At 38.1% G+C, this 250670-nt stretch overlaps 4 protein-coding genes across 12 annotated transcripts; 1 reads left to right on the top strand and 3 right to left on the bottom strand.

The window, feature by feature from the left end:
- Nucleotides 1–19345: 19345 nt before the first annotated feature.
- LOC130923207 (inactive pancreatic lipase-related protein 1-like) lies at nucleotides 19346–37390 on the bottom strand. The gene is made up of 12 exons (XM_057848731.1): nucleotides 37336–37390; nucleotides 36870–37021; nucleotides 36643–36762; nucleotides 36117–36254; nucleotides 35509–35617; nucleotides 35254–35373; nucleotides 32032–32148; nucleotides 29538–29656; nucleotides 24273–24399; nucleotides 21693–21807; nucleotides 20960–21127; nucleotides 19346–19450 (listed from the first exon to the last, which is right to left on the bottom strand). The coding sequence occupies exons 1-12, from the start codon at nucleotides 37388–37390 to the stop codon at nucleotides 19387–19389; spliced, it is 1404 nt and encodes a 467-aa protein (XP_057704714.1). The 3' UTR covers nucleotides 19346–19386.
- Nucleotides 37391–63322: 25932 nt separating this feature from the next.
- Nucleotides 63323–90423, bottom strand: pitx3 (paired-like homeodomain 3). Its single transcript, XM_057847392.1, has 4 exons — nucleotides 90243–90423; nucleotides 83343–83460; nucleotides 72561–72766; nucleotides 63323–66148 (listed from the first exon to the last, which is right to left on the bottom strand). Exons 2-4 carry the CDS (start codon nucleotides 83449–83451, stop codon nucleotides 65588–65590), a joined length of 876 nt encoding a protein of 291 aa, XP_057703375.1. The 5' UTR covers nucleotides 83452–83460; nucleotides 90243–90423; the 3' UTR covers nucleotides 63323–65587.
- Nucleotides 90424–111922: 21499 nt separating this feature from the next.
- gbf1 (golgi brefeldin A resistant guanine nucleotide exchange factor 1) lies at nucleotides 111923–216841 on the top strand. Of its 9 annotated transcripts, XM_057847536.1 has the most exons (41): nucleotides 111930–112206; nucleotides 120547–120650; nucleotides 129733–129799; nucleotides 161177–161308; nucleotides 161541–161659; nucleotides 163916–164024; nucleotides 164112–164172; nucleotides 170196–170250; nucleotides 175553–175588; nucleotides 178181–178328; nucleotides 179698–179918; nucleotides 180006–180165; nucleotides 181250–181461; nucleotides 182147–182245; nucleotides 182350–182544; nucleotides 182633–182822; nucleotides 183980–184117; nucleotides 184186–184274; nucleotides 184363–184565; nucleotides 184717–184840; nucleotides 188955–189080; nucleotides 192182–192264; nucleotides 193611–193847; nucleotides 195049–195142; nucleotides 195472–195648; nucleotides 195923–195987; nucleotides 196078–196201; nucleotides 196352–196423; nucleotides 197369–197463; nucleotides 197542–197695; nucleotides 198138–198363; nucleotides 202093–202250; nucleotides 202335–202584; nucleotides 202717–202937; nucleotides 203795–203945; nucleotides 205197–205327; nucleotides 205410–205511; nucleotides 210077–210190; nucleotides 210272–210449; nucleotides 210663–210860; nucleotides 213874–216839. In XM_057847536.1, exons 2-41 carry the CDS (start codon nucleotides 120555–120557, stop codon nucleotides 214107–214109), a joined length of 5646 nt encoding a protein of 1881 aa, XP_057703519.1. In that variant the 5' UTR covers nucleotides 111930–112206; nucleotides 120547–120554; the 3' UTR covers nucleotides 214110–216839. The 9 variants fall into 9 exon arrangements, with proteins under 9 accessions (XP_057703516.1, XP_057703519.1, XP_057703517.1 ...); XM_057847533.1 differs by having other exon boundaries at nucleotides 111923–111974; nucleotides 179698–180165; nucleotides 213874–216840; XM_057847534.1 differs by having other exon boundaries at nucleotides 179698–180165; nucleotides 202717–202925; nucleotides 213874–216840.
- On the bottom strand, nucleotides 216288–231439 carry LOC130922640 (core histone macro-H2A.2). Its single transcript, XM_057847541.1, has 9 exons — nucleotides 231182–231439; nucleotides 227407–227584; nucleotides 227166–227272; nucleotides 226841–227038; nucleotides 225235–225339; nucleotides 223597–223696; nucleotides 223434–223523; nucleotides 223158–223332; nucleotides 216288–219453 (listed from the first exon to the last, which is right to left on the bottom strand). The coding sequence occupies exons 2-9, from the start codon at nucleotides 227576–227578 to the stop codon at nucleotides 219288–219290; spliced, it is 1113 nt and encodes a 370-aa protein (XP_057703524.1). The 5' UTR covers nucleotides 227579–227584; nucleotides 231182–231439; the 3' UTR covers nucleotides 216288–219287.
- Nucleotides 231440–250670: the final 19231 nt, after the last annotated feature.

Genomic DNA, 250670 nt, shown 5'->3' with positions numbered 1-250670 from the left:
TGTAAGAATATATCTATTACTGCTATTAATATTGCATTACTGCACTGAAAAAATAACGGGTGAATATACTTGATAAATCACTTTTATTTAGTAAATTTTACTGCTTGCATTATGTGTTCAGTTTACAAGGAGTAAAATTTACTTAATAGAAGTACTGTAAGTGCAAATTGTTAGTGATTTTATCAAGTAAGTCCACCAGTTATTTTTTCACTGTGTAGCCTGCCATGTCACAATACAGACACATACTACGAGCGTGCCTATGTAAAGACTTCTTAATCATTTGCTTCTCAATATATCATTACCTCTGAAGGAGATAGTACCGTTTCTCGTCGGCATTGTCTAACTGTTTGCATTACTCTAACACACTTAATATAATTAATCAGGGAATAGTATCGTTTCTCGTATTTACTGTTTGTATTACTCTAACACACCCAATATAAAATAAATAGCAATTATACCATAGTTTAAGGAAAACCAGCAAAATATAGGGCATAAAAGATACACGACACCTGCATCATGAGCAAGATTGACACACCAACTCTCGCAATCAGTTCTCCCGGACACTGCAGAACAAATGGCGGGATGCTCTGTACCAACACAAGGACCACCCGAGAACGCCCGATATCCAACTGATAACACGACTGACAAGACTCCAAGAGCCCCTTTGACGCTGAGGTGGTTAAGACATTATACCAATTCAAAAAACAATTTTATTGTCACATTTGCTAGGACAAATATATCAGCGTAACCATTTTATTCCGGAAGTAGAGTAAAAGGTAAATTTGCTATACATTAAATGATGGATATGTAAAACTCAAGTGATAGAGCTGAACGAACCGATTTCTGATGTGGAGTTCCAAAAGGGTACATTCTCGGACCACTTCTATTCAACATCTATATGCTTTCCTTCGTTCAGATTATGGAACAGTACATCTATTACACCTGTGCAGATGACACACAACTCTTCATTTCAGGGTCCCCACATGATTATAGTAGCCTCTTAATCTCACTAAGTAAATGTGTCATCAGATCAATGAATGGATGTGTGAAGAAACGCCAAGCAGTTAAATATAGTTCCCAACATAGATGAGGAAGTTTGTCTACAATTTAATACAAAGAGAAGCAAGGGAACGTGCCAGAAAATGTGAGAAAAATACAAACAAAATGAGGCACGAACCGAGTCTGTGAGAGAACCAAAGGAAAGGTGTCGATGGTCAGAAAAGGCAAAAAAATAACTAAAAACTGCAATTTCGGGAGAAATTACACCTGGGTCTTTCCTCTGTGGAGATACAGATCTTAGCCCCACTCAGGTCTATCAATAGAATGGACCATAATGCCAGTCATTGGCACTAAACAAAGTAAAAGCCATTAGAAATGATTGTGAGAATTGGACGTCCATGGACGTCAATGGCGGCACCCTTCATAATAACAAAGTCCAAACAAAAATGCTAGCACAAAAACAAAGTGTACCATGAATACAAATGCAAGTAGGCAGGAGACTCGAGATGACACACACAGCGGTAAGTAAGCAATAGTCAGAGACTCACAGATGGTGACAGGAGTCTTTAAATATCGAGTTCTCCTAATGGCCTCAGGTGTGTTGCGCGGCCCCGCCCATGCAACTGAATCAGGTGCTGGAATGAAAATAAAAACAGCTGAGAAGGCACACAGACAATACAGGATGTGGTAGAATTTTCTCCAGAATAATGTGGGAAAGACAGAGGTAATCATCTTTTTTCTCCCAAAATATTTTACTGAATTTTCACACATTAATGGACTGGGGCCAAAAAAGGAAAGGTCAAAGATAGCACTCGCCTGTACACTATGTCACTTACAGCCACAAACCAAGCCAGAAATATTGGCGTAGTTATTGACTCAGCCCTAAACTTAGACCGCTATCTAAAGTTAAATCTGCCTATTACCAACAAGACATGGAAAAACTTATCCAGCATTCGTTTTTATTAAATTAGGGTGACCATATTTTGATTTAACAAAAAACAATTAGGACACTTGGCCCAGCCTCGACATAATTTTCCTCAAAGTTCACTCAAAGATGCCTTATCACTTTAATATATTTAAAGTGTGCCTCCTCCGTCTGGTTAAAAAAATTTCAGTTTTATAAAATAAAGAATAATAGCTATATAACCATAGACACAAATTTAAATTCTTACTCGAAAGGCTTTATTATTCCTAAAATAATAGTACAGTAATAGCTGAAGGGCTGGAAGTAAATAATGATTTTAAAAAATGCCTCTTCTGTATTGGTGAATTATCCTTGAACAAAATAATAGCTGTTTTTTCAATTCTTACTGTACAAATAAAAAATCTGAAATGTTCAAAATAGCACCTCTTCTGTAGAAAATCCAGCTTTAACAAAAAGCTCATTTCTCTTTCCAGTGTAATAATGTAAATCAAACCGTAGCCTCACAACAATACTAATTTAACAACAACAAAAACGGCACTTTAGTCTTTTTATGTTTGTTTGTTTGTTTGTTTAGCACTTTGGCGGACGATAGAACACAGCTCCGACGTCTGTTTCTCTGTTATCGGAACACAACCAACCACTGGTGTTCAAATATTTAGGTTTGCCCTCCGAACGGGCGACGGGCAGCTCACAAATGGTTACCACTCGTGCTTACATTTGGTGTATTTTTTATTTTCCCACAAATGGACAGATTATAAACCTAGGGAAAAAATAATGCCAGGGTCCTGATGAGGGTGCGTAAACACGAGCACATCATCCCCATCCTTCACACCCATCACTGTCTACATGGTGTAGCCCCCACCTATCTCGCCGAACTTCTCACACCAAATACTTCAGCCAGAACCCAGTCAGGCAAATTGCACCGTCTACTCCCACCCACGACTCGGCTCAAGACTATGGGCAACAGGGCCTTTGCAGCTGCTGCTCCCCGTCCGTGCACGCCCTCCCAGACCACCTCAGAGCCCCGCAGACAGTGAATGCCTTTAAAAAAGTACTAAAAACTTACCTTTTTCAAAAAGCTTACCCTGGCTAATTTTATCTTATTTTATCTGATTTTTATCTGATTTTATCTGTGTTTCTATTTTTGCTTTTAGTCTTTTATTCTTAGTCTTTTTATTTTTTTTTACATGGTAATGTGCACTCTGACATTTGTTTTTCAAATGTATCATGCAATTTTAAAATAAATGTATTATTATTATTAGTAATAATAAAATCACCATAATATATATTTATAGTCAGCAACGTCATGATTACACATAAGTTGTTCAAAAACTAATAGCTAAGTATTTCCGATGCAGACCCATGGAAATGTAGTCCAGTCAATACACACAAACACATTTGGCTATGAGCCAACCAAACATTTTTATAAATTACTACCAATATAAATGTCATTGATAAATTAGAAAAATAATTATGTGGAAATAAGATTTCCACATAATTATTTTTCTCATTCAATATTCCAGATTGCACGCAAACAATAACCGAAATGAACTGACATAAAAATTCAGCCAGCATGTTTCCAAACGCAGAAGTTTAAAACTACATTTCCTATATTGCCTAGCACGGCTTAGCTCACTGACAGCTACCCTATTAAGGAGAACCGGTAGCCAAGGCTAAATCAAACATTGCTATAAAAGTTTACAGTCATCGGCAGCGCAACGATGCGACACCAAACGGGATTTTACAGATCACACCAGTACAACGCTGCGATAGAGGTCAACTGTTACCGAAAGGTAAATTTAGCGAGTGTAAATACCAATAGCCTGTGAGCTCCTGTCTTGACGAAGGTTTGTTTGCGAATGAGCATTTACAGTTGACGCCATGATAAAGTCAGTCTATGACTGCCCAAGCATGCGCAAATTTGTTCACTGGGAACATGTCACAGGCAGCACAGTACTGTGGTATTTTGTGCAAAGAGTGAGTCAATTTCAACACACGCTAATTGTTCCCATGAAAGATAATGAAAACCGGACATTTGCATGAATTTATAAAACCCCACCGGACGCCTCAGACAGGATGTAAAAAGTGGACATGTCTGGGAAAAAGAGGATGTTTGGTCACCCTATAGACCCTACTCACCTACGTCACAAAATGACGTGTCGCTGTATCCGGCCGCCATATTGTCCGTATTTTTTAGACCTATTCTCATTGTTTTCAGTTATAAGCCCCGGTGTTATCTGACGCTGTAAACTCATTGGATGCGTTGCATAAAAGGCGTTATGTGGAAAAGCTTCAGTTTATCCATTCGCCAGATCCATATTTGATGCCTAAATTGATGTTTTTCGACCCGCTGTCTTCGCCGTCTTTGCCTGACATCTGCTACCCTGATATTTACAACTATCTTGTCCACACAAAATCAGCCTATTCTCACGGAAGTTTGAAAAACTTTAAGAGCTTGGAGGCTTATAAATACTTCGTTGCTGGTTGGGTGAAACAGGTCCTCGTCCACGAAAATTCGGCAGGAATCTATCTTGTGCTCGAGAAGGTGAGTTACGAAATTTTCAATTCAAAATCTTTTGTTCTTGCTAACATCCACTGTCAAGTCTAATGTATTTCATGTCATTTGTCAATGGAGCTAGGGCTTTTAATGTATATATGGTTTAGCGATAGCACTCTCACTACATACATATATAATATGTAATAAATATGAAGTGCGATAGCACTACTCCAGATTGTCCCTAGTTTAATTTATTTTTTGGCTTTTGACCTCAATAGTGAAATTGTAAATTAATTGTATGACAACTGTCTTATTATCCCCTTATAATTATATATTTTCAGGTAGTTCATTCACCACGTCTGAATGTATGTTGTCGGCGATTAGCCTAGCAATGATCTTAATTGTGGTTGTCAGCCCAAAACCCTCTAAATATATATTAAATGCATCTTACCAGATATAAAATGACTACTACCTAATCTGTGGTAGTCGTTCGGAGCCCAGTTTTCTCGTCGAATTGCAGGAGTCCATCTAGCTCTCCTCTCCGGGTCTCTCGGAATACGGTAAAACTTCAAGTCTCTCCGTCTATCTTCTCTGTTTTTGCAACCGACCGCCACACACGACTTCACCATTTTGATTATTAATGTTAACGAGCAGAAAAACACGCCATAATAGGAGGAATTTACGAAGCGCTAATGCATTAACATGACGAGTAGATGGACAATATGGCGCAGGGGCGTGGCTGTGACGTCACGTGAGTAGGGTCTATAGTAGACTGGACTGTTGTGATGATTTATTCACAGGTCTTTTAACAAAAAAGTCAATCAGAAGGCTGCAGCTAATACAGAATCCTGCTGCCCGGTCCTTAACTCATTCACTCCCAGCCATTTTCACCGAAGCAAGGCCCTTCGCTCTCGGCCGTTTTACTGGATTTTGACTGATTTTGCAAGGCCCACAGAAAATTCTGTTGGAACCCACCAAAAGAAAGATTAGACTCTCTTCTTTCAGCAGAAAAAGAGTAAGTTCTTTTTTTTCCATCCTTTAGAAATCAGCATTAGAAAATAGCTTAGTTTGAGCAATTTTCCAATTTCTGTTGGAAAAAAAAGGAGAAATTGAACTTTTGTGAAAGCAAACATTTCAAACATAACAGCTATTTTTTGCTTTAGTTACATCCGAAACATCTGAATAATGTTTTCCTTTTACAAAATAACACAAACAACAAGACAAATAGAGCTTTTGATAGCAAAGTAACAATTTATTTACATATAACTAACTGAAAGATGACGCTATTGTGGCCGCGACGGCCGGTTAAACTTTTCCCTCATCTTGTCTGTCTCAAAAAGATGATTTTTTTTTAGTCTCTGCTGACTCTGCTTACGAGCAGAACCAGCTCAACGACATCTAGTGGTCCCAGTCGTTCTGCTCGGTCATCCAGCGGCTGGCATCCATTCGGTCGTCTTCCACCAGCGCCCCGGCTTTGCAGCTTGGCCTCTCGTTGCTGTTGAAAAGGGTTGCGGGCCTTACCAAATGCGCTACTGCCCTCCAGTGGCCAGTTTTATTGCTTTAAAATGGATTTTCAGCTTTGTGTTTTGGACCTCAATTGAATCAGAAGCTACAGATGTCTTTTTTGAACAAAAAAAATATGTATATAAAAGACGTATAAATACGTCTTTGGGACATTGAAACAATTAAAAATAGAACGTATTCATATGTTTTTGGGAGCAAATGAGTTACAAATACAAGGAAATTGGAACATATTACAACAGTTATGAAATGGTTACACTGACTTCCTGTGAGTCAAAGGATAGACTATAAAATACGACGAAACACTTAATGGCCTTGGACCAAAATACATTGATTTGTTTCTAGACCCCTTAGGTTGTCTGGAACCGGTCTGCTCCATGCAGGGTGAGGCCGTATTCAGTTACTGTGCTTCTCACCTCTGAAACAAGTGACCTGAAGCTCTAAAGTGTAAACCGCAAACCGTTAGCTCCTTTAAATCAGGGCTAAAAACGCTCCTAGTGACAACCGCTAACTGCCCATATCCATCAGATTTTAAGTTAGATGACTTTTGCTTCTCATTCATTTATTTATTTATTTTTAAATTTGTATTTCCTGTGTTTGTTATCTGTTATTCCTGTGCTAATTGTCTTTCTTTTACCTTTATGATTTAAAGTGATTTTTATGTTTCATTTTATTTGTGTTTTGGGATTTTTATGTCATTTAAAACTTTTTTGATTACCTTGTGTTGAATTGTGCTATACAAATAACATACGTGGCGATTAAGTGCCACTCGGTGGCTTAAAATGGCATTTTAAAATCAAGACTTTGCCGGTAAAATATCTATAAAGGTTGTAAAGCAATAAAACAAAACAAAAAAAGAATGAAATGAAGAAAAAATGTATTTATATAATGGGTCAAAATTATTTTTCAAACAGACCATGTGAATAAAACCTTAGAGACGGTCATTTGGTTTGCTTAGCTCTCCCCCAAAAAACACATGAGGACAGAAGAGGCAAGATGGATATATGTAATTTTTTCAAACCTAAGCTTTCAAAAGCGAAAACTACTGAGCGAGAACCAATGATTGAAGATGTGGACCATAAAATGCCGGAAAAAAACGCCAAAATGATGAGCGGAGTTTCAGTTTGTCCCACTTAAGACGTTAACCCTAAAAAATGATAGGAAAAAAAAACAAAAACGCTTATTTTTAACATATTATTATAAATGTTCCTGGCTGCAATATTCAGTCAAAAGGGATGCGGCGTCTACTTCTCCGCCAAGTAATAGTAGTAGAAAAACTCGGGAGCTCACGCACGCACACACACAACCACACACACACACCCCCACAGCTGGGATGCATGTTTGTACGAGCATGGGCTAAGTCTAAAAATCATTACATTCTATTGAATTTTTGTTGAGTGAAATATCTCCCTTTAATTGTATGAGAATGACAGTTTTTGGTCTGAATTTGACATATAAAAAATCTGTGTCTTCATATTTTATATCCCATACTTTATTTTTATTGCAATACGACTCAAGTTAACTTCCAACAGTGATTCACCGGTTGAACAAGACATGAAACACAGGAATGCACTGAGTGACCGTATTACATTTGTACATCAAGTGTATTATTTTTACAGAAGTGGCGCTAAAGAGCCACTTAACCTGTCACAGGGCAAGGTTCGTTTTAGTTTGGATGTGTATGAGTGTGTCCTTGTGGAAGCAGACTATGGACAGGGTGAAGAGGTTGCATTGGCATAGCCCGTTTTCCTAGAATAGCCATAAAGAGAGTGCAGTTGCTAAGGTAATCGGGCGGCACCCGAACTCTCTAAAATGGTCCTCCACTCCGCTGCCCTCCCACATCCATTCTCTCTTTCGGTTGCTGCACAGTTCATGCCAGTGGCTAACCAATGAAAATCGTGGGACAATAACAGTGAGACTGACTCATTTTGTCTTTTTTCACATTAATGTCTGAAAAACAGACAAAGTTAAGGTCAGGAAATTATGATGGTCTGTATTAAATGTTGTATTTGTTTGACCTCGCTAAGTGTTGAAGTGTGCTGACATATTTAAAACTGTTTCCCAAGTTTGCTTTGCTACTTTGACAAGAAATAGTGATTTTGAAAAAATACACACACACACACACACAAAGAAAAAATAGCAAAAAATCTTTACGTTACACTTTTATTGAAAGCAATTTTTCTATGTAAGGGTGCGACACTGAGATATCAAAGTCGTATCTGCAGCACAGGAGAACATTGGCTCTAGCTGCTCCCATGAGACCCGATGAAATCCAAATCACACGACCTCCAAGTTCCGATACCGTTTCTTCTTTATGAATGTTATGCGATTTTTAGAATTATTTTGTTCTTAAATGATTTTTTAAAAATTACAGTCCATATAACGCATTTTAGTATCAGGCCATTTTTAGAATTATTTGTTGAATTGTACCTCCAAATCAGAAATGACATGCGTGCCATGTAGGGATCCTTTCCTGCCCCGGGCCTAAAAGAGCCATGTGAGTTCGGGGTGTGCTGCATCCGTTGGGAGATTGCAGCGGTGGTTTGTGGTCTGGGTGGGAGGTCGGTGGCGCGTCCACTCATTCCTTCCCTGAGGGCCATCAAATGGGGGCGCTGATGGTTCGGGGTAATGACAGTGGCCCATTTGCCGGAGCTGCGGGAGGAGGGGTGACCTGCGCTCACTCCCACCCATGATTGACTGGGATGGTGCGGGGGCTCTGGGCTAGCCCCCGCGCAGCATTTCCACTTGTCTGCAGCACTATCACACCCGTGGGCGGGGTCACACATGACTGAGTGCAATTACACATAGATAGAGAAAGATTGTTGGTGCCAGGATTGGCGATCAGGTAGCATAGAATATTGATAATGATCTGATTTTTTTTTCATTCATTTTTGTGTTTTTCCATTGCAAGCAAAATAAATGAAGATATTACTACCAAAGCATTTGTAATTGCATTCATTTTCTGGGAAATGTTGAGCATTTTCTAAAAGAATTTCAGGGGTGCCACTACTTTTGGCCAGCAGTGTAGGGTGTCAGCATATCCGCATTTACAGGTGGTTTACATAATTCTGGGTTTTCTCACATTTCTGAATTGTGTACACTTCACCCCACCTAATCACTTCTCCTTTTGACTCATCATCCCTCCTCTTTCTCTTGATTATCAGGCTCCCCACATGGTGTCCACAGGTAAATATTAGGGCTGTCAAACGATTAAAATTTTTAATCGAGTTAATCACAGTTTAAAAATTAATAATCATAATTAATCCCCATTCAAACCTTTTATAAAATATGCCATATATTTCTGTTAATTATTGTTGGAATGGAAAGATAAGGCACAAGACTGATATATACATTCAACATACTGTACATAAGTACTGTATTTGTTTATTATAACAATAAATCAACAAGATGGCATTAACATTAACATTCTGTTAAAGCGATCCATGCATAGAAAGACTTGTAGTTCTTAAAAGATAAATTTTAGTAAAAGTTATACAAATTTTATACTAAAACCCCTCTTAATGTTTTCGTTTTAATAACATTTGTAAAAATTTCAATCAAAAAAATAAACTACTAGCCCGCCATTGTTGATGTCAATAATTACACAATGCTCATGGGTTCTGAAACCCATAAAATCAGTCACACCCAAGTGCCAGCAGAGGGCGACAAAACACAAGTAACAAGTGGACATGACATTGTGCTGTCTGTCATTTTAATCTGTTTGAGCGGGGCATGTGCGTTAATTGCATCAAATATTTTAACGTGATTAATTTAACAAATTAATTACCGCCCGTTAACGCGATAATTTTGACAGCCCTAGTAAATATGAATTAGCTAACGATAGCACCACTATGTTCATCGGTAGCATAGGCATGTAATAATGTATTTGTTGTTGTTGTTTGCTCTTCTCCTCTTCTGTCTGCCTCCTTCCTTTCTGTCCCTCATAACCCTTTCCTGTTTGCTGCTTTAAGTAAAACATAATGAACAAACACAATGGGAGTATATCAACACCCATGTGATACATTGAAAATGTTCAAACCATAAAGACACTCAGATTCCTATTCTTTGTGTCTAAGAGCTGAACAAGACAGGAAAAAAAATTAAATAAAAAATGGCATTTAGTTAACAGCTCCACGCGCTGTGAGGCGCTAGAATGCCAGATATACAGTGCTGCTCGAAAGTTTGTGAACCCCACAGCGATGGTCAGATTTTTTGTAAAAAAAACTAAAATAACCTTATTAAATGTTAAGTTATACCCAAATCCACAATACTGACATTCCAAATAATGGACTGAAACAAAAGAAATAGTTATATTGTCATTCTTTATTTAACAAAAGTGGTTGATTTAAGAAAAACTCAGATATCATGTGTGCAAAAGTATGTGAACCCCTTCAGTTAATAGGATATTGCGCCTCCTTTTGCAGAGATTACCTCAACCAAACGGTTTCTGTAGTGACTAATCAGCCTCTCACATCTACTTTGGGGGATTTTTGCCCATTCTTCCTTGCAGAACGCAGTCAGTTGAGAGAGGTTTGATGGGCGTCTGGCATGAACTGCTCGCTTCAGGTCCCGCCACAGCATTTCAATGGGATTTAGGTCAGGACTTTGACTGGGCCAGTCCAGAACACGAATCTTCTTCTTTTTCAGCCATTCCTTGGTTGTATTGCTGGAATGCTTTGGATCATTATCATGTTGCATGATCCACCTTCTGCCAAGCTTTAACTTCAAAACAGATGGCGTCAGGTTATGTTCTAGGATTTGACAATATTCCTCAGAATTCATGATTCCCTGGACTATGTGGAGTTGTCCAGGTCCTGAGGATGAAAAGCAAGCCCAGATCTTGACATTCCCACCTCCATGCTTCACTGTTGGGAGAAGGTTCTTTTGGTGGTATGCAGTGTTGACTTTTCGCCAGACATGGCGGTTTTGGTTGTGACCAAACAGTTCAATTTTGCACCTACATCAGTTGATGAAAACTATTTTTAATTTAGTCTCGACAACACAACTGTTAAAAAAACAAAAAAAAAACTACTGAATTGATTGATTAGGAAATCAGGTTGAAATAATAGAAAATTCCAAAATGTTGAGGGGGTTCACAAACTTTTGAGCAGCACTGTACGTTAATTAGAGCAAAGATGATGCTGCTGTAAGAAAGCAATGCAGCTGAACTTTAATGTGTTAGATATCCAAGTTTCACTGTTAAATCTGATCAAAACAGTTCCTTTCAAACCGCCATTTTTTTTTTCAAAAGGAGCCCAAATTTTATCAACCCTCACAGAGCATTCTTCGCCCGCTCCTAGTTCTTGAAAACAGCCCAAATGGGCAGGAACCCGCTCAATCTGGTAATACTGTGTAAGCCAAAAATTAGACGTCAGATGTTCATGAAGGTGAATTACAAATTTTTAAATTGAATTATTTATATTCAGTTTTCAATGTAATAATTCAAATCAAACAGTACAGTTTTTAATTAAGCTATTCCAATAGGTTTATATTTCAACTATTTAAATTAAGTATTTCTAATTTAGCATTTCAGATTCTGTTTTGAAATTAAGATACAGTTTCTGATGGCACAACCCCTGGCAAAAATTATGGAATCACCAGTCTCGGTGGATGTTTATGCAGTTCTGGCAAAAACAATCAAAGAAAGTTGGCGCCAGATTGATGACAAGTACTGTTTGTCACTCATTAAGTCCATGCCTCTGAGACGGTGAGCTGTTATAAAAGCCAAAGGTGGTGCTACAAAGTACTAGTGGCGTGTAAATTGTCCTTTTGTCGTTGTTGTTTTTCATCATTCCATAATTTTTTTGCTCAGAATTGAGTGATTCCATAATTTTTTCCTTCGGCTTGGTCTAAAAAACTGTTACCGACTACCATTTTTTTTTTTTTTCTTAATTTCCTTCAGTGTATCTTAGAGCCAGAGAGTTGCCATTTAAAATAGTTTTGTGTCATGTCTGTGATCTGCTTTTTCTCTACAAAATTCAGAAAAGCAGACAAAGAGTTTTTTACGTTTAAAATTCTTGTGAATAAATGCTTAAATCCCTGAGTTCTTTTTAGATATGGACATAAAACAGTCTCGATTATTGGTTAAAAAAAAAAAAAAAAAATAGTGCAGATAGAACTTATTTTAAGTAAATGTCAAATGTGCTGCTTGACTACAAGTCACACTGTGGCGCCGCCTGACCACAACAAAGAGCTTTTTACATTACATTTCTCCTGAATAAATGCTTAAATCCCTGAATTCTTTATAGATATGGATGTAAAACAGTCACAATTCTCAGTTAAAAGCAAAAAAAAAAAAAAACGTGCAGGTAGAATTTTATTTTAAGTAAATATGTCGAATGTGCTGCTCGTCTTCCGTGGCCCCGCCTTACCACAACAAAGAGTTTTATACGTTTAAATTCTTGTGAATAAATGCTTAAATCCCTGAATTTTTTTATATATGTGGACGTAAAAAGGTCTCAATTCATGGTTAAAAGCAAAAAAAAAAAAACATGCTGGTCGAATTTATTTTAAGTAAATATGTTGAATGTGCTGCTCGTCTTCTGTGGCGCCACCTTACCACAACAAAGAGTTTTTTACTTTCAAATTATTGTGAATAAATGCTTAAATCCCAGATTTTTTTTTTTATAGATATGGACGTAAAACGGTCTCAATTCTTGGTTAAAAGCAGAAAAAACACATGCAGGTAGAATTTATTTTCAGTAAATATGTCAAATGTGCTGCTCGTCTTCTGTGGTGCCGCCTTACCACAACAAAGAGGTTTTTACGTTTAAACTCTTGGGGATAAATGCTTAAACCCCTGAATTCTTTATAGATATGGACGTAAAACTATCTCAATTCTTGGTTAAGAGCAAAAACAAACGTGCAGGTAGAATTTATTTTAAGTAAATATGTCGAATGTGGTGCTCGTCTTCTGTGGCGTCACCTTACCACAACAAAGAGCTTTTTACGTTCAAACTTGTGAATAAATGTTTAAATCCCCAAATTTTTTTTTTATAGATATGGACGTAAAACAGTCTCGATTATTGGTTAAAAGCAAAAAAACCTTGCAGGTAGCATTTATTTTCCGTAAATATGTCGAAGGGCGATGCTAGTCCGTAGCAGTTAATTTTTCCCATTGATTTTTTTCACAATGTTTCAAAATGCATGCATGGTACGAAAAATATAATCATTACCTTGAATGCTCGAATAAATCACTCCTGAGACAGTCCTTCCTGTTGGTATGCGGTACAGCTTTCTTACTTTTTCAACTAAACCCGGCATTACATATGCTGCGTACGTGTTTGTAAATAGCTCCTCTTGATGTGGGCGTCCCCCTGCTTGAAGGGGAGGCGCAGTATGTGTCCGAAGTGACCTGTCAATACCATTATGAAGTCTATGGTTAAAAGCAAAAAAACGTGCAGTTATCATTCCTTTTACGTAAATATTTCAAGCTAAAATTACACTATTGTGTAATCCAACGTGGCGGCCGTAACAAAGCAAAGAGCTTTTTAAATTGAAAGTGCATGCATGGCGCTATTTAATACAATAATTATCTTAAATCCTCGACCATATCACTCTTGAGACACTCCTGCCTGCTTGTAGGCAGTAAAACCTTCGTCCTGTTTCCACCTAAGTCCAGCGTTAGAACGCAGCGTGTGTTTGAGTTTATCACAGTGAAAGCCAACTCAACGGGGCTGGGTCGGACCCCTACGGGAAGTCGTGGCGCAATGTCTGTTGGAGCTGTCTTGTCACTGATGGTGAAGTCTATGGTTTAGGTTACTGCTTCCTCCTCGGACATCTCCACCTAGTCTTGTATATCACTTACGTACATTCTTTCCCTCCTTTCAAATGAAGTTGCTCTTAAAAAAAGACACTTGCAGCTCAATAGCCAGGGGTTACATTTGTTGTGTAAGCATTCCCTAGCGGCGCCCACCTTCATCTATACCTCAACGACTTCACGACTTGTCGATAAATGCTTTGTTAGTAATAATGCCACCCCCAAAGATACTGGCTTAAAGAGCAAAGGAAAGGAAGTGCTGTCATTTGGAAATTTTCCCTGACAAACACACATAATTACAGGAATTAGTCTGCTATTTTGTCATTAGCCTTCACTTTCAATGAACCAATAATGAAAAGAGAAACAAGACTGTGAGACAAAGACGGATGTCTTTAGAGGATTTCAAGACACCCCCCACGCCACCTCTTAGCCCACACATTCACTTTGCCGTTTTATTAATATTATTAATGTAGTCAGGCTTGAAGCATGGAAGCGAAGAGTTTCTCCCTCTGATTGGTATTGTGTGAGCGCTGATGGCTCCGCTCAGAGTGATTTCAAATAGACTTTGTTAGCACCGTGATGAAAATGGCAGCTCGCCTTTTTAAAGCTGTGTATTTGCGAGCATGATTACAGGGTGTGCGTTTAAATAAATGAAGCCAAAACAATGACACACAATCAGGACTTCATAAGCCAGCAAAAGGCCACGGACAGATTAATGAGCGCGTTGCAGACACATTCACAAATGTACATGTACAAGACTTTGGAATTACACATATATGTGACACATTCTGCATTCAAATAAGCAGGTGAAAGCAGTGATCTTACCATGTAATTTACTGTTGGTTTTGTGTTTGTGTAAATGGCACATGTCTCTGCATTAATAAGGGTAATATTTACCCGGTCCTTGTCCTGACAGCTCTTGACAGTGACAAGTATGCCAGCAGCTTGATGTGTAGAATAAAACCCTGGAATGCGACTGTATTAATGTTTTAAGCAAAGGCAGTTATTATAAAGTTTCCTTAATGAGGTTGTTTATTTCAAACTAATGGTTAAAAAAAAGATTCTCAGTTACTACATACAGTGCCAGAGGTCGTTAGTAATGCATTAGATTTACTCAGTTACATTTACTGGAGTAATTTTTCGCGAAATTTTTTTACTTCTGAGAGAGGTTTTACCACACCACCAATGGTATTCCTAGCCTATATGGTGCCTAAGGCAACAAGATGCATTGAAAAAAAAAAAAAAAAAAAATCCCCCTAAATCAACAACAGTTGACCCATAAAATACAGCACATGAAATGTACAACCCAACAACCAAAACACAATATTTGTTAAAAGGAACCACGGACAGAAAGACATATAATTCTTAAAATATAAATGTTAGTACGAGTTATGATAATTTGATATTTAAAACCCCTCTTAATGTTTTTGTTTTAATAATTAAAAAAAATAAATTAAACCAAAAAAATCAAATAGTAGCTCGCCATTGTTGTTGTTGACGTCGCTGAGCGGTGACGTCACATGGGTACGCTGCCGGACTTCCACAGTGTCACTCTTTAACTGTGTAAGGTAGTGATTTAAATATGCCACAAGGTGTCAATGGCAAGTTTTAAACTAATTAGAGATCAAGCCAATTAATGCGTTTTTTCCCTTGACTGACGCCAGACTTTCCCTTTTTTTTCCTCAGTACAGATCTATTGTGCCTTATGTTCTATTGTATGTTGAGAAGTTAAGATACCTGATATTGGCTCCCGGCATCATAGTTTGTATATTGTGACGAAATATTGCTATCCATGTGTTAGTTGAGCTAAACGAGTTGCTAAAATGTTTGAATAGAGTTTGACCAAAGTCTGAGTAAGTTGCATGTGTATTTTGCATATCTATTTAGATTGTGAATTTGTGAATGCCAGTTCTCTCTGATTTGTTATTTAACTGTGTGAGAATAGGGCCTCATTAATACAGACAGAAGCGCTTTTCTTTTTGTGAACATTATTTCTGAGAGATATGAATATTATTTTTGTTGTACTTTCACTATATGATACTTATGTTCAATTGTAATTGTGAAGGAGCAGTTGCTGAAGCATATGCCAATAAATGGCACGGTCCAAGCTACGAATCTGAACGCCTGTGTCCACTCGCCTTTCTCTTCCTCTTAGATCTCTATATGCAAAATAAGGCGTCATTATAATCTGTTGGGCAGAAAATGGTACGAATAGCCAGCAATCATACTAAGTTTAATACATTTATTCGTTTTCCAGGTCGCTTATCCACCAGGAAGCAAGCTTTGGGAGCAACATCTGATTAGTCTGATAAATCTGACAACACCGACAGAATGATTAACAATCTGGATATCTGCTTTTATGTGACATAAAAAAGGTAAGGCAGCATTCTGTCCGTCACGGAGCCCCTTAGACGTCTCCGTAAAGGCAAACTGCATCAACGTTTTTCGTGTGCTGTGATGCACGGGCTATCAGCAAAAATAATCAAACTGATCAAACCAGTTGAAAGTGCTCAACAATAAATATGTGCAAGAGAATATTAATTTAACATCACAAACATTAATAGAATATTATAGAAATACTAAAAGAATTATAGAATATTCTACTTGTGACTAATTGGCCTATTATTGACTACTACAGGGGCTCCAATTAAAGAGCACAGACGATGAACACAAATACAGTGGTACCACGACATACGATCGACCTCCGTTCGCCAGTCTTTATAAGTTAAGGTGACAATTTTTATTGTGGTAACATCGCCAAAGAAATTGTCAGCGTCATCAGGTTTTTAATCATTTATTTTAGAACTTGTGCAACAGAACACACATACTGTCCGCCGCAGTTGACGGCAACAGTAAAGTATAAAATATATATATATATCAAACGATTACAATTTTTAATCGAGTTCTTAAAAGATAAATGCTAGTACAAGTTATAGGAATTTTATAGTAAAACCCCTCTTAATGTTTTCGTTTTAATAAAAAAATAAAAATAAAAAAAATTTCAATCAAAAAATAAACTAGTAGCCCGCCATTGTTGATGTCAATAATTACTTACACAATGCTCATGGGTGCTGAAGCCTATAAAATTAGTCGCACCCAAGCGCCAGCAGAGGGCGGCAAAACACCATAGAACACAATTAACATGTTGGCATTTCACTGAAAGGCAAGGCAAGGCAAATTTATTTATAAAGCACAATTCAACACAAGGCAATTCAAAGTGCTTTTACATCACATGAAGATCATAAAAATCACATTTAAATCAATACAACGTAAAAACCAAGACAAAAGATCACATTTAATCACAAATTGAATAAAAAAAAATAAATAAAAATAAAACAAAAATATAACAAAAACTATTACTAATAATAATAATTGAAATCAGCAATGGAGATAAGCACAAGAGAAATAGAAAGCAGGTAGATTGAAATATATAGCCAGTTATGGATATGCAGTGCTAAACAAAAGTGTCTTTAGCCCTGATTTAAAAGAGCTAACAGTTTGAGCATACTTCAGACGTTCAGGTAACTTGTTCCAGAGGTGAGGAGCATAATAACTAAATGCTGCCTCACCCTGCTTGGTTCTTGTTCTTGGAATATGCAGAAGACCCGTTCCAGACGACCTTAGGGGTCTAGATGTCTCATAGGAATCTAACAAGTCAAGCATGTATTTTGATCCAAGGCCATTAAGTGTTTTGTAGACGAGCAGTAGTATTTTATAGTCTATCCTTTGACTCACTGGAAGCCAGTGTAGCGATTTCAAAACCGGTGTAATGTGGTCCAGCTTCCTTGTATTTGTGAGGACTCTGGCTGCAACATTCTGTACTAGCTGCAGCTTCCTGACTGATTTTTTATCAAGACCCGTAAATATACCGTTGCAATAGTCCAGTCTGCTGAAAATTAATGCATGCATAAGTTTTTCCATGTCTTGTTGAGTCAGAAGCCCCTTAATTCTGGTTATATTTTTTAGGTGGTAATAAGCGGATTTAGTGACGGACTTTAGATGGCTATCAAATTTTAGGTCTGAGACAATAATTATGCCAAGGTTTCTGACTTGATTTGTAGCTGTAAATGACATTGTGCTAAGTTGCCTGCTTATCTTTGACCTTTCCTTTTTTGGCCCAAAAATGATCACCTCTGTCTTCTCCACATTTAACTGGAGAAAATTCTGGCACATCCATTCATTGATTTGATGAATGCATTTACTCAGGGAGACTAAGGGACTATAATCATGTGGGGACACAGAAATGTACAGTTGTGTGTCATCTGCATAGGTGTGATAGGAGATGTCATACTGTTCCATTATCTGAGCTAACGGAAGCATATAGATGTTAAATAAGAGTGGTCCAAGAATTGACCCTTGAGGGACTCCACACGTGAATTTGGTTCGTTCTGACTGATAGTTTCCGATTGACACAAAGAAATCCCTATCATGTAAATAGGATGTGAACCACTGAAGAATAGTGTCAGTAAGCCCTACCCACTGTTCCAATCCGCTGAGTAGTATGTTGTGATCAACCGTGTCGAATGTGGCGCTGAGATCCAATAGTAACAGAACAGATGATTTGCCTGCATCGGTATTCCGACGAATATCATTTAGGACTTTGATAAGCACGGTCTCGGTGCTGTATCGTGGCCGAAATCCAGACTGAAATGAGTTAAAAAGATTGTTTTGCATCATAAAAGTCTGGATCTGTTCGAACACAGCCCTTTCGATAATTTTCCCCAGGAATGTCAGATTTGATATTGGCCTGTGACTGTACTGTCATTTAAATCTGTCTGAACGGGGCATGTGCGTTAATTGTGTCAAATATTTTAACGTGATTAATTTAAAAAATTAATTACCGCCCGTTAACGCGATAATTTTGACAGCCCTAATATATATATATATATATATATACAGTGGGGCAAATAAGTATTTAGTCAACCACTAATTGTGCAAGTTCTCCCACTTGAAAATATTAGAGAGGCCTGTAATTGTCAACATGGGTAAATCTCAACCATGAGAGACAGAATGTGGGAAAAAAAAAAAAAAAAACAGAAAATCATATTGTTTAATTTTTAAAGAATTTATTTGCAAATCATGGCGAAAAATAAGTATTTGGTTAATACCAAAAGTTCATCTCAATACTTTGTTATGTATGTACCCTTTGTTGGCAATAACGGAGGCCTTTTATACCGATCATGAGTTAAAACAGGTGCCTTTAATACAGGTAACGAGTGGAGCCTCGTTAGCCCTCGTTAGAAGAAGTTAGACCTCTTTGACAGCCAGAGATCTTGCTTGTTTGTAGGTGACCAATTACTTATTTTCCACTCTAATTTGGAAATAAATTGTTTAAAAATGAAACAATGTGATTTTCTGTTGTTTTTTCCCACATTCTGTCTCTCATGCTTGAGGTGTACCCATGTTGACAATTACAGGCCTCTCTAATATTTTCAAGTAGGAGAACTTGCACAATTGGTGGTTGACTAAATATTTATTTGCCCCACTATGTATATACTGTATTTATTAGCAATATGGCTTTATGAGTGATAAGGAATGTTATTTTTCAATATATAATGGCGAAGGAGAGTAGTAGGCTACCTAAAAGCCTCAGTGTGTATTTGATGAAATGACTGGAGAAAATTGAAATAGATTCCATTTCAATGCTTTATTGAAAGACCATTTGCATTTTGTGGTTGATTGGACTTAGCATGGCAGAATGGACTGAATCTCATTCTCTTCGACATTACCAGTTCCACAGAAAAGAGTGCTGTGAAAGAGGGAAAGCAGACATTAATATACAATGATAAAGACAAAATTGACATTGTTGTTTTAAGTTCACCCAACTTTTTTTATTCGCCAAATATACTCAAACACGTTTGATTCATTGATGAACAAATTTAGGGTTTTTGTTTGTACTTTATGTTTCCTCTACTCAAGTGCAATCCATTTTCAATTGTCAACTTCAATGCTGCACTTGCTCAATCATGACAGTCCAATGCCGCTCTCTAGTGGCCGAGTAGAGTAGTTAAACATATTAACTTGCAGAGATGACGCATTTCAACAGAAGAAATGTTTCTATTTATACGGATTTGTTTAGTATGTTTAGAGCAAGGGCGTAGGTTTGGTCTCAACATTGGTAGGGTGATATGGCATAACCTGCATGTACACTTTGCTGGGGACGGGACATTCTTAACTATCAACGCAAAATAAATCTGTATTTACTTATACAAACTCTTATGTGTATTGGTTTAGCCTACACCGTTTAATTCAAACTTTTATTTTCAAAAATTACTTTTATTAAATTATCAAATTAAAAGAAGCATTTTGAAAACTTCCTGAAAAACATTCCAGATTTTATGAGCCAATTTAAATTGCATTATTTATACATAAATTATATCAACATACACAATAAATACAATCTTGCTAATCATCTCTTAACTATCCAGGAATGCAAAAACATTTGTCTTAAGACCACTCAACAGTGTCTAAATAAAAAAATTAAATATAACTGAAAAAAAAACTTCTTTGTCAGGGAATAACAGAAAAATTGGAGCTGTTCTTCAGGTAAAACACTACTGCTTTTGTGCACAAGCACAGACAAACTCAACAAAAAAAAAAAAAAGAAAGCTCCTGTGGGCCGCTTTAAGACCACATAAATAAAATTAAAAGTAAAATTGGGGAGAAGGGGGCAAAACTCAGTTAACTACATTTCTCTCAGTATAAATAATGTTAACAGTAGAAAAGACATAAAGGAGGACACCTCTCTACGCAGCTACCTACTAGGTTTTTCAGGTTGCCAAGTTCACACAGTTTAATCTTATGCTAACTCTGATGCAGGTCAGACTTTCAGTAGCAAAATTATTGGTGTGTTCCTCACTTCCACAACATTGACGTCTTTTTACATTTTGTACAGTGGCTGCTGCTGGCTGAAAATGTCAAGTCATCAGCCGATCAAATTTGCGTTTAGGAGGAAAAAAATGGACCGGCACATTCAGCAAGTGAAAAGAGGTGCATGTAAGTTTAAACATAATGAAAACAATTCACTTAACAATGGTGGGGTAGGTAAATTACAACAATTAAAACATATGGGAACACAATCTAAATGACCTATATGACTGACGTCATTATACAACGCAAATAGGGTTGCTTAAAAGTTGGTGGGGATCATTTGAGCATCCTGAAAAGTTGGTAGTGTTTTGTCCCAACCGTCCCTGTGGAAACCTATGCTCTTGGTTTAGAGAGAAACTTTTCTAGCATCCACAGGATGTTTACTTACATCTTCTTGTCTTTTCCCCTTAACAGCTCCACTTTGGATGCACCGTACTTTGGATTCATGGGGTTGAAGATGTGGTTGTTCCACCGAAACCTGACTTCCGTTACGGTACTTGCATCAACCTCGGCATCAATGTGCATTTCATAAGTCTTTCCTGGCTTCATTGTACCCCTGAAAAAGAGATGGGACGGCTCACTTAAGTCAACACAGTTCATGATGTGAGTCCACATGACATGTGGGACTGACAATGAAATTGAGATCTTCCAATGATATATGTTTTGGTACGTGTCCATGACATTTATTGGTTGGGTCAATCAGGTGTATGTGTGCCTACATTTAGCTGGTCAAAGTTTTACAGGCTGTTATTTCGGGACTTACTGTAAAGTATTTGACATCATTTTGTTTGGCACAGAAGTGCATTGGAATAAATTGTATAGAATCAGTTGTATTTCATTTTTTTGTTTGCGCTTAGTACTTTAGCTTCATCAACTAATGATCAGGCATGCTAATGAAGTATATTATTTGGTTGATTCTTCTAAGGTTTTGAAGTTATCCACCAGATTGTAGACTGGCCAATGGCAGTATGTAATCTCAACAGTTAGAGAACCTTAAGGAAGGTTCTTATGAAATGCTGAATCACTTTAAAATCTAACTTTTTCAAATCCCCAAATAGAGGAAATCCTGTCCGTCACCTGAAAATACTGTAAACCCCTGAGATTGTTATCTAAAACCTTACACATGAAGTTGGTATTCCTTTGTGCTGTCACTTTCTCCAGCGAGAGCCACATACATGAAGCCTGGGTTAGGCCAGCTGGGACCATCCAAGGTTACCTTTACATTATAGCTGTAGCCTAGTCACACACAAAAAAAAAAAAGAACGAAAAGCAGAGTATTCACATTATTTCAGGATTGCTGACAACATGAAAATTCATAACAGTCAACACAATTAATAGTTTTTAGTGACACCCACTCACTGCCAGTCCATGTAGTGTTTACATACAGTATAGTGTAAAAAAAAACACACCCGGCATAAGACGTCATTCTGACTAGTAGAGACTGTCAGCCCGTCTCTTTAATCAAAATGGATTGGACGTCTTTTGCCGTCAATGGCAGCAAGTCTGAATTTTGTCTTGAAACCCTCAGCTACTGTGTTTTCCATTTAGAGCTTTTGAAGATGACATTTAAAAGTTATTATGAGACATTCTTGTTGGTTGACATAGTGCATTTTGCTTCTACACACACTTTAGTGGTTTTATGTCTGAGATGCTAAACAGAAAGTCCATAACGTAACGGCAAGCCTCTCACAATTGAATGTAACTAAAATGTTACAAATAAAATAGCTCTGTAAACATGGTGACACAAAATGAATCCTAAATGGCTCATCAGGAGCCAGAACAAAGATTTTATTTTAAGTTATTAAGTTATTTTCAATTTAGCACTGTAATCTAAAGGATAGTGTTTTTGACTGAGCGTGTGTATTTTTTTTGTTTGTTTGTTTATTAATTAATTTATTTATTTGTACAAGACAAGAACTGTTTAAGCACTGGCAGGAGCGGATCCACCAGGGTGGCAGGGGAGGAACTACCACCCTAAAAGACAGGTTTGCCACCCAAGCTGGCACCAATGGGAAAAAAAAAGCTTTTGTCAAATTGACTTTTACTTCCATCGTATAAGTAGTGGTGTCAGTGACGAGTATTATAATATATATAAAGAAACTGCAATTTCTGGAGAAATTACAATGGGGCTTTGCTGTGGTAGACACAGATCTATCAGATCATTTCTTGTTGATTTGGGGACATTTGGGCGACACGTTCTCATGATATCAGGTCACTTCCTGTTGATTTGGGGAAATTTCGGGGCCACATCCTGTTGATATCAGGTCACAAAATGTCAATGAGCTGTAATGGTAAATGGTCAAAAAGGACCTGTGTTTTCCGTCCGTTAAAAATGAATGGGAAATTTGGACTTGCATGGCTGTCTATTGCATCCCATTAGAAATGAATGGGACAGTTTTTCGCAAATTTGGGGGAAATTTTTTGCAAAATTCTGTGTCTGTGTTCAACTTTTGCCTCTTACCATTCTGGAATTTTTTAAGAGTAAGGTATGCGATTTGGTCAAAAATTGTGGCACAAGTAACCTTTTATAAAATGTCCACAATTACGCAAAATTTTGGTCATTTGATAAATGTCCCGCTTCGTGCGAAAATTCCGGTCATTTTGATATTCGAACGGTGACTGTCGGTCAAATAGTTTGGGCTGTTTTCGCACTATAAGGCGCACTTGACTATAAGCCGCCACCCACGAAATTTGACACAAAAACGACATCTGTTAATAGATAAGCCGCACTGGACTATAAGCTGCAGCTGTCCTCACTGTATTTTGGGTTATTAAAATCAAAAGATATTAACACCTCATTTGACAGCGGCATCAAACAACTGTCATAAGACCAAATGAACCACCATGAATTCATTGCTATAAGAAGCTTCATTTGGTCATCTCTGCTCCCTCGGGGGAGCCAGTCAACATCTGCTGCCACTTGCTGTCAACACTGTTGTTGTCTAACATGCCTCCTAGCATGCATTGCAGCGCTACAGATGTAAATAAGAATCAAAATTCATGTTCCGTGCTGATTATTTCTTCATTTACTGTTCCAGTTGTTTCATTAATAGCTAGTTATGGTATTTGGTAATACTTGCTCAGGACAGTGTCATAATTATGATTGTCTTATAACAGTCTTACTGTCAAAGTGTAAAGTGTTACCAAATATGACCAATACTACCAATGAAGCTTTTCAGCCTATTGGTTCAAAGCTTCATGGTGGTTCATTAGGTGCTATGACGGTTTTATGTTGCCACTTTCAAATCAATTGTTACCGGTCAATATCTTTTGGTGTAAATATCCCATAATACAGGGAGGACACCTCGGGTTTATTGTCCAGTGTGGCTTATCTATGAACAAATGATGTTTTCGTGTCAAATTTGGTGGGTGGCGGCTTACAGTCCTTATAGTCCGAAAATTACGGTACTTATTTTTACGTAACGTGAACGGAAGTTGTTTTGTTTTGCAGACTTTGACTTGGTGACGTCAGGTCTGTATGAACACCATACTGCTTTTGGCAAGTGAGCCTAGCAGAGCAGGGTATTTGGTCTGAATACAGAATTGGAGGCAGCACTCGGCCTGTAGTAGCACACTTGTGCTTGTATAACTTAAAACTTAGCTTTAGAGATAAACTGACATAAGTTCGGGATTTGGCAACCAAAAATAAGTTAATAACAATTTTCAGATCCAGTGTATTCTAACATAAACAGGGTACCCACGTCCAAAAGGTTCAGAACTGCCTGTGGTGAGGAAGTACTTTGTCTCAGAAGCGTTAGTTGAAGAAAACCTGTCTGCATAGAGGCCCATCAGGGGACATTTGTCGTCAGCGCACGGGAAACATTTTCCCTGTAAAGATAAAGACACGGTGAGGAAAGATAGGAGGGAGCATTAGCTTCTTCAAGACAAAAGAGTGCATTTTTGGAGCTGAAAAGGGCATTTCCAACAAAATGAAAAGCAAAGGACAGTTGAAAATGTCTCGCTATGCCGCAGGGAACCTGTCTATCCGAACCATTACCGATAAATTGATCAATTTATTTTGTCCATAAAGAATACCTAGAGTTGTGGGAACCAACAGGATTTATGCCCATTCATATCTGGGTGTACCGCAATACACAATGCTGGCTTTGATCAAAACGTGTCCAAAGCTGGGATAAACTGCCATTATCACCAACAGCTGCAGATTCATGTTGTCCCAATGGAAGTCAGGATGGAAGTCTGTTTATATCTTCCCTCTGCCGCAACAAAAATTCAATCTCACCGAATCCACTTCTAAAAGCAAATAAATTGTTCACAGCCGTATCGGTGTCACATTGCAGCAACAGGTGGTGGCTCCATAAACACGCTGCGATGAATATACCACCCTTCCAGTCTTCTCCAATTCTTTCTCCTAGCCCCGAGACAGTTTTTACACTCACAGCCCGAATTACATACATTAAAAGTACTGTATAAAGTGACATGGAAGTCATTCAGTAACGTCTAGCGCCCCCAATCCCTTCAAAACTATCTAGAAATGTCGTAGAATAATTTTTTGGGCTCGAGCGTTATTACAGTTGTTATTAGGGGTGGGAACTTCTGAGTACCTCACGATATGATCATAAGCGGAATTTGATTTTTGGGGCAGGGGTGGCACAACATGTTGATGATCCCGAAACACAGTGTCAGCAAAAAAATTAAACTTACAAGAATATTTATGGTAATAAGTTGAAAATTTGCGCCCCTCCCCCCATCATTCTTGAAGGGAATTCTAAATCAGGCTGCTTAGGACAGCTATACTTTTCGCCGAGATCGTCATCCATTGAATATAGTACGCCCGCCGGTGCCGTGCCAATGTAGTTACCCTCTTCAAAAATTATACTCACTGGGCGGAGCCACTGCGCTGCACAGATTTTCTTGATTTCCATGGTTCGGTGATGTAGTTATCTACGAGGTTTTAAAACATGGTCCATCCATCAAAAAGAAAAAACTTTTTGTTTCTCTTCTGTCGTATAGCGTAACATACGTACTGAACGAAAAAAAGGCAATGTTATAATGTTTTACTCGTAGGATGAGCTTTTTTTCTTCATTTCATTCATTTTGTTTGTTTTATTACTTTACAACTTTTATATACAAAATTTTACTGAAAAACTAATTTTTAAATCATATAGGAAAGTCAATTAAATGCAATGACACTTTTCTGACACCAGGGCCTGTCCCCTCCGCCCCCCCCCATAAACTCCGCTTATGGATACGATACGATTTGCGATACAACGCTTACGATTATCTCACAATGCGGCGATATAACAATTATCGATACATCAAGAAATAAATCCACAATATTTTACTGTAGAAGTAAAAAACAGAAAAATAAGCTCTTTTAATCCTTCTGCTGTGAATTGAATTGAGTTTATCACTCGTAGACGTCAAATTCGTTTGAACCGGGAAGGTGGCTGCCATCCCTCCTACTCTAAACAGATTGGACGTCTATGGCAGTCAATGGAAACCAATTAGTTTAATTTGGGGGCGTTTCAGGTCATTTGCTGTTGATTTTCAGTTACTTTCTGTTGATTTTGGGGCATTTCTGTGTCACTTCCTGTTGATTTTGGGTTGTTGAACAGGAAGTGACCCAGGAATCTCCTCAAATGAATAGGCAGTGACTCAAACTCAACAGGAAGTGATCCGTAAATGCTGTAAAATCAACAGAAAGTGACCTGTAAATGCACTGAAAGAATGACTGGCTGCGAATGCTCTGGTTCCAAATAATATAAATCAGTGTTTTTCAACCACTGTGCCACAGCACATTACTGTGCTGTGGAAAATCATCCATTTTCACCTAATTGATGTAAAAATGTGCTTTATTTAAATTGTAAATGCACGTTGCTGAGTGTCTGGGTTGTCCAATGGCCTGTAATCATGCAACACCCTTCAATATGAGTAGGTGTCAAGAGGTAGCTAATTACTTTATTTTAGGGCTGTCAAACGATTAAAAATTTTAATTGAGTTAATTACAGCTTAAAAATTAATTAATCATAATTAATCGCAATTAATCGCAATTCAAACCATCTATAAAATATTCCATATTTTTCTGTAAATTATATATATATTCTGTAAAATAAATTGTTGGAATGGAAAGATAAGACACAAGATGGATATATACATTCAACATACGGTACATAAGGACTGTAGTGGGCATTAAAAATTAATTAATCATAATTAATCGCAATTAATCGCAATTCAAACCATCTATAAAATATTCCATATTTTTCTGTAAATTATATATAAATTCTGTAAAATAGATTGTTGGAATGGAAAGATAAGACACAAGATGGATATATACATTCAACATACGGTACATAAGGACTGTAGTGGGCATTTCACTCTACTGTCATTTAAATCTGTCTATGCTGTCCTCACTCCGAAGCGTCTACTTTTTCCAAAGCTAGACAGCTAGTGAACAACGCCTTAATAATCAGACTTCTTCCTTTTTCATCTGATTTATTAATAAAATGGCCTCAAACCATTGTCCTCTTTAGACCGTCGTAAAACTACAAAAAAAGTACACAAGCATTGCATTAGCAACAAGGTTAGCTTAGCACGCTAAACAGGTTCACTAAACATAAACAAAAGGCGTCTCATACAAAAAATATAACATTTCGCTTACTAACATGATAGGTACATTCTTTACAACAACCATACTTACGGACAAATCTTGTCCAAGGATCATATAAGCACAACATTACAACGTATGCATCAGCCCGAGACGTCGTGCAGCCATATTGAACTGGCAAGAAAACAAAAAACCATGTCGCAAAGCGACCACAAGAGTTCGCTGTTAGACAGCACAAAAAGCCTTGCTGTAAAACTTACCAAAAGGCAGAATACTGTCTGAGCGGGACATGTGCGTTAATTGCGTCAAATATTTTAACGTGATTAATTTTAAAAATTAATTACCGCGCGTTAACGCGATAATTTTGACAGCCCTACTTTATTTATAAGGCTAATGCTTATGAGGTTAGAGTAGCATTGGGGCTAGCAGCTAGCTAACCAAACTATAACGGTGACAGCAATAGAAAAAGTTTATTTATTTATTTATTTGAAGAAACATTCTGATTACCATCTTACCTTTCATTGGGATTTACACTGGATGATAAAGAAGAACTGAACATAGCGGGATTTCATCGGGGATGCCGTGATACCTACTACAATACAAAAAGCCATACTGAGTGAATAAAAATATGATTACAGAATGTGGTTTTCTTTGTGTTTGTTTGATTCCTATTCAGTAAGCAACTTTATAATGTTAATAAAGGCTACAAGAACTCATTTAAAAAAAATTTTGCTAGTGGTGTGCCTTGGGATTTTTCAATAAAAAAGATGTACCATGGCCATAGATTCCCCATCAGTTGACAAGACTGCTCCCACAAACTCAAACACACGCTGCATTCAAATGCCGGATTTAGGTGGAAAAAAGGACAAAAGTTGTACTGCATACAAGCAGGCATGAGTGTCTCAATGGTGATTTGGTCAAGGATTCAAGGTTATTAATATATAAAATGGCCCCACGCATGCATTTTGAAACGTGAAAAAAAATGTGTGGGAAAAAAATTAGCGTAACTTAAATTTAGCTAGAAATATTTAGCTTAAATGAATGATAACTGACTGTTTTTTTTGCTTTTAACCAAGAATCTAGACTGTTCTATGTTCATAACTATAGTAATTCCGAGATTTATGCATTTATTTGCAAGAATTTTCAACTTAAAAAGCTCTTTGTTTTGCGATGGCCGCCACTTGGGAATTACACAATAGCGTACTTTTAGCTTGACGTATTTACTATTTACAATTATATAATTACTAGGGATGCAGCGATACAGTTAAGTCACAGTTCGATACGATTTTCGATACGAGGGACACCATTTTCAATTCGATTCAATACATTCAATGCTCTGAAACAAAAAAATATATATATGTATTTTTTTTTTAATTGTGCTAACAACAAAAAATAACAATGCCATCATATGAACATGCATTATGGTGCATACTATTTATCTGCTTACTTCATATTGATCTGAAGAAATTTTGTATAAAAGTGCTGAGAACAATCTTTACTGTTTGTAAAGAGAGGTGGGGCGCTCTGTTGATTGCTATTACTCTCTTAGCAGGTATGTTTAGCACATTAGAAAAACATCTTATTTGTGGTCCGAGTCCATCTGTGTTACGTACTGAATTAACAATATTTGCAGCATTATCTATAGTCACTGATATAGATTGATTTGGTCTGCTTAACTTCCATTCAGTCATGGCGTTTTTTTTAATTCATCGATGTAGTATATGGACTACGAGTCCCATTTTCACTCTGGGCTCACGCACCCAGTGGCATGGGGCTTGGGGGGGGGTCTAACGTAGCACATCTAGGTTGCTATTTGATGATATCTAGTGTGTGCGCTAGAGCAGGGGTTCCCAACCTATTCCACTAAGGCACACTGTGGGTGCAGGATTTCATTCTTACCAAACAAGATGACAACACTTTTTCCCCAATCTGGTGTTTTACAAGTGCAATCAGTTGATTGCAGTCAGGTGTGGCTTGTTTTAGCAGAAGCCTCATTGGTTCAACTGTCTCTGCTGGATCGGCTGGAACAAAAACCAGGACCCACAGTGTGCCTTGAGGACTGGGTTGAAAACCCCTGCGCTAGAGTGTTGTCGGGCATTAAAAAAAGCGCATTACTGCACAACACCAGCATTTGACAAACGACTTTCATAAACAGGACGGCAGAGTTTGTTTTTTCAAAGCAAAGCTGCGCCGCACATTTAAGCGAGAGAGACGACAAAAATAAATTCAGAAAATACATTTTGGGAGCTTTTCATTTGGAACGAAATGTTTTTGCGTATTAAATCGAAGAGGGCGTATCGATCGGTTCAATATAAAACCGAGTATTGTTGTATCCTTAATCGTCACACCCCTAGTTATTACTGTACACATCCATTATCAGTTTAAGCAGAAATATACTTACCGCTGCAAAACTGCTTGCATCAGAGCAAGGGAATCCTACGAAACCTTGTGGTTTAACCATACTCTCCTGGTAGTACTGGTAGGCTCGGATGTGATTGCAGGCATCAAAATCTTTTGTACCTGACAGAGAAGAGGATATATTTGAGGACCACAGGGGTCAAAGAGTAAGTAGGGAGTCAGGTGATGCTTTGCTAAACATCTAGGCTAGCTGAGATGTATGTACTCCATGTCATCACTCAGGGTAATGTCACTTTTTAAATGGCATCATGACAGTTTGGTCAGTTTATCTCAGAAGGTGTCACACAAGAGTTACGGTGGAGATTACATACTTTAGCCATTACTTCCAACTCATAAAGCTGCAGTAACAAACCTAATTTTAACATTATGTCAAATAAAATCATGGTAGGGGGCCTTATGGGTCCTAAATAGCAACTTTACAACATAAAGCAAAGCAACCTACAAGCTCTATTCCAACTAAGGGAATCAAACTACGACCTAAGAGGAATCAGATTGTTTTCCTATCGGGCAACTAGGACAACATTAAAATCTTTCTCGATTACGAACATTGGGGCTCGCCTATGAAATACATGTGATGCAGCGCTTACAAGTATAAAATCATTGAGTTACTTCAAAAAGATGTACAAAGAAACTATACTAAATCGCTACATGGAGTCATAGCTGCACTGCACACACACATCCGCTACAAATTGTTCCCACAACAAAAAGGCAAACAAAGGATGATTAAATGTCAGGGACAGAGACTAAGACATAACATTGCTTGCTCTGAAGATATGCCCTCCCGTAAAATTAGATTACTGATCTGCCATTGCAATGTGCGCGCCGTGTTTAACCTGCTGTGAGATGGAGCTCCTTGACTGGACACTTAGCTCATGAGACAAAACATTTTCTACAATGAAACCTACACCAAACCAACGGCCATGTCCGGCTAACACCTTTGCGAAATGCCATGGCAATCAATGACTTTTTGAAAGATATATGAGTAAAAAGTTGGACCATGCAACACTAACATGCAAGACTGTGCGTCCCGGGCTGTTGGGGGACGGGTATCGATAAGCATTTGCTTTTTTCCCCATCTTCCTTTGTCTGTCATCGTCTTTTTTTCAGGCAAATTATTACATATTCTGTGTCAATGTTTCTCCTTTCTTGCCATACTATCCCACACTCTGTAACTGTCAATGATACTGATGACAATGACAATAAATTCATTCATTCATTCAATAAAGCAAAGAATCTAAAGTGTGGAGTTTTTAACTCTCTAAATTAGTTCTCAAACATTTTACAGAAATTATCACCTCAAAGAATACTTCGCTCTCAGATTAGCTCCATTATGACCAACAGGCAAATACTGTAAGCTAGTGTAGAAAGGCAAAAGGTTTTATTTACTTAAAAAAAAAAAAAAAAAAAAAAAAAGATAATATACTGAGGATTTATTTAAATGGTACTGCATATAAAAGTTGTTCCTAAATATTTGAATATTCTTGTAGATTAAGTTCAATACAACTGAACTGTACTTGATAAATAGACTGTAGTGGTTTAAAATAAAAATTGTTATTTAAACATTAATTCAGTCAATCTTTCGCCTACAATTTGGGGGAGACCTTGTACCACTGGTGGGACTTGTTCTACACTTTGATGACCACTGCTGTAATGCTGTCTTCACATGCTCTGACAAAGATGATCCTTACCACTTGCTAGCTGGGAATGACAAGCTCATCCTGTTCATGTGCTTTTGTTGTCGTTCCCAAAAAATAATTATCATAATAAAATAGTAGACACGGGCTTCGTTTCAGTTTGTTGCGTGTAAACAAGTATATCTATGTGAGTGTAGTACTCAGATGGCAAACCAAGAGCTAACCTGTGTCTCTTTCAAAATGTAAAACTAAAAATGTTCACAAACAATTTGTTAAAAAATAAGTTTTATAAATGTGTGCACTACGTTATTTTGCTGGCGTAAAAAAAACAGCAACAACATGCAAAGTGACGATAAATCTTGTTTAAAAACTTAGTTGCTCAACATTCAAGACTTCTTGTTCACGTGCCGCCATTTTGAAAAGTCAAGTATTGTTCCATCTAGGAAACTGACAGTTCTCCAGTCGAAAATACGACTTGAGGGGGGGTTCAGACATAAATTTCGACACAATTACAACACAAAATGAAGGCAGTATTAATACTTCACCTATTATATTTGTGTTCGTCATCCTGATAATAATGTTTTTTGTATTAATTTGTTCGCTAAGATCTTGATTCCTATTAACACCCCAGCAAGCCAGACAAGAAATTCTTTTTTTTAAATTTTTTTTTACATGTAATAGTACAGCTGTTTCACTCTAATTTCTCTTGACTTGATGACTTGTTCATTTTCACATAGTTTTCACCGTGTTTGATAATAAACCGTGTTAGGCATTTCACAAGAAGGGAAAACTTTTTTTCTCCACACAAAATTATACTGTGTTTTGTACGTCAGTTTATCTTACCCTCCCAGATAGCATCCAGGTCTGTTGGCCTGCCTTTGTTTACTTTACAACCAGGCATCTGATCTCCTCCATTAGGGTAGAAGTCAATGTGGCCGATGGGGTGAGACATCCCAAGACCTAGATGTTTGAAAACGAGCAAAACATCAAGAAGAACTAGATTAATTGTCTGTTACAGTCCATACAGTCCATATAACTTTACTAGATACCCCATTACAACAAATCACTCATTAAAAAAAAAAGCATTTTCTGATGCTATTCTGAAACTGTTCTGGATGGCTTTGAATTTCAAAGTCTCAAATCTAGATACATGTTTATTTAAGAGGGGAAAAAAATCACAACAAATCTTTTAAAGACTCTCCTGGTGGTTCAGATTATGCAACTTGATGCTTAATGGCTGACTATGAGGAGAGATCCTATTTCTCCAAATCTAGCATCACTGAACTGGGATCCCTGTAAAATCTAAAATAGAATTTATATGCACTCTCCCTTCCTGGTAACTCGAAATGCACCATCTTCGGGAAAAAAAAAAACTTTTAATAAACCATCGTACATGTCAGATGATCATCTGTCTGTGGTATTGCGTCTCCAAAAACATAGGGAGACTAGCAGATAGCAGGCTCCTTCTCCATAATACGTGTTACAGTCTTTCTATTACATGTACAGTATATCCTTTCCATTAATCCTGGTAATGTCACTGCTATGTTTGTATTATTAATGCTAAACTGTCATGACACACTTTATCGCTACTGTCTCTTTTGCAACCCAATTGTTTGGAAAATGCAAAAAATGTGTAGTAGGGCCTACAGTACACTGTAAAAAATATTTTTTTAAAAAACATATTACAATACAAATTACTGGCAGCTGTGGTTGCCAGAATTACCGTAAAGTGCACGTTAAAATGTTATATTTCTTCAGTAACTGTAAATTTTACAGTATTAAAAAAAAAAAAAAAAAAAAAAAAACTAAATCCATGATCGAAAAATTTTAACGTTGCTACATTTTATACTGTAATTGTATATGTAACCAGTAGAGTAGGGAATCTTGGGGCACCTAACAATTAGATTACGATTCAGAGGCTACAATTAGATTATCGATTATCGATGCACCCAACTTCGGTTTTAATGTTTCGTTCGTTAGTTCCAAAATTGTTGAGAAATCCTCTCAGGCTAAACCAAACTACTATTTCAGTATCAATTTAACAGTTCAAAACAGTAAATAAAATACTCAAATCCCCATTCTGTATCAGCAGCTTTAAACTACATTCAATTAATTTAATTTTGTGAATCACCCGTTAAAGTTGTTAAAATTGCTCGTTATTCCATAATTTCCCTTCTGTCTACTTTCGACACGTGAAAGTTTTAAACCTTTTTCATCATTTAAAGATAGATTTAAGTCAAGATTTTACTGATTTAGGACTATTTTAGATAAAAGGTTAATTTGGTTCGCTACAAGAGATACTGCTTTAATATTGCGGATGTTTACTAACACTGGCAGGTCTGCCATTTCGCATCTAGTTCTCTATACAAAATCTAACGCCGCCGTCGTCTGTCATTTCGCGTTTAGTTATATATGCGATATCTACCGTAGCAATATGTGGCCGTATGTTTGTAGCAACTAGCAACTGGGCATTGTTTGTAGCGTCAGGTATTATTGTTTTTTATTTAGCGGCATGAGTTGAACATGATATTTACTCTCGGTTCGTTCCTCATTGTGTCCCGAAGACCGCGCTGACTGTTTTAGGCTACGTTCATACTACAGGTCTTAATGCACGAATCCGATTTTTTTCGTGTTTTTCCGACTCGAGTGAGGCATTAACTTGACGGTCTGAACGTGACAAGTCGCATAGAACTGGACCATTTCAAATCCGATCTGGGTCACTTTCGTATGTGGTTCAAATCTGATCTGGGCCACATTTTTCCAGACTGTCGCGGCGGTCTGTACTGTCCAGTCTCTCAAATCGGAATTCATGCAGCAATTACGTCATCAAAAAGCGAGAGAGATGTTACGGTAGCGGTGCAGCTGTGCGTCATTAGCGCCTAGCTTGCCTTGAACACGGCTTTTTAGGAAGGTTCGGACTTGACAATAGTCATAAAAAAAATAAAAATGGGTTGAGGATAAACCTGAGAATGATCGGTTTTCTGTCTGCTCCATAGAAGCAATATTTCAACATTGCCGAGAGTCGGGGCAAACTACCCGTATGTGCGTGTGACATGCACGGACAGTGCGTGCATGCTATCGATCCATATACTTTGAATCTAAGCCTAAACTGGGATTATTGATGTGTGTTATTTGTGTCCTCTTTTTAAAAAGAAAAATATGATATCTCTGGAATGACAGCCAACATGTGTGGTCATTTGTATCGATGCTTCTGCGCATGCGGGTCGTCTTGCTAAGCGCGTATCGGACTGCGAATTACTGCGCATGCATAATACTTGAATGGTCTCAATGGACAAAGGCAGTCTGAACGGGCACGCCAAAAAAACAGATGTGACAAAAAATCGGATTTGTGCATTAAGACCTGTAGTATGAACGTAGCCTTAGTTCCGCTTTACCTGGTATAATTAAATAATCAGAATTTGGATGTTTGTGAATCGTTCTCGAATCTTCCACGGCCGGATCGCAAATAATCTAAGAATCAGAAATTTCTAATGCCTCTAGTAACATCATGGGCTCTGCCTATTTCTGCCCACTGCAGTCTGGATTCAAACCCACATCGTCATCTTGGCAGTCAAACGTGCTAACTACTGAGGTACTGCAGACCATTGGAGGAAAATTTGTGCATGTGAAATGTAGGAAAACCTGACTCTTCGAGAGCTTATTTTAGAATGTACAGGCACCTAAAGCTAGTCTTTGCTATCGGGTCAATAGTCAGCACACCTGAGTGCCACAGTGCAGAAATGGGTTCAAAGTCTAGTTAGAGAAGAGGAACAAGAAAGGGAGCATTTTGACGTCACAATTATCAGACCAGTTATACATATACATAGTTGCTTGATGTAAAACAACAGTTATACCGTCTATAAAATGTTGTTCTTTATATGATAGCTTGCTGTTAATTTGACAATAAACGTTTTACGGTTAATTTTGGCAACCACCGTTACTGGTCTTGTCCCGTAAATTCAATGAGTTTTTTTTCCCCAATGCATGATATACATTTTTTTTCCTGTATAATGTATATTTTTCATACACTTCCCTTCAAAATTTCTCACAAAGAAAACCTGCTACCGAGTTTTGTGTTGAAAGGATTTCCATCAGTGTGGATGACATCAACAAAAGTGGCATCAGTTGTATCCAAGCGCACTGCTGCATTTGTGTCATGGAAATAAGGCTCCACTGGGTCAAGTCCTGCAAATTGACAGACAAGAAGGATTGTTATTGTTCTAGTTATAACATTAAAATAATCATAACTACATAATAAAAATAGACCAAACATTTGTAAAGGTATAGTATGTGCGAATTTAGAACAAAATGGAGTTTTACCAGTGATGCGTGCAATGCCGCCGATCCTACTACCAATTTCGCCAGCGACATGAGCACCGAGGCTATGACCAATAATATGAAATTTACCCGCCGTCTGCTTGTAGTTACCCTGGAGCGGGAAACATGTTAATTTAAATTAATGGTGTTGAACAACCGACAATTACCATTTTAATAGCAGGAAATAGAGTTGTCCAATATTATCGGGTAGCTGATAATATCAGCCGATAAAAGCATTTCCAAATGATATCAGAAAATATCGACTTTGGTTTTTATTATTGGTTTTGGGCCAATCTGCATGTTGCCTTGAAAGTGAATGTAGAAGTCTTCTGCCTTTGTACAAGGGCTGGTCACATCTTAGCCTGGTGGTTATGTTTGTTGACCATTAGATGTCTCCAAACTAACATGCTTGGGAATTGTTATGTGAGTGAACCATTTGCATTCATGGTGCAAAAATTAAATGAACAATAAATGATTGAAAATATCCATAGCCATAATATGTTAAGTCTAGGACAGTATATATCGGTAGCGGATTTTTGGAGTTGGACAATATCGAGATATCGGTTCAAAAGTCATTACTGGACAACTCTAGCGTGAAGGGTTATACGTACCATGAGAAAAGTCATCATGGATGCTACCTGTGCAGCCAGGACTCTGCCATTATTGGCCGCCTGGGCATACTGATGAGTCTTCACACCATTCTTCCACTCCACAGCGATGCAGTTCACATTCTCCCACATTAGCATAACCTGAAAACAGTAATGCAAATGTTAATTTGGCCAAACAGTAATCCTGGATGATGTCTGAAAAATAAATAAATAAATAAGAGATTTGAAGAGCAAACACTTGGCAGAGAATGGTGAGTTTTCGGATGACAAGTACCCATGTGAGCGTGACAAAAGGCCTTGCATTATGGAACCCCAAAAGGGTCAAAATAAATTAAATAAAAAAAACATTTTGAAATGAATACCATTTTGATAAATAACAGACAATTGTGTAATTTGGCCCTTAAAGCGTAAAATATGGTAAGATTATTATGGAAAAGATTTTACAAGATATAAAGTTGAACTGAATTTAAACCAAGTGGCATGCAATCAAAATTGCAAGCCAATTGGGTTACTCAAACACTTTTCAGACCTTGCACATCTCTTGTGGCCAGTCTTCATCTCCTTTCTGCAGATAACCAGGAATGACAACTCGAGTCTTTCTCATGCCACCATAGTTTGATGCATGAATGGTCGAGTCGGGCTTAATCTCCTGGCAGGTTCAAAAGCAAGCAAGAATAGTGTTTTATTGTAATAGATTCGTAAACTAATCACATTTTTCAATTGTCATAAGTTTAAAAACCCAAAATGAATGCTTGCCTGGTAATAACGGTTCCTCTGGGTGAAAAGCAGAAAGCGGGTGCCTAACTTTTCAGCAGACCACGGTAGGACGGCAACAGGTCTCTGGGTTGTTCCCCCCCATGGAGGGAGGTCGTTAAAGCAACCAAGCTCACCCAGACAGACCTCAGCAGCTACAAACAATGAGGACATGCCGTTACATAAGGTTCTCTTAGTCAAGATATTAGATTGGAGTCTAGGCTAAAGTGCTTGAGGTGGGGTATTTAGATCAATCTTGAACAGGAATTCAGGCTACACAAGCCACATGAAATTCAGCAATGTGCACCATTAATGTGCACCACTAACACCAAACCCACTACAACAACCGCACCAAGTTTACAAAAAAAAGTTTACATTTGTTAAGACCGTCATGAAAATTTAACCTATTGAGATTTGCGTACAAAACAAACCCATCATCAAGATATCATCATATCTAGAAATAACTTACCATGAGATGCACCAGCAAGTAAGCAGAGCAGACTTAAACACCAAATTAGCGCCATCTGTTAAGAATAAATGAACATCAGATTAATTTTGGTATTTAAAAAAAAAACAACAACAAAAAACTGAATAATGATAGACTGTATTTACCATAAGGTCTGGCAAGAAGATTGCTAAACGACAGTCTTGTGTCTGCGCTGCTTTAAATAGTGCAGCCAGATGCAGTAGTTTTGGTGGGAAACAGACAGATGGCAGGAGAAAAAAAACTGTGGTAAACCCATATCACATGTAATGTGTCATGGTGTTCATACATGTTTTGGCCTTCACCCTTGGGTCACACTAATCACTCATTGCTCAATCATGTACTGTACTGGAGACACATGTGCTCAGCCCAAAAGAATAATAACTAGGGCTGCAACTAACAATTATATTTATAATAAATTAATCGGATGTTTAATTAAACGATGAATAGATTAATCAGATGAATGTCACTTTTTTCAATTACCTTCACAATTTCACTTGAAGTTGTTTTCGTGATGTAACAATAAAGACAAAATGGATGACTTTCCTTCAAAAGTAATATTTTATTTGACTTAACTGTAGTCTAAAACTGCACTGTTTTAAGTACATAAAACTTGTGAAAGTTTTTAATAAAGGTTCTGAGTATTAACATAAAAATAATTTCTCAGTGCACAAATCAGACAAAAGTCATTGTTCATTCCAATAAAAAAAAAAAGTGCTCCTGTTTGACCCTTTTTTTTTTAAATTTGTGGGCATAGACAAGTTTCCGAGGTACTTCCGCTTTACTTCCGCACTGTTGCTTGCGAGTTTTTACATTTTCTCTAACCAAAACAACAGTGGAGCTGGAGTGGCATTATTCATCAAAATCCCTCAAAAAAGACAATTTGGAAATGTCACATGCATCTGCCATCACCACCACATGGCAGGACAACATGACGAAATAGCTAAGAGTCGCCACAACCAAAATAGTTTTGTATTGTACTGATTTGAAGTGCCTATGACATCAAAAAGCATGTTTTTTTCATATTTCACGCGGTATTTTATGCTCCTGAATGAAATGGACAGCATGAATGTATGTGAAAGCGATGGCTTTATTTTTTTGTATGACGGAAAATTTTTGCGGTTTTGAAACCTTGATATTTTTATATCTTGAAACCGGTAATCAGCACATGTCTAACAGTGAGTTTATAACCTGTCCTCTATGAATTGTGGATTAAAGCAGCAAGTTTCACCAACTTGTGTTTTACCAGTGGAATAAAGAATTTTAGACTTGGTTGTGCCTTTAATTGAAAAGGAACTGTTACCGTGGCTAACTGGAGCATTAAAGACATTTCTCACCATTACATAAGATTAGTGTGTTCGCGATTGGCTCTGGGAACCTCTGCACCTTGTGTCACAATCAGGTCATCCAGTTGTGTTTTCCGTCACCAGACCATATTAGCCATATGTGTATCATGATTTCATGGCAAGAATTTTATTCACCAATTATTTATATCGGTATATCTTAAGAAAGATCATTGGTGGCCTAACATTTGGTAACACTTTACAATGAGGGTCCCTTAATTAACATTAGTTAATGCATTTTTAGACAATAACTCATGTTTAAGTAACATGACAATAATTCATTGAATCTATTATCTAACATTTATTAGTATATTAATTAACATGAGTTAATGCATTAAGTTAATGCATTAGTTAATGCATTTTAAGACAATAACTAATGTTTAAGTAGCATTACAATAATTCATATAATCCCTTATTTAACATTTAATAATATATTAATTAACATTAGTTAATGCATTAGCATGAGTAATGCATAACCGGACAGTAACTAATTATTTGGTAAAATCAAAAATATGTATAGGCCTATACAGTATAGGGTTAGGGTTTAGGGTTTAGGGTTAGGGTTTGTTAACTTAGGCATTTATAATTTCTTCGTTAAGGGACACATGAGGTACACTTTACAATTAGGGCCCAAAAAACATTCAATAATGGTTAATAAAGGTGAAGGGGGTGGGGGGGGGGTGTTAAGCATTTATAATTTCTTAGTTAAGGGACACATGTGCTACACTTTACAATAAGGGTCAAAAAACATTCATTCATTCATTCATTCATTTTCCATGCCGCTTTCAGTCATGGTTAATTAAGGTTAAGTAATGTATTATATATATTATATATTATAACCCAACCTTAATTATGGTATTATTTCACGTAATATAACCTAACCTTAAGTATGGTATTATCTCAAGTGAACGTACCTCATAAGTATTACTTAACATTAATTCACATATACATTAGTGCATTAATAAATAGTTATTAATGTATACTGGTACTAGTAAGTGATTGTTATTTTTAAATGAGAAACATTGCTCTCTGAGTCCTTGGGTGCTGCTAACCTAACCTTAAGTATGGTATTATTTCACATGAACATACATCATAAGTATTACTTAACCTTAATTAACCATTACTGAATGTTTTTGAACACTTATTGTAAAGTGTACTTTACAATAGGTACTTTACAGCAGGGTCATGGTTTCATCTGATTTAGAATGCAACCCATTGAAGGGGAATTATTCAGAATGAGGAAAATGTGACGAAGAAAGCCGCAAAATGTCATTGTTTCAGTATCTCTCCTCCAATATTTTTACAGGACATTCTTTTTTATCAAAGTATTTTTCCCCAATTCCTAAATAAATGATATCGTCATGACAAATAACAAGTCTTGTGCTAAATGGAATATTAAATAATAAAAATGCATTTATTCAGTACGACATGCAAAATTACTCCGTAATGGTCAAAACCGTCGACTTCACCTTTACTGTCGCACCTCCCGAACGATATTTTATGCCACCGTAGTTAGTCAGGCTTTTGTCATTTCCCTGCCCCGGCTTCGGAGAATGTAAACAAACCAAGAGGCGTGAGGGCTAGCCGACATGCTAACCCGAGCCGAGTGACGTCTCAAAGTCTTATTTTCGCTTTTCGAAGCGAAAAATCACACAAAACTAGCCCGGATCATGTCACACGGCGGCAGGGTTGTCGATTGTCTTCGCCAATCGGCAACCCGCCTGGCGGCGGGCAAGTTACAGCTTGTTCCCCTGCCAGCGAAGCAGCTGGAGAGTACCACTGGACAAACCGGCCGACATCGTAGGACGCGTAGCTGCCACATGGTCAACATGAATATGGCGTAAAATAATGCTTTACTGCACGGCGAAGAAGTAAATAGAGAGCCACGTGCAGTTGTTGTGCAGCTAACATGGCAGGATGTGTCTGAGGAGAACTTTTCTACATGTCCGTCCATGATCAGACGTAATTAAATAGTTCTTTATCAAAAGAAGGTTTGTAGTGTTTACTTTGTAATCGCTGTATTCGCGGCCATTTTTAAACGCAAAGTCGCAATTTCTGATGGGGTTGAAAATTAGTCAGAACACCGGGCATACGAAGAGGGCAATAAGCCGAGTACAGAGGGGGGTATGCAAACAAGCGGATAGTTGTCAGCTGAGTGGCATTCTCGGTGGACAATCAGCCATAAAATGCAAGCCACCTCCATATTAAAACGTGATGCATGTTCCCAGTATTTGACATAATACAAAATACGATTTTTACTCACTTCCTCGTAAGTCCAATGGTCCCACTGTTCTAGGGCTTGTTTTGATCACTATCCGTGGTGAACGGGAACCTTTCGAAACCCAAAAAGGCTCACACGCCTCTCCCTGGTGCGGCAACAATTTTCTGCAGCCGTTTGGCTGGCGTGATGCGAAAAATAAACGAATTAATCCGCAAAATCCGCTGAATCCGCAGTCCATCTGCATGCTATAATGCAATGCTGTATTGTGAGATGCTGACCCGGGTGACGTCACATTCGCATTCGTCCTAAACCAGAGACTGAAGCCGGAAATCACTCATTTTCATGGCGCAGGATTCAAAAATTGAATATATAAAACGATTGCTTCCACACACATCCAAGTGGTCCATTTCATTCAGGAGCATAAAGCACCGCGTGAAATATGAAATAAACATGCTTTTTGGTGTCATATGCACTTTTAAGGAGGGGCGCAAAGTAAAGTGCATAGTGCTCATTATGTTTTATCTTATCCCTTTAAAACTACAGGAATGATTCCATCAACCTTTCACGCATAACAGAACAATTCCAGAAAAAAATGCACAGAAACTTAAATAAAACTGTAGACTGACACCACAGTAGAGTACGTTGGAATTTCAGACATTTGTACATTACATATATGTCCAATAGATGGCATTCCAATTCCATTGAATGTACGATTTTCACCTTATTGCATGAGAAAAGTACATGATCATTTGCAAAATGTTACCAAGATTTTCCAATTAAAGTTCTATGCTCACACGAAAGAGCATCTGTACTGATTAATCTAGAATTATGCTAATAATGAAGTATGTATATTTCACAAGTAGCCCACTATTGACTTGATGAGACATCCTATTGTACTAATATTCTGCCTTTGCAAGGATGATCAATTTCAATTTTGGTTCAGGCCTTTTATTAGAAGTAAGAACGACTAAAAATAATAATTGGTGCAGACATCAGCAACAACCTCCAGAGGGCAGGATTGAAGGTGAAAAACTTCATGGGAAATTAAGGAGGCTATTAAACAACTGAATCAGCTGAAAATTTTATTCTATACTGACATACTGTATGACGACCGTATTGCAGATACCGATCTCAAGGCAAACGCCTAACAGAGGAGATAAACTCAGAACATATATCACTGATAAACTCACGTCATTTATGCCAATTGCCAGGAAGCCCATTTTGAACGAAGAAGAGTTATAGTTAGTTATGATTGTAAATGTATTACTATCATTTGTTTCATGTGCAGTGCCTTCTACATACGTTGCTGTTTTGAAAATGCTATTTGAATAAAGCTATGTTGAGTTCACATAATATTCACATAACCAAGATTAGTTACACATAGGGCAGTCAAACGATTAAAATTTTTAATCGAGTTAATCACAGTTTAAAAATGAATTAATCTGGATTAATCGCAATTCAAACCATCTATAAAATATGCCATATTTTTCTGTAAATTATTGTTGGAATGGAAGGATAAGACACAAGACGGATATATACATTCAACATACTTTACATAAGTACTGTATTTGTTTATTATAATAATAAATCAACAAGATGGCATTAATATTAACTTTCTGTTAGAGCGATCCATGGATAGAAAGACTTGTAGTTCTTAAAAGATAAATTTTAGTACAAGTTATAGAAATTTTATATCCTTATCCTTAATGTTTTCGTTTTAATAAAATTTGTAAAATTTTCAATCTAAAAATAAACTACTAGCTCGCCATTGTTGATGTCAATAATTACACAATTCTCATGGTGCTGAAACCCATAAAATCAGTCGCACCCAAGTGCCAGCAGAGGGCGACAAAACACAAAAAAACACAAGTAACAAGTGAACATCACACAGTGCTGTCATTTTAATCTGTTTGAGCGGGGCATGTGCGTTAATTGCGTCAAATATTTTAACGTAATTAATTTAAAAAATTAATTACCGCCCGTTAACGTGATCATTTTGACAGCCCTAGTTACACATATTTCAATTGTAAAAAAGAACTTCCAGGGATTTGCTTGTTCAATTGTGCATAATACCAAAATTAGGTTTTCTATGTAGTCAATTGTCTATCTTTGACTACTGCATATATAACAGTTGTGAAACAACATATTACAAGTAAATATTTGATGCAACTGGTAATTAATAGTCATTCGTCTAATGGGTTTTTAGCCATTTTGAAGGGTGGGGGGAGGGGTGACACTACCATAGGTGGGTGAAGTAGCCAAAACTTACTTACTCAAGTAAAATATTATTAGAAAAATAAAGGTACTCATCCAGAAAAACTTAATAAAGTATATGTAAAAAAAAAAATATTCAGTGAAAACAATACTCAAGTAATGAGTAACTACTTACAATGTCAGATTATTATTTTTAATCAATGGTGTATTTTTTTTTTCCCTCAGCAAAACGCCATCTATATCAAGTGTTGCTATTAATATACTGTACTATAACCTATTACATGACCATATTAGGCCCAAAAATGCAACAAAAATCATTTATTTCCAACTGGAAAAAGCTACAGAAATGAAACATCCTACATCCAAAGAGCATGGGTGCCCTCTAGTGGAGAAAAACGATTATATCTTAGATCAGAGAAAAATGTTTAACTCATTCACTCCCAGCCATTTTCACCAGTGCAACCCCCTTCGCTCCCGGCCGCTTTACTGGATTTTGACTGATTTTGCAAGGCCCACAGAAAATTCTGTTCTATTGCCATATAAACATGGAACCAAAAGAAAGATTAGACTCTCTTCTTTCAGCAGGAAAAAAAGTAAGTTCATATCTTTTTCCATTCTTTAGAAATCAGCATTAGAAATTGCTTAGTTTGAGCAATTTTCCAATTTCTGATGAAAAAACAGAGAAATTGAGCTTTTTGTGAAAGCATACATTTCAAACATAACTTTGACTCTAACACAGCTATTTTTTTGCTTTTGTTACATCTCAAACATCTGAATAATGTTTTCCTTTTACAAAATAACATAAACAAACGAGACAAATAGAGGTTTTGAGAGCAAAGTAACAATTTACTTACACAAAACTAAATGAGATGACGCTGTTGTGGCCGCGACAACCAGGTTAACTTTTCCCTCTTCGCCGCCTGTCTCATAAAGATGAATTTTTTTTAGCCTCTGCGGGGTCTGCTCGGCGAGCAGCACGGACTCAACGAAATCGTCCGCTGTACTGGTGGTCCTGGTCGTTTTGCTCGGTCGTCCAGCGCCTGGCATCCCGGGCGTCCTCTCGGTTGTTCAGCTCGGTCGTCCGCTGCCTGGCATCCTTCTGCCAGCGCCCCGCCGTGTGGCCCGGCCGTTCGTTGCCATTGAATCGGGTTGCGGGTCTTACCAAATGCGCTACTGCCATCCAGTGGCCAGTTTTAGTGCTTTAAAATGGATTTTCAGTTTTGTGCTTTGGAGCTCAGTTGAATCAGAACCCGGAGATGTCTCTTATGAAAAAAAAAAACGTAAAAGACTTATAAATAAGTCTTTGGGACACTTAAACAATTAAAAATAGAACATATTTATGCGTTTTTGGGAGCAAATGAGTTAAGAGAAGAAGTCGCTTTTGAGTAATGTTGAACCTAGTAATGCTATATGTGATTTTTTTTTTGACACTGCTTTAAAGACGCCATGTGATTAAACATGCCGGCGTGATCGCAGGACTTCCAACTACGACCTTGTGTGTGGTAATGTACAGTGGGGAGAACAAGTATTTGATACACTGCCGATTTTGCTGGTTTTCCCACTTGCAAAGCATGTAGAGGTCTGTAATTTGTATCATAAGTTCTCTTCAACTATGAGGGACGGAATCTAATACAAAAAAACAGAAAATCACGTTGTATGATTTTTAAATAATACATTTGCATTTAATTGCATGAAATAAGTATTTGATACATCACAAAAATCGAACTTAATATTTGTTACAGAAACCTTTGTTTGCTATTACAGATACCAAACGTTTCCTGTAGTCCTTGACAAGGTTCGCACACACTGCAGCAGGGATTTTGGCCCACTCCTCCATGCAGATCTTCTCCAGAGCCTTCAGGTTTCGGGGCTGCTGCCGGGCAACACGGACTTTCAGCTCCCTCCATAGATTTTCTATCGGGTTCAGATCTGGTGACTGGCTAGGCCACTCCAGGACCTTAAGATACTTCTTACGGAGCCACTCTTTAGTTGCCTTGGCTGTGTGCTTTGGGTCGTTGTCATGCTGGAAAACCCAGCCACGACCCATCTTCAGGGCTCTCACTGAAGGAAGGAGGTTGTCAGCCGAGATCTGGCGATACATAGCCCCATCCATCCTCCCCTCAATACGGTGCAGTCGTCCTGTACCCTTGGCAGAGAAGCAGCCCCCAAAAATGATGTTTCCTCCTCCATGTTTCACAGTTGGGATGGTGTTCTTGGGGTTGTACTCCTCCTTCTTTTTCCTCCAAACACGACGAGCCGAGTTTAGACCAAAAAGTTCAATTTTGGTCTCATCCGACCACATGATCTTCTCCCATTGCTCCTCTGGATCATCCAGATGGTCAGTGGCAAACTTCAGACGTGTCTGGACATGCACTGGCTTCAGCAACGGGACCTTGCGTTCGCTGTAGGATTTTAATCCATGACAGCGTAATGTGTTTCCGATGGTTTTCTTCGAGACTGTGGTTCCAGCTCTCTTCAGGTCATTGACCAGGTCCTACCGTGTAGTTCTGGGCTGATCCCTCACCTTCCTCATGATCAGTGATGCCCCACGAGGTGAGATCTTGCATGGAGCCCCAGAACGAGGCAGCTTGACCGTCAACTTGAACTTCTTCCATTTTCTAATAATCGCTCCAACAGTTGTTACCTTCTCACCAAGCTGCTTGCTGATTTTCCTGTAGCCCATCCCAGCCTTGTGCAGGTCTATTATTTTATCCCTGATGTCCTTACACAGCTCTTTGGTCTTGGCCATTGTGGAGAGGTTGGAGTTTGTTTGTTTGAGCACGTGAACAGGTGTCTTTTATACAGGTAACAAGTTCAAACAGGTGCAGTTACTTCCGGTAATGAGTGGAGAACAGGAGGGGTTCTTAAAAAAGAACTAAGAGCAGAAATATTTACTAGTTGGTAATGTATCAAATACTTATTTCATGCAGTTAAATACAAATTTTGTTATTTAAAAATTATACAATGTGATTTTCTGGATTTTTGTATTAGATTCCGTCCCTCACAGTTGAAGAGAACTTATGATACAAATTACAGACCTCTACATGGCTTGCAAGTGGGAAAACCAGCAAAATCGGCAGTGTATCAAATACTTGTTCTCCCCACTGTATCTGTAATGTTACGTCTAATTTGTTTAAACATCTCAAACTGGTAGAGGCTTTGTGAGCATTTCTGGAACAATAAAGTAAAACCTAATATGTAGAATAAAGAGGAAACATGTAATGACTAGTGTAGCCCAAAGTAGAGGAATACGAGTAATATTTCTTCTTCACAAATCTGCTTAAGTAAAAGTAAAAAAGTATGGTGTGGTAAAACAACACTTAGATGTACATTTTTCACAAAAAGTTACTCACACAAATATCATGGACTATAAGGAACGCGTTATTATCCACGTCTGGTCAGTCCTAATTGTTGTTTGCATAGCGAGAGCCAAACAAGAAGAGTTTCAACAAAATACTCACACTTGAATCAATACCAGTTTCTCAAATATTTCATAATCAATGCTCAGTGACACATCATATACTAAGGATAAAAATCTGAAGAGCTGTTTTTTCCCCATCTGTTTCAAACAATGAATGCGCCGTCTGCAGAACGGTCAGCAGCTTCTAGGTAAACAGGGCAGCAGGGGCCAATCTTTGCCAAATGATTCCATCTGAGTGTTGTAGTGTCCTCAGCAAAGTGAGCAAAGATTTGGACCATGGTTAATCCCATGTGAAAACAGCCCAGCGTCTCTGGGCTCCTGGATAAATATCTGCCAATTAGAAGTGTCAGGGTTCAGTTGTACGGGTGTGTGTTTGTGTGTGCGTGTATGAAAAAGGGAATGAGATAGATTCACTCTGTGTAAACGCTTGTAATAAACTCACAGTTTATTATTTTACTTCATACTGCAAAGCATCCAAGAAAATGCAGTAGGTGGTGATATTTTACCCTATTTTAAGTTAGAATGTTTAATTGATATGAGTAGGTAATGAAGCAAACTCTTTACTTTTAATTTTTATTTTGTAGAACACACAAAATAGTCAAATTGGAAATACTGTATGTACAACGAGGTGCAAAAATACTGACAGTGGGACAATGCACATGGGACACCTAAAACAATAACCCTTATTAAAGAACGACGTTTAGCAAGTCAGCTAATCAATGTTCCCAAGATTTCCACACAAAAAAAATGCTTGCAGTTAGGAACAGGAAATTGCATGCACAACAACGCATACTGAAGCGTCCGAAGAGAGTGAGTCTATGCTGCTAAGGCTTACTGTCGGAATTTTAATCCTCCAAATGTATTACAGTTGTAGGATGAGCCGGCTGCACCGGGCCTAGATGAAGCTGGGAATAAGGGTGTAGGAAAGAAATGGAAAAAAAAAAACTGAAATGGTACGAGTAGAGCTGGAAATAAGGGTACGAGTAGAAATCTGTTTACATACGCTTCCCTGAACTTGAAAATGCATTGCACAAATCCCCCTAAATTAACTCTTGACTATGTTTGTTGTGTTTGGTTGAATAATAGACATTTGAAAACGGGAATTCAATCATAATAATGATGAATAACTACAACAATGCACTTGTCAGGCAGAGGTGGGTGTTGTAACGCGTTGCATTTACTCCGTTACATTTAAAAACAGCTTTTCAGATTTTTATCCTTAGTATATGATGTGTCAATGAGCATTGATTATGAAATATTTGAGAAACTGCTACTGATTCAAGTGCATAGGCGGAGTTCGACTTTTGGGGCTGGGGAGGCGTACAACATGTTGATGACCCCGAAACGCAGTGTCAGCAATAAAATTAACTTATAAGAATATTTATAATAATAAGTTGACCATGAGTGTTTTTTGTTTACCATCATTCTTGGGGGGAATTTTAAATCAGACTGCTTAGGCAATACTTTTCGCCAAGATCGTCATCCATTGAATGCCCCCGCCGGTGTCGTGCCAATGTAGTTACCCCAGTCAAAAATTGTATCCCTTGGGCGGGGCATTATGGAAGTAGATTTGTGTCTTTATTATTCAACACCCCCCAAAAAAGTCGCTTCAATTAAAAAAAAAAAGTGTTTGGATGCAAAAATAAATTTGAAACTCCAAAAAAATGCATGCGAAAGCTATTTTTCTTTGATTTTTTTTTTTTTTTTTTTTTTGATTGAACCAACTTTTTTGATTGAAGAAATGTTGATTTGTGTTTGGGCCACATTTTGGCTAGGACATTTTTGTCATTATTCAATCCAAAAAATAAGTTGCTTCAAAAAAGTATATATTTTCAAAAAGAAAAATCACTTCAGTCAAAAAAAGACAAATTTCAATGATGGTAAAAGTATTTGAATGCGAAAAAATATTTGAGATTGAAAAATTGAACACTCAATTTTTCATCGAAAAAGTTTTCGCATTTTCGATTAAAAGCAATCCTTTTTGTGTTTGGGCCGTATTATGGGTAGGAGATTTGTGTCTAAATCATTTAATCCCCCAAAAAGTTGCTTCAATCAAAAAAAAAAAATTTTTTTCAATCAAAGAAAAAAAATCATTAAAAAAAATATATATATATATATATATATAATTTTTTGGGGTTGAAATTTACTGTATATGCAAAGCAAATGCTAAGTTGCTAGTCACATGATCTGTTCGAAAAATAATTTTGACCCTTAATAAAAGTTTTTTTTTTTTTTTTCATTTTATTTTTGTTGCAGTTTTATTGCCCCCCGCCCCTTAAAATCCGCTTATGTTCAAGTGTGAGTATTTTGTCGAAACTCTTTATGTTTGGCTCTCGCTATGCAAACAAAAATTAGTACTGACCAGACGTGGGTAGTGATGTGTTCCTTTAGTCCATTACATTTGTGTGAGTAACTTTTTTACAAATGTACTTCTAAGAGTCGTTTTACCACGCCATACATTTCATTTTTACTGAGAAGAAACATTACCCTTACTGCGCGTGTTAATTATAGCTACTCTAGAGTCCTTACATTTTCCTCTTTATTCTACATATTAGATTAGACTTTATTTTTGCCAGAGATGCCTAAGGTGTCTCTAACAGTTTGACCATTGATGCGTCGCAACAATAATCACATGACTCAATTATATAAATCAGCTTGCAGTCAGAAGTCCTATGATCACACCAGACTGTTCAATTATGTAGCACCGTAAAAAAAAAAAAAAAAAAGATTTAACATATAGTGCTGGAGTCAACATTACTCAAAAGCACAGATTTCAACCTTCCTCCCAGTTTTAAAATGGCAGCGATAGACCATGTAAAACCATAGATTTTATTGTTTTAATTTCATAGTAGAATATGTTTTCTCCACTAGAGGGCACTCATGCTCCCTATATGGGAGGTGTTTCATTTCTGTAAGATTTTCTCGCTGAAATTTGATGATTTTTGCGTAGTTTTTGGGGTCTAACATGGTCACGTAATAGCTTATTCTACAGTATAATAATAACAGTTCATATAGATAATGTTGTGCTGAGAAAAAAAATACAATTGTTAAAAAAAAAAAAAATTAGACACTGTAAGCAGCAGTTACTCATTACTTGAGAATTGTTTTTTACATGTACTTGAGCATTTTTTGGGATGACTGCTTTTATTTTTACATAAGTAATATTGTTTTGAAGTAACGCTAGTCTTACTTGAGTAGCATTTTTTGCTAATCTACTCACCTCTGATGCCAATGATTTGTTCCTCATTGGAAAACACAAAAAGTGACAAAATCAACTTTATGCCAAGCTTATCCATTGTCGTTTCCAGTCATATTAATTAGAAATATTGCATGGAACACCCAAAATATTCCCACTGCCAATAAGTGTGTTAAATGTAATAAATGATAGGACTTTGTGACTGTTAGCCTTGTCTCAAGCAATTAAACTGAAATATGAATAAGCCTTTTAATCCCCCTATCTCCACATCTTTGCATTTTTCCCCATAAAGTAGCTCCTGAAAGTTATTAAGGCTAAATGGGTTGAACAAACATCTCATAAAAAGAATCACCAAAAGTCATTTGTTTAGTTAATAACTTTGGAAGCTCATATCAGCCCGTTCTTTTTTTTTTTTTTTTTTTTTTAAGAATCCCTTAGCAAGAACAAACAGTAAGAAGAGAATCACTTCGTCATGCTTTTTTTTTCAACGGTAATTACAGCAAAGGTGTTTTCAGTTTGAATCCTAATTATATTGCAACAGCAGCTCCTAAGAAACAATAATCTGGCATATCAGTGAACCATGATGAAATGGAAAAAGATTGTACTTCCCCAAATGATAATAAACCACTTTACAGGTGAAGAACAAAAAAAAGACGAAAAATAGATCCACAACAGTGGTGGATGATGGTCTTTTATAGAGAGAAAGTTCAAAATGTGTCTACCCGTGAGTGCTTTGTGACGGTGGGGGCCTCAGCGGCACCCACTGCTAAGTAGGGAAAGGCACTAGAGTGCCAGAAGTCAAGTCTCCAAACACAAGCAGCTGCAATAATATAACACCAGAGGTGGAGGCTCCATTTTTTACTAGTCATTTTTAATAAAGTGTCACTAGGATGATTATGAGTCTCCGGTTCAACTCAGAACAACGGAATGAAAATTGGAAGAGGCCTCCCGTGGATGTTAATACGACAACATTACTGATTGGCTAATTTTGCTGTGAATCAAAAAGCCTCAGACAGATCATCCAGTCATCATGCAGAGTGTCCAGGCTAGCTGAGTCCCACCCGCTGCTTATAGACCCCCGGAGAAGCCCAGCGTCCAATAGGTGGGATAAGCTGAGCCTTTGGCCCAGGGCCGGCCCAGGCCATTTGGGGGCCCTAAGCAAAATAATGCAAAGGGGCCCATATTTTTGGCCCACCATTTCATCACAGTGTACTGTGAAACCCATACATGCAATCCAACCCATACGTCCATATTTTGTATATTAATCAGATTTTGTTGCGCTGCATACTTCAAACTTCTCACCCCAAATGATTGTCAGTACTTACAGTAGATAGCGCCAAACCTTTTTCTAAAAGAGGAAAGAAAGAAGTTAAGGAAGAACTTTTATTTTTTTAAGCTTGTAATTGAGTATCAAAACTCGCAAAAGTCAATAAAGCAAACTGTAGTAAACAAAATAGAACATAAATGAAACATTTGCCAGACTGGGGGCCCCCTAGTGGTCAGGGGCCCTACGCAGCTGCATAGTCTGCGTATAGGCTGGGCCGGCCCTGCTTTGGCCAATGACTCATATCGTTTTGCTGTAGTGCAGTGCGTCTCAATTATTTTCTGTTACACCTCTGCATAAGATTGTGTGCTTTTTTATGTTAAAGAAAAAAAGTAATGCAACATTTGTTTTGTGTGTAACAGAAAAGACTTAGAGCCTCAATTTGCCTGAATTAAAAAAAAAAAAAAAAAAAAACTCAATAAAAAAAAAAAAACTCAATAAATAATAATAAATTCAAATTGATTAGCAACATTCACTCATGAGGACAATATGACAAACAATTTGACCGAAATTACAAAATTAGTATAACAAAAACGACAGTGTCATTGGGCAAAGGGACAGTTTTTAATTTTGCTGCAGGCAGTATCGGCTCCTTTGCTATGGGATGAGGTTATTTTGCACTGAGCAGCTTGGTATGCCACCTTATATGATACTAACAGTGCTTTCTGGTTTCCTTATGTAACACTGATAGAGCGGAACGATTGATAGCAATATTCGGCATGTTCTCTCTATTTGAGAAGTACTGCTGTAGTGCAGTACTTCTCAAATAGTGGGGCGCGCCCCCCCAGGGGGCGCAGAGCGATGCCTGGGGTGGCGTGTGTGACCTCGGGGAACATGTTTTTTTTTTTTTGCCGTACTAGAATAAAGTGTACTTGCACATCCACTCAGTTGGTAGCAGTGGCGCTCTCATTTTCAAAGTGCGCACAGTATTTTTGAAGTAAGCAGGAGCACACGGAAGAGACTCATGAAGAGCTGGAGAGCTGTGCGCCGTTTTCAAAAGCAGTTTTTCGGCCGGACTCACGCAGCAACCCACTGTCTTCTCCGGTTCTCACGTGACCGCCCGAGAAGTGCCATTTTCGGCTTGGGATCATCACGACGACTGCCCTCACCTACGGTTCTCCCTCGGCCGCCGAGAATGCGCTTTTTTCGGGCTGTTTGCCTTTTGGCTTTGACATTTAATACAGTGGTAGACGAGGAAAGACCACTGTTTACTGTGTCTAAAAATGATTATAGTGGACAGCCGGAAGCCAAATCAAGTAAGACGCCACTTAAAGACATTAGACCCCAATCTCATTGATAAGCCACTTGGTTGTTTTTCAGCGAAAACGTGCCGAATATTGCCAACAATCGTCCCGCTTTGTCAGTGTTATATCAGTAAACCAGTGAGCACTGTTAGCATGCTCGGTGCAATGTAACCCCACATCATTGCAAACTGGAGGTGACACTGGGAGCAGCGAAAATAAAAACTGTTCTTCTGTCCAAGGACACTTTTTTTTCCTTTTTCTTCTTCTATTCAGTTTGTTTTTTCGGTCAAATTTTTTGGCATATTGTCCTCATGAGTTAATGTTTCTAATCAATTTGAATTTGTTATTATTTACTGATTTTATTTTTCAGTATCAAATGGTCAAAAATGTACCTTGAGTGTATTTTTACAGTTTGGATGTGACTTTTTTTTTTTTTTTTTTTTAATTCAGGCAAATTGATGCGCGTTGTCTTTTCTGTTACAAACAAAACAATGTTAATAAAGTTATACTTTATAAGTTGATCTGTTATTTTCCCTAATAGAAAAAAAAGGATACAATGTGAGGCAGAGGCGTACTTATAATAGTAATATTATAGACAAATGATACTATTTACAGTGATGGCAGAGTTTGGGGGGGGCGCGAAACATTTACGTATTCCTGGGGGGGGGGGGGGGGGGGGGGGACAGAAAATAATTGAGAAGCACTGCTGTAGTAGAACAGTGCACTCTGAACTCTGAAAATGCAGAGCGTCTACACTGTTTAAAGGGCTGTGAAGCTACACAAATGGATGAAAAGCAAGCCACAATCTTAACAAGTGATAAGAAGCTAATTCTGAACAAAAGTTCAGCAAGTATTGTAGCATATATTTAGTTAATGACATGTACACACAACAGTATACGTTTGATAACATACTGTATTTTTTGACATTTTGGGCCTTGAAGTCTTAGATCAATCACCACTGATCCACAAAAACATTTCAGGGAAAATGTTTATCAATGAAAATCCAATGAAGAGTGTCAAATATTTATTAGAACTAGTTAGAATTTCATACGTCAAAGCAATTATCCTATTAAAGACTTTGTCATCCGATTGTGTATGATTATAAAGCAGTATGATGACTGCAACTTCATAAGTATGACAGAAAACGGTGTATATTACCCAGCGTTTTTTATAAATGCCACTGTACGTATATTCCAACCATTTGAAAGTCAGCTGTGCCGGACTGTACTGTAGACTGGTTGCACAAGCAAATGTTATAGCAGCCTGGTGTGACTTGTGTAAAATGATCTTGTCCTTGATATGCCCCAAGAGGCTTACATCAGATCTAATTGCACTATAACATCTCAGTTAGAAGTCATCACCTTGGTGCTGACAAGATGTTGTCAGGCTCACATTCAAAGTAGTGTTAATGTAATACTGTATGTCATGTACACTTATAGGGTCAACATTTTTTGTGTAGAAAACAATTCAAAATACCACAAAACTTACCAATGTTACCATTTTCAACAGAAAATGCTGCATGTCTGAACAACATATTCTTTTTAAAATCATGTTTGTTGAAATTGGAAAACATGATCAAATTTTAAAGTTCTTGTTAAGGCAAGACTCAATTTATTTCCTAGCAAAATCCAAAAATTGTTTTTCAATAGACACACGGCATACGAGGGGAAAACGAGCTTTCAAAAACTGAGATGTCAGACTACTATGATAGGAAATTTGTATTACAAGGAAACAGAAGCAGAACTTAGGGGGGTGCAACTGTACCCGGGCCTCTAAGGAGCTCTGTTTGCGGCCGTAAATTGGGCATGATTGGGCGAAGGGAGGGTCAAACAGAGAGGTAAGATGATGCGCAAAGCTGCAATATAATGTTTTAAGTGTTCAAAAAAAAAAAAAAAAAAATCTTATTCGCTGCCATCCCTCCTGCTTCAAACAGATTGGACGTCTGTGGCGGTCAATGGCAACCATTTAGTTTCAGATTATTTGCTGTGTATTTTCAGTCCCTCCCTGTTGATTTTGGGACATTTGTGTGTCACTTTCTCTTGACTTTTGGTTACTAAACAGTAGGTGACCCAGGAATATCCTCAAATGAATAGGCAGTAACACTGTAAATGCCTGAAAATTGGAAATACCGGCATGTCTGTTCATAATAATATGTGAAAATGCCTGTTTACAGTCATGTTCAATGATGCAAAACATGTTCAAATAAAATGAAATGAAAAAATGAAAATATACTGTAGGTAAGTGGATGTTTGTGACTGAGAATTGGACACCACCAAAAAAAAAAAATAATAATAATAATTTTTTTAACCAAAGTGTATTTACAGTTCATAATGAACATTTTCAATCTACAATTGTTGTTGTTGTTGTTTTTTAGTGTGTACATTTCTTCTTTTTTATACTCAATACACAATTGCAGTAGTGTTATACAGTATATCTCAAAGAAAATGAATTTCAAACCCAGACTCTACAGATTCCGCTTTCCTCTCAGGGAATCATTAGAACTTCTGTATTTTTTTCCTTCTAGATTTACTGTGTTTGTATCGACCTTTTACAGGGAAATAGCAGCAAACACATACCCGCTGGTGGAATAATAATCCTCGAGTGGGGCATGAAACAGCTAGGAGCACATAGTGTGACGGCCACACCTCACTCTACAAAATGGGTTTAAAACAATCAGAAAACTACTCACTGCCATTATTTTAGAATACAATAAAATATGTGTGGAAAAATACAAATATAGTAACACAGTTTATAATCATAATTTCTTAGATATTACAAATTATGATCACATATAAAATTTTGATAAATAGTAAGGAAACTTCATTCTGACATTGCCATTGAAACTAGAGATCATATAAGACAATGAAATACATAAAAAAAAAAAAAAAGAATTCCAACTAGAAAAAAAAATACAGAAATGAAACATCACCCACCCAAAGAGCACGAGTGCCTTCTAGTGGAGAAAACATTGCTACCATGAAATTTAAACAATCATATTTCCAGTTTTCCCTGTCTATCTAAATAAAAACAGGGAGAGAGGTTGAAATCAGTGCTTTTCAGCCATGTAGATGGCAGCACTATATGTAAAGTAGTTTGTTTTTTACAGGGTTTAAAGACGCTACGAGATTGAACAGGCCAGCCAACGTGATCATAGAACCTCCGACCACAAGCTTGTGTGTGATCATGTAACTGTATTAGGGCTGCACCTATAATGATAATCGAGTAATCGGATAAGGAACATAAAACATTAAAATACCTGAACTGAACTTCAAACGGTATAAAAATAAATAAATGAGGATCTAAGTACAACAAAAGAACAATTGGCTAATGCACATCGCACATGGGGATGGTGTGGCTCAGTGGTAGAGTAGTTGTCCCCCAACCCCGAGGTTGTGGGTTTGATTCCCTGCCCTGATGAACTTGCTTAAGTATCCTTGAGCAAGATACTGAACCCCACATTGCTCCTGGTGCTGCGTCACCAGTAGGTAGATGGCGATGTAGTGTAAAGCGCTTTGAGTGCCTTGAAAGGTAGAAAAGCGCTATACAAGTATAACACCATTTACACCATCGCAAAAGTCTGCTAGCATAAACGCTATAAAATGCTAACGTTTTTTTTGTTTTGTTTTAACAATGCTCTTAACAAATGGTCCAAACACATATTCCCACAAAAAAACGGCTAAATATACATACAAACTAAATTACGAATGCATAAAAAAAAGAAAAATACCGTAATTTCCCCAATATAAGGTGCACCCGTGTATAACGCGCACCCCCAATTTACTTGTAAAATCTAGGGAAAATTATTGTACCCGTGTATAACGCGCACCCTAATTTTAGCACCAATAAATAGAAGAATACAAGAAAACAGAGCTCGTAGATACAGAAATGTCATTTTACTGACTGGTGAAACACAGCACAAGCGTAGCACATAGGTAGTTTAAAACATTATTGTAAACTGACAATATGTACGGTAATGATATGATCTGACAACTTCTTCAACTTACTAGAATCCAGGAGAAAACAAAACAGTTGTGACTTTTCTTTAAAAGGCTGCTCTATAACTTGGTCGTTTCATCATGATGAATAAATGTTTTTTCATGGATTGATACGGTAAAATAAAAGTGGTGATTTAGGTCGGAAATCAGAAGTGCGCATCGCTGTTGACTAGAATGTAACAATAAGAACTATTGTTATTTGGATTTGAGTTTCCCGAGGGACAGATATAGCTGACGGACACAGAAAGTCTGTGTTGTGTTACGTTTGTTACGGTCCGACTTGCGGGGCTGCAATAAACGTTGACTCAAATGACTTCAAGAAACTAAATTCTCTGCTTTATGAAGAGTGAAAAAAGCAGAATTTAACACAGACAAAATCATTCGACCAATCAGAGTGAAGTATTACCGTGTAGCGAGTTATAACAGAATTTACCGGTGGAACTTATGTTGGCACGTTGTATAGTTCCCGGGGGGAGGTATTTTGTTGAGGGAACAGCCGGAAAGATAGTTGTATTCCGCGGGTTGCATGTGTGACAGACATTGCTACCGTATTTTGTTGCAGCCTAAATGTCAATAAAGCAACGCGGATTCACTCCGTTGTTTGATACTCCGCCTCCGACTCCTTCCCTAGCTCGCCACGACCGAAACAAAATGGTGACGTCACGTACCGTAATGGTTGGCAACGGATCGCCGCATACGTTTCTTCAACACAACATGGCCGTGTCAATAAAAAAAAAAAATCGGTCTTTATATATATATACAATATATTTATATTTTTGTCTCCATCTCTATGCCCGTTTATAATGCGCACCATGATTTTACAAGTTGATTTTGAGGGAAAAAAAGTGCGCGTTTTATTCGGGAAATTACGGTATATATAGCTCAAACAAAAACTTAGCTTATGTTGATCTTAACAGGGAGCAGCTGGATTCAGCCATGTAAAATGAGTAATGTCATATTCACTCTTGCCACTAGAGGGCAGTGTATGCACCCAAATAAATAAAACTAAATTCAAACACTTAAAAAACAAACAAACATTACAACGCCACTTCATACGAATACTCAAGCAGCAAAATTTAATTCCAATCTTTTTTCTAATCGAATTACTCGTGTTAATCGATTGATCGTTGCGGCATTAAACTGTATTACGTCTGATTAGTATAATGTCATCTAATTATTTTTGGGATGTCTCATTGGTGAAATTGGTAGAGCCACTGTGGTCATCTCTAGAAAAAAATAATATAATATTTAGGATAAAGAGAAAAAAATGTAGTGACTCTAACATAGCCCTAAGTACTAGAAATAAGAGTAGCGTTTCTTCTTCACAAATTACTCAAGTAAAAGTAAAAAGTATGGTAAAACTAATCTTTGAAGTACATTTTTCTCAAACAGTTACTGTCACAGAGTAAATGTAATGCTACCCACCTCTTTATATAGATATAGACAGAGAGACAGATAAATATATTGCTCAGTTTGTGTGTGAAGGTGTAAAATATCAATGTAGTGTTCACACAGAGAGGAGTTTGAACTGGTGAAATGTTAGAGCAATAAATAGCTGCAGGAGCTGATGGTTATTGATGAGCTGCTAAAGCCCTCATTTGTTGCCCGGCTGGAACACCTCACTTACTTCTTGAGACCCTTATATGTGTGACTGGCTCTATCACAGCCTGGACCTCTGTGAATTCCTGCATGGTTCCCTTCTGGAGTGTAGGTCAACCTGAGACGTCCACATATATCTCTGCATGTGTCTTTCCTTCGCCAGCTAATGACTTTCACCAGGGTCATTGACGTCGGACTAACTTTCCATGACGTCGTCATAATTTCTGTGATATTCTCAATAGCCGTCTGCACCTGTGATTGGTTCTAGTATACAGTATACAGTAGGGGTGGGAACCTCTAGGTACCTCACGATACGATACGATTTGCAATACAAGGCTCAAGGAAACGATTATCTCACAATATGCCGATATAACAATTAACGTAATTTCTCGAATATAAGGCACACCCATGTATAATGCGCACCCTAAATTTACTTGCAAAATCTAGGGGAAATTATTGTACCCGTTTATAACACGCACCCTAATTTTAGCACCAATAAATAGAAGAATACAAGAAAACAGAGCTCGTGTAGATACACAAATGTCATTTTACTGACTGGTAAAAAACAGCACAAGCATAGCACATTGGTAGTTCAAAACATTACCATAAACAGACAATATTTACGTTAATAATATGATTTGACAACTTCTCCAACTTACCAGAATCTAGGATAAAACAAAACAGATGTGATTTTTCTTTTAAAGGCTGCTGTATAACTTGCTCGTTTCATCATGATGAATAAATGTTTCTTCCATGGATTGGAATGAAAGTGAGAACATAAGTCGGAAATCCGTGAGAGCTCATCGCTGTCAACACGACAGTAGCAATAAGAACTATTGTTATTTGGGTTTGAGTTTCCAGAGGGACCGATATAGTTAACGGACACAGGAAGTGTGTGTGCTTAGGTTTGTTATGGTCCGAGTTGCGGAGCTGCAATAAACGTCGATTCAAATGAGTTCAAGAAACTAAATTCTGTGCTTTATGAAGAGTGAAAAAAGCAGAATTTAACACAGACGAAATCATTCGGCCGATTAGAGTGAAGTATTACCGAAACAAAATGGTGACGTCACATACTGTAATGGTCGGCAACGGGTCGCCGCATACGTTTCTTCAACACAACGTGGCCGTGTCAATTAAAAAAATCGGTTTATATATATATATATATATATATATATATATATTAGGGCTGTCAAAATTATCGCGTTAACGGGCGGTAATTAATTTTTTAAATTAATCACGTTAAAATATTGGACGCAATTAACGCACATGTCCCGCTCAGACAGTATTCTGCCTTTTGGTAAGTTTTACGGCAAGGCTTTTTGTGCTGTCTAACAGCAAACTCTTGTGGTCGCTTTGCGACATGGTTTATTGTTTTCTTGCCTGTTCAATATGGCTGCACGACGTCTCTGGCTGACGCCTACGTTGTAATGTTGGGCTTATATGATCCTTGGACAAGATTTGTCCGTAAGTATGGTTGTTGTAAAGAATGTACATATAATGTTAGTAAGTGAAATGTTATATTTTTTGTATGAGACGCTTTTTGTTTATGTTTAGTGAACCTGTATAGCGTGCTAAGCTAACGTTGTTGCTAATGCAATGCTTGTGTACTTTTTTTTTTGTAGTTTTACGACGGTCTAAAGAGGACAATGGTTTGAGGCAATTTTATTAATAAATCAGATGAAAAGGGAAGAAGTCAGATTATTAAGGCGTCGTTCACTAGCTGTCTAGCTTTGGAAAAAGTAGACGCTTCGGAGTGAAGACAGCATAGACAGATTTAAATGACAGTAGAGTGAAATGCCCACTATAGTCCTTATGTACCGTATGTTGAATGTATATATCCATCTTGTGTCTTATCTTTCCATTCCAACAATTTGTTTTATTTATTATATTTACTATATTATATATATATTAGGGCTGTCAAACGATTAAAATTTTTAATCGAGTTAATTACAGCTTAAAAATGAATTAATCGCAATTAATCGCAATACAAACCATCTATAAAATATGCCATATTTTTCTGTAAATTTTATATATATTCTGTAAAATAAATTGTTGGAATGGAAAGATGGATATAGACAGTGGGGAGAACAAGTATTTGATACATATCAAATACTTGTTCTCCCCACTGTACATTCAATATATGGTACATAAGGACTGTAGTGGGCATTTCACTCTACTGTCATTTAAATCTGTCTATGCTGTCCTCACTCCGAAGCGTTTACTTTTTCCAAAGCTAGACAGCTAGTGAATGACGCCTTAATAATCAGACTTCTTCCTTTTTCATCTGATTTATTAATAAAATAGCCTCAAACCATTGTCCTCTTTAGACTGTCATAAAACTACAAAAAAAAAAAGTACACAAGCATTGCATTAGCAACAACGTTAGCTTAGCACGCTATACAGGTTCACTAAACATAAACAAAAAGCGTCTCATACAAAAAATAGAACATTTCGCTTACTAACATAATATGTACATTCTTTACAACAACCATACTTACGGACAAATCTTGTCCAAGGATCATATAGGCACAACATTACAACGTAGGCGTCAGCCCGAGACGTCGTGCAGCCATATTGAACTGGCAAGAAAAAAATAAACCATGTCGCAAAGCGACCACAAGAGTTCGCTGTTAGACAGCACAAAAAGGCTTGCTGTAAAACTTACCAAAAGGCAGAATACTGTCTGAGCGGGACATGTGCGTTAATTGCGTCAAATATTTTAACGTGATTCATTTAAAAAATTAATTACCGCGCGTTAACCCGATAATTTTGACAGCCCTAATATATATATATATATATATATATATATATATATATATATATATATATATATATATATATATATATATATATATATATATATATTTGTGTCTCCATCCATGTACCCGTTTATAATGCGCACCATGATTTTACAAGTTGATTTTGGGGGGAAAAAGTGTGCGTTATATTCGTGAAATTACGGTATTGTAAAAGTAATAAACAGAAAAACAAGCTCTTTTTATCCTTTTGCTGTGAACTGAATTGAGTTTATCAGTAGTAGACATCCAGTTCTTGAAGGGTGGCAATAAATGAACATTTGTTCATTCGCTGCCATCCTTTTCACTTAAACAGACTGGACGTCTATGGCGGTCAATATCAACCAATCATTTTAATTTTGGGGCATTTCAGGTCATTTGCTGTTGATTTTCAGTCACTTCCTGTTGATTTTGGGGAAATGAACAGAAAGTGGCCAGTAAATGCCCCGAAAATCGGAAAGATTGGCTGCGAATGCTTTTGTTTGATTTTTTTTTTAACAGAAAAACAGTGACTGACACCTTTTAAGAAGGATATATCGATTCTTGGCAGGAGCATATCCATCACCTTTAGGGATACAAAGTAACACAATATATCATAATTGTGATATTTTGTCACACCCCTAATTTACAGTACCTATATTGTCAACATTCAAATGACAGATAAGTTAAAAATTAGAATGCTTTTGTGTACATTGTTTTAATGCACATTAATGTGCTAAACTATCCTTGATTTCTCATCAAATTCAAAACTTCATGTAGGCTACAGTAGGTCATTTGAGGATTTTTGGCATTGTTCTGTTTAACCATGTCTTGACCAGGGGCGGAACTTGGACCCGGGCCTCTAAGGCGCCCAATTTGCGGGTGTAAAGTGGGAATGATTGGGCAAGGAGAAGTTCAAACAGAAAGATAAGATGATGCGCACAGCTGTAATATAGTTGGATGTTGGACGATCCACTTGGAGGGGTCCTGTTTATGCTCATCGCACCCTGGCCTTGTTCGCATTTGTGCCGCCACTGGTCCTGACTACATACTTACCAAGCATTCAATCTGATTGTTCAGATGCCATCCCGAAACTGATCACACATCATATTTAAATGATATCTCAAGATTGCTATGATGTGACATATAAACCAATATTTTTGCATTTTGTGTCATTATTCAGAATGAGATTACCAGAATATATCATGGATGGATTTTAAAACAATAAATAAATAAAAGCACATGGCCATTGTCCACACTCACCTTTCCATCCAGCCTTCTTGAGTTCTGTCATCTGTGAGTTCAGTCCGTGGGTGATAGCCAATTATATCAGCCAATAAAAGCGTTTTGAAAATAATATCGGAGAGTATCGACAATGGTTTTTCATTATCGGTTTTGGGCCAACATGCATATTGCCTTTAAAGTGAATGTAGAAACCTTCTGCCTTTGTAAAAGGTCTGATCACAGCTTAGCACAGCAGTTATGCTTATTGACCATTAGATGTCTTGAGACCAAAATGCTTGGGATTTGTTATGTGAGCAGACTATTTGCATTCGTGGTGCAAAAATTAAATGAAAAATAAATAATTGAAAAATACTGAATTATAAACTCATTACATACCTCATTCACTGTACTGAAGCTGTGCACCTTTGTTGTTATTTTGAGCCAGAAGCACTGTGTGAGCCAAATGTGATATGGCAGTGCCTTATTAGCACTTTGCACTTGCACTTGATAAAACAAAAAAAAAAAAAAAAAAAAAAAAACAACTGATGTTTGCAGTGTTTTGATTGAAAAAATAAATATAGTGGCGCAATTTAGGCACTTGTTCCATAACTTCAGTTGAAAATGTTCTCTTATTTTTCACAGAATGTTTATTGGAAAACCTTGAAGCTGTTACATTTATCATTATTCAAGCATCCACTGGGGCATCACAATACAATTCGCCATACGTTACATCCAAGACCGCATATCTCGGTATCGGTTTGATATCGTTATCGGATTTTTGGAGTTGGACAATGTTGGGATATCAGTTAAAAAGTCATTAACGGACAACTATTGATAACATATGTTGCTTTAGTGACCTTTTTTGTGCTTTTTGCACATTTAAAGGTATCATGTTGTCACCCGTTTAACCTTGTGACAATTTAACCCCTTCTTGCCAAATGTATCACATTTGATAAACTTAGAATTTCATGATTTTGAGACTAATTCAGATTTTTGAAATATCTTTCCTCCCCAAAAAACATGGATGCAAGTCAACTCATGCATCTGCAGATTCCATGACGAAAAAAAAAACAGGATTTAGCAAGGGTTATAGATATTAGAGTGCTTATTACACATATTTTTTTTTCATTTTTACAAATTTGAAAAAAGGTTTCATTAAGACCTTATTTTTCAAATTTTGTGATTCACTGACAATTACTTCATATTGCAGGCATTAAAGCATTAAATTTCTCCTATCAGCATATTAGAAATTGATCTTATATGCAGAATAAATAGGTCAACCAGTATCAGTATATATTTGGTCATCTACCTTCCAAAATCTTACACTATAATTATTTGTTTGAGTTTTTAATTGAATCTTGAATCCAGACTGACTCACCTTGGAAACCATGTTTGTCCAGATGTAGAAACAACAAGAAAGTTGCAAAGCTGTATTTTGTTTTGACTGGGTAAAGAAGCATGAAAAACATTTCTTTCGACCTCAGTACAATGTACGGGAATGAATAAAGCACATTAATTATATCATAGAACCGGTCACAACAAAGCTAATTTGGGATCGGCTGTGATGAACCTACCATCAATGCAAAAATGAATGGTTTTATTTTCGATTCATTGGAGTTGGAAAAGGCTATTTCCATGCATTATTTAAGTGTATTGTAATTTCTATTTTTTAAAAATGATCTTTTAATTTGTTCTTTAATGAAACAAAGCACGCTACATCAAGAAAAAAAAAAAGACTTCTTATAACATCTGCACTCTTAACATATATTTTACTATGACAGACTCCCTTTGTATAACACCACACAAATCAATATAATCAATGGCTTTTTCATGTTCAAAAGGTGGGTGATATTCCTATTTGTAGCATCCAACGGAATATTTTTGTAATCCAGTACTGCCCTCCTTTTGCTTGTCTAAATTAGCCTTTGACCTGTGACCTCCCTGGGGGGAACGGAATTCACAACATAAGTATTAATTTCCCCAAAGGATGTCTCTTTGTACATAAGTCCCTTGGGCTTTGCGTTTGAGGAACATGCTTTTCTCATTCTTAAAGTACCGTATTTTCTGGACGATAAATCGTACGTTTTTCGTAGTTTGACTGAGTCTGCAACTTATACTCAAGCATAAGTTTTACTGTATGTTATTTCCCCCACTCAGCCTGTTGTGTTTGTTTGGCTATAGTTATCTGAAAAACCTTTAATATATTACGTTACTACAGGCCTATTTCGCCTGTTGTTCTCCATTTTACTATTATTACTTTAAAGTACCGTAATTTTCAGACTATAAACCGCTGCTTTTTTCCTGCGGCTTATAGTCCATTGCGGCTTATTTGTTGATTTATTTGGGTTAATAGGTAACACTTTATTTGACAGCAGTGTCATAAGACCGTCATAGTTATGACATGACACTATCATGGGCATTACGTAATGCTTATGTCATTAAGTGTCATCCTGCAAAATGTCACTAACTCCATTTATGTCTAGTTTGAATCATTTACATCCATTCAAAAGTGACGTAATTTGCCGGATAACACTAAACGACATCTGTTATAAGCATTCATAAACGCTCATGACAGTGTCATGTCATAATTATGATTGTCTAATGACAGTCTTAAGGCACCACTGTCAAATAAAGTGTTACCTAATACCATAACTAGCAATTAATGAAACAACTGGAACAGTAACTGAAGAAATAATTCGTACAGAACGAGAATTTTGATTGTTATTTACATCTCTAGTGCTGCAATCCATGCTAGGAGGCATGTTGGACAGCCGGTGGCAGCAGAGGTTGACTGTCTCCCCCAAGGGAGCAGTGATGACCAAATGAAGCTTCTTGAAGCAATGAAGCTTTGCATCCAAGTGGTTTAAAGCTTCATGGTGGTTCATTTGGTCTAATGACAGTCGTTTGATGCCGCTGTCAAATGAGGTGTTACTGGTTAACATCTTATGGTGTTAATATCCCATAATAAAGTGAGGACAGCTGTGGCTTATATTCCATTGCGGCTTATCCATGAAAAAAATGCAGTTTTCGTGCTAAATTTGGTGGGTGACAGCTTAGAGTCAGATGCGGTTATAGTGCGAAAATTATGGTACATTTGTTCTTGTTTTTAAATCAATTAAAAAACTAACCTCAAAAATGCGACTTATACTCCAGTGCGATTTGTATGTTGTTGTTTTTCCTATTTATTGTGCATTCTTTGGCTGGTGCGACTTAAATTCAGGTGCGACTTATAGTCCTAAAAATACGGTACTATGTTTTCATATACTATTTTGTCACATACAAAACTGAAAAGAGTCTCTTATATACATCCAACATGTTTCCAATATTCAAGCGCGGGTTCCTTTTCCTGCATTAGTAGCATTTGCAACAGGTTAATAGTGAGTCCAGTCAAAGCCTTCCTAAGTTTTCGCTAATCATGCAGTTTAGAAAGTGAACATTTTGAGGGAGTTTATTTGTTTTTTTTTCTTTAGAAATGCTTGCAGTTGGTCAGTCGATAAAGTCTCACAAAGTGAGTGTATTCCTTTGCACCAGGATGGTCCATCATAGGCATGTCCTTCCTCTCATCAGCATGAGGAAAATGTCATGCCCATTTTGATTTAGTCTGTCAGTCTGTAATGCATCTGGCAGTTTTTAGCTGGAACTGAAAAAAAAAAATTTAAATGGGACAATATACGCTTCCTTTTCATACTGGCCGGTCGACAGCATACTGGCAGGGGCTCAGGTTGGACACGGGATTCTGCACAGTGGGATAAGTGAAGTTGGTATGTTGCTTGGCCTTCAGTCGCAGACTAGCCAAACTGGAGTTGCAAGTGTCTCTGTACATGTATGGGCTGGCCGTGCTGGCGTACGGGCAGGTGGCTGCCGCTGAGTTGAGTGCTGTGGGGCTGTTGAGGTTGTTAAGGTTTCCCAAGTTGTTGAGGCCCGTGCCAGGAACTCCAGCCACCGCCGATGGTACCATAGTGGAGGCCATGTTCATAGAGGGGATGGAGCTAGGAGGGGAGAACATGGGCTGGGATGAGAGGGGGCTTACATTCATTGAGTTAAAAAAAGGGAAGCTCTTCGCGGAGAGCTGGCTGCTCGCTAAACTCTTGGTGGCCCAGTTGTTGTATGAGTAGCCCGTGTACATGTCATCATAGGGTTGCATGAGTCCATTAAATTGGGCACCGAAGCCATTCTTGCATAATTCAGCCTGTTGGTTCCTTTCCCGCTTTCTCCACTTGGCACGTCGGTTCTTGAACCATACCTGGAGAAGCCAAAGCATGAAAAAGTCAAGACAAGAATATTGAAGTGTTCAGACTCATGGTTTCCAATTGAGACAAAGACATTTCTAACTAGGAAATCAGATTTGAGCCACTGAAGCAGAGTGTCAGTAAGCCCTACCCGCTGTTTCAGTCTGCCGAGTAGTATGTGATCAACCGTGTCAAATGCGGCAGTGAGATACAGTAATATCAGAATAGATGATAAGCTTGGGTCATTGTTCTGGTGAATATCATTTAAGACCTCGATAAGCACTGTCACAGTGCTGTGGTGTGGCCTAAATCCAGACTGAAATGATTTTTAAGGATTGCTTTACATCTTAAAAGCCTGAATTTGTTTTCCTTCATTATGGCAGATTTATTTTTAGCCTATAGTTACCAATGTTGTTAATAACGACGTTAGGGTATAACGGCATTACTAACAGCGTTATTTTTGTCAGTAGTGAGTAATCTAATTACTTTTCTCATCTTTGCAACGCTGTTACTGTTACTGAGGATGTAAAAGTGTGCGTTAGTATGCATTACTACGTTGGTTGAATGACACGAGAAAAGAGGCACCAATTCATGGAGAGAGCCGACCGGGAGTGGGGGGAGGTGGAAGCCAGTTGTGACGCCGTTGCAAACGCGATGCTAGGCGGCTCCAATAATACCTGACTGTAGCCGATAGCCTCCAAACTACGCCCACATGATGCTACGGTAGATATCACATATATATAGAACTAGATGCGAAATGACAGTGGTGTTATTTTATTTGTACTGTTATTTATTTATATATTTACTGTATTCTTTGCATTCATTTTTTGTCTCACATCATGATTTGATTATTTTTGATGATGCGCCTGTAATTAATGATAATAACTGTATGACTAATTTGTTGTTGCTGCTGTAATTAATAAAGATAATAACTGTATTAGTAATTTAGTTTTGCATCATTTTTGTCCAGGTAATTAATAAATAAATAAATAAAATAACTGTGACTAGCTGACAACCAGTTAAAAGTGTACCCTGACTCCTGCTTGTTGTTAGTTGGGATAGGCTCTAGCACCCCCACGAACCTTGTGAGGACAAGCGGTTTAGAAGATGAATGAAATGAATAAATAAATTAATTAATTGAAAAGGCAATAGATTGACCTTCCCTTTTCCAAACCCCATTCAGCTGTAAAGTTTTCGCTTGAATTAGTATTCTAAAAAAATTCTGGTAATATAAAAGTGCTCAAGCAAAGGACATGACACCTGTCATGGTTTGAGGGGCAAACGAGGGTCAAATGCAGGGAAGCAAAGAGGTAAGGGTGAGAGGTAGGTACGAAATCAATGACATTTTTATTTAAAAAATAATACATTACACCAAAAATACTAAGATACAAAGAAAACGAACAACATCTGGGCAGGACACACAAGCTGATCGGTTTGATCACAATACAAAGCAGGAGTGACAAATACAAAGAAAACAAACAAATGTAGCTACAGCATATTTGGAAATGATTAAAAAGTGCTCTCACAAATTTGTATGCTTTATTTCCCTCTATAAAGATATTAGGGCTGTCAAACGATTAAAATTTTTAATCGAGTTAATTGCACCTTAAAAATTAATTAATCGTAATTAATCGCAATTAATCGCAATTCAAACCATCCTAAAATATGCCATATTTTTCTGTAAATTATTGTTGGAATGGAAAGATAAGACACAAGACGGATATATACATACAACATACTGTACGTAAGTGCTGTATTTGTTTATTATAACAATAAATCCACAAATGGCATTATTAACATTCTTTCTGTTTAAGTGATCCACGGATAGAAAGACTTGTAGTTCATAAAAGATAAATGTTATAGTTACAAGTTATAGTAATTTTATATTAAAACCCCTCTTCATATTTTCGTTTTAATAAAATTTGTACAATTTTCAATCAAAAGTAGAGTTAATATAATAATAAGAAGAATAAAAATAACAATAATAAGAATTGAGTGACCAAACTCTGAGTAATGCCGGTTCACTTTGCATTGTTGTTTAGCTGTGTGAGAATAGGGCCTCATTGCTACAGACTGAAGTGCTTTTCTTTTTGTGAACATTATTTTTTTTTTGAGAGATAGCAATATTATTTTTGTTGTGCTTTCACTAAATGATTCTTCTGTTTGTTGTGAAGGAGTTGTAGAAGCTTATGCCAATAAACGGCGCAGCCCAAAGAACGCCTGTGTCCACTCGCCTTTATAACAGATATATCTCTGTGCATATCTTACCCAAAATACAACAAGAGACACATAATTGCCACTAAAAGAAAGCAAACTTACCGAAATATGTGTGGAGCACAAAGCAACAGCATAAACGTCTCACAACTACTAATTCTCCCACTATTAGAAGGAATAACATTAGTATGGAACGGCGCTGCGCTGCCCTCAAGCTATGGAGATTCTCTTCACTCTTAATGTCCATAAACGGCGTCATTAAAATCTGTTTGAGGCAATGCGAGAGCGGCTAATTGAGTGCATGCGTTAATTGCGTCAAATATTTTAACGTGATCAATTTAAAAAATTAATTAACGCCCGTTTATGCAATAATTTTGACAGCCCTAAAAGGTATGTAATGATTTATTTCCAAACACACATCTTTTAATGTTAATAAAGGTTTTATAATGGCATTACTGTGACTGGAACAAATGTATTCACTACACTGGCATCTCTCAGCTCCTTTTGCAATCGGTTTCCATGTATCAGCACACCATCTGTTATTATAGTAACAGAACACTGTTGACCATCAATATGAGCATAAAGCTTATGACTTTTCCATCTCTCGCAGTGACAGTGGGGAAACCCCTGCTAGAGGACAGAAGCCATTCAACCTTTACTTTGACTTCAAGGCTATGCCGTTTGAAGGTTTACGGAAAGGTCTAAATGTCTAGCTAACTCATGTGGATGCCTTATCTGCAGACTTGAATATCCTGAATGCCAAGGATGATTTATTGCAGGAAAAATATATATTATTAATACTTACAGATACTGAACTTGAGAAAGTTCAAAATTGTATTCTCAAACAGTAAAGGTCATTGCACATTGAGTTTAGGTCAGAGGTATCCAAACGTTTACCCCTGGAAGCTGTATTCAGAAACATCTAAGGATACAAGGGCCACTATGACATTCTTCAACTATTAAATATATTATTATTAATACTATTATTAAATATGCTAAAAGTAATCAGTCAAGCAATTCCTGCAATATAGCCATCCATTATCTGTAGTGGTTATCCTAGCAGAGGTGCTGCAGCCTATTCCAGCTGCGTATGGGCAGAAAATAGCTAAAATTGCATTTTCGGTTTTCGGATAGAAAGCCAAAGGTTTACCACCGAAAAGTGTGAAGAACATTAGTCCTCTTGTGATGATGTAATCAAAACACAGCCAGCTAACACTACTGGCTCAAAGGCAACATGTCCGCGGTGGAAGTATTTTGATGTATGAAAGAAATATATCAAATACAGTGCCCTCCATAATTATTGGCACCGCCGGTTAAGATTTGTTTTTTAGCTTCTAATAATTTTTTAAAATTCGAATAATATGGGACCTTAATGGGAAAAAAAGAGAAAAATCCAACCCTCAATACAAGTGCATTTATTCAGTGGGGTAAAAAAATCCCACATAAACAAATAATTATTTGACATCAAATAAAGTGTGTCACAATTATTAGCACCTCTGGTGTTAATACTTTTATACAACCCCCTCTTGCCAACAAAACAAGGTCTGGGGACTGAGATGGCCATGGGAGGAGCTTGATTTCGTGTCTGGTGAACCATTTCTGTGTAGATTTGACCATATGTTTAGGGTCATTGTCTTGCTGAAAGACCCAGTGACGGCCCATCTTCAGCTTTCGGGCAGAGGGCAACAGATTTTGATTTAAAATGTCCTGGTATTTCAAAGCATTCATGATGCCATGCACTCTAACAAGGTTCCCAGGGCCTTTGGAAGCAAAGCAGCCCCACAGCATCACTGACCCACCCCCATACTTCACAGTGGGTATGAGATGCTGTCTGCACGCCAACAAGCTGTTTGGGAGGCATGCACGGAGAAAACCTTTCCTCACTCACAATCATAAACGCAAACGTCTGGAGTTCGCCTAGCGGTATTGGGGCTTCAACTGGGACCGTGTGCTTTGGTCAGATGAGACCAAGATTGAGCTTTTTGGCAACAAACACTCTAAGTGGGTCTGGCGTGCCACAAAAAATGCGCATGCTGAAAAGCAAAAAGTTTTGAATAAATATTTACTTATTTATTTATTTGTTTGTTTGTTTTATTCATTCATTCATTCATTTTCCATGCCGCTTTTCCTCACGAGGGTCACGGAGGTGCTGGAGCCTATCCCAGCTAACAAATTTGTTTATTTATTTTAATGAATGGGTTTCATGAGCTTGCTGTTACAAACACTAAATAAAACATTTAACCTTTATTAATCCAGGTAAGGTAAGTGATAACATTTACTCAAGTGTACTAACAAACTGGCCCAATAAATAGGCATGGATAAAAAATAACAAATACTAAACAATTACATGTAAAAGGAATTTGTGTAAGAGCAAGCACTAGTGTGCTATATAGGTTGAAGGCTGCCCTCGATTGGCAAATTCCTTGCCTACAGAAGGCTTCCCTCTACTGGCTAACTCCAAACTACAACTCTGCAATAAATTAATCAGCCCTGATGTAAAAAATAAAATAAAATAAAATGTTGGGCTTCATGGATAAAAAAACACTGGCCCATATTTCAAGACGATCGACTCACAAATGATGGAGGAGTCGGACTTCAAAGATTCCCCAAGGAGAAGAACTACAACTATTACTAATAGTAATACAACCACTACTACGACAATACATGAGTGGCACCTTGACTGGCCTGAAAAACCTATCTGGAAATGGTAGGAATGAAGTTGTCCCTTGGTGTAAAGAAATATACTTTAAAGCCAGGGGCTCCCAAACTATTCCACATCGGGTCGCTGTGGGTGCTGGATTTCTTTCCAACAAAACAGGACGACACATGTGTCCCAATCTGGTGTTTTACAAGTGTAATCAGTTGATTGTAGTCAGGTGCTGCTTGTTTTAGCAAAACCTCATTGGTTAAACGGTCTGTGCTCGATCGGTTGGAACAAAAACCAGGACCCACAGGGGTCCTTGAGGACCGGTTTGGGCACCACTGTTTAAAGCAGTGGTCCCCAACCACCAGGCCGTGGATTGGTACCGGTCTGTGGCGCATTTGCTACCGGGCCGCAGAGAAATAAGTAATTTATTAACTACTGCAATCTGGCCTGTGGCTCTTGACACATCAATATCCCTGTCTACTCTATAAACTAATTCAAGAAAAGATTTGTATAGATCGCCATCTAGTTGTTGGCCACATTTACTAGGGTGGATGCACACCTACAGCAGCCCAGCGCCAGTCAATGTAAACAGTAACTTTAGCTGCTGTTTGAGGTGTGCTGCTGGTGGCAACGTCTATGGACAGATTTTTTACGGGTAAAATGCCACCTGCTGAGCCAGAAGAGGAGCCTACAACCAATTCCATTCTGCATAATATGTGGCTAAAAGCTTGCAAACCAGGCAACAAAAGCGAATGTACTGAGAGTCTCATACCTCATGGCGAACCGTATTGCTAAAGCTAAGAAACCTTTCACGATTAGAGATTTGTATTCATAATTCATTTGCTTTGCTATGTGTAATTCCTATTTGTAATTGTACCAGCAGTATTTAATAAGGATTTAGCGTAGGTTTTTGGGCTGTGGAACGAATAAATCGAATTAATATGTATTCTTATGGGAAAATCCTATGCGACCATTTTGACTTACAAACCAGATCCTGGAACGAATTAAATTTATGTGTAGAGGTATCACAGTATAAAAAAAAAGAATATTTAACGTATATGTTTGTTTAATTTTAGAAATCAAATAATAAAATACACATTGATAGCAATGAAACAGGCATGAGTGCAAAGTTTATCACTATTATGTTTTCAGAAAGTATATGGCAAGTTGTCTGCATGTAGTTACAATACAAGAAGTTGTGGAGAAAAAAAAAAATGATTTGATAGAAGAAAACAGATCACATTTGGACTTACCACCCAAAAATTTGTTACAAACAGCTGATCTAAAACAACAGATGTTTTCTTTTAGACCTTTAGTATGGCAGAAGGAGTTATTTATTTACAATTTTTGTTGTTTTTTTTTTTTAAACAATATACTGTAAGCGAGTTTAGCTCTTATGTTGAGTGGTGTAAATTTTAATACTGTGTTTAAATTTTTCGGTAGATGGTGTTAGTGCATAGTATTAATTAATCTTTTTTTTCTACTCCAGTATAAGTAAACCATCTTTGTTGATGAAATCAGCTACCATGTCTGCTATAAAGAATTATCAACATGTGTGTACCTACCCTGACCCGAGCCTCCGTGAGATTGGTCCACACAGCAATCTCCTCTCTGGTACTCATGTCAGGATAGCGGTTCCTCTGAAAGGTGGCCTCAAGCTCTTGGAGCTGCTGGCTGGTGAAATGTGTTCTCTGCCTCCGCTGCTTCTTCTTTAGTGAGCCGTCATCCGTACTGGACTCATCCAACTGGTTTGGGTGAGATTTCTCTGTGTCTGCAGTCATATACAGGAGAGTGCGCGTTAGTAGAAGATTAGTGAAAGCATAAGCAGAGTGACTAAACATGTTAACAATCATGTTTTTAAAATGTTTTTGACACTTTTTCAGATAAAGGACCTCTTTGCACCGTTCCACCACTTCACTGAACGATTGGCTTTCTTATGAGTACAGTGTATACTAAATTTTAAGTCTTGAACCCTCAGACTGCTTTTTTCTTCTTTTTAGTGTTACTATAGACGTTTTAGTAATGGTATTAATGTGGTAGCACAGTGGGTTCCATTGAGCAGATATACCTTTCACATTAGATGTTGTGGTTGTGTGATGTGTGGACTGAGTTAACATGTTCTCCCCATCCTAGCAAGATATTTATGCGGTCGAGCGGCCATGCTCCCAAATCCCCAAAATATGCCCACTGGATTATTTAAAGAGTGAATTTTCCATAGGCGTGACGGTAAGTGTCTATACTTATTTTTCTGTAATAGATATGACCTCATGGATTGACTGCTATGCAATTATGAAGCTAATGATGACAAGAGGTGTAGAAAAGATGGAAGTGCTAGCCAAACAAACGGGGAACAAAGTTTACAGGTGCATGTCATGTATTCAATATTTTTTTGACAGTTTTCAGGAAGTGAAGGCGTGTGAATCTTACTTATTTTAACTTTAATGATTACATCTTACTCATAATGAAATTTTTTAAAATTCCCCTCAAAGGCTTGAGATCATTCTATGTGTAATAATTTGAGATTATGTATGTGTTTTACTTTCTAAAATGACTGATGAAACGAGATGAACCTGAATTATTTTGAGGGGCAACTAGGCATGTGCCCGTATGATATTTTGATGGTATGATAACCTTAAGACAAAATATCACTGTGTCACTGTATCACGGTAATGCAATTACAGCTCTAAAATGTGTTACTTTAAGATATCTGGTTTTGAAAAAAAAATTCCATTGACCAGGATTTTTACTTTTCAAAACATATTAGCAAATTGGAACATGAGCACGTATAATGTTAATTTAAAAGAAATTTATATATATATATATACATACATATATATATGTGTGTGTGTGTGTATATATATATATATATATATATATACATACATATATATGTGTGTGTGTGTATATATATATATATATATATATATATATATATACATACATATATATGTGTGTGTGTATATATATATATATATATATATATATATTAGGGCTGCCAAAATTATCGCGTTAACGGGCGTTAATTAATTTTTTAAATTAATCACATTAAAATATTTGACGCAATTACAATGAATGACCCGCTGGCATATTGCCTCAAACATTACAATGAGGCCGTTTATGGACATTAAGAGTGAAGAGAATGCCACCGGCCGCTTGGGGGCAGCGCCGTTCCATACTCATGTTATTTCTTCTAAACGTAGGAGAATTAGTAGTTGTGAGATGTTTATGCTGTATTCACAATGCAATGCAAATTGCTATTTGTGCTCCACACATATTTCGGTAAGTTTTCTTTCTTTTAGTGGCAATTATGTGTCTCATGTTTTATTTTGGGTAAGATATGTACAGATTCGTATATGTTATACAGTAAAGGCGAGTGGACACAGGCGTTCTTTGGACCGCGCCGTTTATTGGCATAAGCTTCTCCTTCACAACAAACATAAGTATCGTTTAGTGAAAGCACAACAAAAATAATATTCCTATCTCTCAAAAAAAAAAAATAATGTTCACAAAAAGAAAAGCACTTCAGTCTACAGTAATGAGGCCCTATTCTGACACACAGTTAAACAACAATGCAAAATGAACTGGCATTCCATATCAAAATAGCTATGCAAAATACACGTAAAACTTTTCACTCTATTTTTATTATTGTTATTTTTATTCTTATTATTATCATATTAACTCTACTTTTACAATAATTTACATAAAAATATGGCATATTTTAGAGATGGTTTGAATTGCGATTAATTGCGATTAATTACAATTAATTAATTTTTAAGCTGTAATTAACTCGATTAAAAATTTTAATTGTTTGACAGCTGTAATATATATATATATATATATATATATATATATATATATATATATATATATATATATATATATATATATATATATATATATATATATATATATATATATATTATTCTAAATAAGATAAAAATCAACACAGTCCTTTATGTGATCATAAACCCACGGCCACAGCTCAACATTATTACCATTAGATCAAAAATAATTATTTTCTATAAAAAGCATGTGTGTATGACTTGTATCATGTTTACATTATACACACACTCTCTTTCTCAACACATGCAGTTGCCAGGGTGAAAAAAAAACACATTTTACCGCTGCCAGACACACTAAAAACGCTGGAGTTAACTCTTGTAGCTGGTGGGAAATGTTCATGACAGTGTTCACTAACCTTTAATTTTGTATAGATGCGAAATCATTTTGGAGGTATTGCCTCCTCGGCAGCCACCCTCCGCAAACATGTTTTACATATTAGTTGGTCCTTTTTTAAGCCGCAGCTGTCTGTAATTTTTCTGTAGCTGAATTATTCCCATACCAGCGATTTTGTTTTCTTCGATGGGGGAAAAAGTTCAGGTTTTCTACCTCCTTCAGCTATTGTGTAGCGCAGCTGACTCTGACACTGAACAACAACCAGTGGGGAGAGTTGATCCTTACAGCTGCAAGTGATGGATTTCTCCATGCATTTTTGGGACATGAAAAATAGGTAATACATTAGGGACGGTATGATGGACAATTTTTGCAGTTTTGAGACAGTAACGTTTTCATACCACGGTATACCTTGAAACCGGTAATCGGCACATGTCTAGGGGCAACCATGCAATAAGATCTCTGTGTTCTCTGTCCATTCATAATGAAGCATGGACTCCCTTCTTTATTCTTGGAATATATTAATATTTTTTATTGTAAAAATAACATTATTAAGTTACACTTTGAAATCTGTTTTGCCGGTTTCGATTCAGTAACCGATAATCTGTGATAAATTACAAACAATTAGTATTCTTGGCCTTTTTTAACCACGTGGCGTCTATAAAAGTGTTGTAAAAAAATTAACGGCTGTATTTTACGGACTATAAGTCACACTTTTTTGACTTTGGGCCTGCGACTCAGGGAGCTTTCACACTAACACTGCTTGGTCCGTTTTAAACTGACCAGTGTTCTTTTTCTCAGATAGTCCGCTTCATTTTGTGAATGTGAGCGCGCATCCGAACTCTATTTCGGACCAAACAAACGAACTAACTCTGGTCTGCCTAAAAATCATGGGTCTCGGTCAGACCCGTGCCGCCCATAAGGCAATTTAAGCAACCGCCTAAGGGTGCACCAGTGTCCAAAAAGGTGTCAAGAAAAATATTCAAATAATAAATAATGAAAGCAGTGTTCAAAAAAGTTATACAAAACAATAAAACAAAAGAACAACAAAACTGTTCATAATAAGTCTTTTAATAATAATGAAATCATTTTTCTAGTGTGCCTTCTGCCCGTTTCATTTTTTCGTGTGATACGATAATTTCACCATGGACCCTAGTCTCACTAACCAGCAGACCAGCAAGCTACCCGTAGGGGCTATTTTTAGCCTCCGCAATTGAACGACATTACGGTGACAAATCAACTTCATGAAAAGACAAAAGCCCTTCGGGTCAGAAGAAAAACAAAGAAGACAACAAAGACGTGAAGAAAAACAGAGGTTTGTTGTGATGATTTTTTTCAACAGCATAAGCACATAGCGCAACTGCAAGCTAGCGGTTATTTACATAGAGCTTATATGACTTAGTGCTAAAGCAAAATTATACTGTATCATTAGCCAGGCTGTTGTTTTGGAAATATTTTCAGTATTCAGCCAGCTGTGAATGACTTTCATTTAAATTTACTCCCCCTCCAATTTTAGAGAAATTTGGACAAAGTGTATGGAAGACTAAAATTGTCTTGCTTATTTTCATGTGATGTAAACCACTTTTACCTTCTGTTAAAATGTGCTTTTCAAATAAATTTGTCTTGCCTAAAATTGCCAAGGTTAGTTAAATAAATACACCATTAAATATGGAATTAATAATTTCAACGTTCTGTGGTATTGGGGACTCAAAGTGCCTCGGATTTAAATGCAAACATTTGTAATTAAATGTGTCATTAATTCATTAAAATGGCGATCACATTCATGTAAAAACATATTCAATTCATTTATTTATTTTTTTTGCTATCATATATTATTTAATTCATTGTTATTGGACAGTCTTGTGTAGTTGCCATTCTTCAAGATTTTCTTTTCTTTTAACTACGCCCATCAAAGATAGTGGCCGGATCCAATAGACAGGTACAGTAGGCTGCAAGAATTTAGGCGCTATTATGGTTATGTCATGCTGGTTTCACAATCACAGCTATTTGACTAATATAATGTAACATTCCACTTTCTTTTCTTTGTAGATGCTCTTCTGAAATATTTTCTTTCTACCTCTGTCCATCCTGGGCCATCTTTTACAGCAAACTTATCCACATCAGCACCAAGTCCAAGCCCATCAAGTCCAGGAAAGAAGTGCACCTTCCAAAACAACTGTCATATGAAAGTGCCATAGATGCTTTTGCATCAGTGAAGACAAGGTGAGTAAGGTTATAAGTCAAGGTGAAAAAAAAAGTTGCATTTTAAAGTGTTCTGTGCGTCTTTATATAGGTTTGTGTGGGTGGGTGTTAATCATATTGTAATAACAATTGTAATTTATTTAATGCATTTGTTTTTGAAGTGTTTTCATTTGTGCTTTTGAATAGTTATTACAGCATTTTTTTTTTAAATTTCTGCACTTGTTCGTTGTCTTTTTTTATATAATAAATTACAAAGAGATATTCACTTGTAAATACAACCGGAGCAGGTAGCACTTTTGCTACTTGCCGTACAGCGTCAGAGTGTGGAGTTCTGATGCTCCAGGCTGTGATGCTACACTTAGTGCATCCTTGGACACGGGAGTACAGTGTGCAAGCTATCCAAAATCATCAATGGTAAGAGGACTGATTATGCTGCGCTAAACAGTTGCATTTGATACACTGAATCGGGTTCTAATGTGGCGGTTGTGTTTTGCATGCTGTTCCTAAACGCACCGTGTGAGAGTCCGGAAGCATGGGCAGGATAATTTCACTTTCTATGTTCTGTTGTTGTTGGCATCGCCAAGAGCAGACAGTAGCCGTGTTGTGTAGCACAAGTTCTAAAATAAAGAATTAAAAACCTGACAAAGCTGGCGACTTCCTTGTCGTTGTTACAGTATTAAAGAAACAAACGCCTGCACCAAAGGCTCCATTTTTCGGTTGTTTTTTTCCGGCAGGGATGGGGGGGATAGTTTGGTTGGCGTAGTGCGAATCCTGAACCTTTTCAATAAGTCATATGCAGGTGTTGTTGCGATGTAGCTCTCCAACCGGACCTGGTCCTCTTGGTCTAATGTGAAAGAGCCCTCATACACAAGTGTGACCTTTCTTTTTCCACTCTGACACCCAACAGTCTGTTATGTTCTGTTTTTTAGAATATAGTTATCTGATATAAAGTAGTTATCTGAAAAAGTTACTATGTTACGTTAACAGATACCTATTTAGCCTGTTCTTTTACATTTTACTGTTATTATGTTATCTAATAATGCTTGGTCTTTTTTTCTGATAAATTAAAAAATTGCCCTAAAAAATGTGACTTATACTTCAGTACGACCTATGTTTTTTTTTCCCCATCTTCATTGTGCATTTTTTTTGGCTGGGGCAACCTATACTCAGGTGTGAGTTATAGTCCGAAAAATATGGTATTGTCATGGAGCACTGCCGTCAACATTCCTCGAAAGCGCCAGTTTAAACCGTTCTCCCAGTTTTAATTTCATGGTAGAAAAAATGTTTTCTCCACTAGAAGGCACCCATGCTCTTTGGATGGGTGAAATTTCATTTCTGTAAATTTTTTTGTCACAATTTTAGGATTTTTGTGTATTTTTTGGCCTAATATGGTCATGTAATAGGTTATAGTGCAGCAGAATAAACAAAAGCTCATATACGTAGATGACATGCTGAGAAAACAAAATAAACCATTGTTTTAAAAAATCTGATATTGTAAGCATTTACTCAATACTTGAGTATTCTTTTCACAAAATACTTTTTTGCTTGTACTGGAGTAAATTGGGGGGATGACTACTTTTACTTGAGTAACATTATTTTGAAATAACACTATTCTTGAGTAAAATGTTTGGCTACTGGAAAAGAGGACATCTGACCACCAACATTGTAAGGAACGATACATGGATCTTTTACATGCATCATATGTCAAATGTTGACTTTTTTAGATGATATAACAAAAATATGCTTCTTTGTTGGTAAAACAAAACAAAACAAAAAAACAACAACATAGCAATCAACTTAACATAGCAAGTGATCACGTTCAAGTTTCTTTGACAATGTTTCAACTGTAAAGCATCACTAAATCTCGTACTCTTGATAACATTAGTAAAAAAGTGATAATTGAAATCTTAATTTCATTTGGGTTAGTCCATGGCAACCACTGGTTATATGTCGAGAGATGTACTGCAATACTGAGTGGGTGAATCTGTCGCCCAGAACAATGAGTTTAGAGGACTCCACATCCATGTTATGTCTGCCGAGACTCAACCAGATTTGGCTGCCGCTGTTGTGAGGACCTCACAGAAAGGAATGAAATTAGTTGGCCAGCTAATCCTGGGGATCAGGCTTTTGTGACTGGGGCAGGTTGAGCTCTGTTTGGTGAGGGTTTAACTCTCTGGGAGCGGTTCGAAATCATCAGTGGGGTTTAAAAAGAGACTCTGCAGGGCCACCAGCAAAACCAATAAGAACCAATCTGAGGCTGTTATCTGGCAGTAAACTGACACTGGCTAAGCTGTCACTTAAGGCCAAAGTCTAAAACACAATACAGAGAAAAGGGCAGCCCTTTTTAGAGCAACGCGCTTTCTAACAATGGGAGCAATCTGACTGATAATGTGCTGACAAACCAGACTTTTTCCAGGTCAGCTTCATGGTGCACCGTATTGTAGAAGCTTTTAAGCAAATAACCTATCTCATGTAATTTTCTAAATGAGAATAGGTGAAGATATATAATAGTGGTGGGGTGGGGGATCGATGTTGCAATGAACTGTTGTGCTCTCTGTCACAATAAATAATCAATAGTATTGCTATTTTATTATAACACACATAACTGATTTTCCCCTTTTCACCGTCAGTACCTAATCTCTCCCGTCCTGTTTTTGGGGCGCTAATTCCGTAAACATGTGTAAAGTGGCCGACCAGTGAGGAGATGGCAATAGAAGAAGAAAATTGACAATAGAAAAAGAACAGCTATCAAGAATGGCGAAAAATGTGGATACAGAAAAACATAAATGAATTGCTTGACGTTTCAGTTTCAGAAAGCAGTGTCTGTCCTTATTTACAAAAAAAATGTTATGGACTTCAACCCTTCTGCCTGTACAGTGATTATATTTACAAGACTAGGAGGCAGTAAGGTACTATGCAAACTTATGTTGATACTATACTGACTTTTCAGTACCAGAAAGCAGTGAACCGTTCTGGCTTACGTAAAACATGTTAATATATAATAATAATAGCAATAATAATAATAATTAATGGTAGTTAATCATATATGGTGCACATAGTTCCATTGTGCCTAGATGATAATATATCATTGAAGAAAATTCATACAATATATCGACCATCGTAGATATTGTATATCATGATATTACCATTATCATATCGCCACAATATCGAATTGTGAGTTATCGATATTGTCCCACCCCTTATATAAATATTGTACATGTCTTACTGCAGTGGCAGTGTGATTGTGTGTGCGGATCGTTACTCCAGCACCCCGCGACTTTGACAAAGATATGCGGTGTTGAAAACGGATGAGTCATTTGTCTGCAATTCATCATTTTAAAAAATTAATTACATTTTTATGTGTCTGTAAAGCAAACACCTGTGGTCTGACTCAAAATCCTGAACTATGCATGCATGTATGTACTGTATGTACCCCATGCGCTGTATGAAAGTATGTTTGTATATATGTATTTATTATAGGGCTGTCAAAATTATCGCGTTAACGGGCGGTGATTATTTTTTTGATTAATCACGTTAAAATATTAGACGCAATTAACGCACATCCCCCACTCAAACAGATTAAAATGAAAGCACAGTGTCATGTCCACTTGTTACTTGTGTTTTTTGGTGTTTTGTCGCCCTCTGCTGGCGCTTCGGTGCGACTGATTTTATGGGTTTAAGCACCATGAGCATTGTGTAATTATTGACATCAACAATGGCGGGCTACTATTTTAATTTTTGATTGAACATTTTACAAATTTTATTAAAACAAAAACATTAAAAGTGGTTTTAATAAAAAAAAAATTATAACTTGTACTAACGTTTATCTTTTAAGAACTACAAGTCTTTCTATCCATGGATCACTTTAACAGAATGTTAATGTTAATGCCATCTTGTTGATTTATTGTTATAAATACATGGAATAACATGCAAATACAATACAGTACTTATGTACAGTATGTTGAACGTATATATCCGTCTTGTGTCTTATCTTTCCATTCCAACAATAATTTACAGAAAAATTTGGCATATTTCATAGATGGTTTGAATTGTGATTAATTACAACTAATTAATTTTTAAGCTGTGATTAACTTGATTAAAAATTTTAATCGTTTGACAGCCCTAATTTATTAATTATGGATGTTTTTCCTGCTAAAGGTTGCCGCGCCAAGTCACTCAAATGATTTTTTTTCCCATCATTTTCTTGTAAGATCTTCTTCCTGAAGCAACTCAGTATTCTTCAGGCTTTGTATATACGGGTAGAAGCTGGTACTAAGGCACTGTTGGGGATTTAAATGCGCAAATAGGAAACGCATGACGACAAGCTTGCAATATTCATTCATCAATCATTCTGCTCAGTCTTGCAAAGCAGGATATACATTGTTTCCCTCTATTTCCATGGGTTCATATGTTCATAAATACAACATTGTTTTAATAATCTAATTTAATTTTTATTTTTCCACAGTGGTGTCTGTACTTGCTGCCGTTTTTGCGTGTGAAATAACAATAAAGTTGAATCTGCATCTGAATTTGGATCTGTATCCATTTTGTGGCATTTTAAAACTAATGTGCAGCAGTGTGTCCCTTAGCCCAGAATAGTTTGGCTTTAGGTACCATGCACAGCCACCGTCAGGATTTATGTGTTCTCCCATATTCATGCAGAATAGTATTACATGCTCCTGCAAAATGAATATTAATAAATTTTAAAAATGACAAAAAGCTTCATTCGTGATATGTTAGTTGTGTGTTAGTGGTGGTATTGTTACTATTTGACGTTATTAATATTGCTGCGGTAAACAGCCTACATGTACAGTACTGCGTCCTACTCCTTAAACAAACTGCCAATGAAATGTAACGCATCCGCAGAAGCATTGCCCGGAATTCATCAAGCTGACAAGGCTACTTCCAAACTTGTGCAAGAATCTTTAAAATTAATTTGTTTCCTTGACTCAAACGCGCGTTCGCGACAGGCCTAATTCCTTTAAGCACAATAGCACTGGCTGTAATTGGGTGTAAACTGGTTGATATTCACGGTTTATCATCTGATTCGTCATTGAATTAATTATTTTAATATTTTTAAAAATTAAATGGAACGAAGTCACCGTTTGCAAGCGACTCAAATGTATAATCAGAGTAGATGGGAATATATTGTGGGTTTGTTTTTTGTTTTTTTTGCCTGCGCATGAGAACAACCGCAAACTCTGACGGGGTGTCCAAATATTAGGTATTAAGCGATACATGGATCGTTCTGTTTTCGAGCATCCTTTGGAATAATCAATGAATGGATTTTTATTTTACTTATATCGAGAAGTAAATAATAATACTCATAATGCTCAAAATATATGAAATCGTGGGTTTGCCGGCAGTGCACACTGAATAATAGCGTCATCTGAATAATTCAGTACTAAGCAATTAATTCTCAGCGGTCGTTGGAAGACAGACAATGGTTTGCTGCACTAAAATGACCTGACTCAGGGGTAAAAAGGGGAAATAGTCCAACACTCGACTCTTTCTGGTTAAGCAGAACATTGATTAGGCCTGTGGAAGAAATGAATACTGTATAATCAACTTTGTGTTAAATAATCTATTGATTTATTTAAATCAAATGTGTTTTAGTAGGCATTAGTTTTGCATATGTTCTGATTTCGGTGGCTTGATGTGGAGCGAGAGGCTGTCAAAGCCTGAGATGACAGCTAACCCTATAAGTGTTTTATTTTATTTTATTTTATTTATTTATTTTTTAATCATTTTGTTGTTGTTGTTTTTGGTATTTTATGAAGGCTTTCGACGTAATTTTATTTCTGATATTGTTCAGTTTCCATCTCATATCTGCCTGGTTTCATAATTATATTGTACATACAGGAATCATGATACTTCCATTATTGACAGGGAGTAATATTCATGCTTTTGCTGAATCAACAAATCCTCTTGGTAAATTGAAGTAGATGTAGTTGTAGTTTGAGGCCTCTTACCACTGCTCTCCTGGCCTTTACATCCCTGGTCGTGCTGCGGCGTCCCAGAGTCGGAGAGCGACAGCGCCGGGCTCCGGGCATCACTGTCCGTCAAGAGATTAAAATCCATAACCAGGCTCTGCGCTCGGGCACACAAAGCACACGTTATTAAAAGCAAATTGTCAGCAGTTGATTTACAGTAACAGCTGATCAACAACACTCACATGTCTGATCTGTAGCGTTTATCCATATTTTTTAATGCGAAACGAATTTAAAAAATAATAATTGCTTGCATTAATAAAGGCAAGGCAAATTTATTTATACAGCACAATTCAACACAAGGCAATTCAAAGTGCTTTACATCACATGAAGATCATAAAAATCACATTAAATCAGTAGAACGTAAAAACAAAGACAATCGAAACAGGAAATAAAATTATACATAAAAATCGCATTTAATCACGAATAGAATAAGAAAAAAAATTTTTTTTTTTAAATGAAAAATACTACTACTAATAATAATAATTTAAATCAGCAATGGAGATAAAGCACAAGAGGAATAGAAAGCAAATAGATTGAAATATATGTATAGTTATGGATATGCTGTGCTAAACAAGAGCGTTTAGCCCTGATTTAAAGGAGTTACAGTTTCAGCATACTTCAGATCTTCAGGTAACCTGTTCCAGGGGTGAGGAGCATAATAACTAAATGCTACCAAGCTCACCCTCCCTGGTTCTTGTTCTTGGAACATATGGGAGACTGGTTCCAGATGACCTTAGTGGTCTAGATGTTTCATAGGAATCTAACAAATCAAGCATGTATTTTGGTCCAAGGCCATTAAGTGTTTTGTAGAGGAGCAGTAGTATTTTATAGTCTATCCTTTGACTCACTGGAAGCCAGTGTAACGATTCAAAACCGGTGTAATGTGGTCCAGCTTCCTTGTATTTGTGAGAACTCTGGCTGCAATATTCTGTACTAGCTGCTGATTTTTTCATCAAGACCTGTAAATATACCGTTGCAATAGTCCAATCTGCTGAAAATGAATGCATGCATACGTCTTTCCATGTCTTGTTGAGTCAGAAGCCCCTTAAATCTAGCTATATTTTTCTAAGTGGTAATAAGCAGATTTAGTGACGGACTTTAGATGGCTATCAAATTTTAGATCTGAGTCAATAATTACGCCAAGATTTCTGACTTGATTTGTAGCCGTACGTGACTTTGTGCTAAGGTGCCTGCTTATCTATGACCTTTCCTTTTTTGGCCCGAAAAATGATCACTTCTGTCTTCTCCACATTTAACCGGAGAAAATTCTGGCACATCCATTCATTGATTTGATGAATGCATTTACTCAGGGAGACTAAGGGACTAAATAAAAAAAAATTCTTGCAAGAATAGGATTGTACGTTTATAAAGTTTACAACAGCAGATTTAATCACGCTTTGGATTATTGATGATTAATATTATTATTTCCACTGTTCACTACATTCCCGCTTCTATATTTCCATTCCCTCCTCCACGTCGTGAACAGATCATGAGGAGATCATCACCTGCCAAAGTGATTCTATTTTGGCCGATGCACAGAAAGGAATATTGCTGATTCATTTCCAGGCCAAATGGCAAGTGGGTGAGACGTCTTCTTTCACGGAGCCCCCAAAATAGCCAATGGTTTATTTTATTTATTGCACAGCAGTTAACACCTTGAATGGCCTTTGGGGATGGGAACGGTTACTTGGAACATTCATTGTAATCAATAGTCTGATTTGATTTCTTAAGTTTTGTGTACCTTTTGAGAAGATATGTGAGGTGGGTGTCATTGTTAATTCACTGAAATTCAGATTTATCCAATTGCTTTCCCCATTTATTTTTCCGGCCTTGTCACAACATGGTCAAGGACAGCAAACGTCATCACAGATTTTAAAAGATGATAGTGTAAGATTCCATGATTGGATAGAGGGGCTGTCTCCTTGTGGAAGCAGTGTTGTGGTTACCAGCTTTCACAAAGTTGCAAACTAAGATTTTCAGGAAAGGCTAAATGTTGTCTTCAACTTCCCTCTGCTGCAGCAGGAAATGCCTATTTTGCCTATGCAAAAAAAAAAAAAAAAAAAAAAGCCTAATTGTGACCTTTTACCCAAAGAAAACATTATTTTTCTCAGATAAATCCACACATATGAATTTTTAAAAAGTATTAAGTACATATTCAGTGTAGTTGTTTATTTCTTCTTTCATATATACAGTGGAGAGAACAAGTATTTAAGTATTCGATATCAAATACTTGTTCTCCCCACTGTGTGTGTGTGTGTGTGTGTGTGTGTGTGTGTGTGTGTGTATATATATATATACATATATATATATATATATTAAATGTGGTAATATAAAGACAAATATGTGCAAATAACTGACATTACATGCATTGGGGTTATTTTTTTTTTCCAAATACACAAAAAAAGGCTTAATAATGCTTTGAAAGTGTCTGTCACATGTTAAAAATGGGAGGAGGGAGTGAATAGAATTGAAATGATTAAGTATAATGATAATCCGCAGATGTGTGAATCTGCGGGTCCTCATATCAGGCCATTCGGATCTAAAAGATCTTCCACACTTTTGGGATGACCTTTAATATTTTGACCTCCATCAGGGTTTTGATGGTGTTGATGTGTGCACAAAAATCATCTGCTTTCCTTTGTGCACTGAGGTACATTGAAATCGAAAACTGTTCCTGTTTAAAGGGAATGATAGTATCCTTTCGTTTTACTGGCTCATTGTCTGTTCATTCAATGTCTGTATGAATATAGGCTCCAGCCTTTTGTGACCCTATCAGTGCTAATAGATGGTTAGATTTACATTCACCGCCCTTAAAACATCATTCCCCACTAGTTAACATTAGAACAGACAGCTCAAGGAGAAGCTTGTTTCGGCTATACATCAATAAAAAATGTCATCAACTTTTCACCATGTTGTACATCTTTGTTGATGCCTATGTGGTGAAAAGATATTAAACCACATGACATAGTTTAAGAAATAGGTTATGACCTTTTGCAGGATTACATATCAAGCCCTGTAATCCTCAATCTGTAAACCAGATTGAATGTCACAATGCATTTGTCTCACACCGTGTGCTTACACACTCACTTTATGATCTTTTTTTTTTTTTTTTGCTGATATTGATTATTTCTGTTGTTAAATGAGTTTGATGGGACCATTGACACTTCTTGCTATTAAATACAGCAGGGATTGAGGAAAACCAATATGTAAAACACTTTATAATAGCATCGCTCTTTTAGCCATTGAGGGTAAACAATTAAGACGGAACACTGTACACAGTTGTGTGAAATCCGAGACGCAAGAAGAAACACTACAAATTTTCAGGGGAGCTTTTAACAGGAGAGAATTGCATCTGTTTTCCATTGAGCATCCGTGAGAATGATAGGCGTCTTTCACCAAAGATCAGAAGACTCAGAAATTGTTTTTCAAAGCCGTGGGCTATAAATCCTTTCTTGGGAAAGAACATTTGAAGCTGTATAAGGTCAGAAACTCCCAGTAGAGAGATTAGCTTTATAAGCACACTGCCTCGGTGGTGGTTTTGGATTAATGAGCCTTTGATACAAAATTGTGGTTTCAAGTTGATTTTGGGGGGCAGAAGCTCCCCGCTTCCTTTAATTGAACTGCAGTGCTTTAGGTGGCAGATATTAAATAAGGCGATGAACTGTGATTAAAGTTATCTGGAAAATGATTTTCATCCCGTGAACAAATTAAAATCATTTGAAGGTAGGCATTTGAAATGTGTCCTCAATTGCACAACTTCGAGTCCCCTTTGTTAGAATTTAGACAGCTATTTGCAGGACAGAAATGCAGGCACCCCCTTCGAGAATGTGGAGCCCAGTTTGTGTCATCCGAAATATGATTGTAAACCAATCCAGAGGGGTGATATATATCTGACAGTGATGGATGGCCAGACAGATTGGTGTCAATGTGGTGCTGAGAGACCCAGCGGCTTGGCAGTGACAGCCTTTGCTTGATGCAAGCCAGTCATTTTGTCCACAACAAGGTGTCAGCACCCTGACGCCCCCACACTATTTCTGCCCACCCTGCTCACAACAGGGGTGCCACTTGACAATATTTCCAAAATCAAGATCTTTCTACACCCACCTGCTAATGACCAACAAGCACATAACAAAGTTAAGAGTCTTGCACCCCTCTTTCAAATAAACTGCTGTATTTTAAGCCAAAAGAACTGTTGTGTTTGATAGAACAATCTGTCTATATGCTGCCATAGCAGATCCATGGCGCATTAAGCCCTCGAACTATATTTAATTTGTCCGTTTTACCCTGGAAACCCCCGTTTACAGACGTCGCGCAACCGCTTTTGTTTCAACCTAACCATAAAAAGAAGGTGAGTAATCGTATTTATTATTTGAAATGGCTGTCATTTTTAGCTTAGAATCATTCATTGATTTCTAATATTTGGTTTAAAAAAAAAAACACTTTAAAATATTATTCACTCACATATTTTAAACTTTTAAACAAATTACGTCACAATGAAAAAATGGTGTCTGTAAAAAGGTCACAGATATCTACCTCATAACTATCGCTTAATTGTATTTTTTTGTTACCGTCGCATTTTCCCCAATATTTTAGATGATAAATAATCGATCCAAACAAAGAAAAATTGGGAAAAAAAAAAAAAAAAACGTTTAAAAGGGTAAATACATGAAAAAGAAAATCTTGACCACTCCTCAATGTCTGCAATTTCTGCATCCCGACCCTTGTTATATGACCATGTTTCACCCATAAAATCCCCCAAAAATCCGGCTGTGGCCATTTACATAGCTGTGTCTCCACACTCGGTGATACATCCTACATGGAGTTTTTGGATCAAAAAGAGGTAAGTGCGCGATAATATCTCGTTAAAATCGTGGCGTTTTTAATTATGCTTTCTCATAGTCTCACCTCCAGGGTATTGCTATTTAAAAAAAAAAAAATTAAAAAAAAGTTTTTTTTTTTTTTTTTACTCTTCTTCTTTTCACCCCCCTGGGGGTCTCAGAGCGGAACTTCAAGTCACCTGCGTGTTTTCCGCCATATGTACTGTGTGTATGTATATGTATATATATAGCAAGTGAGTGATTTTATATTCTTGAATATGCCTTCTGAATTTCTCAATGAATATTCGATTTTTAGTGTGTTGATTAGCATAAGCATGTATCCCAGTAACGCCAATCTCATTAAAAATTTGATGATATAATAAAATAGATAATAAAGGATGTTTAAAAAAAATCCTATCATTTTTCGGGGGATTGCCAGGTCCATCTGGTGGTCCGTTGTGCAGACTGTTCGCATTTGCACGGACAGCAGCAAGCAGTGCGGGAATTATTCATAAACGCGTCGAGAATTAATTCTAGGGATTAAGAGTTGATTAAGATGTGTGTCACTTTGCTGTCTGAGAACTTATTAAGGGGCTCCTTGAAGAGGCAGCAGATGGAATTTCGGCCCAATGTTTGTAGATGTTAATTCGTGCCCTCCTATAACAGCCATTTGCATATGATTGAGGGAAGGAGGCCGAGATCTGCACAATCACACAGCCTCCATAAATCATATACACGTCGAATGGGTTAGGCTACTATTATTTATTCGATGCTTTCAGTTATTTCGTTTTTATAAACGCATGCCTATATGGAGCCACTTTTTTTATATTTGAAAGTTTCAACATTTTAACACCATTGGCATCTTGTCAGCTCGTTCGATGACGTGAAATTCCTATACAGTACCTCATGTTTAGATTGTATAAATTAAGACTGGATTTTGCCTAAAGCACTATAAAGTGTTGTAGATGTCAAACTAAATAAAATACTTTTTTTCATTGCTGAAATACCTTTTGTTGGTACAAATTATCTCATTTGAGCAGGCCGTGCGCTCCTATGACTAAAAGAGAAAGAAAAAACACTAAGGGGAACATTAAACTGCCGCCAGACATTTAATTTAATAAATACAATATTTTTCAACAATGTCAACGTATCAGCAAATATAATTAATGTCTTTTTTTTTCTTTTCTTGAACTTCGGGTTGATTAAATATAACTGTAAACGACATTACTCGCATTTATAGTCGGGCTGGCAATCAAATTATAACGATACAAATAATACATAAATACGCCTTTTGATGTTTTAATCATTTCCCACAAAAAGGAGCGGGTTTGATTTTCATGTACAACTTTACACGAATGTTAATTCATTGACAGTTTGACGTGTATATCTATATCCTAGATTTAAAAATAAATAAATAAAGTATGTATTTTACACAACAACAGCAACTATACACAAACGGATCACCTATTGACAGTGTACTTCAATACTTGTTTAATACTGGCGTGGCTTTGTGTATTGGTGAGGAGGGTGAGGGGAGAGGTGGGGGGCGTTGAAGGGGTGTTATGGAGCAGTCTCTCTAGTGGGCCCGCAACCACCTGCCACCGATCAATTTTGGAGCTCACAATATTTTTTTTTTCACATACTAGTAGGACTCTGGCAAGTCAGTATTTATCGTTCTTTTCTAAATCATCCGATTTACGCCCTGAATTGCAAGCAATTCATTTTAATGTGTAAGACAAATAGGCAAACAAAAGCAGTTGGGCATATCACATCTGTAAAAATAATCTGTCAAAAATTCATTTAATGAAATCCGTCGATTCTAGAAATTTGATTCAACCTGCATTATTTCATATTTCTTTTCTGTAAATAGTGTAATTCAGACTCGATAACAGCCCTCACTTTAATGTCTGCTGGGATTTAGGTAAAGACGTAAATAACAATAAGAATTTAATTAATGGAAAACAAGGGAAGAAAAGAGAATTAGGGAGAAAAGTGGGTGGGGGGGGTCCGAGGCATGAGATGAAAACTTGATCATGGGTGAAGTGCAGTTGCGAGCACTTACATCCAATCCCGGTCTGGTTAAATTAATCCGTAGACAAGACAAAGATCTTTGCTGCGGGCCGCTGGGTGTCCTGATTTCAGATGTGGCGGTGACATGGACAAAAAGTTCCTGGGTTTATCAAAAAGTCACAAAAGCAGGCAGTCAATGAGCGAGTCTTAGCAGGTTGTCTCTCCTCTGTGCTGTCATGTAGACTGCAGGAAGAGTGCAGTTTGATCCCCACACACAATGTAGGGGTGGGCACACAGGGTGGGGGCTGCTTTCATGCTAAATATTGTGTGTGACAGCGAGGTCCACCAAAGGACTGCCTCCATCTCTCTCACCCCACCTCCTACCCCCTCTCGCTCACTCGCACGCACACACCACAGACTCATTCAACAACACATGTTCACACACCAGAATCACACTCAACCTTATCGGTCTCACTAAATTGACTGCTGCTGTTTGCTGTAATGTCCAGTAACCTATGGGTTCTGACAAATTGCATGATTTGAAGTGCAGAGAACAATCAGGACATCCTACCATCAAGCGGTTTAATAGCAGTGCAGTCACCTCTCAGGATTTTGATTCAATGACCTAGCAATGGGTGTTGTCCTTCTATGACAATGTCAGATGAACAAAACCAGAGGTTTTCCAGCAGTGATTTGGCTAAACAAAAGGAACAGCGAAGCAGTAAATCAGATGTTTAGCAACTTCTCATCGAAATGGGTAATGGTTCGCGCATACAGAATATTGGATTCAGCCAAATATCCATCCTGCGAATAATAAAAATAATAGGCATACATTAAGAATTTAAGGAGGCACTTTGGTTGAAGTGTTTTGAAGTGTGTTCTAAGTGTTTTTAGACTTAATTGCAATTGCGTTTAGATGTTAAATGTTCTTACAGATGCTATAGTATTTGAAATTGTCTGAAGTCCTACGTCACACTTCAAACATTGATGAATTTATGCAAGTACCTACCATCTTCGTTCATCTTTCATGCTCACTGAGCCGTCCAGCCGACTTATTTGCTGCCAAAATTCGCTCTTCTTATACAGTGGTATGAAAAAGTATCTGAACCTTTTTGGAATTTTCTAACATTTCGGCATAAAATCACCATCAAATGTGATCTTATCGTTGTGAAAATCACAAAGATGAAAATACAGTGTCTGCTTTCTAAAACCACCCAAGCATTTATAGGTTTTCATATTTTAACTAGAAACTGCAATTTCGGGAGAAATTACACCTTGGTCTTTCCTCTGTGGAGATACAAATCTTAGCCCCACTCAGGTCTATCAATAGAATGGACCATAATGCCAGTCAATGGCACTAAACAAAGTAAAAGCTATTAGAAAATATTGGGAGAGTTGGACGTCCATGGCCGTCAATGGCAGCACCCTCCATAAGCATCATTGTAATTGGGGACATTTGGGGTACACGTCCTATTGATATCTGGTCATTTTTTGTTGATTTGGGCAAAAAAAAAAAATTCCCATTGAAAATGAATGGGAAAAATTTTGGACGTCCATGGACGTCAATAGTATCAACTTACATAAGCGTCAATGGATACCAAGTACATTGGCATCAATAGAATGAACAAACATGAAGAAATGCCATTAGAAATTAATGGGAAGTTTGGACGTCCATAGACGTCAATGGCATCACCCTCCATAAGCAGCAATACAATCGGGGACATTTGGGGTACACGTCCTATTGATATATGGTCATTTTTTGTTGATTTGGGAAAAAAAAAAAAAATTCCCATTGAAAATGAATGGGAAAAATTTTGGACGTCCATGGACGTCAATGGTATCAACTTACATAAGCGTCAATGGATACCAAGTACATTGGCATCAATAGAATGAACAAACATGAAGAAATGCCATTAGAAATTAATGGTGAAGTTTGGACGTCCATGGACGTCAATGGCATCACCCTCCATAAGCAGCAATACAATCGGGGACATTTGGGGGACACGTCCTATTGATATCTGGTCATTTTTTGTTGATTTGGGGAAATACAAAAAATTCCCATTGAAAATGAATGGGAAAAATTTTGGACGTCCATGGACGTCAATGGTATCAACTTACATAAGCGTCAATGGATACCAAGTACATTGGCATCAATAGAATGAACAAACATGAAGAAATGCCATTAGAAATTAATGGGAAGTTTGGACGTCCATGGACGTCAATGGCATCACCCTCCATAAGCAGCAATACAATCGGGGACATTTGGGGTACACGTCCTATTGATATCTGGTCATTTTTTGTTGATTTGGGGAAAAAAAAAAAATTCCCATTGAAAATGAATGGGAAAAATTTTGGACGTCCATGGACGTCAATGGCAGCACCCCCCATAAGCGTCAATGGAGTTGGGGACGTTTGGGGTATACGTCCTATTGATATCTGGTCATTTTCTGTCGATTTGGAGAAATTTAGTTTTTTCCCCATTGAAAATGAATGGGGAAAATTTTGGACGTCCATGGAAGTCAATGGCAGCACCCCCCATAAGCGTCAATGGAATTGGGGAAGTTTGGGGGACACGTCCTATTGATATCTGGCCATTTTCTGTTTATTTGGGGAAATTTTGTTTTTTCCCCATTGAAAATGAATGGGAAAAATTTTGGACGTCCGTGGCAGTCAATGGCATCGACATCCATATAGTCAATTGAATCCAAGTACATTGGCATCAGTAGATTCGACATGCATGGCCGTCAATGGCATCAATGCAATGTAAATTCCATTGGAAATCCCATTGGAAGTGAATGGGACTTTTCCCATTCGAAATGAATGGGATAGTTTTTGGCAAATTTCCGAGGAAGCGTAATTTTTTTCCAAATTCTGTATACAACTTTTATGCCCCTCACCGTCCCGGAATTTTTGATGCCCAAATTATGTGATTTGGTCAAAAATTGTAGGACTAGATACATTTTGAAACTTTTTTTTTTTTCACGGAAAATTGCCGTTTACGGACGAACGGAAAATTTTTCGGGGCCATTTGTAAAGTTTCCTGTGTCACGCGAAAATTCCGGTCGTGCCGATACTTGAACGGTGCCGATCGGTCTAACGGTTCGGGCTGTGAAGCGCGCGTTTTTTTTCCATTCAAAATGAATAGGAAAGTTTTTGGCAAATTTCCGGGGAACCGTAAATTTTTGCCAAATTCTGTATACAACTTTTATGCCCCTCACCGTCCCGGAATTTTTGATGCCCAAATTATGTGATTTGGTCAAAAATTGTAGGACTAGATACATTTTGAAACTTTTTTTATTTTTCGGAAAATTGCCGTTTACGGGCGAACGGAAAATTTTTCGTGGCGGTTTGAAAAATTCCCATCGTCACGCGAAAATTCCGGTCGTGCCGATACTTGAACTGTGCCGATCGGTGCTACGGTTTGGGCTGTGCGTTGGCTCAAAAAAACGCGGAGAATAAGATGAATAAATAATAAGTACAATAAAGTTGCACAATAACAATACCTTGTTCTTTCTTTCAGAAAGACCAAGGTAATGAGGATAGCATGCAAACAATGACAGAAGGAGGGAAATAAGGAAGTAAACCCTCTGCCTAAGGAGACTTAAAGAGCAATTGAAACCAATTTTTACCAAACATTTGACTGTAAGTCAGGTGTGTGCCCAATCACTAATGAGTGGTTTAAAGCTACCCTGCCCACTATAAAACACACACCTGGTAAGAATGAGAAGCATTGTCTGATGTGTATCATGGCTCGGGCAAAAGAGCTGTCTGAAGACCTGCATTCAAGGATTGTTGATTTGTATAAAACTGGGAAAGGATACAAAACCATTTCTAAAAGTCTGGATTTTCATCAATCGACAGTCAGAGGAGTTGTCTACAAATGGAGAGAGTTTGGCACTGTTGCTTCTCTCCCAAGGAGTGGCCGTCCATCAAAGATGACGCCAAGAGTTCAGCGCAGAATCCTAGAGTGTCTGCTAAAGACTTAGAGAAATCACTGGCACACTCCAATATCTCTGTGCACACATCAACTATATGTAAAACTATGGCCAAGAATGGTGTTCATGGGAGGACTCCACGGAGAAAGCCACTGCTGTCTAAAAAAAAAACATTGCTGCTTGTTTAATGTTTGCAAAAAGACACTTGGACACTCCACAGAAGTTTTGGCAAAATATTTTGTGGATTGATGAAATTAAAGTGGAATTGTTTGGGAGTACCACACAACGTCATGTGTGGTGGAAAAATGGAACAGCTCACCAACATCAACACCTCATCACCAACTTGAAGCATGGTGGAGTGAGCATCATAATTTGGGGCTGTTATGCTTCCCCAGGGCCTGGACAACTTGCAATCATTAATGGAAGAAATAATTCAAAAGTTCATCAGGATGTTTTGCAGGAAAACCTGAGGCTGTTTGTCAGACAGTTGAAGCTAAAAATAGGATGGATGCTGCAACAAGACAATGATGATGAATGAAGTAAATCAACTTCAGAATGGTTTCAGAAGAACAAAATACACGTTCTGGAACGGCCAAGTTAAAGTACAGACTTGAATCCCAATGAGATGCTGTGGCATGATGTAAAGCAGCAATTCATGAATTTTTTTTTTTTTTTTTAATTGTCATTGTCATCATCATCATCAGATCATCATAAACAAAAAATCATCAAAAAGGAAATCATTAACAGTTTCAGATTGTGGACTATCAGAGTGTGAATTTGTTTACCCGAAGGAAAGACAAGATGAAGACAGACAAGGAAGACGGGAAAAGCAGAAGCTTATCGGAAACCCATCCCCCTTCCACCCGGGTCGCACAAGCAGCATGTTGTGTATCAGTCCAGTCATAGTCTAACACATTTCGTTCAAAAGTCAATGATTGCCATGGAAATTTCGCATATAGTAATTTGAGTGTATTTTATCAGTTCATGTCCAAGTAAGTGAAGGGAGGGAAGGCCTGGGGTGCTATGGAGGCTCGCGTGTGTAGTATCCACTGTAGGATGCCAGACATCCCAGGAGTCTGACTGAACTACAGCAGTTTTGTAGAGAATAATGGGCCAACATTAGTCCTGATCGATGTGCCAGACTGATCTGCAGCTACAGGAAGTGTCTGGTTGAAGTTATTGCTGCCAAAGGGAGGGGCACAAAATATTAAATGTGATGGTGCATTTACTTATTTTCCCTCCTTCTGTCATTGTTTGCTTACTATCATCATTAAAATATGAAAACCTATAAATGTTTGGGTGGTTTTAGTTAAAGCAGTTTTTTTTCATCTGTGTGATTTTGACAAAGATCAGACCAGATCACATTTGATGGTGATTTTATGCAGAAATGTGAGAAATTCCAAAAGGTTCAGATACATTTTCATACCATTGTATGCTTCTCACTCGATGGTATTTCCTACACCACGCTCTTTCTCACCGGTCGTGACCGAAAGAACAAAATCCCGGATATCAATGGCTGAAATGAGTTTCCTCCGCGGGCTCTCCTTTAGAGATAGGGTGAGAAGTTCGGTCATCCAGGAGGGACTCTGTATCAAGCCGCTACTCCTCCAGTTGAGGTGACTCGAGCACCTGGTTCGGATGCCTCCTGGACGCTTCCCTAGGGTGGTGTTCCGGGCATGTCCCACCGGCGGGAGACCCTGGGGACGACCCTGGACACACTGGAGAGACTATGTCTCTTGGCTTGCCTGGAAATGCCTTGGGATCCCACCGAAGGACCTGGTTGAAGTGGCTGGGGAGAGAAAAGTCTGGGCTTCCCTGCTACAGCTGCTGTCCCAGTGACCTGACCCTGGATCAGAAAAGAGTAACTTCATCAGCTTGTTCGCCGCCAAAAGGTGCCGCCTTCGTCTGATCAACTATAAACCTCCCCCTGCTCATGTTTCACAGGTTTCAATTTTACATCAACAATTAGCATCCAATGTTCCTAAACAATAATTGTGTATTAGTAGTAAATGTGTGGTAATGCAGGAGTACACATTCCCTTATCCTTGTATCGAACGTGTCGTAGGCATCAATTAAAAACAGTATGAGAGGGGCATTTAATGCGTTCCAAGATTAAATAGCTTGCCTTTGTAAATGTAAATCATTGTTATGTTTTAATTCAAACTTTGCATAACATTTTAACTTCGTTGGAATTGCACTTGAAACATCATATTAAGTTATTCATCCATCTATCCACCCATGCACTAAATTGTTAATCTCGCTCAGGGTTCTTGTGTATCTGAGCCTATTCCAGCTAACTTTGGGCAAAATGCACACAAGACCTTGAACTGGTCGACAGTCAATCACAAAGAAAATACACAGAAAGGCAACCATTCACGATTAAATTCACACTGTCCTTGAGGGGAAACTGAACCCAAATGGCATACACTGAAATCAAGCAGTCTGTAACCAGTTCCATTCTGATTCTGAGCAACAATCAAGTTGCAAATGTCTTCAGAGAGCTCCTTGCCTTTACCATCATTAAATGTGTCTTGCTTGACTTCTTGGTGACAAAACGACCTGTTTAAAGGACCATCAATTTGCTCTAACCCAGCTAATGTTGGTTTGCACTGACTGAATGTACAAATAATAATTACTGACAGATTTCAGGTCATATGGCACATTTCCTTGCCAAAGTATACAGACTTTCCATAGTGTGTTCAATATTATTTTCCTGTGATATTTCAATTAATTCCATATACCAGTAATCATTATTTATGGACTCAAATGCTGTGATTTCTTTTCATGTGTGGATTATTTAAGCTAATACCAATGCCTGGTTGAAATTTCATTTGAATAGTGTACCGCACGAATGATATTTTTAGACCGTACTTCGCCATCTTTACCCAGAAGTGGGTCAACATAGACACGCCCTCGCATACAACTCATTTTATTACTCCTCTTTTTTCTGCAGGTAATCTTTCAAAAAAAAAAGAAAATGCCGAGTAAACACTGGTGCTATGGAACTTGTAGAAACGACTACATCACGACATATGAAGGATCTTTTCTTCAGACATTTCCTTTTTTTTTTTTAATATGTTGATATCATTGAGGGTATTATAAAGTTAAATGTACCATTTAGCACGAGGGTTGTATTACATTTTTGTTGCTGCCAAATAATTAAATACACTATTTTGTAAGCACACTGGTGACGACGAGGCGGACTCAGTTGCGGAGGTTCAGGCAAAAACTTTTATTTTGAAAGCACAGGTTCTTCCGCTGACATGCGGGGATGAGAAAAATGTACAAACAAAAAGCTCTCCCACGGAGGAATAAGTCAGGGCAACCACAATCAAAGTTCCAAAAAAAATGCACTCCAAAAGGGAGGAAATGCAAAAACACTAAAACGCTGAGGAGGGAAAAAAATGGAGGAAAAAGTCAAGATGGCTAAGATCAAAAAGGTTAAAACACAAAGCGCTCCAAGTGGAGAATAATATTCAGTATCACTATGACAGGCTATGGCGAGAGGCTGACATGACTGACCATTGAAGAAAGACACTTCTGCACAAGACAAGGGGAAATAGGGCATTATATACACACAAGGTAATGGGGAACAGGTGGAAACAATAGGTGATTAGATGACAAGAGGAAGGGCAAGTACGCGACTATGAAGCGGGTGAAGCCTTCAAAATAAAACAGGAAGCGACGTGGCATGACAACTGGATGCACACTATGTGGTGCCAAACCAAGAAATGTACCAGAAGAAAAAAAAAATAAAAATGGCAAATATACTTTTTTTTTTTTTTAAATATAAAATAAGGCATTGAACAAATAGATGGGGCTACGCACATTTATATGATCATTTACAACCAAAGTCAGGTCTTACCAGAGATTGCATCTTTAGTGACGTTAAGAACATCTTGGGATGTGGATGGCACTGCGGTTCCAAAGCCAAAGTACTTTTCAATAGCTTTGGTATAGCCATAGAAGGACGATATGACATATCAATAGAAATGTGGATAAAGATGATGTAACTTGGTATTCTCATTTTTCGCCCTATCAAACACGCGATCCCTTCATCCTTCCAACTTGCCTTGATAATGTTTCTGTTGTTCATCTTTTTTTATCTTCTTTTGTCATTCATATTGTCTTTTTGAAATGCCGCTCACGTGAAGCCATGTCAAGAAATGCACGATGCCTCAGACCAGTTTGTTGTTGTTGAACGAAATAGTCCATCAACTTGTTTTGAAGCGACAGGTGTTTTGTTTGGTGATGACGTTTCAGCTTTCTTGGCACCATGGCACTGTTGGATAGCTGCTCGTCGCGTTCAAACTGCTTGGATTTCTAGCCATCAGCCCCCTTGCAGTCCTAGACAATGTGTTGGAATAAAACACGGAGAGGATTGACGGTCGTTACATAGGCTTATGGATGAAATGGAAAAGACATTTTTATATACTGTATATCGACACTTGACGAGTCTAATCAAATGATGTACAGTAGACATGCTGGGGTCCACTTTGTCACGGACAGCAAGGTGGCTGATGGCTAGAAATCCAAGCAGTTCTTGAACGCAACACAAGCGATACCTCCCTCATTTGCACATGACCGAAACTTCTACCTACTCCTTCCTTACTACTGCAACTCCTCCTGACGACATTAGAAATTAAAAAAAAAAAAAAAAAATGCAATATTGGATAATTTCTCGTGGCACACCTGACTATCTCTCACGGTACACTAGTGTGCCGCTGCACACTGGTTGAAAAACACTGTACTACTGTATATACAGTGGTACCTCTACTTACGAACGTCTCTACATACGGAATTTTCAGGTTACGACACACCTCAACAGGAAAATATTGCCTCTTGTTGCGAAAGAAATTTCACGTTATGAAAAACAAAAATCGCAGCTCCTAGAGTTTACTGAACGAAAGGAGTCCCACAATAAATGCCACACTTTCCCAGTGTCATCTGCGATGACGCGAAAGGGCCTTCTACGGAAGCCAAACTTCTGCCGAACACGTTAAGGGCCCTATGTCAATTGGATGGCACCCTGGCACATCAAGCTCGAAAAACGCAAGAGTGGTGTCTATTGCACTTAACAGCATTCTGGGAGAAAGACGAGTGGCCGGGGAACTGCCCTGACCTGTTGCTAATACAGAATCCGTGGGCAAACGTCCAGGAAGAGATTAACAAGATGGTGCCAGCAACGTCCGAAGGCACTCTGGTCAGGAATGTCTGAGTTGCCTGGTCCAAGATCAACTAAGAGACACTGGACAACCTGATGTCCAGCATGCCACATCGTATGCAGGCCTGTATCAGGAAGAGGATTCATCTGTAAATCGTGACTCTCAGATTTGTTGTTTTCATGCTATGGACGCTGGGAAGGTGTGACATTAATTGTGGGACACTCTGTATAGCTAGGGACCTCTACTGTATGGGTACGTGTGTGTATCCCAGCATCCTATCCTTTCGCTTCTCGGGCCATGAGGTGTTCCGACAGCTTTACGTGAGTATATTAACTTTTATTCTTTACTTTATTCTTTTTTTTTTTACATTATGCACAACTCAAATTTTATGTTTAATATGTGCAATGATCTAATTGTAACAAGTATTTTTACATGTTACATGTTTTGATGCATTTTTTTATGCTTTGTAAAAGATTTATGTCTGAATTTTGGGGGGGGGGGTTGGCACAGATTAGGGCATTTGCATGGAAAACGCGTCTCTACTTTTCAGTTTACGAAACTACTTCCAGAATCAATTAATTTCATAAGTAGAGGGACCACTGTATATATATTATCTTTTAAAGCAATGAATCACACATCTTTGTCAGAGTCTTAACAGATTCCTAACACAGCTGTGTGTCTAGAGATATGACACTGTACACAATGTCAATGTTTATCTTTCATTGACCTTTAGCGATGTTGCTTGCGCAGAGGGTCTTGCAAAATCGCCTGCCAGAGGAGGTTAAAAAAGTGATGCAAACAATGATGCAGGTGTATTTGTTTCTGTAACACCTGGTTTGTAAAAAGGAGCTGAGCTGAATGCCAGCGCTGATAAACTCAAGTGAACACTCTGTGATTAGAGCAATACTCCCTGAACATGCATGTTGCTGTGAAAATGGAATTGAAAACTGAAATTCAGTGGAAAAGATGGACAGAGGCATTGGCATCGAATAAGTTTGCTTACAATCAGAATTTAAAAACAGGTTTATGATGGTGCACCATCCATAGTTTATGGAATTTCTAACATTTCACATGTACAGATACTATTCAAAGTGAAAGAAAATGCATGTTTATTTTACATTTTTAAAATAAATACTGTATTTATCAAATAATATGTTATACTTTATAATATGTTCTACACGATAAAGGTGGTGTACTAGCAGATAAAATAAGATTTCACCCTGTCAGACATAGAAAACATTTGAAACATGCCATTTTACATTATGGTACATTATTTTGTCATCAAAAACCCTAATCAAGTCCAGTGATTGCTACTGTCTTAACTGTTTAAGATGGGCACTGCTGCTGCTTCTCTGGGGAACCATTTGAACAGGGCTTAGCATAAAATAAATCAGTTTCTTTAAACGCTAAGTAGGCCTTTACAACATAACACTGAAGGAGCAGATCTATTAAGCAATCGATTTAATGGGCAATCAATGTGCATCCATTTTGGGAGTGGATAATCTAATATTGGTGGGGGGAGATCATGCATGTGTTTGCGGACGGACGAGAAAAATAAAAAATCTAACAGGAGATAAAACATATTGGATAAACTAAATATACTAGTACAGGTAGGTAGGTCTCATTCATAATTCCACTGTGTATTGTTTAGACGTTATGACAACACCACAGCTCTTTTTTTGTCAAACAGCGTATTGACCAGTTTCCGCAAAGAAACGTGTCCAAAATATTGCAGAGAAACACAGGAAAAATAAGATAACAATCTCCCAATCAGGTCAACCAAAGTCTGTTCACAAATGTCTCAAAAGTGATGTCACAATGTATGAACTAATAAATGTTTGACTTGAGATTGCAGAGTGATAACAGATTGTATAGGATACGTTTTTTTGCACAGACCCACATAATACAAAGCAAATGCAATATTTACACTAACATTTTGAGATTTAATGATCCCACTTTGCAATTGCAATTACTATGCTGTAATAGTAAATGTGTGCAATGCTTATCAGGGAAGTGAAGTGCCCATAGTGTATGCAGTATTTTATATTACAAATAGGTTAACGATTCATGGTGTTGCTACAGTAGGAAAAGATGTGAAGTTGCAGGAATTAACAATGAGTTTGAACCTGCAGAATGCTAGTTTATGCACAAATATTCTGCCTTACTTTGGCTTTATTCATTCCTCTCCTTTCCAACGCATGCAGCCACCTGTGTGAATGTCCCTCCACCTAGCACAAATATTCTGTCTTACTTTGGCTAATATTCATTCCTCATCTTTTCAAGCTCTAGGCATGTGCCGGTATGAGATTCTGACGGTATGACAACCTGAAGCAAAAAAAATCATGGTTTCACGGTATCACAGAATTGCAATTACAGCTAAAAAATGTGTTACTTTGAGATATCTGTGTTTTAAAAAAATATACTTTTTTTCCCATTTAAGAAGGAATTTTCAAAATATATAAGCAAATTGGAACATAAATATAATTTTAAGTAAATGGACTGCATTTTTTTTTAAAAAATCCAGTCAATTAGGTGAGCATAAACCCACAGCATCAGCTCAACATCAATAAAATAGAACAAAAATAATTGAATTATTTTCGTGTGTATGACCCGTATCATGTTTCCATTTCAAACAAGTTTCCGAGGTACTTCCGCTTTACTTCCTTATGCCTGCCTACAACTTCCTTTTTAAATATTTTTTTCCCTTGGCTTCAATGCCGCTGGAGTGGCATCCCTCACTATAAAACCCTGAAAAACCACAATTTGGAAATACTGCATCGTCCTGCCATCTTGACATGGGAAGACAACATAAAGAAGTGGCCGAGGGTGACCACAAGTAAAATATTATCGTATTTTATTGACTCTATGGCAGTGGATGGAAACGCCATCAGGAAGCTCAGAGGCATTCCAGTACCTGCACAGCAGCATCCTCATACACGAAGACGGGAATTTTGTCCTCATGAAGGTGGATCCGTACCACAAACCATGGGTGCTGGTAACACCGGACAGAGACGTCAAAACTGCAGGCTGTACATGTATCGCGGGTCCCGTGCGTTCATGCTGCCACTGTCTTCTGGAAGGTATGTGTTCCAAAAATCCAAAACCTAAAAACATGGCGCATAAAACGATTTGTTGCCTTTGCTATTGATATTACGATGATGACTGTAATTTTGAAGTTTAATAATTTTTACTACAACTACTGCTGCTGCGGCGGCACGGTGGCTGAGTGGTTAGGACGTCTGCCTCACAGTTCTGAGATCAAGGGTTCAATCCCGGGCTTCGGCCTTCCTGTGTGGAGTTTGCATGTTCTCCCCGTGCCTGCGTGGGTTTCCTCCGGGAACTCCAGTTTCCTCCCACAACCCAAAAACATGCATGGTAGGCTGATTGAACACTCTAAATTGTAGGTATGAGTGTGTGCGTGAATGGTTGTGTGTCTCCTTGAGTGTCTCCTGTGATTGGTTGGCAACCAGTTCAGGGTGTCCCCTGCCTACTGCCCGTAGTTAGCTGGGAGGCTCTAGCACCTCCGCCACCCTCGTGAGGAAAAGCGGCATGGAAAATGAACGAATACTGCTGCTAGCCTGTTGCTAATCAGTGCGTGGTGGATGGCACCACATAAATCCAAGTGTTAAAAGTTTTTATTCATTTGTTTACAGCTGGAAAAAGCTGTTAGGCAAGGGAAGACGACCTGTACGTTGATGGACATATATCGAGACCACGTGCGTTCTACTTTGATGATGGATGGATCGACTCACAGGGAGCTCGAACCTGAGATCCAACTATGGACTTTTTAATTGCAGCAACTTTAAGATACGCTATTGGAGCTGGAATTACAAGAACAGCGGGAGAAAGCCCGTCTGAATGAAAGTTTGGCTCCCTTAAGCTCTGCTGTCTGATAACACATTCCTCGTATGCTAAGCCTTCATTAATATTTTTCTAGTCTAATACTTTTCTAATCATTTTATAAATTGTGAATTATTGACCTGTTTTGTACATGCACCAATCATTTTAAATAAAAAAAAATGGATTCATGTTGTCCAAATGTTTTTTATTACGATTATTATCTGCAATAAAAAAGAATGACAAACTATTTTGTTTATAAGTACATAGCTAGTAATATTTCCTTGTAACAACAAAATCAGTGTTAGCCCTTCTGCATTCGGCAAATGCAATATAATGTGTAATTTCATCTCATTTTGGTCACTCAAGTTGCCCAGCGTATCAGTCTATACCTCACGTCAACACAGGCTGACAGGTTGTTATAGTTTTGTCCACGAATGATCAACGAAGTGATAACAACAGATATACAATCTCATCTATGTCTCATCGACGTCGTGCTGAATCAATTTATGGAGATTCAGTGAGTTCCTCTGCTTTAATTTTGCAGTTAACTCACGTAGCTGGTGGGAAACCTTCAGGACAGTGTTTACTAACCTTTAATTCTGTATTAATATGAAATCATATAGGAGGTATTACGTCCTTGGCAGCCACCCTCCGCAAACATGTTTTACACGTCGGTTGGCCTGCCTCCTCTAAGCCGCGCCCGTCAATAACCTTTCTGTAGCGGAAATATTCTCACACCGGCGATTTCGTTTTCATTGATGTTGTTTTCTATGGATATAAACAAATTGTTGCTCGCATATGTACATGTCATCATATGCCTTCTTGTTTGACCATTGCCTCCTTGACTTTGGCTCTCTGTTGTATCGCAATGTATTCTTATCTCCTCTTCTCAGTCCTCTCAGTGTCTTACTTCTTTGCTTACCTCTTTCCCGTGTTGAATCAAATTAAGTAGCAGGCTCTTGGATCATAGAGGCGCTGCCTCGCATCGAGCCCGTCATCCGCATGAGGCACGCTATTTTTGGCTGGGGCTGGGGCCGCAGGCTCAGTCCGGCCCGAAGATGTGGTGGTCATGATTCTTGCCACTTGTGGCCACTTGTCACTCAAACATGTCTGACTAATAGCGCGAAGCGAACATTTGTGTCAAAATGATTCAATCCAAAAAAAAAAAAAAAAAAATGCCTTTAAAACTTTTTCCTCTTCAGCAAAAAAAAAGGTAGTTCAAAACTTCAAAACACTTCAATAAAAAAAAAAAATTTCAAATAAAAATAATATTTAAAAAAAAAATTAAAAAAAATAAATAAATTATATACTGTATATATATATATACATATATATATATATATATATATATATATATATATATATATATATATATATATGTGGCATGGAAAATGAATATATATATATATATATATATATATATATATATATATATATATATATATACATACATATATATATATATATATACATATATATATATATATACAGTGCCTTGCAAAAGTATTCGGCCCCCTTGAACCTTGCAACCTTTCGCCACATTTCAGGCTTCAAACATAAAGATATAAAATTTTAATTTTTTGTCAAGAATCAACAACAAGTGGGACACAATCGTGAAGTGGAACGAAATTTATTGGATAATTTAAACTTTTTTAACAAATAAAAAACTGAAAAGTGGGGCGTGCAATATTATTTGGCCCCCTTGCGTTAATACTTTGTAGCGCCACCTTTTGCTCCAATTACAGCTGCAAGTCGCTTGGGGTATGTTTCTATCAGTTTTGCACATCGAGAGACTGACATTCTTGCCCATTTTTCCTTGCAAAACAGCTCGAGCTCAGTGAGGTTGGATGGAGAGTGTTTGTGAACAGCAGTCTTCAGCTCTTTCCACAGATTCTCGATTGGATTCAGGTCTGGACTTTGACTTGGCCATTCTAACACCTGGATACATTTATTTTTTAACCATTCCATTGTAGATTTGGCTTTATGTTTTGGATCATTGTCCTGTTGGAAGATAAATCTCCGTCCCAGTCTCCGGTCTTGTGCAGATACCGACAGGTTTTCTTCTAGAATGTTCCTGTATTTGGCTGCATCCATCTTCCCGTCAATTTTAACCATCTTCCCAGTCCCTGCTGAAGAATAGCAGGCCCAAACCATGATGCTGCCACCACCATGTTTGACAGTGGGGATGGTGTGTTCAGGGTGATGAGCTGTGTTGCTTTTACGCCAAACATATCGTTTTGCATTGTGGCCAAAAAGTTCAATTTTGGTTTCATCTGACCAGAGCACCTTCTTCCACATGTTTGGTGTGTCTCCCAGGTGGCTTGTGGCAAACTTTAAACGAGACTTTTTATGGATATCTTTGAGAAATGGCTTTCTTCTTGCCCCTCTTCCATAAAGGCCAGATTTGTGCAGTGTACGACTGATTGTTGTCCTATGGACAGACTCTCCCACCTCAGCTGTAGATCTCTGCAGTTCATCCAGAGTGATCATGGGCCTCTTGGCTGCATCTCTGATCAGTTTTCTCCTTGTTTGAGAAGAAAGTTTGGAAGGACGGCCGGGTCTTGGTAGATTTGCAGTGGTCTGATGCTCCTTCCATTTCAATATGATGGCTTGCACAGTGCTCCTTGAGATGTTTAAAGCTTGGGAAATCTTTTTGTATCCAAATCCAGCTTTAAACCTCTCCACAACAGTATCTCGGACCTGCCTGGTGTGTTCCTTGGTTTTCATAATACTCTCTGCACTTTAAACAGAACCCTGAGAGTATCACAGAGAAGGTGCATTTATACGGAGACTTGATTACACACAGGTGGATCATTCAGAGATCCTCACTGAACTTCTGGAGTGAGTTTGCTGCACTGAAAGTAAAGGGGCCGAATAATATTGCACGCCCAACTTTTCAGTTTTTTATTTGTTAAAAAAGTTTAAATTATCCAATAAATGTTGTTCCACTTCACGATTGTGTCCCACTTGTTGTTGATTCTTGACAAAAAAATTACATTTCATATCTTTATGTTTGAAGCCTGAAATGTGGCGAAAGGTTGCAAGATTCAAGGGGGCCGAATACTTTTGCAAGGCACTGTATATATATATATATATATATATATATATATATATATATATATATATATATATATATATATATATATATATTAGGGTTGTTCCGATCATGTTTTTTTGCTCCCGATCCGATCCCGATCGTTTTAGTTTGAGTATCTGCCAATCGCGATATTTCCCGATCTGATTGCTTTTTTTTTCTCCCGATTCAATTCCAATCATTCCCGATAATTTTTCCCGATCATATACATTTTGGCAATGCATTAAGAAAAAAATGAATAAAACTCGGACGAATATATACATTCAACATACAGTACATAAGTCCTGTATTTGTTTATTATGACAATAAATCCTCAAGATGGCATTTACATTATTAACATTCTTTCTGTGAGAGGGATCCACGGATAGAAAAACTTGTAATTCTTAAAGGACAAATGTGACTTTGTATATTGTGACTAAATATTGCCATCTAGTGTATTTGTTGAGCTTTCAGTAAATGATACTGTAGCCATTTAACTGTTCTGCCCAAATGCATGATGGGAAGTGCAACCATGACTGTGCGTGGTGGTACCAATTGATATATCTTCTCTGTGTTGGGAAATAACATAGGGTATTAAGAAAAAGATCAATTACTACCTTTCTTCCCCACATTGCTTCTCACGATATTTCTAATCGCAGGGAGAGGGATTGTAAGGCTATTGCCAATTAAAAAAAGGCTCCAAAGGCTGCCAAAATTCACTCTACTCATTTTACGCTGCCTTTTAGCTCTATATATAGGTAAAACGCACCATTACAGATTGAACGCGACAATGCGTGAGTGGGTTGTGCAGCGCATGCGTTAATTGCGTTAAATATTTTAACGTGATACATTTTTTAAAAAATTAATTACCGCCGTTTACGGGATAAATTTGATAACCCTGCCTTAAGCCTAAACTAAAGACTCTTGATGAGTGTAACATATTATGTCTGTAACATTAAATACAATTAGAAAACGATTTAATTAAAAAAAATATATAAATTTAAAAAAGGCATGTCCGGTATTTTTTTGCCGATTCCGATACTTTGAAAATGACGTGATCGGACATCTCTAATATCTATCTATCTATCTATCTATCATCTATCTATCTATCTATCTATCTATCTATCTATCTATCTATCTATCTATCTATCTATCTATCTATCTATCTATCTATCTATCTATCTATCTATCTATCTATCTATCTATCTATCTATCTATCTATCTATCTATCTATCTATCTATCTATCTATCTATCTATCTATCTATCTATCTACCTATCTATCTATCTATCTACCTATCTACCTACCTACCTACCTACCTACCTACCTACCTACCTACCTACCTACCTACCTACCTACCTACCTACCTACCTACCTACCTACCTACCTACCTATCTATCTATCTATCTATCTATCTATCTATCTGGTGGAAAACACAGACAAGACTGAAAAAGCAGTTTCTGCTCTTGCACTCCTCTTTAAAAGAAACTGCTGTATATTAAGCCAAAACAACTGTTGTGTTTGATAGAATAATATGTCTATATGCTGCCATAGCAGATTCATGGCGCACTAAGCCTCCGAACTATTTTTAATATGTCCGTTTTTCCCTGAAAACCCCCATTTACAGACGCCGCTTTTGTTTCAACCTAGCCAGAAAAAGAAGGTAAGTAATTATATTTATTATTCAAAATGTCTGTCATTTTTAACTTGTTGTACTGTATTTTTTTTTTGTTACTGTCGCATTTTCCCCGATATGTAAATAATATAAATAATCGATCCTAACAAAGAAAAATTTAAAAAATAATGTTTAAAAGGGTAAAAATAAAAATTAAAAAAAGGGTGAAAAAGAAAATCTCAACCACTCCTTGTTGTCTGCGATTTCTGCATCGCGACCCTTATTATATAACCATGTTTCACCCATAAAATAAAATAAAAAACATCCGGCTGTGGCCATTCACAGCTGTGTCTTGACACTTGGTGATAAATGCTACATGGAGTTTCTGGATCGAAACAAGGTAAGTCTGCAATAATATCTCGTTAAAATCGTGGCGTCTTTAATTCTGCTCTCGCGTGTTCTCGCCTCCAATGAGGGTTTTGCTTGTTTAAAAAAATTAAAAGAAAAAAAAAAAAAGTTTAAAATTTTTATTCCCCCAGAAAATTGAGATTTTAAGCTTTCCAATGATATATCACACATGCATTTCGGACAATTTTTATATAGCCCTGCGATTGGCTGGCAACCAGTTCAGGGTGTCCCCTGCCTACTGCCCGTAGTTGGCTGGGATAGGCTCCAGTACCTCCGCGACCCTCGTGAGGAAAAGCGGCATGGAAAATGAATGAATGAATGAATATATATATATACAGTGCCTTGCAAAAGTATTCGGCCCCCTTGAATCTTGCAACCTTTCGCCACATTTCAGGCTTCAAACATAAAGATATGAAATTTAATTTTTTTGTCAAGAATCAACAACAAGTGGGACACAATCGTGAAGTGGAACAACATTTATTGGATAATTTAAACTTTTTTAACAAATGGAAAAACTGAAAAGTGGGGCGTGCAATATTATTCGGCCCCTTTACTTTCAGTGCAGCAAACTCACTCCAGAAGTTCAGTGAGGGTCTCTGAATGATCCAATGTTGTCCTAAATGACCGATGATGATAAATAGAATCCACCTGTGTGTAATCAAGTCTCCGTATAAATGCACCTTCTCTGTGATACTCTCAGGGTTCTGTTTAAAGTGCAGAGAGTATTATGAAAACCAAGGAACACACCAGGCAGGTCCGAGATACTGTTGTGGAGAGGTTTAAAGCTGGATTTGGATACAAAAAGATTTCCCAAGCTTTAAACATCTCAAGGAGCACTGTGCAAGCCATCATATTGAAATGGAAGGAGCATCAGACCACTGCAAATCTACCAAGACCCGGCCGTCCTTCCAAACTTTCTTCTCAAACAAGGAGAAAACTGATCAGAGATGCAGTCAAGAGGCCCATGATCACTCTGGATGAACTGCAGAGATCTACAGCTGAGGTGGGAGAGTCTGTCCATAGGACAACAATCAGTCGTACACTGCACAAATCTGGCCTTTATGGAAGAGTGGCAAGAAGAAAGACATTTCTCAAAGATATCCATAAAAAGTCTCCTTTAAAGTTTGCCACAAGCCACCTGGGAGACACACCAAACATGTGGAAGAAGGTGCTCTGGTCAGATGAAACCAAAATTGAACGTTTTGGCCACAATGCAAAACGATATGTTTGGCGTAAAAGCAACACAGCTCATTACCCTGAACACACCATCCCCACTGTCAAACATGGTGGTGGCAGCATCATGGTTTGGGCCTGCTTTTCTTCAGCAGGGACTGGGAAGATGGTTAAAATTGACGGGAAGATGGATGCAGCCAAATACAGGAACATTCTGGAAGAAAAACTGTTGGTATCTGCACAAGACCTGAGACTGGGACGGAGATTTATCTTCCAACAGGACAATGATCCAAAACATAAAGCCAAATCTACAATGGAATGGTTCAAAAATAAACATATCCAGGTGTTAGAATGGCCAAGTCAAAGTCCAGACCTGAATCCAATGGAGAATCTGTGGAAAGAGCTGAATACTGCTGTTCACAAACACTCTCCATCCAACCTCACTGAGCTCGAGCTGTTTTGCAAGGAAGAATGGGCAAGAATGTCAGTCTCTCGATGTGCAAAACTGATAGAAACATACCCCAAGCGACTTGCAGCTGTAATTGGAGCAAAAGGTGGCGCTACAAAGTATTAACGCAAGGGGGCCGAATAATATTGCACGCACCACTTTTCAGTTTTTTTATTTGTTAAAAAAGTTTAAATTATCCAATAAATGTTGTTCCACTTCACGATTGTGTCCCACTTGTTGTTGATTCTTGACAAAAAATGAGAATTTTATATCTTTATGTTTGAAGCCTGAAATGTGGCGAAAGGTTGCAAGGTTCAAGGGGGCCGAATACTTTTGCAAGGCACTGTATATATATATATATATATATATATATATATATATATATATATATATATATATATATATATATATATATATATATATATATATATATATATTATTTTTTTTTTTTTTTTTTTGAGATGGAAAATATATATTTTGATTGAAGCGACTGTTTTTGTTTTTTGGTTGAAGCAACTTTTTTTGATTGCTTCATACTTTCCTTGTAAGATATCCAGAACCTTGAACTTTGGGCTTCCCTCACCAAATTTCCTTCTCATCTTGTCAAACAGAAAAACCCTCAAGTACTGCAAAGGTTTATTTTATTATCATTATTTTTTTGGTTAACATAACAATTACCCCCGCGACCCTTGTGAGGAATAAGCGGCATGGATAATGAATGAATGAATGAACATAACAATTCATTCCGCATGTTCACACTGACAATGAAATAAATAAATACGAAAGCAAAACACTTTTATTTATTGATTGATTGATATTTAATGGATGGTTACATTTTCAAATATCATTTCATTTTTTTTTATCGATAGTGTGTTTTTCCACTTTCATTTAATCATTCATTTATTTTTAATTCTGGCAGTGTTGGTCCCCCATAACATTATTTGAAACATGTTACAAAACAGGCAAAAACTTTATGCGTACAATCTGACGCCAATGAACACTGTTAGTTTATAAAACAAAAATAAGGGCTTTGATTTAATGAAAAACCGGAAATTGGAAATTGAAAAAACTAAATCAGGGGATTTGGTTGCATATGTGTACCCCTTCCTCTGTGTGTGCTGTCAGCTTGTTGCCAAATAAAATGTTCCACTGTACTGAATATTTATTTTTAGAGTCGAAATTTTTTATCTTAACAATTTACACATGCTTCTGTGTCATTAATATAATTTTTTTGAAGGACCTCAAACAGGTTCTTTGGCAACAATGAAACGTTTGCTCATAAAAGTTGAAAAATGACAAATTTGATATATGCAGGCCCTGACTACTTAATATTTGATTTAGATAAAAAAAATAGTACAGTGTTTTTTTTTCCTTTAAACAATTCAACAAGAACAAAGACAACATACTTACATATATCCACACATTCCGGACAGATATATAAATAAAAATTATAAAGAAAACAAAAATAATAACACTAAATAAATGGTAAAAAAAAAAAAAAAAAATAGAAACTACAATAAGCCAGGGATTTCAAAGAAAAAACAAATAAAGGCTTTAAATTTGGAACACATTTTAGAGCATTTGGATTTTTTGACTTTGTATAGATTTAACATATAGAGCCATTCTGTTTTAAAAGGCAATAAAATGAGGTTTCGTTTTGGAGAATTTCAATTTATGAACAAAGAATTCAATTTAAAACAAGAACAAATTAAAAAAATAACATTCTTCCTTATAAGCTGTATGAAATGCTATGAAGCCTTACAAAACATTTATTTAAAATGTTTTCCCAACAGAATGGGAACATTCGCCTGTGACGGGAGCGTGAAGAAAATGACGTAATTTCCGCTCACCAGATCAGCCAACCTTACTGCCGTCTGCGTCCCACCTCTAAATTTTTCAATCAAATACGATTAATCTTCTAAATTTGTATGAGTGCATATATATCATTTAATTAATAAAAAACCTGAACATTTCTCATTTTGAAGTGGCTCTATTATGGTCATCCTTATCATTCTGCATAAATGTGTTTCTGAAAAACTGTCAATCAAAATGCTGTAACCAAGCTCGGTTGAGAGCACACTGCTTTTCCACGTCAGTGTGTTTACTAAAGACTGACAGCCACTGCAAGGTGTTGTAGTTTTCCTAATTGTTTGTCATTTTTTATGAATCGAATGAATAAGCGCTAGCTAAGAAATGCATTCTATCACGCTATGAGATGTGCCGAAATTGTAGTTTGTCCCTATGTTGTGCTGGATTGAAGTACAATACTGGTCTCCACTCTCTGGTGGCCGGCTAGCTGCTAGCTTTCTCAGCTAGCTTCTACGGAGGTCCGTCTTTAAAAGTAGAAGTCTCACACGCAGGTAATGCCCATTTAATTTCTGACGAACCTTTGGGGTAGAAATATTTGCGGCAACTATACTCATGACAGATTAAATATAATAATAAAAAACACTAATACTGTTTGCAGGCTGTATACACGATGAATCTCGGTGAATTAAAATGCAAATGACACATTGAATTGTAGTAGATTTTTTAAGTCTGTTTTTGTTCGAATTAAATTTTACTCTTGAGTTGGGTCACTGGCCATCAGTCACTGTCCTTGCACCAAGTCACTGCTGACCGACACGAGCTAACATCTGCATGACGTCATTTGCTATTGTAATTATAAAAGATTTTGAGTGAAGATAATATGTGGAATGGGTATTTAAGATGCGCTATTTTTATGGGAATTTCAAACTGCATATGGTAATTGAGGTGAACTGCAAGCTACTGTCAGATAAGTGTCATTTGACCTGACTCTGTTAGGGATGCGTGAGTCCTTTTGGGACAGTTTTAAAACACTTTTGTTCAAGCAACACTAGGTAACTTTTCAACCTTTATAAAATATTTTCATAACATTTGTGATAATATGTCGACTGACAACTAGTTGAATGACACCTTTTTTATATCTTGAGGGGGTCTGTATCGCTTTCACCGGCACTAATTAACTTTAAGGAGGGTAGCCGGCAGTGTTGTTACTTTAAAAAAGCAATTAATTACAGTTACAAATTACTTCTCCACAAAGTAATTGAGTTTGTCAGTTACCTGAATGTAAGAGTAATTAATTACTTGGCAAAGTAAATGGTGTTATTGTCATGTTTTTTTCTTTTTTTTTACCCCCCCCCAAAAAAAAAAAAAAAAACACGGTCCCACTATGTGAAGTTCAAAGGGTTTTTGGGACAATTGGCCCTAGCCCAAATCTTTACCCTAAACTTAACTAGACACAGGGGTATTGCGGATATTGCGATAACTAGTTAGTAATCATTGCTACAGTGGGGAGAACAAGTTGATACACTGCCGATTTTGCTGGTTTTCCCACTTGCAAGCCATGTAGAGGTCTGTAATTTGTATCACAAGTTCTCTTCAACTGTGAGGGACGGAATCTAATACAAAAATCCAGAAAATCACATTGTATAATTTTTAAATAATAAATTTGTATTTAACTGCATGAAATAAGTATTTGATACATTACCAACTAGTAAATATTTCGCCTCTTAGTTCTTTTTTAAGAACCCCTCCTGTTCTCCACTCATTACCGGGAGTAACTGCACCTATTTGAACTTGTTACCTCTATAAAAGACACCTGTTCACATGCTCAAACAAACAAACTCCAACCTCTCCACAATGGCCAAGACCAAAGAGCTGTGTAAGGACATCAGGGATAAAATAATAGACCTGCACAAGGCTGGGATGGGCTACAGGAAAATAAGCAAGCAGCTTGGTGAGGAGGTAACAACTGTTGGAGCGATTATTAGAAAATGGAAGCAGTTCAAGTTGACGGTCAATCTGCCTCGTTCTGGGGCTCCATGCAAGATCCCACCTCGTGGGGCATCACTGATCATGAGGAAGGTGAGGGATCAGCCCAGAACTACATGGCAGGACCTGGTCAATGACCTGAAGAGAGCTGGAACCACAGTCTTGAAGAAAACCATCGGAAACACATTACGCCGTCATGGATTAAAATCCTACAGCGCACGCAAGGTCCCGCTGCTGAAGCCAGTGCATGTCCAGACACGTCTGAAGTTTGCCACTGACCATCTGGATGATCCAGAGGAGCAATGGGAGAAGGTCATGTCGTCGGATGAGCCCAAAATGGAACTTTTTAGTCTAAACTCGGCTTGTCGTGTTTGGAGGAAAAAGAAGGATGAGTACAACCCCAAGAACATCATCCCAACCGTGAAACATGGAGGAGGAGGAAACATCATTTTTTTGGGGCTGCTTCTCTGCCAAGGGTACAGGACGACTGCAACGTATTGAGGGGAGGATGGATGGGGCTATGTATCGCCAGATCTTGGCTGACAACCTCCTTCCTTCAGTGAGAACCCTGAAGATGGGTCGTGGCTGGGTCTTCCAGCATGACAACGACCCAAAGCACACAGCCAAGGCAACTGAAGAGTGGCTTGGTAAGAAGCATCTTAAGGTCCTGGAGTGGGCTAGCCTGTCACCAGATCTGAACCCGATAGAAAATCTATGGAGGGAGCTGAAAATCCGTGTTGCCCGGCAGCAGCCCTGAAACCTGAAGGCTATGGAGAAGATCTGCATGGAGGAGTGGGCCAAAATCCCTGCTGCAGTGTGTGCAAACCTCGTCAAGGACTACAGGAAACGTTTGGTATCTGTAATAGCAAACAAAGGTTTCTGTTCTAAATATTAAGTTCGATTTTTTTGATGTATCAAATACTTACAGTGCCTTGCAAAAGTATTCGGCCCCCTTGAACCTTGCAACCTTTCGCCACATTTCAGGCTTCAAACATAAAGATATAAAATGTTAATTTTTTGTCAAGAATCAACAACAAGTGGGACACAATCGTGAAGTGGAACAAAATTTATTGGATAATTTAAAATTTTTTAACAAATAAAAAACTGAAAAGTGGGGCATGCAATATTATTCGGCCCCCTTGCGTTAATACTTTGTAGCGCCACCTTTTGCTCCAATTACAGCTGCAAGTCACTTGGGGTATGTTTCTATCAGTTTTGCACATCGAGAGACTGACATTCTTGCCCATTCTTCCTTGCAAAACAGCTCGAGCTCAGTGAGGTTGGATGGAGAGTGTTTGTGAACAGCAGTCTTCAGCTCTTTCCACAGATTCTCGATTGGATTCAGGTCTGGACTTTGACTTGGCCATTCTAACACCTGGATACCTTTATTTTTGAACCATTCCATTGTAGATTTGGCTTTATGTTTTGGATCATTGTCCTGTTGGAAGATAAGTCTCCGTCCCAGTCTCAGGTCTTGTGCAGATACCAACAGGTTTTCTTCCAGAATGTTCCTGTATTTGGCTGCATCCATCTTCCCGTCAATTTTAACCATCTTCCCTGTCCCTGGTGAAGAATAGCAGGCCCAAACCATGATGCTGCCACCACCATGTTTGACAGTGGGGATGGTGTGTTCAGGGTGATGAGCTGTGTTGCTTTTACGCCAAACATATCGTTTTGCATTGTGGCCCAAAAGTTCAATTTTGGTTTCATCTGACCAGAGCACCTTCTTCCACATGTTTGGTGTGTCTCCCAGGTGGCTTGTGGCAAACTTTAAACGAGACTTTTTATGGATATCTTTGAGAAATGGCTTTCTTCTTGCCCCTCTTCCATAAAGGCCAGATTTGTGCAGTGTACGACTGATTGTTGTCCTATGGACAGACTCTCCCACCTCAGCTGTAGATCTCTGCAGTTCATCCAGAGTGATCATGGGCCTCTTGGCTGCATCTCTGATCAGTTTTCTCCTTGTTTGAGAAGAAAGTTTGGAAGGACGGCCGGGTCTTGGTAGATTTGCAGTGGTCTGATGCTCCTTCCATTTCAATATGATGGCTTGCACAGTGCTCCTTGAGATGTTTAAAGCTTGGGAAATCTTTTTGTATCCAAATCCGGCTTTAAACTTCTCCACAACAGTATCTCGGACCTGCCTGGTGTGTTCCTTGGTTTTCATAATGCTCCCTGCACTTTAAACAGAACCCTGAGACTATCACAGAGCAGGTGCATTTATACGGAGACTTGATTACACACAGGTGGATTCTATTTATCATCATCGGTCATTTAGGACAACATTGGATCATTCAGAGATCCTCACTGAACTTCTGGAGTGAGTTTGCTGCACTGAAAGTAAAGGGGCCGAATAATATTGCACGCCCCACTTTTCAGTTTTTTATTTGTTAAAAAAGTTTAAGTTATCCAATAAATGTTGTTCCACTTCACGATTGTCCCACTTGTTGTTGATTCTTGACAAAAAAATTAAATTTCATATTTTTATTTTTGAAGCCTGAAATGTGGCGAAAGGTTGCAAGATTCAAGGGGGCCGAATACTTTTGCAAGGCACTGTATTTCATGCAATTAAATGTAAATTTATTATTTAAAAATCATACAATGTGATTTTCTGTTTTTTTTGTATTATATTCCGTCCCTCACAGTTGAAGAGAAATTATGATACAAATTACAGACCTCTACATGCTTTTCAAGTGGGAAAACCAGCAAAATCGGCAGTGTATCAAATACTTGTTCTCCCCACTGTATGTATGGAAGTCATCTAATGTTGTGACTCAACCGTTAAAGTTGTTAAAATTGCTCCCGTCACTGCATTAGTTCCCTTCTGTCTACTTTTGACATGTGAAAGTTTTAAAACTGTTTCATCATTTAAAGATAGATTCAAGTCAGGTTTTTTTTCGATTTCGTATTTTAGATAAAAAGTTACTTAGGTTCGCTAGTAAGGGTGTAACGGTACATGTATTCGTATTGAACCGTTTCGCTACTTGGTGCTCGGTTCGGAACGGAGACGTACCGAACGAGTTTCTGACGTAATGTAACCTTTAACTTTTCGAGGCTGTGAGTCGATCGGGTTACAGTTTCTTTGTGTAGATTATATTTACTCTGTCTTCTCTACTATGATGAGGACCAACACGGTAGGACAGTCCTGCGTCAATACTAATCACTGGCAGACCGGGCAGACCGGAAGTCACACGTGTAAAAATACGGTGGGTCCGGTCGATTTTCAAACTAATATGCAATCGTAACCCACTTTTTGAGTCCATCAGATCTCTTGAGTGGTAGATCAGGGCACAGTTGACTTGTCTTTGTTGATTTACTGCTGTCTTCTCTGCTATAATAATAACCAACACGGCCCCGTGTTCAATACAAAACCCTCCTACCACAACAAAACAAGTAGGAACTAATATTCACATAGCAACTAAAGTTATACAACATAAAATATACAATATAAATGAATATTACATCACAATTGTAAAATACAAACACACAATAAAATAAGTAATAGCCCATTTAAATAAAATGAATTGAAATGAGCTAAAACACCTGTAATTAAATAATAAAAATTAGGGCTGTCCCAAACGACTAATTTTCTCCCGATTAGTCAGCCGACTATTTTTACGATTAGTCGACTAATCTAATAATTATTATTTTTTTTTTTTTTACTAATTTAGCAATTAAGTTTTTGTTGACGCTTATCAATTCACAAAAACATATTGGAACACTTAAATTATTTATTAAAGTACAAATAAACACGAAAATAACAATAATAAATCACGAATAAACAATAAGTTCAAATGTTGATTGAATTAACTAGTGCAAAAGAATGGAATGTAAACAGATTCAGAACACTGACTTCGCCTTTCCAACATGATTCAAAACAATTCTTAAAAAAACACCTAGCATTAATATTATAGTATAGTACTATATATAATAGTTTTATAATAATTATAATAATTATTCATTGCCAATCAGATTTTTCTTAAAGGGTGTCATTTTAAAGGTATTCTTAGTGTAGAATCTAAATTCTGAAGTATGCGGGGTTAACTCCAGAAATCGTTATTTATATGACGAATATCACATGCTTTTATTTTGAAATGTTCACCGGAAGTATGTTCGCTAAACCGCTAACTTCAGCTTTACACGCCGCAAAAAAAGCACTTTTTGTCATTGCATGTAGTGTCAATAATAGATTTTTTTGTCATTTTTTTCGTTTGCAAATGCTGTTAACCAGCGATTTTTCATGTTTGAAGTGTCACCTTTTAACCGCAAGTTTGCTTTCACGAGACGACTGCCCATGTTTCATAGCAGGCTAAAGTACCGGTAGGTTGCCTTTCCCCCCCATTCACCTCAGTGTAGCAGTGCTAACGTTACAGGGTGTAATATACATGTGTTTTCTTATTTTATATGTCTGAACTTTAATTCTACAGCGTGTTGATAAGAGAAAGGAGTCTCACATGCCATCAGCACGCACGCACCAATGTATGCAGGCACGTGCGCAGCGATAAAAGGCAGCCGTGAAAATTACCGACCGCATTTTTATTTGCCGTGCGATAAATGGGCACATTGCATATCGCGACAGGCTCAGCAACTTCAATAAAACATGTTAGATGGACCGACAAACTGGGCGACGGCGCTTGAGGTGTTTATTCACGGCCGACGTGCAGCCAAGCTTGGCATTGAAGAGACAGGACAGAAAGAGTGTACCCTCCTTTGTTTCTTTGAAATAAGTCAATGTTTTGGACACTCTGGTGACTGAAACAAAAGAAATAGTTATATTGTCATTCTTTATTTAACAAAAGTGGTTGATTTAAGAAAAACTCAGATATCATGTGTGCAAAAGTATGTGAACCCCTTCAGTTAATAGGATATTGCGCCTCCTTTTGCAGAGATTACCTCAACCAAACGGTTTCTGTAGTGACTAATCAGCCTCTCACATCTACTTTGGGGGATTTTTGCCCATTCTTCCTTGCAGAACGCAGTCAGTTGAGAGAGGTTTGATGGGCGTCTGGCATGAACTGCTCGCTTCAGGTCCCGCCACAGCATTTCAATGGGATTTAGGTCAGGACTTTGACTGGGCCAGTCCAGAACACGAATCTTCTTCTTTTTCAGCCATTCCTTGGTTGTATTGCTGGAATGCTTTGGATCATTATCATGTTGCATGATCCACCTTCTGCCAAGCTTTAACTTCAAAACAGATGGCGTCAGGTTATGTTCTAGGATTTGACAATATTCCTCAGAATTCATGATCCCCTGGACTATGTGGAGTTGTCCAGGTCCTGAGGATGAAAAGCAAGCCCAGATCTTGACATTCCCACCTCCATGCTTCACTGTTGGGAGAAGGTTCTTTTGGTGGTATGCAGTGTTGACTTTTCGCCAGACATGGCGGTTTTGGTTGTGACCAAACAGTTCAATTTTGCACCTACATCAGTTGATGAAAACTCTTTTTAATTTAGTCTCGACAACACAACTGTTAAAAAAACAAAAAAAAAATACTGAATTGATTGATTAGGAAATCAGGTTGAAATAATAGAAAATTCCAAAATGTTGAGGGGGTTCACAAACTTTTGAGCAGCACTGTACATCCACCAGTTGGTTTGTACAGACATAAATTTATACAAATTCTCCAAATTTATGTGGTATCGTATTCATTTATTTGCAATTTTTAAAAATTCCACACAGATGATGACCACTTGTCACAACTGTAGGTTTTTACTTTGTTCCTCAATCTGAGCTTAAAGTTTTTGTCGCATGTATTATGGATATTTCTTTGTCAATTGTTTTAAGGTGACCTAATGTCGTTTCCAATATTTTTGTTTCATGCATTTGTATTGCTTAGCAACAGTTGAATTCGCGTGATGAAGTAGCTCTGCCAGTGCCAATCTGTGCATACTGGTAACTAAACTGCGCGATTTTGTGACGTGTTTATTATTGGTCTTATACGCATGAGCGACACTTTTTGAGCCGTGACTGAGAATGGTAGTCTGAACGGGCATGCAAAAAGACCAAACATGACAAAAAATCGGATTTGTGCATTAAGACCTGACTATGAACCTAGCCATATTGATGAGAATCAGACTCTGCAGAAGCAAACAAAAAGGAACAGGAGGAAAAGGAGGTTAGATGTTGTGGTTTGCCGTGTTGTGTGAGCCGAGCAAAAACGAGCTCCGAGTTGCTCTCATGAATGTTAGTCAAGCTTAGGTAATAGGCTTAAGAGGGTCTGACATTGATTCCTCCGCGAAAGCTTGACTGGTTTACCTTAATGTCAATCAAAATATAAATCCAATAGCAAGGTAGGTAGAACAAACTACTGGCATTTTTCCTCATTAAAGCAAGATTAAGATGTGATCGACTGATGCTGTCTTTGAGCTGTACCAGTTGCTCACGATCGATATTTAGGCACCTCTTCCACAGATCTGTCAAATTCTGTAGGATTTTAAGCCACTGTTATGGATCGCAGATCAGTAATGAAATTCATCGTGCATGTGCTTTGTTGCTCTTAACTTCTTGATGTGACGTCACTAGTACACTATATCTGAGTAATTGCTCTTAACCACTTCAGTCCAACTTTTCAACAATGACCCTTACTTGCCTTAATACAATTGTTCAGCCCTTAAACAGTCTGAATACACATAGTACTTTATTGTTACGTACAGAGCACGTTCTCGTTGACAATATCTTGGATTTCTAACTGAAGCACTTTTGAATGTTTTTTTTTTTTTTTTTTTAATGTTCTCTGATGTTTGTCTAATGCTGCTCATCTACCTTTAAAACTGCTTTTCAGAGGCAAAGTGTTTTTGATTTCGAATAATCCAGTGTTACTGTTCTGTATTGTCTAAATACACATCATGGACCCTCGCTTAACTAAAAATATTGGTTTAAAATCAGTAATTCACACCTTCATTTTTCAGAACTCAGCATGGTGGACAAAAGTATCTACATTGTCCAAGGTGAAATTACTGCTGTTGTCGGCGCTATCAAGAGGAACTCGAGATGGAACACCCACACTCCCTTGGTATGGAAACAATACACATATCCTAGCTCTTGCACCACTACTATTTTTTGGCTACCAATACCATTCCGATACCCAGCTGTGTGGCATTTAGTGCTGCAACGATTAATCGATTAACTCGATTATTCGATAATAAAAAAATATTCGAATTAAATTTTGTTGCTTCGAGTATTTGTTTAATTGAAGTGGCGTTGTAATGGTTTATTTTGAAAGTGTTTACATTTAGTTTTATTGATTAGGGTGGATGCACTGCCCTCTGGTTTGCCTCATTTCACATGGCTGAATCCAACTGCTCCCTGTTAATACCAATGTAAGCTACGTTTTTGTTTGGGCTAATGTTTTTTAATTCGTTCGTAATTTAGTTTATAGGTATATTTAGCCAATTTTTGTGGGAATATGAGTCTGAACCATTTGTTAAGAGCATTGTAAAAAAAAAACAAAAAACAAAAAACATTTGTATAGCATTTAAGCTAGTGGACTTTTGCTATGTAAGTTAGCCAATTGTTCTTTTGTTGTACATAGATCCTCATTTATTTTTTTTTTTATACCGTTTGAGGCTTATCCCGAGTATTTTAATTTTTCATGTTCCTTATCCGATTACTCGATTATTCGAACTAACTAGTTCATCGATTAATCGACTACTAAAATAATCAATAGCTGCAGCCCTAGTGGCAATGGCCAATTTCGATGCTCCACCAATATCACCTTTATATACATTTTCTCTTTTAAAACTACATTACTGCACTTGAATATAAAGTAATTGATATCATGGCTTGGTTCAACACTGCTTCATAACTTTGTGAAGCAGGAAAAGACTAGTAAAAACAGAGTGAATCCAGTACAAGAAGTTCACAAGTTCTGTTTTTGCGCTGGCGACGTAACGAGAATTTCCCCGTCAGTTGGATTTCATTGTTAAAATGTAAATTCATATCAAAATACTTTCTATAAAAAGTAAGATGCTGTTCTTACAGTACTTGCTGAGAGGTTTATGGAGAGTTAGGGTTTTTTAATGGTTTATTGGCAACTGAAAGCACGGAACACGACTAACGTGATGCCCTCTTTCACTCCAGCCAGACACGGAGCGTTTAGTGACAGCCCAGAAAACATAACACCCAATACATTAACACCTCATCTCTCCAGCGACATGAAAGCAGCACACCTTAAAATGCTGCTCATTTAACATTTTAATGAAATATTCGATGTCCATATAGAATTATAAAACACACAGCTGCTTTTTGTATTTTTTCCCACTGATGTAGTTTGCCATCTAGTAAGACAGACGACCTGCTGCTAAGAGGATTAACATAATATTGTATTTGTAACGTGCATGTGGATGAAACATTGATAAGATTGAGCAACTTTATTAGATTTATAAATTATGATGATAATGGGGGAAAAAAAACCTTAACATATATACAGTTGTGGTCAAAAGTTTACATACACTTGTGAAGAACATAATGTCATGGCTCTCTTGAGTTTCCAGTTATTTCTACAACTCTGATTTTTCTCTGATAGAGTGATTGGAACAGATACTTCTTTGTCACAAAAAACATTCATGAAATTTGGTTCTTTTATGACTTTATTATGGGTGCTGGGTCAAAAATATACATACAGCAGCACTAATATTTGATAACATGTCGCTTGGCCATTTTCACTTCAATTAGGCGCTTTTGGTAGCCATCCACAAGCTTCTGGCAAGCTTCTGGTTGAATCTTTGACCACTCCTCTTGACAGAATTGGTGCAGTTCAGTTAAATTTGATGGCTTTCTGACATGGACTTGTTTCTTCAGCATTGTCCACAAGTTCTCAATGGGGTTTAAGTCAGGACTTTGGGAAGGCCATTCGAAAACCTTAATTCTAGCCTGATTAAGCCTTTCCATTACCACTTTTGATGTGTGTTTGGGGTCATTGTCCTTTTGGAACACCCAACTGCGCCCAAGACCCAATCTTCGGGCTGATGACGTTAGGTTATCTTGAAGAATTTGAAGGTAATCCTCCTTCTTCATTATCCCATTTACTCTCTGTAAAGCACCAGTTCCATTGGTAGCAAAACAGCCCCACAGCATACTACTACCACCACCGTGCTTGACGGTAAGCATGGTGTACTTGGGGTTAAAGGCCTCATCTTTTCTCCTCCAAACATATTGCTGGGCATTGTGGCCAAACAGCTTGATTTTTGTTTCGTCTGACCACAGAACTTTCCTCCAGAAGGTCTTATCTTCGTCCATGTGATCAGCAGCAAACTTCAGTCGAGCCTTAAGGTGCTGCTTTTGGAGCAAGGGCTTCCTTCTTGCACGGCAGCCTCTCAGTCCATGAAGATGCAAAACACGCTTGACTGTGGACACTGACACCTGTGTTCCAACAGCTTCTAATTCTGGGCAGATCTGCTTTTTGGTGATTCTCGGTTGAATCTTCACCCTCCTGACTAATTTTCTCTCAGCAGCAGGTGATAGCTCGCGTTTTCTTCCTGATTGTGGCAGTGACAAAACAGTGCCATGCACTTTATACTTACAAACAATTGTTTGCACTGTTGCTCTTGGGACCTGCAGCTGCTTTAAAATGGCTCCAAGTGACTTTCCTGACTTGTTCAAGTCAATTATTCGCTTTTTCAGATCCATGTATGTATATTTTTGACCCAGCAGATTTGATCACTTTTTCTGTTAACCCATAATAAAGTCATAAAAGAACCAAACTTCATGAATGTTTTTTGTGACAAAAAAGTATCTGTTCCAATCACTCTATCGGAGAAAAATCACAGTTGTAAAAATAACTGGAAACTCAAGAGAGCCATGACATTATGTTCTTCACAAGTGTATGTAAGTGTTTGACCACAACTGTATATGTATACACTACCGTTCAAAAGTTTGTGGTCTAAGTGACCCCAAACTTTTGAACCGTAGTGAACGGTGGTGTGTGTGTGTATATATCTATACATCTCTATCTATCTGTCTGTCTGTCTATGTGTATACATATGTGTATACATATGTGTATACATATGTATGTGTATATATATATATATATATATATATATATATATATATATATATATATATATACACAGTGCCTTGCAAAAGTATTCGGCCCCCTTGAATCTTGCAACCTTTCGCCACATTTCAGGCTTCAAACATAAAGATATGAAATTTAATTTTTTTGTCAAGAATCAACAACAAGTGGGACACAATCGTGAAGTGGAACAACATTTATTGGATAATTTAAACTTTTTTAACAAATAAAAAACTGAAAAGTGGGGCGTGCAATATTATTCGGCCCCTTTACTTTCAGTGCAGCAAACTCACTCCAGAAGTTCAGTGAGGATCTCTGAATGATCCAATGTTGTCCTAAATGACCGATGATGATAAATAGAATCCACCTGTGTGTAATCAAGTCTCCGTATAAATGCACCTGCTCTGTGATAGTCTCAGAGTTCTGTTTAAAGTGCAGAGAGCATTATGAAAACCAAGGAACACACCAGGCAGGTCCGAGATACTGTTGTGGAGAAGTTTAAAGCCGGATTTGGATACAAAAAGATTTCCCAAGCTTTAAACATCTCAAGGAGCACTGTGCAAGCCATCATATTGAAATGGAAGGAGCATCAGACCACTGCAAATCTACCAAGACCCGGCCGTCCTTCCAAACTTTCTTCTCAAACAAGGAGAAAAACTGATCAGAGATGCAGCCAAGAGGCCCATGATCACTCTGGATGAACTGCAGAGATCTACAGCTGAGGTGGGAGAGTCTGTCCATAGGACAACAATCAGTCGTACACTGCACAAATCTGGCCTTTATGGAAAAGTGGCAAGAAGAAAGCCATTTCTCAAAGATATCCATAAAAAGTCTCGTTTAAAGTTTGCCACAAGCCACCTGGGAGACACACCAAATGTGGAAGAAGGTGCTCTGGTCAGATGAAACCAAAATTGAACTTTTTGGCCACAATGCAAAACGATATGTTTGGCGTAAAAGCAACACAGCTCATCACTCTGAACACACCATCCCCACTGTCAAACATGGTGGTGGCAGCACCATGGTTTGGGCCTGCTTTTCTTCAGCAGGGACTGGGAAGATGGTTAAAATTGACGGGAAGATGGATGCAGCCAAATACAGGAACATTCTGGAAGAAAACCTGTCGGTATCTGCACAAGACCTGAGACTGGGACGGAGATTTATCTTCCAACAGGACAATGATCCAAAACATAAAGCCAAATCTACAATGGAATGGTTCAAAAATAAAGGTATCCAGGTGTTAGAATGGCCAAGTCAAAGTCCAGACCTGAATCCAATGGAGAATCTGTGGAAAGAGCTGAAGACTGCTGTTCACAAACACTCTCCATCCAACCTCACTGAGCTCGAGCTGTTTTGCAAGGAAGAATGGGCAAGAATGTCAGTCTCTCGATGTGCAAAACTGATAGAAACATACCCCAAGCGACTTGCAGCTGTAATTGGAGCGAAACGTGGCGCTACAAAGTATTAACGCAAGGGGGCCGAATAATATTGCATGCCCCACTTTTCAGTTTTTTATTTGTTAAAAAAGTTTAAATTATCCAATAAATTTTGTTCCACTTCACGATTGTGTCCCACTTGTTGTTGATTCTTGACAAAAAATTAAAATTTTATATCTTTATGTTTGAAGCCTGAAATGTGGCGAAAGGTTGCAAGGTTCAAGGGGGCCGAATACTTTTGCAAGGCACTGTGTATATATATATATGTGTATATATATATATATATATATATATATATATAGATATATATATAGATATAGATATACACAGACTTTATATAATTAACAACAGTTGTTATTGTTAATTTTTTGGTTTTATTTTAGTGCTTACTACAGTGGTTTTGACAGTTGAGAGCCCTGTGAGGACATGGAAGTCAACTGTCTCTCCGCTCGTCCTTGATGTTTTGAATGCTTTTACCGTAATCCTTGGAATACGCGGGTGCGCTAATTTTATGGTCCGTTGATCTGACCACAGGACTACGAACGTCCACTGGCATGACTGCAGTTATCAGCCATGAAACAATCTCTCACTTTTCGGTGAAATTCGCCGTTTTGAAGTCAAAAAGGGTGACCAATGTGAATTGTGTAGACCCGAGGAGAAATTTGTAAGGGGGGGGATTTTTAAAATGTCGCATGCTTGGTATGCAAGCGGAGAAAGCGGCACAAAGCCAAAAAAGCACACCAGAGTGGCCAAAACATTGACTTATTTCAACGAAACAGAGGAGGGTACACTGTTGTGTCCTGTCTCTTCAATGCCAAGCTTGGCTGCACATCGGCCGTGAATGAAGACCAAAAGCGCCATCACCCAGTTGTGTTTTATTGAAGTTGCTAAGCCTGTCGCTATATGCAATGAGTCCATTTATCGCACGGTAAATGAAATGAGGGCGGTAAGTTTCACGGCCGTGCTTTATTGCCGCGCGTGCGTGCATGAATTTGTGCGTGAGTGCTGATGGCATATGAGACTCCAGTGCCTTTTACAGATGATTATTGATCATCAACACGCCGTAGAATTAAAGTTCAGACATACAAAATGAGTAGGGCTGTCAAACGATTAAAAATTTTAATCGAGTTAATTACAGCTTAAAAATTAGTTAATCGTAATTAATCGCAATTCAAACCATCTATATAATATGCCATATTTTTCTGTAAATTATTGTTGGAATGGAAAGATAAGACGCAAGATGGATATATATATATATATATATATATATATATATACATTCAGCATGCGGTACTTAAGGACTGTATTTGTTTATTATAACAATAAATCAGCAAGATGGCATTAACATTATTAACATTCTGTTAAAGTGATCCATGGATAGAAAGACTTGTAGTTCTTTATGAAAAATGTTAGTACAAGTTATAGAAATTTTATATTAAAACCCCTCTTAATGTTTTCGTTTTAATAAAATCTGTAAAATTTTCAATCAAAAAATAAACTTGTAGCCCGCCATTGTTGATGGCAATAATTACTTACACTATAAAATCAGTCGCACCCAAGCGCCAGCAGAGGGCAGCAAAACTCCGCAAAACACAATTAACAAGTGGGCCTTTCACTCCTCTGTCATTTAAATCTGTCTGAGCTGGGCCAAGTGCGTTAATTGCGTCAAATTTTTTAACGGGATTAATTTAAAAAATTAATTAACGCCCGTTAACGCGATAATTTTTACAGCCCTAAAAATAAGAAAACACATCTATATTAAACATTGTAAACGTTAGCATTGCTACATTGAGGCTAATATGGAAAAAGGACAACTTACTTTAGAAGTAGGTCTTCGCCAAAACGCAAACTTGCGGTTAAAAGGTGACACTTCAAACATGAAAAATCGCTGGTTAACAGCATTTGCAAATGAAAAAAAATGATGACTGACACCACATGCTATGACAAAAAGAGCTTTTTTTTGCCGTGTGTAAAGTTTACGGTTAGCGGTTTAGCAAACGTGCTTCCGGTGAACATTTCAAAATAAAAACATATCATGTTCGTCATAGGGGTGGGCGATATGGCCTTAAACATGTATCACGATAAATGGAGCAGATTTATCTCGATAACGATAAATGACGATAAAGTCGTCCAAGCGGACTGTTATATAATTTGAAAATCTGAATCAATGCATGAAATACAGATTAACAGTTTCTTGTTGATTTAGTTACCAGCATTCAATTTGATATATTTAACAAATGTACATGCAGTCTAGACATTAGGTTTATACAAATGAATTGTAAACAATAAGAATTCAAGTATGAGCATTTATAACAGAGTGTATGGCTTGAACAATGTACATTGTCAAAATCGATATGCCTGTGCAAACATGTCATTGTAACACAAATGACTTGCAGCTCGAACAGTACACTTCAAAAAGACAATTTATTGTTAATGGCTGCTGTGACATAATTATTCAATACAAGTGTTTACTTTATGGTTTCAGGGTCTCCCCCCTCAGTGCATTTTTAAATAAATGCACACATACATGAACCCCCAAACAGACAGACACACATTAAAGCTATATTGATCTTCTGCAAATGAAACACTTAAGATTTTATGATAGCAATAATGACACAGAATTAAACACATACAGAAAAATAGCTGGGGCCATTTGTGCTTTATGCTGAATGCTTTACCATCACAAAAGCTATCAGAGAAATCACACACAGTCAGATACAAAATAACGCGACATAGTAATTGCTAGATGCAGTCCATGCCCAATCCACTCATTAAATTCAGCCGTTTCGACAAGGTTAGAGCCGCTATCCGACTCCATCACGTTCATTTGTAGCGTTAGCCGCTAGCGGCCGCTAGCGTTAGCGGCTAGCGTTAGCCTGTGGCCTGGCTACCGGTAGAAAGCACTGAAAGCACCATCTCCAGAAATTGTGAGAACAAGGGAGGACAGCTGGTGAAAGCCCGTCTGGATGCCACCAAGAGTCTATTAAATGTCGGGTGAAAGTTTGGCGAACCTCCCTTAAGCCACACTCCATCACGTTTTGCTTGTAGCATTAGCTGCTAGCGTTAGCTTACCGGGCTTCTGTTTGAGTGGCTTCCTGATGATCACGTGACTCCCTACGTAAGTACATTCACTGCTTTCTTAAAGGGGAATGAGCATAGATGAACAACACAGAGTCAAAGCGGGATGAAAAGACTATTTTCTTGTTTTATTAATTTACCGAATTTACCGACATGATCAAAATTACGTCGGTCATCGTGAAGAATTTCGGTGACGGTAAATTTTCGGTTTACCGCCCAGCTCTAGTTCGTCATATAAATAACGATTTCTGGAGTTAATCCCACATACTTCAGAATTCACATTCTACACTAAGAAATATCTTTAAAATGACACCCTTTATGAAAAATCTGATTGGCAATGAATATACTATTATATATAGTAGTATACTATAAAATTAATGCTAGATATTTTTTTATGAATTGTTCTGAATCATGTTGGAAAGGCAAAGTCAGTTTTTTGAATCTGTTTACGTTCCATTCTTTTCCACTAGTGAATGGTATCAGCATTTGACCTCTTTGTTTATTTGTGATTTATTGTTGTCATTAATGTGTTTATTTGTACTATAATAAATAATTTAAGTGTTCCAAAATGCTTTTGTAAATTGATAAGCGTCATCAAAAATGTCCTTGCTAAATTAGTAAAAAAAAAAAAAAAAGGGGGGGGAGGATTTATTTGATTAGTCGACTAATCGTAAAAATAGTCGTTTGACTAATGGGGAGAAAATTTTTCGTTTGGGATAGACCTAGTTGTACAGTGTACCGGAACATATTTCCTCCACACCCTTCTCACTTTTTTAACCCCTGACCCATTTTCATGCCTGAGTTATGCTGGACCTAGAAGACTTGGCTTTCTTCTTTGGGGCCATAATGTGAAACGTGGAGAATTAAATGGCGGATGTGGCACGGGTGTCGTAAAGTCAAAACGTTGTGGGCCGAGGACATCTTAACCAGAAAACTCACTGTGTATATATATATATATATATATATATATATATATATATATATATATATATATATACATGTTTTTTGCAATTGCCTGCTCTTTTATGTGTGACAACAAATGAATAGGCACCTGTAAAACTTAAAATCGCCCAATTTCTTTTTTTTTTTTTTTTTTTTTAAGGTTTATTCAATGTAGTATCAAGCATAAACCATGCACACACACAGCAAAAGATGAAAGTCAAATGTCAAGTCAAATATTCCAACAGAAAAAAAAAACATTCAGTTGCCATATCAGCGTCCTGTAAGCCAAGTTTTCACAAAGCATGCCTGATTTCCTACTTCCTCCTTTCTTTTGTGAGGTCACGAATAAGCTGGAAGAGATACTGAATCCATAAATACAATTAGGAATTGATTTCGCCCTTTTCTTCGAATTTGACATCTGACCAGAAGTGATGCGGCAATTTTAGGTAACAGTATTTTATTTACGTAAATTCAACAAAAAGGCTATCACTTTTGTTGCATCAAACAGATTTGAATTTAGTTAAAGAGTACTTCTTTTGTGTATTGTTTTCTTTCAAACTGTTTTTTCAAAGAAGGATATTTGATTGAAAGATGGAGATTTTGCAACCCTCTTCATTTTCTGATTTCAGGATGAAGAACAAGATCCTTTGTTGAACAGTTTTGGCCACCTGAAGGAAGTACTCGGCAACATAAAAGGTTGGTGGTCACTATAGTCATGCTGGTTAAGTGAGAGCTAATGAAATGAGTACAAGTTGTGTGAAACACTGTAGCCCCTTTCAGACATACGCTAAACTCCCGGGATTTAAACGGATAGCCCTTATGTGTGAAAGCAATTTCCCGGGTCGACTGACACTGAGATGACACAGACTTTACAGGTGGCATCCTACTATAATGTCCGAGACGTGGCATGTTTGAAAGCAGCCGTTGAAGTCTCAGGTCACAGCACGACGCTTGATGATGTAAATATCATGGTGGGCCGATCGTAATTTCCGTTTTCTTCGCAGTAAGACAAAAAGCGATAAACAAACATCGCAATAATCAACATGACAAACTGGAAAAAGCAAAATTAAGCTGGAAACATAACAAATAAATTGCTACTGGATCTTAGAGCCGAGAAAGAGAGGGTCCATCATCCATCTCGGAAATGTGTGTTTTATTTCGCTGCCGATGCCGACAAAAATAGCGTAATGTCCGTGTTATAAAATCCCGTCCTCCCCAAACAGAGAGCGTCGAGTCGCTAACACGGGACAAGTCTGAAGGTGTCCAACCCGGGTAATTCCTGGTATATCTCCCCATGTCTGAAAGCCCTGACACGGGTAACTCCTGCATCACCTTACACAGGAATTTATCAGGATATACTGTGTGAATCAGCTATACTGCACAGTGTCTTGGTCTTGAACAGTACCTAAGCTTCTCTTTCTCTCTCCTTTGTGTGTTCGGGTCTTGAACGCACAATATACAGTATTGATGACTCCGACACTTTCCATGCTACTTACTCTCAGGCATCCCCGAAAAAAAAAAAAAGAAAAAAAAGGAAAGCATCCTCATCCCAAAATTAATAATATTTTTTAAGGATCTCTTTGTGCCATTGGCAATGACTGACTTCCAATCGTGTGGCATCCAATCATTCATCTGCTCTAAACTGAAATGAGTTTGTAATCTAGTAGACGTATAATCCATTTGAAGTGGTAGGGCTTGGAGCGAATTATCATTCCACTTTCAATGGCAGCCAATGAGGCCACGTCTTGATGATTTTGGATCACTATCCTGGCTGTGAATGCTTCCAGTGCCATTGACGGTGATGGACATTTTGCCTGGTCAAAATGGATTGGACGTCTATCGCCATCAATGGCAGCCAATAAGTTATCAATGAAAATGCAAAAATATGCTCCAGTGCTCTCTAGAGTAGTAAAAAATTAAAATCTCCCCCATAACAACAAATTTTGCGAAAACGAATATATGAGTATAAAAACTTGTGCAATCAATTGTCATATCTGGATACATTTCAGTATCAATACTTGGATACTTTTTGATACTTTTGACAACCCTAATCTAGCCTAGGGGGGTTCATTGTTGAAGATTGCTGTATATCAAAGGGATCCAGGAGGCCGTATCTCTGCATACCTGTTGCTTTTGTAAAGCAAAACAAAAGTTTGCGTCTTCAAAAAAACAAAACAAAACAATCGCAACTCCTGCGATGCGACTACCGCGCATGCGCACATCTTGAATCTGATGTTCCAACGATATATTGTTCAGGCCTATTTAGAACTCTAGTGGGCGAAACAGGTAACTTACTTGTTAACAATAGGGCTGGCTACCTGGCTGACATGTTGTTTACCTCAAATGACGCCGCAGGTAACCTTGTCAAAGAGACTGAAGGCTGTCTTAACAGTATCTCAGAAAATAATTACAGTATGTTCATTAATTACACAATTTTATTTGAAAAACTAAAAACTAAAAACCAATACTATTTCGTCACATCTGTGTTCAGATTGTCTGTCAGGAAGCTAGATTTGGTTTCTTCTTTACTACATGAGCGACATGATTTAATGAGTATAGTTTTTATATGCCGCAGTGCTGTCTGACAGACTTGAGCTGGCCTGGACAATACTGCATATTGTCATGCCTTTGCAATGAGACCTGGCAGCTTCCATAACCCTTCATCTCCAGTTGCAACAGTGGAAGGCCATTGAGCAGTCAATGCACAATGCTGTGCAGCTTTAACCCACGCTGCTGTTGTCCATCTCCAGGGAATGCCTCTGCCATTGTGAGATGGACAGGCACTGCTGGCGGAGAAATTTACCATGTTGGTTAACCCTCTTTTTTTCTTATCCCATTACCTCTTACTGGCAAAGCAAAGCATGAACTGTATTATATTTGAACTTACCTTGTCAGGGGACACTGTTAAATTGTGAGCCTATGTCAAGGGCCCTTAAACCCTATTCCCATGTGCAGCTTGCTTCATATGTTAGCCTTATACCCTATTGAAAGGCAAAGGAAGATCACATAACCTCAATCGAGTTGTGTTGTTTGCCTTACATACTGAAGAGTTTTTTTCTTGTTCACTTGCCTAATATTGCACAGCTTTCCCCCTGATTTCTCATTCAGAAACACACGATATTTCATTTGAAAATTTTGTGGGTGGGCTGTGCTCGGCTTCTGCTCCAAGGCTTCACAACACATTGTCCCAGCTGCCTGCATTATGGAAGCTCTCTAATTCCATTCACTCATGCGTGGGTCTGCTCTTACACCAAAAGGCAAACAGAGAGGGAAATACGAATTGGTTCCCTCAAGATTTCTTAGCCAGGCAGAGTCTCTGGTCTGTTGTTTCTTTTCTATTGCTTTGTTTCTGGATAACGGCTGTTCTGTTCGACCTAACATGATTGACAGGAACATGTGCCACAGAGCTAGAGAATTGTGCAGCTGGAAGTATATCATCTGATTTTAGTTGGGTAAATATAGCAGGTTGTCTTGTCAAGTAGAGAGATAAATTGTTCTGGGAAAGGAAGTGTTGCCTCCTTTTTAAAAGAAGGGGGAAAAAACTTTCCATCAGCTACTTGAAAAGTCTCTCTGGACTGAAATAACGAGAGTACCATTGGAGAAACTCGGTCCCTGATTGAACATGTGGCGCGATCCGTCAACTCTGCATTGGAATCAGTCTGTCCAAGGAAGCAGGACCCTCAGTGAAGGCATTGTGGCTGCTCACTGGCCTCAATCAGTTAAGAGCTAAGCAAACATTTGCTTTGTCTCCTGTGTTAACCAAAAATTGCATGATGCCACCGGTTAATTCTCGAGGGTGACTTGCAGTATTTAAGTATGAACGAGCATTGGGAATTTTCAAAAGTGAAACTTGTTTATTCTGCTCATCCATTTCAGTTCATGGTCCAGCCGACTGCATACGGTTTGTATTGTTTCTCATCATGCGTGCGGTTTTCCATGTCTAAACCTTGGGGGAAACTGCAGTGTTGTTTTTGGTAGCCCTTTTAATTTTCGTCTTAGTCTTTTGGACGATAATGCTTATTCGTCATAGTCATATTTTAGTCATTTCAAAATGTGTCTACGTCTAGTTTTTGTCGACGTTTACTCAAAATGTTTTCGTGTGTAAAATTAAAAAGTTATTGTCCAAAAATGAATAAAGGTTTCCAACAGTTTCGAATAAACATTTACAGAACGGCACATATTGTAGAAGGACAACGCCAGCCTGGACGCCACAAACTATATGTAAAAAAAGTTGCCTGAGAGTTTAAGAGGACTCTTGCCGTTAGCATTAGCCTAATGCTTAGGCGAGCGTGAATGCTAGGCTAATGCTAAGAGGCACATTTAGTGTGTGAGGATCACTTAGCACAGACCTTTGAAGGCTCAAGCAATATTGCATATTCTCTCTTGCCAAGATTAAACACATCTTACTGTAGGTGATTTAAAACAAGCAAGCCTGGAGAGGACACTGGTGAGTTGGGGAGGGTGCAGCATGTCAAATGAGTAACACACCCAGACACTGCTAAGATGCAGACTAACTTCACAAAAAAATGTTCATCAGATAACTACACAAAACAATGCTCATCAGCCAAAAATAAATCTCCTGAGTGACATTTTTAGCTCGTTATCGTCCCCTCATTGTCATGAAAAAATTGTTCGTCGACGGAATATTTTTGTTATCGTTATTGTCATCGTCGACAAAAACAACACTGTGGGGAAGATTTTGCTTTTTTAAAGCTTTTTTTTTTTTACTTTTTTTTAAAAATTCTGGTCAGAATAATTTTGTACAGTTTTATATATATATATATATATATATGTATATGTATATATATATGTATATATATATGTATGTATATATATATATGTATATATATATATATATGTATATATATATCAGGGGTCGCGTTAACAGAATATTTTCCGTCGTTGACCGTTTTTTTAAAACGGTGACGGAAAAAACTGAAGTCCATCTGTCATTTTGACAGGTTGCAATTCACACCCCAGACCACAGGGTGGCGAGTGAGCATATTAATTAGCTATTGTCTCTCTTGATGCATGACGTCGTTGGCCTTACTCGGAAAAATGTCAAGGCAACTGAGTGTTTGCCTGGCACGGCCAGACTGTTCTCCCTGTATTTTTCAAACACTGAGAGAAAAGTCTGGGACACAGCCTCTCGAGTAGGTACAAAATCAATCGACAAATCAGATTTGTTTATTTGCGTGACGTGTTCTTCACGAGCAACGTCACTCTTGCGCGCCAAAAGCCGTCTCTACAGCAACACGGATGGCGAACGGGAGAGCCGAGAACATGTTCCAATCCGCGGTAAATTCAGTTTTAAATGAGCTAAAACACATCGACACGAGTCATTGACAACAGTCTGTCTCGCGCTAGCCATGTTGAATAAACTCCGTTCTCCTCGTATGTTTACTTCCGCGCGCAAGTCCCTCGTCCTGCCCTCGTCGCTTTGCTAACGGCACGTCTGCCCGTCGCTGATTGGTGCACTCCGCTGTCTGTTTGCCTCTTGTTAAGCTTGTTCGGACAGAATATTAATTAAAAATGAATGAAAACTAAATACTATTTAATATGTCATTATTATCATTTTTAAAATGTGACTGGTAAAAATAGATTATGACCGGATTTTTATGACACTGTCAGTCAAAATGACAGATAACGAAAAAGTCTAGCGCAACCTCTGATATATATATATATATGTATATATATATATATAATATTTATTTTTATATTTTAAATATGGTTCAAGCTCCGTCATAGAAATCTTACTTTACTAATTCCAAGTGTACAGTATATTACATGGCTGCTTCTATAAAGTCCATACATTAATCACGTCTCATACCCAACACTGATTTTTTTTCCTCTTTGCAACATTCTCATCTAGACCATTATGTTGTTTTTTCTTTTTCCTTTATTGAATATGTTTTAATCGTATGGCAGCCTGATGTATATCCTTTCTTAGAAATGATTTCAGTTTCATTTTCAGTCCTGTCACTCCAGGCTTTGGTTTTTTCAAAATCTAACCCCACCCTTCTGCTGCAGTGGAGGTCAGTTCTTCCTGCAGAAGAAACAGTTGTAAATCCCTTCATTTTTATTCATACAAATGCAGGTTTAGAGCTCAAAATAGCCCCTGTGGTGCAAAACCTGAGTGGACTTTTGACTTACAGCTTTTTTCCATTTGACACAAACACTATATTCTGAGGCACATATCTAATTGCATGGAATTGGCTCCAGACAGTACTATCAGGAATTACAATAAAAAAAAATACATTTCAGTAGAGAGAATGCATTGATAAAAAACAATAAAACAAACAGCATAGTACAAAAAAAATTGGAAACAGTACTGGAAAGAAAAAAATCCGGTAATTATGTTCTGCAGTTTTTAGTTTTTAACATAATACAACATGACACGACGCGACACTGCTGTCTCATTGACAACACTGCTTTATTACTATCTTACTAATACAGAAGGCATGGAAAGTATAAAATGTATAAAATATTTTTTAAACTTCAAAAGGCGTATGTTTAAAGGAACTTCAATTTACAACAATTTCTTTAACGAATCAATTTGCAAACAAGGTTGTTTTCTCCTTGCAATAATTTCATTCCAGTCTGTTTTTTTACTGTCACAAACTCAACGCATAGTTCCAATGTGAATAGGCAGGCCCTCACCATAACCTATGAAATGGATCACAAGAAAGTAGAATTTTTCTAGGCAGCTGTTATCTGTTTATGACCTGGCTTCAGAGAACATGCTGAAAGCTGCACAAATCATATCAGAAAGGCAAAATGATATAGAAAGAAAAGTACCAAATATAATGAACAAGAAAAAATATCTCTACAGTAGGTAACAATTAATAATAGGGTTGTTCCGATCATGTTTTTTTGCTCCCGATCTGATCCTGATCGTTTTAGTTTGAGTATCTGCCGATCCCGATATTTCCCGATCTGATTGCTTTTTTTTTTTTTGCTCCCGATTCAATTCCAATCATTCCCGATAATTTTTCCCGATCATATATATATATATATATATATATATATATATATATATATATAATATTGGCAATGCATTAAGAAAAAAATGAATAAAACTCGGACGAATATATACATTCAACATACAGTACATAAGTACTGTATTTGTTTATTATGACAATAAATCCTCAAGATGGCATTTACATTATTAACATTCTTTCTGTGAGAGGGATCCACGGATAAAAAGACTTGTGACTTTGTATATTGTGACTAAATATTGCCATCTAGTGTATTTGTTGAGCTTTCAGTAAATGATACTGCAGCCATGTCCCAGTGCATGATGGGAAGTGGAACCATGATGGGAAGTGGAACCATGACTGTGCGTTGTGCTACCAATGGATATTTCTTCTCTGCTTTGGGAAATAACGTTAGGTGTTTAGACAAAGATCAATTGCCACCTTGCTTCCCCACATTGCTTCCCATGATATTTCTAATCATAGGGAGAGGGATTGTAAGGCTTTAGCCAATTGAAGAAAGGCTCCAAAGGCTGCCAAAATTCACTCTACTCATTTAGCGCTGCCTTTTATTTCTCTATATAGGTAAAACGGCGTCATTACAGATTGAGCGCGACAATGAGTGAGCGGGTTGTGCAGCGCATACATTAATTGTGTTACATTTTTTAATAAATTAATTGCCGCCGTTATCGGGATATTTTTGATAACCCTACCTTAAGCCTAAACTAAAGACTCTGGATGAGTGTAACATATTATGTCTGTAACGTTAAATACAATTAGAAAACAATTTAAAAAAAAAAAATATATATATATATATATATATATTAAAAAAAGGCATGGCCGATATTTTTTTGCCGATTCCGATACTTTGAAATTTACGTGATGTACGTTTATATATATATATATATATATATATATATATATATATATATATATATATATATATATATATAAACATACACATATATATATATGTGTCTGTGTGTATGTAGGTGTGTAAACCTACAGTGCCCTCCATAATTATTGGATTTATAATAATTATGTGTTTTTTAGCTTCAAAAAATGTTTTTTTCTTATAATAATATGGGACCTTAATGGAAAAAAGAGAAAACTCCAACCTTCAATACAAGTGCATTTATTCAGTGGGGAAAAAAATCCCACATAAAGAAATAATTATTTGACATCAAATAATGTGTGTCACAATTATTAGCACCCGTGGTGTTAATACTTTGTACAACCCCCTTTTGCCAACAAAACAGAACCTAATCTTCTCCTATAATGTTTCACAAGATGGGAAAAGACAGAAAGAGGGATCTTCGGCCATTCCTCTTTGCAGAATCTCTCTAAATCATCCAGAGACCTGGGTCCTCTCCTCCGTACTCTCCTCTTCAGCTCACCCCACAGGTTTTCAATGGGGTTGAGGTCTGGGGACTGAGATGGCCATGGGAGGAGCTTGATTTTGTGTCTGGTGAACCATTTCCGTGTAGATTTGGCCATGTGTTTAGGGTCATTGTCTTGCTGAAAGACCCAGTGACGACCCATCTTCAGGTATGGTATTTCAAAATATTCATGATGCCATGCACCCTAACAAGGTTCCCAGGGCCTTTGGAAGCGAAACAGCCCCACAGCATCACTGACCCACCCCCACACTTCACAGTGGGTATGAGGTGCTTTTCTTTCGTGGCACGCCAGACCCACTTAGAGTGTTTGTTGCCAAAAAGCTCAATCTTGGTCTCATCTGACCAAAGCACATGGTCCCAGTTGAAGCCACAATACCGCTTGGCGAACTCCAGATGTTTGCGTTTATGATTGTGAGTGAGGAAAGGTTTTCTCCGTGCATGCCTCCCAAACATTGTTGGCGTGTAGACACACCCCATACCCACAGTGGCTTCTCGGGCTTTCCTGCTTCCGCCTTCCCCTCTCTTTTCTGCCTGGTTACCTTCCCTGCACTCCGGCGCGAGTCGCTGCCTCGGTGCTGGTGGGTGGGCCGGGTATCTGCTCCGGGCGGGGATCCTGTCCTGCCCTGCGATCAGGCAGCATAGAATAGTATGCCAACATATCTACACTCACAAATACTGGGCTCTACACCTCACATGGCTGATTTGTTTACACTTCACCCCACCCAATCACTTATCTTTCTGACCCCCCCCCCCCCCCCCCCCCCTTCTCCTTGGTCATCAGGCCCCCCCACATGGTGTCATCCGGAAATACAACTAGCTAACGGTAGCAACAACATATTCAAAGTTAGTCTAGGCGTTCACTGTATTTTTTCTTGTTGTTTGTGCTTTTCTCTCTCTCTCTCCTTTTCTCTTTCTGTCCCCCCATAGCCCCTTCCTGTTCACTGCTGTCTCCTAATAAACGAAACACTGTGAATAATCACAATCGCAATCATACTTCCATATGATACATTACAACTGTTCAGATCATTATGGACACTCAGATTCCCATTCTCCGTGTCATGCAGTCCCGTGTCAAGCAGCTTAACAGGACAGGTTTAAAAATAAGTAAATAAATAATTTATAAATGGAGAAAACCCAAAGAATGATGGAAGAAATCTACGTTTCTTGTTTTTTTAATGTGTAGTGTACTCAGGATGATCATAAGTGAATATGTCAATATTAACACCCAAACAAGTCTGGATTGTTTCATTTAAATGACACAACGCTAGTGGTGAATGACCCGCTAAACATGTTACAGAAGCACTCAACTCATCTTATTGCGCCTCCATTTGTATGAGGTCTGAGATCAACTCAAGCATGAAGTCACTTCTTAAATGATTAGTCAGGTAGTTCTGTTTTGCATCCCAATCTGTGCCTTAATCATTCTAAAATAACATTTAGAGCAAAAACATCGCTTACGATGAATAAAATCCAACAGTTTATACGTAAAACATTTTTTCCCTCAAAGTTCTGAAATACTGGAAATGCCTTGTTTTATTGAATCAGATAACACAGCACACCCATGTTTTCACATTGCAATCTGTGTGATGAAGACAACGTCACTAATTTGTTGCATTTTACCGCGATGTCAGTCATCGGGCGAGAATGCACACATGACGCTGATCCTATTCTCCTTTCAAGGTCGTGTGTATGTGTGTTGTCTCAGACCTCAGCTGTGGTCAGCCAGGCGCTGGCGGGTGTCTCTGGGGTTATAGTCTGAGCACATGGGAACTGACTGGCCTTACACCCTTCCCCCTCCCATGCCATCTGATCTTTTCACATATATCACTCCCAATTGAACCAGCCGAAGGCAGCTGGTAAATGCCGATGAGGAGGAACCATATTTCATGTCACTCACCCACTTATGCAAATATGTTTACTCACGGTGGCATTCAGAGCAAAGACAATCCTCATCATGGAAATTCTTCACATGTCTGTCGCTTTACCCTCGGGTCATGTAGCTAGAAGTATGAGCTCATGGAAGAGACTCTCAGTTTGCTGTTAATGTTATTTTTATGACCTGGTCAAAATACAATAGACTAAGTCAGTCTGTCGGTGTTCATTTTTTTGTCTTGAACCATACAATATACTTAACTGTTTAATCCACTTTGATTTTCAGTGGCTTTAAATGTTTCATTTTGTTTACCCTTGTCAGTTCCAAAAATTACTTGAGTTTGCCTTTGATTTAATTTTGAATACGCAATTCAGCTTAACTGGATATATACACTCACCAGCCACTTTACTAGGCACATCTGACCAACTGCTCGGTAACGCAAATTTCTAACAGCCAATCACACTCAGTGCATCTAGGCATGTAGGAAGGGTTAATATGTTCTGCTGCTGTTCAAACCGAGCATCAGAATTGGGAAGGTGATTTGAGTGATTTTGAATGTGGCAATCGTTGTTGGTGCCAGGCGGGCTGGTCTGAGTATTTCAGAAACTGCTGATCTACTGGGATTCTCACGTACCACCATCTCTAGGGTTTGCATATAATGGTCCGAAAAAGAGAAAACATCCAGTGAGCAGCAGTTCGGTGGGCCAAAATGTCTTGTTGATGCCAGAGGGAAGAGTACAATAGACTGACTGGTTCAAGCTGATAGAAAGGCAACAGTAACTCAAATAACCACTCGTTAAAACCGAGGTATGCAGAAGTGCATCTTTAAATGCACAATAGAGGTCGAACGATATGGGATTTTCAAATGCCAATGCCGATATCCAAAACCGATTGTGTAAGCAGATGCTTGAGGCGATATTCTTTTTTTTTTTTTTTTGAAGCACATAGAGTATGAAAGGCATTTTTTTAAAATTGCTTCAACAGCTTCAAATTTACAATGATGACCTGAGACTTAAAGGATGAATTTGGTCCAGTGCTCCCAAACTAATGAACATAGCGCTTTTTTTTAATGATTATACACACTCAGAAAGAACAGTACATACTTTTCAAATAATTAAACCCACCAGGATGTAACGACCAGATGTAAAGAAGTGAGAGTTCAAGAGGATGATCGCCACGCTAAAGCTAATTCTAACGCGAATGTTTTGGTAATGCTATGGTAATGCTACGGATTACATTTAGACACCTTAAAACGCTAAAGCAACATTGTTTATTTTCTCATGCAAGGTTAAAAAAAATCTTACAAAATTTACAAAACGGGGAAGCCTGAGGCTTCCTGCAGCAGCCTGCCTTCATGCTGCTGCAGGGTCCTCCCGGGGTCCTACCATCAGTCAGCGGCAGCCACAGTTGCCCACACGGATGCCTGATCAAAATCATTTTTTATATGCTTATTCTTGTTGGAAAAACGTCCATTTATCGGCTGGCCGATATATCGGTCGACTTCTAATGCACATCATGTCAAAATTTGAGGCAGCTGGGCTACAGCAGCAGAAGAGCACACCAGTTGCTGCTACTGTGAGCTAAGAACAGGAAACTGAGGCTATAATTCACACAAGTTCACCAAAATTAGACAATGATAAATTGGAACAATTCTTTGGTCATACGAGGCTCGATTTCTACTGTGACATTTGGATGGTGAAGTCAGAATTAGGGATTGATCACATCACATCCATCCTGCCTTGTATCAACGATTCGGGCTGGTGGTGGTTTGGCACATTTTGGGGCCTTAGTACCAACTCCAATGCCACATCCTACTTGTGAGAGGTGTTGTGAGAGGTGTAAACATTACAATTATTCCCCCCCTTGTTTTTGGTTTCTATTTTGTTGTTGGCAATGGATAAGTAACCATTGCTGTGAAAATGTATACTGGATAACAAAGGTACGAATTAACTACTATTATTATCATGTTCAAATGTGTTTTATGACTAACAGTGGCGTCTTGGATTGTACATGGATTACACAGTTGTAAAACTCTCCATCAAAAGAGCTTTGGTTAATCAGAGTGTCTCCTCCACCACAGGTTGCCATCTAGTTCTGGTTAGTACCAGTAAATTTCAGCAGTTAACAGTGTCCTAACTGGGGAATGACAGGCATGGCTTAGTTCCAGTGTGAAGAAAGGATGCAACTGTTGTCCTGTATCAGAGGTTCCTTACAATGTGATGAGTGGAAGGAGTGTCCCAGCAGAGAGCTATTAATCATGTATGGCAAGATGTCTGCAAGATTGGGGTAGGGGTTAAAGGTTTAGGATAAGGACAGGTTGTGGAAGGTCCTTTGGTGGATCTTGATGTGTTGATGGAAACAGAAGGCAGAATTTGAGCTAAACCTACATATCACCGAAAGGAAAGACAAGTTAAGCAACTTGAACCTGGATTGTCAAGTGCAAACACTATAACACTTTTATTTTTTATTTTTTAAATAATTTTTTTTCAAAAGTTATACAGCGCGCCCTAAGGCAGGCTGAACGAGATACAGCTTTTATGGCCATAGAAAGTGTGATTTTTTTTTTTTTTTTTTTAAATTTTTTTTCAAATGTGTAAAATGTATCATTTTGTAATCTCAGTTGTCGTAAGTAGGACTTGAACCTGTGAACTTGAGCCACCAGTTGCTTATGCCTCGTCTAGTATTTACACCACCCCTCCCTCCCAAAAACAAGAAGTGGAAACGACTCAGCCAAACAAATGCATTAGCTTTGTTGCCAAATCTAGCGAAAGAAAATCTATAGCTGCAGAACACCTTTGTGATGCATAACACATACTGTACTTACTTTGTACATTTTTACTGTATGTGGAAATTTTGGAAATTTGACTCACATTCTATGTGATAATTTCCAAATTTGACTCGCCACAGAGAGCCTGCCAAATTTGAATGAAGAAAATAAGTTTTTAAAATAAGCATCCAAAATCATGAAAAATGTAGACCTTCTGAGAGCTACTGGACACTCTGGGCGTGTCGCTGAATGGGCTGAAAACACACTCTGATTGACCTTCACTTGTTATTCAAATATAGTACATACCAAACCAGTGGGTCACAGAATGTTTGTAGTGAAAATCATTGTCTGGTAACGCGGGCCACTGTTTTTAATAAACAGTTAACTTTTCCTGAAGTACTAGTATACTGTAGCTATTGGGTAGACCCAGACACAGATGTGGGTAGAGTCCCCAAAAATATTACTCAAGTAAGTAAGTGTTACTTCTAAATATAATTCAAGTAAAAGTAAGTCACCCAAAATACAAAAGTACATATTTAGTGAAAAGAATACGTAAGTATAGTGATCCCGGATCCCTCGCTACTTGGTGCTTCAAACTTTGCACCCTCAGTCCATTGTGGATTTTTTTCAATTAAAAAAAAAAAAAAAACACAACAAAACAGTATTTTATTTAAAAATGTTGATATATATACATGTCAGTGACGTGCGGTGAGGTTCATGCACGGTACATATTATCGATACGTAAAAGTAAGAAAATAACATGCATTTGCTCTACACCTTCAATGTGTTGGCCGTCGCAATTCTATAATTCATGCAACATAAATGAGAGTAAAGAGTGGTGTACAAAACCACAGAATTCAATTCTGACCTTTAGTGAAATATTCAGTTGTTTTTAAAAATTTTAATTCTGATACTTTAATCAATTTATTACAGAATGCTAAACAGAAAGTGTGAAAAGAAAAACAAAGGATATTTTATTTAAGTCCAAAATTTAGTTTTTAAATATTCTATTGTATTTTTCTTAGTCTAAGCTCTTTTTTTATTTTATTTTTTTTATAAGATTGAAATGAAAACTGTTTGTGGTCTTGCGCCTGTCCTTCACCACAAAAACCGCCGTTACTTTGGAAGGGCATAGGTTTGGTCTCAACATTCGTAGGGACGATATAACAGCATAACCTGCATGTAGGTACACTTTTTGCTGGTGACGGGACATTAATAAGACCAAACAGATTGGATGAAGGGGGCAAAGGGCCACATTTCTCATGTATATGAACCTAATTAATTAATAGGCAAAAATGATCAATGCAAAATAAATCCTTATCTACTGATAATAACTTTTACGTGCATTGGTTCAGATGATACACTGTTCGATTCAAACCTTTGTTTTCAAAAAATACTAAAGAAACATTTTGAAAACTTCCTGAATAAATGTCTGGTTTTTATTAGCAAACATAAACATAATGAAAATAATTCACTTAATAATGGTAGGGTCAATTCTATCCTTACAACATATGGAACTATTAAAAGATCTAAATTCTCTATATAACTGAACATTATATCATCCAAAAAAGGTAAGGTTGCTTAAAAGTTGGTGGGGACAATTTTAGCATCCTGAAAAGTTGGTAGTGTTATGTCCCTACCGTCCCTATGCAAACCTAAGCCCTTTTTGTAAAAGTCCTCCTTATTATCCTTTACTTTAAAAAATCTCTCCGCCTCAATGGAGAGGATTGCTTCAATTAGATTGTTCTGTGTTCTATTTGACAAGCCAGAAAACACCGTGGATGTGTCCAAATGTCTAGATAACCTTTCATCTTTCTCAGCAAAACCATGTAATCGTTCTACATATATGCCACGTTTAGAAGAGCTTACACGCTCATCGTTACCACGAAATGTTAACTCCTGTTTAGCTAGGATGCAGGTTGCGTTAATGAGGTCTTTCAAACTCTTTCGGTTTTCCTTTACCTTGGGGTTGTGGATGCTACCGTTGAGCTTCCGCTGTTCGTCAAAGCCAAATCGATCCTTGAGCTTCCAAAAGTTTTTAAAGCAATCAGGCTTTAAATGTGAGTGGTCGAGCTCTCATGTTTGCTGAGGCTTCGTGGTAGTTTTTTAATTTCACAATATCTCGTGTTAGTCCAGACATTGGCACAAGTTGAGAAGAAAAGGCAGGGAAAGCAGCAAAGGCGATTTTTCGAAGGACAGCCACATAGCCAGTCTTTTCGGGTGTACCAGTCCGTTTGAAAAGCGCGAGTTATCTTCTTTCCCGTAGTTTGAAGCAAACCTTGTAGCTCCAGTGTTGTGAATCGCGTCCACTTTTGACGGAAAGTCCGGTTTCACGTACGCCCCCTTTCAGTGCGGCAGAGTACTATCTGCCGCAACATGTGCCTTTTCACTGCGGTTTTATTTCCCATCAGCAAAACTAAATATGTTGCTAACAAACATCAGGTCAAATAAACGTATCTGGAAACATTATAATGGCGACATGCAGATGTACGGCAACCAGCACGCTCCAATTCCATGTATCAACCCAGTTTGTTATGGATTGCGCATTCAGAGGTGAGGCTTTACTCGTTGCTGCCGCACCTCTCGTTTCGTTTCGTTTCGTTATTTGAACAGGAAATAGGCAAGCGATTTTGACTATAAAAAATGTTTGAAATGAGTCATACATAAAGAGCAATGGACAAATATTAATATAAATTTGATGCTATAATTATTTTTTTGTCATGAGAGCCTCACCTGCCTCCCCTGACCGCACGTCACTGATACATGTACACATATGTACATATGTATTGTACATGTACAAATCATTGTTTTATATCTATCTAATTTATATCATAATTATTGCATTTGTAGAGCTGAAAAACAATTTATTAAAAAATATACATATGTTTTTTTTTTAATTAGAGGGGAAAAAAAGGGAAAATCATGTCTCATATGTATCTCTTTCCAGTACTGTTAAATCTGAATAAATACATTGAACACGCCACAAAAAAGAATGATATATGGCGGAAAACAGACAAGACTGAAAAAGCAGTTTCTGCTTTTGCACTCCTCTTTAAAAGAAACTGTTGTATTTTAAGCCAAAACAACTGTTGTGTTTGATAGAACAATATGTCTATATGCTGCCATAGCAGATTCATGGCTCATTAATCCCCCTAACTATTTTTAATTTGTCCGTTTTACCCTGGAAACCCCTGTTTACAGACGTCGCGCAACCGCTTTTGTTTCAACTTAGCCATAAAAAGAAGGTAAGTAATCGTATTTATTATTCGAAACGTCTGTCATTTTTAGCTTAGAATCATTAATTAATGTCTAATATTTAGCTAAAAAAAAAAAAAAAGACTTTAAAAAATTATTCTCGCATATGTTAAACTTTTAAACAAATTACGTCACAATGAAAAAATTGGCGTCTATAAAAAAGTCACGGATATCTACCTCATAACTATGGCTTAATTGTATTTTTTTTCGTTACGGTCGCATTTTCCCCCAATATTTTAGATGATAATAATCGATCCAAACAAAGAAAAATTGAAAGAAAAAAAAAACGTTTAAACGGGAAATCTCCTTGATGTCTGCAATTTCTGCATCGCGACCCTTGTTATATTGCCATGTTTCACCCATAAAATCCCCCAAAAATCCAGATGTGGCCATTCACTGCTGTGTCTTAACACTCGGTGATACATGCTACATGGAGTTTTTGGATAAAAAAGAGGTAAGTACGCGATAATATCTCGTTAAAATCATGCCGTCTTTAATTATGCTCTCGTGTGCTCCCACCTCCAATTAGGGTTGTGCTGTTGAATTTTTTTTTTTTTTTTAAACGCTCTCCTGTTCAAAATGTTTCTTCCCCCAGAAAATTGAAATTTTATGCTTTCCAATGATGTATCACACTTGCATATCGGAAAATTTTTAAATTTGGCCAAATTGGGTGTCTCAGAGCGGAACTTCAAGTCACCTGAGTGTTTTCTGCCAAACGTATATATTTTTTCCCAATGTAAATGTAATGTAATAATTAGAGATGCACGATAATATCGGTCACCAATAATTATCGGCCGATAATGGCAATTATGACGTCACACAGATAATCCAGATAAAACGAAATTCAACCGATAATGCAATCCGATAATTATATACTTGATTTAGCCTCCAAATGTGCGCAATCAACAGTTTTGTCCAATTCTTAGGAATGGCTTACTTTTAAAGGCATTTTTGTGCAACTTGGCTGTTTATTCTCTAAGTAATTGTTGCCAAAAGCTTACCATTACACAACGTCATTGCAGTTGTTTAGTTGTTGGAATTTACTACTTGTTCACATTTGATGTGGAAAAAAAAAGCACTAAATTACATTTTTTGCACAGTAACATTTGATCTTTGTATACGTTAAAATTTTACATACATATTTGAATAGAATTATCGGCGTGACATTATCGGTTATCGGGTGGAAGGGGCAGGAAATTATCGGTTATCGATATCGGTTGAAAAATGTATTATCGTGCATCATTAGTAATAATGTAAGCTCTGCCTCTGCTTTGCGGATTTTCGATTTTCATTCCTCGTTCCCCATTAACCGCGAAAAACGAGGTATCACTATAATGAGTAACTACTTACAGTGTCAGATTTTTTGTTTTAAACAATGTTATAATTTTTTTCTCAGCACAATGCTATCGTATATAATCTGTTATGATTATACTGTACCTATAACCTATTACACGGCCATAAAATGATCAAATTCAAACTACAAAAATCTACAGAAATGAAATACCACCCGTCCAAAGGTGATGACTGCACTCTAGAGGAAATAACTTATTTCCTACTATGAAATCAAAACGATCACATCTCCGGTAGTGCCCCCCCAATAAAACTGGAAGAGAGGTTCAAATCAGCACTTTTGTGTATTGTTGACGGCAGCGCTCTGTCAAATCATGTTAATTTTTTTGGGGTGCTTTAAAGATGCCACGTGGTTGAAAATCTGTGATCATCAGACCTGACTGCAGCTTGTATGTAGTCATGTGACTGTATTGTTACGTCTGATCGGTATAATTGAGTCATGTGATTATTGTTGCGACGTCTCATTGGTGAAACCAATAGAGAACCGCAGTGAGCGTTATTGGGAAAAATGAAGTAAAATCTAATATGCATAATAAAGATACTCTCAAATATAACAACATGCCAATTGACTGCAAAAATATGATGCGTGCAACAAGGAGTGTTTTTAAATCTGACGACACTTCCACAACTCAGAGTGAGATTAGAATGGTTGAAAACACATTTCAATCTGCTGACAGTGGAGTGAGATAAGCAAGGCATGGCCCAGTGCAGCTGACAAGAAGACGTGCTCAATTCCAGCGATAACTAGGTGTTGATTACGTTGAATGCAAAGTAGATCTGCTGATATGTACACCCACGTTCACTCCCTTCTCTCGAACCATCATTCACAGCTTTGGGTTTCACATCTCTTGTACAAAGATATGGTCTTGGGCAGGAGGATTCAAAGTGTGAGACAGTTTGCTCCCCTGTCAGACAGCATTAAAACGAACGAAGGCTTTCGTTTTCCAAAAACACCTACTTGCATCAGCTGTCTACAAAACAATGTACAGTACTGGGGTTGACCCAATCATATATTTTGCACCCGAGTTCAACTTCATGTCACCTGATTTTGAGGATATGCCGATACCTGGTACCGATCTGATACCTCGGCAATGTACTAAGAAGGGGGAAAAAAGCACATTCAATGTAAAATATTTACATTTTGCTGAATTTATAACTTTGGCATAATGCTATCTTACTGTTAGCTTTCCAAAATAGCTAGCATAACATTCACTGACAGGCTATGTTAACGTCTGATTCTGCTGTGTTGTGCAAAACATTTTTTTGTTTGTTTATTTTGACATTATCCTTCGACCTTTTGATTGTTTTGTTACTTTGTATATCTTAAAAAAATAATTAAAAGTACTAAATACATCTTAGAAACCCGATCTTTTTCATCCGATTCTGATCCTGGGAAAATGATGCGATCGGGCCCGATTTCCGATAACGCGATTGAATGGGGACGCTCCGATACAGTACATTTACTTAACTATTAGTCCAACGTAGGACTGCAGCAAGCCATTATTTTAGTCATTATTGATTTAACAATTATTTTTTGATACTTGTTCAGTGCCATCCAATAAACCAATACCAAAGCCAGTTTCCAGCCGTTTTACTCAGTTTCTAGTTCTATCATTATAAATTGCAAGTACAATGTTTTTTTTTTTTTTTCTTTATTTGGTCCGAACTTTTTTTTTTTTCTTTCTAACCAAAATGAAAGAAGTGAAACTGAATGACATAAGCAAAACCACAACCTCTGTTTGGCTACCTCACTACTCTTTGTTAAATCCAAACGGGGATGCAACATTGGTCGCAAGCGAAGCTAGCCTGTCGTCGCTGCTGGTGCGTCCATTAAAGTGTGCACATCGCACGTAAGGTGTAAAGTTCTTGTGCTTAATTTGTAAGCATCATTGAGAAAGAGGATGCTAGCTTCAGTTGGCTGCATTTTGTGAACAAGCTGAAGCCAGAAGTCGCACTCCTGTTCTTCGTCAACTCGTTAAATGCGAGGGCAACACTGCCATCTATAGGTGATGTCTCCCATTCTTCCATCTCACAACTAAATCAAATAACCTAAGGCAGGGGTGTCCAAACTTTTTGCAAAGGGGGCCGGATTTGGTGTAATAAAAATGTGGGGGGCCAACCTTTGCTGACGTCCTTCACGTAGAACAATATATTTAAGCAAATTTTAGCAAGCCATTCTGTGTGTCACATTTGCTTTATTATTATTTTTAATTAATAATTTCAGCAATCTCGCAACTAGCTTTTGTGGCGTTGTCTTTCGACTCTCAAGCTCTTGCGAAATACCACTGCTGTGAAATTAAACTAGCTTCAAGTTGCTTCAATTTCTCGCTGCATTTCTTCCCTGTAATCTTGTCGTACATGTCAGCGTGTCTTGATCGGTAATATTGCCGTACAGTGAACTCTTTAAAAACAGCGACTGTCTCTTTGCAAATGAGGCAGACACAGTTGTTGCGTATTTTAGTGAAGAAATAGTCCAATTTCCACCTAACCTTGAGGCGTCGGCTGTCGCAGTCAACTTTTTTTTTGTTGATTGTCGCCATTTTAGAAAATTGGAAGTAAAGGGTCACACGGGGTAATGTTGCTTAGAGTGCTGCTGCCTTTTAGTGGGTAAATGAGGAGCAGCATTTAGTGTGTAAGCTACTTCATATGCTGGTAGCAGTACTGCTGACCAATTTATTAAGTCTGTGTTTGGGCCAGACGTTATTGATTTCATGACATAGGCTGGGGGCCGGATGAAATTTGACCAGGGGCCGCATTTGGCCCCCGGGCCGGACTTTGGAAATGTCTGACCTAAGGCAGTTGGTAAGGCAATTGAATTAAAAAAGTTTACAGTATGTATTTTAGACTTCAAAGCGAGAAATTTTCTTTATCATAGACTTTTTTTTAAATTCTATTTTTCTAAAATGTTTATTTTAACCAGTGGTACCACTCATTAAGTATTAATTTATTGCATGTATTTGCGATGCCCCAATGACACATGATGAATTTAGGGAGTTGTATAATTTGTACTACTTTAATCTGCAAAAAATAGCATTTTCGTATTGCCTCATATTAACACTGACAAAAACGTGCTTTTTGTTAGCCCCTATTTCAAAGTGTTCCATTAGCTTTTGACTTTTGATTCCAAAGAATTTGTATTTCGCTTGTATCTGCCAGCCACACCCACATTACCCACATGATCAGGACATTTTTCTTTAAAGGTGACAAAACCAATAGCCAATTGTTTTTCTGTTTATCAGAGGTGACATGAGCAGTGGCGCAAGGGGACGAGGAGGCCCTGTGTTGCCATAGCTAAATATACATCCCTGACAGCTCCATAATAGGTTCCAGGAAGTTCAGTCAAAAATAAAAACAAAGCAACATTTCTAGCTGATTGGCTTTGAAAGGCCGCTTTTCCTTGCTGAATGGGAAAAATGTGGACTTCAGCATTCCATGGCCATGATGCCAGTCAGATTGGATAGGCGCAGCCTTGCGTGCGCACTGCATGCTTGGTGTTAGGGAGACACATTACACTGCAGAAACGAACCTCATGGGAAAGAATTTTGTCTTCATGTTTTCAAAGGGCTCACATAATATTAACAGGAAGTTTCTGAACTATAAGCCTTTTTGTACAATCTGATAAATTAGTTATAGTTTTGTCTGAGTTGTTCCCCCCGACTTTTACCGTAATTTCCCGAATATAAGGCGCACCCGTGTATAATGCGCACCCCAAATTTACTTGTAAAATCTATGGAAAATTATTGTACCCATTCATAACGCGCACCCTAATTTTAGCACCAATAAATAGAAGAATACAAGAAAACAGAGCTCGTGTACAGATGCAGAAATGTCATTTTACTGACTGGTGAAACACAGCACAAGCATAGCACATTGGTAGTTCAAAACATTACCATAAACTGATAATATTTACGGTAATAATATGATTAATAATATGATTCTCCAACTCACCAGAATCTAGGAGAAAACAAAACAGATGTGACTATTCTTTTAAAGGCTGCTGTATAACTTGCTCGTTTCATCATGATGAATAAATGTTTCTTCCATGGATTGATACGGTAAAATGAAAGTGAGAACGTAAGTTGGAAATCCGTGAGAGCTCATCGTTGTCAACACGACAGTAACAATAGGAACTATTGTTGTTTGGGTTTGAGTTTCCCGAGGGACAGATATAGTTGACGGACACAGGAAGTCTGTGTGTTTACGTTTGTTGTGGTCCGAGTTGCAGAGCTGCAATAAACGTTGACTCAAATGCGTTCAAGAAACTAAATTCTGTGCTTTATGAAGAGTGAAAAAAGCAGAATTTAACACCGACGAAATCATTCGGCCGATTAGAGTGAAGTATTACCGAAACAAAATGGTGACGTCATGTACCGTAATGGTCGGCAACGGGTCGCCGCATACGCTTCTTCAATACAACGTGGCCGTGTCTATATATATATATATATATATATATATATATATATTTCTGTCTCCATCCATGTACCCGTTTATAATGCGCACCATGATTTTACAAGTTGATTTTGGGGGGAAAAAAAGTGCGCGTTATATTCGGGAAATTACAGTAACCAAGTAGAGTTACCTAAACATTGTTTGGAGCAGTGTTGTTTTGGCGGCCCATTTAATTTTTGTTAATTATAATTTTTATTAGTTTTAGTCATATTTTAGTCATTTCAAAATGTCTTCGTCTTTTTCTACTTTTAGTTGACGTAATCCCATGCAAATTTTGTCTAGTTTTAGGGCCGAGTTATGCTTTCGCGTCAGACCTGCGCCGTCAAGGAAGACCCGATTTACAACCCTCCGTTGTCTGAGCGTTTAAAAGGAGTCTCGACACTTTAAAGTTTATGCTAATGCTAAAGCGAATGCTATGCTAACGTTGCGAGTTTCATTTAGTGTGATGATCACTCAGCACATACCTTTATAAGCTAAGAAACATTGCATATTCTCTATAAGATAAGAAAACAAATCTTACCATGTGTTTCCAAACAAGCAAGATGAAGCGCAGCCTAGCTCGAAACACAGACTAAACTCCGGTGAGGAGAGGGAGGGAGAGGCGCAGCATATCCCACATGAGTGAAATGACCCAAGCACTGCCACGATGCAAGCTGACTTACGCCACGTACAATATGAAAATGTCACGCTTTGTGAACATATGCGAAAACGATGACGTATTTTCGTCTTGTCGTCTCACCAGATGAAAACTGGCGTCCGTCATATGTTCGTTTCCCAAGCCACGTCTTAAGCTCGTATAGTTCCAAAAAAATTGTTCGACGAAATATTTTCGTTATCGTCATTGTTGACGAAAACAACAATGGTTTAGAGCATTTTTTAAGTGCACCATGTTCAGAAAAACAAATTTTATAAATTGGCTTTCATTTTGTATGCAGTGTTGCAAGCAAACTGCTTATTGACTCTTCATGGTTCCAACTTCCAAGAGTTCATTTCAGATCAATTTCAGAAGTGATCTATGCTTTTTATAGCCTCTCTGTCTTTGGTTTCGCAAGCTCAAACTTACATGCTCTGTATGTTTTTAGAATAGCCTCCTTATAAGGTCACATTATACTTTGTTTCTTTTCTTAAACAAGGTAAAAAATTTAACGTTGGAAAAAAAGTGATTTGATTGCAGCGCTCCTGCTCCACTAGATGTAAAGTGTGTTGTACTATATCAATTTTTTTAAACCTTGAAAGACGGGACAGCCTAGGATGAAGCTGGTTGCTACAGGGAGAGGGCAAGTGCTGTTATGATGTCAGCTGAGGAAAGATGTCCGCATTTTCAATATATTCTGTCCAGCAACCTCAAGTCATTTTTAATTTTTTCTTTTTATTTTTTTTATTAAACCTTAACTTATGCTGAGCTTCACATGCACATGACATCGTTGGCCAGGAAGTATACACGATGCCCCTGTCCTTGGGGAACAGTTGACTTGCTGGCAAACTCACTGGTCAATAGGACGATTGGCACATGTTTAAGGTTAAGAAAAACGGTGAGCCGAACATCGTTTGTTTGCGTTTGTCATCCAATGGTTAAAAAAAAATAAAAAAATGCTTTCTTACTTAACAGCAGAAATGTTTCAGTGCATCATTAATAATTGTGAGAACTTACCTCAAGCTAAAGCATCAATTAATTTTTGTAGAACATTATTCATAATTGTTGAGACTAGCTTTAACATAGATGTGTTAAACAAAATGATGCCTAACTTTATTGCACGTTTAATTCATAACTGTCCCTGTGCGCTCTTAAATAAAGTCTTGCTGCCTATAAGTTACTCTACAGCTGATCCTAGCATGCCAGACATGTGGACCCACAAGGGAATAATTTATGACAGTTGTCGCCTTGGTCTGCTAAGCCAGTCCAGTACAACTCCGGCCACTAAGAAAAGAGCAACTCTGTGCCTCCAGTGGGGCTAAACCTGATAGGCTTTAATTTTTCCCCTCCATGGAGCCAGCATGGCATCAGTGGTTTGAAATGTCCCTTGTAAGTAAGCCTCTGTTGTTTGAAATTCACTAGAGGTTGCAAAGAGGAATAAAACTTGTCAGTCTTCTCATATGGCACACGGGTTTGCTATACGTGCTTGATGCACATAATAGAGCTTTGTATTGTAGTTTACATTGCAGTCAGATTTTCATACAGGTATAGCTTCAAAACATTTTGCCGATGGAACACTGTACAGGTAGTCCCCGGTTTACGAACTAGTTCTGTTCCTGCGCTGGCGATGTCAACTGGATTTTCGCAAAATCAGAATTAACCCCTTTAAATACTTTGAAACACCCTCTAAATTAAAAAAAAAAAAAAAAAAAAAAATCCAAAAACACGTACATGTAGTTCATTGTACTCGCCAAGACGTTGGAGCTAAGTCCTAGCTAGACAGTGAGCTAAACTCCGAAATGATGATGTCAGACATCCGTGTGTTTTGCTGACATTATTCAACTGCTCATGACATCAACACTTGCAGAATGGAACTAAAATAAAATTAAATTAAATCAGTCTCATCTTCAATAACAGCAATTCAAATTTGTGTTTACAAGTAGCTGCTGATACAGAAATAACAAATGATTAGCATGTAGTTAGCGTCCGCACACCATCAAAAACAATCACATAAACACGCAACAAGTATTCGACCACGATTGAAAACTTACAATAAGAAGTACAAAAGGGGTCATCAGCCGTTGCCTCTGTATGCTTCACAAGCAACAAATGTGCGTGCAGGCTGTCACCTCTGTGCACGTCTGTACATGCGCTCGCTTTCTGTTGTGTGCTTCCTGCGCCAAAATAAAAGCATGCATCACAAAACAAAGGTCAACAACCCCCCCCCCCCAAAAAAAAAAAAAAAAAATGACGAGACTCAGGCGTCGTAAAGTCGAAATCGTGTAAGTCGGGTCCGTCGTAACCTGGGGAGTACCCATATTGTGCTTTCTTTCCCCAATAAGCCTTCGCCCAGCGTGTAAAGTTTAACATAGGGATGTCCTGATCGCATATATTTGTGTCTGGGTACGTGATTTTGAGATTCTGCGGATATCAAGTCCCAATTCGATAACGTAAAAAAAAAAAATGTGTATATGTGTATATATATATATATATATATATATATATATATGTATATATATGTGTGTGTGTGTGTGTGTGTGTGTGTGTGTGTGTGTGTGTGTATGTACAGTATATATATACACAACAGAAGCTCAGTAAGGAGGAGGACCCTGAGGAGATATCATGGAAGGACAAGCCCCTGCATGGTGTGTACCACCAACAAATTGAGGGGGTAGCTGACATGGGGAAAACATACCAGTGGCTGGAAAAGGCCGGACTGAAGGACAGCACGGAGGCACTGATCATGGCAGCACAAGAACAGGCCCTAAACACAAGATCAATAGAGGCCGGGGTCTATCACACCAGACAGGACCCCAGGTGCAGGCTAGGCAAAGAGGCCACTGAGACAGTCCAGCACATCACAGCAAGGTGTAAGATGCTGGCAGGCAAGGCATACATGGAACGACATAACCAGGTAGCAGGCATAGTGTACAGGAACATCTGTGTCAAGTACGGACTGAAGACCCCGGAGTCAAGGTGAGCGACACCTCCAAAGATGGTCGAGAACAACCGAGCCAAGATTCTGTGGGACTTCCAAATCCAGACAGATAAACTGGTGATGGCCAACCAGCCTGACATAGTGGTGGTGGATAAACATCAGAAGACAGCAGTAGTGATCGATGTAGCAATCCCGAGCGATAGCAACATCAGCAAAAAAGAACACGAAAAGCTGGAGAAATATCAAGGGTTGAAGGAAGAGTTAGAGAAAATGTGGGGAGTGAAGGCAACAGTGGTGCCAGTAGTGATTGGGACACTAGGGGCAGTAACCCCCAAGCTGGGTGCATGGCTCCAACAGATTCCAGGAACAACGACCGACATCTCCCTTCAGAACCCTCAAGCTCCCAGGCCTCTGGTAGGGGACCCGAGCTTGAGATGAGAGACCATACCGCCCGGGTGGGCGAGACAACGATTTTTTTTTATATATATATATATATATATATATATATATATATATATATATATATATATATATATATATATATATATATATATATATAATATACTAGTATATACTGTATATACTAGTAGTGTATATATGTATAGCGGAAAAAACTCAGATGCCTTGAAGTTCCGCACTGAGACCCCCAATTTGGCCAAATTTCAAAATTGTCTTATGTGCATGTGTGATACATCATTGGAAAGCTTAAAATCTTAATTTTATGGGGGAAGAAATTTTTGAAAAGGAGGGCATTAAAAAAAAAAAAAAATTTAAACAGTGAAACCCTAAATGTAGGTGAGTGCATGAGCGAGCATAATTAAAGACGCCGTGATTTTAACGAGATATTATCGCATACTTAACGTGTTTCAATCCAAAAACTCAATTTAGCGTGTATCACCGAGTGTCAAGACACGGCTGTGAATGGCCATAGCCGGATTTTGGGGGGATTTCATGGGTGAAACACTGTAATATAACAAGGGCCGCGATGCAGAAATCGCAGACATCAAGGAGTGGTCGAGATTTTCTTTTTCATATATTTACCCTTTTTTACCCATTTTTTTCCTCAATTTTTCTTTGTTTGGATCGATTATTTATCATCTAAAATATTGGGGAGAATGCGACAGTAACAAAAAAAATACGATAAGCGATAGTTATGAGGTAGATATCAGTTACTTATTTTTGTCTAATAGACACCATTTTTTTCATTGTGACGTCATTTGTTTAAAAGTTTAAAATATGCGAATAATTTTTTAAAGTGTTATCACTATTTTTTTTTAACTAAATATTAGACATCAATTAATGATTCTAAGCTAAAAATGAAAGACATTTTGAATAATAAATATCATTATGTAGCTTCTGTTTATGGCTGGGTTGAAACAAAAGCGGTTGCACAGGGTTTGTAAATGGGGGTCTCCAGGGTAAAACGGACACAATAAAATAGTTTGGGGGGTTAATGCGCCATGAAACTGCTATGGCAGCATATAGACATATTGTTCTATCAAACACAACAGTTCTTTTGGCTTAAAATACAGCAGTTTATTTTAAAAAGGGGTGCAAGAGCAGAAACTGCATTTTCAGCCTTGTCTGTGTTTTCCGCCATATTTATTTTATTTTATTTTATTTTTTTTTAACTACAGTACTTATGCTTTTTCTGGGAGCGTTGTGGAATATCAAACGTATATATTTTCTTTCCTTTTGACAATGCCATTGTATTTCTGGATTATTTTGTTACTTTTTAGCCCTTACATTTAAAAAAAAAAAAAAATTATAAAATGGCGCGATCAGCCCGATTTCCGATCACGTGATCGGAAATCCTTAGTTAAAGTTGTCTTTCAATTCACTCAGTATGTCTCCTAAGAATGAAACATGCAAGCTATGGTGCTATTTTGAATCAAATTACTATTAAAACAAAACAAACAAACAAAACAACAACAACTGAAAATAGGATTGTCATAATGACAATGGTGTTTGTGTTTAGTAAACATAATAACAAGAAATAATAATGACCATTTGAACATTAAATATGTTGTTTGTATATGTGACATAATGAATATTGGTTTGGTCTTAATTCAAAAGTGGTGTTTTTGATGTGCAAATATAGACTGTGCAAGTGAGGAAGATGTGTATTGTGGCTGCAATGTTACCAATATAGTGACATTTTCTCCTTTATTCTTATTATTATATCAGTGTTTTCATAGTGTGTTTGATGAGAAGACAGTGTTGTCTGCGTTTACAGTGTGTGGTTTCTGGAACCTCCTACCCCATGGGAATGACATTAGAGGAGAATTGAAGGAGTGCAGCAGGTGAAACGAATAAGAATCATGCACAAATACAGTATATGTGAACATATAACTATACCTATAACTGAGGCGGATACCCATTGTATTGTTGTATGGTTGGTTTATTTTCTGCTAGTTTTGGATTGTATGCTTGCTTTATATACTGTATTGACTCATTTTTTCATGCAAATATATTTTCGTCCTGATATACAGAATAGGTATGTCTTTGTATATTTTGAAGAATGTTTGTTTATAGTTGTCTCGAAAAAATATTTTGCACCTGAGTCTGAATCAGTTGATTTTTAGGATCTGCCGATACAGAGTACCAATCCGACACCTCAGCAATTCATGATTTTTAAAAAATAATTTATTGCAAAAGATACTTTTTTTTGTTTGTTCCTTTTGACAATATCGACATATACTGGGTTATCTGTGGGGTCTTGAAAAGTCTTTAAAAAAAATTCTAAAATCCAATAATTACAATTCTCCCAAAGTCTCACAAAAAGTCTTAAATACAATTTTGAAAGGTCTTAAAAATCTGTTGACGTTATTTTTATTTATAAGTTGTAATTATCATATCCAATTTATTGTTTTGTGGTATGATTTCTTTGCTTCTAATCTGTTTTTGTTTATTTTTATCTCCTTTATATTCAGTTGTAAAGTGTGCTTGAGTGTAGTGAAAGGCGCTTTGAAATAAAATGTATTATTATTATTATTATTATTATCCTTGTCCACCTTTATTATTTTGTTGCTTTATAACATTTATATACAGTATAACCCGATTTCGATCTTCTAAAAATGACTTCTTGGCCGTGTGAAGTGTACAAAACATTTTTGGCCGTGTGAAGTGTACAAAACATTTTTTATGTTTCTTTTGACGACATCCTAGTAAAAAATAATACAGGTCTTCAAATATTAAATGAAGAACATTGATATTTAAGTATAAAATAGTTGAAACAGTATTGACACAGAATCTAGCCTAGATAAATAAACACTGAAATCTAAACACACCCTAAATTTAACTTTTGAGATAAAGGTATTAGTCATTTTCACATCTAGGAGAGTTGCAACGTAATCCTACTCTGCTTTTGATGTACTTGTGCCGCTCTTCAATATTGTACTTCTGCCTAAGACTGCCCTGTTTGTATAACTTTTGACTCTGCTTAGATAGCCCTACAATAATCTCTTGAGGCTCCAGATGGAAATAATTGTGTTTTATAGTCAGAAGATTTTGTCCGTTGGCTCTCTTGTTTGTATTTCATTTCTGATGTTGAATTTTTTTTCATCATTGTCTGGACAACATTGTGTGCCTTTAGCTCAGTTTCATCTCCCGTGTTTTCACCCTTTATTCTAAGCCTTTTCTGCTCTAGTGCCAATAGATGTGCATGTGTTAAAGAGAGCTTCTGTTTCTGTAGTAAGCCAGCTTCATCCCGAGGTGCTCTCCTGGGGGTAGAGGTTCACCCCCGCCCCTTTCTTTTTGTTGGGGTCATTTGGAGTGGTAATCCACACATGGCTGGATACTCAAAGCAGAAAGATTGGGCTCGAGCATGGTGAAAGCTAAAAGGATTAGGTGGTCAATCAGAATCTGTACACAACAAAGATTTTACAACTTTTTATAACAAATTCATCTCATGTTCGGCTTGCGCATAGTCATAAAGGAGCACGTTCATATTACAGTAACACACATTGACGCCTGCGTTGCTCTCATTGCTTATTTTGTTGTTGTTTTTTTAATGTCAATTCCAAGTAGAGGTCATCTGGCTTTTGGGTGGTAGTTTCACCATGACCAAAGACACATAGAAATACTGAGTCTATATTAAAGCTTTATTTAAGATGGGTGATAGCCATTGACACATGGCTTTAGTAAGCACACTGTGTGCAATGATGGCGATCCAGATCAATACAGCACAATTTAGTTTTCCAATCTGGTCTTTCGGGAAAAAAAGATATAGCATTTATTGGGTGATCACCTCTGAAGAAGTTGTCATCAGGATCTATTGACAGAATGATTTGGGCACCCAGCTTCCAACAATACAACATTTTTGTCCCCCCACAGTTAAACAACATGGGACACCTAAAACCCTTTTTTTTTTTTTTTTTTTTTTTTTTTTTAATCTAATGGGCACATTCGTACTCCTAATATAATTTGATTTTTAATATAACATCATTTTTGCTGATGTACCTTTGGAAATGGATACTACTAAGGTAATAATTACTAAAGAAATGTACATCAGTCTTGTTGCATCATATAAAAAATCTTAAAGCTAACTTCACTTTTGTATTTATTTTTTTTACTAGGTTCTAAATTTACCACTCGTTGACGCACTCCCCCTAAAACTAAAACTGCTTAAAGCTCTCAGATTTAACCTGAAATAAAACACCAGGTGAAAAAATATTGAACAGGGCAGAAAGTAATAGGTTTGCCTTTCAATGTAAGGAAGCCTCAAAGTGACCTTGGCGGCAGATAAAGTCTCTTTGAGTTTCCAAATGATTCCATATTTTATTTCTAAACAAAGCCGTAGGGCTATTGGATATCAGACTCTTATTCATGGTGGTCATATGTGCAGTTTTAGAAATTAGTTGGGCTCTCACTCCAGCTCTTTTGATGCCCAAGTTGTTTTTCTATGCCTGGAGTGGAGCCATGATCTACACAATATTTCTGGGGCATGTACTCAATGTTTCACAGTGGCATGCGTGACTCCACTCACTTTGCCTGTTGTTGTTTTTATCCATTTTTTTTTTGCCCCCCAACCCCCACCCTAATGATCCCACTTGCTCTTGGAATGTAACTGTGAGATTCTCGAAGATGGGTTAATAAATTGAATACCCAGTAAAAGTTGCTAGCATAAAAGGTCATTCTTTGATAATGCGGTGTTGTGTGCTGTAATTGTGTTTGATCTATTTTTGCATAGAAGTAGGTATAAAGTGTGCATAAAATACAGGGAGTCCTCGAGTAACAAACGAGTTCCTTCCCTACGCTGGAGACGTAACTCGGTTTATCGCTCAAATCTGATTTAACTTTTAAAGCCGAAATTTACTTTGTATAAAAAGAAAGACTATAATACATTAAAAGAATAAATAAAATGCTGAACTTAACATTCGTGCATAGAGGTGGATGGAGAGTTAGGTTTTTCAATGTTTTTTTTTTTTTTTTGCACCTGAAAGGATGGAACACGACTACTGTAGGCCATAGCCAACACCAACAGAACGAAACTAAATCCTGCTTCCTAAGTTTTCATAGATTTCTTTTAAAATAAATTGAAGCCTTCTTAATCTTGATTAAAGCAGATTTGCTGAACTGCCTCGTCACCTCACCTTTGTAGAGTGGGCATATGGGAAGCATGAGTAGGCAGGTTTGATTTAATTTAAAAGAGTGATTGCAGTTAAATCACAAACCACATATTGCCAGGGTTGAAAGTGGGCCGGAACGGTCCGGAACACCGTTCAGGTATAAGATTTGGGGCCGGAACGGTGCTTTAACCCCGAAAATATGACGGCAACTGTCAAAATCCTATGTTAAAAAAATACAAAACCTGTCAGGCTGCCACACACGCTCTCTCTCCAAGAAAAAAAAAAAACAATCTACCAACGTCAGATTTACATACAAAAGTGTTAACAACAAGCATAATAAGGTGCTTGTGCATCATCCATCATCCGTTTCCACCGACATGTATTTATTTTTGAGTCTGATGAGTCGTGTCGATGTGTTCAGCAAAGCAAGCTGCCTTCGTTGTCCGTTCATTTGGCTGACATACTGACATGTGATCAGCAGAGATAGTTAGCTCTGATTGGTTAAAATGCACGTTTTCTGGAACAGCAAAGGAAAAAAAGAACAAGCTCTAGCTTGTTGAATTGATGCGATAAAAAAGGGCAATGCAACATAAAATTGATCAAATCTTTAACAGAACGGAAAGAGTTGAAGAGGCTTAATTGATTTGCTCTAACGGGGATGTTCAGAAGACCTATTCTATTCTATTCTATTCTATTCTATTCTATTCTATTCTATTCTATTCTATTCTATTCTATTCTATTCTAGGCTCCTTATTTATTTCCTTAAAATTACAACAACAAAAAAAATGTTTGCGTGATCTTTTTGTTTTTCTTAGCCCTGTTGCTTTTATTTACAAATCTATGTCATGCTTCCTTATTTACAGAACTATCAACTGTTGAACCCAATGTGTTCCTAAGACCATTCCTCGAGGTAGTGCGCTCGGAGGATACCACTGGACCAATCACAGGCCTTGCCCTTACCTCGGTCAACAAGTTCTTGTCATATGGCCTAATAGGTAAGATATCATTGCAAACCCTCGTTGTACAAATTAGTCCCATTGATCAACCTATGCGATAGGGCTATAGTTAAAATCAGACCAGCTGTCAAAATACAGTATATAAGTTCTAATACTGTATACCAAACCTTAATAAGGCAAATATGTACTTGCAAAATGACAGTATTTATTTCAGAACGCAACATAAGCTCAGTTTTTTGATATATTGAAAACATTGTTTTTTCATTTGCAGATGCTAACCATGAAGGTGCAGCTGAGGCCATCGAGAACATGGCAGATGCTGTAACACATGCTAGATTCGTTGGAACAGACCCTGCCAGTGATGAAGTAGTCCTAATGAAAATTCTACAGGTATCACTTAAGTGCTAAATATTCTTTTAGTGTTGCGTGAATGCTAACTCCATATAGTTTTACAAATACAATAGTTTTGTTGTCTTTAGTGTCTTTGGTGCTCCAGCCGTGTATATTATATATTTAGTTACAACCTCTAACAAAAAGTATGGAATCACCAGTCTTGGACGAGCACTCACTCAGACACTTTATCATGTTGAACAAACTCAGATAAAAACCTTGAAAAAATAATGAATTCCTTTAAAAGTGCAACTCTTTAGCATTCAGAAACACTAAAAGAAATGAATAAAAACATTTTGGTCGTCAGTAAATGTTAATTTTATAGAGCAAGTGCGGGGAAATATATATATGGAATCACTCCATTCTGAGGAAAGAGTCAAGAGTCATTCAAGAATCTGCATTGGACAAGGTGATGATGCTGGAACTTTTGTTTGGTGATGTTCCAGTGAGATTTACAAAGATGACTGCCTGAAGAAGACATCAAAATTCTCTGTCCTTGATGATATGGGGCTGCATATCAGGCAAAGGCACTGGGGAGATGGCTGTGGTTAATAATAAATGCACAAGTTTACATTGAAAATTTAGACAGCTTTCTTATCCCCTAAATTGAAAATATGTTTGTCATTTTCCAAGATGACAATGCATCATGCCACAGAGCTAAAACTGTTAAAGCATTCTGTGGAGAAAGACTCATCCAGTCAATGTCATTGCCTGCAAATAGCCCAGATCTCAACCCTATTGGTAACCTGTGGTGGAAATTGAAAAATGGTCCACAGCAAGGCTCCGACCTGTAAGGATGATCTGGCAACTGCAATCAAAGAAAGTTGCCACCAAATTGATGAAGAATACTCATCAAGTCCATGCCTCAGAGACTGCAAACTGTCATAAAAGCCTGAGGTGGTCCTACTAAGTACTAGAGATGTGTTTAGATTGTTATTTCTTTGTTTGTTTCTCATGATTCCATATTTTTTCCTCAGAATGAAGTGATTCCACATATACCATAATTTCCCGAATATAACGCGCACTTTTTCCCAAAATCAACTTGTAAACTCATGGTGCGCGTTATAAACGGGTACATGGATGGAGACAGAAATATATATGTATTACATATATATATAAACCGATTTTTTTTCATTGACACGGCCACGTTGTGTTGAAGAAACGTATGCGGCGACCCGTTGCCGACCATTACGGTACGTGACGTCACCGTTTTGTTTCTGTAATACTTCACTCTAATCGGCCGAATGATTTCGTCTGTGTTAAATTCTGCTTTTTTCACTCTTCATAAAGCACATAATTTAGTTTCTTGAACTCATTTGAGTCGACGTTTATTGCAGCTCCGCAATTCGGACCATTACAAATGTAAGTACACACACTTCCTGTGTCCGTCAACTATATCGGTCCCTCGGGAAACTCAAACCCAAATAACAATAGTTCTTTTTACTGTCGTGTTGACAGCTATGAGCTCTCACGGATTTCCGACTTACGTTCTCACTTTCATTTTACCGTATCAATCCATGGAAGAAACATTTATTCATCATGAGGAAACGAGCAAGTTATACAGCAGCCTTTAAAAGAAAAGTCACATCTGTTTTGTTTTCTCCTAGATTCTGGTAAGTTGGAGAAGTTGTCAAATCATATTATTACCGTAAATATTGTCAGTTTACGGTAATGTTTTGAACTACCAATGTGCAATGCTTGTGCTGTGTTTCACCAGTCAGTAAAATGACATCTCTGTATCTGTACACAAGCTCTGTTTTCTTCTAAAATTAGGGTGCGCGTTATAAACGGGTACAATAATTTTCCCTAGATTTTACAAGTAAATTTGGGGTGCGCATTATACACGGGTGCGCCTTATATTCGGGAAATTACGGTATGTCCCTGCACTTGCTCTGTAAAATTAACATTTACTGACCACCACAATGTTTTTTTTTTTCATTTCTTTTAGTGTTTCTGAATGCTAAAGAGTTGCACTTTTGAACTAATTCATTATTTTTTCAAGCTTTTTATCTGAGTTTGTTCTACAAGATAAAATATCTGAGTGAGTGCTCGTCAGAGACTGGTAATTCCATACTTTTTGCTAGGGGTTGTAGTTAATTACTTCCAGATTTGTATTTGATTTGTGTTTGCGAACTGATTGATTCAATTTTGTATACAGTAACAAATGATTTTAAGAAATGCTTTTTCATTAAATTCAAGATAAAACCTGCATGTAATTGACTATAAAAAGTCCACACCAAGATTATCCGCTTTCAGGTCTTGAGGACGCTGCTGTTGACGCCAGTTGGAGCCCACCTGACCAATGAATCTGTTTGTGAGATAATGCAGTCCTGCTTCCGTATCTGCTTTGAGATGCGGCTAAGTGGTTAGTCACCCAGCCTAGCTTGTATTATTCTTTATTTTGCTTGTATTACTTGAATTCTTTATACAGTTTGCTTTCCTGTGCACACAGAGCTCCTCAGAAAATCAGCGGAACACGCCCTTGTTGATATGGTACAGCTACTTTTTTCCAGGTAAATATGTGTAAACAGATAAAAATTTATGATTTAAGATTTAATGTAATTCAATAAATTGGGAGAACCTACCACTGCTTCTATCCCACCTTGGAGATGTGTCTGAATTAGGGATGTCCCAATGCTGATTTTTTTTTTTAACTTTCGATCCTATTTCCTTGCATTATATGTTTTGCCGATACCGATCCGATACCTATATTTTTAGACCAATAAAAATAATGAAAGAATTAAAGTAACCGGTAAATGACAGTACATAGAGGTGTGTGTCATATTCAGTCTGATCCGGTACATAAGGGTGTGTGTCATATTCAGTTTCAGTAATCCAGTTGAGCTCTTCACTGAGTGATCTGCATGCTGATGGAGCTAATCTCTGCTTTAGCAAAAAAGCCCCACAAATAATGCCAGCTGCTATTGATCCTCATTAAAACCTTTTAAATCGCTATGACAAGACAATATTTAATGCTATTTCCCTATAAGGATGATTTTTTTATTCAACAATAATATTTGATGCAGGGCTGTTTTTGGGCAGACATTTCCATCCAGTGTTGTTTATCATCACACTTGTTGCCATTTGGCATATTGCTAAAATGTTTTTGGATACCTCTTTATAAATTGCCCTAAAATTGTTGTCCCATATTTTGGGCAGACAATGAAGGTATTAAATCTGTGAACGGTATCAGTTTTCCAATGACGTCTTCCATTTTGACTTTGATGTTTATCTTTAAAAAAAAAAAAAATGCCACTTGAATTTGGGTTGTCCATGCATCTTGGATTCACCAAATTTGGAGAAAAAAATCCACTTTACCTTGATCTCTACGCAATCCAACAACAACCTCCAGTCCACAGATGGTGCATAATAAATAGAGATGTGAATCAGGAGCCCACAATGAGCAGTCTCGTTCATCTATTTCACAGGTCGCTTGGATTATAAAAGTATTAGCATGGTAATCTGTTGGGCCCACAGCTCATCCAATAATGATGCTTGTGAGACAACACTCTTATTATCACAGTTAATCTCAGGAGGGGTCGTTTCTCCTTTTTGTGTTTGCGTGATTGCTGGTGACATCTCATTTTCCAGTAAAGCCTAAAAGTCCACAAAATACTAGGAACGCACCCACAAACACTTTGATAACATTATTTAGACAGAGATTCCCACCAGGGTAATAGCCTTTGAGTAGCGTAGACCACATTTTAAATTCCTACAAAATTAATCGTTCTAAGAAAGGGTATACACTAGGGCTGTCCCAAACAACTAATTTCCTCCCGATTAGTCAGCCGACTATTTTTACAATTAGTCGACTAATCTAATACCGTAATTTTTATTTATTTATTTATTTTTTACTTTTTTTACTAATTTAATTATGAAATTTTTGTTGAGGCTTATTAATTCACAAAATACATTTTGGAACAACTAAATTCTTTATTAACTTATATTAATTTGATTTGATTTGAATTAATCTGCGACAGTCAGGAAATTAGAATATTGTGTATTCTAATGAACTACCAATGTGCAATGCTTGTGCTGTGTTTCACCAGTCAGTAAAATGACATCTCTGTATCTGTACACAAGCTCTGTTTTCTTCTAAAATTAGGGTGCGCGTTATAAACGGGTACAATAATTTTCCCTAGATTTTACAAGTAAATTTGGGGTGCGCATTATACACGGGTGCGCCTTATATTCGGGAAATTAGAATATTGTGTATTCTAATTTCCTGAGACAGTCCTGTATATATACACAGGACTGTCTCAAAAAATTAGAATATTGTGTATTCTAATTTTCTGAGACAGTCCAGTATACTACTATATGTATATACTAGAGATGTCCCGATCCGATATTTGGATCGGATCGGACACCGATATGGGCAAAAAAATGTGCATCGGTATCAGATCGGAACAAAAATTCCGATCCAGACTTCCAATCCAGTTTTTTTTTTTAAAATCCGGTCCGGGTTTTCCAGCGCACCGATTTACATAATCCATTCCAGTTTTTGCTTCGGTTTCCCTAAAATCTGGTTCGCGTTTTACGGCACACCTTCAACACACTACATTTACATTACCGTCGCCCAATTGACCGAGAGACTTTATCGGTAAAAATGTCGGCTGTGTGGGATCATTTCACCTTAAAGGACGACAAAGACGAAGAGGCAGAGTGCAACATATGCCACAATAAAGTCAAGCGTAGTGGTAAAGCTGTAAGAAGTTTTAATACAACCAACCTAATCAAGCATTTAGCAAAATACCACCACAAACAATATGAGGAGTATGTTAAGAAAACCGAAGACAAAAAGAAAGGTCCTACGCAACTAACACTGGCAGAAACCTTTGCTATGCGTGACAAACTGGCACTCGACAGTCCCAAAGCCCAGGGAATAACAAGAGTCATTGCCGAAGAATTCATTCTGGATGACGAGCCATTATCTCACGTGAGTAAAGACGCACCATCCAACACTTAGAACCACGGTACAACATGCCCAGCCGTCATTACATCCTTGAGCGATTCGGCCGTGGAAGATTCAAGAACGGTTTACAAACATCCAAATTCCGATTATTGAAATATGTCAAGTAAAACGGAACTAATACACAGCGCGGTCTTCGGGACGCAATGAGAAACTGACCGCATTGCGTCCCGAAAGTAAACATAATGCTTGTCGGTAATGCCAATGCTCAACTCACGGCTTTAGCTCAACTCATGCCATTGGATAAAAAACACAAGAATACCTGACTGCTGCTGACAGCCGCTACAAACTACGTCAACGTCGTTTTACTGGAGATAATAGATATCATATGTATATAGAACTAGATGCTACACGACAGACTCGACTGCGTTAGCAACATTGGAGTATTGAAAACCAGATGCGTTGGTAAACAGCCGCCATCTTAAAGCAGAAGACTTCCCTAGTAGACTGCTGTGAACCTTCCAAGCGAACCTAATTAACTTTTATCAAAAATACTCCTAAATCGGCAAAATCTTGACTTGAATCGATCTTCAAAACAATTTTAAAACTTTCACATGTCGAAAGTAGACAGAAGGGAAATTATGGAATAACGGGAGCAATTTTAACAACTTTAACAGTTGATTCGCAAAATTAAATGAATTGAATGTAGTTTAAAGCTGCTGATACAGAATGGGGACTTGAGTATTTTATTTACTGTTTTAAAATGTTAACTTGATCCTGAAATAGTCGTTTATTTAAACCTGAGAGGCTTTTTATACAATTTTTGTAACTAATGCACGAAACATTAAAAGCATCTAATAGTTTGGGGGATTTGTGGGATTTTCCACTGAGGTTGTTGGTGTGTTTTGCTTTTTTAAGACATTTTACAATATTATTTGCACGTTTACTGACTGACTATGCCATTTCTGTTTGTTATTTATAGTGTTTTGTGTTTGTCACTGAATAAACAGGTCAGTTTCTTGTTACCAACCGTTGTGTGTTATTCAGACTCACCTAATTCAGCTGGCTAGTTGTTTTCAAGAGTACTAAAACCTTTTTCAACATGAGTCTGACAACTAAGTAAGGAGGCTAAATAACTTTAAACTTTAACACATGCTCAGATAGGTCTGTATCGGTATCGGCCAGTATCGGTATCGGATCGGAACTGCAAAAACCAGGATCGGGACATCCCTAGTATATACACAATAATACTTTATAATATAAAGTAATTAACATTAGTGCAGTCATGGATTATAGTAAGCAGGCCAGTGCTGTGTTTCCATGTATATTTTTATTATGTATGTACAGGATATGTACAGTATATATATATATATTTTTTTCCCCAAGTGGGAGCTTCCATGATCCTAATAAATACAATCTGTATGCTGTGCACTGAGATGTCGAGATCTACAGCTTTTGGGAGCAGCAGCAGCAGAGTAGATTAAAAACGTGAAGTACATGGGGAAAAAACTTAAATGATGCACGTTGATATGACACACATAAAGGCAACTTCAATTAAAAAAAAAATGTTACAAAGTTGTGTGGTCTTACAATCCGCTAGCTTGTTGTTTCTTGCTGTCTTACAAAATTACACCTGGGTGACGGCGCTTCAAGTGTTCGTTCATAGCCGACGTGCTACCGTGGTATGCAAACTCAGCTTAGCAAAGAGTACACACAGTGGCACCCTCCATATTTTCCTTGAAATAATTCCAGGCTCTGGCTATTCTGGTCTGCTTTTTTGGTTTTATGCCGCTTTCACCGCTTGCATCGAGAACGTCCGCCATTCTAAACTTAATCCGCATGTAAATTTTTTTTTAACCCGTTATTACCCGTCGACGGTATGTTTTGCCTGTCGACGCATTTACGCCATTGATGACGTCGACAACGTCGACAAGCCGGGACAACTCTAGTATACGCACATTTCTTGTATCTGTTCTTTATCTGAGTCATACCCTTAGTTTTCTTAGTACTAATTTACTTTTTTAGTGTGAATCACTTAATGTGAACCTTCATTTATTCACTTAGGATCTGTTTTTCTGAGATCCCAAATGTGGTTGCTAACTTGCATAATTACTCTTAACATATCGCACAGGCTTTTGGAAACAAGTGTAAAAAGTTGTATTTTAAACTGCGTTTGGCACCGTTAGTAGTGCTGATGATTTTCAGCATTACTAACTTGAGAGAAAACACAAAATGATTTGCACCTCTTTATGTACATGTAGACCTTAGACCAAGGCTCCAAAGGCCTTTTCACATTAATGGCAGCCCAGTGCCAAAGGATCCCGCCGCGACGCAAAATACAATGGCAAGACAATTGGAAGTGCTGACCTGGCCACATTTCAGGAAGTAAACAACCAACGGAGTACTCTAGTCCTGAGCATGACTCAGTGTTGTTTTTGGTAGCCCTTTAAATTTTTATCCATTCTTTCTTAGTCATATTTTAGTCATTTCAGAATATGTTGGTCTTCATTTAGTTTATGTCAATGGATACTCAAAATGTTTTTGTGGGAATTCAAAGCTTTTAATAAAAGGTTTCCATTCCAACAATTTCGAATGAACATTGACAGATGAGTACATGTGTAACAGCATATGGGTTAAAGCACGTGCTGCTTGATAAAAACATGCTCAAAAGTTCTTCCAGAAACGACATGCTGAAGTTAGCAGCATAAGCAAGCTAAAATATTACCCTGAACTCCGCACTCCATTCATACCAAAAATGTGGAGAAAAAAAATTATAATTATAAGAGTATTTGCTGAAAGAAATGGTATGTCTATGGTATTTTAAAATGAATAATGTACCTTTGAATAATATCAGCGTGGCAAACTTTCAGGTGCCACCAGTTTATAGTAGGCTATTGTTGCCACCAAGTTTGTTGTCTGTGGTCTCCAATAGTGGTCTGCTTTCTGTCTGATTATGTTTAAAATATGACCATATCGCTTTACGCCGTTTCCGATAACCAAGCCGCGCTGCTGCTGTTGCTCTTCACCAGTCAGTGGTGAGGGCGTGTCATGTCACATGAGTGAGTGACATGACCAAACACGGTGAGGATGCAGGTTGACTAACTACACGTACAATAAGCAAATATCACTTGTTATTAACATCTGGCAGAAATTAGCATTTCCCTCCTGCCTCATCAGATGAAAACTGGCAATCGTCTGGTAATGTTATAGTCATCTAAGACACATTTTAGCTCATCATCGTTACGTCATCATGATGAGCATGACGATGATCGTTATAGTCATTATTAACAAAAACAACACTGGCATAAATGCATTTAATTTTCATTGTTGATTATAGCAGCCATGAAAAGGGCTCGACTAGTTTTGGTTAGAACGTAGAGGGTTCAATCTACAATTCCCCATAAAGCACTGAGATATACAGTACATCAGTATGTGGCCGCCAAAACACCATGATATCCCTCTGCTAGCAACTCCGCCATTGGCCACGTTTTTTTGACATCAGAAAACTTTGCCAATTGCAAACTGCTTGCACTTGCGTAAAAAGGCCTTAAATTTAATTAATTTGTTTCTTTCCCCCAAATCATGTTTCTTATGAAACAAATCTGTTCTCTTTTCCTTGTCTCACAGACTTCCGCAGTTTAAGGAGGAGGCCAAAAGTTATGCTGGTGCCAGCATGAAGAAGGTAATCAGATGTTGAATGAGAATCTGATCTGCTTGTTAATGACTAACCTCCTATGTTATTGTTTTGTTTTGCAAATGCAAGTGTTTTTTTTTCCTTGTTTAAACACGTTTTAATTTATTTGATATATTGTGATGAAGATTATTAATTAGTTGTTAGTAACTAGTTATAACCATCCCTTCTGATGCAATAGCATATGCACTTACTAAAGCATGTACAGTTAAACACAACATTCAAAACATCACCATTACAACCTGAAGCATTCATGAATTCGATTTGATAAATATGCTGTCCTTGTTTTTAAGTTAAGTGAACCGGAAGTTGTTTGGTTTTGCGGACATTTGACTGTTGGCGGCTTAAGGTCTGTATGAACACCAAATGTAAGGCGTTTTTGTGTGAGGGTTTAAGTTTGGTCTGAGCGTAGCATATCTTTACCGATGACGCCCTCATTTCTCCACTCTTTTTATGATGTAAAGCTTCATTTCTTCTTTGCGGCCATAATGTGAAAAAAGGAGGGCAAAATGAGGCAAAGATCTTCCAGGTGTGCAAACACAGAGATGAACTATGCACTATCTAAGCAGAAATATTGATGCTGGGGACTAAGGCTAGGTTCATACCGCAGTTCTTAATGCACAAATCAGATTTTTTCGTGTTTTTCCCAACTCAAGTGAGGCATTAACTTGACGGCCTGAACAGGGCAAGTCGCATAAAAGTGGGCCATTTCAAAACCGATGTTGGTCACTTTTGTCTGTAGTTAAAATCCGATATGGGCCACATTTTTCCAGAATGTGACTGCGGTCTGAACTGTCAAACCTCCCCAACTGGAATTCATGCAGAAATTACGTCAGCCAAGAGCGAGAGAGCATTAGCGTCAGCACCTAGCTTGAACTCTGCTTTTAGGGAAGAGGTGGGCTTGACAACAGTCATTAAAAAAATTAAAATGGAGGGGGCTAAGCTGAGAAGGCTCGGTTTTCTTTCTGTGCGCCAAATTAGCAATATTTCAATATTGTTTACGTGGCCGAGAGTCGAAGCAGACTGCCCGTATGTGTGTGCGTCTGTGCGTACATGCGTTATATCAATCAATAGCCTATAAATTTTTAATATTAGACTAAACGGGGATTATTTATGTCTGTTATTTGTGTCCTCTTTTTGGAAATCAAAATATGATCACCCTAGAATGACATTGAGCCACCATGTGTAGTCATTTGTTTTGATGCTTCTACGCATGCGGGTCAGTTTGCTCAGCACGTGTCGGACTGCTGGTTTCCGCACATGCGTACTACATTTACAGAAGAAGGCATTCTTTACGGGCATGCCAAAAAAACAGATATGAAGAAAAATCAGATTTGTGCGTTAAGACCTAGCTTTATTGGCGCTCAAGGCACGGGCGTTGTAAAGTTGAAACTAGGACCAGGTCGAGTACATCGTAACCCGAGGACTCCCTGTATATGTATATTATATTGGAAGGAAAGTACACATTTTTCACAAAGTCCAGATTTCTTGATTTTTGCTTGAACCAACGTAGTATATGCCCAAACCTATTAATTATGGTTTTTTTTTTTTTTTTTTTTAAACACATGGCTTATATTTTAGGAATAGTGACCTCCTAGACAATGACATCAATGGCATCATCAGCTGGTGTTGATGAAATTATTGATTAAATGATTAAGTTTGTAACTTACTGTTGCTTAATCACATCCTATAAAGGTCCATAAATGACTGAGCGTTGATAAATCGCTAGTGTAATGCAGGCGATATTATTTGTGAAAAGGTTGTGGACAACTGCCCTTGAATAACTTGATGCTCTAGTTTAATAGTTTCAAAAATCATTGTAGTATTCCCCTTTGAGAGAGTAGCTGTTATGACAAAATACATACAGCTAATGCTGTTTAACATTTTTTAATCACTTATAATTTTTCAAAATCAGTCTCATTTTAAGTTGCCATTTTTTTCTGTTTGCTTGAGGTCATTGCCAGGGATAGTACAACCTACACCAGTCCCCACATACTCCTATACTTTGTATTGGTGGCACATGTAATGTGTGTGGTGGCATGGTAGCAGAGTGGTTTTCACAGCTGCCATTCTTTGCGGAGTATGCGTATGAGTTGTCCCCATGCCTGCATGTTTTTTGTGTGTTCTCCCCCCCCCCCCCCCCCCCCCGAGTACTCCAATTTCCTCCCACAACTAAAATCTTTGTGCACAGGCAACATATGGGGAGGCACTAATGGATAGTTTAATGCAGAGAACACATTTTGAGAAGTTTGTACATGTTTTATGAAGACCTTAATTTCTGAAATTTTAATATGCCACTCTACATTGACTGTTCACGTGAATATTTAATTATTTGAGCAGTGTTGCCCAGCTAAAGTCTATATTTTCTAGAAATGCGACTTTTTAACTGTCAAATTTGGAATTGTGTCTGTTACTCAATCAAATACAATAATAATATTGCTGTTTATGAAGCCTTGCTTTTTTCTTGCTGCTTTTTGAGCAGAATGAAATTACCTGAGGCAAATGTTGTAGCACTTCTTAGGTATGGGTGAATCGAAATGTGACCTTTATTTTTTTTTACCTGTAAGATCGTTTTTTTTTTTGTTGTTGTTGTTGTTTTTTTGCAAATCATGATTTATAGTTTTCCTGCAATGCAAAATTCTAAATGTTATTTTTAAGTGTGTTTACAGCTTCCAAAAGTAACATTATGTAGGAAAATGAGCACATCAGAGACAAGTAAAATCTTAGCTCCGCCCTGTTTTCATGGTAACTCAAGCCAACCTCACATTGGCTCACCCTTCAAGAGATGGGGGGTTGGCTCATATGCATAGATCAGAATTTTGACTGAGTCAAATCCCTTTTATTTGTATAGCCTTAAAACTCAACAATGTCTCAAAAAGCTTAAGAGGGCCACAATAGTGTTTACTATAGTCATCCCCATTTTAGTGAATTACTGTCACCTTTCTATAAGGTTGAAATAAGGACTGTTGTGAGATACCAGATTTAAGATCCAATTCATATTATAATTTCTCAACCACGGCCAAGACCCAGAGTCATTGCGACATACTAGTATATAATCTTTTCTTAATTTTCCACAAAGCAGTCACTAGCCTGCTGTAAATTTTGCAGGTGACTATCTCAAACAATTTTAGTCATTGAGAGTGAATGAAAACTTACCTTTGCTAGACTTGCTCTCAGTTTATGTGCCCAATAGATTTTAGCAAACAATCCAAATGTAGTTTTATTTGCCTATATTTGCTATTAAAAACGAAACAGGGATTTATTAAAAAAAACAAAAAAACAATCTCTTGCAACCCAATTGCAACATCAACTATGATCAGTAAAAAATAAAAATATATTTCAGCATCTAATCCACACTCATTTGTTTGCATGGGCTTTATTTGTCCAGTCACATTACTCAAAGCTTGCATATTTTTTTTTATTGGTTCTGCCCTAGAGTTGGTGTTTGGTCCCAACCTAATGCTGCATTTAGTTTTCTTCCCCTTATGTGACCATACATGCATATGAAAGGTTTTCACATCACTGGTATTTTTCCCTCACTAATTAAAGTTCTGTTACAGCCTTATTACAAAAGTTAATACCTTCACTTGATTAACTTTGTAGAGTACAGGTAAAGTATTCGCAGCTTCTGCTTAATATTTTAATTGGTTAAAACGGCAAGTCCTATTTAATATGACAGCGGACTTTTGACACACTTGACACTCCGTTTGGCAATTCCTTGGTTCCTTCCTTCATTGGTTCACAAACATTTTCTGATTTTTCCTGACAAGTTCAATAGCATTGAAGTCTGGGCTTTATACCTTGGTTTTTTGCAAATGGAGCAATGTTGCTCACCAGGTCAAAGCACACATTTTCATCCAGGATATTTTTGTACTGTAAATTGATGTCGGCATTTTTCCCTACAATCCTGACTAGACTCTGAGTTCCGACCACTGAAAAACATCCCTACAACATGATGCTGGTGCCATTATGCTTCACTATAGGGTGGTATTGGTCAGGTAACGAGTGATGCTTGGTTTCCTCCAAAATGACGGTCGGTATTCACACTGAAATGTTCAGTCATTTTCCTAAATAGAAGCAAACATTTTGCACTGTCTGATTGGGAGCTTATTGACTGTTGCAGTATGTGCCTACCAAGGTCATGTTGAATCCAAATAATTTTCATTGAACTGAATTTAAACATTTGAGGAACTGAATTTAGAATACAAACATGATGCACCTCAGCTCAATTTTAAGCTCCACCACAAAGACCAGACAATTAGACTCTAGTCAGAAGGACTCGATCTCGATTTGACTCATCTTGAAGAAAAAAACGTCAGACTTGCACTTGACTCACTTGGGCTGTGAGGGGCCAAGACTCGATACTCGACTCGGGTGGAAATGATTCTAGATTCGTCACGACTCGACTCTGGTGGCAATGAGTCGAGACTCGACAAGCTGACTCTGAAAACTTGACGCAGACATACTGTGTCACAAAGTGGTTCCCACCTACTGCCGTAGCTCCTTGGGTACCACCACCGTTAGTGCCTCTGTTTTGGAGACCGTCACGGAGAGCTCTGCTATTTACAGTGCTATCCATTTTGCTTTTGAAAACTTCCATTCCGATGCACACAGAAAGGCTAGTGCCTAGAATCGAACCCTTGTTCTCAGAACTATGAGGTGGACATGTTAATCACTTTTCAACCACTTATCCACAACTTATCTACTGTGCAGCCAATTTTTTTTTCTTTGTCACTGTCCATGACACATTGAAATTGTGATTTTTTATGACTCGGTTTGACTTGACAACTTTGTGACTGGCCTTGACTTGGCTTTATAAACTTGTGACTCAGCTTCACTCAATATTCAACATCGTGACTCGCCTCTGCTTGATTCCACTTAACCTTATCACTCGCCTCTGCTTGATTCGACTTAACCTTTTTACTCGACTTGACTCAACTTGACTCAACTTAATCTTGTTACTCGACTTGACTCGAGACATTGTCGGGAAACGACTGTCAATACTTTGACATATGAATAGTGAGAGGTTTTCTTTGGAACAAATTCTTTATGTTCAGAGACAACATTTTTAAAAGATATCACTCTCATTATGAAGTGTTGTTTGTGGAATGTGAAGGAAAAATGTATTTGATCAATTTTTGAATAAGGCTGTAACAGTTAAAGTGATGCATTGAATACTTTCCAGATGCAATGTACATAAATATATGTGACTGCATGTGTTTTGTGTTGGCCCCATCACTGAAATGTGTCTTAACACTAATTATGGGCACCTGCCTACTCCTTTTCTTCTGAGGCTTACAATATCTTATGGAAAAACAAAAGAGTGCAGGTAAGAAAGATGACCATACAGTAAATATATAAAATAATAAGGAAGGAGATTCTGTGTGTGAAACATTTTTTTCTCTCCATTAAGACATTACTTATGTACACTAATTTGTTCCCCAAAGCTACATAAGAACAGCGCTCTTGCTTATATTTCTTAAACCATATGTCACATTGAGCTGCACTTAATTTCAATTGTATTTAATCATTCACTTTTCCAAATCATTGCAATATCATCTGGTGCAGCTGTTTAATTTTTTTTTTTTTTTTTTTTTATAAAGCTTGGAAGGAAACTTGGACAGGACCATCATGACACAAATTCCTGCTCGTCTTGCCAAGAAAATACCATTGGCACTCTCTCATGAACACAATTGCACATTATTTCAGAGCACATGAGCCATGCGATTGTAAATTTTGCACTATCCCCAGATTAGATGATTTTTGCGCATTCCCAAATAATTATAGCCGATAGTTTTATGTAGGGCAGGAGTCATCTAAAATTTCTAAAAGGAAAGTTTTGATCCCTAATTTCTTCCAAATCCTGCTAGAATATCCTTCAAAATACCTAATCCCTGGCTGCCCTTAATGCTGTCCATCATTACATACTGCGATTGTTATCAGAATTGGTCAATGAAGTGTGATATTTTAACTTACAGTACTTCATGAGATAAATGTGAAAGGCGCAGTGGTCATTCCAAAATACAATTATGTTAAAAATGTTTCTTTGTATACCAAATGTAATACTTTTGTTTCAAGAAGCAGTTTTTGGTGTGTTAGCTTCTTATAAATTCAGTTTTTTTCCTAAATAATATAGGACCACATTTTTTTTAAGACTAAAATCCTACTTTCAACTTAAGCACATTGAAGTATTCTTTGGTGAGAGGGAAGAACAGAGATAGGAAATATTGTGTAGGTGAAAATAGGCTGACCGGGTGATACTATTTATGTGGCTTTAATGTGAAAGTGATAAAACAAGGATGTCACCCAAACGTTTAACCTGTGGTGAGGGGGAAACAGGATTTGTCATTGCAAACTGAGAAATTGTTTATTTTTGATAGGGTGGATTTAGTGCCAATTAGAAGTTTAATCACTGTTATATAAATACGAAAAGTTAACCGAAAACCAGGTATTTATTTCCTGTAAGCACTCCGAGAGGTAAGTGGGAGGAAGGGTAAAACTGGGTTTGGTGGACAGGTAAAGCTGTGAATGTGAAAGTGAATGACATATTGGAGAAATATCTGACCAAGGGGGACGAGATAGATGATGGATAAAAGGGGTCCAAGAACAGAGCCTGGCGTAACACCAGAGAAAATAGGAGAAAGATGGGATGTAAATGATTTTATCGGAATAAATTGAGTGCAACCAGAGAGGTATGAGATTAAATGAGTTAAGTGAAGTGTCACAAATGCCAGTGAAAGCTAGTCTAAGAATGAAGTTGGAGTGGGAAATATTATCAAATGCTGTGGTTATATGATGCATGAGTGTAGAAAGAAACCTAGAGTCAGCAGCCATAAGATCATTAATGTTATTCAACAGGGCTGTTTCAGTACTAAGGTATGTAGTGTGCCAAAACCAGATTGGAATTGCTCATAAAGGTTATTTTCAGAGAGATGGGATGGACCTGCATTAGGATAATTTTCTGAAGAACTTTGGATTAAGTTATTGAAATGTTTTGCTTTGTATCTGTTTTTTGAGTATTGGGGTTACTGAAGCCAATTTGAGAGGTAAAGGAAAATGAGCAGGGGTGAGAGAAGCGTGAACCAAGGTAGTTATAAATGGAACTAGGTAATTAATGGAAGTTTTGACCGGACTAGTTGGGAGGGGGTCAAAGTAACGTGGCAGATTTGGCTCTCCTGATGAGATATTTCTGAAACAGGGAGGTCTAAAGCTAGATAGATTAGATGGAAACAAGGGAGTGCATATGGGTATGTTTGTGAATATTGTTATCTTTTGTATTTAAAAAAAAATCCATAATTGCATGACAGCATTCAGCTAAATAGAATTGAGGAAGAAGAGAGTCCGGGGGTTGAAATGTTTTATTAACAAATGTGAAGAGAATGTGCGTGTTTCCAGTACTTCAAGTATCGGTAATTTGATTAGAGAAGTATACTAGTAGATTTGGCAAAAGATCTGGCACAACCTGCCCCTACCCAACTCCAATATACTGTACAAGTTGGGGGCTTGACTTGGTGTTCTGTGTCGCGTAAGACAACTGTAGATGAGTATGCCGTCAACCATCACCTAACTCCCAGTGCACGTGAGCCACTTTTCCCCACCCGATATTTGTGAGCCCATTGAAAGAGTGACCCATAGTGCCCGTTCTGGATCATCTATCTGAAGGCGAGATGCTTCCATCTATGAAAGGGAACAGGAGTTTTCTGTTGTGTTGTACACAGCTCACAACAAGCACAACAAAGTAATCAAGTAAACTAGTTTGTATCACAGATGCTAAAATGCTTTTTAACTAGACTGTGCCTCTTAAATAACACAAAGCTTTTTATAGGAACCTGACCTTGCATTAGCTTTATTGATTTTTGTGCTTCATTTTTATTTTTGGGGACAAGCATTAATGGATAAGGGGCATTTTCTCCCCCTTCAGCTGAAGATGCGAGCAGGTGGGATGAGTGAGTCATCCAAATGGAAAAAGCAGAAACGGTCACCAAAGCCACCTCGTCACATGGTTCGAAGTTCCTCTGGACAGATGGACACTACCCAGTCTACGAACCTCAGTAATACCAACCTATCTGGTGAGCAGCATCAAACTCAAATGCCTTTATTGTCATTCTATGCAGTGCATACAAAGAAATTATAAGTGCTGCTCCACTCAGAATTCTACGTACAATCAGGAACATGATGCTGATTTCCAACATTTCTAAAAGCAGTTATGATTCTTGGAATATAATCATGTACTCTGTGATAATGTACTGTTGGACTACATGTGGAAAACCTTTTTCTTTCGCTTTTTTTTTAAATTGATATATTTTAACTCCACTCTAGTTTCCAAACACAATACTATGGGGTCAAGGCTTTTCATGGGGGATGGGTTGACTGTGAATAATTAAAATCGACAAATATTTTTACACTCACTATATTTGACCCTCCCACAAATGTGAGAGAAAGGTCACCCATTAAGAGCCTTGACATAAAAAAAACAAAACAAAAAAAACTGGATCACACTGGCCTGTTCAATTACGTGGCATCTTTAAGGCGATGTAAAAAAATAAACTATAACAGCGTTGCCGTCAATATTACTCAAAACGTGGATTTAAAAATCTCTCCCAAGTTGGCACCGATAGACCACGGAAAACCGGAAATGTCATCGTTTTAATTTCATAGTAGGAAATATGGCTTCTCTACTAGAGCTTGCTCTTTGGATGGGTATTGTTTCATTTCTGTAGATTCTTCCTCATCGGAATTTAATGATTTTTGTGTATTTATTTGGCCTAACATGGGCATGTAGTAGGTTACATTACAGCAGGGGTGTCCAAAATTTTGCGAAGGGGGCCATATTTGGCGTAGTAAAAATGTGGGGGGCCGAACTTGGCTGATGTCCTTTACGTAGAACAGGGGTAGCCAACGTCGGTCCTTGAGGGCCTATATCCAGCTTGTTTTTGTGAGGAGCAGCATTTAGTGTGTAAGCTACTTTATATGCTGGTAGCAGGTACTGCTGACCAATTTATTAAGTCTGTGTGCGGGCCAGACGTTATTTATTTTATGACAGAGGCTGGGGGCCGGATGAAATTTGACCATGGGCCGCATTTGGCCCTTGGGCCGCACTTTGGACATGTCTGCATTACAGTTTAATAATAAGAGTTGAAATAGACAACGTACAGACGTTGAAATAGGCGACCTTTTTACTTTTACTTGAGCGAAGTTTTTGGATGACTACTTTAACTGCAATATTATTATTGTGAAGTCTCACAACTCTTACTTTAGTAAAATTTTTGGCTACTCTACCCACCTCTGCTTATCACCCAACTTAAAAGTGAATTCGTTTGAAACATTATCCAAAAAACATTACTTAATCTCCCTATGATGTGCCTGACTCCAAATTCATCTTATCAAATTCTTTTGGAGTGTTACCTTTCCTTTGAGCTATTAATGTCCTTTGTTTAGGCGGAGTCATTGTCATGGAGAAAAAATGTTCACTTCCAGCCTCAGACAGTGCTGGCTCTTCTATCTCAAGTCCCACTACCACAGACAGTGGTCTAGACTCCTGCTCCAAAGCCACATCTCGGGAAGACCTCTCTGACCTGGATCAGAGTAGCTTGTTTGCGACTACACCTGGCAATTCTAACACACCTTTAGATGCAGATCCAGGTTCCTCAAATGTACAGGTGAGCACGCAGGCATATTCTGATTGGTTTATGTACATGAATACATTGATGAGGTTGAATGTAACGTCCTTCTTCCTTTTAAACAAGTCTGAAGGTAATCCATCTCAATCAGCATCAGTAGAGTCCATTCCAGAAGTTCTTGAAGAAAAAGACTCAATTACAGAACAATCAAGTAGCACCTCTGTCCATGACCTGGACTACATAAATCCCAGAGGTGTCCGATTCACACAGTCCACACAGAGAGATGGTAAGATTACTTGGAAAATACATTTACTATCAAAACTTCTCTGGTTATATAAATTACATATTATTGTAAAGTGTCATATTTAACTAGAAGATGCAATTTCTGGAGAAAACACATGGGGATGCTTTGCGCTCACTTGCTGTAGATTTTCAGTCACTTCCTATTAATTTGGGGGCATTTTCCAGTCACCAGTGCCTTTATAATGACTCCAACTAAAATGGTTCCATAGTTTTTGGTCATTTTTTCCCACCTTTTTCCCACTGGTTGTGGTGCTTTTTCAGGGATTTTTTTTTTAGTTTATTTGGTGTGTTTTTCTTGTTTTTGCACTTTTTAAATTCTGTTTTAAGTTTTTTTTTTTTTTTTTTTTTTTTACCTTTTAGTGCAGTTTTTTTTTCTCCAGATTTCCATGTTTTTTTCTTTTAATTGTTTTCAGGTTGTTGTTGTTTTTTTTGTTTGTTTTTTTTTTACTGATTTTTAGCAATTCTGGCTCACTTCCTACTCATTGATCACTTCCCATTAAGTTAAAGGGTTTTTCAGGCCACTTTGTGGTAATATCGAGTCACCCCCCCCCCCCCCCCCCCCCATTATAAATGAATGGGAGCATAGGAAATAAAATGGAATATTTTTGTCAAATTTTAGTGGAACCCCACGTTTTTGGCAAAAACTTTTGTGCACCTTGATTTCCTGATTTTTTTTTTTTTATGTGTAAATTATGCGAATTGGGGGGGAAATGGTGGACAAGATACATCTTGACATTTTGAATGAATGGTGATTTTTTTATGTGTGTGTGTTGGACACTGTAAACGTCAGGGTCGAAACTGAAAGAGAGGCTGCATCTTGTGACTTTTTGGAACGTTTCAAAATTGGAACGTTGAGAATCTTTTAAAGCATGTGGGCTATGCAGTGCACCGAAAAAGTTTACCGGAAAAAAATATTATGAATATTAATTATATCTAAGCTTCAGAAGTTGTGTGCAGGAATGTTCTGAAGTTGCATGGTGTATGTTGGATTTTTCTGTTACAAAAATCATGCACTCACCTCCTTAACAGTCAGTATCTACTGTTCTACTGTTTTGTTTTCTATTTAGGTGCATCCCTCACCCCTTACGGTCTGCCATGTCTAAGGGAGCTCTTCCGATTTTTAATCTCACTGACCAACCCCCATGACCGCCACAACACTGAAACAATGATGCACATGGGCCTACAGCTGCTTAGTGTCGCCCTAGAGTCTGCACATTTTGTCAACTACCAATCTTTGCTAGGGCTGATCAAAGATGAGCTTTGCAGACATCTTTTCCAGGTAAAGTATAGTAACAACATCATCTAGTAATTGATTGCCCACAATAGTGAGTATACAAAATCAGTACTTTTCTGTTCAAATGATTCTAATAAAACATATACAAGTCAACTGAAGAACAACTTTTTAACCCCCAACCCTTGTAAAATGATGCTTATGTGCAGCATGGCTCAGTTGGTATAGTCGTCAGTAGTACCCTGCTACTTGACATAGCTACTTGAAGGTAGTTATGTCACATAATCGGGCCGAATGTCGTCAAAATACATTAAAGCCAGAAGGACACTTCACTCATGCATGCTTTGTCAGCCATTTTGCGCTGATTTGGAAGGGTACATCGCTTCTCCTCGCTAACTGTACCCAGGATGCTTTGCAAGCTGCTGCTAGAGCTCAAAATAATGCATTTCAAATGGCGGCATCTACTGGCGAAACGATGTATAAACGTATTCAAATGTAATTTTCACTGTAGGATTTTGACTTATTTGAACATCCACGCCATATTCCAGTATATTAAACGAAAACAATCGATTAGTTAAACAAAATCTGTGACTGTTATTGCTTCGTCACATGTTTGTTGAATTCAATAAGAACACTTTGAGGTTTGAGGTCCCTAAAGACTGTAGACAATGTGTTCCGACTTTATTACAATGAAAACTGAATAACAATATCTTTTTTGTTGTTTATTTTTAAGCTACTGAGTATGGACCGTATGAACCTGTACGCTTCGTCATTACGAGTGTGTTTCTTGCTATTTGAGAGCATGAGAGTGCATCTTAAATTTCAGCTAGAGGTAATCTTTTTTTGTCAGTATTATTTTGTTTATCACTCATGCACTAGCTTCACATATCAATTGTAAAAATATTATTGATTTAAAAAATGTGCTAAATCTGACAGATGTATCTGAAGAAACTCATGGACATAATCACATCAGAGAATATGAAGATGCCCTACGAAATGAAGGAAATGGCTCTGGAAGCACTGGTTCAACTGTGGAGGATCCCTAGCTTTGTTACTGAGTTGTACATCAACTATGACTGTGACTTCTACTGCTCTAATCTATTTGAAGACCTCACCAAGTTGCTGTCAAAGGTAGCCCCACCTCTTCCCCCAGGGACATTGATACATTTAATGATGGATGAATTTCAATTACTGTATGTAATCAACTTTAATCCTACAGAATGCATTCCCGGTATCAGGGCAGCTCTACACCACTCACCTTCTGTCACTCGAAGCTCTACTTACTGTGATTGACAGCATTGAGGCCCACTGCCAAACCAAAGTGCCAGACAACACTGCTCACCAAGACCAGTTAGAAAAACTGCTGCCGGAGGAGGAAGGTTCAATGAAAAATGGAACAGACGTAACCGGTATATAGCAATAGTATTTCATTTCTGTATTTTTTTTTTAATGCGCTTTAGCGACGCCACGTGCCTGAACCAGGGTGGTGTGATCATAGGACTTCCGACTGCAAGCTTGTATGTGGTCATGTGACTGTATTGTTAGGTCTGATTTGTATAATGGAGTCATGGGATTATTGTTACGACTGCTCACTGGCAAAAATAAATTAAAATTTAATTTGTAGAACAAAGACGAAACAGCGACACTTTTGTAGCCCAAGGTGGCGGAGTAAAGACCGTTTCACTCTAGCTGCAGACCAGTGTGAGGGGTACAGCGGCAACTCTTTCAGTGTGTATATGGGAGGGGGCTTCTTAACGAAAGTGGGCGTTCGTGGCTATTTTGGACTTAATGGCATGTCTTTTGAGTGAATTTTGCCAAGGGACAGGGCCCAAAATCGAAACTTCTTCTATTTTCAAAGCATTGGCGCGCTGCCAACAACAACGCCAATAGCAGAGGGGGCGTACTGATGTCCGTTTTATCAGGCTGTTTCTGCATATTGATACACACAAGCCACGGCCGAGGAAACCTTGATAAATGTGATTTTTTTTTTTTTTTTGGCGAGCTCTGGGACACTCAAAAAATGGCTCTCAGGCCTCTCCTTACTAAGCTAAATAATATCTCGATGTGCGCTTGTGTGAAACTGTAGCTCACGAAGAACAAAAAAAATATTCACCCTCGCCAAAACTAGTACAACGCTTTACACGGCTATTAAATAGGAAAAATCTGTTTTCTTATGCAACATTGAAAAAAATAAATGCAATGCTGCTTGGGACTATAGTAAATAGGCTTCCTGGAGTCCTTTCACTTCCTGGCAGCGTCTACATCGGCCTACGCACGCTCCTTCCTTTTGCCATCGTGTTGCACTTTGCTCTAGGCCGCTTTTTACTGGGCTGCTACTAGTGTGAAACAGCCTTAAGCGTAGTGTTTCTTTTTCACAAATCTGCTCAGTTAAAATTAAAACGTGCGGTGTGGTAAAACTTCTCTTAGAAGTACATTTATCTCCAAAAGTTACTCAAGTAAATATAATGGAGTAAATGTAACACATTACTACTCACTTCTAGTAAAGTCATTTTCTTTATATATGTTCACAGTGAGTGATTTGTTTTTTAAACTGCCTATTTCCCAGATATTATTCAAGAAGGCAGTGCAAATGGTTTGAGTTTTCCACTAGCTGACCCTAGTCCAGGATGCCTACCAACTAGTGGAAATCAGATGGCAGAAAAGATGAAACTGTATAGACAGGATCAAAGCGACACTGACACTAGTAAGGCGTCTTGATATAAAAAGCAGTACTTGTAAACTAAGCGTTAATGTTATTTCTCCCTCTTCCAGCTGAGAAGAAAACCTTGAAAAAGCCTCAGCGCTTCTCTTCATTTATACCCGATTCCCAAGAGTTGCTTGAAATAAGAACAAAGAAAAAGGTATTAAGACATTCACCTTTGCTGACACTTGTTTGGAACAGTAATGCAAATGTAATTAATTAAGTTCTTCATTTTGCCTTCTTTATAGCTTCTGATCACAGGAACAGAACAGTTTAATCTGAAACCAAAGAAGGGTCTTCAATTCCTTCAGGAGAAAGGGCTTCTCAGTAATCCAATGGATAACAACCAAGTGGCCCAGTGGCTTCGAGAAAATCCCAGATTGGACAAAAAGATGATCGGGGAGTTTGTCAGTGATCGCAATAATATGGAGCTTCTAGACAGCTTTGTCAAGTAAGAGGTTCACAGAAAAATAAAAAAAATAAAAAATATTTTCGCGATAATTTTAGATAATTGTTAATTGCCGTCATAGGGTATGTGATGGTACTTGACTTTCAAACATTTTTTGTGAGCATCTCCTTTATGAATCTGAACTGTGTTGCAGCACTTTCACATTTCAGGGGCTTCGCATTGATGAGGCCTTGAGACTTTACCTAGAGGCCTTCAGGTTACCCGGTGAGGCTCCTGTCATCCAAAGACTACTGGAAACATTTACAGACAACTGGCATGTAAGACCGTTTCCTCTGGAAGTAAATTTTACTGAATGTTGGGGCCAAGTACAATTAATCAAAACAGTAAATTAGCGACAATAACTGGGTGTGGATTAGACCTGAACGATATTGGAAAAAACTATTGCTGCGATTTTTGGGGGGATTGCGACATTATATTGCGATATAAAAAAAAAATATATATATATATATATACAGTGGGGAGAACAGGTATTTGATACACTGCCAATGGGTTTTCCCATTGGTAGTGTATCAAATACTTGTTCTCCCCACTGCATATATATTTTTTTTTTAAATAAATTTTTACTAGATGACTTGAATAGACTTTGGATGACTATCATGACCACAGTGTACAGTATTCCATCGTTTTTCGCGGTTAATAGGAACCAGAACCCGCCACAATAAGTGAAAAACCGCGAAGTAGCGCACCACCCCCCCCCACCCCCCACCCCTTTTTTTTTTTTTTTTTTTTTTTTTTTTTTTTTTTTTTTTTGTGTGTGTGCTCAATATATTTATTCAGATCTAGCACTGGAAAGAGATACATATAAGACATGTTTTTTCTCACTTTTTTCCCCCAAAGTATGATTTAAAAAAATGTATACATATAGATTTTTTTTTTTTTCTAATAAATGCTTTTTAAGCACTTCAAATGTAATAATTATGATCAGTTTTAAACACAACAGTCCGACTGAATCATTTTTAAACAAGAATAAAGTACTGTAGTAGAAAAATGCTTGGCTTTATTGAATGCTTCTGTTTACCTAACATGGCTGTGACTCTTGCAGTGACATGTAGATTTTACAAACTCCTCATAATCACTTCTGGCGTTTATTTTATATGTCTCGAACGTCTTCACATTCTCCCCCCACAGACACACACATTCATTCCAGCCCGCGCTTCCTTGCAGAAACTGTTTAACAAGTTAAACGATGATTGACAGATTGTTACCCGGCTTCTTTGGCCAGATCAAAGCCATCGTTAACTTTAATAAGCAAGTGCTGCAGTGACTGAGAGCTGGGAAAGGGGGTGAGAGAAGCTGTGCGAGCGAATGAAGCAGAACAAAGGTTTGTGGATTGGAAAAAAAAATTTTTTTTAAACTATCGCACGTCCTTGCGATGGGACTATCGCGCATGCGCACATTGCGATGGCGATGTTTAAACGATATATCGTTCAGGCTTAGTGTGGATGGTATATTTGTTAATTTAATCGTTCATTATCGCTTGGATTCATGTCTGTTGATATAAGTTTACGCCTTTAAAAGTAGGAGAGGATCCGCGCTGATGTGGGTGACTAATGCGACATTCACACCAAAGTAAAACAGCCATGGAGCAAACACCGCAACCGAATTGTTCCACTGTTCCACAAAACTTGCGGTTTTGCTTTTCGTTTTCACTGTATCCGTGAGAAGGCAAGGCCAATACAATTGTTGCAGCACAGATTGGTGTCACAGAATTTACGTGGAAACTGCCCCTAAGTCCGTGGCCATTGTTACCATATTGTCCACTTCTGTCGCTATCACAAACAAGGCTAAATTCAAATCTGAATTGGAGAATCGCTGCCATCTTTTGGCAGCAATGTGTCAATAACATGGAATTAAACTTCATACTTTGCTGTCCACTGTGTATCTGCTCAGACACTGTTCACTGCGGAAGATACGTAATTTTCGAGTATATTTGTCCACAGCAGTAAATGTCTTGATGCTAATTGACGAATGTACTTCAGTATGCTCACCTTGCTCTTCAAAAGGACAACAGTATTCTGAACTGTTATTTGGTCGGGAGAAATAAGAGTCAGGAACTGCCCCTACTCTATATGTCTCTCATCCTATGTAGGAAACTCAATGTAAAGCTTTAGAGCCGGGAAGCAAAAAGTATGCAGAAATCAGCTTGGCATCCCTTAACAGGGCCAACTCCAGCGTGGACTGGAGTCCAATCCCTCTCAAGAGGATCCAAGCTGTTTTTTGGGCGAGCACAAATATATCCAGTTGGAATCTCTTGATTTTGTACAGGGTCCTTCCTATGCAGAAAGACAGCATTCCACACACTTGAATCCAGCTTCTGTGACTGAAAATTGGGCCACCAAGGTCCCCGTCTTTTGGTCGCTGTTTTGCTTACAATGAACCAGAGCTCCCTTTGCCCCTCCCACAAGTGGGAAATGTGACCCACGTTTTCTCTTTGAGAATAAATCAAGTTGCCTGTGTGAAATTCATCTTTTAATGGACAGTATAATCATCGCACAGTGAACAAAATGCACTGACAGACTGAAACTAGCCAGTTTTCCCCAATCTGGTGTATTTACACGCAAATGTTCATAAATATTCACTGTCACTTTAAAAAAATTATAAAGAAGGAAGAAGCTGTGCAGCAATCCCGACTAAATCTGTTTTTTCCCAGTTATCAGATAAAACTCCACATCAGATAGGCTTGGTCACTTACGGAGGCCCCATTTTACAAAGAACACAACTTAAATTCATCTGAAATTGTTGCTACACACATCTGTCCAATTTTCTATTAACACACAACAAGGCCAACATCATGTAACATAACCTCTTCCATGATCAGCTCCTTTCGGCAGGTGTAAAGTTGGTGCGAATGGTGACAATGGGAGTCAAGACCTGTCACTTGATTAACCTTACTTATTGTTGTTGGATGACATCAGTTTTAAAAAGAGTTCGTCCCCAGCAAGCACGCAGGGACACACGGAGGGAAAAAGACTACTCTGTTGCTCCAGCATTTGTGTTCCCAAAATAGCTAGAGAAACCATGTGACCTGGAAACTATTCCTAGTAGTGACCTTTTCTTGGATTCAGCACTTAATACAAAAATAGTCATCTTAAAAGCGGTCAATGAGCAATTATAGCAAGCAAGCAAACTCAACTTACTGTGATCAACTTTATGTGAATGGGATTTCCTCTCTTGTTGGAAGTTTTACATGATGTTGATCTCAAGTAAGTTGCCCAGTTTCATACATTAGTTGGTTTTAAAAATATAGAGCAATTCAGGGCTCCAGAGTCCAGACTGCTCCTAAATGGGAGCTTTTGCCCCTAAAACCGTGTAAACAAATTTTTCATCTACTGTGCCTGCGTGACCATTACAAATCCCTTTTAAACATCCTTGGATTTTTTTTTTTTTTTAATTTACAGTGCCTAACAGGACTATTCACCCCCTTTGATTTTTTTTCCTTTTATTGCATTGTGAATAAATCATGGTCAAAACAATTTGGCAGTTTTAACACTTTTTAATGTCAAAGTGAAAACAGATTTCTACACAGTAATGTCTATGAAATACAAATGTCTGAATGAAAATAATTGTTTACATAGATAATCACCTTCTTCAAGTCAGTATTTCATAGATGCACCTTTGGCTGCAATCACAGCAGTGAGTCTGTGTTGATAAGCTTAATGATCAGTCTTGTCTATCTGTCCACTGCAATTTTGCTTCAATATTATGTGCAAAACTGCTCAAGCTCTATCAGGTTGCGCGGGTATCGGGCATGAACAGCCCTTTTCAAGTCCAGCGAAAAATTCTGTTGGATTGAGGTCTGGGCTTTGACTCAGCAACTCCAGAACAATTACCTGGTTCTTTTTTATCCATTCCTATGTTCGTAGTTTTGGCAGTATGCTTTGGATCATTGTCTTACTAGAAAATAAATCTTCTCCCAAGCCGTATTTCTCTTGCGGACTGTAGAAGATTGTCCCCCTGGATTTCGGTGTATTTTGCAGCATTCATTCTGCCGTCTGTCTTTGCAAGCCTCCCATGTCAGGCTGCTGAGAAACATCCCCACACGATGATGCTGCCTTCATCATGCTATACAGTGGGGATGGTGTGTTTTTGGTGTTGAAGAAAAGTCATATTAGATCTCGACTAGAGTTTGCAAAAAGCATGTTCACGTGGGCCTGCAAATCAAGTTAATTGATCGGGCTCGGGCCGGGTCGGGCTTTAATACCCGCGGACCCAGGTCGGGTCGGGCTGAAATTTTTTGGGCCCGATCTTACCTCTAGGGTACACGGTTATGATGGTAGATTTGTGTCTTTGCTTGCGCCCCTACATCCCCTACTAACACCCTTAAAGAAATAATGTAATGACTCCTTTTTTCTTTTATGTGTATTTTTGCAGAAAGTAAATGGCTCCCCTTTCCTGACAAATGATGCGGGATTTGCCCTGGCCTATGCTGTTATAATGTTGAACACTGACCAGCATAACCACAATGTCCGAAAGCAGAATATCCCTATGACTGTGGAGGTTAGTACTCACTCACTCACTCACTCACTCACTCACTCACTGAAAGTTTCTGTAATCACAAACATACTAATTCAATCCTGTATATTTAACCATAAGTAAATACTATTTATATCATTTTGAGCTTTGAAATTAAAAAAAATATATATGCTAATTAACCAAGAGCTATATACAGTGCCTTGCAAAAATATTCGGCCCCCTTGAATCTTGCAACCTTTCGCCACATTTCAGGCTTCAAACATAAAGATATGAAATGTAATTTTTTTGTCAAGAATCAACAACAAGTGGGACACAATCGTGAAGTGGAACGAAATTTATTGGATAATTTAAACTTTTTTAACAAATAAAAAACTGAAAAGTGGAGCGTGCAATATTATTCGGCCCCTTTACTTTCAGTGCAGCAAACTCACTCCAGAAGTTCAGTGAGGATCTCTGAATGATCAAATGTTGTCCTAAATGACCGATGATGATAAATAGAATCCACTTGTGTGTAATCAAGTCTCCGTATAAATGCACCTGCTCTGTGATAGTCTCAGGGTTCTGTTTAAAGTGCAGAGAGCATTATGAAAACCAAGGAACACACCAGGCAGGTCCGAGATACTGTTGTGGAGAAGTTTAAAGCCGGATTTGGATACAAAAAGATTTCCCAAGCTTTAAACATCTCAAGGAGCACTGTGCAAGCCATCGTATTGAAATGGAAGGAGCATCAGACCACTGCAAATCTACCAAGACCCGGCCGTCCTTCCAAACTTTCTTCTCAAACAAGGAGAAAACTGATCAGAGATGCAGCCAAGAGGCCCATGATCACTCTGGATGAACTGCAGAGATCTACAGCTGAGGTGGGAGAGTCTGTCCATAGGACAAAAATCAGTCGTACACTGCACAAATCTGGCCTTTATGGAGGAGTGGCAAGAAGAAAGCCATTTCTCAAAGATATCCATAAAAAGTCTCGTTTAAAGTTTGCCACAAGCCACCTGGGAGACACACCAAACATGTGGAAGAAGGTGCTCTGGTCAGATGAAACCAAAATTGAACTTTTTGGCCACAATGCAAAACGATATGTTTGGCGTAAAAGCAACACAGCTCATCACCCTGAACACACCATCCCCACTGTCAAACATGGTGGTGGCAGCATCATGGTTTGGGTGTGCTCTTCTTCAGCAGGGACAGGGAAGATGGTTAAAATTGACGGGAAGATGGATGCAGCCAAATACAGGAACATTCTGGAAGAAAACCTGTTGGTATCTGCACAAGACCTGAGACTGGGACGGAGATTTATCTTCCAACAGGACAATGATCCAAAACATAAAGCCAAATCTACAATGGAATGGTTCAAAAATAAACGTATCCAGGTGTTAGAATGGCCAAGTCAAAGTCCAGACCTGAATCCAATGGAGAATCTGTGGAAAGAGCTGAAGACTGCTGTTCACAAACACTCTCCATCCAACCTCACTGAGCTCGAGCTGTTTTGCAAGGAAGAATGGGCCAGAATGTCAGTCTCTCGATGTGCAAAACTGATAGAAACATACCCCAAGCGACTTGCAGCTGTAATTGGAGCAAAAGGTGGCGCTACAAAGTATTAACGCAAGGGGGCCGAATAATATTGCACGCCCCACTTTTCAGTTTTTTATTTGTTAAAAAAGTTTAAATTATCCAATAAATTTCGTTCCACTTCACGATTGTGTCCCACTTGTTGTTGATTCTTGACAAAAAAATTTAAATTTTATATCTTTATGTTTGAAGCCTGAAATGTGGCAAAAGGTTGCAAGGTTCAAGGGGGCCGAATACTTTTGCAAGGCACTGTATAGTATTCATATATCATTTTTTTCCCCCCTTTGTTTCCATTTTCTCTGTGGTGCACGCCAGTGCCTGATGGTATGACATTCCTCTGGGAGATGTAGCATTTGCACCCGTGCAGATTGGCGGCTCAGAAAGCCCTCAGTCAACAGCTGTAGCCAGTGGTGGTCTTTCTGAGAGGTGAACTCGTCCTAAACATGCGATCAAGGGTTGGGGGAGGCAGCCTTATTTCATCTGTTGTCTCTGGCTATGTTTTGGGGGCCTTCGATGGCAGATTCTGAAGACTAAACAGACTCTGGGGTTTTGTGAAAGGATTCTGGGTGGGCTGCATTTATTGATTAACATATAACAAGTTCTTACTTTTGAGCTGTTCCTGGTTTATTCTTTTTTTGTTGTGTTTTCAATTGTGCATGATCTTAAACAAAATGAGACTCCAGTTTGTTTCGACAATGGCATCTCTAAAATTGTGTTTGTAGTTTAGGAAAGAAGGCATTTGACCTTTGGCTCATACAGCAGGCAGGGGCTGCCGAACAATAATTTAACAAGGCCCAATAAAAGTGGCGCCAAACACTTAAGTTACTTAGCAGCTCGCAATGTGTAGTATTCAACACAGCATGTGTTGGCACTGTGGTTATTTTAGACGAAAGAACTATGCCGCGCAACAGTGTGTAAATCAGAGCCTTTTGTTGACAGTGGGACAGTGTGTTCAAAGTGACATGGATAAGGTCAGTGTGTAATGTTAAATGTGCTTGAATAACAGTGGTATTGTTTCAACATTGTCTATTTGTATGTTAGGGACTCCAATGGTTGTGAAATGGCTTTGTAATGATGTGAGAGCACAGTATTCCTATGTGTCAGTGCAACTGATTCGTGCTTCTTTTTGCCAGCATAAAACACTTAGACTATCTTTGATACAAGCCCTGTATTCAAATTCTATATATAAAATCCTTTACTGAAATAATATTGCTTGGGGTTTTAATTGATGCTGTAGTGTTGCTAAATAATTTAAAAAGCGTGCCCATTTAACAAATCCTTCCAACCTGAGACTTGACACTGTCAATTATCACCTGGACATTTTGTTTATTTACAGAAGGATCTTTGCTGTAATCCCTGTTTGGAGACTTAACCATATTAAGTGACACATAATGAGTGTGAACCAACCCAGAACCTTTTTAATTGCTACTTAGTTTAAGTAAAAGCATGGGAGTGCTTTTGTTGAAATCTATTGACTTGGAAATGATTGAATTGCTGATCATTTTTTACTTCGGAATTAAAAGCCCATTTTACTGTTGTTTCTGTTTTAACAGCAATTCAAGAAGAACCTGAAGGGGGTGAATGGAAACAAAGACTTTAACCAGGATATGCTTGAGGATATCTACAATGCCATCAAGTAAGCCTGAGTCAACGCTAGGGCTTTCTTTGAAATATACCATAATTTAAGCATCACTTGTGCACCTAAACATAAGCCGCAGAGACCAAATTTCACAAAGTTTAAGAAAAAAAGTCTTTATACTGTATACGACACACCTGGCTGTAAGCCACATGTGTCCAAGTCTTGAGTTTTTACATAGACAGAAGTTAGACGGAAACAACTGAAAGATCGTAAATAAATTAACCAAATTAACATCAACATGATGACTGCGTCCTCTGCATGGAGCGCCCTGTAGAGGGAGCCACACATCGCAAGTCCTACTTGTGTTCTCTACGGCATTCTGAAACAACTAAAACTTTAAAATAAAGCTCACTACATATACAAAAAAAATATCAAATCCACTTAACTTGACCTCTTTGCCTCTAGCGGGCCTCCTTTTAAAAATCCCCATGATGGGCTATAGATTAGTCCAGGGCTAATGGCTATCAGCGCTTGCGTAGCAGCTTTGTTGTAGCACACTGTGGCTATCCATTCTCTTTAAATCTCACAAACCACCCATTGTTAGCCTTAAACTGTTCTTCTGTAGCGGCATCAAGCATTGCACTGAGCCAAGAAATGCTTGAAAATGACTAATCGACACTAGCATAGCATGCTCTCATCGTAGCAAACATTGGATATCAATCTATTTAAAGCTGTTCTTTTGTACTGGTACATAGCATCGGATTGAGCCCTATTCATTTACCCCCCCCCCCCCCCCCCCCAAAAAAAAAAAAAAAAAAATTGAGCTTCCCTTCATTGAAAGACTGCACCTCGCTGCAGAGTGAAATTAAATGAAAATGATCTTTTTTGTTTGTTTGCTTGTTTGTTTAATGAGAAAACATGACGCTTGATTGTCCCCCAAAAATCCATTAATGAAACACATAGTTATAAAAGCTGCAGTGTTCAAATGGAGGGCAAAAAAGTAGCGGTTTATAGTCAGAAAATTAATTGTATTTTAAATCACGTTAATGTATTTGTTGTCTTCAGTTAACTGAAGAAACTCACAAACCTGTAGCAGTTCTGTTTTTGAAGAATATGATACACACAAGACACAAATTTCTCTTTTATGTGTCTAAGTTGACATCACAAAAGTGTGAAATGCTGCCACTGAAGGCAAGTTCTAATAAAAAAAACTTTGCAGAACTTTGTAATTGAGAGTGAAACAGTTATGGACAAATAATTCCGCTAAGCAGTTAATTTTGCGTATTTGTTAAAGCTAGAGCTACATTTCAGTCTCGCAGTCACTTTTTATTGCTAGTAATTTTGTACATTCATAAAATATACTGTTCTCATCGTACAATGGGGCAATAAACGCTCTTTTTCAGGAATGACGAGATCGTGATGCCGGATGAGCAGACCGGTTTAGTGAAGGAGAACTATGTGTGGAGTGTGCTCCTACACCGTGGTGCTACACCAGAGGGGACTTTTCTTCGCCTGCCGCCTGGCAGCTATGACCATGATTTATTCACCATGACCTGGGGTCCCACTATAGCTGCTCTCTCCTATGTCTTTGACAAGAGTTTGGATGAGAACATCATCCAAAAGGCCATAATGGGTTTTAGGTAATGTAGACAGGTTATAAAATGCTTGTTTTAGGGTTTTGATGAAGATGCACCACAACTATGACACTTAACATACATACACTCAATCAGCTTCCTCTAAAGACTAGACATAAACACAGACAAACAGGTTACTTAAAAACCTAAATTCCAACTAAAATGCTGTATATACCAGACAATTGGACTCGAGTCCCACGGACTCCGACTCGGGTCGCAAATTTGATGACTTGCCACTCGACTCGGACTTGAAGAAAAAAAAACTGAGAAAGGGACTTGACTCACTTGAGATGGGAGGTTCTGTGACTTGACTCGATTTGTGAGGCAATAACTAGAGACTCGACTTGACTCGTGAGACAGTGACCTGAGACTCGACAAGCTGACTCGAAAAACTTAGACTCAAACTTAGATCATAGATTGGTTCCCACCTGCCAGTGATCCGCTTGGTTGCCTTGGCCACTCAAGCCATGCCCTCACGGGAATATCATGGCAGTGAAAAATCAAATTCTCTGCAGACTACATTGCTTTTTTTGCATTGACTTACAATAATAGTAAGGTTTCTCTTAAACATAAACCTGAGTACTCTGTGGATGGCCTGGGGAACAATGGTGAAGGCCTTAACTAGCCTGTGACCTGACTTGACTCTACTTCACAACCTTTTGACTTGACACGACTCGACCACGTGACTCGAATTGACTCGGCATAACCTCGTGACTCAAGTCGACTTGCCCACAACAGGTAAGACTCGGGACTGACTCTGATCATAGTGACTTGTGCAGTTGTCTGGTATACAGTATACGCAGCGTAACCTAAAAAGTGTCATCGAAGAAGAAGCTGTGTCAAGGTTTCTAGCTTTTGGACTAGTATTATGTTGCATGTATTTAGAATAGGCCTACAGTATTATTTTAGCTTTTAACAGCATTGAAGGCCGATCAAACCAGTAAACATATGTACAGGAAGTCTAGTGAGGTCTTAAGCTTTTAAATGCTATTTCTTCTGTAATTAAAAAAAAGAATAATGTAATTGATTAAGCTCAGAAGACTTTCCAGTGCCTACTGTGGCTTTTGCAATGTATAAATATGATGTTTTTATTTCAAATACATACTTACAGTTGTAAGGATAAGGATGCTGTTGATAATGCACGGAATGCAAAAATCTGGTGTCATTCTGAAATCCATACTAATAATGTTTGTTTGCAAATGTGCAGGAAATGTGCCAAGATAGCAGCTCACTATGGATTCAATGATGTTTTTGATAATTTGATCATCTCGCTGTGCAAATTCACCACTCTGAGCAGTGAGGTGAGAAAACTTTTATTGTCACCATGTCCTGTACAGAACAGAAACCGCATGTTTAGTCACATTTCGGCCTAAAATTGTGGCTATCATATTCATTTTCAAAGAATGAATATGTGGAAAAAATGATTTTGGTTGCTGAATAGAAATAGCATTTTAATAAAAATGCCTTATCTGTTTTTTTTTTTTTTTTTGTACAATAAAAGATAAAGACAACTGAAGACAAATGAGTTATTGTTGGTCTACCCTTCCATCATAGTAAATAATAATAATAAAATCATGTGGCCCCATGGACAGATAATAAGTATGGTAACTGTAATTTTCCTCATTTCTAGTCAGTGGAAAACCTTCCATTTGTGTTTGGGAGCAATGCGAAGGCACAAACAGCTGCCAAGACAGTGTTTGATCTTGCACATCAGCATGGCAACATCCTAAGAGAGGGCTGGAAGAACATCCTGGACTCCATGCTACAGCTGTTCAGAGCTGAACTCCTACCAAAAGCAATGGTTGAGGTCAGTTTGAAGTGCTTGACATTTACTTCTAAAGTCAATACTAAGGCTGTGACTTAGCATTTTACCTTGTGTGTTTTTATCCAGTGTAATTGATTCATTAAAAAATTTTGGATTATAGTTTAAAGCGTAGAATTGAACTTTCTTTTTTTCCTCTAGGACTGCATTTTCAGTTATTGTGTTGGTGAAGGGCAGGCAGTTGTCTTTGCTGTTGTTAACTGGTCTCTGCTGCCACCTACCGTTAATTATTTTTATTTTCTTAAATTTATTACATCAGGTGGACGATTTTCTTGAGCCAAATGGAAAGATATCACTTCAAAGAGAGGAGACGCCTTCTAATCGGTATATAAAAAAATTATGACCAATCATATAAGTAGAAAAATAATACTTTTTCCTCCTCTGATCATTTTTTTCTCTTTTCCAATATTTCAGTGGGGAGTCAGCAGTGTTGAGTTTTGTGAACTGGCTGACTTTGAGTGGAGCTGAACAGTCTGGTCTTCGAGGACCATCTATGGAAAATCAGGAAGCCAAACAGGCAGCCATTCTGTGCATAAAGGTGCTAAATACAGTTCTTTAATGACTATGTTTTGTCAAGACATTTATCTACAAAAGAATAGTTTCTCCCCAAAACCCAGTGAATTGACAAAATTGCAAATCCAAAGAGCAAACTTTTAATACACTATATACTTGAATTCATTGTTTGCAGCAATGTGACCCAGAGAAGATGATTACAGAGAGCAAGTTCCTCCAGCTTGAGTCTTTACAGGAGCTAATGAAGGTTATTATTTTTAATTTTGTCATAAATGTCAATCAGATATTTTTTCCCTGTTACCTTTGATTTATTTAGTTTTGTATGTTGTTGCTGCTCAGAAGTCCAGTTCAGTGCCAAACTAAAGAATGGCTAGATTCAGGTTTAGGTCAATGGATGTCGTAATTGTCTCTCAACTGTGGACCTGTGAAGCCCTTTTGACACATTTGTTGTGAATAAGGGCTATATAATTAAATATGACTTAAAGGAGAAATATGTAGGATTGGTGGCCAAAAATTGTACTGCAACCAAGATCAAAATATTTTAAGTGCTCAACATACCATTCTCCTTGGTCTGTCAGATAAGTAGTCAGCAGTGGAGGATAAAGCTAAGTTATCATTCCAATGTTGCATTTCAATCAGAAGCTAATAAATGCAATTTCTCAAGAAATTGTGTGGGTAGCTTTGCTGGTCGGCATACTTGTAGTACAAGTATACGTACTTATATTACAAGTAAACGCAAGTACACGTACTTGTAGTTCATTGGTGTGTGAATGTGTGCTAATGTAAAGCACTTTGGGCATGGTAAAAAAATGTAGATAAATGCGCTATATAAGTACTCACCATTTAGTAGAAGTACACGCAAGGACACGTACTCGTAGTACAAGTACACGTACTTTTAGTACAAGTACACGTACTTGTAATACATGTACTTGAAGTACATGCAGTACAAGTACACCCAATATACTTAATGGTGGAGGGCCTCACATCTGTTGTAAGCATAGAATAAAAAAGACTTTTACAGGCTGACAATCGACTTTCAAAATGGGAAGATCTCAGTTTAACAATTGAGAACCATGTGAGAAGTGTTACCAAAAACATGTTTATTTATCTAAATATTAAGTCCATTGATTGAATAATTGAAGTGCAAATCTTTCATATTGCTTTTTTAATTTGACAAGATTATCTTTTACAGGCATTGATATCAGTTACCCCTGATGAAGAGACTTATGATGAAGAAGATGCTGCCTTCTGCTTAGAGATGCTACTGCGCATAGTTATGGAGAATCGGTAGGGGTCGAAGCGCAACAAAGTGATACCACATTTTTCATTTCTGTGCTCTAAAGACTTATTTCTATCTGGTTTTAGAGACCGTGTGTCGTGTGTGTGGCAGACAGTGCGTGACCATCTCTGTCACCTCTGTGTCCACGCTAACGAGAGCTGCTTCTTGGTAGAGAGGGGTGTGGTGGGACTTCTTAGGCTTGCCATCCGCTTGCTACGACGGGAAGATATTAGTTCCCAGGTGCAAAAGTCATCTCTATCTGCTTAAGCCATAAAAATTAATAAAGTGTATTCCAACTGTATTTTCAGAGCTCACATTTCTCCCAGGCATAAATTGTTTCTTCCCGTCAAACTAATAATTTTTCTATTAAGTTTATTAATTTTAACCTATTCAGTCGCCACAATTATTCATAAGACAACCTCCTTACTAGTTATTACCAACTGTTTTAGTGGATTAGCTGTTTCAAGCTTGAAAAATTACATTCCAGGCACTTTGAACGCAAATTGTCATGCAAACCTGGTAAAATGGAATCGAGGTTTATGGAAAGTAATTTAAAACAAGACTAGTCTCTTTCCTGTTGTTAACTCCGGGTAACTCTTCTGCATTTATTAACATTCATTGTGCAACTAAGAGAGCTCAATACCTCTTGTTTGTTTTTTTCCCCCTCCCATCCCACATATAGGTGCTCCTTTCACTGCGTCTCCTGTTGATGATGAAACCACACGTTTTGTCCCGCGTCAGCAGAGAGGTGGCTTATGGCCTTCATGAGCTGCTAAAGACCAATGCGGCAAACATCCACAGCACAGACCATTGGTATACACTCTTCTCGCTGCTTGAATGCATTGGTGCTGGAGTGAAACCTCCCGCTTCCTTTCAGTTTACTTCTGCCAGCGCAGACATCGAAACAGGTGTGATATTTCTCTTAACATTTTCACTTAACATTGCTTATCTATTTAAGGCACATGTTTCATGGATATAAACAGTTCGTAATTGTATTTGTATTCAGATTTCTTAGTATGAACTGTACCTTTAACTAAGGATGCAACAATACTCGGTGTTATATTGAACCGTTCGATACACCCTCTTCGATTCAATACGCAAAAACATTCGATCCAAATGAAAAGCTCCCAAAATGAATTTCTGAATTTATTTTGTCGTCTCTCTCGCTAAAATGTGCAGCGCAGCTTTACCTTGAAAAAACAAACTCTGCCGCTAGCACACCCCCTCCACTACTCCTCCCCCAAACTGCATGAAAGGCTGTGGCGCACGAGGATCATTGCTAGTGAGGAAAGACAGACACGTAAGGAGGCGGCTTGTCGACTTCTCAATCGTACAGATCCGTTGTTTGGCAGCATTTTGGGTGAGCTGATATGTTATCCTCACACGTCCATATTAAAGAAAGACAGCCTTTAAGGATACGTACTACAAAATCCACCTATATATTTTTGCGGACTTGGCTGCTTCGAACAACCTCGCTTTGACAAAAGACAGGTTAATCATGGGACACGTATTCCATATACAGTGGGGAAATTGGCAGTGTATCAAATACTTGTTCTCCCCACTGTACATACTACATCAATGAATTAAAAACCGCCATGACTGAATGGAAGTTAAGCAGGACAAATCAATCCATACCAGTGGCTATAGATAATGCTGCAAATATTGTTAATTCAGTACGTAACACAGATGGACTCGGACCACAAATGAGATGTTTTTCTCATGTGGTACAATCAACAGTGTGCCCCGCCTCACTTTACAAACAGCAAAGATTGTTCTCAGCACTTTAATACAAAATTTCTTCATATTAGTAAGAAGCACATGAATATATGCAAATACATGTTTATATGATGGCATTGTTATTTTTGCTTGTTAGCAAAATTAAAAAAAGCAAGTTTCCATGGAAAAGACAACACTGGAAACAGCTCACAATTTTTCACATCTGAATTGAAGGTGCTAGCGCTTATACCAGTGGTCGCAAACGTTTATATGGTGAGGGCCAGTACAATTCATATGTTTTAAAATATGATTCTATTAGAAAATACATTGGAATTTAGCTTCGTTTTAGTAAGCAGAACAAGTCATGATGACTTTTCATGCATATAACTTTACTCACGCATATCATTAACTCACAAAATATGTAGTGATGATTTCACTCAGAAGTTGTACCCATAAGTCTTTGCACCATTCCCACTTATGGTGCCTTTAGTTACGCTAGTGTCGCTAGAGCAGGGGTGTCCAAACTTTTTGCAAAGAGGGCCAGATTTGGTGGGGTAAAAATTTGGGGGGCCGACCTTGGCTGACGTCCTTTACGTAGATCGATATATTTAAGCAAATTTTAGCAAGCCATTCTGTGTGTCACATTTGCTTTATTACAGTGATGCCGATAACCGATAATTTCCTGCCCCTTCCACCCGATAACCGATAATGTCACGCTGATAATTCTATTCAAATATGTATGTACATTTTTAAAGTATACAAAAATCAAATGTTACTGTGCAAAAATGTAATTTTGTGCTATTTTTTTCCACATCAAATGTGAACAAGTAGTAAATTCCAACAACTAAACAATGGCAATGATGTTGTGTAATGGTAAACTTTTGGCAACAATTACTTCGAGAGTAAACACCCAAGTTGCACAAAAATGCCTTTAAAAGTAAGCCATTCCTAACATATATCACATTACTACACTGCAAAAACACCTCCTTAAAACTAGCAGAATTGGACAAAACTGTTGATTGCGCACATTTGGAGGCTAAATCAAGTATATAATAATCGGATTGCATTATCGGTTGAATTTCGCTTTATCTGGATTATCTGTGTGACGTCATAATTGCCGTTATCGGCCGATAATTATTGGTGACCGATATTATCGTGCATCTCTACTTTATTATTATTTTTAATTAATAATTTCAACAATCTCGCAACTAGCCTTTGTGGTGTTCTCCTTCGACTCTCGGGCTCTTGCGAAATATTGCTGCTGTAAAATTGAACTAGCTTCAAGTTGCTTCAATTTTTTGCTGCGCATCGTCCCTGTAATCTTGTTGTACATGTCAGCGTGTCTTCTTTGGTAATATCGCCTCACGTTGAACTCTTTAAAAACAGCGACTGTCTCTTTGCAAATGAGGCAGACAGTTGTTGCGTATTTTAGTGAAGAAATAGTCCAAATTCCACCTATCCTTGACAGGTCGGCCGTCGCGGTCAACTTTCTTTTTTTTATTTGATTGTCGCCATTTTAGAAAATTGGGAGTAAAGGGTGACACGGGGTAATGTTGCTGTTGCCTTTTAGTGGATAAATGAGGAGCAGCATTTAGTGTGTAAGCTACTTCATATGCTGGTAGCAGTAGTTCTGGCCAATTTATTAAGTCTGTGTGCGGGCCAGACGTTATTGATTTTATGACAGAGGCTGGGGGCCGGATGAAATTTGACCACGGGCCGCATTTGGCCCCCGGGCCAGACTTTGGACATGTCTGCGCTAGAGGCACTGCCTGTCTCCAAGCCTGCTTTTTACCACCATTACTGTGAATGGCTCAAAGAATAGTGGGTACAACTTCCGAGTAAAACCGTGGGTTTATATAGTTGTTGAATTCATGACCTGCTTGAGTGTTCTGTCAATGACATTGAGTTAAACTTATTAAAAGAGTGAGCCTGACTGAGTCTGTTACTAAAGGAAAGCTTAATTTCTTTGCTATACCGCATCAGTGCCACAATGCATTTAAATCAAATACTTAATTTAATATTGTTAAAAACTGAACCACATCAGAAGGCTCAAAGAGCTGCATGTGGGTTCAGAGCCACAGGTTGCTGGTACCTGTTTTATAGTTCTTGTTAAGGAGACAACTGAGAGTATATGAGCGGTGGAAATATGTTTTTTGAATTTCTATATCTATACTTGTATACAAATGGAACTTTGTCTGTGTGTGTATGTATATGTGTGTTCGTTCCCTATGGACTCCAAAACGGCTGGGTAGATTTTGAAGAAAAAATTTACACAGTTGTACTTTGTTTCTGGGATTGTTCCTAGATGGGTTTCATCTCTCTAGGCCTCCATTTAGTGTGGAAAATGTATTCAAAACCAAAGAATTAGCATTGAAAATCCCTGATTGTGGTGGTGACAGCGCCATCTTTTGGACAAAAGACGCGTCTCTTGTGATTGCAATGTTGCATTTGGCTTTCAAATTTTACGGTTTCATGTACAATTTTAGATGTGCTGTGATGATATGCCGTGGCTTTGAGTACCCCACAACAAGATTCTGGATTTCAAAAAAATGTACAATTTTCCAAAATATTACTACATTTCGGCTGGATATTCGTACTGTACACAGTATGGAAAAGCGATTGCACATTAACCCCTTTATGGTGTTCTTTTACTATTACTACATTACAGCTGCATCTCTAAGGAAAATGTTTTATCTGCGATTCTGTTGCATTGCGTTCACATTACACAAACCCGAGCAACGTCGGGCCATACTGCAACTGTACTGTATATATATGTTTTAACATTTTTGCTTAATACAATTGCTCACCTACTGTATAATGTCATTTATTACAAATGTATCCACTTTGTTGTCCATCAGATCCAGATGTAAATAACTAAATGTCACAGTTAAAAGTAAATTATCTGCCATTTATGTGTCCAGGTGCTCAGTCAGACAGTGAATTGCCATCCCACCATTCAAGTGAAGTAAGCTTAGATCGTGGCTATACATCTGACTCAGAGGTCTACACTGAACACAGCAAGGCCAGAATACCTCGCTCCACAACAGATGTGGATGTAGCAAGCAGTGGATGGCTGGTGGTCAGTAGCCGTACAGTACTTCAGAGAAAGTTATGCTTGGACATTTTCTCCCTTACCATCACTTTATCCACTCGGTCTTTTTAGGTCGGAAAAGAGGATTTGGAAACGAGTAAGCCACCGCCAGTGAGCTCAAAATCTCAACTCAATCACCCCTTGGTCAACCAGTATAGTCTGACACTGGGTCAGGACCTTGGCCAGCATGACACCAAGTCTCTCATCAAGTGTGTTGAAACACTGTCATTCATTGTCCGTGATGCTGCACATGTCACGCCAGACAACTTTGAGCTCTGTGTTCGAGCCATCCGGGTATTTGTAGAGGCTAGCCTAAATGGAGGTTAGTTATTCCTACGTATATACAGTAACTCAGTTTTTTTATTAGCAGATATTTCTTAGTAAGTTGTCGTGTAAAAGATTTATTAAGACCTGTGGTTGTGTGAATGTAAATCTCTTGTGTTTCGTTCCTCAGGTTATCGCAACCATGATAAGAAGAAGAGTCATAAATATGACTCTGGCAAATCTCGTTTGCGGAAGAAGCCTGGAGGAAAGGATAAAGAGGGTGGGAATGGTACAAGACGAGGCGGAAGCCGTGCTTCAAGTCACCGTTTATCACGTTCCCATAGTGATGATGAGGAGGACGAGGCTGTCCCAGCAGGTTACCACACGGTGTCATTACAGGTTAGTCGGGATGTAAGTACAGTAGCCTCCTTCTTTTTACATTTTTGTAATGTCGTTGATCTCGCGCTTAATCTACAAACTCCATAGTTGTGTCCTTTTTTTGGGGGGGTTAAAAGACAGAGGGACACAATTTCTGATAACTTTATAAGAAAAAGCTACAATTGGCTTGAAATAAAATATAACTGGTAATAGTAATAATAAATTCAAGTGACTACATTCCCGTTAAAAAAATAAATAAGTAAATAAACTCATAAAGACTTGGTGTCAACGCAAGTAGTCATCATATATTGGATCATGTAGGTCACAATATTAAGCATAACATTTGGTATAAAAGTGTGGCCTACATGACCCAAACTTTGATGTCCACATATGTGAACGCCAGGTTAGTTGTAAATACACCGTATATACTAGTATATATTTTATTACTAGGTTTGTTTGTCTTTTTTAATATTATTCATATAATTTTTTTTCATGAATAAATAAATGTATAAATTATGGAATGTTAATAAAAACAAAATGAATCAAATTAAGATGAATGAAAACAGAGATACTTTCTGGTTATGGCCCTAATTCAAAATCTAAAGTTCATCTACTGCACATATACTGTATACTGTAATTGTCAGGCTGTAAGCCTCAACTCATTGCGCACATCATGTTGGAAGCTTATTGGGCAAGGGGACCTGCAATAAATGTCCAGTCGTGTACAATTGTGGGGTCCTTGAGAAATATTACATGCCATTAAACATAAAGTAAAATACACACATTACTCAAAAGTGTATACATTATTTTTTATTTCTTGATGTGCTGGGTATAGTGCTTATACGTTCATGCATACTGTTACTGATATTGGTGTATATGTGATGGTTCAGCTTTTAGACTTGATGCACACATTGCACACTCGGGCTGCCAGCATCTACAGCTCTTGGGCAGAAGAACAACATAATCGGGAAGCTGCGGGTAAAAAGATTGAAGCTGATTCCCAGACACTGTGGACAAGCTGCTGGTGCCCACTGTTGCAAGGTTTGTTCATGTCACGTTTACAGAGAATTCATGGTTTTGCACCTTACTTGCTGTTGGTATTTTTAATTGTAGAGGATGTACTGGACTAAGAAACATGTGCTTAAGATTATTTTTCTTTAATACACTCTCATTATAATGAATGTATATTATAATTTGATGTATATTATGTACATGGCCTCTGGAAATGTATTTTTTAACCCTTTATACTGTAGATGGCGGCACGGTGGGTGAGTGGTTAGCACGTACAACTCACAGTTCTTAGATTAAGGGTTCTTGTGTGGAGTTTGTTACTTCCCTCTGTGCCTGCGTGAGTTTTCTCCGGGTCCTCCGGTTTCCTTAAAATCCAAAAACATGCATGCTATGCATAGAACACTCCAAAATTGTCCCTAAATATGAGTGTGCACGCCTATGGTTGTCTGTCACCTTTTGCCCTGAGATTGGCTGGCAAACAATTCAGAGTGTAGCCTGCCTACTGCTCATAGTTAACTGGGATAGGCTCCTGCACCCTCATGAGGATTAGCAGCACAGAAGATGAATGAAGTCTTTATAGGGCAAGAGACTGTTTTTGGTAATTGAACATGGACATTACATTTTGGGTCATGTAAACTACACTTGTATACCAAATGTTAAAGATGTTATGAAATGGTTGTCATGTCAGAAATTCTGGGTGTGACATCATCTTTTGTTTGGAGTTTTTTTTAGCAGGTGGGACCAAGGCAGCTACGAAAGGAAAACCAATAAGGATCTGGATTTGTGTCCAAAATATGGCTTGCTATCATTTTAAAGTCACTTTTGTAATATTTCATAGCACCTTTAATATTTTGACCTACATCACAAAAAAAATATTGTCTACACCAGGTCTTTATGGTTTTGCTATGCTAGGTCTCAACTATAAATATATTTTTCAATTATTAATCATCAGCAATCAGAAAATGTATGTAAACTTTTGACCTCGAAGAAAATAATACAAACTTTTCAAGAAATTCTCTCAATATTGTGGCATTTAAAAGAAAGTAATTTCGGTAATCCTGATTGACCTGAAATAGGAGGGGTTTAGTCTGGTTTGACTTTAGACAGAGACAAAATTGCAATGTGTGTTTTTGCACAGTGTGTAAACGTCCAGGTTAAACTGTTTTTTTCTCTCTCTCTCAATACTCTAAGCTCTAGTCAAAATACTCATTTCTCATTTGAGGCCAATTAAAATCATATCTTTAGTTTACATTTTCATTTCTGCACCCTTTACCTTTTAAGGCATTGCTTGGCTGTGCTGCGATGCCAGACGTCAAGTACGTATGCAGGCTCTCAACTACCTCCAGAGGGCTCTGCTCGTACACGATCTGCAGACGCTAGATGCCACAGAATGGGAGTCCTGCTTCAATAAGGTGATTCTTAATGTGTTCAGAAGGCATTGAGGCAATATTTGTGTGGTTTCATTGACCATAGAAGCCAATAATCTCTTTGCAGGTGCTTTTCCCATTACTGACCAAGCTGCTCAACAACATCAGCCCAGCAGATGTGGGTGGAATGGAGGAGACCAGAATGAGAGCCTGCACCATCTTATCAAAGGTTGACACAACACAGTAGGGGTTGGAACCTCTGGGTACCTCACGATACAATACCATTTGCGATATAAGGCTCAGGATAACGATTATCTCACAATATGGCGAGATAACAAATAAGTATTTAGTCAGCCACTAATTGTGCAAGTTCTCCCACTTGAAAATATTAGAGAGGCCTGTAATTGTCAACATGGGTAAACCTCAACCATGAGAGACAGAATGTGGAAAAAAAACAGAAAATCACATTCTTTGATTTTTAAAGAGTTTATTTGCAAATCATGGTGGAAAATAAGTATTTGACCAATACCAAAAGTTCATCTCAATACTTTGTTATGTACCCTTTGTTGGCGATAACGGAGACCAAACGTTTTCTGTAACGCTTCACAAGCTTTTTACACACTGTTGCTGGTATTTTCGCCCATTCCTCCATGCAGATCTCCTCTAGAGCAGTGATGTTTTGGGGCTGTCGTTGGGCAACACGTACTTTCAACTCCCTCCACAGATTTTCTATGGGGTTGAGATCTGGAGACTGGCGAGGCCACTCCAGGACCTTAAAATGATTCTTACGAAGCCACTCCTTTGTTGCCCTGGCTGCGTGTATGGGATCATTGTCATGCTGAAAGACCCAGCCACGTCTCATCTTCAATGCCCTTGCTGATGGAAGGAGATTTTCACTCAAAATCTATCTATACATGGCCCCATTCATTCTTTCCTTTACACAGATTAGTCGTCCTGGTCCCTTTGCAGAAAAACAGCCCCAAAGCATGATGTTTCCACCCCCATGCTTCACAGTGGGTATGGTGTTCTTCGGATGCAATTCAGTATTCTTCCTCCTCCAAACACAAGAACCTGTGTTTCTACCAAAAGGTTCTGTTTTGGTTTCATCTGACCATAATGCATTCTCCCAGTCCACTTCTGGATCATCCAAATGCTCTCTAGCGAATCGCAGACGGACCGGGACGTGTACTTTCTTCATCAGAGGGACACGTCTGGCAGTGCAGGATTTGAGTCCCTGGCGGTGCATTGTGTTACTGATATTAGCTTTTGTTACTGTGGTCCCAGCTCTCTGTAGGTCATTCACTAGGTCCCCCCCTGTGGTTCTGGAATTTTTGCGCACCGTTCTCGTTATCATTTTGACGCCACTGGGTGCGATCTTGCATGGAGCCCCAGATTGAGGGAGATTGTCTTGTATGTCTTCCTTTTTCTAATAATTGCTCCCACAGTTGATTTCTTTACACCAAGCATTTTACCTATTGCAGATTCAGTCTTCCCAGCCTGGTGCAGGTCTACAATTTTGTCTCTGGTGTTCTTCGACAGCTCTTTGGTCTTGGCCATAGTGGACAGCTCTTTAGTCTTGGCCATAGTGGAGTTTGGAGTGTGACTGACTGAGGTTGTGGACAGGTGTCTTTTATACCGATAATGAGTTAAAACAGGTGCCATTAATACAGGTAACGAGTGGAGCCTCGTTAGACCTCGTTAGAAGAAGTTAGACCTCTTTGACAGCCAGAAATCTTGCTTGTTTGTAGGTGACCAAATACTTATTTTCCACTCTAATTTGGAAATAAATTTTTTAAAAATCAAACAATGTGATTTTCTGACGGTTTTTTTCCACATACTCTCTCTCATGGTTGAGGTTTACCCATGTTGACAATTACAGGCCTCTCTAATCTTTTCAAGTAGGAGAACTTGCACAATTGGTGGTTGACTAAATACTTATTTGCCCCACTGTAGATCAGAGGGGCTGTCGGGGCGCTGCCCAGGGGTGTCGATAGTCTTGGATTGGGCAAAAGAGTTCATGGCTAATGTTGTCGATGCTGACTATCTTCTGTCAGCCTTGAGTAGGCTGACTCTGCGCACGACGTCAGCTTAGAATGATCTATCGGTCTGTTATCATTAGCAAGGGTGTGGTGACGTGAATCGTCAACTACCACATACTGGCCTGTTCTTATCACTCATTCTTTTCTCGCATAATGGGCTCTTCTTTTGTCTGCCCACACATTCTTTCTCATGCACTCATATTTTAGATGTATTTTATTGTTGGTTACATTGTAGTTGTATTTAATGCCTTAACGATTTATCGATTAACTCGAGTAATTCGATTAGAAAAAAGTTTCGAATTAAATGTTGCTACTTCGAGTATTTGTTTAGTTAAAGTGGTGTTGTAATGGTTTGTTTTGAAAGTGTTTGCATTGAGTTTTATTGATTTGGTTGGATATACTGCCCTCTAGTGGCAACAATGAATATGACATAACTCATTTCACATGCCTGAATCCAGCTGCTCCCTGTTAAGACCAACAAAAGCTAAGTTTTTGTTTGATCTAATTTTTTTTTTAATGCATTCATAAATTAGTTTATCGGTATATTTAGCCATTTTTGTGGGAATATGTGTTTGAACAATTTGTTAAGTTAGCATTTTATCACATTTAAGCTAGCGAACTCTTGCTATGTAAGTTAGCTAATTGTTCTTTCGTTGTATTTAGATCCTCATTTATTTATTTTTTTTTTTAATACCATTTGAGGCGCAGCTCAGGTATTTTAATTTTTTATGTTCCTTATCCGATTACTCGATTATTCGAACTAACTAGTTCATCGGTTAATCGACTACCAAAATAAACAATAGCTGCAGCCCTAGTTGTAATACTGTATCTTTATTTTATTACGTACTAACACAATAGAAGCAGGCATGTCTACGATTATCAATTAGCATGTTAGCACAAATACCATTTCCCTTCACTGAACAGGAATTGACCCGGGACTCTCTCCAAATGAATAGGCGGTGACTCAAACTCAACAGGAAGTGACCTGTAAATGCCCTAAAATGAACACAAAGTGACCTGTAAATCCCCGAAAATCGGAAAGACTGGCTGTGAATGCTCTGGATTTGAATAATTTAAATGGATTGGGCATCAAGTGCTGTCTATTGCAGTTAACAGGGACACTATTCTACTGGAAGATTTTGGTAGATATTGGCTGCTTGTTGGCTGATTTTTATTTTGTTTTTTAAACAGTGACAGCTTTTTAAAATGATATATGGGTTCTTGGCAGGAGCATATTGATAACCTTTGGGACACAAAACATCACAATACATGTATAACCATTTAGAGCAGACATGTCCAAAGTCCGGCCCGGGGGCCAAATGCGGCCCGTGGTCAAATTTCATCTGGCCCCCAGCCTCTGTCATAAAATCAATAACGTCTGGCCCGCACACAGACTTAATAAATAAGCCAGCACTACTGCTACCAGCATATGAAGTAGCTTACACACTAAATGCTGCTCCTCATTTATCCACTAAAAGGCAACAGCAACATTACCCTGTGTCACCCTTTACTCCCAATTTTCTAAAATGGCGACAATCAAATAAAAAAAGAAAGTTGACCGCGACGGCTGACCTGTCAAGGATAGGTGGAAATTGGACTATTTCTTCACTAAAATACGCAACAACTGTCTGCCTCATTTGCAAAGAGACAGTCGCTGTTTTTAAAGAGCTCAACGTGAGGCGATATTACCAAACAAGACACGCTGACATGTACAACAAGATTACAGGGACGATGCACAGCGAAAAATTGAAGCAACTTGAAGCTAGTTTTTTACAGCAGCAGTATATCGCAAGAGCCCGAGAGTCGAAGGAGAACGCCACAAAGGCTAGTTGCGAGATTGTTGAAATTATTAATTAAAAATAATAATAGAGAAGCACGATAATATCGGTCACCGATAATTATCGACCGATAACGGCAATTATGACGTCACACAGATAATCCAGATAAAACGAAATTCAACCGATAATGCAGTCCGATAATTATATACTTGATTTAGCCTCCAAATGTGCGCAATCAACAGTTTTGTCCAATTCTGCTAGTTTTAAGGAGATGTTTTTCCAGTGTAGTAATGTGATATATGTTAGGAATGGCTTACTTTTAAAGGCATTTTTGTGCAACTTGGGTGTTTACTCTCTAAGTAATTGTTGCCAAAAGTTTACCATTACACAACATCATTGCCATTGTTTAGTTGTTGGAATTTACTACTTGTTCACATTTGATGTGGAAAAAAACAGCACTAAATTACATTTTTGCACAGTAACATTTGATTTTTGTATACTTTAGAGTTTTACATACAGTGGGGAGAACAAGTATTTGATACACAGTCAATGGGAAAACCCATTGGCAGTGTATCAAATACTTGTTCTCCCCACTGTACATATTTGAATAGAATTATCGGCGTGACATTATCGGTTATCGGGTGGAAGGGGCAGGAAATTATCGGTTATCGGTATCGGTTGAAAAATGTATTATCGTGCATCACTGTAATAAAGCAAATGTGACACACAGAATGGCTTGCTAAAATTTGCTTAAATATATCAATCTACGTAAAGGACGTCAGTCAAGGTCGGCCCCCCAAATTTTTACCACACCAAATCTGGCCCTCTTTGCAAAAAGTTTGGACACCCCTGATTTAGAGAGACTGTCACACCCCTACGACACAGTACACAGACTCAAACAGTATTTGCATTGGAGTTTCATGTATGATTTTGGTTTTAAGACATTAAAAAGTGAAAAAAAATCTCATGTATTCCAGGTTTTCCTGCAACACCTCCTGCCTCTGTTATCTCTTCCTACCTTTGCTGCTCTGTGGCTCACCATTCTGGATTTCATGGACAAGTACATGCATGCAGGATCCAGTGACTTATTGGTGAGGGCTTTTTAAATGATAACAAGAGTTTAGGAGTGTGCAAATGTTGAACTCAGCATACCTTTATGTTGGAATTACTAGTTGGAGGCTATCCCAGAATCCCTGAAGAACATGCTGCTAGTGATGGATACAGCAGAAATCTTCCGCAGCGCAGATTCTAAAACAAGATACTCGGACTTGTGGGAAATAACATGGGAACGAATTGACTGCTTCCTGCCTCACCTGAGAGAAGAGCTTTTTAAACAGACAGTTTTACCTGGTAAATGTTCAATTCATACGCTCATACACCTCTGCCTAATTCAACTTTTTAAATGTAAACCTCCAGAATCAATCGATTTGTCTCGTCTCACATTGCTTTTGTCGGGATTTTGCTTTCTTGTTTGACTTCTGGACTGCATTCCCCTTTTAAGTCTATTGAGTTTTCAGCTTCCCTTGGTGCACTAAATTTATCTCATTTAGTATGTTATATTAGTTCCTTCAGAACCAGTGCCCAGTTCTCCATCGGAGGTGCAACAACCATCCTCATCAGGCCGACCTCCTTCACCAGAAGGGTCTCTGGTTCCAGAACCCCAACAGCCGCCCTCCACAGTACCTATTCCTGTAACTTCTGCAGAGCCTCGAACCCCCAGCAGGCCAGCATCACCCCAGCAGCAAGCAGCCAATTCCAATGGTACCACATCTAAATTCTTCAGTGGTTTAAACGTGTTTAGAACAATACTGTTTACAATACCTTTTTATCTCGAGGACTCCCTTTTTTTATTTCTTATTGGTTATTTATCAAATAAAAATCGATCAATTTATTTTTTAAAACCCAACCTTTTTCACTCAACTACGATCCTCTGAAAAAATGACACGATCGGCCCGATTTCTGATCACGTGATCGGATCAGGGACATCTCTCCTGTTAACTTATTAGTACTATACTTCCCTAATTTTACAACAAGAAACAACAGGTACATTTACATGGGTAGTTTTCTTCAATCCAATTGAAATCAATCGTATTAAGTGAATAAGATTTGATCTGTAAACATGAAGTTTTGAGTAAGGAGATACACATTCAGTCCACGTTTGCATGGCCCCAACTGAATCCGATTGTATTGTTCGTTTTGACAAGCGCATTATATTACTTTCTCCCACTACAGTAGTGTGAAAAGGTATCTGAACCTTTTGGAATTTCTCAGATTTCTGCATAAAATCACCATCAAATGTGATCTGATCTTTGTCAAAATAAACACAGATGTAAAAACAGCCTCTGCTTTGACTAAAACCACCCAAACATTTATAGATTTTTATATTTTAATGAGGATAGCATGCAAACATCGACAGAAAGGGGTGGGGGGGTGGGGGGGGGGTAAGTGAACCCTCTGCCTAAGCAGACTTAAATAGCAATTGAAACCGATTTTTACCAAACAATTTAAGTCAGGTGTGTGCCCAATCCCTGATGAGTAGTTTAAAGCTGCCCTGCCCACTGTAAAACACACACCTTGTAACAGTTGTCTTGATGAGACACATTGTCTGATGTGCATCATGGCTCGGTCAAAAGAGCTGTCTGAAGACCTGTGATCAAAGGATTGTTGATTTATACAAAGCTGGGAAATACAAAACCATCTTTAAAAATCTGGATGTTCATCAATCAACAGTCAGAGTTTTCTACAAATGGAGAGAGTTTGGCACTGTTGCGTCTCTCCCAATGAGTGGCCGTCCACCAAAAATGACGCCAAGAGTTTAACGCAGAATACTCAGATAGGTAAAAAAAAGAACCCTAGAGTATCTGCTTAAGACTTACAGAAATCACTGGCACAGTCCAATATCTCTGTGCACACATCAACTATATGTAAAACTATGGCCAAGAATGGTGTTCATGGGAGGACGCCACAGAGGAATTCACTGCTGTCTAAAAAAAAAAAAAACATTGTTGCTCGTTTATTGTTCGCAAAAAGGCACTTGGACACTCCACAGACGTTTTGTGGACTAAGCGTTCATATTTTTGTAACCACTATCTGACTCCGAGTATCTTGTGGACTGATGAAACCGAAGTTGAATTGTTTGGGAGTAACACACAATATCATGTGTGGAGGAAAAATTGGGAACAGGTCACCAACATCAACACCTTATTTCCACCGTGAAGCATAGTGGAGGGAGCATCATGAGATTGGGCTGTTTTTGCTGCCTCGGGGCCTGGACAACTTGCATTCATTAATGGAAGAAGGAATTCAAAAGTTTAACAGGATGTTTTGCAAGAAAACCTGAGGCCGTCTGTCAGACAGTTGAAGCTAAAAAGAGGATGGATGCTACAACAATACAATGATCCAAAACACAGAAGTAAATCATCTTGAGAATGGTTTCAGAAGAACAAAATATACGTTCTGGAGTGGCCAAGTCAAAGTCCAGACTTGGACCCCATTGAAATGCTGTGGCATGACCTAAAGACAGTGATTCATGCCAGACATCGAATCTGACTGAACTACAGCAGTTTTGTAGAGAAGAATGGGCCAAGATTAGTCTTGGTTGATGTGCCAGGCTGATCTGCAGCTACATGAAGCATCTGGTTGATGTTATTGCTGCCAGGGGGGGGGGGGCACAAAATTTTTTAATTCACTTATTTCCCTCCTTCTGTCATTGTTTGCATACTATCCTCATTAAAATTTGAAAACCTATAAATGTTTTGGTGGTTTTAGTTAAGCAGACTGTATTTTCATCTGTGTGATTTTGACAAAGATCAGATGACATTTGATGATTTTATGCAGAAATGTGAGAAATTCTAAAAGGTTCAGATCCTTTTTCATACCACTGTACCTGTCCTGTAATACACATTACAGGTAGTGGCAGAAAGTAACATAACATGGTCACATGTTCTGGGAAAGATAATCCTTATCACTTGCTAATCAGTAGTTACGAGTACGTACCGTTCATGTGCTTTTATGGTCGTAGCAAAAAAAACAAAACAAAAAAAAAACACATAGCAGACACAGATTTCATTTTGGTTTGTTGCATGGGCAAAACGTTTTAGACCTATTAGTTTATCAACTACACGAAGAAGAGATTGTATCCGCAAAACGTTTTAGACCTATTAGTTTATCAGCTACACGAAGAAGAGATTGTATCCAAAAAATAAAGTTTCGGTTTGATGCTGGTGTAAAAAAAATGTAAAAATTGATGACAAATCTTCCTTAAAAACTTTCTTACCATTCACAACTTCATGTTCGCCCTCTGCCATTTTGAAAAGTAAACAGTCATCCCATCTCAGAAACTCGACCATCATGATAAAATCCCAGTTTTCCAGTAGAAAATACAATTCACATGCAATTTTACACTCGACAAGTGGTATTTACCATAATTACAAAATCACATGAAGGCAACATAACAAGACGTGCACTTCCTGCTTTACCTGCATGCTCTTACGTAGTAGGAGCGCATGCGCAAACCGAACAATCCTTTCTAGTACCAACCAAATCTGCTCCACTCAGCAGTTTACATGAGGCATGGAGCAGATTAACAGCTCAGACTACTTCTTACTGTACAATCCGATCCAAAATACAATACGATCTGAGTGAATCCGATTGACTAAGATGTTTATATGAGACATTTTTAATCGTTATGGCCTTTCAATCGGATAAGTAGGATTTTTTGATCCATGTAACGCACCAAATGTAACATAAAATGTTGTCTTTGAATGTCTTTCAGAGCCAGTGCAATCATCGCCGACGATCTCTCCCATGCCAGTGCCCTCACAACCCCCAGTATCCTCACCCTTGAGCCAATCCCCTCTTATCATCCAACCCCTTGCCTCTCCGCTGCAGGTTGGTGTCCCGCCCATGTCACTGCCAATCATCCTCAACCCTGCTCTTATTGAGGCCACGTCACCAGTACCACTACTCCCTGCTCCCAGACCTACAAACCCCTCTGACGAAGTGCAGTAGGAGCTTTTTTGATTCATATTAAAATGGTCTGGAACACTGCTGCTTCCTCCTACTACTCGGCCTCTTCCACCTGTGACTTTGCTCCAGGAAGTCAGATCAGGTCAATTTATTTTCTCATTCAACAGTCTAAAGTTTAAAATATAGAAATTACTATAGAAGAGAGAGTAAGAGAGGAAAATTTTGTCATCACATTCACTTTTTTTTTTTTTTTTTTGCTTTTGCTAACCATTTCAGGGAATATACGTTAAAGTCCTAGCTTTCCTTGACTGCACTAATGGTTTAGCAGTGTTTGGACGCTCTTGCAGTTTAGCATGTAAGCAATATGCTTTCAAACATGTTACTCACTGAAGCAAATACCATATTTAAACGTCCTCATGGAAGATTTTAGCTTCGTTCGTGCCTCTTGGGTGCATGTAAATGTTGAGATTCCAGGGCACTGCATGTTCGTAAAATCAGGTTTGTTCGTGTTCTTAGCAGCCCTGTAAAAACTCAAGTATATGATCAGCATTGGCTCTTAGGAAAAAGGTTTATTTTGCAATTGTTTTTCATGTATTGGGCTAAGAAGTTGATATATACTTCCTTGCAAGCCCTTCTCTTCGATATAAATATTTTTTTTTTTACCCCGTACAAAAACAAGCTGTTTTAAAGCACCTCACAAATGGTTTGAGTGCATGTGCAGTCCTTCAAAGGATCAGCAGATTAACATTCCAAAATGTAGATGAATTCTATCGAGTGCAGTATTGTTTTATGTTTTTTTTTTTTTTCGTCAGCTCACTGTGTACAATGTAGCACACCTGGTTTAAATTGAGGCCTGCAAACGAGCTGATTTATGAAAAAAATATATATTTACATTGTTTCGCTTCCCCTTCTTAGAGATTTTCAAATTGGATGTCTAGAGTGGAAAACCAGTGTCGTACAAAATATTTTCTTTAATTTATTAACAAAGTTTGTGCTCACTGCCTTTGTCAATAAAGAGGCAACCTTCACGGACTTTCATAGACTTGGTTGCTTACACTCTTTATGTTCTCAGATTCAAAAATAGTATTCAATTTCAATTGATATATATGCCATATTGTTGAACATCTTCATTTTTTTTGCTTCTGTTTTGGCATCATGCCTTGTGTGATGAAAAATTTAACTACTTCAATGTCACTTAGGACAGTGTCTCCCAAAGTTGGGTGGCTGTGAGGTTCTCTTTGTGCCATTCTATGTTATTTGTTGAGTTGGAAAAGATCCCATAACCCAGAAATACTGGGAAAACTACAGTCTCACACACACAGCTATCTTGGAGAGAAAAAAATGTTATTTTGTTGTGAATATAGAGCTGAAGTTTTGCTTGGGTAGGAAATCAAATACGAATATGTACATAGTATATAAATGAAAGTTGATGTACTTTTTACAGTGTAATTAATATCATGTAAATAAGGTTTGTTCGTCCTATACTCCCACAAGTAAGTCTAATGCATGTTATCAGTGGCAGTCTGTCATGATGAAATGATTTCAGCATATATGTGGCATCAAATTAATGTCACAATTTTCTAATATTGTCAGTAGGCTTCATGGGGAAAAATAAAGTTTGTTGTCATATACTACCACATGTCTATTGCATGTTATCAGTGGCAGTCAGTCACTATGAAACAATTTGAGCGGATACGTGACATCAAATGAATGTCATACACCTGGTTCATACGGGTGCTTGGAATCCTTGTAAATGTTTAGATTTTATTGTTGTGTTTTCAAAGTTTGGAAAATGCTCGCGTCAAGTGCTTGGAAATGCTTGGAAGTGTTAGGCACACCATAGTTTGAAACACCCTGTCTAAAAATAGCAATTTTTAAATGAAGGAAAATAAAGTTTGCATCATCACCGCTACACGCTCGTTCTGAAGCTCAGTTTCCGTTGAAGCACAATTTGATTCCTCAACCAATGTCATACTCGTGCAAGGGCATAGATTTGCAAAGGGATGGTAGGGACATAACACTACCAATTTTTCAGGATGCTCAAATTGTCTCCACAAACTTTTAAACAACCTTATTTGCAGTATATAATTACTTCAGTTATATAGGCATGTCGACAACATGCCGCCCCCTTCGGAGAGTAGGGGTATTAGAAGTTTTTTTCGGTCAGCAGCAGCCACTGTAGATCATGTAAAGAGACATCAATGTTGTGGAGGTGGGGGAAACGCCACTAATTTTGCTACTGAGTCCAACCCGCATCAGTGTTAGCATTGAACAAGGAACAACAAAGTCAACCTTGCTGTCCCTTTTCTGGATCATTGTTGGTATTATGTGCATTACGGTAATATTGTCCCTACCAATGTTGAGACCAAACCTACGCCCTTGTACTTGTATATGAGTGTTCTGTCAGCTCATTGGTCACAAAGCAGGACAGACGGGGTATACGTTTCCCTGCGTATTTTTAAACTCTGCAAATCTAGAACAACGCTTGTGCAATACTACTGCTTTTTGTATTATTGTAGCTGAAAAACACTATAAATGTGCACAGTGTGACATGACTGGTGTTTTCTTGATGTAAGAACTTTCAAAAGCAGATGATGTAAAACATTTTATTTCAAAGCAGAATGAGTACCACATTTTTAGTAACTAGCGTATCAGAAACTACAGAAGCCAAGAAATAACTTCTATTTGTACATGGAATGTAAAACCATCTGTGACACAGCAACCATAATGACAAATTTAAAGGACTTAAATTACCTAATCTGTAGGGGACAGCAACAACAACAACAACAAAAAAAACTTTTTCGGTCACATTTCCTTTTTACGAACCCCTGGCAAAAATGATAACAATCACCAGCATTGGTGGATCCTCACTCAAATTGATTTATAAACATAAAAACAAATCATAAACATGGCAAAAAACTAAAAGACATTATAGACATCACATTTTTGGCTTCAAGAAACACTCAAATTGAGGGGAAAAATGTTAAACGTTACTTTTTCTGACAAAGGAGAGGGAAAAGTAATGAAATCAATTCTGGTCAAAGAATTATGAAATCACTCAATTCTGTGGGGAAAAAAATCACATCAAGCAAACACTTATACTTAATACTTTGATGCACCACCTCTGGCTTTTATAACAGCTTGCAGTCTCTGAGTGCTCTTCATTAATCTGGCTCCAACTTTGCAGAAGTTCACTATATGTGTATTTTGCTTGATGGCAAAATGCATTATCACCTTGGAAAAAAATTGTAACATGCCCAAACATACTTGGGAAAAGAAACATGTCCAAAATGCCGCATTAAAGGAGCGACATGTAAGATTTTCAACTCGGTTATTCGTGAAATGGTCGTCATATTTCAATAGACATTGAAGAAACATACTTCGAACATGGTTTTCAATGGTTAAACCGAGATTTTCCAATTTTAAAAGTCTGTTATCAGTCCGTAAAAATGATTGCTTTTAATCTGTGTTTACAAAAAATGTCCCGCCCTCCACCAATCAGCCAATAATGAGATAAGTTCCTTGTCTTCATCCAGATTGCCACAGCTCTGTAGACCTCGTAAAATAAGGCTGCAGAAATAAGACAAGGACATGCATATACTTTGTGCACTTGTACAACAAGTACTTTTACTTATACAACAAGAATATGTACTTATACTGGTTACTTGTACTACTAGTACGTGTATTTACGTGGTCTTATACTGCGAGCACGTGTAATTGTATGTACTTGAACTGCGAGGACGTGCGCTTGCGTGTACTTGTTTTGCATGTACTTGTACAGCAAGTACGTGTATCTGTAGTCCTTGTACCTGTACTTGCATATAATTATACAGCAAGTATACTGACTAGCACAGCAAAGCTACGCAGATAATTTCAGAAATTTGCATTTTCTAGTTTCTGAATGAAATGCAATATAAAGGGGATGTTGTGTAGCCTGGTACTCCAGACTCACCACTGTTCCAGCTATTGAGTCTGGCCACCATTAAGCGGATAAAATTTCCAGGGCGGAGCAAGCCACAGCAAACAGACAGCGGAGTGGACCAATCAGCAACGGGAGGGACGAGGGACTTGTGCGCGGGAGTAAACATACGAGGAGAGCGGAGTTTATTCAACATGGCTAGCGCGAGACAGACTGTTATCAATGACTTGTGTCGATGTGTTTTTGGTAATTTAAAACTGATTTTACCGTGGATTGGAACATATTCTCGGCTCTCCTGTTCGCCATCTGTATTGTTGTGGAGACGACTTCCAACGCGGAAGAGTGACATTGCTCGTTAAGAACACGTCACGCAAATAAACGAATCTGATTTGTCGATTGATTTTGTACTTGCTCGAGAGGCCGTTAATGGGCTGGGTCCCAGACTATTCTCTCAGTGTTTGAAAAACACAGGGAGAACAGTCTGGCCGTGCCAGGCAAGATGTTGTGCGCTTCTATATTTTGATCTTGTTTGCAGTACCGTTTTTGGCCACCAATCTTACATATTGCTCCTTTTCTAAATTTTTGACAATGTAAGAGCACCAATCTCCCGATGCCTGTCCCAGACATGCAGCACCAAATTATCAATGACAAAGCTGACTGAACAAACAGCATTAACATTGTGTAATGATTCCATATTTTTTTTTCATCAGAACTGAGTGATTCCGTATTTGTTCCCCATCGGTCTGAAAACAAAACCATCGGTGATTACCAGCATTTTTTTTTTTTTTTTAATCTGGTTTTCTTTTAGTGTTTCCTCAAGCCAGAAAGTTGCCATTTGAAATTACTGTACTTTGATTCCGGTTGATGTCAATGATCTGTTTTTTTAAACTGAGCTAACATCCTCCGAGATTGGTAACTCCATGTTTTTTAGCCAGAGGTTGTAATTTTACAGCATCGAGGAAAGATTTGTAAACCTTATGAAATGTCTTAATTTTCTGCATGAATCGATCATCAAATATGACCCGATCATGTAAATACACAGTTTGTTTAAACTAATTAACCCCAAAAAAAAGCTATTTTGTTTTCACGTCTTTGAAAATAACATTGCCATTTCCCCGGGATGACCTTAAGAAAGCTATTCACACCAAACAACCCAACCCAGCGGTCACATTTTATGAACAATTAATTGTGAAATGTAAGATTCCGAAGGGTTCACATGCTTTTTCCTCCCACTGTAGCTCCACTACTGTAATCAGCTGTTGACACCGTCAACAAGACACAGCAAGAAAAAAATATTTTTTTTACTTGGAGTCCAACTTGGCCATTTCTTGAAGATATATTCCAATACTCTCACTGTCAAACACAACAAAATATATGTTTTTCAGAGAGGAGTTGGTGGATGACACAAAGTGGTTGGAGATGGCCTTGAGAATCAGCTGGGCTGCTGTTGGCTTTGGGAATCCATTCCTGTAGAGGGGGATTATGTCTAAGTATAAGGTATATGCAGAGGAGACAAACATTTTACTCAAGAAAGAGTAGATTTACTTCAAAATAATATTTTTCAGTTAAAGGTAAAAGTAGTGACCCCAAAAAATTACTCATGTACAAGTAAAAAAGTGAAAAAGAAATACTCAAGTAGGCTAATGACTTCATCTACTAGTATATGAACTGTTATTATACCGTAAGCTTTTACATGACCATATTAGGCCCCCAAAAAATTCACAAAAAATAATCCAATTCCAACTAGAATATTAACAGAAATTAAACATCACCATTCCTAACAGCATGATTGCCCTCCAGTGGAGAAAACATATTTCCTCCCATAATCTCCGGTTTATGATCATATCTTCCGCTCTATATCAAAAAGTTTACTTTCTGCAATGATTAAAAGACATCATGTGATTAAACATTATGGCGTGACCATAGGACTTCTGACTTCAAGTTTATGTGTGGTCGGTCATATGACTATATTATTACGTCTGATTGTTATAATGGAGTCGTGATTATTTTTGCGACATCTCACTGGTGAAACTGGTTTAGCCACTGAGGGCATATCTGGCAAAAATAAAGTAAAATCTAATACGTAAAATAGGGCTGGAAATCAGATACAGCAGCTGACTTAGATTTATCTAAACCGCCCTCAAATCCAAAGGAGGCAGCAAGGTGCTTTGGACAATGGATACCAATTCATTTACATCAAAAACACCAAAATTATTCAACTGTATCTACCCAAGCCTCCCTTCATGCTAAATTCAACAACCTCTTCAATCCAGTGGAAGCCTTCAAAAGGAAAGTGGACGAGTGCCATACTTGATGAGCTCAGGGTTCCTGGCCTTGTCAGACGAGCCGAGCCAAACTCTATTTACCACCAAGTGGTCTCCCGATCTCACGCACACCCTACACTGCAAAAACATACCTCCTTAAAACAAGTTAAATTCCCTTGTTTTCAGTGTAAATCTACTAAAAATAAGTGAAATTATCTGCCAGTACTTCAAGTAAATTTTACTCAGATTTCTTGAAATAACTAAAATAGGTAGCTGAATTTATGCTTAACAGACTTGTTTTAAGCAATAAATTAGTATACTTAATCCTTAAAAAAGCTTGTTTGTCACAAATGTTCTTAATTCAAGAACAGATATTGTTCAAAACATTTGAAAACAAATTTTTCTTGATTTAGATCAAAAAAACTTTTAGATATATGTCCTTAATAAGAACAAATAGTAATAGTAGTATTTACTTAAAGTACGTGGAATAATATGACACATTAATCTGTTAGTCCTTAAATTATTTGACTAGATTTAAGAAAAAATCTGATTAAGACGTTATAAATTGGCAGTGTAGTCATATGTCATACTTTCTGTCCGAGTATTGTCATCAATAAAAACTTGTTGTTCCTTTTATCGATGCCTGTGCTATGTCATCTATTCAGTTATTTTCATGCGCTAGATTATATTCGATTTACACCTTTACAAACTGCTGGTTGCCCACAATCAGTCTCTGTTTAAAAAGACTGAGGGTCAGTTTACATGGCGACTCTGCGACACAAAGACGCAATGACTGAGTAGCGGAATGGCCTCGCGTGCATATGGTGTTGGCGAAGACGGAAGGCGAAGACGAAAAATTCTGAATCCTTCCTCCAAAGTGGAAGAATTCGATTGCAGGGGATTGAGGGGGCTTGCTCCGCATGTATATCAAAGGCTCCCGCGGTGCGAGACCGCGCCGATAACGTCAGCACTCGTACACGTCACATTGGGCGTGCGCAGTGGTGCTACTAAACATTAAAACCAGCAAATACGGCGGAATGTCAGCTTTAATTTACTGTTTTAATAATATTTTTAAATTAAATATGTTGAATGTTTCAATTTTTGTGCCTTTTTGAACAAAAGAAAAATGCCATCGCTTCGAGTGGGCAGGCATATTTTTATCGGGCTGAGGAACTTGGTGGGGTCAAAGTGCATCATTCGCTGTCGCCTTGTAAATCTGCACTGCCCCCTAGGGCCTGGCACGAATACTACATCGTTTTCATGCGGAATTGCGACATTGTTCGAAATGGAGACGGGCCCATATAAATGCAAATTTAAAAATGTTCGTATTTTCGGAGAGTCACCATGTAAACGGCCCCTGAAATACAGTGAACCCTCGCTACTTCGCGCTTCACCCTCAGTACATCGCGGACTTTTTTCCAATTAAAAAAAAAATCTATACACAATATTTAATTTAAAAATGTTAAGATTAGGGCTGTCAAAATTATCGCGTTAACGGGTGGTAATTTTTAAAATTAATCATGTTAAAATATTTGACGCAATTAACGCACATGCCCCACTGAAACAGATTAAAATGACAGTACAGTGTAATGGCCGCTTGTTACTTGTTTTTTGGTGTTTGGCGCCCTCTGCTGGCGCTCGGGTCCAACTGATTTTATGGGTTAGTACCATGAGTGAGCATGGTGTAATTATTGACATCAGCAATGGCGAGCTACTAGTTTATTTTTTGATTGAAAATTTTACAAATTTTAATAAAACGAAAACATTAAGAGGGGTTTTGATATAAAATTTCTATAACTTGTACTAACATTTATCCTTTTAAGGACTACAAGTCTTTCTTTCCATGGATCGCTTGAAGAGAATGTTAATAATGTTAATGCCATCTTGTTGATTTATTTTTATAATAAACAAATACAGTACTTATGTTCCGTATGTTGAATATATATATCCATCTTGTGTCTTATCTTTCCATTCCAACAATAATTTACAGAAAAATATGGCATATTTGATAGATGGATTGAATTGCGATTAATTACGATTCATTTTTAAACGGTAATTAACTTGATTAAAAATTTTAGTCGTTTGACAGCCGTAGTTAAGACATAGGCATGTCTACATGTACAAGTCATTGTTTTATTTTATATATCTCATATAATTTATTACATCTTTCTACAGTGCTTAAAAACCATATATTAAAATATGCATATACTGTACATGTGTCTTATATGTATCTCTTTCCAGTGCTGTTAAATCTGAATAAATTGAACACACACAAAATTTAAAAAATAAAATAAAATAATGTAAATAAGCTCCGCGCCTTTACGCGGATTTTCGATTTTGGCGGGGTCTGGGGCGATCCCCACTAACAGCGAAAAACGAGTGATCACTCTACAATGAATAAGAAATAAGAAGAGGAAAAACTGTAAGAGGAAAACTAACGACAAGTGTTGCCCAAAGTAGCGGAGTAAGAGTAGTGTTTATTCTTCACAAATCTACTTAAGTAAAAGTAAGAAGTATGGCGTGGTAAAACCTTAGAAGTACATTGCTCTCAAAAGGTTACGGAAATGTGACGGAGTAAATGTAATGTTACTACCCACGTCTGGGTATATGTAAGGAATGTACGTAACTTGATAGCAATAAAGATGAGGCTCGATTTAGCTAAACTGGTCAGGTGCTCCCAATGTTGTGAATGTTGCCCCTTGCACATTAAGCAGTCTGGTGCTGTTTTAATTCACTTCTATAGTATTTTAATTTTCAGTAAATTCGGAGTTAAACTAATGAATGAATTGGACTCATTACATGATTTGGAACTAGGTCGAATAAGTGTTATGGACATTTCTCCCCTAAGTATGTACGTTTTTTAACATAGTGCCCCAAATATACAGTACAGACTACAGCAGTCCTCACCGTCCAGCAGGTAGTGACGGGAAAGCCAAAGACTTGAGTTTCTTCTCTTCTGCAGCCGAGAGGCAGTTCTCCACAGTCTTCTCTAGGTGTTCCTCACACTTATCTGACCCCCACTGAGGAACATTGCAGTGGATGATGACACGGGCCGTCATTCCGCTGGCCTGGCTAACTGCCACTGCAGAGGGAAAAAAATTGCTGTTTTTTATCAACTTCAGGCACAGCCTAGGAGCAACAAACAAAAAAAGCGAACAAAAACATGATTGAAGCAACCCGTACCTGATGCCACCGCTAAAGGTCCCTGTGCTTTCCGTAGCTCCTTGACTCCATCCAGGAATTCCTGGTCTCCCGCCTTCTCTAAAGCATGACCTGCAAACAACACAGCACCAACATTTGAGTGCATATAAAGCAAAAAGATGTCTTCAAAGTGCTGTAGCCTTACCTACACCATCTTTAAGATCCATCTCTGCATTTGTTGGGTTAATTATGGCATCCACCTTGATTGTGCCAATTTTGCCGATTTCAGTCACTGTAAGAGAAAGCTGTGGCCCGCCACCAGCATGCAAGGCATTAGTACAATGTATTATTCTTTTTATCAACAATGACGAGAAAGAAAATATATCGGCAACGAACAATTTTTTTCATGACGATGACGAGCTAAAAATGTGTCTTTGCAGAAGAAAACATAACGAGATGAACGCTAATTTGCATCATATGTTCACAATTCTTCACATTTTCTTATTGTACATGTTGTCAGCCTGCATCATAGCTGTGTTTGTTTGTGCCACTCATGTGATGTGCTGCCCCAACTCCCCCCCGACACACACACTTAACGGTGTCCTCTTAAGGCTTCAGGCTTGCTTGTTTTGAAACGCACATTAATATTTGCTTTCTTATCTTTGCAAGAGAGATTATGCAATGTTGCTTTAGCCTTTAAAGATCTGTAATGAGTGATCATTGCACACTAAATGAAACACGTAGTGTTAGCATAGCATTCACATTTGCATTAGCATAAAATCTCGGACAACTTTATTTATGTTTACAGTTTTTAGCATCCAGGAAAGTTTAATTAATTGAAAACAATGTTGTACTGTTTTCCTCCTTGTGTTTATCATCCTAAAGTTGGCGTGGTCCTTGGGAGACAATATATGCTCATCTGTCAACGTTCATTCAAAATAGTTGGAAACACTTATTTATTTACTTATTTGTGGATGAAAGCTTTTGAATGTTAAAGACAAAAAGTTTGTATATTCGTCGACGAAAACTAGACAATTTTTTGGGGGGGAGTTTTTGTCTACAAAAACTAGAGGAAGACGCACACATTTTGAAATGACTAAAATAGGACTAAGACTTAAGTATTCAATACTTTTAGTATAAGACTGAGACAAAAATTAAAATGTCTGCCAAAAACAACACTGGTACAATGGACTCTTTGCACCAAACTTCATGACGTCAGTTCCCTTAAAAGTTTAGCTTCTAGTCTTTTCCAGTTTCATAGCCTGCTACTCATATTCCTGGGGTTTCCAGACAACCCTTTATAAAATCCCTTTTTTGCACCACTAACAAAATAAGCAAAAGCAGGATTATTTAATTTTTTCCTGTGTGTATAGTCAACCAATTTCAGCCTCATTTTAAGCATCTACAGATTTCCCAGCTGTGTTAAACTCAAAGGTGATTGACTGCATGTGTATCTTTAAATAAATAACATTACTGCCATACCACACACGTTCTCACCAAGCAGGATTGATACAAGAAGATTGACAACCTATATCGAATGCAACGTTTTGAAGAATATCTAATAATACGTTAATATCGAAGTATGTAACATAATGCTTACACCTTACAAACATTATTTAAATTGTTGCTGCTAAATTGCTGCACAGGACAGTGTTTTACAAAGATAATGTATGTCATTACTGGTTAGTTTTGGCAAGTCCTGGAAACACAGCATTAGGAATACTGCTATTTTCCTTAGACTGAAAACGACTTTGCAGCTTTTGACAGCGTATGAGTTTTCATGCAAAAAGTCCATGAAGAGTAGCAGCTACATAATAAACAAAATCTGACTTTCATAGATTACCTTTTGACCAAGGAACAGGCTCTTGGCTGAGAGGACTGTAAATCCATCTCCTGGCCCATCTTCAACTGTGGAGTTTGGTACAGATTCTTTGTCGTTGTCTGTGTTCTTTACCAGATGACGAAACAAGAACATTACGATGAAATGCAAGATTCTAGGAAGCCTAGTACTGGGCCATTTGGCTTTTTTACCTAGTACGTTTCTAGGAGAGCCACTTTTTGTTTGGTAAATGAGCAACTATTGGAAAATTCTGACTCATTTGAGGGAAATGTCATCAATTCAGTCCTCAGGAAATGATGGCCCATCACTCAATCAAAACCAGAAAAGTCCTGACATTATTAGAGTGACACAAGCTTTGGTGCTTCAAAAGTGTTAGCCTCTCTCTGAGAATACGACTATACGACACATTTCATGTTTGCATTTCTGTCTTGGTTATTTCTCCATTCGAACGGTTTCGAGTAAAATTGATATAGTATTCATGCCAGGCCCTAGGGGACAGTGCAGTTTTACAAGGCGACAGCTAATGATGCACTTCCATGACAACTACCTCCTCAGTCCGAAATACAACATACTTTCCCACTCGAAGCAATGGCGTCCACACGTTTTTTCTTTTGCTCCATAAGGCAGAAAAACGCAAATATAAAATATATTTGAATATTTAAAATAATATAAACAGTAAATTAAAGTCGACGCTCTGCCATGTTTCCTGTTTTGAATGTTTACTAACAGCGACTGCGTATGCCCAAAGTGACGTGTGAGAGTGCTGACGTTATCGGAGCGAGAGCGTTCCATTCATATGGTTGTGGAGCAATCCCCGCAATCAAATCATTCCGCTTTGGAGGCCGGAATCAAAAGTTTGCGCCTTTGCCTTCCGTTTTTGCCGTCACCGTGTAAAGGCGAGGCCAATCTGCAACACAATCGTTGCATCTTGATGTCGCAGCGTCACCATGTACACGGCCCCTCATTTTGCTGATATTCCCGAGCTACAGGTGTGTGCTCTTCTATGATTTAGCTCATTTTATTCAGTCACGTGACTGTTTCTGTTTGGTACCGATAGATCTGCCACTAAAAAGAACATTTTTCACAGATTTCGATGAGCTCCAGCACGAAAAACAGCTGCTCTCTGTCTGACGTGCTATGTGAAACCCGCGAAAGCCTGCAAAACCACATAAAGAAAGGACACACACCCCTAGTGACTGGGCGGCGCACTACAGCACAACATGTCAATTCTACACAGCGCTTCAAATGCTCATCGACGGCGTAGGGTCGACGCCGTAGCTACGCCGTCGGCCTGAACCATGCATCAGACATAACGTGTGATGTTTGACTAAGACGTCTCAAGCCAACATACTTTTAGAGTGGAGTTTCATTACAATGACACATCTGTTGTCTGCCCATCTTTACAAAAAACATGGTGGCAAAATATTGCCACACTTCTGAACGCCAAAAAGCTCTGGTCTAGGATTTTTAGGTATAAAACCCTAGGTTTCATTATCATTATGTTAATCAAAAGCATTACAAAGTGATACATTATTTGTGAAGTAAAATTTGGCCATAGGAGCTACTGTTGCTATGGCACACGTGAAAAAGTCATACTCATTTTACCAACCTTTGGTTTCCGCCCTCGTTTGCCCTTAACCTTTTTCGAGGGTTTGACGGGTTTGCTGCTTTTGGAGCGCAATTCTTGCTTCTCGGGAACAGGCAGCTGGCTGTCCACTTTGGCGCGGCTTCCTCTCTTCTTGGAGAGCAGCTCCGGGTGAATGTGAGGCAGAACTCCTCCATTTGATATGGTGACACCACGAAGAAGCTAGAAAACAATGTTGTACTTGTATTTTACTGTAATTTGGTAAGCAATGTTGATTCAACTCAAACTTGTATTACTCTGTAATTTGTCCTAACTAGAGAGGCAGCGTGTGATAGAAGGTTGTCCATACCTGGTTCAGCTCCTCATCATTTGCCACAGCCAGCTTAATATGTCTGGGAGTGATTCTGCCTTTTTTATTGTCTCGCGCAGCATTTCCAGCCAACTCTAAAATCTCAGCTGCAAAGTTAGCAAATTATGGAAATCCATGAGACATACAGTAGTGTCATTACTTCATTTTAGCATGTTTTTATTAAACTTAAAAACAACAACAACAACAAAACATCTGACATATTGAGTAATTAAAAACATACCTGCCAAGTATTCGATAACTGCTGCCATGTAGACTGGTGCCCCCATGCCGATTCGATATTTATGCGTGCCAGTGCGCAGGTATCTCATCATACGGCCAACGGGGAAGATGACCCCTGCCCGGGATGACCGGGACAGCTTGGTGACCTTCTTTTTTCCTCCTCTGGCAGACATTATAGTCTGGGATGGGTGACAGAGCGAGAGTGCAATCAGAATCAAAATGAGGAAATTTCACATGGATTGTATCCAATCGTTCTGCCTTTCCAAAGACCTCTATGTCCAGTTTTAACTCTGGCATCTAATACTGTAGATGTTCAATCATTTCGAACTGGGAGTTCCTAGTTCAAATGGATTGGACGTCTAGTGCCAGAAAATTGCACGTGTCCCTTTTATTCGAGTCACAAACGAGTTGCAAGTCATTTGCAAATATGCAGAAGTTAAAGGGGGGCGGAGCCCTCCGGAGCTAAGCTCCAGCACCTCAGAGTCGAGCGCCTCCTTAGTCAAATATAGAAATAATTCAATTTAAACTGGGAGTAGCTTCCATAGACTGTTTTAAAGGTATCGCCGCAAGACTAGATATCATTTTCGCATGCACAATATGCATGGCTCTCCCTCATATGTCAGCGCTGACATGCTCTAATCAGAGCGCGGTAGTTTTTAACACGCAGCATCTGCCGAGTCAGTCATACTACTAAGGCTGTTCGATTTTGCCTAACAAAAAAATCCTGATTATTTTCTTTCAAACGCGATTTTCTGATATCGATTTCTTGGCAAAATAAAACCAATGAGAAATAAAGTATTCGGAATGTATTCTATTTAAACTTATTTTTTCTCTATTAGAACAAAGTGCCAGTGAATTTAATTCTGTTAATACACACATAACAACTCCTTGGGATTAAGAGCATTTTTTATACAACAGACTCCAGCTCTGTTCTTAAAGTGATAATGAAAGACGAAAGTGCACATACCATTTGAAACAAAATCAAACATGAGGAAACATCAGTAAGTCAGTCTGTACACCAAATAGTCCGTCAGCAAGTGAGTCTGCCAACCAGCTAGCCAGCCAGTCAATCAAGTGAGTCAGGTGAAGTAGGTAAGCAGCCAGGCTCAGGGTAATGTGCTGTCATATTTCTCTCTGGTCTTACTTACATACATTAATGATTCGTGCAAAACTGTCACTCAGTAATAACAATATGCAAGGTGGCAATCACCTTGTCTAAACAAATACAAATATGCACTCCAGTGAAGGTAATAAACATAATGATCCCTTAGTTTCAGATGTCAGGTCAAACCCATTAATGGGCCAATGAACAATGTGCATATATTATCAATTTTCAAATGTAGGCCTATGTAGTTTTCCAAAATGTTATTGTATTAAAAAAAAAAAAAAAGATGTTTTTTTTTAGTTACTGTATAGTATATGTCTTTAAAAAATAATGAAATCATTTTTCTAATGCACCTTCTGCCCGTTTCACTTTTTCCTGTGATGCGGTAATTTCACCGCAGTCTCTAATTTCACTCCCCCCGCAATTGAGCGACGCTACGGTGACGATGACGACGTCATGAAAAGACAAAAGCCCTCCGGGAGTCCAGTTCACATTTTAGAAAGAAGAAGAAAGAAGAGAAGCATAAACTTGAAAAAGACAGAGGTTTGTTGTGATGAAAATTTTAAATTGCATAAACACGTATACGTACTTAGCGCAGTTGCAAGCTAGCTAAATTATACTGTATCATTAGCCAGGCCTGTTGTTTTAGAAATATTTTCAGTATTCAGCCAGCTGTGGATTAGTGTCCGTTAAATTTACACCCTTTTCCATTATAGAGAAAGTTGGACTAAAAATTGTGTCTTTCTGATTTCAGTGTGATGAGAAGAACTTTTCCATTGTGTTATATTATGCTATTCAAATAAATTTGCCTTGCCTAAAAGTGCCAAGGATAAGTAAATAAATACAGCACTAAATATGCAATTAATAATTTCATAGTTCTGTTGTATGGAGGACAAAAAGTGCCATGGATTTAAATGCAAGGATTTGTTATTAAATGTGTCATTAATTCATTAAAATGGCAACTCCTTTGATGTAAAAAAAAAAAACTATATATATTCAATTTCATTTTTTTATTATCATATATTCGTTAATTCATTATTTTTGGATGTTCCTGTGTAGTTTCAGTGTTTCATGAATTTATTTTATTTTTCAACCTCACCCGTCGAAGTTAGTGACCGGATCCAAACACCTGATGGAGCCAGGTACAGCAGGCTGCCAAAATTAGGCGCCATGATGGTTATGTCATGCTGGTTTCACAATCAACAGCTATTTGACTAATATAATGTAACAGCCCACTTTTTTCTCTTTGCATGCTTGTTGATGCTCTTCGGAAATATTTTTCTTCCACCTCTGTACATCTTTTACAGCTACCTTATCCACATCAGCACCAAGTCCAGTACGTTTCCACAAACAAACTGGCAGTGGAAAAAGAAGTACAGTATGGTAAATGGTGTTATACTTATATAGCGCTTTTCCACCTTTCAAGGCGCTCAAAGCGCTTTACACTATCTCACTATTCACCTACTGGTGACGCAGCACCAGGAGCAACATGGGGTTCAGTATCTTGCTCAAGGATACTTAGGCGAGTTCATCAGGGCGAAGAATTGAACCCACAACCTCTGGGTTGGGGAACAACTACTCTACCACTGAGCCACGCCACCCCATATGAGTGTAAGTGTTTCAATATTTGTGGTCAAAATAGCTATTGTTGTTTTGGGGGGCACCAGCAAATATGTTGCCTGGGTACCAAATTGGTCAGGAAAGGCCGTGTTTAATTAAAAGATAGTTTATCCAGAATCATATCAATTATTTTTAATTTTTTTCCTACTTATATTAGTTATTTTATAGACTGAATTTGAATGAAACACAGTGGAGACAAATAAATACTCAATACCAGAAGTCAATTACATTAAAATAATTTTAGAGTCTGTACCTTTGAATTTATAATAGGGGACAATTGCTAATACACAAAAAAAAAAAAAAAAAAAAAAAAAAGCTGAATGAGTATTTGTCCAGCTTTAGTGAAAATACAGCTTAATTCATACTGGGCCCCCTATAAAAAATGACTCAGCTATGTTTGGCTTTGTATTGTTTCATTTATTTTTTGTTATGACTAATTTTTCAGAAAACATTTAATGGCCTTAGTGTTGTGGGAAATATTGATCACTTGATGTTCCTGTGTACTGCATTATTTTGGAACCTTGCGACACGTGTCGACGCGACCGACCCATTATTTCATCCTGTTCGCATCCGCACTAACTCGCACGGGATCCCTTGGTTGGCATTCTGGTGGAGGGATACATACAAGGCAGCACAGTCCACAGAGCCTAAGGAAAAGACGGGGCTAAGCACACCTCAACGTAGCTACGCAGACGCGATTGTGAACATTTCTGCTATTTACTCGGCCCAAAAAACATCCCTAGCGTTAATAGCTGAAGACACTGTTGCAACACTCGCAATCACCTATCAAATAACGACATATAATGCCTAGTTATTCAGTCAAACTAGCGAGTTGGCCGTGTCAAATTACTCCGCACATCTCGCAAGCTTCTCCTGTTATTCCAAAGCATTTTCCTCAATAACACTCCAACAAGGCCCTTCCCGTCCACAAATGTTGTCACATACAGCTTCCTTCCTCATGACAAGATCGCTAGAGGCAGCGTGTCCCTCCTCTGCTTAACATAATGCGCCGATGCGTGGAAAAAAATACATGATCGTCCAAGTTTTCTACCTGTTTTTCTGTCCTCCTGTCACGCGAGACAAGCGCGCGCCCTCGGCGCTCGTGGAGAGAACTAACCAGATGAATCCTAAACAACCCACACTGCGTGTCTTCTTAATTCGCTGCTCTGGCGTCTTCTAGCTATAGGTTATTTTTTGTTCATTCCCCGCTTAAAAATATAGCAAGAGGAACAAGGGCTGACTAGATGAAGGCTGGTTCTGGCTACTGAAGCTGTCAAGGGGAAAAATTCAATACCCGGGGGAAAAAGTCGAAGAAAACGCCCCCTCAACAGAAATGTTGTACAGAATGGCGATGTGATGTGTGTGCGTGTTAATTATAAACAAAACTAAAAGGAACGAGTTCACATATTTCAATATGGATCTGGCAGTGAAAAAGAAAATACCAGTTACATTGATCCCTCGTCTTTCGCGGTTGATGGGGACCAGAACCCGCTGCGATACGTGAAAAACCGCGAAGTACGAATTTTTATATTTCTTTTATTTATTTTTGTCCTCAATGTATTTATTCAGATTTAGCATTCTATACATATATACTAGTATATGCATGTTATATCGAGGCATAGAATGTTGGCTGTCGGCTACAGCATGGTCCCCAACCTTTTTTGCTCCACGGACCGGTGTTATTTGGGTCTTTTTTTCACGGACCGGTGTTCTGACAAATTTTGCAACCCATCAAAAATGGCAACGATGCGGTTCTGCGCATGCGCTTAACGTTAACCATAGCTGCAAAATGCGCAAATGCAGTGATTCCAAAGTAAACACTACAAACTTTCTTGAAAAAAAAGGAATAATAACTTACGTTTGATCATGGAAGGACTTGTAGAAAAGTTCTCCTCAGATACATGCTGCCATGTAAGCTGCACACAACAACTGCACACCGCTCTCACCATTAACGACATCGCCTTGTCGTTAAACATTAATTAAGAAGCCCGCTTCACAAAGATACGATGTTGGAAATTTTAGCAAGGTTTTCAAAGCTCTCGTAGCGATGTCAGGATATTCCAGAATGACTTTAATCCAGAACCTCAGTAGAGTTGTTGTCTCAAATGTACGTTTAATAAGGTCGCCGTCATTTGCGATCTATACAAGTTGATCTTCCTGTTGCACAGACATGCTCGAATCACTCGGTTTATTCACAAACGGGTCACGAATCCACTCCTTCGCCTTTCGTGGGTCTTCGAGGTTGTAGGCTCGTCAGATGCCCTTTTCGCCGTAAAAATATCTCCAAAGACGTCTGTTTTCCAGTCATCTTCGCTCGTGTGGGGGCTAATTATTTCCGGGAACAAATGTGCTGCGCCTGCGGCCTAGCAATACGTAATTATCAAGGACAAGCGCACATAGATATATTATATACACAAACAAGATGTACTGCTATCAGTCCAATCAATGGATTTCTATGACGACATTCCTAACCCTAACCCTATTGTATCTAGAGTAGACAGGGATATTGGTGTGTTAAGCAGGGGCACAGGGTTAATTCAGCCAGAATGCGGTCGTTATTAAATTATTTCTATGCGGCCCGGGAGCAAATGTGCCACGGACCAGTACCAGTACGCGGCCCGGCAGATGGGGACCCCTGGGCTACAGTCAAGAAATATTGGAGCCATCTAGCTTGTCATCGCGTTTGCTACAGCATCCCAACAAACCTTCTTCTCTCTCCATGTCACTGACTTTTTCGCGTCATTCAACCAACGTAGTAACGCATAGTAATGCACATTGTCTCCTTGCCGAAACGGTGCAAAAATCCAAACGGTGAAAAAAAAAAAAAAAGCTAATCTCGGACTGCCAATCAATGGACATCACATAGTCTGAACAGGCACGCAAAAAAACAGATATAACTAAAAATCGGAATTGTGTATTAAGACCTGCGGTATGAAACTAGCCATATTAAATTGTGCATTAAGACCTGCGGTATGAAACTAGCCATATTAAAATGTGAAATTATTGCATCAGCTCAACTGCATAAACAGATACTGTATATCTTGTCCGGATTACATACCTGTCAACTCAAGGCCGTTGGCAATCTTACAAATAGTGATGTGTGCCCTTACAAACTGGTGACTAATCTTACAACGTTGTATATAGGATGCAATATGAAACAAAAATAAAACTCAATCTTTAAAACAATATGAATTTATTGGTAATATTGTAACATATAGTAACATATAACCTGGTGCAATCAGAGAACAATCAATATCTTAAGCGATATCATGATTACTAAAATTTAACAGTGACTTTTGTTATAATTGTATGTAACACTTTTGGCAATTTCTACCATGTCTTTTGATGTCTGCACTTCATGGCACTTCAGCTCGCAATTCAGTTTGACTTGAAGGTAGTTCGTTAGTGTGTCCAATTATAAATTAAAAAGGTCAACTGATAAAATTAACTTACTGATGCAATCTTATAGTCAGGGAACATTTCTTTTGCTAATTCTGAGAAGTGATCAGCAATAGTTGCGGGCAAATTGTGTTCAGCAACAAATTGGCAGAATAAAATCTCCGCTTTCGTCACTTTTCATTCTGCAGACTTCATCTTTATGACCAGTGTTGTTGAGCTTACTTTTAAAAAGTAATTAATTACAGTTACAAATTACTTCTCCCAAAACGTTATTGAGTTAGTAACTCAGTTACCTGAATGTAAAAGTAATTAGTTACTTGGCAAAGTAACGGGTGTTACCTTTCATGTTTTTTTCTTCTTAAGTTTTTTCAAAACAAAACAAAAAAACATAGTAACCTTTGCTATGTTTGGAAGCCATTTAATGTTGTGAATCAACCGTTAAAGTTGTTGAAATTGCTCCCGTTTTTGCATTAGTTCCCTTCTGTCTACTTTCAACATGTTAAATTTTTTAAACTGTTTCATCATTTAAAGATAGCTTCAAGTCAAGATTTTGCCGATTTAGGAGCATTTTAGATAAAAAGTTACTTGGGTTAAAAGAAGGTTCACTACAAAAGAGCCTTCTGAGAAGTCTACTGCTTTAAAATTGCGGCTGTTTACCAACGCCACCGAGTCTGTCATTTCGCATGTAGTTCTATATGCATGTGATATCTGCGCATAGATTGTGGGCTGTCGGCTAGAGTCAGGAAATATTGGAGACACCTAGTCTCTGACTTTTCTCGCGTCATTCAACCAACGTAACGCTTAGTAACACACTTAGTCTCGTTGCCGAAACGGTGACAAAATCTGAACGGAGAAAAGAAAAAAAAAATGGCCAAAAAACATACAGATTTTGAACGTACAGCGTACACATTTTACAATCAGTGCTCACTTGTACAAATTACGCCGAAACCGTACAACTTGACACGTATGTAATTTCTGTGTTTAATGATGCGTCAAGTGGAGATGACATTAGCATTAGCTGCCAGCCAAACTATAATGATGACACCGAAGGAAAAAGAAAAGATGCTAACTCAGAACTGGACAAAATTCTGATTCATATGAAGGCTCAAGTATGAGTGGCGGTCAAAAGAAAGCAAAGAGTGTTTCTTCTGGCATGAGGTCAATATTGCGAAAACTATTTTTCATTGGGATTTACCAAAGACTAAAAAAGAGCTGGACGTAGCGGCATAAACTTGCACTGATAACTACTCCATTACAACAGGCCCAAGTGCAGGGGCGGACTGGTAATCTGTGGGTTCTGGAGGATCACAGAACGGCCGGTGCCCTGGTCGGCCGGCGGCCGCCATTCATTATACATCACTGTTTTTATCCCCCCTAGCCTCTCATTATCTACAGTTCGCATCCAATCCGACAGGTGGCAGCAATGCGCCTGGCTGTTTATCGCAAGTCTGATAGAAGAACAAAGAAAACACAAAGTAGACTTCATTGGTTCTTTGTAGAAGCAAACTAGCGACGAGCGTAAATGCACAATATGGATGGTGGTGGCAAAAAAAAAAAAAAAGAAGGGTGGCGTGGAGAAGGTTAGGGAGAAAAAAATTAAAGAAACTGGAGAGCAAAGCATTAAAATGTCATAAGTTGACAAATATTTTCGCAAGCAGCAGTCTGGCTGCAACGGCCACGTCGGGTAACAGCAGCCCAGCCCCCGGCGATGGTGAGAGGGGTAGTGGGAGCCGCTCTGACGTGCAGCCAGTGCAGGGAGAGAGAAAAGAAGAGGGAGGGTGAAATGATAAGCTGGTGGAAGTTCCCCAGACAAGCGCAGGGCAAGTAAAAAGGGATGAAGAGGGTCACTTGCTCGGTATACTGGCAATTGTTATCCACCAGGTAGCTACATTTTAAATGAAATAAATGATAATTAAAGGGTTCGTGCCAGCTGGTCCGTTTGCACTCGTGTCAAGTAACAGTATGCTAGTCCTACTGTCACTCTCCTAAGGAAAAATATTTTAGCTGTAAAACAACGTATGCACACGCAGCAGCATTATTAATTCAGAAGAAATATAACAAAATATTAATAAAATGAATGGTTTTACTTTAAAGTTTAGTAAGTTAAATTGACATGATATATATTTTTTAATCAAGTATATATCGTTTTGTTTTCTGGTTAATACTTTCCAGTGAAGGTTATGTATCCAGGATTTGTCTTGAAATGTTTATTGTATTTTCACTTAAATTTATTATTTGTATAGCAAGATTAAATATGCCAGGGGTCTCCAAACCGGTCCTCAAGGGCCGCTGTGGGGCCTGGTTTTTGTTTCAACCGATCGGGTACCGACAGTTTAACCAATGAAGTTTCTGCTAAAAAACGAAGCACCTGACTGCAATCAACTGATTGCACTTGTAAGACACCAGATTGGTGCATAGGTGTTGTCTTGTTTTGTTGGAATGAAATCCTGCGCCCGCTGCGGCCCTATGTGGAATAGTTTGGCGACCACTGAATTATGGCATAAACAATGAAATCATCTTATAGACAGATATATAGAGATATATTATAATAAATTAGATACATAAAACTTGCTTTGAAAAATAAATTCTTTCATTTTTTTTTCAGGTTGATCATAGAGCTAGTACAGAAAATGAACCCAACTCCAGTTCAGCCTTGCAGTACTACCCCAAGTCAGACAGTCACAGTCTAGACACATTTTCTTCATTTTCTCTCAAAGTGCACGAAATTGATGCATTTTACAATAAAATGTAAAAAAAAAAAATTTCTGTTTCCCTTCGTATAGCGATTGTTGTGGGCTGGGCCGAGTCAAAGTCCAGGGCTGCTTTTTAGTCCCAGTCCGCCCCTGCCCAAGTGTCACAGTTAGTGAGTAAAAAATGTGTCTTTCTTTGTGTTAGTTTGATTCCCATTCAATATATGACTTTATATTGATATTATAGGCCACAGAAATTCATATTTACGTTTTTGCAGGTGGTGTGCCTTGGGAACTATATAAGGGGGGGAAATTGTGCCTTAATGATCTTTAAAAAGGGTGAACAATACTGCGTTAGGCAATTTCATGTGCAGTTACAAACAAGTATGTTTGATCAAATGTTTCTGCGAATGGAAAAAAAAAAAAAAAAACCTTGTTATTTTTAACTTGGCCAAAAATATACAGGTTAGCTCTCAGGAGATACCTTTACATATGTATTTTATTTGCCAATGCAAGAATTGCATCAACCTTTTAGAAATCTAATTTCCATTTTAATCGAGCTGATATTGCTTTTAATCAGACTATTAAAATTGCGTTTTCCATTTTGTTTATTGTTTTTATGGTGTGGGCTGGATTTTGCATGAGTGTTGTTTCTTCCTCTACCAGAAGATGTCACTGAAGAACTGACTAAAATCCCCATGTTTTTATCCTCACCTGTCGGTGGGATTGGCGGTTCATTCTCCAAAGGAGGGATAAGAAACTGAATAGGTTGTTGACGACAGCGCCAGCATGCTGATCAATACAAAAATAGATTTATAAAAAGCATTAAACTGCATGGTTTTAATTGAATGCAACTTGTGAACTGTAATTAGGAAACAAAATGTGCATTTAAAACTGTCCATACATAGGCCTATTTAGATTCACAACGGATGTGCTGGAGCATATCCCAGCTCACTTTGGGCAATTTTAAGACTGAAGTCATGTTTTTTCAATGTGGGAGGAAACCTACATCGGAGGCAAAGCACATGGATTTGAACCAACGACCTCTGGACGACGAGGCGAATATACAAACCATCATTTTTTCTCATCATTTTTTAAAATTCTACTGACATTATGAGCAGAAATGTCTAAGTCTGACTCGTGACCTTCTTAGCTATGAGTAACAAATCATCACCAGGGAAAATTCTTCCCCCGTGAAGGAAATGGTAATGTTTCTAACATGAGCAGCACTTGTGTGGCATTGCTGCTATTCACTTTTATGAAAAAGTTATAGCTTAGAATGCAGGTCGTAAAATTCTGTAAATGAAATTGAAAACAGTGAAGTCGCAAATTGTTGCTTGCTTACACACCACAAATAAAAATAAAAGGCACGTGCAGTTTAGATTTTATTGTGATTTCTGTAGAGTGGGAGGCCTGGTCAAATACTGTAACGGCCGGATGTGGCCCGCAGGCCGTAATTTTTCAAGGTCTACTCTACAGCATTAATCAGACAGAAGGCTGTTAAAGTTAGTAGGAAATGACATACGATGTGTGTAATTTGCCGCTCAGTTTTAATTCACTTCAATGAGTCTGACAAGACAATGCAATAGACAAGCAATACAATCCAATAAATTTCATGCACCAGTCTATGATTTAAAACATATATATATTGAAAAAATAAGGTTACAAACTAGGAGTGTGACAATATATCGTTATTAGGGCTGTCAAAATTATCGCGTTAACGGGCGGTAATTAATTTTTTTAAGTAATCACGTTAAAATATTTGACGCAATTAACGCACATGCCCCGCTCAAACAGATTAAAATGACAGCACAGTGTAATGTCCACTTGTTACTTGTGTTTTTTGGAGTTTTGTCGCCCTCTGCTGGCACTTGGGTGCGACCGATTTCATGGGTTTCAGCACCCATGAGCATTGTGTAATTATTGACATCAACAATGGTGGGCTAATACTTTATTTTTTGATTGAAAATTTTACAAATTTTATTAAAACGAAAACATTAAGAGGGGTTTTAGTATAAAATTTCTATAACTTGTACTAACATTTATCTTTTAAGAACTACAAGTCTTTCTATCTATGGATCGGTTTAACAGAATGTTAATAATGTTAATGCCATCTTGTTGATTTATTGTTATAATAAACAAATACAGTATTTATGTACCGTATGTTGAATGTATATATCCGTCTTGTGTCTTATCTTTCCATTCCAACAATAATTTACAGAAAAAATATGGCATATTTTATACATGGTTTGAATTGCAATTAATTACAATTAATTGATTTTTAAGCTGTAATTAACTCGATTAAAAATTTTAATCGTTTGACAGCCTTAATCGTAATACTTTAGACCCTTTCAGACTTATGCCCCGCTAAATTCCTGTGTAAGGTGACGGGGCATTTACCCGTGTCATGGCATGTGTTGTCACTAACGCGTTGCCAAGTAACGCGTTATTGTAATCTGATTACTTTCAGCAATGAGCAATCGAACCCATTCATTTTCCCAAACCAGTAATCTGATTAAAGTTAGTTTCCTTGTGCCTGTGCCTTACTATTTTGTTATTATCTCATCATGTATGTAAAATGAAGAGTATTGTAGTCATGTACGAAGAGCATTTTGAATCGAAAATATTAGAAAGGTTCCCACTACACGTTCATTTCCATGGTAACTGCCCATAGTTACTTCCTGTTTTGGTCTCGAGTCACATGCACAAAGTGTTTTTGGGACTAAGAAAGGCGTAAGGATTGTGGGTGCACATTTGAGCCGAGTGCAGCCACCTGTTGAGATGTGCGAGGGAATGTTGATCTGTGCGCGTGCATGAATGCACAACCCTTTCCTTCATTCTGAAGGGTTCCAGCGATAGGTAGGACCCACTACATGCGTGGCTGTTTCGTAGCTTTGCCGTTGCAACGGCGGGTAATCATGGCTCCTCGCCAAGTTGTTGTTTAAATCATATTTGTGTTGCACATTTACAGTGGGACAAATAAGTATTTAGTCAACCACTAATTGTGCAAGTTCTCCCACTTGAAAATATTAGAGAGGCCTGTAATTGTCAACATGGGTAAACCTCAACCATGGGAATGTGGGGGGAAAAAAACAGAAAATCTCATTGTTTGATTTTTAAAGAATTTATTTGCAAATCATGGTGGAAAATATGTATTTGGTCAATACCAAAAGTTCATCTCAATATTTTGTAATGTACCCTTTGTTGGCAAAAACGGAGGCCAAACGTTTTCTGTAACTTTTCACAAGCTTTTCACACACTGTTGCTGGTATTTTGGCCCATTCCTCCTTGCAGATCTCCTCTAGAGCAGTGATGTTTTGGGGCTGTCGTTGGGCAATGCGGACTTTCAACTCCCTCCATAGATTTTCTATGAGGTTGAGGGTTGATATCTGGGGACTGGCTAGGCCACTCCAGGACCTTGAAATGCTTCTTACGAAGCCGCTCCTTTGTTGCCCTGGCTGTGTGTTTGGGATCATTGTCATGCTGAAAGACCCAGCCACGTTTCATCTGCAATGCCCTTGCTGATGGAAGGAGATTTTCACTCAAAATCGATACATGGCCCAATTCATTCTTTCCTTTACACAGATCAGTCGTCCTGGTCCCTTTGCAGAAAAACAGCCCCAAAGCATGATGTTTCCACCCCTATGCTTCACAGTGGATATGGTGTTCTTCGGATGCAATTCAGTATTTTTTCTCCTCCAAACACGAGAACCTGTGTTTCTACCAAAAAGTTCTATTTTGGTTTCATCTGACCAAAACACATTCTCCCAGTCCTCTTCTGGATCATCCAAATGCTCTCTAGCGAACTGCAGACGGGCCTGGACGAGTACTTTCTTCAGCAGGGGGACACGTCTGGCATTGCAGGATTTGAGTCCCTGGCGGCGCATTGTGTTACTGATAGTAGCCTTTGTTACTGTGGTCCCAGCTCTCTGTAGGTCATTCACTAGGTCCCCCCATGTGGTCCTGGGATTTTTGGTCACCGTTCTCGTTATCATTTTGACGCCACGGGGTGGGATCTTGCATGGAGCCCAAAATCGAGGGAGATTATCAGTGGTCTATTTTCTAATAATTGCTCCCACAGTTGATTTCTTTACACCAAGCGTTATACCTATTGCAGATTCAGTCTTCCCAGCCTGGTGCAGGTCTACAATTTTGTGTCTGGTGTCCTTCGACAGCTCTTTGGTCTTGGCCATAGTGGAGTTCGGAGTGTGACTGACTGAGATTGTGGACAGGTGTCTTTTATACCGATAATGGGTTAAAACAGGTGCCATTAATACAGGTAACGAGTGGAGCTTCGTTAGACCTCGTTAGAAGTTAGACCTCTTTGACAGCCAGAAATCCGGCTTGTTTGTAGGTGACCAAATACTTATTTTCCACTCTAATTTAGAAATAAATTCTTTAAAAATCAAACAATGTGATTTTCAGTTTTTTTTCCCACATTCCGTCTCTCATGGTTAACCCTTTAAAACCTAAGCCTATTTTGGCCGAATTTGCATGCATTTGATGTTGCTTTTATATTTCAAAGAAAAAATTGTTTACACTGGCCAAATTGGGTCCCTTTTTTTCAGGACACCTTGAACTTCATGTCTAAACTGTTGTTTTCTTCCCTGACCAATTATAATCCACATTTTGGACCCAAAAAGACAAAAAAAAAATCCCAAAATCTTTTTTCAAAATTTGTAATGTTGACGTCCCATTGCCAACCAAACATGCTCGACCAACCGTTTTGAAGCTTGATAATATTTATTCAACTTGTTAGGATAAACATTAAATAGAAAAAAATAAGATTGAATAGTTTTATGTTTGACAATTCAACACAAACAGCAGGTATGGTCATAGGCGTTTTTGGCCTTTACACATACTATGGTCAAAACAGGCTATATAGTGTACAAAATAGTGAGAAAAATTTTTATATAAATCATCTAACTCAAAAAGGGTTTGGAAGATATCTTTTTGTGAAGTTAGGTGTTGTACCCATCACCTTATCAAAAGTATATAAGTACATGCAATCAAGCTTCTCGCACACACATCTACATAAAAATTGAAAAGATTATAGTGAAGAAAAAATATATATAACATTGAAAAAAAGTATTTTCAAAAACATTGACAAGTAGTTCAATTTCTTGGCTTTTTCAGGCATGCGACCCAATAAAGTTTTTTTTTTTTTTTTTTTTTTTTTTTTTTTTGCGCACTCAATAAAGCTTCTTCTTGAACAGGTCACGGAGCTGCGTCATACACAACGCCACACACACAGCCTACTCTTTCGCCGTTTGCGCTCAACTGTCACTTCAACTCGCCGAGACGCCGATTCATCAGTGGAAAACAACGACAAATACGACTCATCTTCTTCCTTGAGTTTATGAAATAATGCATTAGCTTGTGCTAAATGTAGTTTTAGATTCATTCTGCACGTTTCAAAGTCGCTCGCTCAAACCAACCGGTGTTGTGCATTTTTCGGCACGACACCGGCCGCTGCTTGCTTCGCATGCCTGCCTTTCAATAGTTGGCGCCTCGCTCGGAAATTTATTAAAAATGATCACATTCGGTTCGTCCTTCCTGACATCACAACGACTCCTGGGATAAGTAGTCTTTTGCGTTACTTTGGCTTTTGAAAAAGGACAAGAAATGACAATATGGAGATGGATACATGGTCCATGCAGCGTTTTAATGCATATTTATAAGTGCAATAAAACTATAAAACTCAAATGACATTATCTACCGTTTTTCTTGGCCGATTGACTTCAAATAAAAACTGGTGTGGACATCAACTTCCGCACTTTCAAACGAGACCAACCAGCAGCACGTGGGTGATGTAATTACAGCGTGACGAAGCTTCAAAGACGATATGCGTAAACGCGTCGCTGCCGACACGTTCGGTGTTAAAGGGTTAAGGTTTACCTATGTTGACAATTACAGGCCTCTCTAATCTATTCAAGTAGGAGAACTTGTGCAATTGGTGGTTGACTAAAAACTTATTTGCCCCACAGTATATCGTGAGGTGAAGTGTTCATTTAGCATCTTTGGGATGTGTTGTAAATCTGATTGAGTGTAAAGTGCTTATCTGCCGTCACGTTTTATATACCTTGACATTGCGTCATTTTTGGTCGGCACTGGCAACAAAATAAACCACACATTTCCAAAGATGGACGATGGACTGCCTCTTACTCAGCTCTAAGATCCAGTAGCAATTTAAGTTGCTAATGTTTCCAATTCAATTTTGTTATCTTTTTAGTTTGCCATGTTGATAATTGCGATGTTTGGTGTTACTGCGAAGAAAGAAGAAATGACGATCGGCCCGCCATGATATTTACGTCGTCAGCCTTCGCGCTGTGACCTGGGAATTAAACGGCTGCTTTCACACGTGCCACGTCCCAGGTAAGTCCCGGACATTATACTAGGACTCGTCTCGGCTTCCTGTTTAAATCCCACGATTTAACCCGAGTTCAGTGGATGTCTGAGAGGCTTTTGTCTCCCAAAAGATTATTGATATACACGTGCCAGAAATTAAAAATAACAAAGAAACCAACGAGTTGCTACAAAAATCTTCCACTATAGTAGTGTCTCTGTTAACTCAATTGCTGCCATTGACGGCGCTCGTTCATTCAGAACCAGATTATTCGAAGCCAGTCTTTTCGATTTTTGGGTCATTTATAGGTCACTTTCTGTTCATTTTAGGGTATTTGCAGGTCACTTCCTGTTGAGTTTGAGTCGCTGCCTATTTATCTGTGGAGATTCCTGTGTCACGTCCTATTCTATAACCAAAAATCAACAGGAAGTTACCCATGAATGCCCCAAAATCAACAGAAAGTGACCCAAAAGTACCCCAAAATAAACAGGAAGTGACAAAAAATCAACAGCAAATGACCTGAAATGCCCCAAATTGTAGTTCATTGGCTGCCGTTGACCGCCATAGACATCCAATCCGTTTGAACTGGGAGGGTGGCAGCGAATGAATGAATGTTCATTCGCTGATATCCCTCCCAGTTCAAAAGAATTGGACATCTGCTAGTATTAAAATCAATTCATTTCACAGCAAAAGGATGAAAACCGCTTGTTTTCCTGTTTATTACTTAATCGTCGATAATCGTTATCATGAGGCTTGTATCGCAAATCGTATCGTGATGTACCCAGAGGTTCCCACCCCTATTACTAACTTGTTTACAGCTATATATCTGTGAGAAGAACTCTGCATAAGAAGCCATTTGTATCACGAATGAATGTTGGATTCACTTTAATAACTTCCAAAATGTGATCACAGTCTTGTGTTGTTCTTGGGTAAAAGAGTTGAAGTTAGTACTCAAGCAGATGCTGGAGGCTTCAAAGTGGCCCAGCAGATGGCTTTTTCATTCTAAAGCCATACCTAAATGGGCATAGACACCCATAGTCAGCATTAACTTTGAATGAGGAAAACACCTGGACACAAAAGTCGTATAAACAAGTTTCTTCAATGTGGGGATTGCTGTGATTTAAAATGCTATTCTCAAAATGAATGTGGGCCATTTTAAGCAGATTGCATTCAATAACTCAATATACATTGCAGAAAACCAACAGCATACTGAATGAGGCGTTACTGTACTTTGGGAACAGTAGCAAAGAGAAGAGGTGGGAGTAAGTTGAGTACTGTATGTGCAACTCAAAAGTAGGTCTCAAGCCTTAACTTTGGCGTTTCGAACACGTTTCAAGTAACTGCAGCCAAAATTAATTTACTAAACATTTAAAGGGACTCTTGCTTAAAATCCTATATAATTTTATTTATTTTCTGGTTGCATGCACTAGAGGGCTCAAAATTAATGTGTGACCTGGTTGAAGTTTGTCATCAATGTGATTTGTGATTTGATTGAAATCACTTTCGTCAATCTGCTCTGCAAATGAGCCAATTTGAAATAAGTGACAGCGGGATGTCACACTGCACCTTATTAAGCAAGTGCCTGCCTGCTTTGTGCTTCCAACTGACCCACCCATCAATGGACACGCAAGGTCAACACTTTCCCTCAATACAGTACAACCAATTTTAATGACAGAGAATAGTTAAATATTCAAATTCGATCCTGTCAGCTACATGACGTAATAATGAGAAGCCAAGAATGGCTATGAAAAATAATGTAAAATACCCTTCAAGTTGCATGATAATAAAACAGCTTAATGTTGTATGATATTTATTTTCAAACTCAATCATAATCAGATCAAATTAATACTCCGCTTTCAGAATGCATGTATACTGGTAGTTCCCAGGGTTTCTAAAAGTACTGTCAGAGCTAGAGCCTTTAGCCACCAAGCCCCTGTTTTATGGAATCAGCTTCCAGCTAATTTTAAAGAAGCCGAGACAGTCTGCACATTTAAGATTGGATTAAAAATGTTCCTATTCAACAAAGCTTATGGTCAGGCTAGTTGAAGTCGGAGTAGACTCAAAGTTTAGTCTAAGCTGCACTTGAAGCTATAAAGCTGGGGGAAGTACAGCCACTGAGTTCTATCTCCTTTTTCTCACTCTACCTACCACTTATCTTACTTTATTTCTATTTTCCAATGGTAATATCTAGTTGTCTAGTCTGTTCATCACTAGTCACCCGGTGTCCCCTTAGCCCCCTCCCCTCTGGGGAGGGGCTGTTTTTCAGCTGCAGCCTCCTGACTGTCTCGACCCCTGGCTGGATGGACGTCCTCGTTGCTACCCCCGTCTCATCTGGCTAGATGGACCTCTTCTTGCTCCTTTACTCCACTGCATCTTTACGGACTGTAACTTCGCCTGCTAATTCCCATTAGCACTCCTGGGGCTTCCTGTCTATTGTCCTAGGAGTGGATCTCTCCTGACTGTGATACTCCCCAAGGTTTCTCATTTTCTCCCAAAGACTGGAGTTTTTCCTTGCCGACATGGAGGGTCTAAGGATGGGGGATACCCAGGACTTGAATTTATTTATTCATCTTTGTTGCTTCATTTGCTGTTTCTGATTGTGTATCATATTGCCTCTGCAAAGCCCTTTGAGACAACGTTGTTGTGATCCAGGGCTATACAAATAAAATTGAATTGAATTGAATACAGTGTCACGTCGACATACAATCGCTTCGACACAGGATCTTTTCAACAGCCGACATAAAATTTGACTTGCCATTTGTTTCTACTTCCGACGACATGCTCGAAATATGACAATTTGTGACAGCGCCGCAGTTTCTTTGTTTTCCTGCAAGACGGACGCACGGCGGATTTTCTTGTAAGCGAAATCAACATGGGTTCCAAGAAGATTACTCCAGGTGGTGAAAAAAGGAAAAAGTTGACTCTTACCATTGAAATGACGATGGAAGGGATAAAAAATTATGAGTGTGCTGTGCATGGCTCGACAATACGGCCATAGAATGTCTACGATCTCGACGGTCCTCCTCCGACCTCCGTTCGCCAGTCTTTATAAATTAAGGTGACAATTATTATTATTGTAACATCAACGAAATCGCCAGCTTTGTCAGGTTCTTAACTCTTTCACTCCCAGCCATTTTCACCAGAGCAAGGCCCTTCGCTCCCAGCCGTTTTTTCTGGATTTTGACTGATTTTGCAAGGCCCACAGAAAATTATTTTCTATTGCTATGTAAACTTGTAACCCACCAAAAGAAATATTAGACTCTCTTCTTTCAGCGGAAAAAAAAGTAAGTTTGTATCTTTTTCCATTCTTTAGAAATCAGCATTAGAAAATAGCTTAGTTTGAGCAATTTTCCAATTTCTGATGAAAAAACGGCGAAAAGGAGCTTTTTGTAAACGCATACATTTCAAACATAACTTTGACTTTAACAAAGCTATTTTTTGCATTAGTTACATTCCAAACATCTGAGTAATGTTTTCCTTTTACAAAATACCATGAACAACCAGACAAATAGAGCTTTAGATAGCAAAGTAACAATTTATTCACACACGACTACTGAGAGATGACGGTTTGTCGCCGAGATGACGCCGTTGTCGCCACATCAGCTGTGTAAACTTTTCCCTCATCGTTGTCTGTCTCACAAAGATGGATTATTTTTGCATTTCTGCGGGGTCTGCTTGGCGAGCCGCTCCACGGGGGGTTTCACTCGTTTTGCACGGTCGTCCAGCGCCTGGCGTCCCAGGCGTCCTCTCATTGTTTTGTTCGGTCAGAGCGCCGCCTGGCTTCATGCCGCCAGCGCTCTGACAAAGCTGCCCGGCCGCTCACTGCTGTTGAATCGGTTGCCTGGTCTTCCAAAATGCGCTACTGCCCACCAGTGGCCAGTTTTATTGCTATAAAAGGGGTTTGGAGTGTTGCTCTTTGTTTGTCAGATACAGCGGAAGCTATATATGCTTCTTATAAAAATAAAAAAATAAATAAAATAAAATAAACCGCAAAAGACGTATAAATACGTGTGTGGGCCAGTGGAGCCTTTACCGTAATTTCCCGAATATAACGCGCACTTTTTTTCCCCAGAATCAACTTGTAAACTCATGGTGCGCATTATAAACGGGTACATGGATGGAGACAGAAATATATATGTATTACATATATATATATATATATATATATATATATAAATAAACCGATTTTTTTTCATAGACATGGCCACGTTGTGTTGAAGAAACGTATGCGGCGACCCGTTGCCGACCATTACGGTACGTGACGTCACCATTTTGTTTCGGTAATACTTCACTCTAATCGGCCGAATGATTTCGTCTGTGTTAAATTCTGCTTTTTTCACTCTTCATAAAGCACAGAATTTAGTTTCTTGAACTCATTTGAGTCGACGTTTATTGCAGCTCCGCAATTCGGACCATAACAAATGTAAGGACACACACTTCCTGTGTCCGTCAACTATATCGGTCCCTCGGGAAACTCAAACCCAAATAACAATAGTTCCTTTTGTTACTGTCGTGTTGACAACGATGAGCTCTCACGGATTTCCGATTTACGTTCTCACTTTCATTTTACCGTATCAATCCATGGAAGAAACATTTATTCATCATGAGGAAACGAGCAAGTTATACAGCAGCTTTAAAAGAAAAGTCACATCTGTTTTGTTTTCTCCTAGATTCTGGTAAGTTGGAGAAGTTGTCAAATCATATTACCGTAAATATTGTCAGTTTACGGTAATGTTTTGAACTACCAATGTGCTATGCTTGTGCTGTGTTTCACCAGTCAGTAAAATGACATCTCTGTATCTGTACACGAGCTCTGTTTTCTTGTATTATTCTATTTATTGGTGCTAAAATTAGGGTGCGCGTTATAAACGGGTACAATAATTTTCCCTAGATTTTACAAGTAAATTTGGGGTGCGCATTATACACGGGTGCGCCTTATATTCGGGAAATTACGGTAAAAATAGAACGTTTTTATACGTTTCTGGGAGCAAATGAGTTAAACATGAGCATATTAAAAGAAAAAAAAATATCTTTGCCGCACCTTTCTCTCTCCGTGACATCAGCCATGCGGTGCGCTCAGGTACAGCATGCAAAACACATCCGCACATCACAACCCGATTCGTTACATTATTATGGGAATTAATTTTTATTTATAATTATTTTGTAATGTATGTGTAATTGCCATTTGATATAGTACCAGCCATATTTATTAAGGATTTAGTGTAGATTTTTGGGCTGTAGAACGAATTAATGGAATTATTATGTATTCTTATGGGAAAATCCTGCTCGACATACAACCATTTCGACTAACAAACGCGTCCTGTAACATATTAACTTCATATGTAAAGATACCACTGTACTTGTAGAATTGACAATTGTAGTTGTTTATCTTAAACTTAAGGAAATGTCAGACTTGCTACAACACTACAGTGCATGGGTGGGGGGGGGGGGGGGTAATTTTGAAAGGTCTGTAGGAGGTAAATTAACAACAACTGAGACTACTATACGTATACGCCTATACGATACATACTGTGTAACTTTTGTATAAAAACTGTTTAAATTTACAAATGATTACAATGTTTCCAATTATTATGATATTCAGCTTGTGACAAAAAACAAGATCATCAATACAAGCAGCTGAAATTAGTTTCTTCTGTCATTTCGTCCTAAGAGATAGGGTGAGAAACTTTGTCATCCGTGAGGTCTTGCTGCTTCCTCTCCTTGTTGAGATGAACCAGATGAACTGGCTCGGGAATCTGAAAAGGATGCCTTCTGTATGCCTCTCAGGTAATGTGTTCCAGAATACCCTTGAGAACACATGTTGGAGAAACTACTGTATGTGTCCCAGTTGGCCTGGGAAAGCCTCTTGCTTCCCTATGAAAGAGCTGGACAAAGTGTCTAGGGAAAGGGAAGTCTGGGCTTCCTGCGACCCAACCTGGGATAAGTGGATGGAGATGGCATTCACATCACTTTTAGACATGTAAAACTTTGCAGTGATCCGTGGTCATCATTGGTCGCAGCATGAGTAAATCACTCAACTGTGAACATTTTGTGATACTGAGGATTTATCTGCCTACAGACAGTTTGCTGGAGGCTGGCACATTATATGGCACACAGGTGCTTAATAAGAGTTGAATAGATGCATTTAATAGCCAATATCAAAACATTATGAATTACTGTACAGGTGAAACGATACAGTTGGAGAGATGGCATTGATCACCTTTTACAGGCACCAATTCTAATCAAGGCAAAAAGTCTGAACATTTGTCATAGATAAAATGGGGATTGTGGCTTACAAGTATACTATCAGCAGGGGCAATTTTACTCCAGACTCCTACTTCATAAAGCTTCTTTGTGTCCTTCATTGTTTAAAGCAAGCTCTAACATAACAACGCACAAAGTACTGTCTGTATAGTACATATCTTCATTTAAGTGTTTGTTTTAGTTCGATACTCTAAAGCAGGGTTCAGCAAATCTGGACCTCGATGCCATCTATCCTGTTGTGTGTTCCACGTCTCTCTCCCCCAACACACCTGAATCAAATGATTATGTCATCAGCAACCTCTCCAGAAGCCTGATAATGATAATGATTATTTGATTCAGGTGTGTTGAAGGAGGGAGACATGGAAAACACGACAGGAAAAGTGGCTCGAGGTCCGGATTTAGTGAACCCTGCTCAACACATATTAATCAATTCAAAACATTTTTACATTTTATTTGAGCATACCCTCTTCATTTAATAGTTTCTGCAGTGACAGCATGAATATGAGTGCGAATGGTTGTCCATCTCTGTATGCATTCTATGACGGACTAGTGACCAGTTGCGGTGGAGGTCTGCCTTTTGCCTGAAGCCGGTAGAGATAGACTTGAGCACCTCGCAACCCTGGCCAGGACAAGCGGTGTTGAAAATGCATGGATAGATTCTTCATACTACACCCCCACTTCCAAAGCCCAAGCCTTTACAAATGAGCTATTTTCACACCAAAACATCAGTCCTGGTTAACGTTTCATTTTTTGGGGAAGTGGCACCTACCATTCAGAAATCTATCCATCTGGACAGTCCAAAGGAGTATAGCATTCATCAGTAAATAAAGGTAGTCTAGTGTACCATAGATTGCTGCAAATGTTTCTACTGTGATTGGTTAGAGTTGGCTAAAATACAGTTTATGCATGACTGCAAACCTTTGCGACTCCAGAGACAGCAGCAGTTTAAATGCTTGCTTACTTTCACCAGTGACTTTTGAACAGCTGCTTTCTTAATACAGTGCAGTTGCTTGACGAAAATGCACTTAACTCATTGATTGTGCTCAACAATTTATTTAAACTGGGAGGGCAGCCACTGAACGGTCATGTTTCAGTCCCATTAATTGTGCGAGAACTCCAGTCCATTTAATTCTTCACTGTGAGCATTCCCATTTCAGTTGGATTGGATGCATATTCTGAACATGCAAAAAGTCTTTTTTCCCAGTGTGGTTCCTGTGTGTATAAAATCTACATTCATTTCCCTGTTTTTACATTTACCATAAGCACAGTTGTTTTGCTCAATCTGTTTTGTCCAAACTTTTGTCTGTATTTGCTATGAAACCTGTCTGAAATTTAAAAGACTACATATACTTACAACAATTTTGCCCGAAAAGGAACCCAATTGTTTAATTTTAAATCTTTTATGTATACAGTGAATACGAATTTAATTCGTTTCATGACCTGGTTTGTAAGTTGAAATGGTTGTACTGTATGTCGAGCGGGATTTTCCCATAAGAATACATCATAATTCGATTAATTTGTTCCACAGTCCAAAAACCTACGCAAAATCCTTACTAAATACTGCAGGTAAAATTACAAATAGAAATGGCAAATAACAAAACCAATAAATTATAAATACAAATCGGAACAATGATAATATATTAATAATAATAATATTGATAATTATGTAACAAATTGAGTTTTAATGCGGCGGTTGTGTTTTGCATGCGGTTCCTGAACACACCGTGTTACTAACGCAAGAGTGAGAGAGGTGCGTTAGAGTGGGAAGCTTTTACGGTCTCTTTTCATGTTCTGTTGTTGTTGGCATCGGCTAAGGCGGACAGTAGCCATGTTTTGTTACA

Source organism: Corythoichthys intestinalis, chromosome 10 (genome assembly GCF_030265065.1).
Source record: "Corythoichthys intestinalis isolate RoL2023-P3 chromosome 10, ASM3026506v1, whole genome shotgun sequence".
NCBI classification, from domain to species: domain Eukaryota; kingdom Metazoa; phylum Chordata; class Actinopteri; order Syngnathiformes; family Syngnathidae; genus Corythoichthys; species Corythoichthys intestinalis.
The sequence above is the reverse complement of the archived record's forward strand: the minus strand, read 5'-3'. Positions and strand labels throughout refer to the sequence as shown.

Coding starts and splice junctions, on each gene's coding strand:
- pitx3 (XM_057847392.1), bottom strand. CDS start 83,451: ATGGATTTTAATCTCTTGACGGACAGTGATGCCCGGAGCCCGGCGCTG. Junction 72,767..83,342: donor TAAAGGCCAGGAGAGCAGTG/GTAAGAGGCCTC, acceptor ATATGACTGCAG/ACACAGAGAAATCTCACCCA. Junction 66,149..72,560: donor TCACGGAGGCTCGGGTCAGG/GTAGGTACACAC, acceptor TGGCTTCTCCAG/GTATGGTTCAAGAACCGACG.
- LOC130922640 (XM_057847541.1), bottom strand. CDS start 227,578: ATGTCTGCCAGAGGAGGAAAAAAGAAGGTCACCAAGCTGTCCCGGTCA. Junction 223,697..225,234: donor GCCTGTTCCTTGGTCAAAAG/GTAATCTATGAA, acceptor GGCGGGCCACAG/CTTTCTCTTACAGTGACTGA. Junction 223,333..223,433: donor ACCTTTAGCGGTGGCATCAG/GTACGGGTTGCT, acceptor TTCCCTCTGCAG/TGGCAGTTAGCCAGGCCAGC.
- gbf1 (XM_057847533.1), top strand. CDS start 120,555: ATGGTGGACAAAAGTATCTACATTGTCCAAGGTGAAATTACTGCTGTT. Junction 161,660..163,915: donor TCCTAATGAAAATTCTACAG/GTATCACTTAAG, acceptor ATCCGCTTTCAG/GTCTTGAGGACGCTGCTGTT. Junction 210,450..210,662: donor TAAACAGACAGTTTTACCTG/GTAAATGTTCAA, acceptor ATGTTATATTAG/TTCCTTCAGAACCAGTGCCC.
- LOC130923207 (XM_057848731.1), bottom strand. CDS start 37,390: ATGGCGCTAATTTGGTGTTTAAGTCTGCTCTGCTTACTTGCTGGTGCA. Junction 35,618..36,116: donor CCATGATGACTTTTCTCATG/GTACGTATAACC, acceptor TTCCCGCTCCAG/GGTAACTACAAGCAGACGGC. Junction 35,374..35,508: donor CGGCATTGCACGCATCACTG/GTAAAACTCCAT, acceptor GTCAATTTGCAG/GACTTGACCCAGTGGAGCCT.